This window comes from Salmo salar, chromosome ssa12, assembly GCF_905237065.1.
Source record: "Salmo salar chromosome ssa12, Ssal_v3.1, whole genome shotgun sequence".
NCBI classification, from domain to species: Eukaryota; Metazoa; Chordata; class Actinopteri; order Salmoniformes; family Salmonidae; genus Salmo; species Salmo salar.
In genome coordinates, this window is record NC_059453.1 from 42,443,742 (window position 1) to 42,732,099 (window position 288,358).

Genomic DNA, 288,358 nt, shown 5'->3' on the forward strand with positions numbered 1-288,358 from the left:
CGTCCTGACCAGTATAGGGTTTATGTGTTATTGTAGTTTAGTCAGGACGTGGCAGGGGGTGTTTGTTTTATGTGGTTCAGGGTGTGTTTTGTGTATGTATTTGGGTAGAGGGGTATTTGATTTATTAGTCCAGGGTTTGTTAGTCATTGTTCTATGTTCTATCTAGTCTTTTGTATTTCTATGTTTAGTTAATTGGGGTTGGACCTTCAATTGGAGGCAGCTGGTTATTGTTGCCTCTGATTGAGGGTCCTATAATTAGGAGTTTGTTTTTCATGGGTTTTTGTGGGAGATTGTTCTTGTTTAGCTGTTTTGCCTGACAAGACTGTCAAGTTTGTTTTTGTTTTGTATACGTTGTATGTGTTTTCCTTCTTCACCAATAAAAAGAAGATGAGTATATATTTTCCCGCTGCGTCTTGGTCTCTACCCTACGACACCCGTGACAGAATCTCCCACCAAACCCGGACCAAGCAGCGGAGGAAGGAGCAACAGGTGGACTTTGAGGAGCAAGGATCTTGGGCCAGGGAGAGAAGAGAGTGGCGAACATCATGGACATGGGAGGAGATAATGGCAGGGGATAAGACCCTGCCATGGAAACAGGTGGAGACAGCGAGAGAGGAACGTCGAAAGTGGAACGAAGAGAAGAGGAACAGTTATATAGGTACGCGGTTGGCAATTAAACCTGAGAGGCAGCCCCAGAATTTTTTTTTGGGGGGGGCACACAGGGTTATTGGCTAGGTCAGGTAGACCGGAGCCAAACCACCGTGCTTATTGTGGGGAACAGCGGATCAGAGGAGCACCTTACCATGCGGAAGTGCGCACGATCTCGCCTATGCGCACACACAGTCCGGTGAAAATGATTCCAGCCCCTCGCAAGTGCCATGCTCGAGTGAGCACTCAGGCCGTAGGGGTTGTATGTTCCAGACCGCCAGTAATGCTTCACGGCCCAGTGTATCCTGTTCCCACTCCTCGTACTAGCCCTGTAGTGCGTATCCCTAGTCTGATACTTCCAGTACCAGCCCCACGCACTAAGCTTCCAGTGTGTCAGCCCAGTCCAGTACGTCCTGTTCCCGCCCCTCGCACTAGCCTTAGTGCGCGTGTCCCTAGTCTGATACCTCCAGTACCAGCCCCACGCACTAAGCTTCTAGTGCGGCAGCCCAGTCCAGTACGTCCTGTTCCCGCTCCTCGCACTAGCCTTAGTGCGCGTGTCCCTAGTCTGATACCTCCAGTACCAGCCCCACGCACTAAGCTTCCAGTGTGGCAGCCCAGTCCAGTACGTCCTGTTCCCGCTCCTCGCACTAGCTTTAGTGCGCGTGTCCCTAGTCTGATACCTCCACTGCGTCAGCCCAGTCCAGTACATCCTGTTCCCGCTCCTCGCACTAGCCTTAGTATGCGTGTCCAGTGCGCATACTAGGCTTCCAGTGCGCAGTCCCATTCCAGAGTGTCCGGCAACAGTACCTCGTCCAGAGTGTCCGGCAACAGTACCTCGTCCAGAGTGTCCGGCAACAGTACCTCGTCCAGAGTGTCCGGCAACAGTACCTCGTCCAGAGTGTCCGGCAACAGTACCTCGTCCAGAGTGTCCGGCAACAGTACCTCGTCCAGAGTGTCCGGCAACAGTACCTCGTCCAGAGTGTCCGGCAACAGTACCTCGTCCAGAGTGTCCGGCAACAGTGTCTAGTCCGGCACCGAGTGAGTCGCCCTACGGTCCGGAGCTCCCAGAGTCGCCCTACGGTCCGGAGCTCCCAGAGTCGCCCTACGGTCCGGAGCTCCCAGAGTCGCCCTACGGTCCGGAGCTCCCAGAGTCGCCCTACGGTCCGGAGCTCCCAGAGTCGCCCTACAGTCCGGGACGGAGAGGGACATCGCTGTAGAGACATTTTTCACCCCGGAGGTTTTATCTGGACATGGTTCGTCAGGACTTCAAACAGCCGAAGCTAAGTAACATTAACATGATGCCTTCTAATTGCAGTCGTTGTACTTATAATATACAGGACAACGATCGCCTTACGGCGAGGATAGCTGTGCTGCAAGCCCAGCTTCAGACGCAATCGTTAGGCAAGGGCAATTTCAGTGTAGGAACGGATGAAACAGCGTCTGTGCCACCAGTAAGTACAGATAGTAACATTAGTATAAACCCCCTCGCACGGTCCCCGCAGCCGGACAACTTTCTCATGGCTTCTGGAGGGAAACGCTGTAGGAATGCTCAACCAGTGTCGCTTATTCAGCCGACAGAAACTTTTAACCGGTTCTCCCCATTAAGCGAGTCGGAGTCAGAGGCCGAGACTTCTCTGGTCTCTGCTCCTCCCGTTATGGGGTCTGAGACGCCGAAGCCACTCACCATTAGCTCTGACAAATTGAAAACCCTAGTCATTGGCGACTCCATTACCCGCAGTATTAGACTTAAAACGAATCATCCAGCGATCATACACTGTTTACCAGGGGGCAGGGCTACCGACGTTAAGGCTAATCTAAAGACGGTGCTGGCTAAAGCTAAAACTGGCGAGTGTAGAGAATATAGGGATATTGTTATCCACGTCGTCACCAACGATGTTAGGATGAAACAGTCAGAGGTCACCAAGCGCAACATAGCTTCAGTGTGTAAACCAGCTAGAAAGATCTGTCGGCACTCTACAGCAGAGTCTCACAACTCAATCGCTGGTTGAAAACTGTTTTCTGCCCCTCTCAAAAGATAGAATTTGTAAATAATTGGCCCTCTTTCTGGGACTCACCCACAAACAGGACCAAGCCTGACCTGTTGAGGAGTGACGGACTCCATCCTAGCTGGAAGGGTGCTCTCATCTTATCTACGAACATAGACAGGGCTCTAGCTCCACAATGAAATAGGGTGCAGGCCAGGCAGCAGGCTGTTCGCCAGCCTGCCAGCTTAGTGGAGTCTGCCACTAGCACAGTCAGTGTAGTCAGCTCAGCTATCCCCATTGAGACTGTGTCTGTGCCTCGACCTAAGTTGGGCAAAATTAAAAATGGCGTTGTTCGCCTTAGCAATCTCACTAGAATAAAGACCTCCTCCATTCCTGTCATTATTGAAAGAGATCGTGATACCTCACATCTCAAAATAGGGCTACTTAAAGTTAGATCCCTCACTTCAAAGGCAGTTATAGTCAATGAACTAATCACTGATCATAATCTTGATGTGATTGGCCTGACTGAAACATGGCTTAACCTGATGGGGCTAGGGGGCAGTATTTGCACGGCCGTATAAAAAACGTACCCGATTTAATCTGGTTACTACTCCTGCCCAGTAACTAGAATATGCATATAATTATTGGCTTTGGATAGAAAACACCCTAAAGTTTCTAAAACTGTTTGAATGGTGTCTGTGTATAACAGAACTTATTTCGCAGGCCAAAACCTGAGAAGATTCCTTACAGGAAGTGGCCTGTCTGACCATTTCTTGCCCTCCTTGATCATCTCTAACAAATAAAGGGGATCTCTGGTATGACGTGACACTTCCTACGGCTCCCATGGGCTCTCAGAAGGCGGGAAAAAGCTGAACAATGTAATTCCATCCCCAGGCTGAAACACATTAGCGCGTTTGGCAAGTGCTCTATCAGAGGGCCATTAGACTGAGGCTCGTGCATGAAGGGATAGCATGCTTTTACTTTCACTCTCTTTGTAATAAAAAACGATTTCCCGGTCGGAATATTATCGCTTTTTTACGAGAAAAATGGCATAAAAATTGATTTTAAACAGCGGTTGACATGCTTCGAAGTACGGTAATGGAATATTTCAAAAAAAATTGTCACGAAATGCGCCATGCTCGTCACCCTTATTTACCCTTTCGGATAGTGTCTTGAACGCACGAACAAAACGCCGCTATTTGGATATAACTATGGATTATTTGGGACCAAACCAACATTTGTTATTGAAGTAGAAGTCCTGGGAGTGCATTCTGACGAAGAACAGCAAAGGTAATAACATTTTTCTTATAGTAAATCTGACTTTGGTGAGTGCTAACTTGCTGGGTGTCTAAATAGCTAGCCCTGTGATGCCGGGCTATCTACTTAGAATATTGCAAAATGTGCTTTCACCGAAAAGCTATTTTAAAATCGGACATATCGAGTGCATAGAGGAGTTCTGTATCTATAATTCTTAAAATAATTGTTATGCTTTTTGTGAACGTTTATCGTGAGTAATTTAGTAAATTCACCGGCAGTGTTCGGTCGGAATGCTAGTCACATGCTAGTCACATGCTAATGTAAAAAGCTGGTTTTTGATATAAATATGAACTTGATTGAACAAAACATGCATGTATTGTATAACATAATGTCCTATGGTTGTCATCTGATGAAGATCATCAAAGGTTAGTGCTGCATTTAGCTGTGGTTTGGGTTTATGTGACATTATATGCTAGCTTGAAAAATGGGTGTCTGATTATTTCTGGCTGGGTACTCTGCTGACATAATCTAATGTTTTGCTTTCGTTGTAAAGCCTTTTTGAAATCGGACAGTGTGGTTAGATTAACGAGAGTCTTGTCTTTAAAATGGTGTAAAATAGTCATATGTTTGAAAAATTGAAGTTTTTGCATTTTTGAGGTATTTGAATATCGCGCCACGGGATTACACTGGCTGTTGAGTAGGTGGGCAAGCGTCCCACCTAGCCCAGAGAGGTTAAGCTGTGTGTCGAGTCCAGCCTTTCTTGCTCTTTCCTAAGTCTTCATCTTTTTCCAGGCACTGCAGTGGTGTCCCACCTAGCCCAGAGAGGTTAAGCCTGATGAATTTACTGTGTTAAATGAGGCCTCACCCCCTGGTTACACTAGTGACCATATCCCCCGCGCATCCCGCAAAGGCGGAGGTGTTGCTAACATCTTTTTATAGCTACTGTTTACAGGCATCCTGGTCCATATGTCGCGTTCCTCACTGAGTTCCCTGAATTCCTATCGGACCTTGTAGTCATCGCAGATAATATTCAAATTTTTGGGTGACTTTAATATTCATATGGAAAAGTCCACAGACCCACTCCAAAAGGCTTTCGGAGCCATCATTGACTCAGTGGGTTTTGTCCAACATGTCTCCGGACTTACTCACTGCCACAGTCATACTCTGGACCTAGTTTTGTCCCATGGAATAAATGTTGTGGATCTTAATGTTTTTCCTCATAATCCTGGACTATTGGACCGCCATTTTATGTTTGCAATCGCAACAAATAATCTGCTCAGACCCCAACCAAGAAGCATTAAAAGTCGTGCTATAAATTCTCAGACAACCCAAAGATTCTTTGATGCCCTTCCAGACTCCCTCTGCCTGCCCAAGGACGTCAGAGGACAAAAATCAGTTAACCACCTAACCGAGAAACTCAATTTCACCTTGCGCAATACCCTAGATGCAGTTGCACCCCTAAAAACAAAAAACATTTGTCAAAAGAAACTAGCTCCCTGGTATACAGAAAATACACGAGCTCTGAAGCAAGCCTCCTGAAAATTGGAACGGAAATGGTGCCACACCAAACAAAGTCTTCCGACTAGCTTGGAAAGACAGTACCGTGCAGTTTCGAAGAGCCCTCACTGCTGCTCGATCATCCTATTTTTCCATAATAATTGAGGAAAATAAGAACAATCCGAAATTTATTTTTGATACTGTCGCAAAGTTAACTAAAAAGCAGCATTCCCCAAAAGAAGATGGCTCTCACTTCAGCAGTAATGAATTCATGAACTTCTTTGAGGAAAAGATCATGATCATTAGAAAGCAAATTACAGACACCTCTTTAAATCTGCGTATTCCTCCAAAGCTCAGTTGTCCTGAGTCTGCACAACCCTGCCAGGACCTAGGATCAAGGGAGACACAAAAGTGTTTTAGTACTATATCTCGACACAATGATGAAAATATTCATGGCCTCTAAACCTTCAAGCTGCATACTGGACCCTATTCCAACTAAACTACTGAAAGAGCTGCTTCCTGTACTTGGCCCTCCTATGTTGAACATAATAAACGGTTCTCTATCCACCGGATGTGTACCAAACTCACTAAAAGTGGTAGTAATAAAGCCTCTCTTGAAAAAGCCAAATCTTGACCCAGAAATTATAAAAAACTATCGGCCTATATCGAATCTTCCATTCCTCTCAAAAATTTTAGAAAAAGCTATTGCGCAGCAACTCACTGCCTTCATGAAGAAAAACAATGTGTACGAAACGCTTCAGTCTGGTTTTAGACCCCATCAAAGCACTGAGACTGCACTTGTGAAGGTGGTAAATTACTTTTTAATGACGTCAGACCGAGGCTCTGCATCTGTCCTCGTGCTCCTAGATCTTAGTGCTGCTGTTGATACCATCGATCACCACATTATTTTGGAGAGATTGGAAACCCAAATTGGTCTACACGGGCAAGTTCTGGCCTGGTTTAGATCTTATCTGTCGGAAAGATATCAGTTTGTCTCTGTGAATGGTTTGTCCTCTGACAAATCAACTGTAAATTTCGGTGTTCCTCAAGGTTCCGTTTTAGGACCACTATTGTTTTCACTATATATTTTACCTCTTGGGGATGTCATTCGAAAACATAATGTTAAATTTCACTGCTATGCGGATGACACACAGCTGTACATTTCAATGAAACATGGTGAAGCCCCAAAATTGCCCTCGCTAGAAGCCTGTGTCTCAGACATAAGGAAGTGGATGGCTGCAAACTTTCTACTTTTAAACTCGGACAAAACAGAGATGCTTGTTCTAGGTCCCAAGAAACAAAGAGATCTTCTGTTGAATCTGACAATTAATCTGGATGGTTGTACAGTCGTCTCAAATAAAACTGTGAAGGACCTCGGCGTTACTTTGGACCCTGATCTCTCTTTTGAAGAACATATCAAGACTGTTTCAAGGACAGCTTTTTTCCATCTACGTAACATTGCAAAAATCAAACTTTCTGTCCAAAAATGACGCAGAAAAATTAATCCATGCCTTTGTTACATCTAGGTTGGACTACTGCAATGCTCTACTTTCCGGCTACCTGGATAAAGCACTAAATAAACTTCAGATAGTGCTAAATACGGCTGCTAGAATCCTGACTAGAACCAAAAAATGTTATCATACTACTCCAGTGCTAGCCTCCCTACACTGGCTTCCTGTTAAGGCAAAGGCTGATTTCAAAGGTTTTACTGCTAACCTACAAAGCATTACATGGGCTTGCTCCTACCTATCTTTCCGATTTGGTCCTGCCGTACATACCTACACGTACGCTACGGTCACAAGACGCGGGCCTCCTAATTGTTCCTAGAATTTCTAAGCAAACAGCTGGAGGCAGGGCTTTCTCCTATAGAGCTCAATTTTTATGGAATAGTCTGCCTACCCATGTGAGAGACGCAGACTCAGTCTCAACCTTTAAGTCTTTACTGAAGACACATCTCGTCAGTAGGTCCTATGATTAAGTGTAGTCTGGCCCAGGGGTGTGAAGGTGAACGGAAAGGCTGGAGCAACGAACCGCCCTTGCTGTCTCTGCCTGGCCGGTTTCCCCTCTTTCCACTGGGATTCTCTGCCTCTACCCCTATTACAGGGGCTGAGTCACTGGCTTACTGGTGTTCTTCCATGCCGTCCCTGGGAGGGGTGCGTCACTTGAGTGGGTTGAGTCACTGACGTGGTCTTCCTGTCTGGGTTGGCGCCCCCCCTTGGGTTGTGCCGTTGCGGAGATCTTTGTGGGCTATACTCGGCCTTGTCCCGGGATGGTATGTTGGTGGTTGGAGATATCCCTCCATTGGTGTGGGGGCTGTGCTTTGGCAAAGTGGGTAGGGTTATATCCTGCCTGTTTGGCCCTGTCCGGGGGTTTCATCGGATGGGGCCACAGTGTCTCCTGACCCCTCCTGTCTCAGCCTCCAGTATTTATGCTGCAGTAGTTTATGTGTCGGGGGGCTAGGGTCAGTCTGTCACATCTGGGGTATTTCTCTCGTCTTTTCTGGTGTCCTGTGTGAATTTAAATATGCTCTCTCTAATTCTCTCTTTCTTTCTCTCTCTCGGAGGACCTGAGCCCTAGGACCATGCCTCAGGACTACCTGGCTTGATGACTCCTTGCTGTCCCCAGTTCACCTGGCCGTGCTGCTGCTCCAGTTCCAACTGTTCTGCCTGCAGCTATGGAACCCTGACCTGTTCACCGGACGTGCTACCTGTCCCAGACCTGCTGGAACCCTGACCTGTTCACCGGACATGCTACCTGTCCCAGACCACAAGAGCGGTAGAGATACTCTCAAAGATCGGCTATGAAAAAGCCAACTGACACCTACTCTTGTGTTACTGACTTGTTGCACCCTCGACAACTACTATGATTATTATTATTTGACCATGCTGGTCATTTATGAACATTTGAACATCTTGGCCATGTGCTGTTATAATCTCCACCGGCACAGCCAGAAGAGGACTGGCCACCCCTCATAGCCTGGTTCCTCTCTAGGTTTCTTCCTAGGTTTTGGCCTTTCTAGGGTGTTTTTCCTAGCCACCGTGCTTCTACACCTGCATTGCTTGCTGTTTGGGGTTTTAGGCTGGGTTTCTGTACAGCACTTTGAGATATCAGCTGATGTAAGAAGGGCTATATAAATACATTTGATTTGATTTTGTGAGTGGAGTGAGCCAGGGGTGGAGCGGGGTCTGCGTCCAGCTCCTGAGCCACCTCCACTGTCGGAGGTTTGGGGAGGGGGGGTGTAGCACAGGAGCCGTCGGTGACGGCTGCCACCCTCCCTTCCCTCCCTTTAGTTTTGGGATATCTTTTTTTTTGTGTGAGGTGCATCCAGGGTCTGCACCTTTTTTTGGGGGGGGGGGGGGGGTACTGTCACGTCCTGACCAGTATAGTGGTTATTTGTTATTGTAGTTTGGTCAGGACGTGGCAGGGGGTGTTTGTTTTATGATGTTCAGGGTGTGTTTTGTGTATGTATTTAGGTAGAGGGGTATTTGATTTATTAGTCCGGGGTTTGTTAGAACATATACTAACATAGAACAATGACTATCTAGTCTTTTGTATTTCTATGTTTAGTTAATTGGGGTTGGACCTTCAATTGGAGGCAGCTGGTTATTGTTGCCTCTGAGGGTCCTATAATTAGGAGTTTGTTTTTCATGGGTTTTTTGTGGGAGATTGTTCTTGTTTTGCCTGACAAGACTGTCAAGTTCGTTTTTGTTTTGTATACGTTGTATGTGCTTTCCTTCTTCACCAATAAAAAGATGAGTATATATTTTCCCGCTGCGTCTTGGTCTCTACCCTACAACACCCGTGACGAGGGGTGGTGGGTTTCATTGCGACCGGGCCCTCAGACAACTCTGAGCTTCCGTCTGCCATATCTAAAAAAAAAATATATACATTTTATTTTTATTAGGTTCTGCGTGTAATATAAGTTTATTTAAAGCAGGATGATAAGTAAATGATAACTGAATACCATGTAATGTATGGGTGGTGTAAAATAATCATCCTCTATGGAGTAACCACGAAATAGTAAAGGTTTCAAGATGATTTATAGCTAGTATAAACTTGTGTAACTTCCACAACAGTCCTGGTATCTCTGTGATAATCTTCTCCTTCCAAGGGAGAAACTATTACTTCAAAAATAACATGGGTCAGTAACACACGGGTAGGTCTATTTCCTAATACAGCAAGGGTGTAAGGTTTATACCCCTACAGGCAACTCTTCGAGCATCTGATCCGAATGTCCACTCACTTAATTCAAATACATAGGCGTTATCCTGTTTGTAACTAACTCCTTATTTAATGTCCCACCATCCAGTCATACCACAAAGAAGACGTGATACATAGAACAATTACAGAATACCATATCAGAATAATCTCAACAATCGGCATTCATACTTGGAATTTCGCCCTAAATCTTATCACCCAGTCTCACACTAATCGGCGTTTATATTTGGAATTTTGCCATAAACCTATCACCAAGTCTCACAATAATAAACATTTAACCCAGGAATTTATAACCTATTTCCCCCTAGGTGGTCTGTGCTTCCTCCCATGGGTTGTGTAACAACAATTTCACACTTTCAATTATTCCACTATTACAGAGAAATTTAGGTTCATATAAATTTAAGAGCGAGGCGCCACTTACTTGCCAGAATGACTCACTAACCACAGCGTGCAATACAAATGACAGACTTTAGATATTACAGGCGTCTGCTTACCATGTAATTTTGTAGCGCTTGCACGTGGATCAATGGTCAGTCCAGCGAAGTGGTCACTCGCTCCTGGCAAGCTCGCCAAAATGTTGGTCAATTTCTTCAACAAATGATCAGGTCTATATAATTATCAAACATACATTAGTAATGGAAAGCAAACACAGATTCTTTGTTTAAAAATTAAAATACTCCTTTTAATAATACAATTGTAGGCAGAAGTTGATACAGAGTACAGTATATGATAGTTCTCCCCAAGTTCTGCAAAATGTCTAAGACATCTTGTAACTCATATAGCCTCCCCAATCCCCCTTACGTAACTTTCTCTAGCAACAACATTTTAATAAATCTAACCTCCCCCTGACAACAGGAACCATCTTATCAGCAAGCAAAAACTCAGAAGTGGGTTTGACCGAAACTTGATCTTTCATCAAGTATAGAGTCATAACAATGTGAACGAGTGTAAGCATCTTCTGACAGGTGGCTGGTTTCATCAGGTCTGTGGCATCCTTGTGTTCTTGGAAAACCAGATAACCACGGTGCGATCCAGACAGGAGGAGTCTGAATATAGACACCTTCTGATAGTGTCTGAAAGACTTGACGTTGGCCCTCACTGCAGTGGATCCCTCTCTTGTGCGCTGCCAACTCCCACATTCACAATTTGAGTCCCCTTTCAGGTAACGGTGATCTGAAACTGGACCCCTTCATCCATGGAATCCCGATTGCAAGGTTCTTCTGAATGGCTCCTGTACACAAAGAAAGACGATGGAGTTACATATGAATCCCAGATGGTCTTAAACAAGTTTAAGAATTTACCCTCTTACATCTAGACGTTCCGCTAGCGGAACACCTGCTCCAATATCCAATGATAGGCGTGGCGCGAATTACAAATTACTCAAAAATACAAAAACTTCAATTTTTCCAAACATATGACTATTTTACACCATTTTAAAGATAAGACTCTCCTTTATCTAACCACACTGTCCGATTTCAAAAAGGCTTTACAACGAAAGCAAAACATTAGATTGTCAGCAGAGTACCAAGCCAGAAATAATCAGACACCCATTTTTCAAGCTAGCATATAATGTCACAAAAACCCAGAAGACAGCTAAATGCAGCACTAACCTTTGATGATCTTCATCAGATGACAACCCTAGGACATTATGTTATACAATACATGCATGTTTTGTTCAATCAAGTTCATATTTATATCAAAAACCAGCTTTTTACATTAGCATGTGACGAGCATGTGACTAGCATTCCCACCGAACACTGCCGGTGAATTTACTAAATTACTCACGATAAACGTTCACAAAAAGCATAACAATTAATTTAAGAATTATAGATACAAAACTCCTCTATGCACTCGATATGTCCGATTTTAAAATAGCTTTTTGGTGAAAGCACATTTTGCAATATTCTAAGTACATAGCCCAGGCATCACGGGCGAGCTATTTAGACACCCGGCAAGTTTAGCACTCACCAATATCAGATTTACTATTATAAAAGATTGATTACCTTTTGTTGTCTTTGTCAGAATGCACTCCCAGGACTGCTACTTCAATAACAAATGTTGGTTTGGTCCAAAATAATCCATCGTTATATCCGAATAGCGGCGTTTTGTTCGTGCGTCCCAGACACTATCTGAAATGGTAAATCAGGGTCGTGCGCATGGCGCAATTCGTGACAAAAAAAATCTAAATATTCCATTACCGTACTTCGAAGCATGTCAACCGCTGTTTAAAATCCATTTTTATGCCATTTTTCTCGTAGAAAAGCGATAATATTCCGACCGGGAATCTCCTTTTAGCTAAACAGAGGAAAGTAAACAAAGCTTTCGGTCGACGCGGGCACGTGCCTGAGTCTCACAGTACTGTAACCAGCCACTACCCAAACGCGCTACTTTTTTTCAGCCAGAGCCTGCAAAGCCACGATTCAGCTTTTTACCGCCTTCTGAGACCCTATGGCAGCCGTAGGAAGTGTCACGGGACAGCTAAGATCCTCACTCTTCAATAAACAGAGACAAGAAGAACGACACCTTGTCAGACAGGACACTTCCTGCCTGAAACCTTGTCAGGTTTTTGCCTGCCAAATGAGTTCTGTTATACTCACAGACACCATTCAAACAGTTTTAGAAACTTTAGGGTGTTTTCTATCCAAAGCCAATAATTATATGCATATTCTAGTTACTGGGTAGGAGTGGTAACCAGATTAAATCGGGTACGTTTTTTATCCAGCCGTGAAAATACTGCCCCCTAGCCATAACAGGTTACATATAAAGTACACAACACAAATATAACACATTTAGATAAAAACGTACTGTGAAGAACAAGTTCCTGAAACAGGCCTCATCTCCTGCCTATGTGGTGGTGATGGCAAGACTGTTTGACAGAATGCAAGGAAGCACCCACACTGTTGACTTCAGATCCTTGGCACCCATTACAACCAGAAACCTAAGCTACAAAATGCTAAATAAGTATTAGAAATGACACTTAACATATTTCCCACACCCTATATTTGATATTCTTTTATTGTGGCCGTAAAGACAAATGGACAGATATTTCCAATACTGTATGTACATTTAAGTTGGTAACAGTAATGTTCTCACCGTTATGTCTACGACCCAAACTTGGCACTTTTGGCCCGTTGTAGTGACTCAAGCCTGGCCCTGTCAGAAACAATAACATTACATTGAAATAAAGTACATACTGTGCAAGAAAGAACAGATAGGCAAAGTCTCATCTGGGCTAAGTGAATGTAACATTACCTATCTCCATGGATATCACATCCACATGGTGCTGTGGTGAATGATGCTGGGGCTGGCCAATGATCTAATGGAAAGACAACAGATTAGCTAGCTACTGTAGATGACTAAAGAAAGGGTATGTTACTCCTCTGAATGTAGCTAGCTAACTAACTACATACGCTACATGACCAAAAGTATGTTGACAAGCTTTAACGTGTAAAAATGGTTTGTCCTCGGTTGTAACACTCACTACCAGTTCCAAACTGCCTCTGGAAGCAACGTCAGCACAATAACTGTTCGTCAGGAACTTCATAAAATGGATTTCCATGGCCAAGCAGCCACACACAAGCCTAAAATCACTATGTGGTGTAAAGCTCGAAGCCATTGAACTCTGGAGCAGTGGAAACACGTTCTCTGGAGTGATTAATCACGCTTCACCATCAGAAAGTCTGATGAATGAATCTGGGTTTTGCGGATACCAGGAGAACACTACCTGCCCCAATGCATAGTGCCAACTGTAAAGTTTGGTGGAGGAGGAATACTGGTCTGGGGCTGTTTTTCATGGTTCGGGCTAGGCCCCTTAGTTCCAGTGAAGGTAAATCTTAGCGCTACAGGATACAATGATATTCTAGATGATTCCTTGTGGAACTTGTGGAAACAGTGTGGGGAAATCCCTTTCCTGTTTCATCATGACAATGCCCCCGTGCACAAAGTGAGGTCCATGCATAAATGGTTTGTCGAGATCAGTGTGGAAGAAGAACTTGATTGACTTGCAGAGAGCCCTGACCTCAACCACATCGAACAACTTTGGGATGAATTGGAACGCCGACTGGGAGCCAGGCCTAATTGCCCAACATCAGAGCAGACCTCACTAATGCTCTTGTGGCTGAATGGAAGCAAGTCCCCACAATGTTCCAATATCTAGTGGAAAGCCTTCCCAGAAGAGTGGAAGCTGTTGGTCCACCTTCGCTGCTCTAACTCCATTTTACCTGTTGTTTTAGCTGATCAGCTGTTGTTGTCTCACCTGTTGTTGTCTAGCTAGCTCTCCCAATCAACACCTGTGATTACTTTATGCCTCGCTGTATGTCTCTCTCAAATGTCAATATGCCTTGTATACTGTTGTTTAGGTTAGTTATCATTGTTTTAGTTTACAATGGAGCCCCTAGTTCCACTCATCATACCTCTGATACCTCCTTTGTCCCACCTCCCACACATGCGGTGACCTCACCCATTATAACCAGCATGTCCAGAGATACAACCTCTCATCATCACTCAGTGCCTGGGCTTACCTCCGCTGTACCCGCACCCCACCATACCCCTGTCTGCACATTATGCCCTGAATCTATTCTGCCATGCCCAGAAATCTTTGTCCCCAACGCTCTATTCGACCAGTTTTGATAGCCTTTAGCCGTACCCTCATCCTAGTCGTCCTCTGTTCCTCGGGTGATATGGAGGTAAACCCAGGCCCTGCGTGTCCCCAGGCACCCTCATTTGTTGACTTCTGCAATCGAAAAAGCCTTGGTTTCATGCATGTCAACATCAGAAGCCTCCTCCCTAAGTTTGTTTTACTCACTGCTTTAGCACACTCCGCCAACCCTGATGTCCTTGCCGTGTCTGAATCCTGGCTTAGGAAGGCCACCAAAAATTCTGAGATTTCCATACCCAACTACAACTTTTTCCATCAAGATAGAACTGCCAAAGGGGGAGGAGTTGCAATCTACTGCAGAGATAGCCTGCAGAGTTCTGTCATACTTTCCAGGTCTGTACCCAAACAGTTCAAACTTCTAATTTTAAAAATTAATCTCTCCAAAAATAAGTCTCACTGTTGCCGCCTGCTATCAACCCCCCTCCACTCCCAGCTGTGCCCTGGACATCATTTTGTGAATTGATCACCCCCCATCTAGCCTCAGAGTTCGTTCTGTTAGGTGACCTAAACTGGGATATGCTTAACACCCCCGGCAGTCCTACAATCTAAGCCAGATGCCCTCAGTCTCACACAAATCATCCAAGAACAACCTCCCACAAATCCCATGACAAACACATTCCTATTTATAGGACCTTCAATCAGAGGCAACGATAGACAGCTGCCTCCAATTGAAGGCCCCAACCCCAATTACCTCAACTTAGAAATAGAAATGACTAGACAGAACATAGAAATACATTAACATAGAACAATGACAAAAACCCCGGAATACATAAACCAAACACCCCTCTACATACACACACACATTACATTTACATTTAAGTCATTTAGCAGACGCTCTTATCCAGAGCGACTTACAAATTGGTGCATTCACCTTATGATATCCAGTGGAACAACCACTTTACAATAGTGCATCTAAATCTTTTAAGGGGGGGGTTAGAAGGATTACTTTATCCTATCCCAGGTATTCCTTAAAGAGGTGGGGTTTCAGGTGTCTCCGGAAGGTGGTGATTGACTCCGCTGTCCTGGCATCGTGAGGGAGCTTGTTCCACCATTGGGGTGCCAGAGCAGCTAACAGTTTTGACTGGGCTGAGCGGGAACTGTGCTTCCTCAGAGGTAGGGAGGCGAGCAGGCCAGAGGTGGATGAACGCAGTGCCCTTGTTTGGGTGTAGGGCCTGATCAGAGCCTGAAGGTACGAAGGTGCCGTTCCCCTCACAGCTCCATAGGCAAGCACCATGGTCTTGTAGTGGATGCGAGCTTCAACTGGAAGCCAGTGGAGAGAGCGGAGGAGCGGGGTGACGTGAGAGAACTTGGGAAGGTTGAACACCAGACGGGCTGCGGCGTTCTGGATGAGTTGTAGGGGTTTAATGGCACAGGCAGGGAGCCCAGCCAACAGCGAGTTGCAGTAATCCAGACGGGAGATGACAAGTGCCTGGATTAGGACCTGCGCCGCTTCCTGTGTGATGCAGGGTCGTACTCTGCGAATGTTGTAGAGCATGAACCTACAGGATCGGGTCACCGCCTTGATGTTAGTGGAGAACTACAGGGTGTTGTCCAGGATCACGCCAAGGTTCTTAGCACTCTGGGAGGAGGACACAAGGGAGTTGTCCACCGTGATGGCGAGATCATGGAACGGGCAGTCCTTCCCCGGGAGGAAGAGCAGCTCCGTCTTGCTGAGGTTCTGCCAGACATGCAGAGATACGATTCGCCACCTCTGTCTTGGCGGTGGACACCCCGAACCATATAAAACAAATACCCCCTGCCACGTCCTGACCAAACTATAATAACAAATAACCCCTTTACTGGTCAGGACGTGACAGTTCTTTAGTTACAAAAGCTTGTGGAATTTTCTTTCCCAAAAGCTAGCTTGCTAATGGTTATTAGCTAGCCAGTGTCAAAGAGGTTTTCAACCTCGATGGAGGTTTGTTTCCACTATCGTTAGTTACCACAGCCACAAAGTCAGTTGGCTAAATCGTAAAAATGTATGAAAACAAATGATCTTTTGGGTCTTTATTTAAGGTTAGGGTTATCAGTGTCGTTAAAATTAGGGTGCTTCTATTTTGAGATTTTGTTGGCGGATTGCATACAACCTTTGAGGAGCCAGTCACAGCCTACCTACATTAGAGGCCAGTCACAGCCTACCTACATTAAATTATCTTAATTAGAAAGTGAAATAGCGTCCTAGACATCACTCCCCTCCCATTTTCTCCCCCTACTACACCACCCAAATCCCAACCCTGCCCAGCCTCTCTAACCCTTTCACACAATCTCTCCCCATCTACGTCATATGTCATACAGTTCACAAAATATCCACTAAACACTCATCACACAGACCTGTTTTCATGTCTCCCCATCATCCACAACGTGGCATTCAAACCATAGTCTACTCCACACAACTTCCTCTCTTCTACATCCCATACTCCCCACCTCTTCCATAACTGACCGGTGCACGTGATAAAATTGCCTCCCATTACTACTAGCACCCCACTCCCTTTGTCAAGGAGCTCTTTTGCCCGGATCAAGGACTTCACTTCCCTGCGGCCCAACGGGACCTGAATATGTACCCCCTTTCTCCTCACTGCACTCTTAGCCACCACATCAGCCTTCTCATTACCCTCCACAGCAAAAGCTTACCACCACTCCCATCCTCTCCAATCCCATTAACAGCACCATCATCTCCACAAACAAGTCTCCCTCATCCGACCTAACCATCTTCACACTACAACACTGCAGGCGAATCAGAGCAGATCACCACTCTCATCATCACTCAGTGCCTGATGGTTTCACCTCCTCCACCCATTTCAAACCATCAACTCGGCCACATAATCAGTTAACCGCTTACATACTCTCACATTGAAATCTGGGATATACACCCCTGCCCCCACCCTACCATTGACTGGATCCTTTGAACCATCTGTATATATTCTTAAAAATGACAATCTCTCCACACATCTCACTTCCTCACCCCATTCTCTCCTACCCGCTATCACGTTTTAGGGAAGACCCAGATGCAGACATTGTTGAAGTAACAAAAGTTTATTACTAGAACAAGGGGCAGGCACAATGACAGGTCAAGGGCAGGCAGAGGTCAGTTATCCTGATCAGAGTCCAAAAGGTACAGAACGGCAGGCAGTCTCAGGATCAGGACAGCCAGAGGTCAATAATCCAGTGTGGTGGGGCAAGGTACAGGACGGCAGGCAGGCAGGCAGGCTCAGGGCAATCAGAATGGGAAACCAGGAACTATAGAAAAAAGATAGGCGCAACGTTGAAAACCGCTGGTAGGCTTAATGAACGAAACGAACTGGCAACAGACAAACAGAGAACACAGGTATAAATATACAGGGGATAATGAGGGGAGATGGAAGACACCTGGTGGGGGGTGGAGACAAGCATAAAGACAGGTGAAACAGATCAGGGTGTGACACCCTCAATCATATCCACATCTACACTTGCTTTCAGAAACCGCCAAGGAGGAACAATCCCCAATGCAATTGCCGGCCCTATCTCTCGCTCCCTCTGTCCATATTCTACCACCTTCTGCCCAATTGTCCACCCGTAAGCCTTCTGCTTACCTAATCATCACTCCCAGCATTCCCCAGTTGCCATGCCGCAGGATGTCCTCCTGAACACCCTTTCAACCTCGCCCAGTACGCTAATGCAAGTTTGTCCCGCTTTATCCTTAGTGGCAGTTCCCCACTATCCACCTGCAATGCCTCAATAGGTGTCGTCCTGAAGGCACCAACACACAATCTCGGGGCCCTTGACTGTATCCGTTTTGGCTGCCGATCCATATACAAAGCACCCGTAATCCAAATATGACCTGAACAATGCCTGATACATACACAACAGTGTTTGTCTATACGACCCCCAATCGTATCCTGCCACTGCCCTCATGAGGTTCAGCACCTTCCTACACTTAATTTCAATATACTCAACATGCCTCTTCCACGTAAGCCTCTCATCAAATCACATACCTAAATACTTAAACTTAAACACCCTGCCTATATCTTTACTGTACATTTCCAGCCTAATATCTTTAACCTTCCTCCTAGAAAACACTATAAAGCAAGACTTGGCCACAGACATCCAAAACCCCCATGTTAGAGACCAATCTTCCACAACTCCCACAGCTTTTTGCATCTTCCTCATCACATATTTCACATTCCCACCTCTCTTGCATACAGCCCCATCATCAGCATACAAGGCCACACCCACTCCCTGTCCCACCTCCTTAAATATGTAATCTATCATCAGGGTGAACAATACTGGACTAACCACCTTTAAATCAATCAATCAAATGTATTTATAAAGCTCTTCTTACATCAGCTGATGTCACAAAGTGCTGTACAGAAACCTTTCTAAAACGCCAAACAGCAAGCAATGCAGGTGTAGAAGCATGGTGGCTAGGAAAAACTCCATAGAAAGGCCAGAACCTAGGAAGAAACCTAGAGAGGAACCAAGCTATGAGGGGTGGCCAGTCCTCTTTTGGCTGTGCTGGGTGGAGATTCCCCTTCCCTGAGGAGTACCATTGTTCACTAAAAACCACATTGACAATTCTGACCCTACCCTCACCCTCATGACCCAATCTAAAGGAAGTTCATGATCCACTTATACATACATCCCCCAAATCCCAAATGCACTCAACTTGATCAACAACCCTTCCTTCCACATGGTATCGTAAGCATCCTCAATGTCAAAATACGCAACACTCATCAACTTTTTTATTGTCTGAGCCTTGTCTATCTCTGTACTAACTGTCACCAGGGCATACATAGCAGACCTTCTTCTCATGCTTAGGGTTAGGTTTAAAATCACATTTTAAGAAGAACAATTTTAGAAATTTGCGTGGTTTATGACTTTGTGGCTGTGGTAACTAGTGACGACCATGGAGGATGGTAGCTACGAAAAACTTCCGTTTGAGGCTTTTCCGTTTCTTCTGTGGGGTTTAAGAGGTGTCATCACCTAATGGCCGTTGTGATCAAGACTTTTGTTCAAGTGGGTGATGCAATCTTAACCCAGATACAGTGACGCTTTCAGGTTAATTAAAGTTTGAATTCCCAGATTGCCACGTTCTGACCAGTAAAGGGGTTATTTGTTATTGTAGTTTGGTCAGGACGTGGCAGGGGGGTATTTGTTTTATGTGGTTCGGGGTGTGTGTTTATGTAGAGGGGTGTTTGGTTAGTGTTTTCCGGGGTTTTTGGGCTATGTTCTATGTTAGTATATTTCTATGTTCTAGTCTAGTCTTTGTAGTTCTATGTTTAGTTTATTGATTTGGCCTTCAATTGGCGGCAGCTGCTCCACGTTGCCTCTGATTGAAGGTCCTATATAGAGGGGTGTGTTTTGTTTGGGGTTTGTGGGAAGTTGTTCTTTGTACTGCTGTGTGAGCCTACAAGACTGGTCGCTCGTTTATTGTTTTGTTTATTAGTCGTGTTCACAATAAAGTTAAGATGAGCACTCAAGCCGCTGCGCCTTGGTCCAATTACTACGACGACCGTTACACAGATAGCCTATACAGGTATGATTAATCAATAAAATGTGCTTTTTCAAGCTCATTGAAGCCCAAATCCCACAGTACTGATCCAGTATTGACGGAAGTCCCGCCTTCGCAGGAATCCCGTGTGGTTTCAGCTTTCAGGGGTAAGTGACCCCTTGTGGTAAAAAAATGAAGATTTATTTATTTTTAATCCATTGGGAGGTCCAATGTCTTCTCACATTTGTAAAACCTGGTTACACTTCAATAATATCCAACCAATCTCAACTGATTGGATATTATTGTCTCATTCGATTTAACAAGAAAGTTAAATTATCAAACAAACCTTTTACCAGGTTGATCATTTGGATAAGAACCAAATTAATTTGTTCCAACCAATGAGACATATTAAACTTCTCAATGTTAACCTAGATACGACACTTTCAGGTTAATTAAAGCTTAATTCCCAGATAGCCTATAAAGGTATGATTAATCAATTAAATTTGCTTTTGCAAATTCATTGACATCCAACTCCCACATTACTGATCCAGTATTATTGATGGTTCATTAGATTAAAATCGTTTTTGCCGCTTCCCACGACTCAAAACCTAACCTTGAAAAAGAAAACATAAACTATATGTATAATGTGCAAGTTATCAAAGGGAGTGGTCCCCATTCCGCCGCTAATTAGTGAACCCTCACCCATAAGAGGATTGATCGCAGACCTCAGCAGTGATATAAACCCTAGCTATGCCATTAGCGGGAAAAACAGCAGAAATTGCGATTAAACGCCCTCCAAAATAAACCATCGGCCGCAGGCCTTGTAAAGGTTCTCTCCAGGTTAGCACTGATTTATGGCCGCCATCAGAGATTGACATCAGTCCAGTACCGCAGTGCACAGCAGAACCACAAGCAAGAAACGGTTGACATGAAGGGACAGGTGGAGAGAACCGGGAAACGAATTGCAAAAACTCATTACAACAAACGCGCACAAACTCTTCAACAAAATCGTCTTCTACAGGAACAAAATAGTTTATCTACAATCCTCTTTAGCCAAAACTAAATATGATGAATACCACGCAAAACTAAATAAATCTGCCGAGTTATCTACAAACAAGGGGCGTGCAACTTGATAACATGCATGCAGTTTTGATGAACGTTACTCAAAGCAATAATGTTCTAGTCCAAATGCTGCAGACCAAAGACAATCAATTAATGAACACAATGACCAAGTTGGATGAAAAACAGCGGAACTCATTGAAGTCGCTGATCAAATGATTGATGAGAGAACCCATTTGGGAAAGATTGAAAAATGTATCTCCGAGCAAGCGGCGGAAATCTCATCTGAATCTCGCGCTCCTCACTCAAAACCTCTACCTGCAAACGATGACAGATAAGTATGAGGGCGAATGGAGCCAGTGCAACACTCACGTGTCTGAAATAAGTACCTTAAGGTACCCAAGGGGACTCTGCTATGCAGCAGAATATCACCTTTAGGTATCATCTGGAGGAATTCCAGAACAGTCCCGTGCTACAGCGTGTCTACCCAACCAAGCAACCAAGCTTGCAACCGGAGCTCGGTACACAAAGGAGTGAAGACGACAAGAGGTGTCAGACTTTGCCTCTCTCAGGTGTCCCTCAGTCTTCTCCTCTTGGCCATTTGGCACAATGTAATATGGCACCTCCTCGCCAACAAAGCCAAAGCTTGGCTTCTCCTCTCGGCCTTTCGGACCCACTTTCCCCACAGGATGAAGCCAATCCTCTCCGCACACTTGGCACAGAACGCCTTGACAAAATCGTCAACTTCTGCACCTTTGACCTGTTCCAGGAAGCCAAACAACACTGAGACGTTCTTAGCAGACATAGAAGACACCTTGGATGGCTACCCAAATGACAGTTTTTACTTGTTGAAGCAAATGTCGAATAGACACGTGACAAAGTTCGTCCCTCTACAACAGCAACACGTGCAAAACGACTATGTGAAACTTGCCACAGCTTTGAAAATATAATTCAGTGGTTCGGTGACTCGCAAACACGACAGCTCGATGGCTAACACTCAAACAAGCTCGGAATGAACACCCACAAGCATACTATCATAGGCTTCATTCAGCTTACTTTGGCCTACTTACTGAAACAGGAATGGAAGAGCTATTGCCATTCAAACAAATGTTTCTGTCGAACATGTATCCCCGCTTCATTACCTACTTGGGCCCTATAGCCCACGTTGGGTTGCAAATCTTAGAACTCAGAGAGCCTGCGAGCACAGCTTTTGCGGCATCAAAAGTGAGCCACGTTAAGAGCTCTGACATCTCAGTTTTGAAAATTGAACAGGAGCACTCACTCCAGTTAGAGAATGAGTTAACAGAGATCGAGCGTTAAGAGATGACACACAACAAAGGTATCTACCATGAAACCACGATAACAATAACCACCACGGTCAAAATGGCTATAAAGTACATCACCAGCGAAATGACTAGCACGACAATCATTCAGGAGAAAAGTTATTAGAAGTCATGAACCATGATCACATCGCGTACGACTGGTTCAGTGCTTATAGAGTAATTCCGTCATGAGGTTAGCTCCTCTGTGGATAACAAGCTATGAGAGACTCCTCAATACCTATCACTACTACAATGATGTAAGACACATTGACTTGTAGTAAAACCACTACAGGTCCCCTTGGCATATCATTTTACATTTTAGTCATTTAGCAGACGCTCTTATCCAGAGCGACTTACAGTAGTGACTTAAGGTCGGCACCGATTCTTACTGACACACGGTATTTGACACACAAATTATCTGATGAAGTCAGACTCATTCTGAACATGTTGCAGCCTGCTAGGATACTTGGTTTTCTTTCCCTTGGCATGTGCGCTTGTGTAAGCATAAACGCACATGTACAATGGAAGGCCTGCATCCCGTCGCCTCTTCACTATTGACATTGAGACTGGTGTTTTGTGGGTACTATTTAATTAAGCTACCAGTTGAGAACTTGTGAAGTGTCTGTTTCTCAAACTAGACACTCTAATGTACTTGTCCTCTTGCTCAGTTGTGCACCGGGGCCTCCCACTCTATATTCTGGTTAGGGCCAGTTTGCCTTGTTCTGTGAAGGGAGTAGTACACAGCGTTGTACGAGATCTTCAGTTTCTTGGCAATTTCTCGCATGGAATTGCTTTCATTTCTCAGAACAAGAATAGACTGAGTTTCAGAAAGTGCTTTGTTTCTGCCGATTTTGAGCCTGTAATCGAAACCACAAATGCTGATGCTCCAGATACTCAACTCGTCCAAAGAAGGCTAGTTTTATTGCTTCTTTAATCAGAACAACAGTTTTCAGGTGTGCTAACATAATTGCAAAAGGGTTTTCTAATGATCAATTAGTCTTTTAAAATGATAAACTTGGATTAGCAAACACAACGTGCCATTGGAACACAGGAGTGATGGTTGCTGATAATGGGCCCCTGTATGCCTATTTAGATATTCCATAAAAAATCTACCGTTTACAGCTACAATAGTCATTTACAACATTAACCCCTGGTCGGCGGGACGGACATCCAGCGAAAAATCCTATCGCCATTAGCATAACGAAATTATTATATATATATTTTCAAATATAGGACTATGTTATATCGTTTTATAGATACACCTCTCCTGAATCGAACCACGTTGTCCGATTTCAAAAAGGCTTTACAGCAAAAGCAAAACATTAGATTATGTTAGAGGAGTATATCGTAAAAGTAGCCACATAGCCATTTTCCGACCAACCACATGCATCACAAATAACCAAAAAACAGCTAAATGCAGCACTAACCTTTGACAATCTTCATCAGATGACACACCTAGGACATCATGTTACACAATACATGCATTCTTTTGTTCGATAAAGTTCATATTTATATATAAAAACAGCATTTTACATCGGTGCGTGACGTTGACTAACTATTTTCCCTCAAATGCATCCGGTGAAACAGCGCTACAATTTACTAAATTACTATTCGAAAACATTTTCAAAATGTAATATTGTCATTCTAAGATTTATAGATGAATATCTCTTGAAAGCACCTGTAATGCCAGATTTAAAAATAACTTTACTGGGTAATCACACTTTGCGATAAAAGGGGATGCGATACTCAGAAAATAGGCTACCGTTACAGGTCAGCGCCATCTTGGAACAATCGCATATCAAATCTACTCTTGTATAGTATTGTCAATAATCCCTTACCTTTGATTATCTTCATCAGAAAGCACTTCTAGGAATCCCAGGTCCACAACAAATGTATTTTCGTTCGAAAAAGTTAATCTTTGTTCCAATAGCTTGTTCTTGTTAGCGCGTTCTGAAGGCTGCACCAAAAGTTCCGTCGTGCGCGGGACTCCACTTTCGAAAAAATGCATTTTTTTATTTTTATTTAGGTTCGTTCAAACGTTGTATAACATAAATCTTTAGGGCCTTTTTCAACCAGAGCTCCAATAAGATTCAAGGGGGACGATTGCATTGTGTTTCAAAACGTTTCGAAAGGGGAGGGTAGCCAGGGGCGCCGGCGTCATAATGGTGATGGCCCTCTCCGTGTGACCACGTTCCACTGCGTCTCATTCATTCAGTTTTCACAGTAGAAGGCTCAAATCACTTTGTAAAGACTGGGGACATCTAGTGGAAGCAAATTGGAAGTGCTCAATGAACCATTGCTCACTGTGTGATTTACAGGCAAACTGATGAAGTTGAGTCCGCAATTCAGAATTCCACTTCCTGTTACGATCGGTCTCGGGGTTTTGACTGCCATATGAGTTCTGTTATACTCAGACACCATTCAAACAGTTTTAGCAACTTTAGGGTGTTTTCTATCCACAAGTATTAATTATATGCATATCCTATAGCTTTTGAGTTTGAGTAGGAGGCCGTTTAAAATGGGCACAATTTATTTTCAAAAATCACTGTAGCGCCCCCTATCCTAGGCGAACGACAAGAGGTTAACAATGTCTACACTGTAGTACTGATCAATTTGATGTTATTTTAATGGACAAAAAATTTGGTTTTGTTTCTAAAACAAGGACATTTCTAAGTGACCCCAAACTTTTGAACGGTAGTGTGTATATATATTGTTTTATCAAGGCATATTAAGGTAAATCGCTTATGAATCAACTTCTGTTAGACCAAATCGCTTCAGAACAGTTCTGGCTGATTGCCCCGCTTCCCTGTTTCAATTCAGTTGGCTTCGAATGATTCTGTGGTGTTGGGTTACATATCCGCAGCCATTCGAGGCTCGGGAGTCCCGCCTTTACTCTCATTTGCTGTTCAGACTGTCCTTCAATGTGTGGGGGAAAGGTACATCCCAGGCACACAAGCTACATAGCGCTGCAAAGCTGAGAGTCTACTGCAGTGATAGGAAATAGTCCCATCGTACAATGTCAAACACACAAAAAACACAATTTGAAGATGTGAAACAAAAACACTTTGTGTTCTTCACAGAGGGACAACGTTTATATTAGATGAGAACTGAGATTGTGATGCGTCAGTAGATTTGCTAGCCAACTCTTTGGTACGTTCATAGGGGGATAGAGACAACAATGAATGAGAGAGCTAGTACCAGGAAATTGTTCCTTACCACGCATTACTGTATACAAAAAAAATATTACAGTAGTAAGGCATCTGAAATCTTATAGCAAAGTTAATTATAAGTATATGTAGACTATGAAGGAAAAAAAGTCTAACTATAACGGTGCATAATAGTGCAAAAAAATTGCATACAAATCATATAGAAAAAAATAAATACCAAGTAAAAAATCTGAGCTTTCTTACAGTACAAGGAATTACTGGGTACTGTTCATGACCCTCTCATGATGATATATCCACTTAACATTAATATTCAACGGGTCTAGAACTTAGCTTTACAAATATTTGTCAGTTCCTTTCATATAATGAAACCGTATTGTCTATACTGTCTATTGGGAGGTCATATTGAGCAGCTGCAAAAGCAATGTCTGCTTCATCTTAGCTGTGCTCAATAAAGACACTTAGTGATCCAATGCACCTGCAGATCGAGCCACTCTGAAGGTGTAAAAAGCAATCAAAAACGATTTCAATGGCTTTCAACATTGGATAATAGCATAACTTTCTACTTACCTCACATTTGAATCGGTTGCATGCATTCTAAGTCCTTGGTGCTTATGTGCATAATGGCTGTAGTGTGGTTGTCATGGAGGAGGTAATATTGGAACACAACAAAACATTATTGTGTCATAAGTAATATTCTCACTCTTCACAGGAACTGCCATGAGATTGTGTGTTCAGTCATCGAGACTCATAGTCCAAAATGACACACTGTTCCCTATATAGTGCACTACTTTTGACTGGGCCCTGATCAAAAGTAGTGCACTATGTAGGGAATAGTGTGCTATTTGGGACATATCCATAGAGAGGCGTATCGGCTGATTTGAGGCCTGCGTCTGTTGCTTCTCCTAGAGAGGGACACCTCATTTGGAGTCGTCGACTGTGATCAATGTCTCGTATTACTATTCAACACCCGTTGTTGTTCAGCGGGAGGGACAAAGTCCTGTTTATGACTCAGCCCAAGAAATGGTGGGCGACCAGCAAACAGATCTTTACAAGCAAAGGGGAGATTCTGGCTAAAAGGATCCATTGCTTCAGCATAGTGCGGGTAACAAAAAGCCTGTGAGTGAGTTCCTGGAAAAGAGGCCACTCAGAATCCTCTTAATCAAAAACAACCTTTTTGGAAGACATCCCTATTATTATGTTGTTGTAGGGGTAGTATGAAAAAGGATACAGTCCCTCTGCCTCTTCTGTGGACTGACAATTATCTCTTCTATCTACATGATAAGTTATTATGAACCCTCTGCACTGGTCAATTTCTAGGAATAATAAGAACTATTTTCAACAGAATAAAAAATGGTGGTTTTCTTTTAACCAGCAGTACAGTTCTGAGTCATTAAGTATCTCAGAGAGTTGAATTTAACCCTGTGTCACCTTATGATCAAAGCACAACGTTTTTTAAAGACATCCAGGAGAGCACTCCAATCCTACACCCAAACAGAGCTGCTACACTACAGGTGTCACGGTCGCATTATTAAAGCTGGTTGTGGGTATTTAGCTGCTACACTAGCTGCTCTGTTTTCTTCTGAGAGACTTCAGGAAGGTTGAATGAAGCAAACAAAGCCACTACAATGAACATAACAGCTTGTCAAAGAACAGATTGGCCATACAAAGTAAAGGGTTACATTAAAATGTCCCTACACATGGGACCTTGCCTGGGTCACAGCTGTCATTGGCTGCCGTGAAGAAGGAGCACATCATTTGACATAACAAGTAGACAGCAGTCAGTGGCATTTGAACAAATACCAGCATTTGAGCCTCAAAGTTCAGGAGTGAGTGGCACTTCTCCCTTTGGGGAATGGGGAAACATTTGTCGGATCAAAGGTCCTGCCATGCAGTCACTCGTGGTTAACCTCCAGACCTCCCCAAAGGTATTGACCACTCAGACAGCTATGCTTCAGATAGAGCTATGTTTGAATAGTGGGCTCAGTTTTGAACTTAGTCAGTGTCATTCTCTCTCAGCCGTTAAAATCCGTGCCTCGCTGTCTATTCAATCGAATGACAAGTTTTAGTATTTGCAAACTTGCCATGTTCTTGGACATGCTGTACATAAAACACTCTAAAAATTAAAAGGCAAATAGAAGCTTTGTTAACTCTGGTATACTTCATAAGTGCATATACAGTATCTGCATATTTTCATGAAATTATTATGCAGTTATCTAGGTGTTTTACCCTGAGCCAATATATGGTTGCACAGGTTAAATGCATAAAAGGGCCAATGATTTTCACCATGTCAGTCAAATAACAGTTGTTCCAGACGTTCTCTATTTTATTTTGCAACCAAAGCTGAAATCATTTTGTATATTCTTAGAAAAAAAAGTGCTATCTAGAAGCTAAAAGGAAAAACGTTTTTGGTTACATGTATAGAATCCTTTCACAGATGCTTCTACATGGAACCCAAAAAGGGTTCTACCTGAACTAAAAAGGGTTCTCCTATGGGGACAGCCGAAGAACCCTTTTGGAACCTTTTTTTCTAGGACCGTACATAGGGGAAATCCTTGAGGTAGGGATTGCCTTGAAGCTAATCATGGGTAAGTATGAAATTAAAGGTGACGTCTGACTTTCTCAATCCAGGTAAGTTTGGAAGGTGTCGGTGAAGGGTGAGTGACAGACTTTCATCCGAGCGAGACAGCTCCTTTTGGGTTCCTGCTTTGTGCTCCTCAGCTGCTACATACTCTGTCCATGGTCAAGGACTCTCGAAGGACAGCATTTTATCTAAAGGGCTGCACATGAAATAGCTCATTGATTGAAAATGGTACCTTGGATCCTAGATTCTCAGCCCATTGAATGGCATCTGCTGCCAGTCGCACCATATTAGTCTTTAGAGTTGTGCCAACTGATGCATGACGTCCATGGACGATGATTATTGGTTAAAATTTGTAGGTCCGACCTCTGCCATTCGTACCATATTAGTCTTTAGAGTTATGCCAAATTTTGTAGGCCTGACTTGGTCTTGATTTGACCTAAAAATAGTTAATTAAGACGTCTTTTCGACATCATTTCATCCAGAAAGACGTCTCTTTGATGTCCATAAAAGATGTTTAAACTTTCACCCTGCACCAAATACAGACGCCAGGCAAAATTGTATTTTCTACATTCCACACCATTTTGCTGTTGAGAACAAAATATCCCTAGTAAGGTGTATCCACCCAGCGTAAGTCTTTCATGGTCCTTCAATATGCTTTTTTTTCACCATGCTCCTGTCCACACTTTACAGTGTATCCTGTAGTAGTCCTATGAAGACATTCTTCAAAATTCAATGAAGGAAATTTAATTTCCAAGGTCATGAGGGGACATTAGTTTTTGGGGACAGGTAGCTGGAGGCCGTCTGTCACCAAGCTCACTTAACCTGTCATAAAGTATACTAAGTACTGTCATAAATACACTGTATCAGAGGTCTTTGAAAAATGAATATATCAGTCATTATGACTGATTTTGAAACTTGTCATAGTTTTCTCAAGACTGTGTACGATATAGATAGACAGAGCTATCTATTATATGATAGAATTTCATATACCAGATGTTATATTGAACATTATACATATTGAGCTCATCAACTTGTAGTTCTAAACCCGTAGTTCTACGGGTTTAGACTTGTAGTTCTAAATTAGTTACCTCTGGTTCGTTCCGCCATTCCTATTGGGAAAATGAATGTGGAAAGAATAGGATTTAGGATAAACGCCAAAAATAAGGTTTGAGGTTAACACAGGCTTAGGAGATCTTATACTGTATGTTTTGTTCAATGAGATAATATCAGTCAGTTAACATGACCTTTGTTAATTATGAAGCCTTTATGTGCTTTGTGCCTATTTACATTTTCTTTTACATAAATGCTTTAAAATTCTGAAAGTGATGTTAGCTGATGAAGATTAACTCATAGAACAAAATTTATAAAATCTCCTAAGCCTGTTTACCACAGACTTTATTTACGGTGTTTATCCAAAAACCATTCAACTTTGCCCACAGGCTTTGTCCAACAAACCATGGCGGAGTTAGTGCCTACAAAAAACACGGCACTACTATTTCTCTCTTCTATGGAACTAAAACAATGATTTGTTACATAGGCTGTCTTTTCAATGAGATTAATGCTTTGAATTGAGGTCTGGGTACCGGCATTGAGACAGCTCAGTATCCAGACCATTACACACCCACACACAGACTGAGAGGACCTTGCTGATAAAATGGGGAGATGTCAAATACAAGCTAAAGACTCCATATTTACAGATGTACACACACCATTAAAGTACAAAATTTGCCTGCATTTGCCTCAACACGAAGGACAAATATGTCCCGACTGTGTGGTTGCAAACCCAAACTGTTACTTCCACTCCCTTGTTAGAGTTAATGTTATCATTTACGGTTTAGCGGAGTGGGAAGTAAAGGGCATAAAGTTTCATAAGTGGTAAAGATTGGATAAACAGAATTCATCAGCCATCTCCTTTTCTAGAGGGTCATGGTAGAAATGAGTTGGAAATGTTTTGGGTAGTGACACGGAAATGTTTTGGGTAGTGACACCCAAGTGATTCTATCATTAATACACATACCAAGTAATAGTGACTTGAGGAAGACAGTATTTCTATACCACTGCTACAGTACAATCTCTCTCATGCAGACTCAGGGGAACTCAGCGGCTACATCTCAAGTAGCACCCTATTTCCTATACACTGCGTGCACAATTATTAGGCAAGTGAGTATTCTGATCTTATCATTATTTCTATGCACATTTTCCAACTTCAAACCATATATACATGAATGCTTATTGAATCTAATCATTTTCAGGTGATATGTATTTGTGTAATGAGGAAGGGTGTGGCAAAGTGAATAACACCTTATATCAAGGTGTGCATAATTATTAGGCAGCTTCATTACCTCAGGTAAACTGGGCCAAAAAAGAGATTTAAATTAACTGACACTGAAACGTCAAATTGTAACATGCCTTTCAAGCGGATGCAACACTCTTGAAATAGCTGAACTATTGAGGCGTGACCACCAGACAATCAAACATTTTGTTGCGAATAGTCAACTGGGGCTCACATAAAAAAAAATGTTATTTACATTTTTTATTTAACCTCTTTAACTAGGCAAGTCAGTTAAGAAATTCTTATGGCTAGGCCCCTTTTTTTTTTCTCAATTTCCGCGCTGACTGACGTGCCCAAAGTAAACTGCTGGTTGCTCAGGCCCTGAAGCCAAGATATGCATATAATTGCTACCATTGGAAAGAAAACACTTTGAAGTTTGTAGAAATGTTAAAATAATGTAGGAGAATGTAACACAATAGATATGGTAGGAGAAATTCCAAAGAAAAAACAATCTGAATCTTTTTTTTTTTTTTTTGGAGCCCGTGCTCTTACAATGGAAAGTATTGGGGCATACTGAATTCTAGCTCCCAGGATGCAATTCCTATGGCTTCCACAGGGTGTCAGCAGTCTGTTCAAGGTTTCAGGCTTGTAACTTCCAAAACGAATAAGAAATAACAGTTTTAGTAGAGCGACAGTCTTGGAAATTTGTGTATGCACGCGCGATGAAGACAGAACGCACCTGCGAAAATCGGTTTCCTATTGAACATACTTCTTCCCGTAAGAAATAGTATAATTTGATTACATTTTAGGGTATCTGAGGAGTAAATAGAAACTTATTTTGACTTGTTGAAACAAAGTTTAGGAGTACATTTTCGGATTCCTTTCTCTGCATGTTAAACGAGTGGATTACTCAAATCGATGGCGCCAACTAAACAGACTTTTTGGGATATAAAGAACGATTTCATCTAACAAAACGACACTACATGTTATAGCTGGGACCCTTTGGATGACAAATCAGAGGAAGCTTTTCAAAAAGTAATTGAATTTTTAATCGCTATTTGTGAATTTATGCCGGTGGAAAAATATTTTTGTCACGGGTGTCGTAGGGTGTAGACCAAAACGCAGCGGGAAAATGTATACTCATCTTCTTTTTATTAGTGAAGAAGGAAAAACACAAACAACGTATACAAAAACAAACGAACTAGACAGTCTCGTCAGGCACACAGCAAAACAAGAAACAAAATCCCATGACAAACACCTTCCTATTTATAGGACCTTCAATCAGAGGCAACGATAGACAGCTGCCTCCAACTGAAGGCCCCAACACCAATTAGCTAAACATAGAAATACAAACGACTAGACTGAACATAGAAATAAACTAACATAGAACAATAACCAAAACCCTGGACAAATAAATCAAATCCCTCTCTACATACACAACCACCCCGAACCATATAAACCAAATACCCCCTCTACATGAACACATACACACCCTAAACCACATAAAACAAATACCCCCTGCCACGTCCTGACCAAACTATAAGAACAAATAACCCCTTTACTGGTCAGGACTTGACAATTTTGATGTGGGGCGCGGTTCTCAAACAATCGCATGGCATGCTTTCGCTGTAATGGCTACTGTAAATCGGACAGTGCAGGTAGATTAACAAGAATTTAAGCATTCAACTGATTTAAAACACTTGTATGTGACCTAAATGTTTAATATTCATAATTTGTATAATTATTTATTTGAATTGCACGCTAGCGGGACGCCTAGCCCTAAGAAGTTTGAAATTAAGAACACATTCTTATTTACAATGACGGCCTAGGAACAGTGGGTAAACTGCCTTGTTCAGGGGCAGAACGACAGATGTTTACCTTGTCATCTCAGGGATTCGATCTAGCAACCTTTTGGTTACTGGCCCAACACTCTAATCACTAGGTGCAAATTAACTCAAAGACTTGAGAAGAATTAAACTTCAAGCTACCAGGAACCCATTATCTTCCAGTGACACCATATTCCAGAACTGCAACCTACCTGAAGTGTCCAGAAGTACAAGGTGTCAAGTGCTCAGACGTGGTCAAGAAGGCTGAAACACAACCACCACCGAATAAGATTCACAAGTTGAAGCGTCAAGATTGGGCAAAGAAATACCTGAAGACAGATTTTTCAAAGGTTTTATGGACAGATGAAATGAGAGTGACTCTTGATGGGCCCGTGGCTGGATCAGTAATTGACACAGGGCGGCACTTCGAGTCAGGTGCCAGCAAGGTGGAGGAGGGGTACTGGTATGGGCTGCTATCATTAAGGATGTGGTAGTTGGACCATTTCAAATTTAAGATGGACTGAAGCTCAACTCCCAAACCTACTGCCAGTTTCTGGAAGATACTTTCTTCAAGCAGTGGTACAGGAAGAAGTCCTCAGCATTCAAGAAGGCCATGATCTTTATGCAGGACAATGCTCCATCACATGTATCCAAGTACTCCACTGCTTGGCTAGCCAGCAAGGGCCTCAAAGATGTCCGAATAATGACCTGGCCCCCTTCCTTCCCTGACTTAAATCCTATTGAGAACTTGTGAGCCCTTCTCAAATGTGAGATTTACAGTGAGGGAAGACAATACACCTAAAGTTGATCGTGAACAGATCAAGAAACTGAGACTCCATGGATGGAAGGCTCATGGCAGTTTTTGAAAAGAAGGGTGGCTATATTGAATATTTCTGAAAGGCCAAAAATGTTATTTCATTGTCATTTTGTGTTACTTATTTGTTACACTTACTCTAAAAATTGAGAATAAACAAGTGAGTTGGTAGAAATTAATTTTGTAATTTTGTTGACTAATTCTGCACACTAATAGTTTCCTAATAATTCTGCACACTTACATATATTCCCCCGAGAAAGACAACTCACTTTTCCTTTGTTAAACATTCAGGTTTGAGGTTCAATAGCATTTTGTGTTGACTGAGAGTATTGTGTTTGTTCAACAAGAAAATTCATCCTGAGGAATACAATTTGCCTAATAATTGTGCACACAGTGTATATTACACTACTTTTGACCAGAGCCCTATGGTCCTTAGTCAAAAGTATTGCACTAAATAGGGAATGTGGTGCCATATGAGATGCAGCCAGTATGAATCTGTTATTCAATGTGTTTTTATGGGATAATAGCCGAATAAGGCCAAATTCAATGTTATATCAATAAAAAATGTAGATACCTTGGGAGTGTTTATTAATTAAATTAACCCGAACATGTGTTCTTGCACAAAGGAAAAGGGTTATCTTACCTTAGCTGGGATATCCTGATACAGATTAAGATTGAATACTGCCCAGCTTGAAGGCCATTGTGTGAATCAAAACCAATGACGTGCTAAATCAGACTACGAAAATAAAGCTCACTGAACATTTTGATCAGTGTTCCATTATTTACCACTCATCTGATGGAGAGTAAGTGTCTTCAATTGCCAAATTGAATTTTGTAAATAATTGCCACCTTGTATGTTCAGAACAAATTATCCTGGCTGTAAATTTGCCCATGACAAATATACTTAGCTTACCCTTCCCTGAAATGGTCACGAAATAATAGGGTGCATGCGCCCCTTTCTTTCGGTAATAACGGGTCCATGAGCGTTCCGTTGAGAATGGCAGAGGATAATGATAATGACGACACATGGTTCCTTGAGACTGCAATGCATATCTGCCAAGTCCATTACGATACGGCCTGGCACACGGCAAAATGGATAAATGCATAGTTCCTTTGCTGTCTTTTTTTTGTTCCCCTGAGACCATTAAGAACAATTGTGACTGCAGGAACAGCAAGGAAACATACTGGCGAGTGCACATAATAATGTTGATCCGGAACATAAAAGGCATGCCATTTAGGTTTATTAAAAGACAGTTACAAAATCCCTGGGGTAGGGAGATGGCATAGTCTCGATGTTCGAGTTGGCAGGCTTTTTTGTGATTGTCAGGTAACTTTGTCTTTCTCTCTGAAATATGTTTGTCCATAGTTTCCATTGTGATAATGGTGTGCACTTATTTTTCTACCATATGGATGGAGGACTTGTAGAGTCATACTGCTGCAACATCCACTGAGTGTACAAAACATTAGGAACATAACAGACAGACCAGGTGAATCCAGGTGACAGCTATGATCCCTTATTGATGTCACTTGTTATATCCACTTCAATCAGTGTAGCTGAAGGGGAGGAGACAGGTTAAAGAAGAATTGTTATGCCTTGAGACAATTGAGACTGATTGTGTATGTGTGCAATTCTAAGTGTGAATGGGCAAGACAAAAGATTTAAGTGCCTTTGAACAGGATGTGGTAGTAGGTGCCAGGCGCACCGGTTTTAGTGTCAAGGACTGGAACACTGCTGGGTTTTTCATGCTCAACAGTTTCCTGTGTGTATCAAGAATGGTCTACCACCCAAAGGATATCCAGCCAACTTGACACAAATGTGGGAAGCATTGGAGTCACAGGAGGTTGGTGGCACCTTAATTGGGGAGAACGGGCTCGTGTTAATGACTAGCGGAATTAGTGGAATGGTAAATAAAACGCATGGTTTCCAGGTGTTTGTTTGACATTCCATTTGCTCCGTTCTGGCCATTATTATGAGCCATTCTCCCCTCAGCAGCCTCCTGTGATTGAAGTCAACATGGGCCAGCATCCCTGTGGAACGCTTTCAACACCTTGTAGATTCCATGCCCTGATGAATTGAGGCTGTTCTGAGGGCAAAAGGGGGTGCAACTCAATATTTGGTGTTCCTTGTATCTATTTCTCATTTGTGAATGTAACCTATATATTCTCCTTTCTAGTCAAACCATAAAGAAGGCATTCAAATAACTCACATTTTGTTCCCTTTGAGAATGCAAAAGCAGACATCCAGCAGCATTTTTCAAATAACTGTCCTATATATTTTTTGTTTCCTTTGTTTCCCCATACATTCCCCATTTATTTTAAGACGGTAGCTAGGTAATCCACTGGACATGAGAACCAATCTACTCCCCAAGTTATCCCAACCAGAAGTTGTTTGTGGTTGGTATATCAGGTTGATGTTTACATGCACTAACTATTTGTGTGGCATGCAAAAGTGTCCTGGAGGACATTCTATCTCTGCAAACTTGGACCTCACTACCACAGCTGTGATGTGTGTTTAGATTGCTTGACAGCCTTAATAAATCCAATACCAGTTTGTATCTCTAATTCATTCCAGTACACTACGACAACTGGGGGGGTTTGAACATCTGCAAGGAAAGATATAGATCCTCGTTTAAATATCAATGCGACAGACTGATTTATTACATATCTTTGCTTGAACATGAAACTCATTTTCAGGTGTAGTGGAAAAAAATAATTGAAATGTAGATAAAAGGCATGGATTGATAAAGATCAACAACAAATACATGTCAGTGTCTTTCTCCTCTTTTGCCCTTTTTGGATTCATTTCAGATATGCTCTGTTGGATTGGTGGCTAGGCTTCATCTCAATTTCAGAAAGTCAAATGTCCTGTCAAACAGTTGCGCTCGCTTTCTGAATTATTTGCCTAATGGAAGGTGACTAGAGTAAATACAGTAAATACAGTAAATCAGTGCATGGAATAAGTACCTCAGGACTTGAAAAATCCCAGTACTGATCTTATCTCTTCGTAAAGGTTAGGCTTTAAGTAGTGGGTGACAATGGGGAAAGAATTAAATAACTATTTATTTGAATACATCAAAATACATAGAAACTATCTTAATGTGATAACTCTGTTGCAGAGAATTTTCCTGCATAGCAGGAAATGCAAACTGTAGTGTGTTCAGGGTTTACAGAGGCTCTAAAGTTTGTAATTTCCACTTTAAAATGTCATACTTGACTTACCCTAATGAAAAAATGTATCAACCCCTACCAAAATGTCAATTTATTATATTTCAAATTTCCTGTTGCTCCAGGATTATTTTCCTGCTGTGAGAATCGGGGTCAAATTTAAGATGGCGTATCTGTACCATTGACTATACCAAGTAATAAATGGCACCATTTTTAGGCCCTTGACAAAAGTAGTGTAATAAATAGGGAATATTGGGTGCTATTTGGACTGCAGCCTGAGAAGTAGGAGAGGGAGAGCTGCTTCACCCTCATGGAGGAGTTGTGGTTGAGGACATGGTTGAGGGCTAATTAAAGCCTATCATATTCAACTCGAATAGCAAATGGTTGTAATGTGAAAGGAGTGTAACGTGAGAGAGGAGAGAAAGCTGTAGAGAAGCTATTGAGTTGAAAACAGAGATGGCTTTTATTTTCTGATTTTGCACGAAATGGAAAGCTCACATCCCTGATATTTTAGTGCTCCTCCTCAATGTTGAGTGTGACGGTGAGTTTTTTTTTTTTTCTGCTGTATTAATGATGCACAATATTCAATACAGATTTATTCAGTGCCCTGAAAAGGAGAGGCAGTATCTCGCCAGCTTTTATAATGTGCAGTGGCATAGTCTATGACAAACAAATGACTAATACTTGCTTGTTTAATAATTCAATGTATTCTAAAAAATGTCTTTAGACGAAACAGTATTTATGATGGTGGCCTTCAAGTGGACTGGTATCATACAAATGGTTGGGTCCTTGTGTAGCCTATCTGATGATGAATTATGGCTTTGAGATACAAACAGGCAAAATTACAATGATGGAATGGATAAGCAGGTTAAAGCTAGAGGGGACACACCCGATGTTTATAAAAGCCTTTATGGAAATGACTAGTCAATGTTACACAAGGTTTAGTGTTAGGCATTTCCTCCTACATCACATGTATGTGTTGTAAGCACATCCCTATGCTAAAACTTGATGTAATTGTGATTTACAATAAGGAATTCATTTGGGAATACACAATCTCTGTTTTCACTGAAGTAAACCAATGATCGCATTATTTCCCCAACCCACAGTAGCTGCATGCCTTTAAAACCAACACAATGCATGGCCCTTAAAAGGGCAAAAGCTTGAGTCCTGAGCTATTGTTGGTTGTAATTGACTTCTGAACTGTTTGTAGCCCTCAGCTCTCTAAAGTACACTGCTCAAAAAAATAAAGGGAACACTTAAACAACACAATGTAACTCCAAGTCAATCACACTTCTGTGAAATCAAACTGTCCACTTAGGAAGCAACACTGATTGACAATACATTTCACATGCTGTTGTGCAAATGGAATAGACAACAGGTGGAAATCATAGACAATTAGCAAGACACCCCCAATAAAGGAGTGGTTCTGCAGGTGGGGACCACAGACCACTTCTCAGTTCCTATGCTTCCTGGCTGATGTTTTGGTCACTTTTGAATGCTGGCAGTGCTTTCACTCTAGTGGTAGCATGAGACGGAGTCTACAACTCACACAAGTGGCTCAGGTAGTGCAGCTCATCCAGGATGGCACATCAATGCGAGCTGTGGCAAGAAGGTTTGCTGTGTCTGTCAGCGTAGTGTCCAGAGCATGGAGGCGCTACCAGGAGACAGGCCAGTACATCAGGAGACGTGGAGGAGGCCGTAGGAGGGCAACAACCCAGCAGCAGGACCGCTACCTCCGCCTTTGTGCAAGGGGGAGCAGGAGAAGCACTGCCAGAGCCCTGCAAAATGACCTCCAGCAGGCCACAAATGTGCATGTGTCTGCTCAAACGGTCAGAAACAGACTCCATGAGGGTGGTATGAAGGCCCGACGTCCACAGGTGGGGGTTGTGCTTACAGCCCAACACCGTGCAGGACGTTTGGCATTTGCCAGAGAACACCAAGATTGGCAAATTCGCCACTGGCGCCCTGTGCTCTTCACAGATGAAAGCAAGTTCACACTGAGCACGTGACAGTCTGGAGACGCCGTGGAGAACGTTCTGCTGCCTGCAATATCCTCCAGCATGACCGGTTTGGCGGTGGGTCAGTCATGGTGTGGGGTGGCATTTCTTTGGGGGGCCGCACAGCCCTCCATGTGCTCACCAGAGGTAGCCTGACTGCCATTAGGTACCGAGATGAGATCCTCAGACCCCTTGTGAGACCATATGCTGGTGCGGTTGGCCCTGGGTTCCTCCCAATGCAAGACAATGCTAGACCTCATGTGGCTGGAGTGTGTCAGCAGTTCCTGCAAGAGGAAGGCATTGATGCTATGGACTGGCCCGCCCATTCCCCAGACCTGAATCCAATTGAGCACATCTGGGACATCATGTCTCGCTCCTTCCACCAACGCCACGTTGCACCACAGACTGTCCAGGAGTTCGCGAATGCTTTAGTCCAGGTCTGGGAGGAGATCCCTCAGGAGACCATCCGCCACCTCATCAGGAGCATGCCCAGGCATTGTAGGGAGGTCATACAGGCACGTGGAGGCCACACACACTACTGAGCCTCATTTTGACTTGTTTTAAGGACATTACATCAAAGTTGGATAAGCCTGTAGTGTGGTTTTCCACTTGAATTTTGAGTGCGACTCCAAATACAGACTTCCATGGGTTGCTAAATTGGATTTCCATTGATTATTTTTGTGTGATTTTGTTGTCAGCACATTCAACTATGTAAAGAAAAAAGTATTTCATAAGATTTTCTTTCATTCAGATCTAGGATGTGTTGTTTAAGTGTTCCCTTTATTTTTTTGAGCAGTATATATTGTACAGTAATCCTGGACCCTTAATTTACCATAGTTGTGCACTGCATGACAATTTCTTCAACATAATCCTTTCTTTTTTTCCAATCATTTTTAATAGGATTTCCTTTGTAAAGGTGCTCCAAACCTAACAGGATTCAATGAAATGAAATCAAATCAAATGTTATTTGTCACATGCACTGAATACATCAGGTGTAGATCTTACAGTGAAATGCTTACTTACAAGCCCTTAACCAGCTATAAAAAAGTGGTAAGATGAAGCAGATGCTAAACTACAGGACTGTTTTGCTAGCACAGACTGGAATATGTTCCGTGATTCGTCCAATAGCATTGAGGAGTACATCACATCAGTCACTAGCTTTATCAATAAGTGCATTGAGGATGTCATCCCAACAGTGACTGTATGGACATACCCCAATAAGAAGCCATGGATTACAGGCAACATCTGCACTGAGCTAAAGGGTAGAGCTGCCGCTTTCAAGCAGCAGGACTCTAACCCGGACGGTTATAAGAAATCCCGCTATGCCCTCAGATGAACCATCAAACAGGCAAAGAGTCAATACAGGACTAAGATTGAATCGTACTACAACGGCTCCGATGCTCGTCGGATGTGGCAGGGCTTGCAAACTATTCCACACTACAAAGGGAAGCAGACCCGCAAGCTGCCCAGTGACACGAGCCTAGCAGATGAGCTAAATTACTTCTATGCTCACTTCAAGGCAAGCAACACTGAAGCATGCATGAGAGCATCAGCTGTTCCGGACGACTGTGTGATCACGCTCTCCATAGCCGACGTGAGTAAGACATTTAAACAGGTCAACATTCACAAGGCGGCAGAGCCAGACGGATTACCAGGACATGTACTCCGAGCATGCGCTGACCAACTGGCAAGTGTCTTCACTGACATTTTCAACCTGGCCCTGACTGAGTCTGTAATACCAACATGTTCCAAGCAGACCACCATAATCCCTGTGCCCAAGAACTGTAAGGTAACCTGCCCAAATGTCTACTGGCCGATAGCACTCACGTCTGTAGCCATGAAGTGCTTTGAAAGGCTGGTCATGGCTCACGTAATCGATGGGGGATGACGTAATCGATGTACTTATTGATGAAGCCAGTGACTGATGTGGTGTACTCCTCAATGCCATCGGAAGAATCACGGAACATATTCCAGTCTGTGCAAGCAAAACAGTCCTGTAGCTTAGCATCTGCGTAATCTGACCACTTCTTATTGTCCAAGTCACTGGTGCTTCCTGCTTTAGTTTTGCTTGTAAGCAGGAATCAGGATAGAATTATGGTCAGATTTGCCAAATGGAGGGCAAGTGAGTTTTGTACGTGTCTCTGTGTGTGGAGTAAAGGTGGTCTAGATTTTTTTTATTTGTATTTTTTGTTTATTTTTTTTTCCCTCTGGTTGCACATTTAACATGCGGGTAGAAATGTAAGTTTCCCTGCATTAAAGTCCCCGACCACTAGGAGCGCCGCACCTGGATGAGCGTTTTCCTGTTTGCTTATGGCCTTATACAGGTAATTGAGTGCAGACTTAATGCCAGCATCGGTTTGTGGTGGTAAATTGAAAGCTACGAAAAATCTAGATAAACTCTCATGGTAAATAGTGTGGTCTACGGCTTATTATGAAATACTCTACCTCAGGCGAGCAAAACCTTGTGACTTCCTTAATATTAGATTTCGTGCACCAGCTGTTTATAAATATACACAGACCGCCACCCCTTGTCTTACAAGAGGTAGCTGTTCTATCTTGCCGACGCAGCGTAAAGCCTGACAGCTGTATTTTATCCATGTCGTCGTTCAGCCATGACTCGGTGAAACATAAGATATTACAGTTTTTAATATCCAGTTGGTAGGATATTCGTGATCGTAGCTCGTCTATTTTGTTATCAATGATTGTACGTTGGCTAATAAGACTGATGGCAGAGGCAGATGACCCATTCGCAGTCAGATCCTTACAAGGCACCCCGACCTACATCCTCAATATCGCCATCTGTCTCCCGCGAATGACAGGGATGAGGGCCTTGTCGGGTGTCTGAAGTAAGTCCTTCGCGTCCGACTTAAAAAAAAAAAAACATCTTCGTCCAGTACGAGGGGAGTAATATTTTGTCCTGATATCCAGAAGCTCTTTTCGGTCACGAGACGGTGGCAGAAACATTATGTACAAAATAAGTTACAAATAACGCAGAAATACACAAACAATAGCACAATTGGTTAACTTATTATGGATAGGGGGCAGTATTTTCACGGCCGGATAAAAAACGTACCCGATTTAATCTGATTATTACTCCTGCCCAGAAACTAGAATATGCATATAATTATTAGCTTTGGATAGAAAACACTCCAACGTTTCTAAAACTGTTTGAATGGTGTCTGTGAGTATAACAGAACTCATATGGCAGGCCAAAACCTGAGAAGATTCCAAACAGGAAGCCCCCTCTCTGACCATTACTTGGCCTTCTTGATCATCTCTATCCAAAACAGGGGATATCTGCTGTAACGTGACATTTTCTAACGCTCCCATAGGCTCTCAGAAGGCGACAGAACATTGAATGATGCAGGCCATGGCTGAAAAACGGTAGCACATTTAGTAAGTTGTCGATCTGAGAACAATGAGACTGGCGCACGCGTGCACGAGACGACTCCATGTTTTCATTTTCAGTCTTTGAACGAAAACAACGACTCCCGGTCGGAATATTATCGCTTTTTTACCAGAAAAATCGCATAAAAATTGATTTTAAACAGCGTTTGACATGCTTCGAAGTACGGTAATGGAATATTTTGACATTTGTCACGATGCGCATCCGCGCATCACCCTTCGTTACCCTTCGGATAGTGTCTTGAACGCACAACAAAACGCTGCTATTTGGATATAACTATGGATTATTTGGAACCAAACCAACATTTGTTATTGAAGTAGAAGTCTTGGGAGTGCATTCTGACGAAGAACAGCAAAGGTAATCCAATTTTTCTTATAGTAAATCTGAGTTTGGTGAGTGCCAAACTTGGTGGGTGTCAAAATAGCTAGCCATGATATCTACTCAGAATATTGCAAAATGTGCTTTCACCGAAAAGTTATTTTAAAATCGGACACCGCGATTGCATAAAGGAGTTCTGTATCTATAATTCTTCAAATAATTGTTTTTTTGTGAACGTTTATCGTGAGTAATTTAGTAAATTCACCGGAAGTGTTCGGTGGGAATGCTAGTTCTGAACGTAACATGCTAATGTAAAAAGCTGTTTTTTTATATAAATATGAACTTGATTGAACAAAACATGCATGTATTGTATAACATAATGTCCTAGGAGTATCATCTGATGAAGATCATCAAAGGTTAGTGCTGCATTTAGCTGTGGTTTTGTTTTTTGTGACATTATATGCTAGCTTGAAAAATGGGTGTCTGATTATTTCTGGCTGGGTACTCTTCTGACATAATCTAATGTTTTGCTTTCATTGTAAAGCCTTTTTGAAATCGGACAGTGTGGTTAGATAAAGGAGAGTCTTGTCTTTAAAATGGTGTAAAATAGTCATATGTTTGAAAAATTGAAGTTTTCGGCTTTTCGAGGAGTTTGTATTTCACGCCACGCCTATCATTGGATATTGGAGCAGGTGTTCCGCTAGCGGAACGTCTAGATGTAAGAGGTTATTAACCTCTTACATCTAGATGTTCCGCTAGCGGAACACCGCTCCAATGTCCAAAGATAGGGCGTGGCGCGAATTACCATTTTTTTTTTGTTCTTGCGTTCAAGACACTATCCGAAGGGTGACGCGCCGGCGCGTATCGTGACAAAAAATGTCAAAATATTCCATTACCGTACTTCGAAGCATGTCAAACGCTGTTTAAAATCAATTTTTATGCGATTTTTCTCGTAAAATAGCGATAATATTCCGACCGGGAGACGTCGTTTTCGTTCAAAGACTGAAAATGTAAAATGGACTCTTCACGTGCACGCGTGCGCCCATCTCATTGTTCTCAGATCGACCACTATCCAAATGCGCTACTGTTTTTCAGCCAGGGACTGCAGAGTCAACATTCTCCGTTCTGGCGCCTTCTGAGAGCCTATGGGAGCCTTAAATGTCACGTTACAGCACAGATCCTCTATTTTCCATAAAGAGGCTATAGAAGGCCAAGATCTTGTCAGAGAGGGCACTTCCTGTATGCAATCTTCTCAGGTTTTGGCCTGCCATATGAGTTCTGTTATACTCACAGACACCATTCAAACAGTTTTAGAAACTTTAGGGTGTTTTCTATCCAAATCAAACAATTATATGCATATTCTAGTTTCTGGTCAGGAGTAATAACCAGATTAAATCGGGTACGTTTTTTTATCCGGCCGTGAAAATACTGCCCCCTATCCTAAACAGGTTAATATAGACTCAGTGCTTAGTGGAATCCTTTCGACAAACTGCTCCTATATCACTGTGGAAAGTTGTGTGAATGTGTACATCCATCATGCCATACCTCTTATCTTTTCATGTTAGGCCACATTAAGGCATATTTCTTCTTTCAGTCCTAAGATCAGAGGCTTGGCTAACACTGTCACAGTGTACATTTCAACGCAAACACCAAGACAAGTAAAGTTAAACAGTTGAGTAAGCCTGTGAGATTTTACATCCACACATGGATAACATGCCCTTAATTCTGGCTGTGCATGTCCCCCCCCTGGTATGGGCGGTGCGTGTGGGTCGATGCGAGACTGACGAAGAGGGCACTGTAGAGCTAGACACTGCTGTAAGATGAGAGCATCTTTTGCGGTCTGGAACATTGAGACAATAAACCCTGGGCAGCCAGACTGCTAACCATAGCCACGGAAAGTAGGAGTGCTGCAGCACACCCCGAAAAAAAATCTAACCCCCCCACCCCCAAACTACTTTTGTGTCTATGCTGCTAACACTACTGTTTCGGGGTGGTGTTAGACACTCCATCAGCAGCGCGCTGCAAAGCCAAGAAGCACTGGCCCTCAGTTCACTCTGCACAAAACCTTAGCAGCATGGAGGACCATGCCAATGGATTTATACTGCACTGAACTCATTTCAAATATCTTGTCATCTCTGTGCAGAGCTGTAGTTGAGTGGTAACACTCCTAGCACAAGTCACATGCAATTATTCCCACTGGTGACCAAGGTTCAATCCCCTGGTTGTTCACCCTTCCCACTGTTTCTCCCACCTAACTGTATCCTCTTCTGATTTTCATACGATCTCAATAAAACGTAAAAAAATATAGATATTCTCCAATTGATTATAGCCCATGAAATGGACACTTGAGTTGGTGTATTTCAGTTACTGCACCATTTGATAAAAAGTTCCCGCACAAGCATTTCGCTACATCCACAATAACATCTGCTAAACACGTGTATGTGACCAATACAATTTGATTTGATCCTAATGAAAATTGCATATTAGAATAGACTGCAGTCATTCAGTGATCCACTAATTCAGTGATGGTCGGCCAAGATCAGGATTATAGCTGTATAAAGGTAGGGCCCTCTTAAGTATTCACATGGTAATGGCAGGTACAGTGCAATTACAGTGTATAATTGTTACATTACCTGTTTGTAACAATACAAACTAAATATAAGCATTTAATTTGTAAACAAACTCAAATCAATTCCGTTGAAAAATTAGATTATGCAAGCCACTAACAGGTAGGATAACAGTGCTAAACACGAACAAATTACGACATTACATTGTACCTGACAATATTATTCAGCAGTCAACTGCAGTCATTCGAATTGTGATTTGTGTTACACAATTTGAAATGGGGAAACAAAGTTTAAAATGTTATTCATATAAATGATTATCAACATTTCACATGGTTTTCATGGGGGTGAATAATCTTTGCCTTAATCATGCGGTGGGAATGAAACTTCCAGTGCACTGTGCAGAGACAGATCCCTTGTTTCCACCCCTATGGTAAAGAAATGGTTTGCTCCATGCAGATAGTGGCTCTTTGCTGAATTTCACTACAGTCGGTGCTTGCCTTGCTGCCGTGACAGTACTGTACCTTTTTCTGCGTCTGTTGAGCTCTTATTGCTCTTTGAACAATTTTACTCTTGAAATTTTCCTTGGTGAGTAATTTCTTCCCCTCTTACCTTTTCTTTTTTTTCTTCTTTTTCTCTGTTTTTGTTCGTCATTATTTTGTTATTTTTGCATTTCAGTGCCTCAATTCTCACAGATTTTTTTTCTTTTTTAAATGCATTTCGACTTTTGGATAGCTCGCTATTGACTTATAATTACAGTGTCCGAGAAGAGAATGTATGTGTCTTTACCCTCTTACAAAAACGTGTATTACGAATATGACACAGAGCCTATCTATGTGTTGGGAGGAATTTATATTTCCAATAATCAGCAATCTGTTTTCATGTTCTCTATTTTTCTCCCGAATGACTGTCATTGCTTTTGGTGTGCAGGTTTTTCTAAGCCTACAAAAAGTAACCCAATGACACACTGACCAGGTACAAAAGTGTTTTTGTTATTATTCTGGCATATCTCCGTTTGAGGTTATTAACCAGTTTTGTTTTGTTTGACATTTTTCTTTTGAATATGTGGGGAATTTGCAGAATGGAATAATTTTGTGCAACAATATTGATGTCCTGAATACATTAGTGACCGTTCAGCATGCCCATGCCTACACCATTATCTAAATGTTATGAAATACCTTTCCCGTTACCAGTTAGAATAAAGACTTTTTAAAATTATATATATATTTTAATTAAAGTAGTTCATGCAGCCAGATATGCATGTGGCTCAACGTGAAAGTTCAAATGCAAAATTAACATATTATAAGGCATTAACGCCTTCTTATTTATGTAATATGTTCTTATGTAGAACGTTCCATTGTACTTTGACTGATACCATAGTGGAAAAACAAAAAAACTAACCAAGAAACAATTTTCTCAAAACATGATGGCTAAAATTTCATATAGGGTTTCTTTCATAGAACACATTTCACCAACAGTCCAAATAGTTCATGTCAATACAATACTAATGATCCGACACTGCAGATAGGCTATTCATGCAGCTGACTGATGACACAGGGCAATGAGAAAGCTTAGCCCGAAGACAGCCATGGTCTTTGCAGATCTGTCATCATTATTTAGTGTTTTACCCTAATGCATCTATTATTTGTGGATGTTGTGCTGTCAAATGTTTTGTGCTCCACCTCTGCCCTGATAGAACGGCTTTCCCTTCAACTGAAGGTAACCCCATGCTTCTATAGGGTTATCCATCAGAAATACATAATTACAATGTAATATATGAAGCTATAGGGCAGAGACGGTCCTATTGAATTATAGCAGAAGCATTCATTTGTGGAGGTGACGGAAGGGCAAACATTCTAGGGTCATTTTTACAGAATGTATCATTATTTAGCTACCTCTGCATTATTAGTGTCTGTCACTATATTGTATTTACAAAGGTGTTGCAACTGCTTAACCCCATCTTGCCCAATTTAGTACAAGTGTGAAAATAACAGACCTGGGTCCAAAAAGTATTTTTCTTTCAAATACTTTACCTGTGTTTAATCATGCTTTAGTTGCGCTTTAGTTGTTGAATGGAATAGTCCCAAAAGTGCAAACCCTGTCCATCTGGCACTTCTGGCAGGTTCAATCAAATATTCAAAGTGCTTGAAAGAAAACAAATACTTTTTGGACCCAGGTCTGAAAAACATGAAACTGTTGAATGACTGTTTCTGAGAGTGGGAGGCCTACTTGAAGTCCATCTGAGCTAAACTTGTTTAAATATAAGTAAAGGTATTTTAATGTAGGGCTTAATTTTGGGCCAGGAAATGTTTCAGACTATGCATGGAATTCTTTTAAAATGACTGTGTGTGCAGTACAGACATACTCCCGTAGATATGCGTCACGTAGCTTATCATCCCAAGTCTTCTCCTCTTAGGTATGTTAATTGCTAAGGCTCTCATTGACTGAAGAAGTTTCCCATTAAGAGTGAGTAAAGTGCATGCATCCCAAGTCCAATTTTAATCAAAGAAATGTAGTCTTACTGAATATGGCATGAATAACCAAAATGGCTCTGAGAAGATAAACCAAACTCTTGAGTTAATTGACTAGATAATTAATTTAAGCACTCCATGAGACATAGATGTGTTTTTCATATAAAACTGAATGACAGATTTCTATAGGTCAGTTTTTTTTTTTACCGTAATCTTTCCAGCAGTAATGTTCACTGTCACCGGGGGACAGAAGTGTTATGCTTTCACAGAGATTTTAACAGAAATATAGCTACCGTGTGAAGTGTAAGGGAATTTTAAATGGAAAGCTCAGGTGTATTGCCTTAGGCAAGAGCAGGCTGCCACTTCTTTGCAGGGGTCTGGGCTGAAAATGACAGGTGTTTGATCCTTTGATCTTCGCCAGGTTCTTCCAGGAGCTAACTCCAATTCACGTTGTAGAGAAAGTATGTCTTCTATCGTGTGCAAAATCCAGTGCGTAGTAACTTTTTTTTTTTTCTTAAGCACGATGATCGAATATTTTCAACATAGACACGGCCATGTCTTGAGGAGCATGGATGGGTTCTGGACAGACCAGAACTCAAGCTTTGATCAACAGTACTCCTAAGGGTTACCTTCGAGCTTTGGAAAACACAAGTCCCCAGATCACTTGTTTCTAATCAACATACATTGCAGTAGCACTGTATGTTACAAATAAATGTGTAGCCTATTAGTAAGAAACTACCATTATGTCTCACAGTGAACTGATTTTTCACCAAAAGATGTTGCCTAACTATCTTTTCCCTGTTGAAAGCCATCAACACATGCAACATATCCTCTTTAAATAGGACAGAATATTGGCACATACAGGGGGATCATTCAATATTTGCAATGTAAAGCTCTGTGGGGAATAATATGTTATCATCCAGATGCTGCAGCAGTAATCCTGCACTTCCTAATTGAATCCACAGGGGGTTTTTGGTGATAAGGTCTCAGATGAGCCTCTGCTGCGACAGGTTAGGTCTATGTAGTGAAATCACTCTGCTTATCATGCTTCTTTTAAATTGCAGGATTCCATTGTACAGTCCCGGGCTGAGAGCATTGGGACCAAGCATCTAGTATCAGACCTCCTCGTACCTGGTCAGAGTAGACAGGTATGTGCAGTGACTTTAATAACCAATACAGTATTAGGAAACTAATACAGAGCAGTGACATATTGAACATTTAGGAAAGATGTCATATGTTGGTTGTTATCTGGTCAGATAAGCAGATTACAACCAGTTGAAGTATTTTTCGGGTTGCTCAAATTGTTTTTACAAAATAGTATACAACTAGTATACAACTGGACCATGTTGCCATACTGACGTTCCATTTTGGCCGCTAAGATGCTGTCACCAAATGTTATATTACTGGAATGTAATTGTCCAACATGGCAGCAATGGAGGAAGTGCATGAAGATGGCTGCCTCCATGCACTTACCACAAATGCCTCGTTTGCCATATTGCTCTACGTTACTCTTTCTTTGTATCGGCATTAGCATTCTAGCTCCAAGACGGCAGCAATTTTAAAAAGTATATTGTGCTAATTTATTGGTGCATTGAACCATGTCGCGCCCCATAGTTTAAAGACTCGGTGGTAAAACAATGGCATCATACAGTATCCGTACTCTGCCATCTTTATACACGTTCGCCATTGAAATATAACATTTGTTACAATGTAACAGTAGGTTACACCAGCTATAGGGGAAAAAGGACTAGCCTTTTGAAAATAATTTGAATGTTCTATATGGTCCTGTCGTATGACTGGTGGCAATACTTACAGACTGCTTATCAAGGGCACCCCCATTTTATGCTTAAACTACACTGGTCATGGTGTTGATATTTTTGGCGTTAAAACAAAACTAATGGAGTAAATATCCAACTCTCAGAGTTGCATAAATTTAACTCCAATTGCCATTTTCAGTGTTGTTTTTAGTGAACTCCCTTGCCATTTTAAACTTTTTTGTTGTGAATTAACAATCAAATACAGCAGAGCACATTTCTCTTTCAGTTTAGTTCCTTTGAGTTATAAGGATGTACAGGTTTATTTGAATATTTCACATTAAGGTGGTTTGACATTTCTGGAAGCCAACTTGCAGGAAGATATCCAGCTCTTTTAAATCATTTATAACTTGCAATCAGAATGCCTGTCAAAGTAAGGATGAAATGGTGTACATGAAGACTACCTACAGCATGTAAACTGGAACAACAATCTTACCAACGGTTGCTATAAGTACAACCACTTACAGATTGGTGTAACGGTTGTCGTCGGGAATAGAAGACCAAAACGCAGCAGGAATGTGGATGCTCATCTTGTATTTATTTTTAAATAAAGTGAACACCAAAAAACAACAACGTCTTGTCAGGCTCACACAGGCAAAACAAGAAACAATCTCCCACAACACTAAACCAAACAATTACCCATATATAGGACTCTCAATCAGAGGCAACGAGAAAGCACCTGCCTCCAATTGAGAGTCCAACCCCCCATCAACCTAAACATAGACATACAACAAACCAGAAAGAACATAGAATACAAATCTAGAACATAAACCCGGAAATAATAAATCAAACACCTTACTGCATAAAACACCACCCCGAACCACACAAACAAAATACCCTCTGCCACGTCCTGACCAAACTACAATAACAAATAACCCTTATACTGGTCAGGACGTGACAGTACCCCCCCCTAAAGGTGCAGACCCCGGATGCACCTCATAAATAAAAAATTAAAAAAAACAACAACAAAAAATCCCCCTAAACTAAAGGGAGGGTGGCTGCCATCACCGACGGCACTTGTGCTACACCCCCCCTCCCCAACCCACCTATACAGGAGGTGGTTCTGGCTCCGGCCTACTGTCCTCCAGAATGCAGACAGACTTGCTCAGTTTCGGGCCGTAAGCAGACTCCCCTCATTCCGGATCGTAGGCAGACCTCTTCCGTTCCACACTGTAGGCAGACTCATTTGAAACACAGTTACTCATATTTAGTTCCGGATCGTCAATAGACTTACTCGGACTCCCTTCGGTCCCGGGTCGCAGGCCGACCCCTCTCCATGGGCCCTCTCCGGCCAGAATCTGCTCCCACGTCTATTTCTCCCGCCAGTCTATATCGAATTCCCCTTGCTACTTACTCCGCTGCTTGGTCCATTTGTGGTGGGAGATTCTGTAACGGTTGTCGTCGGGAATAGAGGACCAAAACGCAGCAGGAATGTGGATGCTCATCTTGTATTTATTTTTAAATAAAGTGAACACCAAAAAACAACAAACGAAAAACGTACGAACAACAAAAGTCTTGTCAGGCTCACACAGGCAAAACAAGAAACAATCTCCCACAACACTAAACCAAACAATTACCCATATATAGGACTCTCAATCAGAGGCAACGAGAAAGCACCTGCCTCCAATTGAGTCCAACCCCCCCATCAACCTAAACATAGACATACAACAAACCAGAAAGAACATAACCCGGAAATAATAAATCAAACACCTTACTGCATAAAACACCATCCCGAACCACACAAACAAAATACCCTCTGCCACGTCCTGACCAAACTACAATAACAAATAACCCTTATACTGGTCAGGACGTGACAATTGGATTAGTTTAGAAAAATGCATGCTTCTTATCTGTGTGTAGCATAGAATCAAAAACAATCAATGTACATTCGAAAACACAGATAATGAAACAAACAACTAAACAAATCAACAGGGCATGCTGGGAAATATGACAATGAGGCCCCTCCCACATTTGTGGATAACTCCATAGATTTAAGTCCCTTGCCCAATCCCAAATCAACCCCTAGATCCTACACCTTATGCAATTGTGGAGATCTGAGACGGTTTGACAGGTGAAACTTTCACCTAGCCTATCAGTTGACAAGGTTATCACTAACACTTGTCAAATCCTCACAGATCTCCACAAATGCATATGGTGTAGGGTCTAGGGGTCGATTTGGGATTGGGCTCCTGTCTCTGGTTACTCTTAATGGAGTAAAAAGTACTCCTTCAAGTTATCAACACTAACTCCAGGGAGCGTATCACTCTCTTGAAGATAATTCCCAATAGAGTCAATTTAACCCACATTTTTTATCACTGTGATTTGTACTATCCTTGATTTACTGTGCATATTGATTGCTCGCGACCAAATAAAACAAGGAATATATGAAATAAATTCTCCTAGCTCAGACACATCCCCTCACATTTCTGTAATACTGAATACAGGATTATTTGTTAATTTTGGTCACACTTTACACAAAGTATAATTGTATCGTAACGCTGTAATTGCTACATTGACAATATTGTTTAAATTTAAGTAATTGCAATGTGACAACATGTACTATGTAACAACATAATACAATGATGTTAGTGTAATTACAAAGTTACTACAAAGGCATAAGAGAAATTTGTGTACCTGGACACAATAGTTAAGAACACCATTTAATTTCTTCCTATGAGTCGTTTCCTGTATCAATTTGCCACGTGCAACATACCTCAGGATGATCATTTGACCCACCTGTCCTATCAATTACATCATTGAAAAACAAAACACACACGCATACACATACATATATATATATATATATATCAGTACCAGTCAAAAGTTTAGACACACCTACTCATTGTAGGGTTTTCCTTTATTTTTACTATTTTCTACAATAATAATGAAGACATCAAGACTATGAAATAACACATACTGCACGGAATCAGATAGTAACCAAAAAAACTGTTAATCAAATCAAAATGTATTTTATATTTGAGATTCTTCAAAAGAGCCACCCTTTGCCTTGATGACAGCTTTGCACACTCTTGGCATTCTCTCAACCACCTTCATGAGGTAGTCACCTGGAATGCATTTCAATTAACAGGTGCGCCTTGTTAAAAGCTAATTTGTGCAGTCGAAAAAAACCAGCAAGCGCTACTACCGGAGAGCCCTTCTTTGTCTACACCCATTCAGCATCATTCACACTCTCTTAATCTTTAGCCCCTCCCATCTCTTTAAGGGTTGATCTGAGTGTTCTGTACTAACAGCAGTTAAACACCCTTGTAAAGGCCTTTATTATACACATATTCAAAATAGCTACAGTTGAAGTCAGAGGTTTACATACACCATTTAAACTCAGTTTTTCACAATTCCTGACCTTTAATCGTGGTAAAAATTCCCTGTCTTAGGTCAGTTAGGATCACCACTTTATTTTAAGAATGTGAAATGTCAGAATAATAGTAGAGAGAATGATTTATTTCATCACATTCCCAGTGGGTCAGAAGTTTACATACACTCAATTAGCATTTGGTAGCATTGCCTTTAAATTGTTTAACTTGGGTCAAATATTTCGGGTAGCCTCCACAAGCTTCCCACAATAAGTTGGGTGAATTTTGGCCCATTCCTCCTGACAGAGCTTGTGTAACTGAGTCAGGTTTGTAGGCCTCCTTGCTCGCACAAGCTTTTTCAGTTCTGCCCACACATTTTCTATTGGATTGAGGTCAGAGCTTTGTGACTCCAATACCTTGACTTTGTTGTCCTAAAGCCATTTTGCCACAACTTTGGAAGCATGCTTGGGGTCATTGTTCATTTGGAAGACCCATTTGCGACCAAGCTTTAACTTCCTGACTGATGTCTTGAGCTGTTGCTTCAATATATGCACAGAATTTTCCTTGCAAATGATGCCATCTATTTTGTGAAGTGCACCAGTCCATCCTGCAGCAAAGCACCCCAAAACATGATGCTGCCACCCCGTGCTTCACGGTTAGAATTGTGTTCTTCGGCTTGCAAGCGTCCCCCTTTTTCCTTCAAACATAACGATGGTCATTATGGCCAAACAGCTCCATTTTTGTTTAATCAGACCAGAGGACATTCCTCAAAAGTACAGTCTTTGTCCCCATGTGCAGTTGCAAACCGTAGTCTGGCTTTTTTATGGTGGTTTTGGAGCAGTGGCTTCTTCCTCGCTGAGCGGCCTTTCAAGTTATGTCGATATAGGACTCATTTTACTGTGGATAGTGAGACTTTTGTACCTGTTTCCTCCAGCATCTTCACAATGTCCTTTGCTGTTGTTCTGGGATTGATTTGCACTTTTAGCACCAAAGTACGTTCATCTCTAGGAGACAAAATGCATCTCCTTCCTGAGCGGTATGACAGCTGTGTGGTCCCATGGTGTTTGTACTTGTGTACTATTGTTTGTACAGATGAACGTGGTACCTTCAGGCGTTTGGAAATTGCTCCCAAGGATGAACCAGACTTGTGGAGGTCTTCAATTGTTTTTCTGAGGTCTTGGCTGATTTCTTTAGATTTTCCCATGATGTCAAGCAAAGAGGCACTGAGTTTGAAGGTAGGCCTTGAAATGCATAGGTACACCTCCAATTGACTCAAATTATGTCAGAAGCTTCAAAAGCCATGACATCATTTTCTGGAATTTTCCAAGCTGTTTAAAGGCACAGTCAACTTAGTGTATTTAATCTTCTGATCCACTGGAATTGTGATACAGTGAATTATAAGTGAAATAATCTGTATGTAAACAATTGTTGGAAAAATTACGTGTCATCCACAAAGTTGATGTCCTAACTGACTTGCCAAAGCTTTAGAGTGGTTGAAAAACGAGTTTTAATGACTCCAACCTAAGTGTATGTAAACTTCCGACTTCAACTGTATTGATAACAAATGTGTATTTTGTGGTTGTGACCCAGAGACTCTTGACCATTTATTTTGGGACTGTTCTTATGTCAGAAGATTGGACTGAGTTAGAACATTTTATTTGAAAATAAACTACTATTCATGTTAATTTGAAAGAATATGATATGTTTTTTAAAGATCCAAATTATATGGACCCTGATTTAACTTTCATTGTTAATTTGTTTATTTTTCATGGCAAATTTTTTTTGCTCCATGAAATGAAGTGGTCAGAGAACAAACCTCTCTTCACATAGAATTTAAATATTATTTAAAAATGATTAGTATATTGATATGTAATACCCCTGTTGGTTAGGTTTATGTACACTTGTTTGTATATTTCTGTTTTTGTATTTGTTTTGTTCATAATAATAATAATAATAAATAAATAGCATTCAAGCACCTAAGCTAACTTGCTAGCTACTTCCAGATACAAATGAGAGAACAGCTCACTGAACATTACTCGCCCTAGCAGAGCTTGTAAGGCTGTTATGTTATACAGAGTTTTGGTGACTGCAACTGTGCTGTCAGATTGTTTGTTCGTAAATTCAGAGCGTTTGGCTCTCAGAGCATTCAGAGCGCACACTGGACGCTCTGGCCGATGAGTAGGTTTGATCTGAAAGTTCTGACCGCACAATGGCAGTCAAGCACCCAAGCTAACTGGCTAACATTGGCTAGCTTGCTAGCTACTTCAAGACACATAATGAGAGAACACCACACTCAGAACATTTTACTCGCCCTAGCACAGCTGGTTGTGCTGTTTTCATGTTATCCAGAGAGTTGTTGACTAACTGTGCCGTAGGCAACAATTTAATTATGCTTTTTTTGCCAACAGTTTCTGACCCCAACCATATACAACTGGTATTCAGCGTTTGTAAATTCATCAGTTATTCTGCGCTCTGGCTCACTCAGAAGAGAGTGCTCTGAAATCGGAGTAGAAGTACAGACTGAATTTACGAACACACCCGAAATGGTTACTTGCATAGTGAACTCTTTTGTTAAAGCTATCTAGCTAAACAATGAACCATAATCACAACTCATGACGTTACTAACCTGCATGAATCTGCAGGGAGCTAACCAACTAGGTTCAATGTTAGTTAGCCAAGCAAATGGCTCTGAGATACAAATAATAAGATCATACACGTAACGTTAGCAAGCAGTACACTTTAACTAGAAATGAAACCACTTTCTTACCCATATACATCATAGATGGATGCGTCTCCTGTCACGGATGTCATGGTTTCCCTTCGTTTGAAGATGTAAGCTGGAGACAGGTGTTTTCTCCATCTCCTTAGCTATCATACTCAAATTCCATTGAACTCGGTCCTCCAGAAAGCGGAGGGCAACACTTATGCAGTTTTAATACGCGATACATAAAAAAGCTGCGTTAAACATGATTACCAACACATACTGACCAGCTCAAATAGACAGAAGCGTGCTCAACTCAGCAAAAAAAGAAACGTCCCTTTTTCAGGATCACGTCTTTCAAAGATGATTCGTAAAAATCCAAATAACTTCACAGATCTTCATTGTAAAGGGTTTGAACACTGTTTCCCATGCTTGTTCAACCAACCAATGGTCCCATGTGGCTCAGTTGGTAGAGCATGGTGTTTGCAATGCCAGGGTTGTGGGTTCGATTCCCACGGGGGGCCAGTACGGGGGAAAAAAAAGAAATGTATGCATTCACTACTGTAAGTCGCTCTGGATAAGAGTGTCTGCTAAATGACTAAAATGTAAAATGTAACCATAAACAATTATTGAACATGCACCTGTGGAATGGTCTTTAAGACACTAACAGCTTACAGATGGTAGGCAATTAAGGTCACAGTTATGAAAACTTAGGACACGAAAGAGGCCTTTCTACTGACTCTGAAAAACACCAAAAGAAAGATGCCCAGGGTCCCTGCTCATCTGTGTGAAAATATGCAAGGAGGCATGAGGACTGCAGATGTGGCCAGGGCAATACATTGCAATGTCTGTACTGTGAGATGCCTAAGACAGCGATACAGGACGGACAGCTGATCGTCCTCGCAGTGGCAGACCATGTGTAACAACACCTGCACAGGATCGGTACATCCAAACATCACACCTGCGGGACAGGTACAGGATGGCAACAACAACTGCCCGAGTTACACCAGGAACGCACAATTCCTCCATCAGTGCTCAGACTGTCTGCAATAGGTTGAGAGAGGCTGGACTGAGGGCTAGTAGGCCTGTTGTAAGGCAGGTCCTCGCCAGACATCACCGGGCAACAACGTCGCTTATGGGCACAAGCCCACTGTCACTGGACCAGACATGACTGGCAAAAACTGCTCTTCACTGAAGTTTTGTCTCACCAGGGAAGATGGTCGGATTCGCATTTATCGTAGAAGGAATGAGCGTTACACTGAGGCATGTACTCTGCAGCGGGATTGATTTGGAGGTGGAAGGTTCGTTATGGTCTGGGGCGGTGTGTCACAGCGTCATTGCAGGCATCTCAACGCTGTGCGTTACAGGGAAGCCACCCTCCTCCCTCATGTGGTAACCTTCCTGCAGGCTCATCCTGACATGACCCTCCAGCATGACAATGCCACCAGGCATACTGCTCGTTCTGTGCGTGATTTCCTGCAAGACAGGAATGTCAGTGGTCTGCCATGGCCAGCGACGAGCCCGGATCTCAATCCCATTGAGCTTGTCTGGGACCTGTTGGATGCCCCTCCTCCCACAGGTGTTATTACTACCTCTGAGGGTTTAGAGCTTGAGGTAGTCACCTCATACAAGTACTTGGGAGTATGGCTAGACAGTGCACTGTCCTTCTCTCAGCACATATCAAAGCTGCAGGCTAAAGTTAAATCTAGACTTGGTTTCCTCTATTGTAATCGCTCCTCTTTCACACCAGCTGCCAAACTAACCCTGATTCAGATTATCATATGTCTTATTTCATAGTTTTGATGTCTTCACTATTCCACGATGTAGAAAATAGTCAAAAATAAAAATCTTGAATGAGTAGGTGTGGCCATTCTTTTGACTGATATATAATTGATGTTGAGAGAGGACGGTTGAAATGCATTGTCATGATTAATTGCATATCGCGTTTTGAATGGCCTACTGGTTTAGAAAATATTGAGCAGCAAAGCTTGGAGGACTACCATGTTCTCTCCATAAGCAATTGAGATGGCAATGCCTAAGGCATGAGTTATAATTTATTTTCAGGTCTATCTTCTACATTTCCATGCAGTTATTTTTACTAAAAACACGCTCACCAATCATAGATTTAATTATTCAACCTTGTGGGGGATGGGTTTTCATTTTTGATTGTAGCAGTAGTTTACCATTAAATATAAGATACTCTATCTTAGGCTGCGTTTACACAGGTAGTCCAATTCGGATCTTGTTTTCATCAAGAAAGCTCTGAAAAAGATCTGATGCGTTTGGTCAAAAGACCAATTAGTGGAAACAATATCAGAATTGGGCTGCCAGTGTAAATGCAGCGCTAGATAAGCTACGGAGTGCATTTACACACATTTGCATGTTGATATTTATCCCTTTCTGTCTCTCTCCATGATTTCCCCCTCTCTCATTGGAGTCAAGTCACTCATAAGACATCCCCACAACTGTTAATTTGCCTCCCACGTATTCTAAGATAAAGAATAAAGCAGAAAAACAATAAATCCAGAATAAGTAGCATATACACTTTGTATACTTATAATCAACTTCCTGAATAATAGGATATGTAGACTGTCCCAAATGGCACCCTATTCGCTTTATAATGGACTATAAAGGGAATCAGGTGCCATATTGGACATTGACATACTGTCTCTGTTGTCTATGAGTTCAATGGACAGGTAGGTGTAAAGTGTACTGTGACGTCAACATTGAGTAAACAATTTTAATAAGCTAAGTACATACTGTGCTAGGTGGTACACAAGTGTGTTTGAGCCTTTTCCTTAATTCCCTTTAGTGTTTTACCACTGCATTGGATGACATGCTCCCTTTGGGGACAGCACTTATGTGTGACTGTAGCCCATCTCTGAAAACCTCAAAGGCTTTTTATTCGGCATCTTACCCCCAAGTGAACCTTATATTCAAGGTCTTTGTCTGTCGGGCTGGTATCATGTTAGGTAACGATAACGCACTACTGTACTGTTGACTGGTGAGCCATACAGGTCAGTAGTACTCAGTACATCCGTGTGATACACCTTGTTTTGTGTAAAGGGCTGGTATAGTGTGTGTGTGTGTAAAGGGCTGGTATAGTGTGTGTGTGTGTGTGTAAAGGGCTGGTATAGTGTGTGTGTAAAGGGCTGGTATAGTGTGTGTGTGTGTGTGTAAAGGGCTGGTATAGTGTGTGTATGTGTGTGTAAAGGGCTGGTATAGTGTGTGTGTGTGTAAAGGGCTGGTATAGTGTGTGTGTGTGTGTGTGTGTAAAGGGCTGGTATAGTGTGAGGTAACGATAACGCACTACTGTACTGTTGACTGGTGAGCCATACAGGTCAGTAGTACTCAGTACATCCGTGTGATACACCTGTGTGTGTGTGTGTGTGTAAAGGGCTGGTATAGTGTGTGTGTGTGTGTGTAAAGGGCTGGTATAGTGTGTGTGTGTGTGTGTGTGTAAAGGGCTGGTATAGTGTGTGTGTGTGTGTGTGTGTGTAAAGGGCTGGTATAGTGTGTGTGTGTGTGTGTGTGTGTGTAAAGGGCTGGTATAGTGTGTGTGTGTGTAAGGGCTGGTATAGTGTGTGTGTGTAAAGGGCTGGTATAGTGTGTGTGTGTGTAAAGGGCTGGTATAGTGTGTGTGTGTGTAAAGGGCTGGTATAGTGTGTGTGTGTAAAGGGCTGGTATAGTGTGTGTGTGTAAAGGGCTGGTATAGTGTGTGTGTGTAAAGGGCTGGTATAGTGTGTGTGTGTAAAGGGCTGGTATAGTGTGTGTGTGTAAAGGGCTGGTATAGTGTGTGTGTGTTAAAGGGCTGGTATAGTGTGTGTGTGTGTAAAGGGCTGGTATAGTGTGTGTGTGTAAAGACTAAGTGTGTGTGTGTGAAAGGGCTGGTATAGTGTGTGTGTGTGTGTAAGGGGCTGGTATAGTGTGTGTGTGTGTGTGTAAAGGGCTGGTATAGTGTGTGTGTGTGTGTAAAGGGCTGGTATAGTGTGTGTGTGTGTGTAAAGGGCTGGTATAGTGTGTGTGTGTGTGTAAAGGGCTGGTATAGTGTGTGTGTGTGTGTGTGTCAAGGGCTGGTATAGTGTGTGTGTGTGTGTTGAAAGGGGCTGGTATAGTGTGTGTGTGTGTTAAAGGGCTGGTATAGTGTGTGTGTGTGTGTAAAGGGCTGGTATAGTGTGTGTGTGTGTGTAAGGGCTGGTATAGTGTGTGTGTGTGTAAAGGGCTGGTATAGTGTGTGTGTGTGTGTGCAAAGGGCTGGTATAGTGTGTGTGTGTGTGTGCAGGGCTGGTATAGTGTGTGTGTAAGGGCTGGTATAGTGTGTGTGTGTGTGGCAAAGGGCTGGTATAGTGTGTGTGTGTGTGTGAAGGGCTGGTATAGTGTGTGTGTGTGTGTGTAAAGGGCTGGTATAGTGTGTGTGTGTGTAAAGGGCTGGTATAGTGTGTGTGTGTGTGTGGCAGGCTGGTTAGTGTGTGTGTAAGGTATAGTGTGTGTGTGCAAAGGGCTGGTATAGTGTGTGTGTGTGTGTGTGTGTGGCTGGTATAGTGTGTGTGTGTGTGTGTGCGAGGGGCTGGTATAGTGTGTGTGTGTGTGTGTGTAAAGGGCTGGTATAGTGTGTGTGTGTGTGCAAAGGGCTGGTATAGTGTGTGTGTGTGTAAGGGCTGGTATAGTGTGTGTGTGTGTGTTAAAGGGCTGGTATAGTGTGTGTGTGTGTGTGTGAAGGGCTGGTATAGTGTGTGTGTGTGTGTAAAGGGCTGGTATAGTGTGTGTGTGTAGGCTGGTATAGTGTGTGTGTGTGTGTGTGTGTAAGGGCTGGTATAGTGTGTGTGTGTTGCAAAGGGCTGGTATAGTGTGTGTGTGTGTCAAAGGGCTGGTATAGTGTGTGTGTGTGTGTGTGCAAAGGGCTGGTATAGTGTGTGTGTGTGTGTGTCAAAGGGCTGGTATAGTGTGTGTGTGTGTGTGTGCAAAGGGCTGGTATAGTGTGTGTGTGTGTGTGTGTGCGCAAAGGGCTGGTATAGTGTGTGTGTGTGTGTGTGTGTGTGAAAGGGCTGGTATAGTGTGTGTGTGTGTGTGGGCTGGTATAGTGTGTGTGTGTGTGTTGCAAAGGGCTGGTATAGTGTGTGTGTGTGTGTGCAAGGGCTGGTATAGTGTGTGTGTGTGTGGTGCAAAGGGCTGGTATAGTGTGTGTGTGTGTGCAAGGGCTGGTATAGTGTGTGTGTGTGTGTGTGTAAAGGGCTGGTATAGTGTGTGTGTGTGTGTAAAGGGCTGGTATAGTGTGTGTGTGTGTGTGTAAAGGGCTGGTATAGTGTGTGTGTGTGTGTGTAAGGGCTGGTATAGTGTGTGTGTGTGTGTGTGTAAAGGGCTGGTATAGTGTGTGTGTGTGTGTGTCAAAGGGCTGGTATAGTGTGTGTGTGTGTAAAGGGCTGGTATAGTGTGTGTGTGTGTAAAGGGCTGGTATAGTGTGTGTGTGTGTGTGTAAAGGGCTGGTATAGTGTGTGTGTGTGTGTGTAAGGGCTGGTATAGTGTGTGTGTGTGTGTGTAAGGGCTGGTATAGTGTGTGTGTGTGTGTGTAAAGGGCTGGTATAGTGTGTGTGTGTGTGTGTGTAAAGGGCTGGTATAGTGTGTGTGTGTGTGTGTAAAGGGCTGGTATAGTGTGTGTGTGTGTGTGTAAAGGGCTGGTATAGTGTGTGTGTGTGTGTAAGGGCTGGTATAGTGTGTGTGTGTGTGTGTAAAGGGCTGGTATAGTGTGTGTGTGTGTAAGGGCTGGTATAGTGTGTGTGTGTGTAAAGGGCTGGTATAGTGTGTGTGTGTGTGTGTGTGTGTGTAAAGGGCTGGTATAGTGTGTGTGTGTGTAAAGGGCTGGTATAGTGTGTGTGTGTGTGTAAAGGGCTGGTATAGTGTGTGTGTGTGTGTAAAGGGCTGGTATAGTGTGTGTGTGTGTGTGTAAGGGCTGGTATAGTGTGTGTGTGTGTAAAGGGCTGGTATAGTGTGTGTGTGTGTTAAAGGGCTGGTATAGTGTGTGTGTGTGTGTTAAAGGGCTGGTATAGTGTGTGTGTGTAAAGGGCTGGTATAGTGTGTGTGTGTGTGTGTAAAGGGCTGGTATAGTGTGTGTGTGTGTGTGTAAGGGCTGGTATAGTGTGTGTGTGTGTGTAAGGGCTGGTATAGTGTGTGTGTGTGTGTTAAAGGGCTGGTATAGTGTGTGTGTGTGTGTGTAAAGGGCTGGTATAGTGTGTGTGTGTGTTAAGGGCTGGTATAGTGTGTGTGTGTGTGTGTGTAAAGGGCTGGTATAGTGTGTGTGTGTGTGTGTAAAGGGCTGGTATAGTGTGTGTGTGTGTGTAAAGGGCTGGTATAGTGTGTGTGTGTGTAAAGGGCTGGTATAGTGTGTGTGTGTGTAAAGGGCTGGTATAGTGTGTGTGTGTGTGTGTGTGTAAAGGGCTGGTATAGTGTGTGTGTGTGTAAAGGGCTGGTATAGTGTGTGTGTGTGTAAGGGCTGGTATAGTGTGTGTGTGTGTTAAAGGGCTGGTATAGTGTGTGTGTGTGTAAAGGGCTGGTATAGTGTGTGTGTGTGTGTAAAGGGCTGGTATAGTGTGTGTGTGTGTAAAGGGCTGGTATAGTGTGTGTGTGTGTGTAAAGGGCTGGTATAGTGTGTGTGTGTGTGTGTGTAAGGGCTGGTATAGTGTGTGTGTGTGTGTGTGTTAAAGGGCTGGTATAGTGTGTGTGTGTGTGTAAAGGGCTGGTATAGTGTGTGTGTGTGTGTGTAAGGGCTGGTATAGTGTGTGTGTGTGTGTGTGTAAAGGGCTGGTATAGTGTGTGTGTGTGTGTGTGTAAAGGGCTGGTATAGTGTGTGTGTGTGTAAAGGGCTGGTATAGTGTGTGTGTGTGTGTAAAGGGCTGGTATAGTGTGTGTGTGTGTGTGTAAGGGCTGGTATAGTGTGTGTGTGTGTGTAAAGGGCTGGTATAGTGTGTGTGTGTGTAAAGGGCTGGTATAGTGTGTGTGTGTTAAGGGCTGGTATAGTGTGTGTGTGTTTAAAGGGCTGGTATAGTGTGTGTGTGTGTGTGTGTAAGGGCTGGTATAGTGTGTGTGTGTGTAAAGGGCTGGTATAGTGTGTGTGTGTGTAAGGGGCTGGTATAGTGTGTGTGTGTGGCTATGTGTGTGTGTAAAGGGCTGGTATAGTGTGTGTGTGTGTGTAAAGGGCTGGTATAGTGTGTGTGTGTGTGTGTAAAGGGCTGGTATAGTGTGTGTGTGTGTAAAGGGCTGGTATAGTGTGTGTGTGTGTGTGTAAAGGGCTGGTATAGTGTGTGTGTGTGTGTAAAGGGCTGGTATAGTGTGTGTGTAGCTGTTAGTGTGTGTGTGTAAAGGGCTGGTATAGTGTGTGTGTGTGTGTAAAGGGCTGGTATAGTGTGTGTGTGTGTGTAAAGGGCTGGTATAGTGTGTGTGTGTGTAGGGCTGGTATAGTGTGTGTGTGTTAAGGGCTGGTATAGTGTGTGTGTGTGTAAAGGGCTGGTATAGTGTGTGTGTGTAAAGGGCTGGTATAGTGTGTGTGTGTGTGTAAGGGCTGGTATAGTGTGTGTGTGTGTGTGTTAAGGGCTGGTATAGTGTGTGTGTGTAAAGGGCTGGTATAGTGTGTGTGTGTGTGTGTAAAGGGCTGGTATAGTGTGTGTGTGTGTTAAGGGCTGGTATAGTGTGTGTGTGTGTGTAAGGGCTGGTATAGTGTGTGTGTGTGTGTGTGTAAAGGGCTGGTATAGTGTGTGTGTGTGTGTGTAAAGGGCTGGTATAGTGTGTGTGTGTGTTAAAGGGCTGGTATAGTGTGTGTGTGTGTGTGTAAAGGGCTGGTATAGAGTGTGTGTGTGTGTAAAGGCTGGTATAGTGTGTGTGTGTGTAAAGGGCTGGTATAGTGTGTGTGTGTGTGGGGCTGGTATAGTGTGTGTGTGTGTTAAAGGGCTGGTATAGTGTGTGTGTGTGAAGGGCTGGTATAGTGTGTGTGTGTGTGTAAGGGCTGGTATAGTGTGTGTGTGTGTGTGTGTAAGGGCTGGTATAGTGTGTGTGTGTGTGTAAGGGCTGGTATAGTGTGTGTGTGTGTGTAAAGGGCTGGTATAGTGTGTGTGTGTGTGTGTGTAAAGGGCTGGTATAGTGTGTGTGTGTGTGTGGGGCTGGTATAGTGTGTGTGTGTGTAAGGGCTGGTATAGTGTGTGTGTGTGTGTAAAGGGCTGGTATAGTGTGTGTGTGTGTGCAAGGGCTGGTATAGTGTGTGTGTGTGTAAAGGGCTGGTATAGTGTGTGTGTGTGTGTGCAAAGGGCTGGTATAGTGTGTGTGTGTGTGTAAAGGGCTGGTATAGTGTGTGTGTGTGTGTGTGTAAAGGGCTGGTATAGTGTGTGTGTGTGTGTTGTAAGGGCTGGTATAGTGTGTGTGTTAGGGCTGGTATAGTGTGTGTGTGTGTGAAAGGGCTGGTATAGTGTGTGTGTGTGTGTGAAAGGGCTGGTATAGTGTGTGTGTGTGTGTGTAAAGGGCTGGTATAGTGTGTGTGTGTGTCAAGGGCTGGTATAGTGTGTGTGTGTGTGCAAAGGGCTGGTATAGTGTGTGTGTGTGTCAAAGGGCTGGTATAGTGTGTGTGTGTGTGTTCAAAGGGCTGGTATAGTGTGTGTGTGTGTGTAAAGGGCTGGTATAGTGTGTGTGTGTGTGGTAAAGGGCTGGTATAGTGTGTGTGTGTGTTGAAAGGGCTGGTATAGTGTGTGTGTGTGTAGGCTGGTATAGTGTGTGTGTGTGTGAAAGGGCTGGTATAGTGTGTGTGTGTGTGTGTAAAGGGCTGGTATAGTGTGTGTGTGTGGTGTCAAGGGCTGGTATAGTGTGTGTGTGTGTGTGTAAAGGGCTGGTATAGTGTGTGTGTGTGTGTGGAAAGGGCTGGTATAGTGTGTGTGTGAGCTGGTGTGTGTGTAAAGGGCTGGTATAGTGTGTGTGTGTGTATAAGGGCTGGTATAGTGTGTGTGTGTGTGAAGGGCTGGTATAGTGTGTGTGTGTGGTGTGTAAAGGGCTGGTATAGTGTGTGTGTGTGTGTGTGCTAAAGGGCTGGTATAGTGTGTGTGTGTGTGTTAAAGGGCTGGTATAGTGTGTGTGTGTGTAAAGGGCTGGTATAGTGTGTGTGTGTGTGTAGGGCTGGTATAGTGTGTGTGTGTTTTGAAGGGCTGGTATAGTGTGTGTGTGTGGTAAAGGGCTGGTATAGTGTGTGTGTGTGTGTGTAAAGGGCTGGTATAGTGTGTGTGTGTGTTAAAGGGCTGGTATAGTGTGTGTGTGTGTAAGGGCTGGTATAGTGTGTGTGTGTGTGTGTAAAGGGCTGGTATAGTGTGTGTGTTGTAAAGGGCTGGTATAGTGTGTGTGTGTGAAGGGCTGGTATAGTGTGTGTGTGTGTGTGTGTAAAGGGCTGGTATAGTGTGTGTGTGTGAAAGGGCTGGTATAGTGTGTGTGTTGTGTGTGTAAAGGGCTGGTATAGTGTGTGTGTGTGTTGTAAAGGGCTGGTATAGTGTGTGTGTGTGTAAAGGGCTGGTATAGTGTGTGTGTGTGTTAAAGGGCTGGTATAGTGTGTGTGTGTGTGTGTAAAGGGCTGGTATAGTGTGTGTGTCGTGTGTGTGTAAAGGGCTGGTATAGTGTGTGTGTGTTTAAAGGGCTGGTATAGTGTGTGTGTGTAGGCTGGTATAGTGTGTGTGTGTAAAGGGCTGGTATAGTGTGTGTGTGTGTAAAGGGCTGGTATAGTGTGTGTGTGTGTGTTAAAGGGCTGGTATAGTGTGTGTGTGTGTGTAAAGGGCTGGTATAGTGTGTGTGTGTGTGTGGGCTGGTATAGTGTGTGTGTGTGTGTAAAGGGCTGGTATAGTGTGTGTGTGTGTGTAAAGGGCTGGTATAGTGTGTGTGTGTGTTAAGGGCTGGTATAGTGTGTGTGTGTGTAGCTGGTATAGTGTGTGTGTGTGTGTAAGGGGCTGGTATAGTGTGTGTGTGTGTAAAGGGCTGGTATAGTGTGTGTGTGTAAGGGCTGGTATAGTGTGTGTGTGTGAAGGGCTGGTATAGTGTGTGTGTGTGTTAAAGGGCTGGTATAGTGTGTGTGTTTAAAGGGCTGGTATAGTGTGTGTGTGTGTTAAAGGGCTGGTATAGTGTGTGTGTGTGTGTGTAAAGGGCTGGTATAGTGTGTGTGTGTGTAAGGGCTGGTATAGTGTGTGTGTGTGTGTAAAGGGCTGGTATAGTGTGTGTGTGTGTGTGGGCTGGTATAGTGTGTGTGTGTGTAAAGGGCTGGTATAGTGTGTGTGTGTGTGTAAAGGGCTGGTATAGTGTGTGTGTGTGTGTGTAGGGCTGGTATAGTGTGTGTGTGTGTGTAAAGGGCTGGTATAGTGTGTGTGTGTGTAAAGGGCTGGTATAGTGTGTGTGTGTGTTGTAAAGGGCTGGTATAGTGTGTGTGTGTGTTAAAGGGCTGGTATAGTGTGTGTGTGTGTGTAAAGGGCTGGTATAGTGTGTGTGTGTGTGTAAAGGGCTGGTATAGTGTGTGTGTGGTTAGTGTGTGTGTAAAGGGCTGGTATAGTGTGTGTGTGTGTGTAAAGGGCTGGTATAGTGTGTGTGTGTAAAGGGCTGGTATAGTGTGTGTGTGTGTGTAAAGGGCTGGTATAGTGTGTGTGTGTGTGTGTAAGGGCTGGTATAGTGTGTGTGTGTGTGTTTAAAGGGCTGGTATAGTGTGTGTGTGTGTGTAAGGGCTGGTATAGTGTGTGTGTGTGTGTGAAGGCTGTTATGTGTGTGTGTGTAAAGGGCTGGTATAGTGTGTGTGTGTAAAGGGCTGGTATAGTGTGTGTGTGTAAGCTGGTTAGTGTGTGTGTTAAAGGGCTGGTATAGTGTGTGTGTGTAAAGGCTGGTATAGTGTGTGTGTGTGTGTAAGGGGGCTGGTATAGTGTGTGTGTGTGTGTGTGAAGGGCTGGTATAGTGTGTGTGTGTGTAAAGGGCTGGTATAGTGTGTGTGTAAAGGGCTGGTATAGTGTGTGTGTGTGTTGTTAAGGCTGGTATAGTGTGTGTGTGTGTGTTAAAGGGCTGGTATAGTGTGTGTGTGTGTGTAAGGGGCTGGTATAGTGTGTGTGTGTGTAAAGGGCTGGTATAGTGTGTGTGTGTGGTGTTAAAGGGCTGGTATAGTGTGTGTGTGTGTACTGGTATAGTGTGTGTGTGTGTAAAGGGCGGTTAGTGTGTGTGTGTGTGTAAAGGGCTGGTATAGTGTGTTGTGTGTGTAAGGAGCTGGTATAGTGTGTGTGTGTGTGTAAGGGCTGGTATAGTGTGTGTGTGTGTGTAAAGGGCTGGTATAGTGTGTGTGTGTGTGTGTGTAAAGGGCTGGTATAGTGTGTGTGTGTAAGGCTGGTATAGTTGTGTGTGTAAAGGGCTGGTATAGTGTGTGTGTGTGTGTAAAGGGCTGGTATAGTGTGTGTGTGTAAAGGGCTGGTATAGTGTGTGTAAAGGGCTGGTATAGTGTGTGTGTGTAAAGGGCTGGTATAGTGTGTGTGTGTGTAAAGGGCTGGTATAGTGTGTGTGTGTGTGTAAGGGCTGGTATAGTGTGTGTGTGTGTAAAGGGCTGGTATGTGTGTGTGTGTGTGTGTAAAGGGCTGGTATAGTGTGTGTGTGTGTGGCTTTGTGTGTGTGTGTGTGAAAGGGCTGGTATAGTGTGTGTGTGTGTGTGTAAAGGGCTGGTATAGTGTGTGTGTGTGTAAAGGCTGGTATAGTGTGTGTGTGTGTTAAAGGGCTGGTATAGTGTGTGTGTGTGTGTAAAGGGCTGGTATAGTGTGTGTTGTGTGTGTAGGGCTGGTATAGTGTGTGTGTGTGTGTAGGGCTGGTATAGTGTGTGTGTGTGTAAGGGGCTGGTATAGTGTGTGTGTGTTAAAGGGCTGGTATAGTGTGTGTGTGTGTGTGGGCTGGTATAGTGTGTGTGTGTTTAGGGCTGGTATAGTGTGTGTGTGTGTAAAGGGCTGGTATAGTGTGTGTGTGTGTGTAAAGGGCTGGTATAGTGTGTGTGTGTGTGTAAGGGCTGGTATAGTGTGTGTGTGTGTGTGTGAAGGGCTGGTATAGTGTGTGTGTGTGTTGTTAAAGGGCTGGTATAGTGTGTGTGTGTGTAAGGGCTGGTATAGTGTGTGTGTGTGTGTGTAAGGGCTGGTATAGTGTGTGTGTGTGTAAGGGGCTGGTATAGTGTGTGTGTGTGTGTAAGGGCTGGTATAGTGTGTGTGTGTAAGGGCTGTTGTGTGTGTGTGTAAAGGGCTGGTATAGTGTGTGTGTGTGTTAAAGGGCTGGTATAGTGTGTGTGTGTGTGTGTAAAGGGCTGGTATAGTGTGTGTGTGTGTGTAAAGGGCTGGTATAGTGTGTGTGTGTGTGTAAGGGCTGGTATAGTGTGTGTGTGTGTGTTAAAGGGCTGGTATAGTGTGTGTGTGTGTGTTAAAGGGCTGGTATAGTGTGTGTGTGTGTGGCTGGTATAGTGTGTAAGTGTGTGTGTGTGTGTAAAGGGCTGGTATAGTGTGTGTGTGTAACTGGTTGTGTGTGTGTGTAAAGGGCTGGTATAGTGTGTGTGTGTGTGTAAGGCTTGTGTGTAAAGGGCTGGTATAGTGTGTGTGTGTGTGTGTAAGGGCTGGTATAGTGTGTGTGTGTGTGTGTGTTAAAGGGCTGGTATAGTGTGTGTGTGTGTGTAAAGGGCTGGTATGTGTGTGTGTGTGTGTGTGTGTGTGTAAGGGCTGGTATAGTGTGTGTGTGTGTGTGTAAAGGGCTGGTATAGTGTGTGTGTGTGTGTGAAGCTGTTAGTTGTAAAGGGCTGGTATAGTGTGTGTGTGTGTTAAGGGCTGGTATAGTGTGTGTGTGTTGTAAGGCTGTGTGTTAAGCTGGTATAGTGTGTGTGTTAAAGGGCTGGTATAGTTGTTGTGTGTTAAAGGGCTGGTATAGTGTGTGTGTGTGTGTAAGGGCTGTTATTGTGTGTGTGTGTGTAAAGGGCTGGTATAGTGTGTGTGTGTGTGAAAGGGCTGGTATAGTGTGTGTGTGTGTGTGTAAAGGGCTGGTATAGTGTGTTGTGTGTGTAAAGGGCTGGTATAGTGTGTGTGTGTTGCTGTATAGTGTGTGTGTGTTAAGGCTGTATAGTGTGTGTGTGTTGTGTGTGTGTGTGTGTAAGGGGCTGGTATGTGTGTGTGTGTGTAAAGGGCTGGTATAGTGTGTGTGTGTGTTGTGTGTAGGGGCTGGTATATGTGTGTGTGAAAGGGCTGGTATAGTGTGTGTGTGTGTGTTATAAGGGCTGGTATAGTGTGTTGTGTGTGTAAAGGGCTGGTATAGTGTTGTGTGTTGTAAAGGGCTGGTATATGTGTGTGTGTGTGAAGGCGCTGTATAGTGTGTGTGTGTGTGTGTAAGTATAGGTTGTGTGTGTGTAAGGGCTGGTATATGTGTGTGTGTGTAAAGGGCTGGTATAGTGTGTGTGTGTGTGTAGGGCTGGTATAGTGTGTGTGTGTGTGTGTAAAGGGCTGGTATAGTGTGTGTGTGTGTGTAAGGGGCTGGTATAGTGTGTGTGTGTGTAAAGGGCTGGTATAGTGTGTGTGTGTGTGTAAAGGGCTGGTATAGTGTGTGTGTGTGTAAGGGCTGGTATAGTGTGTGTGTGTGTGTGAAAGGGCTGGTATAGTGTGTGTGTGTGTAAAGGGCTGGTATAGTGTGTGTGTTAAACGTGTGTGTGTGTGTAAGGGCTGGTATAGTGTGTGTGTGTGTGTTAAAGGGCTGGTATAGTGTGTGTGTGTGTGTAGTAAAGGGCTGGTATAGTGTGTGTGTGTTACTGGTATGTGTGTGTGTGTGTAAAGGGCTGGTATAGTGTGTGTGTGTGTTAAAGGGCTGGTATAGTGTGTGTGTGTAAAGGGCTGGTATAGTGTGTGTGTGTGTTAAGGGCTGTATAGTGTGTGTGTGTGTGTAAGGGCTGGTATAGTGTGGTGTGTGTGTAAGGGCTGGTATAGTGTGTGTGTGTGTAAAGGGCTGGTATAGTGTGTGTGTGTGTAAAGGGCTGTATATGTGTGTGTGTGTGTGTGAAAGGGCTGGTATAGTGTGTGTGTGTGTGTAAAGGCTGGTATAGTGTGTGTGTGTGTTAAAGGGGCTGGTATAGTGTGTGTGTGTGTTAAAGGGCTGGTATGGTGTGTGTGTGTGTAAAGGGCTGGTATAGTGTGTGTGTTAGGGCTGTATAGTGTGTGTGTGTGTGTAAGGGCTGGTATAGTGTGTGTGTGTGTGTGTGTAAAGGGCTGGTATAGTGTGTGTGTGTGTGTGTTAAAGGGCTGGTATAGTGTGTGTGTGTGTGTTAAGGGCTGGTTAGTGTGTGTGTGTGTGTTACTGTATAGGTGTGTGTGTGTGTGTAGGGCGGTGTAAGGCTGGTATAAGAGTGTGTGTGTGTACTGTATGTGTGTGTGTAAAGGGCTGGTATAGTGTGTGTGTGTGTGTAAGGGCTGGTATAGTGTGTGTTGTTGTGTGTGTAAGGGCTGGTATAGTGTGTGTGTTGTGTGTAGGGCTGGTATAGTGTGTGTGTGTGTAAAAGGGCTGGTATGGTGTGTGTGTGTGTGTGTAAAGGGCTGGTATAGTGTGTGTGTGTGTGTGAAAGGGCTGGTATAGTGTGTGTGTGTGTAAGGCTTTTGTGTGTGTGTTAAAGGGCTGGTATAGTGTGTGTGTGTGTTAAAGGGCTGGTATATGTGTGTGTGTGTGTAGGGCTGGTATATTGTGTGTGAAAGCTGGTATAGTGTGTGTGTGTGTAAGGCTGGTATAGTGTGTGTGTGTGTAGGTAGGGCTGGTATAGTGTGTGTGTAAAGGGTTGTGTGTTGTAAAGGGCTGGTATAGTGTGTGTGTGTTAAAGGGCTGGTATAGTGTGTGGTTGTGTAAGGGGCTGGTATAGTGTGTGTGTGTGTGTGTAAAGGGCTGGTATAGTGTGTGTGTGTGTGAAGGGCTGGTATGTGTGTGTGTGTGTGTAAAGGGCTGGTATAGTGTGTGTGTGTTAGCTTTGTGTGTGTGTGTAAAGGGCTGGTATATGTGTGTGTGTGTGTGTAAAGGGCTGGTATAGTGTGTGTGTGTGTAAGGGCTGGTATAGTGTGTGTGTGTGTGTGTAAGGGCTGGTATAGTGTGTGTGTGTGTTGAGGGCTGGTATAGTGTGTGTGTGTGTGTAAGGGCTGGTATAGTGTGTGTGTTAGCTGTATAGTGTGTGTGTGTAAAGGGCTGGTATAGTGTGTGTGTGTGTTAAAGGGCTGGTATAGTGTGTGTGTGTTTAAGGCTGTATAGTGTGTGTGTGTGAAAGGGCTGGTATAGTGTGTGTGTGTGTGTAAGGGCTGGTATGTGTGTGTGTGTGTAAGGCTGTATATGTGTGTGTGTGTGGCTGTATGGTGTGTTAAGGCTGGTATAGTGTGTGTGTGTGTGTAAGCTGGTATAGTGTGTGTGTGTTGTGTAAAGGGCTGTATATGTGTGTGTGTTGTGTGTAAAGGGCTGGTATAGTGTGTGTGTGTGTGTAAAGGGCTGGTATAGTGTGTGTGTGTGTGGTATAGGTGTAGGGGCTGTATAGTGTGTGTGTGTGTTTAAAGGGCTGGTATAGTGTGTGTGTGTGTAAAGGGCTGGTATAGTGTGTGTGTGTGAAGGGCTGGTATAGTGTGTGTGTGTAAAGGGCTGGTATAGTGTGTGTGTGTGTGTGTGTAAGGGCTATATTGTGTGTGTGTGTGTGTAAAGGGCTGGTATAGTGTGTGTGTGTGTTAAAGGGCTGGTATATTGTGTGTGTGTGTAAAGGGCTGGTATAGTGTGTGTGTGTGTATTAGTGTGTGTTGTGTAAGGGCTGGTATAGTGTGTGTGTGTGTGTGTAAAGCTGGTATATTGTGTGTGTGTTAAAGGGCTGTATAGTGTGTTGTGTGTAAAGGGCTGGTATAGTGTGTGTGTGTGTGTGAAGCTGGTATAGTGTGTGTGTGTGAAAGGGCTGGTATGTGTGTGTGTGTGTGTAAAGGGCTGTATAGTGTGTGTGTGTTAAAGCTGGTATAGTGTGTGTGTGTGTGTAAAGGGCTGTATAGTGTGTGTGTGTGTGTAAGGGCTGTTATTGTGTGTGTAAGGCTGGTATAGTGTGTGTGTGTGTGTAAAGGGCTGGTATAGTGTGTGTGTGTAAGGGCTGGTATAGTGTGTGTGTGTAAAGGGCTGGTATAGTGTGTGTGTGTGTGTAAAGGGCTGGTATAGTGTGTGTGTGTTGTGTGTGTAAGGGCTGGTATAGTGTGTGTGTGTGTGTGTAAGGGCTGGTATAGTGTGTGTGTGTAAGGGGCTGGTATAGTTGTGTGTGTGTGTGTAAAGGGCTGGTATAGTGTGTGTGTGTAAGGCGGTTGTGTGTGTGTATTAGTGTGTGTGTGTTAAAGGGCTGTATATGTGTGTGTGTGTGTTAAGGCTGGTATAGTGTGTGTGTGTGTGTTAAGGCTGGTATAGGTGTGTGTGTAGCTGTATAGTGTGTGTGTGTGTAAGGGCTGGTATAGTGTGTGTGTGTGTAAAGGGCTGGTATAGTGTGTGTGTGTGTGTGTAAGGGCTGGTATAGTGTGTGTGTGTGTGTAAGGGCTGGTATATGTGTGTGTGTTGGGGTAAAGGGCTGGTATATGTGTGTGTGTGAAAGGGGCTGGTATATGTGTGTGTGTGTGTAAGGGCTGGTATAGTGTTGTGTTGTAAAGGGCTGGTATAGGTGTGTGTGTGTGTGTAAAGGGCTAATATAGTGTGTGTGTGTGTTAAAGGCTGGTATATGTGTGTGTGTAAAGGGCTGGTATAGTGTGTGTGTGTGTGTAAAGGGCTGGTATAGTGTGTGTGTGTGTGTGTAAGGCTGGTATAGTGTGTGTGTGTGTGTGTAAGGGCTGGTATAGTGTGTGTGTGTGTTAAAGGGCTGGTATAGTGTGTGTGTGTGTGTGTTAAAGGGCTGGTATAGTGTGTGTGTGTGTGTGTAAGGCTGTATAGTGTGTGTGTGTTAAGGCTGGTATAGTGTGTGTGTGTGGTGGAGGCGTGTGTGTGTGTGTGTAAAGGGCTGGTATAGTGTGTGTGTGTGTGTGTAAAGGGCTGGTATAGTGTGTGTGTGTGTGTTGTGTGTAAAGGGCTGGTATAGTGTGTGTGTGTGTGTAAGGGCTGGTATAGTGTGTGTGTGTGAAAGGGCTGGTATAGTGTGTGTGTGTGTTTAAGGGCTGGTATAGTGTGTGTGTGTGTAAGGGCTGGTATATGTGTGTGTGTTGTAAAGGGCTGGTATAGTGTGTGTGTTGAAGCTGGTTTGTGTGTGTGTGTGTAAAGGGCTGGTATAGTGTGTGTGTGTGTGTAAAGGGCTGGTATAGTGTGTGTGTGTGTAAGGGCTGGTATAGTGTGTGTGTGTGTTAAAGGGCTGGTATAGTGTGTGTGTGTGTTGTAAGGGCTGGTATAGTGTGTGTGTGTGTGTAAAGGGCTGGTATAGTGTGTGTGTGTGTGTGTAAAGGGCTGGTATAGTGTGTGTGTGTGTAAAGGGCTGGTATAGTGTGTGTGTGTGTGTGTGTGTAAAGGGCTGGTATAGTGTGTGTGTGTGTAAAGGGCTGGTATAGTGTGTGTTGTGTTAAAGGCTGTATAGTGTGTGTGTGTAAAGGGCTAGTATAGTGTGTGTGTGTGTGTGTAAAGGGCTGGTATAGTGTGTGTGTGTGTTAAGGGCTGGTATAGTGTGTGTGTGTGTAAAAGGCTGGTATAGTGTGTGTGTGTGTGTGTAAGGGCTGGTATAGTGTGTGTGTGTGTGTAAAGGCTGGTATAGTGTGTGTGTGTGTGTTAAAGGAGCTGGTATAGTGTGTGTGTGTGTGTGTAAAGGGCTGGTATAGTGTGTGTGTGTGTGTAAAGGGCTGGTATAGTGTGTGTGTGTGTGTAAAGGGCTGGTATAGTGTGTGTGTGTGTAAAGGGCTGGTATAGTGTGTGTGTGTGTGTAAGGGCTGGTATAGTGTGTGTGTGTAAAGGGCTGTATAGTGTGTGTGTGTGTAAAGGGCTGGTATAGTGTGTGTGTGTGTAAAGGGCTGGTATAGTGTGTGTGTGTGTAAGGGCTGGTATAGTGTGTGTGTGTGTAAAGGGCTGGTATAGTGTGTGTGTGTGTGTGTAAAGGGCTGGTATAGTGTGTGTGTGTGTGTGTAAAGGGCTGGTATAGTGTGTGTGTGTGTAAAGGGCTGGTATAGTGTGTGTGTGTGTGTTAAAGGGCTGGTATAGTGTGTGTGTGTGTAGTGTGTGTTAAGGGCTGGTATAGTGTGTGTGTGTGTGTAAAGGGCTGGTATAGTGTGTGTGTGTGTAAAGGGCTGGTATAGTGTGTGTGTGTGTAAAGGTCTGGTATAGTGTGTGTGTGTGTGTGTAAAGGGCTGGTATAGTGTGTGTGTGTTTAAGGCTGGTATAGTGTGTGTGTGTGTGTGTAAAGGGCTGGTATAGTTAGTGTGTGTGTGTAAAGGGCTGGTATAGTGTGTGTGTGTGTGTAAAGGGCTGGTATAGTGTGTGTGTGTGTTAAAGGCTGGTATGTGTGTGTGTGTGTGTTGTAAGGGCTGGTATAGTGTGTGTGTGTGTAAAGGGCTGGTATAGTGTGTGTGTGTGTGTAAAGGGCTGGTATAGTGTGTGTGTGTGTAAAGGGCTGGTATAGTGTGTGTGTGTGTGTAAAGGGCTGGTATAGTGTGTGTGTGTGTAAAGGGCTGGTATAGTGTGTGTGTGTGTGTAAAGGGCTGGTATAGTGTGTGTGTGTTAAGGGGCTGGTATAGTGTGTGTGTGTGTGTAAAGGGCTGGTATAGTGTGTGTGTGTGTGTGTTGTTAAGGGCTGGTATAGTGTGTGTGTGTGTAAGGGCTGGTATAGTGTGTGTGTTAAAGGGCTGGTATAGTGTGTGTGTGTGTTAAAGGGCTGGTATAGTGTGTGTGTGTGTGTGTAAAGGGCTGGTATAGTGTGTGTGTGTGTGTGTGTGTAAAGGGCTGGTATAGTGTGTGTGTGTGTGTAAAGGGCTGGTATAGTGTGTGTGTGTGTGAAGGGCTGGTATAGTGTGTGTGTGTGTGTAAAGGGCTGGTATAGTGTGTGTGTGTGTGAAAGGGCTGGTATAGTGTGTGTGTGTGTTGAAAGGGCTGGTATAGTGTGTGTGTGTAAAGGGCTGGTATATGTGTGTGTGTGTTGTAAAGGGCTGGTATAGTGTGTGTGTGTGTGTAAAGGGCTGGTATAGTGTGTGTGTGTGTGTGTAAAGGGCTGGTATAGTGTGGTGTTGTGTGTGTGTAAAGGGCTGGTATGTGTGTGTGGTGTGTAAGGGCTGGTATAGTGTGTGTGTGTGTGTAAGGGCTGGTATAGTGTGTTGTGTGTGTGTAAAGGGCTGGTATAGTGTGTGTGTGTGTGTAAAGGGCTGGTATAGTGTGTGTGTGTTAAAGGGCTGGTATAGTGTGTGTGTGTGTAAAGGGCTGGTATGTGTGTGTGTGTGTAAGGGCTGGTATAGTGTGTGTGTGTGTAAAGGGCTGGTATATGTGTGTGTGTGTGTAAGGGCTGGTTTTGTGTGTGTGTGTAAAGGGCTGTATAGTGTGTGTGTGTGTGTAAAGGGCTGGTATAGTGTGTGTGTGTGTGTGTAAAGGGCTGGTATAGTGTGTGTGTGTGTGTAAAGGGCTGGTATAGTGTGTGTGTGTAGGGGCTTGTGTGTGTGTTAAGGGCTGGTATAGTGTGTGTGTGTGTAAAGGGCTGGTATAGTGTGTGTGTTGTGTGTGTGTAAAGGGCTGGTATAGTGTGTGTGTGTGTGTAAAGGGCTGGTATAGTGTGTGTGTGTGTGTAAAGCTGGTATAGTGTGTGTGTGTGTTAAAGGGCTGGTATAGTGTGTGTGTGTGTGTGTAAGGGCTGGTATAGTGTGTGTGTGTGTAAAGGGCTGGTATAGTGTGTGTGTGTGTGAAAGGGCTGGTATAGTGTGTGTGTGTGTGAAGGGCTGGTATAGTGTGTGTGTGTGTAAAGGGCTGGTATAGTGTGTGTGTGTGTGTGTAAAGGGCTGGTATAGTGTGTGTGTGTGTTAAAGGGCTGTATATGTGTTTGTGTGTAAAGGGCTGGTATAGTGTGTGTGTGTGTAAGGGCTGGTATAGTGTGTGTGTTGTTAAAGGGCTGGTATAGTGTGTGTGTGTGTGTGTTAAAGGGCTGGTATAGTGTGTGTGTGTGTGTAAAGGGCTAAGGTATAGTGTGTGTGTGTGTGTGAAGGGCTGGTATAGTGTGTGTGTGTGTAAAGGGCTGGTATAGTGTGTGTGTGTGTGTAAAGGGCTGGTATAGTGTGTGTGTGTGTAAAGGGCTGGTATAGTGTGTGTGTGTGTGTTAAAGGCTGGTATAGTGTGTGTGTGTAAGGGCTGGTATAGTGTGTGTGTGTGTGTTAAGCTGGTATAGTGTGTGTGTGTAAGGGCTGGTATAGTGTGTGTGTGTGTTAAGGGCTGGTATAGTGTGTGTGTGTGTGTAAGGGCTGGTATAGTGTGTGTGTGTGTGTGTAAAGGGCTGGTATAGTGTGTGTGTGTGTAAAGGGCTGGTATAGTGTGTGTGTGTGTGTTAAAGGGCTGGTATAGTGTGTGTGTGTGTAAAGGGCTGTATTGTGTGTGTGTGTTAAAGGGCTGTATAGTGTGTGTGTGTGTGTAAAGGGCTGGTATAGTGTGTGTGTGTGTAAGGGCTGGTATAGTGTGTGTGTGTGTGTAAAGGGCTGGTATAGTGTGTGTGTGTGTGTAAAAGGGCTGGTATAGTGTGTGTGTGTGTTAAAGGGCTGGTATAGTGTGTGTGTGTGTGTGTGGTAAGGGCTGGTATAGTGTGTGTGTGTGTAAAGGCTAGTATAGTGTGTGTGTGTGTGTAAAGGGCTGGTATAGTGTGTGTGTGTAAGGGCTGGTATAGTGTGTGTGTGTGTTAAAGGGCTGGTATAGTGTGTGTGTGTGTGCTGTATGTGTGTGTGTGTAAAGGGCTGGTATAGTGTGTGTGTGTGTGAAAGGGCTGGTATAGTGTGTGTGTGTGTAAAGGGCTGGTATAGTGTGTGTGTGTGTGTGAAAGGGCTGGTATAGTGTGTGTGTGTGTTAAAGGGCTGGTATAGTGTGTGTGTGTGTTTTGTGTGTGTGTAAAGGGCTGGTATAGTGTGTGTGTGTGTGTGTAAAGGGCTGGTATAGTGTGTGTGTGTGTGTAAAGGGCTGATTATAGTGTGTGTGTGTGTGTAAAGGGCTGGTATAGTGTGTGTGTGTGTGAAGGGCTGGTATATGTGTGTGTGTGTGTAAAGGGCTGGTATAGTGTGTGTGTGTAAAGCTGGTATAGTGTGTGTGTGTGTGTGTGTAAAGGGCTGGTATAGTGTGTGTGTGTGTTAAGGGCTGGTATAGTGTGTGTGTTGTTAAAGGGCTGGTATAGTGTGTGTGTGTGTGTGTAAAGGGCTGGTATAGTGTGTGTGTGTGTAAGGCTGGTATGTGTGTGTGTGTGTGAAGGGCTGGTATAGTGTGTGTGTTGTGTTTTGTGTGTAAAGGGCTGGTATAGTGTGTGTGTGTGTGTAAGGGCTGGTATAGTGTGTGTGTGTGTAAAGGGCTGGTATAGTGTGTGTGTGTGTGTTTAAAGGGCTGGTATAGTGTGTGTGTGTGAAAGGGCTGGTATAGTGTGTGTGTGTGTGTAAAGGGCTGGTATAGTGTGTGTGTGTGTGTAAAGGGGCTGGTATAGTGTGTGTGTGTGTGTTAAAGGGCTGGTATAGTGTGTGTGTGTTGTAAAGGCTGGTATGTGTGTGTGTGTGTGTAAAGGGCTGGTATAGTGTGTGTGTGTGTGTAAAGGGCTGGTATAGTGTGTGTGTGTGTAAGGGCTGGTATAGTGTGTGTGTGTGTAAGGCTGGTATAGTGTTGTGTGTTTGTAAAGGGCTGGTATAGTGTGTGTGTGTGTAAAGGGCTGGTATAGTGTGTGTGTGTGTGTGTAAAGGGCTGGTATAGTGTGTGTGTGTGTTAAGGGCTGGTATATGTGTGTGTGTGTGTGTAAGGGGCTGGTATAGTGTGTGTGTGTGTGTAAAGGGCTGGTATAGTGTGTGTGTGTGTTGTAAGGGCTGGTATAGTGTGTGTGTGTGTGTAAAGGGCTGGTATAGTGTGTGTGTGTGTAAGCTGGTATATGTGTGTGTGTAAAGGGCTGGTATAGTGTGTGTGTGTGTAAAGGGCTGGTATAGTGTGTGTGTGTGTTAAAGGGCTGGTATAGTGTGTGTGTGTAAGGGCTGGTATAGTGTGTGTGTGTGTTAAAGGGCTGGTATAGTGTGTGTGTGTGTGTAAAGGGCTGGTATAGTGTGTGTGTGTGTGTTAAAGGGCTGGTATGTGTGTGTGTGTGTGTAAGGGCTGGTATAGTGTGTGTGTGTAAGGGGCTGGTATAGTGTGTGTGTGTAATGTGTGTGTGTGTAAGGGCTGGTATAGTGTGTGTGTGTGTGTAAAGGGCTGGTATAGTGTGTGTGTGTGTGTAAAGGGCTGGTATAGTGTGTGTGTGTAAAGGGCTGGTATAGTGTGTGTGTGTGTGTGTGTAAAGGGCTGGTATAGTGTGTGTGTGTGTAAAGGGCTGGTATAGTGTGTGTGTGTGTAAAGGGCTGGTATAGTGTGTGTGTGTGTGTAAAGGGCTGGTATAGTGTGTGTGTGTGTATGTAAGGGCTGGTATAGTGTGTGTGTGTGTGTGTGTAAGGGCTGGTATAGTGTGTGTGTGTGTTAAAGGGCTGGTATAGTGTGTGTGTGTGTGTGTAAGGGCTGGTATAGTGTGTGTGTGTGTAGGCTTATAGTTTGTGTGTTAAGGGCTGGTATAGTGTGTGTGTGTGTGTGAAAGGGCTGGTATAGTGTGTGTGTGTGTAAGGGGTATAGTGTGTGTGTGTGTGTAAAGGGCTGGTATAGTGTGTGTGTGTGTGTGAAAGGGCTAATTATAGTGTGTGTGTGTTAAGGGCTGGTTGGTTATGTAAAGGCTGTATATGTGTGTGTGTGTAAGAGGCTGGTATAGTGTGTGTGTGTGTGTGTAAGGGCTGGTATTGTGTGTGTGTGTGTGTAAAGGGCTGGTATAGTGTGTGTGTGTAGGCTAGTATAGTGTGTGTGTGTATAAGGGCTGGTATATGTGTTGTGTGTGTAAAGGGCTGGTATAGGTGTGTGTGTGTGTAAAGGGCTGGTATAGTGTGTGTGTGTGTAAGGGGCTGGTATAGTGTGTGTGTGTGTGTGTGTAAAGGGCTGGTATAGTGTGTGTGTGTGTTTAAAGGGCTGGTATAGTGTGTGTGTGTGTGTAAAGGGCTGGTATTGTGTGTGTGTGTGTAAAGGGCTGGTATATGTGTTGTGTGTGTGTAAAGGGCTGGTATAGTGTGTGTGTGTGTGTGTAAAGGGCTGGTATAGTGTGTGTGTGTGTAAAGGGCTGGTATAGTGTGTGTGTGTGTGTGTAAAGGGCTGGTATAGTGTGTGTGTGTAAGGCTGTATGTGTGTTGTAGTTGTGTGTAAAGGGCTGGTATAGTGTGTGTGTGTGTGTAAGGGCTGGTTGTGTGTGTGTGTAAGCGTGTGTGTGTGTGTAAAGGGCTGGTATAGTGTGTGTGTGTGTTAAAGGGCTGGTATAGTGTGTGTGTGTGTGTGTAAAGCTGGTATAGTGTGTGTGTGTGTAAGGCTGTATAGTGTGTGTGTGTGTAAAGGGCTGGTATAGTGTGTGTGTGTGTGTTAAAGGGCTGGTATAGTGTGTGTGTGTGTAAGGGCTGTATATGTGTGTGTGTATAAGGGCTGGTATAGTGTGTGTGTGTGTGTAAAGGGCTGGTATAGTGTGTGTGTGTGTGTGTAAAGGCTGGTATAGTGTGTGTGTGTGTAAGGGCTGGTATAGTGTGTGTGTGTGTGTGTTAAAGGGCTGGTATAGTGTGTGTGTGTGTGTAAAGGGCTGGTATAGTGTGTGTGTGTTGTAAAGGGCTGGTATAGTGTGTGTGTGTGTAAGGGCTGGTATAGTGTGTGTGTGTGTAAGGGCTGGTATAGTGTGTGTGTGTGTGTAAAGGCTGGTATAGTTGTGTGTGTGTGTGTTAAGGGCTGGTATAGTGTGTGTGTGTGTTGTGTAAGGGCTGGTATAGTGTGTGTGTGTGTGTGGTAAAGGGCTGGTATAGTGTGTGTGTGTGTGTGTAAAGGGCTGGTATAGTGTGTGTGTGTGTGTTAAAGGCTGGTATATGTGTGTGTGTGTGTGTGTAAAGGGCTGGTATAGTGTGTGTGTGTGTGTTAAAGGGCTGGTATAGTGTGTGTGTGTGTGTAAGGGCTGGTATAGTGTGTGTGTGTGTGTGCGGTTGTGTGTGTGTGTGTAAGGGCTGGTATATGTGTGTGTGTGTGTGTAAAGGGCTGGTATAGTGTGTGTGTGTGTGTAAAGGGCTGGTATAGTGTGTGTGTGTGTTAAAGGGCTGGTATAGTGTGTGTGTTGTGTAAAGGGCTGGTATAGTGTGTGTGTGTGTGTGTAAAGGGCTGGTATAGTGTGTGTGTGTGTGTGTAAAGGGCTGGTATAGTGTGTGTGTGTGTGTAAAGGGCTGGTATAGTGTGTGTGTGTAAAGGGCTGGTATAGTGTGTGTGTGTGTAAGAGGGCTGGTATAGTGTGTGTGTGTGTGTGAAGGCTGGTATAGTGTGTGTGTGTGTTTAAAGGGCTGGTATAGTGTGTGTGTGGTAAGGGCTGGTATAGTGTGTGTGTGTGTGTGTAAGGGCTGGTATATGTGTGTGTGTGTTAAAGGGCTGGTATAGTGTGTGTGTGTTGTGTTGTAACTGGTATAGTGTGTGTGTGTATAAGGGCTGGTATAGTGTGTGTGTGTGTGTGTGTAAAGGGCTGGTATATGTGTGTGTGTGTGTAAACTGTATATTGTGTGTGTAAGGGCTGGTATAGTGTGTGTGTGTGTGTGTGTAAAGGGCTGGTATAGTGTGTGTGTGTGTAAAGGGCTGGTATAGTGTGTGTGTGTGTGTTAAAGGGCTGGTATAGTGTGTGTGTGTGTGTAAAGGGCTGGTATAGTGTGTGTGTGTGTGTTAAAGGGCTGTTATAGTGTGTGTGTGTGTTAAGGGCTGGTATAGTGTGTGTGTGTGTAAAGGGCTGGTATAGTGTGTGTGTGTGTAAAGGGCTGGTATAGTGTGTGTGTTGAAAGGGCTGGTATAGTGTGTGTGTGTTTTAAGGCTATATATGTGTGTGTTGTTTAAAGGGCTGGTATAGTGTGTGTTGTGTGTTGTAAGGGGCTGGTTATGTGTGTGTGTGTAAAGGCGGTATATGTGTGTGTGTGTGTAAAGGGCTGGTATAGTGTGTGTGTTGTAAGGGGCTGGTATAGTGTGTGTGTGTGTGTAAGGGCTGGTATAGTGTGTGTGTATAGCTGTTATGTGTGTGTGTGTGTGGGGCTGGTATGTGTGTGTGTGTGTGTGTAAGCTTATATGTGTGTGTGTGTGTAAAGGGCTGGTATAGTGTGTGTGTGTTAAGGCTGGTATAGTGTGTGTGTGTGTGTAAAGGGCTGGTATAGTGTGTGTGTGTAAAGGGCTGGTATAGTGTGTGTGTGTTGCTAGTGTGTGTGTATAAAGGCTGGTATAGTGTGTGTGTGTGTGTGTAAGGGCTGGTATAGTGTGTGTGTGTGTGTAGGCTGGTATAGTGTGTGTGTGTGTAAAGGGCTGGTATAGTGTGTGTGTGTGTTAAGGCTGTTAGTGTGTGTGTGTGTAAAGGGCTGGTATAGTGTGTGTGTGTTTTGTGTTGTGTGTGTAAGCTGTATAGTTGTGTGTGTGTAAAGGGCTGGTTAGTTTGTGTGTTGTGTGTGTAAAGGGCTGGTATGTGTGTGTGTGTGTGTGTGTAAAGGCTGGTATAGTGTGTGTGTGTAAAGGGCTGGTATAGTGTGTGTTGTGTGTGTAAAGGGCTGGTATAGTGTGTGTGTGTTAAGGGCTGGTATAGTGTGTGTGTGTGTGAAGGCTGGTATAGTGTGTGTGTGTGTAGGGGGGTGTGTGTGTGTGTGTAAAGGGCTGGTATAGTGTGTGTGTGTGTGTTAAGGGCTGGTATAGTGTGTGTGTGTTGTGTGTAAGGGCTGGTATAGTGTGTGTGTGTGTGTAAAGGCTGGTATAGTGTGTGTGTGTGTAAAGGGCTGGTATAGTGTGTGTGTGTGTGTGTAAAGGGCTGGTATAGTGTGTGTTGTGTGTAAAGGGCTGGTATAGTGTGTGTGTGTGTAAAGGGCTGGTATAGTGTGTGTGTGTGTTAAAGGGCTGGTATAGTGTGTTGTGTTAAAGGCTAGTATAGTGTGTGTGTGTGTAAGTATATTGTGTGTGTGTGAGGGCTGGTATAGTGTGTGTGTGTGTGTAAAGGGCTGGTATAGTGTGTGTGTGTGTGTGTTGTAAAGGGCTGGTATAGTGTGTGTGTGTGTAAAGGGCTGGTATAGTGTGTGTGTGTGTTGTTAAAGGGCTGGTATAGTGTGTGTGTGTGTGTTAAAGGGCTGGTATAGTGTGTGTGTGTGTGTAAAGGGCTGTTAGTGTGTGTGTGTGTGGGCTGGTATAGTGTGTGTTGTGTGTTAAAGGGCTGGTATAGTGTGTGTGTGTGTTAAAGGGCTGGTATATGTGTGTGTGTGTGTGTAAAGGGCTGGTATAGTGTGTGTGTGTGTGTAAGGGCGGTTAGTGTGTGTGTTTTGTTGTGTGTGTGTGTAAAGGGCTGGTATAGTGTGTGTGTGTGTGTGTGTAAAGGGCTGGTATATGTGTGTGTGTGGTCTTGTGTAAAGGGCTGTATTGTGTGTGTGTGTAAGGGCTGTATAGTGTAGTGTGTGTGTGTGTAAAGGGCTGGTATAGTGTGTGTGTGTGTGTGAAGGGCTGGTATAGTGTGTGTGTGTGTGTTTAAGGGCTGGTATAGTGTGTGTGTGTGTGTTCGTATATTTTTAGTGTGTGTGTGTGTGTAAGGGCTGGTATAGTGTGTGTGTGTGTGTAAGCTGGTATAGTGTGTGTGTGTGGTGTAAGGGGCTGGTATTGTGTGTGTGTGTAAAGGGCTGGTATAGTGTGTGTGTGTAACTTGTGTGTGTAAGCTGGTTAGTGTGTGTGTGTAAGGGCTGGTATAGTGTGTGTGTGTGTGTTAGGGCTGTATAGTGTGTGTGTGTGTGTAAAGGGCTGGTATATGTGTGTGTGTGTGTGTTGAAGGGCTGGTATAGTGTGTGTGTGTGTAAGGGCTGGTATAGTGTGTGTGTGTGTAAAGGGCTGGTATAGTGTGTGTGTGTGTGTAAGGGCTGGTATAGTGTGTGTGTGTGTGTAAAGGGCTGGTATAGTGTGTGTGTGTGTGTTGTATAAGGGCTTATAGTGTGTGTGTGTGTAAGGGCTGGTATGTGTGTGTGTGTGTGTAAGGGCTGGTATATGTGTGTGTGTGTAGTGTTGTGTAAAGGCTGTATAGTGTGTGTGTGTGTGTAAGGGGCTGGTTGTTGTGTGTGTGTTAAGGGCTGGTATAGTGTGTGTGTGTGTAACTGTATATGTGTGTGTGTGTGTAAAGGGCTGGTATAGTGTGTGTGTGTGTGTGTAAGGGCTGGTATAGTGTGTGTGTGTGTGTAAAGGCTGGTATAGTGTGTGTGTGTGTGTGTAAGGGCTGGTATAGTGTGTGTGTGTGTGTAAGGGGCTGGTATAGTGTGTGTGTGTGTAAGGGGCTGGTATAGTGTGTGTGTGTGTGTGTGTGTAAGGGCTGGTATAGTGTGTGTGTGTGTTTAAGGCTGTATAGTGTGTGTGTGTGTAAACTGGTATAGTGTGTGTGTGTGTAAAGGGCTGGTATAGTGTGTGTGTGTGTTAAGGCGGTATAGTTGTTTGGAGGCGGTTGTGTGTGTGTGTAAGGCTGTATAGTGTGTGTGTGTGTGTTTAAAGGGCTGGTATAGTGTGTGTGTGTGTGTAAAGGGCTGGTATAGTGTGTGTGTGTGTGTGGCTGGTATATGGGTGTGTGTGTGTAAAGGGCTGGTATAGTGTGTGTGTGTGTAAGAGGCTGGTATGTGTGTGTGTGTGTGTAAAGGGCTGGTATAGTGTGTGTGTGTGTGTTTAAAGGGCTGGTATAGTGTGTGTGTGTGTGTGTGCTGGTATAGTGTGTGTGTGTGTGTTGTTAAGGGCTGGTATAGTGTGTGTGTTGTTAGGCTGTTTTGTTGTTTTAAAGCTGTATAGTTGTTGTGTGTGTAAAGGGCTGTATAGTGTTGTGTGTCGGTTGTGTGTTTTAAGGGCTGGTATAGTGTGTGTGTGTGTGTTAAAGGGCTGGTATAGTGTGTGTGTGTGTCTGGTTTGTGTGTGTGTAAGCTGTATGTGTGTGTGTGTGTGAAAGGGCTGTATAGTGTGTGTGTGTGTTAAGGGCTGGTATAGTGTGTGTGTTAAGCTGGTATAGTGTGTGTGTGTGTTAAAGGGCTGGTATAGTGTGTGTGTGTTTGTGTAAGGGCTGGTATAGTGTGTGTGTGTTGTGTGTAAAGGGCTGGTATAGTGTGTGTGTGTGTGGGGCTGGTATAGTGTGTGTGTGTAAAGGGCTGGTATAGTGTGTGTGTGTGTAAAGGGCTGGTATAGTGTGTGTGTGTTAAGGGCTGGTATAGTGTGTGTGTGTGTTTAAAGGGCTGGTATAGTGTGTGTGTGTGTGTAACTGGTATAGTGTGTGTGTGTTAAGGGCTGGTATAGTGTGTGTTGTGTAAAGGGCTGGTATAGTGTGTGTGTGTGTAAAGGCTGGTATAGTGTGTGTGTGTGTGAAAGGGCTGGTATAGTGTGTGTGTGTGTGGCTTGTGTGTGTGTAAAGGCTGGTATAGTGTGTGTGTGTGTGTGCTGTTTGTTGTGTAGGCTTATAGTGTGTGTGTGTGTGCTGTATAGTGTGTGTGTATGTGTTAAGGGCTGGTATAGTGTGTGTGTGTGTTAGGGCTGGTATAGTGTGTGTGTGTGTGTAAGCTGTATAGTGTGTGTGTGTGTAAGCTGGTATAGTGTGTGTGTGTGTAAAGGGCTGGTATAGTGTGTGTGTGTGTGAAAGGGCTGGTATAGTGTGTGTGTGTAAAGGGCTGGTATAGTGTGTGTGTGTGTGTTAGGGCTGGTATTGTGTGTGTATGTTTGTATAGTGTTGTGTGTGTAAAGGGCTGGTATAGTGTGTGTGTGTGTGTAAAGGGCTGGTATAGTGTGTGTGTGTGTGTGTAAAGGGCTGGTATAGTGTGTGTGTGTGTGTTAAAGGGCTGGTATATGTGTGTGTGTGTAAGGGCTGGTATAGTGTGTGTGTGTTAAGGGGCTGTATTGTGTGTGTGTAAAAGGGCTGGTATAGTGTGTGTGTGTGTGTAAGCTGGTATAGTGTGTGTGTGTGTGTGTAAAGGGCTGGTATAGTGTGTGTGTGTTAAGGGCTGGTATAGTGTGTGTGTGTGTTGTGTGTAATGTGTGTGTGTGTGTGGCTGTATAGTGTGTGTGTGTAAGGCTGTTGTGTGTGTGTGTGTGTAAAGGGCTGGTATAGTGTGTGTGTGTGTGTGTGTAGGGCTTATAGTGTTGTGTTAAGCTGGTATTGTGTGTGTGTGTAAAGGGCTGGTTAGTGTTGTGTGGCTGTTATTGTGTGTGTGTAAAGGCTGGTATAGTGTGTGTGTGTGTAAGGGCTGTATAGTGTGTGTGTGTGTTAAGGGGCTGGTATAGTGTGTGTGTGTGTGTGTGAGGCTGGTATAGTGTGTGTGTGTGTTAAAGGGCTGGTATAGTGTGTGTGTGTGTTAAAGGGCTGGTATGTGTGTGTGTTGTTAAAGGCTGTATATGTGTGTTTTAAAGGGCTGGTATAGTGTGTGTGTTAAAGGCTGTATATTGTTGTGTGTAAGGCTGTATAGTGTGTGTGTGTGTTGTAAGGGCTGGTATAGTGTGTGTGTGTGTGTGTAAAGGGCTTATATGTGTGTGTGTGTTAGGGCTGGTATAGTGTGTGTGTGTGTAAGGCTGGTATAGTGTGTGTGTGTGTGTGTTAAGGGCTGGTATAGTGTGTGTGTGTGTGTAAGGGCTGGTATAGTGTGTGTGTTTTAAAGGGCTGGTATAGTGTGTGTGTGTGTGGGCTGTATGTGTGTGTGTGTGTTAAAGGGCTGGTATAGTGTGTGTGTGTGTAAAGGGCTGGTATAGTGTGTGTGTGTGTAAAGGCTGGTATAGTGTGTGTGTGTGTGTTAAAGGGCTGGTATAGTGTGTGTGTGTGTAAAGGGCTGGTATAGTGTGTGTGTGTGTGTTAAAGGGCTGGTATATGTGTGTGTGTGTGTGTGTGTGTGTAAAGGGCTGGTATAGTGTGTGTGTGTTTAAGGGCTGGTATAGTGTGTGTGTGTTTAAAGGGCTGGTATAGTGTGTGTGTGTGTGTGTAAAGGGCTGGTATAGTGTGTGTGTGTGTGTGTTAAAGGGCTGGTATAGTGTGTGTGTGTTAAAGGGCTGGTATAGTGTGTGTGTGTGTGTTAAAGGCTGGTATAGTGTGTGTGTGTGTGTTAAAGGGCTGGTATAGTGTGTGTGTGTGTGTAATTTTGTTGTGTGCTGTATAGTGTGTGTGTGTGTTAAAGGGCTGGTATATGTGTGTGTGTGTAAGGGCTGGTATAGTGTGTGTGTTTGAAGGGCTGGTATAGTGTGTGTGTGTGTGTTAAAGGGCTGGTATAGTGTGTGTGTGTGTGTAAAGGGCTGTATAGTGTGTGTGTGTGTAAAGGGCTGGTATAGTGTGTGTTGTGTGTGTAAGGGCTGTATAGTGTGTGTGTGTGTGTGTTAAAGGGCTGGTATAGTGTGTGTGTGTGTGTGTGTGTTTAAGGGCTGGTATAGTGTGTGTGTGTGTGTTGTAAAGGCTGGTTAGTGTGTGTGTTGTGTGTAAAGGGCTGGTATAGTGTGTGTGTGTGTGTGTAAGGGCTGGTATAGTGTGTGTGTGTGTGTAAAGGGCTGGTATAGTGTGTGTGTGTGTGTTAAAGGGCTGGTATAGTGTGTGTGTGTGTTGTGTGTGTGTAAGGGCTGGTATAGTGTGTGTGTGTGTGTGTTAAAGGCTGGTATAGTGTGTGTGTGTGTGTTAAGGGCTGGTATAGTGTGTGTGTGTGTGTGTAAAGGGCTGGTATAGTGTGTGTGTGTGTGTAAGGCTGGTATAGTGTGTGTGTGTGTGTGTGTGTGTCTTTGTGTGTGTGTGTGTTAAAGGGCTGGTATAGTGTGTGTGTGTGTGTGTAGGCTGTGTGTGTTTGCTGGTATAGTGTGTGTGTGTTTAAGGGGCTGGTATAGTGTGTGTTGTGTGTGTAAAGGGCTGTATATGTGTGTGTGTGTGTGTAAAGGGCTGGTATAGTGTGTGTGTGTGTGCTTTGTGTGTGTTAAAGGGCTGTATAGTGTGTGTGTGTGTGTGTGTAAGGGGCTGGTATAGTGTGTGTGTGTGTTAAGGGCTGGTATGGTGTGTGTGTGTGTGTGTAAAGGCTGGTATAGTGTGTGTGTGTGTAAGGGGCTGGTATAGTGTGTGTGTGTGTGTAAGGGCTGTTAGTGTGTGTGTGTTTTAAAGGGCTGGTATTGTGTGTGTGTGTGTGTGAGGGCTGGTATAGTGTGTGTGTGTGTGTAAAGCTGGTTGTGTGTGTGTGTGTTAAAGGGCTGGTATAGTGTGTGTGTGTGTGTGTAAAGGGCTGGTATAGTGTGTGTGTGTTAAGGGCTGGTATAGTGTGTGTGTGTGTGTGTAAGGCTGGTATAGTGTGTGTGTGTGTGTAAAGGGCTGGTATAGTGTGTGTGTGTGTGTTAAAGGGCTGGTATAGTGTGTGTGTGTGTAAAGGGCTGGTATAGTGTGTGTGTGTGTGTAAAGGGCTGGTATAGTGTGTGTGTGTGTGTGTAAGGGCTGGTATAGTGTGTGTGTGTGTGTGTGTGTAAAGGGCTGGTATAGTGTGTGTGTGTGTGTAAAGGGCTGGTATAGTGTGTGTGTGTGTAAAGGGCTGGTATAGTGTGTGTGTGTGTGTGTGTAAAGGGCTGGTATAGTGTGTGTGTGTGTGTAAGGGCTGGTATAGTGTGTGTGTGTGTGTAAAGGGCTGGTATATGTGTGTGTGTGTGTGTGTAAAGGGCTGGTATAGTGTGTGTGTGTGTGGTAAGGGCTGGTATAGTGTGTGTGTGTGTGTAAGGCTGGTATATGTGTGTGTGTGTGTGTAAAGGGCTGGTATAGTGTGTGTGTGTGTGTGTAAAGGGCTGGTATAGTGTGTGTGTGTGTAAGGGCGTTAGTGTGTGTGTGTTTAAAGGGCTGGTATAGTGTGTGTGTGTGTGTGTAAGGGCTGGTATAGTGTGTGTGTGTGTAAAGGGCTGGTATAGTGTGTGTGTGTGTGTAAGGGGCTGGTATAGTGTGTGTGTGTGTGTGTAAAGGGCTGGTATAGTGTGTGTGTGTGTAAGAGGGCTGGTATAGTGTGTGTGTGTGTGTTTAAAGGGCTGGTATAGTGTGTGTGTGTGTGTTGTAAGGGGCTGGTATAGTGTGTGTGTGTGTGTAAGGGCTGGTATAGTGTGTGTGTGTGTAAAGGGCTGGTATAGTGTGTGTGTGTGTGGGCTGTTGTGTGTGTGTGTGTAAGGGCTGGTATAGTGTGTGTGTGTGTGTGTTAAGGGCTGGTATAGTGTGTGTGTGTGAAGGGCTGGTATATGTGTGTGTGTGTTAAGGGCTGGTATAGTGTGTGTGTGTGTGAAAGGGCTGGTATAGTGTGTGTGTGTGTGTGTTAAAGGGCTGGTATAGTGTGTGTGTGTGTGTGTAAAGGGCTGGTATAGTGTGTGTGTGTGTAAAGGGCTGGTATATGTGTGTGTGTGTGAAAGGGCTGGTATAGTGTGTGTGTGTGTTTTAAGGGGCTGGTATAGTGTGTGTGTGTGTAAGGGCTGGTATAGTGTGTGTGTGTGTGTGTTAGGGCTGGTATAGTGTGTGTGTGTGTTAAGGGCTGGTATAGTGTGTGTGTGTGTGTTAAAGGGCTGGTATAGTGTGTGTGTGTGTGTGTGTAAGGGCTGGTATAGTGTGTGTGTGTGTGTTAAAGGGCTGGTATAGTGTGTGTGTGTAAAGGGCTGGTATAGTGTGTGTGTGTGTAAGCTGGTTTGTGTGTGTGTGTAAAGGGCTGGTATAGTGTGTGTGTGTGTGTGTTGAAGGGCTGGTATAGTGTGTGTGTGTGTGTTGAAGGGCTGGTATAGTGTGTGTGTGTGTAGAAGGGCTGGTATAGTGTGTGTGTGTGTAAAGGGCTGGTATGTGTGTGTTTGTGTGTAAAGGGCTGGTATAGTGTGTGTGTGTGTGTGTTAAAGGGCTGGTATAGTGTGTGTGTGTGTGTGTAAAGGGCTGGTATAGTGTGTGTGTGTGTGTGGTAAAGGGCTGGTATAGTGTGTGTGTTGTAAAGGGCTGGTATAGTGTGTGTGTGTGTGTGTGTAAAGGGCTGGTATAGTGTGTGTGTGTGTAAAGGGCTGGTATAGTGTGTGTGTGTTAGGGCTGGTATAGTGTGTTTGTTTAAAGGGCTGGTATAGTGTGTGTGTGTGTGTGTAAAGGGCTGGTATAGTGTGTGTGTGTGTGTGTAAGGGCTGGTATAGTGTGTGTGTGTAAGGGCTGTTGTGTGTGTGTGTGTGTGTAAAGGGCTGGTATAGTGTGTGTGTGTGTGTGTGTGTGTAAAGGGCTGGTATAGTGTGTGTGTGTGTGAGGGCTGGTATAGTGTGTGTGTGTGTGTGTAAAGGGCTGGTATAGTGTGTGTGTGTCTTTGTGTGTGTGTGTAAGGGCTGGTATAGTGTGTGTGTGTGTGTGTTAAGGGCTGGTATAGTGTGTGTGTGTGTGTAAAGGGGCTGGTATAGTGTGTGTTGTGCTGTTGTGTGTGTGTGTGTGTAAGGGCTGGTATAGTGTGTGTGTGTGTAAGGGCTGGTATAGTGTGTGTGTGTGTGTTTAAAGGGCTGGTATAGTGTGTGTGTGTGTGTTAAGGGCTGGTATAGTGTGTGTGTGTGTGTGTGTAAAGGGCTGGTATAGTGTGTGTGTTGTGTAAAGGGCTGGTATAGTGTGTGTGTGTGTGGCTTTGTGTGTGTGTGTGTGTAAAGGGCTGGTATAGTGTGTGTGTGTGTGTGTAAAGGGCTGGTATAGTGTGTGTGTGTTTAAAGGGCTGGTATATTGTGTGTTGTGTGTAAGGCTGGTATAGTGTGTGTGTGTGTGAAAGGGCTGGTATAGTGTGTGTGTGTGTGTGTTTGAAGGGCTGGTATAGTGTGTGTGTGTGGCTGTGTGTAAAGGGCTGGTATGTGTGTGTGTGTGTGTGTAAGGGCTGGTATAGTGTGTGTGTGTGTTTAAGGGCTGGTATAGTGTGTGTGTGTGTAAGGGCTGGTATAGTGTGTGTGTGTTAAAGGGCTGGTATTGTGTGTGTGTGTGTGTGTAAAGGGCTGGTATAGTGTGTGTGTGTGTGTAAGGGCTGGTATAGTGTGTGTGTGTGTAAGGGCTGGTATAGTGTGTGTGTGTTGGGCTGGTATGTGTGTGTGTGTGTGTAAGGGCTGGTATAGTGTGTGTGTGTGTGTAAAGGGCTGGTATAGTGTGTGTGTGTTAAAGGGCTGGTATAGTGTGTGTGTGTGTTAAAGGGCTGGTATAGTGTGTGTGTGTGTGTGTGTGTGTAAAGGGCTGGTATAGTGTGTGTGTGTGTGTGTAAAGGGCTGGTATAGTGTGTGTGTGTGTTGGAAAGGGCTGGTATAGTGTGTGTGTGTGTTTGAAAGGGCTGGTATAGTGTGTGTGTGTGTGTGTAGCTGTTGTGTGTGTGTGTTGTTGTGTTGTGTGTGTAAAGGCTGGTATAGTGTGTGTGTGTGTGTGTAAAGGGCTGGTATAGTGTGTTGTGTAGGGCTGGTATAGTGTGTGTGTGTGTGTGAGGGCTGGTATAGTGTGTGTGTGTGTATAAGGGCTGGTATAGTGTGTGTGTGTGTGTTAAAGGGCTGGTATAGTGTGTGTGTGTAGGGCTTTGTGTGTGTGTGTAAGGGCTGGTATAGTGTGTGTGTGTGTGTAAGGGCTGGTATAGTGTGTGTGTGTGTGTAAAGGGCTGGTATAGTGTGTGTGTGTGTGTTGTGTGTGTAAGGGGCTGGTATAGTGTGTGTGTGTTTAAAGGGCTGGTATAGTGTGTGTGTGTGTGTTAAAGGGCTGGTATGTTGTGTGTGTGTGTGTAAGCTGGTTGTGTGTGTGTGTAAAGGGCTGGTTGTGTGTGTGTGTGTAGGGCTGGTATAGTGTGTGTGTGTTGGTATGTGTGTGTGTGTGTGTAAGGCTGGTATAGTGTGTGTGTGTAAGCTGTGTGTGTGTAAGGGCTGGTATAGTGTGTGTTTGTGTGTGTGTGTGTGTTAAAGGGCTGGTATAGTGTGTGTGTGTGTAAGGGCTGGTATAGTGTGTGTGTGTGTTTAAAGGGCTGGTATAGTGTGTGTGTGTGTAAAGGGCTGGTATAGTGTGTGTGTGTGTGTGTTAAGGGCTGGTATAGTGTGTGTGTGTGTAGGGCTGGTATAGTGTGTGTGTGTGTGTGTAAGGGCTGGTATAGTGTGTGTGTGTGTTAGGGCTGGTATAGTGTGTGTGTGTGTGTTAAAGGGCTGGTATAGTGTGTGTGTGTGTAAGGGCTGGTATAGTGTGTGTGTGTGTTAAGGGCTGGTATGTGTGTGTGTGTGTGTAAAGGGCTGGTATAGTGTGTGTGTGTGTCGTGTGTGTGTGTAAAGGGCTGGTATAGTGTGTGTGTGTGTGTGTAAAGGGCTGGTATAGTGTGTGTGTGTGTGTGCTGTATAGTGTGTGTGTGTGTTAAAGGGCTGGTATAGTGTGTGTGTGTGTAAAGGGCTGGTATAGTGTGTGTGTGTGTTTAAAGGGCTGGTATAGTGTGTGTGTGTGTGTTAAGGGCTGTATAGTGTGTGTGTGTAAGGGCTGGTATAGTGTGTGTGTGTTGTTGTGTGTGTAAGGGCTGGTATAGTGTGTGTGTGTGTGTTAAGGGCTGGTATAGTGTGTGTGTGTGTAAGGGCTGGTATAGTGTGTGTGTGTGTGTAAAGGGCTGGTATAGTGTGTGTGTGTGTGTGTGTGTAAAGGGCTGGTATAGTGTGTGTGTGTTGTTAAAGGGCTGGTATAGTGTGTGTGTGTTAGTGTTGTGTGTGTGTAAGGGCTGGTATGTGTGTGTGTGTGTGTGGGCTGGTATAGTGTGTGTGTGTGTGTAAGGGCTGGTATAGTGTGTGTGTGTGTGTAAAGGGCTGGTATAGTGTGTGTGTGTGTGTTAAAGGGCTGGTATAGTGTGTGTGTGTGTGTAAAGGGCTGGTATAGTGTGTGTGTGTGGAGTAAGGGCTGGTATAGTGTGTGTGTGTGTGTGTAAAGGGCTGGTATAGTGTGTGTGTGTTAAAGGGCTGGTATAGTGTGTGTGTGTGTGTTAAGGGCTGGTATGGTGTGTGTGTGTGTGTGTAAAGTGCTGGTATAGTGTGTGTGTAAAGGGCTGGTATAGTGTGTGTGTAAAGGGCTGGTATAGTGTGTGTGTGTGTGTAAAGGGCTGGTATAGTGTGTGTGTGTAAAGGGCTGGTATAGTGTGTGTGTGTGTAAAGGGCTGGTATAGTGTGTGTGTGTGTTAAGGGCTGGTATAGTGTGTGTGTGTAAAGGGCTGGTATAGTGTGTGTGTGTGTGTAAAGGGCTGGTATGGTGTGTGTGTGTGTGTTAGGGCTGGTATAGTGTGTGTGTGTGTAAGGGCTGGTATAGTGTGTGTGTGTGTAAAGGGCTGGTGTGTGTGTGTGTGTAAAGGGCTGGTATAGTGTGTGTGTGTGTGTAAGGGCTGGTATAGTGTGTGTGTGTGTGTGTGTAAGGGCTGGTATAGTGTGTGTGTGTTTTAAGGGCTGGTATAGTGTGTGTGTGTGTGTAAGGGCTGGTATAGTGTGTGTGTGTGTGGTGAAGGGCTGGTATAGTGTGTGTGTGTAGGGCTGGTATAGTGTGTGTGTGTGTGTAAGGGCTGGTATAGTGTGTGTGTGTGTAAAGGGCTGGTATAGTGTGTGTGTGTTTAAAGGGCTGGTATAGTGTGTGTGTGTGTTGAAAGGGCTGGTATAGTGTGTGTGTGTGTAAAGGGCTGGTATAGTGTGTGTGTGTATGAGGGCTGGTATAGTGTGTGTGTGTGTTAAAGGGCTGGTATAGTGTGTGTGTGTGTGTAAAGGGCTGGTATAGTGTGTGTGTGTGTGTGTAAAGGGCTGGTATAGTGTGTGTGTGTGTTAAAGGGCTGGTATAGTGTGTGTGTGTGTGTGTAAAGGGCTGGTATAGTGTGTGTGTGTGTGTAAAGGGCTGGTATAGTGTGTGTGTGTTGTGTGTGTGTAAAGGGCTGGTATAGTGTGTGTGTGTGTGTGTGTAAAGGGCTGGTATAGTGTGTGTGTGTGTGTGTGTAAAGGGCTGGTATAGTGTGTGTGTGTGTGTGTAAAGGGCTGGTATAGTGTGTGTGTGTGTAAAGGGCTGGTATAGTGTGTGTGTGTGTGTAAAGGGCTGGTATAGTGTGTGTGTGTGTGTGTTGTAAAGGGCTGGTATAGGTGTGTGTGTGTAAAGGGCTGGTATAGTGTGTGTGTGTGTAGGGCTGGTATAGTGTGTGTGTGTGTAAAGGGCTGGTATAGTGTGTGTGTGTGTTAAAGGGCTGGTATAGTGTGTGTGTGTGTTAAGGGCTGTATAGTGTGTGTGTGTAAAGGGCTGGTATAGTGTGTGTGTGTGTGTAAAGGGCTGGTATAGTGTGTGTGTGTGTGTGAAGGGCTGGTATAGTGTGTGTGTGTGTAAAGGGCTGGTATAGTGTGTGTGTGTGTGTAAAGGGCTGGTATAGTGTGTGTGTGTGTGTAAAGGGCTGGTATGTGTGTGTGTGTGTGTGTGTAAAGGGGCTGGTATAGTGTGTGTGTGTGTGTGAAGGGCTGGTATAGTGTGTGTGTGTAAAGGGCTGGTATAGTGTGTGTGTGTGTGTGTGTAAAGGGCTGGTATGTGTGTGTGTGTAAAGGGCTGGTATAGTGTGTGTGTGTGTGTGTAAAGGGCTGGTATAGTGTGTGTGTGTGTAAAAGGGCTGGTATAGTGTGTGTGTGTGTGTTTAAAGGGCTGGTATAGTGTGTGTGTGTGTGATGTGTGTGTGTGTGTAAAGGGCTGGTATAGTGTGTGTGTGTGTGTGTGTAAAGGGCTGGTATAGTGTGTGTGTGTGTAAGGGCTGGTATAGTGTGTGTGTGTGTTTAAAGGGCTGGTATAGTGTGTGTGTGTGTAAAGGGCTGGTATGTGTGTGTGTGTGTTAAAGGGCTGGTATAGTGTGTGTGTGTGTGTGCTGTTTGTGTGTGTGTGTAAGGGCTGGTATAGTGTGTGTGTGTGTGTGTAAGGCTGGTATAGTGTGTGTGTTTCTGTTGTGTGTGTGTGTGTGTTAAAGGGCTGGTATAGTGTGTGTGTGTGCTAGTATAGTGTGTGTGTGTGTAAAGGGCTGGTATAGTGTGTGTGTGTGTGAAAGGGCTGGTATAGTGTGTGTGTGTAAAGGGCTGGTATAGTGTGTGTGTGTGTGTGTTGGGCTGGTATAGTGTGTGTGTGTGTAGGTATAGTGTGTGTGTGTGCTGGTTAGTGTGTGTGTGTGTGTGTAGGCTGGTTAGTGTGTGTGTGAAAGGGCTGGTATGAGTGTGTGTGTGTGTGTGTGTTAAAGGGCTGGTATATGTGTGTGTGTGTTTGTGTGTGTGTGGGGCTGGTATAGTGTGTGTGTGTGTGTGTAAAGGGCTGGTATAGTGTGTGTGTGTGTGTGTGTGTGTTAAAGGGCTGGTATAGTGTGTGTGTGTGTGTGTAAAGGGCTGGTATAGTGTGTGTGTGTTCTTAGTGTGTGTGTGTGTAAAGGGCTGGTATAGTGTGTGTGTGTGTGTGTGTGTGTGTGTGTAAGGGCTGGTATAGTGTGTGTGTGTGTGTGTGTGTAAGGGCTGGTATAGTGTGTGTGTGTGTGTGTGGCTGTGTGTGTGTGTTTGAGGGCTGGTATAGTGTGTGTGTGTGTGTGTTTAAAGGGCTGGTATAGTGTGTGTGTGTGCTGGTATGTGTGTGTGTGTGTGTGTGGGCTGGTATAGTGTGTGTGTGTGTTAAGGGGCTGGTATAGTGTGTGTGTGTGTGTGTGTGTAAAGGGCTGGTATAGTGTGTGTGTGTGTGTGTGTGTAAAGGGCTGGTATAGTGTGTGTGTGTGTGTGTGTTAAAGGGCTGGTATAGTGTGTGTGTAAAGGGCTGGTATAGTGTGTGTGTGTGTGTGTTTTAAAGGGCTGGTATAGTGTGTGTGTGTGTGTTAGGCTGGTATAGTGTGTGTGTGTGTGTGTAAAGGGCTGGTATAGTGTGTGTGTGTGTGTGTGTGTAAGGGCTGTTGTGTGTGTGTGTGTGTGTGTGGTGTGTGTGTGTTAAGGGCTGGTATAGTGTGTGTGTGTGTGTGTGTAAAGGGCTGGTATAGTGTGTGTGTGTACTGGTATAGTGTGTGTGTGTGTGTGTAAAGGGCTGGTATAGTGTGTGTGTGTGTGTGTTGTGTGTGTGTTAAGGCTGGTATAGTGTGTGTGTGTGTTAAAGGGCTGGTATAGTGTGTGTGTGTGTTGTAAGGGCTGGTATAGTGTGTGTGTGTGTGTGTGTGCTGGTTAGTGTGTGTGTGTAGGTGGTGTAGTGTGTGTGTGTGTGTTGTGTGTGTTTAAAGGGCTGGTATAGTGTGTGTGTGTTTGTAAAGGGCTGGTATAGTGTGTGTGTGTGTAAAGGGCTGGTATAGTGTGTGTGTGTTAAAGGGCTGGTATAGTGTGTGTGTGTGGCTGGTATAGTGTGTGTGTGTGTGGCTGGTTAGTGTGTGTGTGTGTGTGTGTGTAAAGGGCTGGTATAGTGTGTGTGTGTGTGTGTGTAAAGGGCTGGTATAGTGTGTGTGTGTGTGTGTGAGGGCTGGTATAGTGTGTGTGTGTGTAAGGGCTGGTATAGTGTGTGTGTGTGTGTTAAAGGGCTGGTATAGTGTGTGTGTGTGTGTTGTAAAGGGCTGGTATAGTGTGTGTGTGTGTGTTAAAGGGCTGGTATAGTGTGTGTGTGTTGTGTGTGTAAAGGGCTGGTATAGTGTGTGTGTGTTAAGGGCTGGTATAGTGTGTGTGTGTGTGTGTTAAAGGGCTGGTATAGTGTGTGTGTGTAAAGGGCTGGTATAGTGTGTGTGTGTGTGTGTGTGTGTGTAAAGGGCTGGTATAGTGTGTGTGTGTGTGTGTGTGTGTAAAGGGCTGGTATAGTGTGTGTGTGTGTGAAGGGCTGGTATAGTGTGTGTGTGTGTAAAGGGCTGGTATAGTGTGTGTAAAGGGCTGGTATAGTGTGCTTGCACGTGTGTGTGCATGTGACACGTGCACGCATGTGTGACAGTACCTGAGAGAGCCCATATCAGCTGTCTGAGTTTGTAATCGTCACGTCTCCCTTCACTGCCACTTTACTTTATTGCATTTTTAAAAAGGGCCTGAAAATGAATGGCATCACATGGGCTCACTCCCAGTTCATAACGAGTATCCTCTGTCTTGTCTCTCTAAGGGCTGGATTCAATCCGCAGCGCTGATGTTTGGGGTTACAGCATGATTGAAATTTAAAGGCAATGTTCCCATGTTAGCAGAAACCTCATTCACGGTAAACGCTGCATATGTCAGCTCAATCAGAAATTACCTTAACATTTTGATCGCGCAATCTGTAACGCTTCAGCGATACAGATTAAATTAAGCCCTTAGTGTTGCTCTTGCTCGTCCCAGGGCACTTCCCCCATGGCCTTATTGAAGAGCTCTGTGACTTTCAACGTGGCACCGTCATAGGATGCCAACTTTCCAACAAGTCAGTTCGTCAACTTTCTGCCCTGCTAGAGCTGCCCCAGTCAACTGTAAGTGATGTTATTGTGAAGTATAAACATCTAAGAGCAATAACAGCTCAAGAGTGAAGTGGTCGGCCACACAAGCTCAAAGAACGGGACCGCTGAGTGCTGAAATGCGTGGCGCTTAAAAAATCATCTGTCCTCAGTTGCATCACTCAATACCGAGTTCCAAACTGCCTCTGGAAGCAACGTCCTCTCAAGAATTGTTCGTAGGGAGCTTCATGCCTAAGATCACCAATGCCAAGCTTTGGCTGGAGTGGTGTAAAGCTCGCCGCCATTGGAATCTGGAGCAGTGAAAACGCGTTCTCTGGAGTGATGAATCATGCTTCACCATCTGGCAGTCCAACGGACGTATCTGGGTTTGTTGGATGCCAGTAGAACACTACCTGCCCGAATGCAGTGACAAATGTAAAGTTTGGTGGAGGAGGAATAATGGTCTGGGGCTGTTTTTCATGGTTTGGTCTTAATTCCAGTGAAGGGAAATCTTAACGCTACAGCATACAATGATATTCTAGACGATTCTGTGATTCCAACTTTGTAGCAACAGTTTGGGGAAGGCCCTTTCTTGTTTCAGCATGACAACACCCCCGTGCACAAAGTGAGTTCAATACAGAAATTATTTGTTGAGATCGGTGTAGAAAACCTTGACTGGCCTGCACAGAACCCTGACCTCCATCGAACACCTTCGGGATGAATTGGAATGCAGACTGCGAGCCAGGCCTAATCATCAGTGCCCAACCTCACTAATGCTCTTATGGCTGAATGGAAACAAGTCCCCGCAGCAATGTTCCAACATCTAGTGGAAAGCCTTCCCAGAAGAGTGGAGGCTGTTATAGCAGCAATGGGGGCACCAACTCCATATTAATGCCCATGATTTTGGAATGAGATGTTCGACGAGCAAGTGTCCACATACTTTTTGTCATGTAGAGCAGTCCGGGTAGCCATTTGATTAACTGTTCAGCAGTCTAATGGCTTGGGGGTAGAAGCTGTTCAGGAGCCTTTTGGTCACAGACTTGGCACTCCGGTAGCACATGTCATGAGGTAGCAGAGAGAACAGTCTGTGACTTAGGTGGCTGGAGCTTTTGACAATTTGTATGGCCTTCCTCTGACACTGCTTGGTATAGAGGTCCTGGATGGCAGGGATCTCTGCCCCAGTGATGTACTGGGCCGTACACACTACCTTCTGTAGTGCCTTACGGTTGGATGCCAAGCTGTTGCCATACCAAGCGATGATGCAGCCAGTCAAGATGCTCTCAATGGTGCAGCTGTGATACTGTGAGGATCTGAGGGCCCTGCCCAATCTTTTCAGCCTCCTGAGGGGGAAAAGTCACACCCTCTTCACAACTGTGTTGGTGTGTTTGGACCAGGATAGGTCCTTAGTGATGTGAAAGCTCTTGACCCGCTCCACTACAGTCTCGTCAATGTGAATCGGCCCTCCGTTTCCACACTGCAAGTTCTCTGACTTCCTCACTGTAGGCTGTCTCATCGTCATCAGTGATCAGGCTTACTACCGTTGTGTCATCGGCAAACTTAAATCTATATTGTTAACAATAACATACTACTTAGAGCAGGGGTGTCAAATTCATTCTTCACTGGGGGCAGCATAAATAATGTGGTGTTATTTCTTCGCTCTCAAAATTGGGAAAAAATAATCCTCTATCCATTGTTTTAGGAATTGTCAATGCTACCTGACTCTCTAGCTTAGCTGATTATTAGCGAGCTGGAAACAGTTAAGAAACTGTTGGAATGTAGGTCCATTATAATTTCTACACAGTTTCGATTTGATTTCAGTAAATAAGGTAAATAAATGTTAAAAATGATGCTTATTCTTATACCTGCGGGCCGTATTAGACCCCGCGGGCCATATGTTTGACACCCCTGACTTAGAGGAGCTCAAATCATAACTTGATATTAAAAATGAAAACTGTTGTATTAATCTCTTTTTTTGTAACTAAAGGAATCATAAATTGGTCTAGTGAATTGAAACAGTTCCATAAAAGCAACTTTCTTTATCTGGGTCTAAGGATTTAATGGTTTTAGTCAGAGTGAAGATTACTCTGTCTATCAAGTTAGCTATTCACACATCTCAGTTGGGGCCCATAAGAAAATGTAACCACATGCACTAAATGGAGAGAATTACTCAATTAGCTTTCAAGTAGCAAATGGAGATTATTTTTTATGGCTTTAATGGTTATTTCTGAGGTTTCTCTGCTGCCCTCAATGGGCTTTGTCTATACAGTATGCATTCTTATTGAATATAGGTGGATATCTCTCTTTATTTCAGTTCGGCCTAATGTGCAATTAGCCTACACATTTATGTAACCTCCCTTTTACAATGCACATTGCTTTTTTCATACCTTAGAGCCAGAACTCTCGTGAACTTAGTATTAGAACCAGACATGGGCCACTATGTTTTCGTAATGAGGAAGATGCTGGGTTAGTCCTCCTGCCTGCATGCATGATGGGCCTGTCTTACCCAGCATCCACATCAGGGGTGACCAAGGAGAGAGGTTTAACACCCGGATGCCTGGGTAAATGAGGACAGTTGCATATTATAGAGCACCGCGGCTTCAAAATATGCATTAAGAAAGTTAATGGACGAGTTATTTGCACGCAATCTATACCTCCATAAAATAGACTTTTCACAGCATTCAATACAGCTTTCGATCCTTATTGATAAAGTATGTTCATAGTAAACACCCTCAGAGAAGCTTTGGGGGCGACAAACTGCCTGCTTCACATAGCATGTCTCCACACTCAGCCCAGCCTCCAATATGCTCATGTGGAAAGATCCTGACAGTTCTGATACTGAAATCAATGGGCGCAGGATACCCTGTGCAGAAAATGATATGCAGGGAGCTAAGCAGCAGCCAAACCGAAGGCACGCCTCGCCACTCCTCAAACAGCAGTTGTCCTCCAATCTGTCTCAGCCTTCCACAATGTCTGCTGCTTCTTTCAAAATATTGCAACTAGTCGAATGGAAATGAGAAATGGCATTGTTTACAGCTGTAACTGCTCTTGAGTTTGCTATGACATCCACCACCCTTCCACTGAACTCGTTAAATGACAGCTTGAGCAGTCAATAATCACTTCTGTTTAAACAGCCTTTCAACCTAAGGGGTAACCTCGGCGAGTGAGTATGATCATTATTATTTTCCCCACCTCAGTTATTCACTGTGACTGTCAAACAGGCCCACCACACAGCTGCATGGCTGTGTGGTGGTGGTGGTGGAGGGAGGGACTGTTCTCTGTTGATTAGGAATATTCAACAACAATTAGGATCAGAGTTGTTGCAGAAGAAGCCGGCCGCCGAGCCTCGGTGCCAAGAACAACAGCACAAATGTCACTAGAACTACAGTCACAACTGGTGCTTACTGGCGAGGATGTTTTTAGATCAGCAAGATACATTGGGGCCTTCCAGGCTAGCGTTTCCACAGAGATGAAGGGAAAAAGCTCTCGGTTTTGATTGTGGAGATGGTGCAGGTAATTTTCGATTGGAATGTAGAGGCATTGTTAGGGAAGCTACTCTGAAAATATAGTTTACCCAAGCTACCAATTACTTCACACTGGAATAAGTTAAGCTACACTAAAGCTACCCTTAAGGAAAAATATAGTTTACAAATTACAATAACAGATCACTCAAGTCCAATGTTAACTGTGTAATTTAGCTTATTAAACACAAACTGTTTCAAGTGAAAATTAGTTAAGTATGATGCCGAAAAGAAAGGACATTCTTGCCGAATACACCCATATTTTATTTGGGCTCAAAAACAATTGTTCCAGTAGTTGGCTACACGGCAAAAAAAGTAGTTAACTACTGAAAACACTACCAAGATTTTAATTTACTAGTTAAACTACCACCAAACAGCTCCACAATGGAGTTAAATAACTAGTTCAACTACATGTAGTTCACTACTTACTTACACTGCATAACAGGTGTGTCTATGTTCTTATTCATGTATTCGAGTGTGTAACTGAATCACTTGGCCCCATTCTTAATCTCTCTTCCCCTTAAGCCATGAAGAGCCATAGTCGCAATTGCTTCTCTCAACGCTTGGATAAACACAGTTCGAACACAGTTAAGTATGCAGGCTATCAAGTCGCTAGTTTAGAGGAATTCTGACCACAAACCACTTTTGCAACAGCAGTCAAATATGAATTGCCAAAATGGGCAATTCTTTCCAGTGTAAACACAGATGGAAAAATAACAGCAAAAACAATGTGAACGCTATATGTAGGTACCTCATTCACAAACTGCTCTGTATGTAGTAGGCCTCTGTGTCGCTAATGTCAACAATGGCTGCAAACATAACTCTACTGAAATGGCTGCAACACAACAGGAGTGTCATGCTGAGTCAAATTATCCACATCTGTTTTTTAACTGCTACATTTTAACATAATAGGAGAAAAGACCAACAGAGTTGCATTCAAGAACAACAATAAGAGGATGATATTGGGAGGTCTGTCATATTGGCAGTTATGTTATTGTGTGCCATCCTTCTGCATGAAATGCACAACAAAGCAAAGGCTTTTGTCCAGACTTGTTTGTGTCCCTCCTGCTTTTCCTGTCTATTCACCGGCACCCAATGAATCAAAGTGAGTTTGTGCCATCAGACGAGTGTGTGTGTTCCCTGAATCATTATCTGTGTGCCTAATAATTTTCGGATGTGGGAGGAAGCAAGATAAATAGACTTTGCTGATGCAAGGTGTGTGCCATTTCATGTGTGGGCACTTGGCAAACAGATAAATAACACCAAGTCTTGTTTATGGTACAACAGATTGTAGAGACTGCGGACCAAATGACCAAGATCCATCACATCGTTACGATTAGGGCCTGAATAGTAAAAACAAGATATCTAATGTATGTTTTAACAAGAGGCACCCTTTATTGTATTACTCTGTAAATTACATGTGGGTGTGAAAGTGACACATTAAACAATTATATTATTATTGAGTGTGCTGTATTGTGGGAGGGGTGGGGCCAGGATAGCATCTCTTTTTCATTAGGCTATTACAAATTGTAAGGGTCTTGTTGGAGCTAAGCAGTGTGTGTGGGTGTGTGCGTATGGTGTGCGTGCATGATTGTGCTTTCTCGTGTCCATGCATTTAATTGCTTTATTAAACCATCTAGTCAGAGACCTGCTTATGGCAAGCGTGCCACAAGTGATCCTATTTGAACAGGGGACTGTTTGCCCACTAAAATGGCTTTGCCATGGCTCTGTGTATTTACTAAATTACTCAGAAGCTCAATTACGTCCCCCCCAAAAAATGTGCTCTGCTATCCAAGTGATCTTAATGAAGGCCATTCTGATAAGCCGTGCGTTGCGTCTCGGGAAAGGAAAAGGGCATGGGCAGCAGTGTCGAAGGAAGTGTGCCAATAGGAGAACTGATGGGCTCAGCAGAAGTGTGTGAGACTGAGCGGGGACAAGAGAGATGAGGGGAGTGGGTAAAAGGGGAGAGGGACGTGGGATTCCTTGGCCCAGGCACGTAATGGAGGTATGCGGTGCGTGTGTGTGTGGGCAGTCACTCTGGCAAGCTTAACAGATTGCCCGTCCGTTGAGTGGGGGCCTTTGCTGACAGCAGTGCACTGTACAGCCCTGTTGCAGCCTCCAATCGGCTCCCTTTCTCTGGCTTTGGTCAAGTAGAATACAAACTAGGCTAAACCAAGCACACCATGCGGTACTACTAACCTAGCCCTTTGAGGAGAAACGGATGGCCAGGGGGGATTTGGGGGGAGAGGGGGCGGCTGCGGTGGGATTTAGATCTGTGGAAGGGAGGAGTAAGAGGAAGATGGGACATTTTGTATTCAGAATTTGGCAGTAAAGATATAAAGAGAGGCATGCTATTTAGCATTTGATGCTAAATGTTATGTTTGTATTAGGTACAAATATTTAAAAAATACATTCTCGACTAACACAGAAAGCCAGAGATGGAGAGATGGAAAGATAAATGCTAGGCTGTCCTTCATTTCTTATTGAGCCCAACTCTGTTTCCCTGAGGGAATGTGTAGTCCCAATGCCTTAGTAGAAGCCTAGCAGTTACTGTTGCAAGTTTACAATATGGGTTTGATTCAATGGAACCTAAAATGTTTCAGCTGTGTTACTCTGAGTAAGGAAGTGGCATCCCATGGGTGTCCACCTGTTTTTTTGCAGTACCAACAACAATCCTGATTGTATCCAACTACAGTGGAAAACTACAGTTAAAAAAAACTAACAATTTCACTTAATTAAATTCAGGAAGTAAACAGAAATTCCATTTCCAGTGTCAGTCCTGAATTGAAATTAAATTGAACCCAACCCTAGTGTTTAGGTTTAACTATCGTGTGTGTTGGAATAAAAACAAGCCCCTGGATGGCTGTATTTCACTCAAACGTGACCACTTTAATAACTAAAGAGGCATAGTTGAGAGACTTAATTTTCTTGGTGGCAGAACTGAACTGTTTTAGCTTTGATTAAGGACACAACTCGATAACTGCTTCTGCTCGATAACCATTGCTTCTGCTACATTAGAGACTGTTAAATTAGAGCAAAAATATTAAGCATTTGATTCGCCAAGAGTTCCCAGGCATGTTAAGCCATTGATTTCTTTCCACCCTACTTGATCTAAGGGGCTCTGTGTGTACATTGCAAATAGCAGTGACAACAGCGTGAGCAACATCAAACGTAATTTGATGTTGTGCAGACAAACGGAGAGCCAGAGAGCAAAAAAACATTTTTTCTTTGGTATCAGAAACTCACGTTTTGCTGGATTTAGATGGAGGTAAATCTTTTCGGTGTTTCACTCAAAATCCGAAGGCCTTTGGAAATAAAATAACGAAGGAGCCTTCAATAGAGATGTACTGTCGTAGTACAAAAGGCAATACAGTGACCTTATAGCCTTCGTGCTGCCTGTAACACAAATCAAACCCACTTGACTTGATACTCTATTGAATGTGTCATGTGTGCTATTCCTTCTCTACCCCGTCACAAAGCACAAAGTTCTCTTGATAAACCTTGGATGCTTTGATGACTTTGTGTGTGCGCCGACCTAGTGTGTGATTAGGCTAGGACTGGGCTGTCTGCAGCTTCTATTGTCAAAGAGCATTCCATGCTCCACTAGTTTCACATCATTGAAAGGCTACATACTCTCTCTCTGCTCTTCTCTCTCCATTCAGGTGACACACTGTTGGAGGTACACTACATGACCAAAAGTATGTGGACACCTGCTCGTCGAACATCTCATTCCAAAATCATGGGCATTAATATGGAGTTGGTCCCCCCTTTGCTGCTCTAACAGCCTCCACACTTCTGGGAAGGCTTTCCACTAGATGGTGGAACATTGCTGCGGGGACTTGCTTCCATACAACCACAAGAGCATTAGTGAAATCGGGCACTGATGTTGGGCGATTGGGCCTGGCTCGCAGTCGGCGATCCAATTCAACCCAAAGGTGGATTTGAGATCAGGACTCTGTGCAGTCAAGTTCTTCCACACCGATCTCGACAAACCATTTCTGTATGGACATCTCTTTGTGCATGGGGGGATTGTCATGCGGAAACAGGCCTTCCCCCAAACTGTTGCCACAAATTTGGAAGCACAGTATCGTCTAGAGTTAAGATTTCCCTTCACTGGAACTAAGAGGCCTAGCCTGAACCATGAAAAACAGCCCCAGACCATTTTTCCTCCTCCACCAAACTTTGCAGTTGGCACTATGCATTCGGCCAGGTAGCATCCTCCTGGCATCCGGACAAACCCATTTTTTTCTGTGGGACTGGCAGATGGTGAAGTGTGATTCATCACTCCAGAGAACACGTTTCCACTGCACCAGAGTCCAATGACGGCGAGCTTTACACCACTCCAACTGATGCTTAGCATTGTACATGGTGATCTTAGGTTTGTGTGCGGCTGCTCGGCCATGGAAATCAATTTCATGAAGCTCCCGGCAAAAAGTTATTGTGCTGACGTTGCTTCCAGAGGCAGTTTGGAGCTCAGCAGTGAGTGTTACAACCGAGAAAAGACGATTTTTACACGCTGCGAGCTTCAGCACTCGGCGGTCCCATTCTGTGAGCTTGTGTGGCCTACCACTTTGCGGCTCAGCCGTTGTTGCTCCTAGACGTTTCAGTTGACTGTTGACTGTGCTCGATTTTATACACCGGTCAGCAATGGGTGTGGCTGAAATAGCAGAATGCACTAATTTGAAGGGGTGTCCACATACTTTTGTATATATAGTGTATGTCTCTTGTACCATCTCTCACCCCACAGCTGTTTTGAGTTGTAATTACAAAAATAAGCCTGTTATTATTCCTACTGGAGCCATTTGGAATGTGAAATCAAAAAGGGAATTTAGTAACTGGAGGAATATATTATGGAGGGATATGAGTTTAAGAAGGGAGCAACAATCTTGTTATATATTCATGAGAATCTTATACACCGGTGTCAACATCATTTTGTATTTAAAGGGTATACAGTGCACATGAGAAACAATATTCCCACTTTTCCACATTTTGTTACGTTACAGCTTTTTTCTAAAATGTATTAAATTGTTATTTTTCCTCATCAATCTACACACAATACCCCATAATGACAATGGAAAAACAGGTTTTTAGAAAAATCCTAAACTGAAATATCGCATTTAGACCCTTTACTCAGTACTTTGTTGAAGCCCCTTTGGCAGTGATTACATCCTTGAGTCTTCTTGGGTATGACGCTACAAGCTTGGCACACCTGTATTTGGGAAGTTTCTCCCATTCTTTAGTTGCCTTTTGGCAAACTCCAAGCAGGCTGTCATGTGCCTTTTACTGAGGAGTGGCTTCCGTCTGGCCACTCTACCATAAAGGCCTGATTGGTGGAGTGCTGCAGAGATGGTTTTCCTTCTGGAAGGTTCTCCCATCTCCACAGAGGAACTCTGGAGCTCTGTCAGAGTGACCATTGGGTTCTTGGTCCCCTCCCTGACCAAAGCCGTTCTCCCCCGATTGCTCAATTTGGGCGGGCGACCAGCTCTTGGTGGTTCAAAACTTCTTCCATTTAAAAATCATGGAGGCCACTGTGTTCTTGGGGACCTTCAATGCTGCAGACATTTTTTAGTACCCTTCCCCAGATCTGTGTAACGTCACAATCCTATCTCGGAGCGCTACGGACAATTCCTTCGACCTCATGGCTTGGTTTTTGCTCTGACATGCACTGACAACTCTCCTTATATCAACAGGTGTGCCTTTCCAAATCATGTCCACCACATGTGGACTCCAATCAAGTTGTAGAAACATCTCAAGGATGATCAATGGAAACAGGATACACCTGAGCTCAATTTCGAGTCTCATTGCAAAGGTTCTGAATACTTATGTAAAAAAGGTATTTCTGTTTTTGATTTTTAATACATTTGGTAAAATTGCTAAAAACCTGTTTTAGCTTCATCATTATGGGGTATAGTGTGTAGATTGATGAGGAAACATTTGTATTTATTTTAATGCACTGTATGTCTGTGAGAGGTTAGTGGGCCTAGCCGGTCAGCCGGTCAGTGACTTGGCGGGACTGCGGGTCAGAGTCAGGGCCAGACTGGCCATTTAGCTGCCCATGAGTTACTACTTTGGGCTTTAGCATCCATGATCGAGCAGAGCATGGAAGATGTCTAAAGAGAAGAGAGAGTTTAAGGGTGTGGGGGGAGAGTGGAAGACAGCAAACGTGTGTCAAATAGATGGGCGATGATCTCTGTGTGTGTGAGAGCGCGCAAGAGACAGAGAGAGACTCTTGTAGTGTTCCCCTGTGGGTTCCCACTCTCTCTTCCAGTCAGCACACAGAGCATTGAGCACAGAGCTCACAGCTTGGAACATGCAACAGCAACGTGCCACATTCAGGCACCAGTACCATTAAATCCAAGAGGCACAGTTTTGAAACGAACGGCTGTATATAAGGCTTGTGCAATTACCTCCATAGCAGCTGTTTTGATTCACTTAGTCATTGTTTTATTCCTAATTTCGCCAGTGTTGCTTACTACATCTTCTTGCAATCAGTGGCGTTGGTATTAATGTGTATAAGTGTATTTTGATGGGATTCGTTTTACTGGGGGAGGTCGGATAATGTAATTTTGTGAACAAGGACAAAACACCATATCTATTATTTTTGTCCTGTGCGAATCTGCCATCTCAGTCATTTTTACATGGGTGGAGTGCAACAATTCCATCCAGAATAACCTACTGTATTTCAGCAAACTCCAAGGTCCTCTGATAATACTAGTCCCGTGCGTATTGGCATCCCTTTGTTTTGTGAGACATTACAGAGTTTAACAGGTGCTTCTTGCTGTTTGAACAAGAAAATAAGAACAGATTTGTATTTTATTACCTTTATTTAAACTTCACTTAGTCAAAGTATTGGGCAAAGTATTGCTGCAGAGTCAATTAAACATTCTTTAATGAATTCGCCCTCAGCTAATGGCTTGCTATGTTTAGCAATTTTGTGGGACAGTACATAGCTAGCTCTCGCAATTCCGTCATTTGCTAAATGCAGTTTTGTGAAAGTGCTTTTGCAACTGAGAAAGCAACTCTTTCAATGCACTTGCCCTCTGCTCAGAAGACATATTCCTATATTTCTCTGCATGCTTCGTCTGGAAGTGTTGGGACAAGTTGTAGTCTTTCAAGACAGCAATGGTCTCTTTGCACACTAGGCACACAGCTTTCCCTGATACCTCAATAAATAAATACTTCAATGTCCACTCTTCCTGGAACACCCTATGTTCATTGTCTACTTTCCTTTTCTTTGAAATCTTTCAAAAAGTCATTTTTGCGCAATTTCTAGCTAGCTACTATTTGTAACTGTGACGTGTGTGTCTGCCTGTCAGTCACTGTCTGTCCTCGTGCAGTTGTTATTTATACGTGCCTTCAAAATAAATGTCCCACAAGCGGTGGGAGTTAAATCATTACACAAAGGCGAGTATTCATTGGTCTTTTAATATGAATAACAAATATGTTTTTCAAAACTTTACTAACGCAAATTCTTTGTGGTCTGAGCATGATTCTGCAGGCCGTATTGAATCAGGTTGCATGCCGCAAACGGCCCCCTGGCCGGCCTTTGCCCAGGCCTGATCTAGAGGATTAACATTATTGTGGATTACATACCAGAGTCTCCACATGAGACCTGGATGGAGTCTAAGGAGAAAGTGAGAAAGATGGTTATCGAAAAGCTGCAGATGGATCATAAGAAGATTGAGGTGGAGCGAGCCCACAGGTTTGGAAAACCTGTAACCAGCCCAGGTGACAGACCCAGGCCAATAGTGGTCAAGTTTCTAAGGTTCATGGACAAGACGGCTGTTCTGGAGAGTGCCAAGAATCTGAAACGAACCAACAGTCTGAGACGAACCAACGAGGTCTTCTATGAAGCTGTGCGCCAGAATTGGAAAGAACTTATTGCAGCTATGAAAGCTTCCAGAGAGCGTGGGGACATCGCTTACATACGCTATGACAAGCTCATTGTCCACCCTCCCTCCCAAAAGCCTGAGAGAAGTGAGAGAGCCACGCTTCCGGATCAGTAGCGCCAGCACATCGCGCGCACACACACACACACACACACACACACACACACACACACACACACGTGCCTGATTGACACACATTTTTCTCCATATTATGTTTATCTCTGATAAGCTACCCAAGAAAGGGCTAAGAATAGCCCATGTTAATATATGTAGCCTTAGAAATACGGCTCATGAAATCAATAACTTGATAAAATTGGATAACATTCACATACTGATTATTATGATACAGCAGTAGCAATACAAGGATATTACATGAACAGAAAAGACAGGAATGCCTATGGGGGAGGTGTTACAGTATATGTTCAGAGCCATATTCTTGTTAACCCTTAGCCTACCATTTCTGAGCCCCCGCAGAAATCTTTAACATAAAAAAATCCCCATAAAAATCTGTCTAAGCTAGAGATATCTGTTTTGCATGGGCTGGGTCTCAATCCACCGCATCTGTCAATATCGCCCTTCCACATCTGCGCTGAAAGGTGGCAGAACTAGATCAGTGCTGTCAGACCATCAGACATTTACATGAAGACGTCTGTAGCGTCTGAGCGGTTTACAAACTATTATGACCACTCTATTGAAAGATGAGACTCTCACGAACATGATGGTGTTCACTGTTTTGCTCCAGGACGCCCATAAGCCTCACAAGACTTGTCTAAAGGTCCCCAGTACCAGTTGAATTTTTTTATGGAAGGTTATTTAAAAAAATATATACATAGTTTCCTGATCTTTCTCATAGAGTACCTGTGGCAAACAAGTCAGGTTGCTCAGCTGATTGGTTGGCAAATTGAGACATTTTGTGACTAAACTTAACAAACATATATATTACCAAACCAAGATAAATTACATAAAACACAATGTAAAAAGACTTTAGAGCACCTTAAATTATATTATGGTCAGAAAACCTAATTAATCTCCAAACCTTCATTGGAGTTGATGGGTCATGTATAGCAAAAATGTCGATATTGCTAATAATTCCAATGACTATTTCACTAGTAAAATAGAAAAACTCAGAAGTGAATGACAACATTGAACAGTGAACCCTCATATTTTTGTATAAAAGATCTAATAATGAAAGAGAAGGATTGCCGTTTTGAATTTGAGGTGGAAAACCTATTGTTATCAATCAATAATGATAAGCAACCAGGTATAGACAACATTGATGGGAAACTTGAGAATGGTAGCAGACTGTATTGCCACCCCTAATTGCTCTATGTATAACCAAAGCCTAAAAGAGTGTGTGTCCACAGGCATGGAAGGAACCTAAAGTAATTCCACTACTTAAAAATACTAAAGCACCCTTTGCTGGCTCTAACAGCTGCCCAATAGGTTTGCTGCCTGTTCTTAGTAAACTGATGGAGAGAATTGTGTTTGACCAAATAAAATGCTATTTCTCAGATAAGAAGTTAACTACTGACTTTCAGCATGCATATATAGAAGGGCACTCAACTTGTACTGCACTGACTCAGATGACTGATGATTGGTTAAAATAAATGTATAACAAGATGATAGTTGGGGCTGTACTGTTAGAGTTCAGTGCAGCCTTTGATGTTATTGACCATAAATTGTTAGTTAAACTCACTATGGCATGACATCACCATTGCCTTGGGCCATTACTCTTCTCTATTTTTACAAATGATTTGCCACTGGTCTTACTCGAAGCTAGAATGACTGTGTATGCAGATGATTCGACACTCTACATGTCAGCACCCAAGCCAGTGAGCTCACTGACATTCTAAATAAGGACTTACAGACAGTATCAGAATAGGTGATTAACCTTTTACTGCAGTGGGCTAAATCAGGGTCACACAGAGTGATTCTTGGTAGTCAAACAAATCTACTTTAAAACCAAAGTATACACCTCACACACAGGGTTATGGGGTTGAAAAAAATAAGCCACCTGAACCATGTCAGATATAGAGTTGAAATGTATAATTTATTTTGTTTGCGTCCCAATATTACACTTTATATACATCACAGAAGACTGAAATATAGAAAAAACATTATTTAAAAACAAATATTTACATTCCACCCATGGGGACAAAGAGAGCGCTTTTGGTCATTGACTGCAGGAAAGGGCTATTAATAAACTGGTCTTAAATACTGTACATATTAAACTAAAAGCATTGTATTTGGTTCAAAACATGCTCTAAGACATCAACCTCAACTGGAGTTGTGCATAAAGCGTGTGACCATTTACCAAGTTGAGGAAGCTAAACTCCTAGGTATGACATTGGATGGTCAAATTATCATGGTCAAGTCGTATTGACAAAGTTGTTGTGAAGATGGGGAGGAGTGTGTGAAGACGGGCAGGGGTCTGTTATAAAAATATGTAATGTGTTTTTTTACACAAAAATCAACTGTACTAGTTGTTCAGGCTCTGGTCTTGTCCCATCTTGATTACTGTCTGGTAATATGGTCAAGTTCAGCAAAGAAAGACCTAGCAAAGCTGCAGCTGGCTCAAAACAGAGCAGCACGCCTTGCCCTTAACTGCACAAACAGAACTAACATTAACAACATGCATGCCAGTCTTTCCTGGTTGACGAGAGGTTAACTGCTTCTCCTAGCTTTTATGAGAAATATTACTGTGATAAATTCCAGGTTTGTCTGGATAATCGAATAACATACAGCTCAGACACCCATAACCAACCCCCTCCCATAAGACATGACACCAGGTCCAAATGCCACCAAGTCCAAAATGAATTCAAGGAAATGCACAGTATTATACCGAACCATGATCCCATGGAACTCCTTCCATCTCCAATTACTCAAGCAAACAGCAACATTTCCTTTATGGCAAAATAGGGACTGTAAAATGACACACATTCACACACAGACACACTAACGCACACAATCTAAACACACATTATTATTTAGTTTGGTTGTTTATATATCATTGTATTTTATATTTATGTGACTGTTCTTCTCTCAGTGTATTATTGTTTTTGTTATTTGTCGTGTTTTATGGTTTTGTGCGGACCCCAGGAAGAATAGCTGCCGCTTCGGCAAAAACAAAGGGGATCCGAATAAACCAATTGAACTTCAACATCGCCAAATACGTCAGTTTAATTAAATGTGCAATAAAAATGAAATGGCCCTAGGCCTATTTAATGAAACCTGGCTGTTGATGTAGGCTGTAGATCGCAAAGCAGGGCATTACCAAAACTTTTTGGAAATGGCAAATTCACTTTCTCATCCATAAACGCATCTCAAGTGCGCTGTTCAGCAGCTCACATAAGCAGGATGGAGGGAATTTTCATTAGGAAGGACGTCTACCGTGAATTGATAAAATAATGCTCAAACTTCCTCAATTTAATTATTTTGGGGACACCTATAAATTTGGCAGCCAAGCACGAGTTATCAGTGTAGCTTAGTATCACCTAGACATAATATTGCAATATATTCATGTCTAGAATAAAAATCTCCAGGCTCCATCGTAAGAGTCAATCGAATTTAAAAAATAAAGAATTACAGGGGGCAGTACTCTGGAATCATCCTCTGAAATAACGCATACGCTGGGGTGATAATTACATAACCAACGTCTCTAGTCCTGTCCGAATATGTCAGCGGACACCATCCCTGTTAGGATGGTCCTGAAGAGCTGGAGTCCAGGGTTTTGTTCTAGCCTTGCACTAACACGTGCTCTAATCCAGTTCTTACTGATTATAGTATCAGATATGTTTGTTTTATTGCTATAGAATTATAATTGGGACCACCACTGGCTTACAGAACTGTAATAGGACTCATCTACAGTATATTGAGGTCGCAGGTCACAGTGAACGAAAACCAATAACTAGCCTGCTAATACTGTTGCACTGGCTATGTCTAGGGGTCCTAGACCTAGTTAACTGGTTTTTAACCTAATTTTAAGATGTGCATCTTTGTGAGAAATCAGCGTCTGCACTAGGGACGCAACGGTACACACTATGTTATCGAACTGTTCGGTATGCAAACTACGGTGCAATACGCACACGTGAATCACTGTGGCAACCGCAGTGACTGCAACCCCCTCCCCCTTAAACAACCAATGGACGATTTGCAATGACATCTCAGTAGGAAACCCCCTAAAACGGCCCCATGAAGAGAGGGGAAACTAAAAACGAATATTCTTTCAGCTCCAATGTGACAATGGTGAGTGCTAGCGAGATAAAGAGAAGCAAATTTGAAGAAGCACTGACGACTTTCAAATCCGCTGTGTGGGAACATTTTGGATTCAGCGTTCAATACGATGACGAGGGTAACAAAGTACAGTCTGCAAGCATTGCTTTGCAACTGTCGGCTACTCGAGTGGAAACACTTCTAACATGTGTAATTTACATCGCCATCACCCGGCCGTATCCCTTGCAGGTGGAGCTGTAGCAAGGAGAGTCCACTCGTTAACGAAAACACAACAATCTGTCGCTGCTGCCTTCCATCAACAATTTGTGACAAATTCAGAAAAACATAAAGAAATACCGAAAGCAGTGGGAGTGTTCATAGCCAAAGATTTGCAGCCCTATTCGGTGGCTAAAAATGAAAAGAATTGGAAAAAATTTAACCGCGTTACAATGTCCCCTCCGGCAAACATTTAAGCAGCAAAGTAATTCCCAAACTCCATGAAACATCACAGAGAAATTGAAAACGAATTGACAGACACCCTATCTAGCTCTCTCCACTGACAGTTGGACCTCCAGAGCAACTCAAAGCTACCTCACTGTGACAGTTCATTATGTAAGAGACAACAACCTTACCATGGTCCAGGGCCAACTCTGTCTCTTTTGACCTCTTGGTAGGCCAGTCCAAGCGGATTATTATTTGTTCAGATAGTGATGCAATACAAATATGTACAAAAAGAGAAAAATATCACAGGCATGCCCAAACTAAAGACTGAAAAACAAAACACGACTTAATTGGCAGCACCTGTCTCCTTATCAACCAGGCTTTGCAACTGGACAAGGTTGCTGCTGCCCCCTGGGGGAATGGAGTGTTAAAGTGGTAGTGAGCTGTAGTGTGCTGTCTAAACTACGTGACCTATTCCATAACATTATGTGAAAGGTCAGAGTAAACCTGTTCTAAATTGTAGCCCTGGAGGTTAGGCTTTATAGGCCTTAATCTTCCATGCCCTGATGTTTGTCTTTGTGACTCATGCAACAGATGAGCTTATTTACAGCCATATAAATCTCTGCTATGAAACGACTTGTGGGTTGGCCCTGATGGAATTGTGTGTTTGCCAGTAGTTTGTCAAGACTGATGGATGTCACACTTGGCCTCCCAGGTCAGCTCCATCACGTCCTGGATTGAGTTAGCCAACCGAGGCTAGTAAACCCCAGTAACTTGATGAGGCTTGTGCCCTACTCTGCTCTTGTACAGGGGTTTTCTTCAACGCTTTTTTGAACCTAAAAGGGTTCTTCGGCTGTCCCCATAGAAGAACCTTTTTTGGTTCCAGGTAGAACCCTTTCCACAGAGGGTTCTACCTAGAACCAAAAAGAGTACTCCTACTGGGACAGCCAAAGAACCCTTTTGGAACACTTTTTTCTAAGAGGGAAGAACTTGAGATACTGTTGAAAATATCTAAATTGTTTGAATTGGAAAGGTTTTGCTCTTTTCGAATGGTTAAAAAAATCAGAAAAAAATCTACAAAGAGCTTACTTTACCACATGGGTTGTGGCCTACAACCTGTAAACACATCAGACAGTGCAGAAGCAACGTCAGATTACCTCAGAAAACATTGTTATTCCGACTGAACATCAGAGGGAACATTTTTATTTGTAAATAATCTGAAAGTATATTTTGGATGCTGCTTTAATAAGCGTAACCATTGTGACTGCGGACATTTGTATGCTGTGCTTCAGGAATACAGGCATTAGGACCACTTTCTGCACGGCTAAACATCTGTGCTGCTTGTTAGGGCTGTGTGTGTGTGTGGCATATGGCGTGCATGCTTGTGTGTGTGTGTCTGCAAGAGAGCGGAGCGAGTGTGTGTGCGCGCGTTTCCCCGGCAGCGAGGGGCCAAAGCAGGTGAAATTGCATTGGGATAAATGGCTGGTTTCAGCCTGGAAACAATGCAATCAGGGGCTCACTGCAACAAACTGACATTCTCACATGTGCGCGGCTGGCATTTGAAGGCCGCTCAACAAATAACCTAGGCTGGAGGTCAAGCTGTATTTTCCTGAATAATAATATTGCTTGTTTACGTTTCATTTCACCGACATTTGGTGAGCTAGAGGGGCATCCGTCAAGGAATCAAGGGGATATAGGGGTGAATCTCAATTGCAGATTCCTCGTGTCCTCTCTCCTAGCTGCCTTTTCAAAACCTGTTGGAAGAGAAAGCCAGAGGTTACCGCAAGGAGTATGCAATTGAGATTCTCCCAGTGTAACTCCTAGATAATAATGCAGATGGAGATAGCAGCATCGCGACTAGCTCTTAGGAAACTCTGCAGTATTTTGTTTGTTTATGTACTATTTTTTACGTTATTAGTTCAGGAATTGTTTTATGTCATTACATACAGCCGGGAAGAACTATTGGATATTAGAGAGCCGGTAACTCACCAGAACTTCCAGCATTACAAAAAGGATTACGACTTCCCTGGAGCAGATCCTTTGTTTGCTCTCCCCAGAGCCATTGAACTTATTCCAGAGGCTGACCCAAAACAACGAGAGAGGTACTCGGCGCGGCCTTCTGGTCCGACATAGGAAGCGTGCACACCACGCACCGCTTCCGAGTATTTTACTCACTAATGTCCAATCTCTGGATAATAAAGTTGATGAGCTCAAGGCGAGAGATACTTTTCAGAGAGACACCATGGATTGTAACATACTTTGCTTCACGGAAACATGGCTCGCTCAAGATATACTGTCTGACTCTGTAAAGCCAGTCGGGTTCTCAGTACATCGCGCCGACAGGAACAAACATCTTTCCGGGAAACAGAAGGGTGGAGGTATATGTTTTATGATTAACGACTTATGGTGTAACTGTGATAAGACAGGAACTCAAGTCCTTCTGTTCACCCGACCTAGAATATCTCACAATCAAATGCCGACCGTACTATCTCCCGAGAGAATTTTCGTCAATAATAGCCACAGCGGTCTATATCCCCCTCAAGCCAGATACCACAACGGCCATCAAAGAACTTCACTGGACTTTATGCGAACTGGAAACCACATATCCTGAGGCTGCATTTATTGTAGATGGGGATTTTAACAAAGCAAATTTGAGGAAAAGACTCCCGAAATTCTATCAACATATTGATTGCTAAAACTCTCGACCATTGTTATACTTATTACCTTCCAGAATGCAAATAAGGCCCTCCCCTGCCCTCCATTCGGCAAATTGGACCACGATTCCATCTTGCTCCTCCCCTCCTATAGGCAGAAACTCAAACAGGAAGCACCCGTGGTAAGGACTATTCAACACTGGTCTGACCAATCGGAATCCACTCTTCAAGAATGTTTTGATCATGCGGACTGGGATATATTCAGAGTAGCTTCAGAAAATAATATCAACGAATATACCGACACGGTGAATGAGTTTATCAGGAAGTGCATAGGAGATGTTGTACCCACTGTGAAGTCCTGGGAGTGCATTCTGATGAAGAACACCGAAGGTAATATCATTTTTCTTATAGTAAATCTGACTTTGGTGAGAGCTAAACTTGCCGGGTGTCTAAATAGCTAGCCCTGTGATGCCGGGCTATCTACTTAGAATATTGCAAAATGTGCTTTCACCAAAAAGCTATTTTAAAATCGGACATATCGAGTGCATAGAGGAGTTCTGTATCTATAATTCTTAAAATAATTGTTATGCTTTTTGTGAATGTTTATCTTGAGTAATTTAGTACATTTTTTGTAAATTCACCAGAAGTTTGCGGGGGGTATGCTAGTTCTGAACGTCACATGCTAATGTAAAAAGCTGGTTTTTGATATAAATATGTACTTGATTGAACAAAACATGCATGTATTGTATAACATAATGTCCTAGGTGTGTCATCTGATGAAGATCAAAGGTTAGTGCTGTATTTAGTTGTCTTCTGGGTTTTTGTGACATTATATGCTAGCTTAAAATGGGTGTCTGATTATTTCTGGCTGGGTACTCTGCTGACATAATCTAATGTTTTGCTTTCGTTGTAAAGCCTTTTTGAAATCGGACAGTGTGGTTAGATTAACGAGAGTCTTGTCTTTAAAATGGTGTAAAATAGTCATATGTTTGAGAAATTGAAGTAATAGCATTTCTAAGGTATTTGAATAACGCACCACAGGATTCCACTGGCTGTTAGGTAGGTGGGACGATTTCGTTCCGCCGACCCTAGAGAGGTTAAAGAGATGGGTGGGGCTAAGGCTTAAGAGGGTGTGAACAATGCTGAATGGGTGTAGACAAAGAAGGGCTTTCCAATAGTAGTACAAAAACTTTGAAAGACAGTTCTCAAAAGTGAATTTACAAGTTGATCAACTTTCAAAGCAGAATTTCTTTCCCATTGTTTCCTTAAATGCAGTGGATGATACACCATTTTGTAGCTCTGAGTCTCTACTTTTATCCAAAGTAAAAAACAGAGAAACAAGAAATTCCAATCCAGGTGGTGAGTCACACATTCTTAATCTATTCCTTACTTAGATGTATGTGTATATGTTGTGAAACTGTTACATATTACTTGTTAGATATTAATGCACTGTCGGAGCTAGAAGCACAAGCATTTCGCTACACCTGCAATAACACATGCTAAACACGTGTATGTGACCAATACATTTGATTTGATCTCCACGTGACCAGGAAGTACGAAGCATCAAGTTTGGGGTGGCAATAAAGCGCTTTTTTTAAATACTTAAAAAAAAATCCTAGCTATACACTACCAGTCAAAGGTTTGGACAAACCTATTCATTCAAGTGGTTTTATTTATTTTTACTATTTTCTTGTAGAATAATATTGAAGACATCAAAATTATGAAATAACACCTTGAATCATGATGTAACCCAAAAAGGCAAACTCATCCCAAACCATCTCATTTGGGTTGAGGTTGGGTTATTGTGGAGGCCAGGTCATCTGATGCAGCACTACATCACTCTCCTTCTTGGTCAAATAGCCCTTACACAGCCTGAAGGTGTGTTGGGTCATTGTCCTGTTGAAAAACAAATGATAGTACCCACTAAGCGCACACCAGATGGGATGGCGTATTGCTACAGAATGCTGTGGAAGCCATGCTGGTTAAGTGTACCTTGAATTCTAAATAAATCACAGACAGTGTCACCAGCAAAGCACCCCCACACCATCACACCTCCTCCTCCATGATTCACGGTGGGAACCACACATGCAAAGATCATCCGTTCACCTACTCTGCGTCTCAGAAAGACACGGCGGTTGGAACAAAAAATTTAAAAAATTGGACTCATCAGACCAAAGGACAGATTTCCACCAGTCTAATGTCCTTTGCTCTTGTTTCTTGGCCCAAGAAAGTCTCTTCTTCTTATTGGTGTCCTTTAGTAGGGGTTTCTTTGCAGCAATTCGACCATGAAGGCCTGATTCACGTAGTCTCCTCTGAACAGTTGATGTTGATGTATTTTACTTGAACTCTGTGAAGTATTTATTTGGGCTGCAATCTGAGGTGCAGTTAACTCTAATGAACTTATCCTCTACAGCAGAGGTAACTCTGGGTCTTCCTTTACTGTGGCGGTCCTCATGAGAGCCAGTTTCATCATAGCGTTTGATAGTTATTGCGACTGCACTTGAAGAAACTTTAAAAGTTCTTGAAATTTTCTGCATTGAGAAAATAGTAAAAATAAAGAAAAACCCTTGAATGAGTAGGTGTGTCCAAACTTTTGACTGGTACTGTATGTTTTATATTTCAAAGACACTTATGAATTGTATACCTTTAAAGAGCGACTGCCTTTAAAAATCAATTAATCCCTTTGAAAACTATCTATGTGGCATCAATACGAGTCAGAAACAGTTATTCTAGTGTCAAAATGTACTACAAAGTGTAAATAGGATAATTTTGGCCATGAAGTCAGTCTCGTCTAAAACGGAGTTTGGAACACCAATGCTTCACAACAGGTAAATGAAGGTTGGGTTTTGATTTGACTATGTCCATTTACCCTCTAACATGGGGTGAACAACTGCGGTGATTGCTCTCTATCCAATAGCATAGACAGTGTGTCAGACCCGCTCAATGTCACGTCTACTCCCGCTCCTCCCCTCTGGTGTTATACTATCCACCGGTCCTGGGATCCATCTTTACGCACACCTGGCATCAATCATCGGGCACACCTGGACTCCATTACCTCACTTACTATCTCCCCTATATCTGGCACTCCCTTAGGTTATTTCCTCAGTCAGTATTGTTTATGTGTTTTGTGGCTATATGTGGCTCGTGTTTGTTATATTGTTCGATGTTCTGTTTATGATTAAACTCATCACTTGCTTTCTGACTCCCAGCGTATACGTTGCAGAATACTGACTCCAACAATGGAAGCAGCAGGAAAACAGAATATCTCCCAGATGGTCGACGCGTAGGGATACCTTCTACGTCAACACCATGACCAGCTGGCACAACTGGGGATGGCTATAGAAGAGGCTCTTCGCAGTGTGCATCATCTCGAACATGCCCGGGCGGCGTTATGGTCAAGTAGCGGAGGATACTCTACAACCAGTAGACCCTGCGAGCCAGCACAACAGCCCATTCAGCAAACCGCTCAGGTCAGCGATGCCAGTTTGTCCCTCCCGGATAAATATGACTGTACCCCATCTAATTGCCGTGGCTTTCTACTTCATTGCTCCCTCTACTTTACACACCAGATGGGAGCCCCCACCACCGAGAGGTTCAAGATTGCCACGGTTATTTCTCTGCTGACTGGGCAGGTGTTGGAATGGGCCACGGGCGTTTGGGAGAGAGGAGAGGAGCTAGATTCATATGAGGGGTTCATGGCTCTGTTCAAGTGCCTCTTCGATCATACCCCAGAGGGCAGAGAGGGGGGTGAGCGCTTGCTTCAATTACAGCAGGGTGACCAGACAGCTGACGAGCACATGCTCACCTTTCGGAAAGTAGCAGCATCCAGTGGATGGAATGAGCCGGCCCTTACGCTATTCTGAAGAGGTCTGCACGAGGAGAGCCAGAAGGAACTGGCCTGTCAAGACGACAACCTCTCCTTGGACACACTCATTGCAATGGACATCCATCTGCATAACCTAATTTGGGAGTGTCGGTACTTATCACTTCTCTTCCTCCCTCAGTGAACACTGGATCAGATCCTGAAGGTAGGGGGTCACACGTCTTCCCGCGGCGGAGCGATGCAGATGGAGACAGCTGGGGCTCTGTCTGTATTGTGGTCAGGGAGGGCTCCAGCGGTGTCCGGCACTTCCCAATCCGGTATCCACAAGAGGAGAGGGACGGTCACGTGATCTTCCACCTCCTGGGGCAGGAGTGAGTTCCATCTTCATCACTTTCTGCTAAACTATTTTTGGTGTCCATCACACTAGTTGACTGTCTCTCAAGTACAGTCTACAGCGTTAGTGGATTCCGGTGCCGTGGGGAACTTTATTGACCAGACCCTTGCCTCCTCTCTTAACATCTCATACTCACTCTCCTCTCCTTTCCCGGTTCAAGCCCTCGATAGTCGGCTATTAGGATCCAGAACCATTACACACATCACTCACCCTCACCGTGGAGTCCATTCATCAGGAAAACCTCCCCTTCATCACCAGTGCACAAGATCATCCTCGGCCTCCTTTGGCTTCAATGCCATAACCCCATGGTCAAAGATGAGAATCAGACTAGTCACCTGAATGCCAGAGGACCTGCTTCCCCATCCCCTGTGGTTCCACGTCATTTGAGAGTCCTATGGTTGCCCTTCAGCCCAACATCGCAGAGGTTTACCAGGACCTGATGGAGGTATTCTCCAAGACCCATGCCACCTGTCTTCCTCCTCATCGCCCCTGGGACTCTGCCATCTACCCTCTGTTGGTGGCTGAGACCCAGGCCATGGAGGATTACATCCAAGAGGTGCTCCAACAAGGTTACATCAGCACAGCCACTTCTCCTGCTGGTTTCTTCGCGGCCAAGAAGGATAGAGGGTTACGTCCATGTATAGATTACAGAGGACTCAATGAAATCACCAGAAGGTATCGTTACCCTCTCCCGTTGGTGGCGGCAGTCATAGAACAGCTCCGCGGAGCCCAGTTCTTTGCCAAACTGGACCTGCGGAGTGTATACAATCTCATCCGCATCTGGGAGGGGGATGAATGGAAGACTGTTTAGCACGATGTCTGGTCACTACAATTACTTGGTGATGCCATTTGGTTAGCCAATTCTCTGTCAGTGTTCCAGGCATTTGTTAACGAGGTGTTCAGGGACATGCTCGGACGCCAAGTGGTCGTGTATATCAATAACATCCTGGCCTACTCGGCTATGCTGGAGGATCACATCACTCACATTCGAGCAGTCCTGGAATGCCTCCTGGCTAACCAACCACCTGTTCATCAAGACTGAGAAGTGCCAGTTTCATCAGAAGGCGGTCTCCTTCTTAGGCTACCAAATCAGCCCACAGGGAGTGAGGATGGATGACCAAGAAAGTAGATTCGGTCAGGTCATGGGCAGTCACTGGACACTATAAAGGAGTTATAACGTTTTTTGGCGTTTGCCAATTTCTACCACCTTTTCATCAGGAACTTCAGCTCAGTCGCCGCCCCTCTCACCTCAAGGGTGGTCCCCGTAGGTTGGTGTGGAGCCCAGCAGCTGACGCGGCCTTCTGTCTACTCAAGGGACATTTCACCTCAGCCCCATTGCTCAAACACCCAGATCCCATTATCTCCTTTTGTGGTAGAGGTGGACACTTCAGAGATGGGTGTGGGGCAGTTCTGTCTCAACGGCAGGGTAACCCACAGAAATTGTATCCGTGTGCATATTACTCTAAGAAACTGGTCCCTACAGAAAGGAATTACGACGTCGGCGATCGAGAGCTCCTGGAGGTGAAGTTGACATTAGAGGAGTGGAGACACTGGAACCATTCCTCACCGACCATCGGAGCCTGGAGTACATACGGACAGCGAGGAGGCTGAATCTGCACAAAGCAATGTTGGCCCTTCTCTTCACAAGGTTTGACTTCACGCTGACCTATCGCCCAGGTTCAAAAAACGCCAAGGCCAATGTCCTGTCTCTACGATTCGGAAGAGGGTCCTGTCCAGAATGCACATATAATCTCATCCTCCCGAGTCATAGCTCCTGTGGTCTGGGACGTAGATGTGGCCATTCGCCAGGCTCTGGAGAGGGAGCCCGCACCCACTAACTGTCCTCCTGAGAGCATCTACGTTCCCACGGGGATAAGGGATCAGCTGCTAACTTGGGCACACACAGCTGTCATCACTGGACATCCAGGTATTTCTCGCACTACCCAATCCATCTCTGAGAAGTACTGGTGGCCCACCTTGGCGCAGGATGTCACTCATTACGTCAACTCCTGTTCCGTATGTGCCCAAACCAAATCCCCCCGACCACTCCAGCAGGGATACTCCTTGCCTGTGCCTCAGCGTCCCTGGTCCCATTTATCCATTGACTTTGTTACTGATCTCCCCTCTGACGGTTTCACCACCAGTTTGGTGGTTGAGGATAGATTTTCAAAATCCTGTTTAATCCCTCTTTTTGGTCTCGCTACTGCTCAACAGGTTCTGAGGCACTATTCCAGCAGGTCTTCCGGCATTATGGCCTTCCGGAGGACATCGTCTCCGACTGTGGCCCTCAATTCACATCACGGGTATTGGGAGCCTTTATGGAGAAGCTCGGTCACAGTCAGCTTCACTTCTGGGTATAGGAAAGGATAAACCAGGAGCTGGGGAGGTTCCTGAGTCACTGTCAGGACCAGCAGGGAGAGTGGGCTCGATTTCCTTCCATGGGTGGAGTACGCCCAGAACTCGCTACGTCACTCCTCCACCGAATTGACCCCCTTCCAGCATTCTGTGTTTTCAACCGGCCCTGGATCTGTGGACCCCAGGCCAGACCGAAACTCCTGCTGTTGAGTGAGCAAAAGGTGAGCAGAAGTGTGGAGCGATGCTCACGTGAGTCTCCAGTGTGCCATCCAACATCAAAAGGAGCAGGCAGACTGCCACCGGAGTGAGACCCACGTGTACCACCCTGGGGATTGTGTCTGGCTTTCTACCTGGAACCTCCCACTTTGCATGCCCTGCAAGAAGCTGAGCCCCCGTTTGTAGAGCCGTTCATGTCTCCCTTCTCAGGCCGGTGGTTCATGGTCCCCAACCTGATGCTATATATATATATTAACCACTGGTTAATGTAAAGACCACTGGTCTGTAAACAATTGTGTAAAAACCACTGCTCTGTAAACAATTGTTTGAAAAATGACTTGTGTCATGTACAAAGTAGATGTCCTAACCGACTTGCCAAAACTATAGTTTGTTAACAAGAAGTTTGGAGTGGTTGAAAAACGAGTTTAACCTGTTAACGTCAAATTTCCAAACTCTTGCCTCGTAAAAATCTTAAACTTTAAGAAATATTCAACTTAGATGCTTTTTAACTACGAAATGTATTCTAAATGATCATCAGTTTATTTTCAGACCTGGTCATAGCACTATTTCTGCTACTTCTATGGTTTTAAATGTTATTAATTATATGGATAGGAAGAATACTCTGCAGCCCTTTTTATTGGCCTGTCTTTGACACTGTGGATCACTCATTACTTATTCAGAGGCTTTCATCAATTGGCCTGAACCAGCCTGCATGTAGCTGGTTTGAAAATAATTTAACCTCTTACATCTAGACGTTCCGCTAGCGGAACACCTGCTCCAATATCCAATGATAGGCGTGGCGCGAATTACAAATTCCTCAAAAATACAAAAACTTCAATTTTTCAAACATATTACTATTTCACAGCATTTTAAAGATAAGACTCTCCTTTATCTAACCACACTGTCCGATTTCAAAAAGGCTTTACAACGAAAGCAAAACATTAGATTATGTCAGCAGAGTACCAAGCCAGAAATAATCAGACACCCATTTTTCAAGCTAGCATATGTCACAAAAACCCAGAAGACAGCTAAATGCAGCACTAACCTTTGATGATCTTCATCAGATGACAACCCTAGGACATTATGTTATACAATACATGCATGTTTTGTTCAATCAAGTTCATATTTATATCAAAAACCAGCTTTTTACATTAGCATGTGACGTTCAGAACTAGCATACCCCCCGCAAACTTCCGGCGAATTCACTAAGAATTTACTAAATTACTCACGATAAACGTTCACAAAAAGCATAACAATTATTTTAAGAATTATAGATACAGAACTCCTCTATGCACTCGATATGTCCGATTTTAAAATAGCTTTTTGGTGAAAGCACATTTTGCAATAGTCTAAGTACATAGCCCAGGCATCACGGGCTAGCTATTTAGACACCCGGCAAGTTTAGCACTCACCAATATCAGGTTTACTATTATAAGAGTTTGATTACCTTTTGTTGTCTTCGTCAGAATGCACTCCCAGGACTGCTACTTCAATAACAAATGTTGGTTTGGTCCAAAATAATCCATCGTTATATCCGAATAGCGGCGTTTTGTTCGTGCGTCCCAGACACTATCTGAAATGGTAAATCAGGGTCGCGCGCATGGCGCAATTCGTGACAAAAAAATCTAAATATTCCATTACCATACTTCGAAGCATGTCAACCGCTGTTTAAAATCAATTTTTATGCCATTTTTCTCGTAAAAAAGCGATAATATTCCGACCGGGAATCTCCTTTTAGCTAAACAGAGGAAAGTAAACAAATCTTTCGGTCGACGCGGGCACGAGCCTGAGTCTCACAGTACTGTAACCAGCCACTACCCAAACGCGCTACTTTTTTTCAGCCAGAGCCTGCAAAGCCACGATTCAGCTTTTTACCGCCTTCTGAGACCCTATGGCAGCCGTAGCAAGTGTCACGGGACAGCTAAGATCCTCACTCTTCAATAAACAGAGACAAGAAGAACGACACCTTGTCAGACAGGCCACTTCCTGCCTGAAACCTTGTAAGGTTTTTGCCTGCCAAATGAGTTCTGTTATACTCACAGACACCATTCAAACAGTTTTAGAAACTTTAGGGTGTTTTCTATCCATATGTAATAAGTATATGCATATTCTAGTTACTGGGTAGGAGTGGTAACCAGATTAAATCGGGTACGTTTTTTATCCAGCCGTGAAAATACTGCCCCCTAGCCATAACAGGTTAACGGACAAACGCAGTGTGTTTTACTGATGGTGTTAAAACCTGATTTTTCTGGACAAAACAAAGAGTGTCCCACAGGGATCAATTCCAATGTCTGTGTCTTTTGACTATTCCCATAAACCAATATTGTTAATCTGTAAAAAAAAAAAAAAAACGTTCACCTGTATGCTGCAGATGACACTGTTGTGTATGCTATTGCCCCCACGGCTGACCAGGCTAGTTCGGAGCTTCAATCTTCCTTTATTGCATTCCAGAAAGCCTTTGTTAAACTGAAACTGGTAGTTAATGCAGGTAAAAACAAGTATATGTTATTTTCCAAATCACGTAAAAATGTAACTGATTTATTTATACATACATGCATACATGCATACATACATACATACATACATACATACATACATACATACATACATATAAATATCTAGGCAGTTGGATTAAGGATTTCCTTCAAAAAGCATGTTGGTGAGTTAGGTTAGAAGTTAAAATGTGCATATTTTACAGGAATAGGTCATGCCTTTCGTTAAATAGCAGAAAATAAATAATTCAGTCGACATTCATTCTAGACTATGATTATAGCAATATCGTCAACATATATATCGTCAATGCAGCTGCCTGTCATAATTGTCGTCGTCAGAGAAAGTTGACCAATACGCAGCGGATTGCGTGCTGATCATGATATTTATTAAACTGTGAACACCAAAACAATAAACACGAACGACTCCAGACAGGCTAACGGGCTACTTACAAAATCATAGCAGTGTTAACACAACCACGCACAAACCCAAGTGACAAACTAAATATATGACTCCCAATCAGGAACAACGATAACCAGCTGTCCCTGATCGGGAGCCACACAGACCAACATAGAAACACAACACCCAGAACAAACATACACAGACACCGTCTGCCACGTCCTGACCAAAATACTACACAACTACACCCTCTGCTGGTCAGGACGTGACAGTACCCCCCCAAAGGTGCATACCCCGAATGCACCTAAAAAAGAAACCACAAAAATCCCCAAAAACCACAACAAAACAAAAACAAATACCCCCTAAACAATAAGGGAGGGTGGCTGCCGTCAACGACGGCACTGTGCTACACCCCCCCTCCCCAACCCACCTATCCTGGAGGTGGCTCTGGTTCCGGCCTCCTGCCCTCCAGGTTGTATGCAGACTCATTGGGGTCCGGGTCGTAGACCGACTCACTCCGTTGTGGATCGTGGGCAGATTCCTTCAGTTCCATACTGTAGGCAGACTCAGTTAATTCATAGTTAATTATCCTCAGTTCCTGATCATAGACAGACTCCCTCGGTTCCGGATCGCTGGCAGACTCCCTCGGTTCCGGGTCGCAGGCAGACTCCCTCGGTTCCGGGTCGCAGGCAGACTCCCTCGGTACTAGACCCTGTTGCCGGATACTCTGGACTGCACCGCGGGAACAGGCTGAATAGGACTAGGCTGACTAATGGGAAGCTTGGTCCGGGTTGCTGGTACTGGTCGTGCAAGACTGGAGGTCCTCACTTCCGGGTTAGCACGAGAGGCAGGAACCGGAAAGACTGGGCCATGGAGGCGCACAGGTGGCCTTGACCGCACCGCCTGCACAACCCGTCCTGGCTGGATGGAACTAGCAGCCCTGTACGAGCGGGGTGCTGGTACAGGGCGAACTGGGCTGTGCAGGGGCCTGATGGTTGCCATGCGTAGAGCAGGAGTAGGGTAGCCTGGTCCTAGGAGGCGTACCGGCGACCAGACGCTCTGCGCAAGCATCCTCCTACCAGGCTGGATGCCCACTTAAGCACGGCATCTGCGAGGGGCTGGAATGGCGCACACCGGACTGTGCGTGCGTATGGGCGAGAGTGCGCACCTCAGCGAAACACGGCGCCCTCCACCTCATACGCTCCTCCATATACTCACGGGTAGCTGGCTTATGGCTCTTCTTAGGCCTAGCCAAACTACCCGTATGCCCCCCCAAAACAATTTCTTGGGGGTGCCTCTCCGGCTTCCTCGCCAGCGCGTTCCTGGCCTCATATCGCCGCCTCTCTGCCTTAGCTTCTTCCAACTCCTCCCGTGGGCGACGGTATTCCCCAGCCTGGTGCCAAGGTCCAGCCCCGTCCAGAATCTCTTCCCAAGTCCATTCTTCACCATAGTCCATATACTCAGTGGTCCTCTCCATTTTCCGTTGCTTGGTCTTGTTTAGGTGGGTGGTTCTGTCATAAATGTCGTCGTCAGACGAAACAGAGAAATCATCATCTGAGAAAGTTGACCAATACGCAGCGGATTGCGTGCTCATCATGATATTTATTAAACTGTGAACACCAAAACAATAACCACGAACGACTCCAGACAGGCTACTTACAAAATCATAGCAGTGTTAACACAACCATCCACACACCCAAGTGACAAACATACTCCCAATCATGAACAACGATAACCAGCTGTCCCTGATCGGGAGCCACACAGACCAACATAGAAACACAACACCCAGAACAAACATACACAGACATCTTCTGCCACGTCCTGACCAAAATACTACACAACTACACCCTCTGCTGGTCAGGACGTGACACTGCCACTGTATTTACGCCACTGGACGCAGTTTATCAAAGTGCATTATGCTTTTTGGGGGGGCTCCCAAGTGGCGCAGTGGTCTAAGGCACTGCATCTCAGTACAAGAGATGTTGCTACAGTCCCTGGTTCGAATGCAGGCTGTATCACATCCGGCCGTGATTGGGAGTCCTATAGGGCGGCGCACAATTGGCCAAGTGTCGTCAGGGGAAGGCTGTCATTGTAAATAAGAATTTGTTCTTAACTGACTTGCATAGTTAATTAAAACATTTTAAATAAATGCATTACGGGCGATAGTTTCAGCACACATCATAGATCATTTGTTAATAATGTCCTCTTGCATAAACTACCACAGTACCTATCTTCTCTTGCCAACACATACTGACCAGCTCAAATAGACAGAAGCATGCTAAACTCAGCAAAAAAAGAAACGTCCCTTTTTCAGGACCCTGTCATTCAAAGATAATTTGTAAAAATCCAAATAACTTCAGATCTTCATTGTAATGGGTTTAAACACTGTTTCCCATTCTTGTTCAATGAACCATAAACAATTAATGAACATGCAGCTGTGGAACGGTCATTACGACGCTAACAGCTTACAGACGGTAGGCAATTAAGGTCATAGTTATGAAAACTTAGGACACTAAAGAGGCCTACTGACTCTGAAAAACACCAAAAGAAAGATAGCCAGGGTCCTTGCTCATTTGTGTGAACGTGCCTTAGGCATGCTGCAAGGAGGCATGAGGACTGCAGATGTGGCCAGGGCAATACATTGCAATGTCTATACTGTGAGATGCCTAAGACAGTGCTACAGGGAGACAGGATGGACAGCTGATTGTCCTCGCAGCGGCAGACCATGTGTAACAACACCTGCACAGGATCGGTACATCCGAACATCACACCTGCGGGACAGGTATAGGATGGCAACAACAACTGCCCGAGTTACACCAGGAATGCACAATCCCTCCATCAATGCTCAGACTGTCCGCAATAGGCTGAGAGAGGCTGGACTGAGGGCTTGTAGGCCTGTTGTAAGGCAGGTCCTTCCCAGACATCACCGGCACCAACGTTGCCTATGGGCACAAGCCCACCGTCGCTGGACCAGACAGAATTGGAAAAAAGTGCTCTTCACTGACGAGTCGTGGTTTTGTCTCACCAGGGGTGATGGTCGGATTCACGTTTATCATCGAAGGAATGAGCGTTACACCGAGGCCTGTACTCTGGAACGGGATCGATTTTTGAGGTGGAGGGTACGACATGGTCTGAGGCGGTGTGTCACAGCATCATCGGATTGAGCTTGTTGTCATTGCAGGCAATCTCAAAGCTGGGGGTTACATGGAAGACATCCTCCTCCCTCATGTGGTACCCTTCCTGCAAGCTCATCCTGACATGACCCTCCAGCATGACAATGCCACCAGCCATACTACTCGTTCTGTGCGTGATTTCCTGCAAGACAGGAATGTCAGTGCTCTGCCATGGCCAGCGAAGAGCCCGGATCTCAATCCCATTGAGCACGTCTGGGACCTGTTGGATTGGAGGGTGAAGGGTAGGGCCATTCCCTAGCCCTGTCTGGGAACTTGCAGGTGCCTTGGTGGAAGAGTGGGGTAACATCTCACAGCAAGAAATGGCAGTTCTGGTGCAGTCCATGAGGAGGAGATGCACTGCAGTACTTAATGCAGCTGGTGGCCACACCAGATACTGACTATTACTTTTGATTTTGACCCCCCTTTTTTTCAGGGACACATTATTCCATTTCTGTTAGTCACATGTCTGTGGAACTTGTTCAGTTTGTCTCAGTTGTTGAATGTTATGTTCATTCAATTATGTTAAGTTTGCTGAAAATAAATGCAGTTGACAGTGAGAGGATGTTTCTTTTTTTGCTGAGTTTACAGTCTATTAGACACTGTCTCAGGGATGCCTACTTCTGGAGATCCCTTTTGATCTCGAAACAGTTCGATAGATCTGCCTTTAGTTATTTTGCACTTTGCTTGTGGAACGGTTTAGGTGTCACTGAAGCAGTTCAGATGGGTGTGTAAGGACTAGGGATGCAACGGTACACAGTATGTTATTGAACCTTCGGTATGCCCCCTCCAGTTCAACACGCACACGTGAACCGCGAAATTACAGTATGCCTGTCATTTTCCTACAATTTCCAAAACTTGCTACAGGCACGTTGTACATTCAGATCCACAGATCCAGACACGCAGCTTGTTGCCGTTAGGGGGCTCCTGAGGGCTGACAAACTTTACTCCACAGCAAAGTCTCAAAATGTGGCAAACGCAGTGACCGTAATCCCCCTCCCCCTTAAACAACCAATGTACAATTTGCAATGACATCTCAGTGGGAAACCTCCCTAAAGGGGCCCCATGAAGAGAGGGGAAACTAAAAACAAATATTCTTTCAGCTCCAACGTGACAATGTCGAGCACTAGCAAGACAGAGAGAAGCAAATTTGAAGAGGCACCGACGTCTTTCAAGTCCGCCTTGTGGGAACATTTTGGATTCAGCGTTCAATACAATGACGAGGGTAAGAAGACCGTAAACAAACAAAGTACACTCTGCAAGCATTGCTTTGCCACTGTCGGCTACTCGAGTGGAAACACTTCTAACATGTGTCATTTACGTCGCCATCACCTGGCTGTATCCCTTGCAGGTGGAGCTGGAGCAAGGAGAGTCCACTCGTTAGCGAAAACACAATCTCTCGCTGCTGCCTTCCAACAACAATTTGCGACAAATTCAGAAAAACATAAAGAAATAACGAAAGCAGTGGGCGTATTCATAGCCAAAGATTTGCAGTGGTTACTGACTCGGGATATCGTTACCTGATGAAAGAAATTGAACCACGTTACATGTCCCCTCCCGCACACATTTAAGCAGCAAAGTAATTCCCAAACTCTATGAAACATCACCGAGACAAATTGAAAAAGATTTGACACAGACACCGTATCTAGCTCTCTCCACTGGTAGTTGGACCTCCAGGGCAACTCTAAGCTACCTCACTGTGACGGTTCACAATGTACTGGATTGGGAGATGAAGAGCTAAAGGTTGTCAAAGCGAAGAAGCACTTGTAATTTTAATGTTTTTCTCCACTTTATTTATTTCATACAGTAGAAACAGAAACCAGGCCTAGTCAGTCATGCTGCCATTTTTCTGAATGGAACGTTTTATTTATCTATAGGCAAAATAAAGACTACATTGTTTAAAGGGTGATGTGTTTTTATTTTTTTCTTAAATATAACGATACTGAAACCGTACCGTTACCGCGGCCCACAAACCGTGATACCTACCAAACCGTGGGCCCACTCTACCCTTGCATCCCTAGTGAGTACCTTAAGGAAGAATGTGTTTATTTCTGATGATTCTATGCTTGATCTTATGTTTCCTTTTGTTTTATTTATGTTTTTTGCTTGCTTATATATTTTATACGTAGGTTAACTATGTATTTTCACTATTTTGTAACTTTCCCAAGGTCATTGCTGTAAATGAGAAAGTATTATCAGTCAACTCGGCTGGTAAAATAAGGAATAAATATAAATAAAGCCACATCTCAATGCCAAAAAACATCCCACATATGGCGCTTATTAGGCTACTACGCTAGCATGCTAACCCCCTCTCAGCCACTTGGATGGTAGGTGACACAGGAGCTCAGCAGACCTAATTAATGGATCTGCAGAGCAGGCCAGAGTAAATGATGATCACAGGAGAGCTGTACTCTTGTGAAACAGAAATGAAACAGAAAATATCAGTCTACATCTAAACATTTACTGTGGTAAATTAATTTAACAAAAGCTGCTTTGCAGACTCGGGGGTTCATCTCACTGGAATGAGCAGCACCACATGTTTCCCCAACTGGATTGAAAATACTTGAAAAGGTGGTTTGATCTTCATTAACAAGTGACTTGTGACTTAAGGGCCATGGACTCTTCGCATTCGAATTTCAATACGATACAGACAGTTGCATTTTCCCCCATTCCTTGGGGACAATCACTTGGGTGTATCAGCAGTGTTTCATTCTGCCCTTTCTGAAACCGCACAACTCATTACTGTTAGCCTTTCTTCAACCTTGTAGGGACCCCCATCAGACCATCATGGATTATGTGAGTGACATTAAAGTAATTTACCATCAGTAGGCTACTGTAGTCCTCCTTTAGCAAGAATATGTATTATTAACCATTATTTTAACAGGGTGTCATATCGAGACCAAATCTCTTTTTGAAATGAGCCCTGCACAATGCAAACGCATACAGAACCAGTCAAAAGTGTGGACACACCTACTCAGTTTCTGCAGGTGACCTACAGTACGATATGCTCTTTGAATAGAGGGTGCAAATTCGGGAAAATCCTGTTTCAAAGATTTAGAAAACAGTGGTTGTGTTTTTCACGATGGACAAATGTCTCCAGGTGTAGCACATTTATTTGTTTAGCCTAAAATGCATTAAATGGGAATGCTGAAACAGCTTTTTTCCCATTAGTTTGCCTGAGGACTGCTTGCCGACAATTAACATCTTGTTAATTATGGCACATGAGCAAAACACCAAACAAAAGATTTCAACCTTAAGCTAATGTTTTCAATTAGGGCTTTTATTCACACCATTAGGTCCTTTTTAAAAGTAGGGGTTCCTCTTACCCAAGAGTTAACTGCTAATAATAGTCTTTCGCTTAAATGCCAAATGATGCTAGCAGTTGCAGTTCAGAACAATGCAAATTTAGCTAATTAAGGAGTGATACAGCCTCTTCTTTAGGTTGGTGCATGCAGGCATAGGCATCTGTAGCCAAATTCTTGTCTTATAGAACTGCCACAAATAAAACAGCAAAAACATTTGAACATTGCTAATACACTAGCCTTGGGTTACAGTAGTTAACACAGTTGAATGTAAAACATAACTGTCTAGGTCACAAAATGAACATGAGTGGTAACTTAAACAGGATCAGTAGTCATACTAACTTGATTACATTAAGTAATACACACATGAGGAATTGTGTAGAAGTATCATAGCCTTTGAACTGAAATGTCTGTCATCTTGCTTGATTGGTCATAACAAAATCGTGAGCTACTTAGATATGACAAATAAAGAAGCAATATGCATATACTGAAAATGTTTCACACCTTGCATTTTTCTTCTGGTGGATGTCTGAAGAACGGAGGAAAGAGGTCATTCATTTTTAGATCAAACGGAGCTTGACTTATCCTCAGTTCATACTGTACCCTTTATTCCCTAACTGCCTGAAAAAGAAACCCTTTATATGGTTCTTCCTCTTTAGATGAAACATATTCTAGTTTGCTGTTGGTTTTAGTGACTCAGATTATGTTTTTGCTGAGGCAGTGAAGTCACAAACACTTAATTCCAATGTCATCATACAAATAGTCTAATTTCCTAAGTACTGGACTCAATTTCAAGTTGTAGTCTGTAATCAAACAAATTAATCAGAAATGCAGAAACTCATTTGGATTTGGAGAGAAAGTAATTAGGCCTAGTTATGTCTATGACCATCTGATGAGAATGTGGTAGACCCTGTGTTGATATGGCATGGCTCAAACATCAATACATTTTCGGCTTCCCTTCTTATTGTTTCATTCAAACCCTGACGTCTCTCAATCGTTAGCTCCTTCACCACTTTCAGTGGGGTTAGGATTAACAATTGTTTCAATCTTGTAACATAGATATAGTGCCTTCAGAATATATTCATACCCTTTGACTTATTCCACATTTTGTTGTTACAGCTTGAATTCAAAATTGATTAAATATGTTTTTCTCACCCATCTACACACAATACACTATAATGACTAAGTGAAAACATGTTTTAATATTTTTTTGCAAATGTAGTGAAAATTAAATACAGAAATAACTAATTTACATACAGTACCATTCAAAAGTTTGGACACACCTACTCAAGTGTTTTTTCTTTATTTTGACTATTTTCTACATTGTAGAATAATAGTGAAGACATCAAAACTATGAAATAACACATATGAAATCATGTAGCAACCAAAACAGTGTTAAACAAATCAAAATATATTTTATATTTGCAACTCTTCAAAGTAGCCACCCTTTGCCTTGATGACAGCTTTGCACACTCTTGGCATTCTCTCAACCAGCTTCACCTGGAATGCTTTTCCAACAGTCTTGAAGGAGTTATTTTCCTTCACTCTGAGGTCGGGTGATTGTGGAGGTCAGGTCATCTGATGCAGCACTCCATCACTCTCCTTCTTGGTCAAGTAGCCATTACACAGCCTGGAGGTGTGTTGGGTCATTATACTGTTGAAAAACAAAAGAGTACCACTAGCGCAAACCAGATGGGATGGCGTATTGCTGCAGAATGCTGTGGAAGCCATGCTGGTTAAGTGTGCCTTAAATTGTACATAAATCACAGACAGTGTCACCAGCAAAGCACCCCCACACATCACACCTCCTCCTCCATGCTTCACGGTGGCTACCACACATCAAAATCAAATGGAATGTTATTGGTCACATACACGTGTTTAGCTGATGTTATTGCGAATGTAGTAAAATGCTTGTTTTTATAGCTCCAACAGTGCAGTAATATCTAACAAGTAATATCTGATTTCACAACAATACACCCAAATCTAAAGTAATGGAATTAAGAATATATAAATATTTGAACGAGCAATGTCAGAGCGGCATAGACTAAGATACAGTGGAATTGAATAGAATACAGTATATACATATGAGATGGGTAATGCAAAATATGTAAACATTATTAAAGTGACTAGTCTTCCATTATTAAAGTGGCCAGTGATTTCTAGTGTATGTATATAGGGCAGCAGCCTTTAATGTGCTGGTGATGGCTATTTAACAGTCTGATCGTCTTGAGATGCACCTGTTCTGACCTCGCCTTCTGGATGATAGCGGGGTGAACAGGAAGTCGCTCGGGTGGTTGTTATCCTTGATCTTTTTGGCCTTTCTGTGACATTGGGTGCTGTAGGTGTACTGGAGGGAAGGTAGTTTGATGTGTTGGACAGACCGCACCACCCTCTGGAGAGCCCTGTGGTTGCGGGCGATGCAGTTGCCGTACCAGGCGGTGATACAGCCCGACAGGATGCTCTCAATTGTGCATCTGTAAAAGTTTGTGGGTTTTAGGTGCCAAGTCACATTTCTTAAGCCTCCTGAGGTTGAAGAGTCACTGTTGCGCATTCTTCACCACACTGTCTGTGTGGGTGGACCATTTCAGTTTGTCAGTGATATGTACGCCGAGGAACTTGAAGCTTTCCACCTTCTCCACTGCGGTCCCGTCGATGTGGATAGGGGGGAGCTCCCTCTGCTGTTCCCTGAAATCGGTATTCCTCTTGTCCAGATGGGATAGGGCAGTGTGCAGGGCGATGGCGATTGCATTGTCTGTGGATCTATTGGGACGGTAAGCAAATTGAAGTGGGTCTAGGGTGTCAGGTAAGGTAGATGTGATATGATCCTTGACTAGTCTCTTAAAGCACTTCATGATGACAGAAGTGAGTGCTACAGGGCGATAGTCATTTAGTTCAGTTACCTTTGCTTTCTTGGGAACAGGAACAATGGTGGCCATCTTGAAGCATGTGGGGACAGCAGACTGGGATAGGGAGAGATTGAATATGTCCGTTAATACTCCAGCCAGCTGGTCTGCGCATGTTCTGAGGACCCGGCTAGGGATGCCGTCTGGGCCGGCAGCCTTGCGAGGATTAACACACTTAAATGTCTTACATCGGCCACAGAGAAGGAGAGCCCACAGTCCTTGGTGCGGGCCATGTTGGTGGCACTGTGTTATCCTCAAAGTGGGCAAAGAAGGTGTTTAATTTGTCCGGAAGCAGGACGTCGGTGTCCGCGACGTGACTGGTTTTCCCTTTGTAGTCCGTGATTGTCTGTAGACCCTGCCACATACATCTCGTGTCTGAGCCGTTGAATTGCGACTCCACTTTGTTTCTATACTGACGTTTTGCCTGTTTGATTGTCTTAACGGAGGGAATAACTACACTGTTTGTATTCGGCCATATTCCCAGTCACATTGCCATGGTTAAATGCGGTCATTCCCGCTTTCAGTTTTGCGCGAATGCTGCCATCTATCCATGGTTTCTGGTTAGGGTAGGTTTTAACAGTCACTGTTGAGCTGAATATCAGGAGTGAGTCAAAGAACTTCACTTCCCAGAGTGCACCAGCAGCAGCAAACTGGCTGCTTGTCACCTGATCAATCATTTTCACTTATTTGGAGCACCTGTGAAGGCATGGAGGGCATCAGTCATTCAGAAGAACAAACTTCAGAGGGAAAACTCCAAGTTCACTCACAGGTTCAGTCCAAAGACGCCAATGGTAAAAGGCTTAAATTGTTAATTCATCTTAGTTATTTAGAATGTTATTTAAATGTTTAAACTAATTTAAGTTCATTAAAATGTTTAATTAAGATGGTAACTTTTTGTTCTGTCTTTAAAGGTTTACAACCTAATTTACTGGCTAATTTACTGGCTAAATTACTGGACAGACCAAGGCAAACTAAAAATAAAAAAGATTGAGTCGGAAAATTGAGTTGTCCCTGTGTCCTTTGGATGGTGCACAAGAAGTGGACTTGACAGTTGTAAAACACGTGTAGCGGCCTGGCCCTGAGGATAAATGGCTTCAGATCCAGAAATAAGCTGTTGAGCAGAGGAAGTCAAGATGGCGGAAGATGTCCTGGGGAAGTCGGTCCAGCAGCTCAAAAAGGAGAGGACCACTGCAAAAAGCAGCTTCACCAGACAAGCCAACTTCATTTCAAGAGGTGCAAGCAGCATGCTTCAAGTGGAGTTAAAGGAGGAATTCGCTAAGCTTTCAGATTGTTTCAGAAAGATGCTCGATGCCAACGATGACTACAGGATTGGACTGGAGGCTGACATGACTGAGGATGAGGAACCAGGTCTTAATGAACAGCAAGAGGCTGACATTGATAGATCTGTAAATGAAGGTGAAACAAAGTTGGCGGAAATAAGAGACATTGTTCAAACAAACCTGTGGTCGAGGTATGGAAGGAGTGAACTTCTTGTGGCAATCCTGGAAGCAGAAAAAGCCAATGATAAAGCGGCTTATGTACCAGTGGAAATTGCCAATTTAGAGGGCTTTGAAGTGCACCTCGCTCTCTTGGACAAGAGGATAAAAGAGGCCATCTCAGCAATGTCATCATGGGAGCGATGGATCCCTGTAGAATTAAAGGACAAATTAGATGGAAGAGTCAAGGACGTAAGAGCATTCTACTACAGGCTTGAGTTAACCTGTTGGGGCTAGGGGGCAGTATTTTCACGGCTGGATAAAAAAACGTACCCGATTTAATCTGGTTACTAATCCTACCCAGTAACTAGAATATGCATATACTTATTATATATGGATAGAAAACACCCTAAAGTTTCTAAAACTGTTTGAATGGTGTCTGTGAGTATAACAGAACTCATTTGGCAGGCAAAACCCTGAGACATTTTCTGACAGGAAGTGGATACCTGATGTGTTGAATTACCTTTAAGCCTATGCCATTGAAACACACAGGGGTTGATTAATGTTTTGGCACTTCCTATTGCTTCCACTAGATGTCACCAGCCTTTACAAAGTGTTTTGAGTCTTTTACTGTGAGATCTGACCGAACAAGAGCCATGGAACGATGATGGCCCATTATACACCTGGCGCGCGAGTTCATGTTGGGTACCCTCGTTCCAATACGTTATAAAAGAGTATGCATTCGTCCACCTTGAATATTATTCATGTTCTGGTTAAAAAAGGCCCTAATGATTTATGCTATACAACGTTTGACATGTTTGAACGAACGGAAATATATTTTTTCCCCTCGTTCATGACGAGAAGTCCGGCTGGCTTAGATCATGTGCTAACAAGACGGAGATTTTTGGACATAAATTATGAGCTTTTTTGAACAAAACTACATTCGTTATGGACCTGTGATACCTGGAAGTGACATCTGATGAAGAGAATCAAAGGTAATGGATTATTTACATAGTATTTTCGATTTTAGATCTCCCCAACATGACGTCTAGTCTGTATCGCAACGCGTATTTTTCTGGGCGCAGTGCTCAGATTATTGCAAAGTGTGATTTCCCAGTAAGGTTATTTTTAAATCTGGCAAGTTGATTGCGTTCAAGAGATGTAAATCTATAATTCTTTAAATGACAATATAATATTTTACCAATGTTTTCTAATTTTAATTATTTAATTTGTGACGCTGACTTGACTGCCGGTTATTGGAGGGAAACGATTTCCTCAACATCAATGCCATAGTAAAACGCTGTTTTTGGATATAAATATGAACTTGATAGAACTAAAAATGCATGCATTGTCTAACATAATGTCCTAGGAGTGTCATCTGATGGAGATTGTAAAAGGTTAGTGCATCATTTTAGCTGGTTTTATGGTTTTGGTGACCCTGTCTTTGAATTGACAAAACATTACACACAACTCTTGTAAATGTACTGTCCTAACATACTCAAAATTTATGCTTTCGCCGTAAAACCGTTTTGAAATCGTAAAACGTGGCTAGATTAAGGAGATGTTTATCTTTCAAAGGGTGTAAAATAGTTGTATGTTTGAAAAATTATAATTTTGACATTTATTTGGATTCAAATTTGCCGCTCTTGAAATGCACCTGCTGTTGATGGAGTGCACCACGGGTGGCACGCTAGCGTCCCACCTAGCCCATAGAGGTTAAGGATGGAAAAACAACTAAGCAGAGAGCCAGACTGGAAAGTCGCATATGCTACCCAAATCCATGAAATGGTCGAGCGAGGCGCAGCCATAAAACTCACCAACAAAATCATGGACGAGTGGAATGGACCAGTGTGGTACGTAAGCCACCTGGTGGCACCAAACCCTAATTCGGTAACAACACCGGTTCGTATTGTATGGAATAGTAACCAGAAATACAAAGGCGTGAGTATGAATGATCTTCTTCTGAAGGGACCAGACGTTCTCAACCCTATAAGAGCTGTCTTGCTGAGGTTCAGAGAGGGGACGTATGCATCTCTAGGAGACATCAAAAAGATGTACAACTCTGTATGGCTGGAGGAGCGTGAGATGCATCTTCACAGGTTCCTCTGGAGGGACAGCCCAGTTGAAGAGATAAGTGAATTTGCAATAACCAGAGTCAACATTGGGGACAGACCTGCTGGTTGCATTGCTCAGTTGGCTATCAGAGAAACAGCACGCCTGCCCAACTTCCTTACCAAAATGACCTGGATAAACTTGACAAAATCACAGCAAATGTAGAAGAGATCTTGAAAGCTGGAGGGTTCTTCCTCAAACCATGGGTCCGGTCAGGGCAAAGTGGGAGGCAAGGAATGGAGGTGGAGGGTCTATCAAAGGCACAAAGTAAAACCTTCATTCTTCCAAATCAAATTAGGGACGAAGACGACAACAACTTGGGTATCGGCTACCGAATGGATGAAGACAAGCTCTACATGTTAACCTCAGTTAACTTTTCAAAAAGGAAAAAGAACATGAGAGTTGGGAAAAATCTTCTCAAGGAGGAGGTGAGAACTGAGACACCTAACCCACTGACTAGGAGGGCCCTCTTAAGCCAAGTGGCTGGACTGTACAACCCAATTGGCTTAGTTACACCTGCCAAACATAAGGGAGCAATTCTTGTTTGAAAAGCATTCCAAGAAGGAGGGGGTGGGAAACTAACCCAAGAAACCTGGGACCAACCTCTCTCAGAAAGCCTCAGGGAAGAAGCCATCCAGCTTTTTGAAGAACATGTGCAGCTTGCAGAGGGGAAATTCCACAGGAGCCTCACACCAGCTGGCTGGGAAGGGAAACCGTGGGGCATCACATTCTCTGATGGAAGTGATAAAACCTATGGAGCTGTGATGTACTTAAGATGGGAGACAAGTGAAGGCACTAAAGTTCGATTTGTTGAATCAAAAGCCAAGCTGACACCCCTGGATCAGAAGGGAGACGCTGTAAAAGCTGAGATCTGTGGTGCTGTCTTCGCAGCCAGGATCAGGAAGTATGTGGAAAAGCATGCTCGAATGAAGATCGAGAGATGGTTCCATCTACTTGACAGTCAAACGGTCTTGGGAGCCATTCAACGAGTCAGTTATGGGTACAAAACCTTCTTTGCAAACAGAGTGGGTGAAATCCAGAAGGTTGGACAAGTGCAAGACTGGTGGTGGATCCGTGGGGATCTAAACATAGCTGACATCATAACAAGAGGGGGTGCTCCTGAAGATTTGAAGGAGAATTCCACATGGCAAGAGGGACCAGAGTTCCTAAAGTGGCCAGTGGAGGAGTGGCCTATAAAATCAGCTGGAGAGGTTGCAGCTCATGCCAGGGAGAGTGTAAACAAGCTCCAGAGGAAGGCATTCTCATGTGCATTGACAAGAGCTGAAGCGAGAAGTAGTCAGCAGAAAGAAGACCTACAAGGCACTCAGGAAAGTCCAAAGAGTGACACTCAAGAGGGAATACCTGTGGTGAACCCAACTCTTCTTAGAAGGAAGCCCACTGGTTGGGTTAAAGATCTTGTGGAAGTAAGAAGATTCAGTAGCCTGTCCAAACTGGTGAGAGTCGTTGCCTGGGTTTGTCTAGCAGCCAAGCAGTGGTTGAAGAGGAAGGGCCGGGCCCCTAAACAGGCAAAGAGGGAGGTAAGATCAGCCAAGCAAGCTGTGCCGACTGTCAAAGAACATGAAGATGCACTCAAAGACCTTTTTCTCGCAGCTCAAGAAGGTACAGATTTTTTAGACACAACTCTAAGCAGACTGACAGTGTACAAAGATGTGAAGTCTGGGCTGCTAGTTTGTGGAGGCAGGATTCAGACATTCAACGAAGATAAGACAGCAGTGCCAGTTTTACCCTTTGAAGCATGGGTGTCTACACTGCTGGCACAAGAATCCCACAAAGCAAACCACGAGGGAGTGGCAGGAACCCTTCTCCGGATGAGGAAGAAAGCCTGGGTAATAAAAGGCCGTAGACTTGCCAAGCATGGTACAGAATGGTCATGGAAGATCCACCCTGCAGACTCTCCCCATAGGAATGGTGCCGCAGAGGCAGCTGTCAAAGTAGTGAAGCGGGCGTTGAGCAACCTTGGTGGAGATGGTGGTTTTACGTGGTGAGAATTCCAAACTTTTCTCTTCATGGCAGCCAACCTTGCTAATGAGAGACCCATCGATGCAAGAACTCCAAACAGAGAAGACTGTGTAGAGTACATCACCCCGAATTCTCTGCTTTTAGGACGTACCAATCCAAAGGGAGACCCTGGAGATTTCCAGTTTGATGGCTACCCTTACAAAAGACTTAAACATATTCAAGCAGAGGTAAGCCGTTTCTGGAAGAAGTGGAGCCAATTGGCTGGACCTAATCTGTTCATAAGGAACAAATGGCACACCAAAAAGCGAAATGTTGCTGTTGGAGATGTGGTCTGGTTGGCTGACCAAAACGCGCTAAGAGGACAGTACAAGCTGGCTAGAGTGGTCGGTGTCAATGCTGACAACAAAGGCAACGTTAGAGATGTGCTTGTGAAGACTTTTCCCAGCTATCCTGTTCACATCACAAAGTCAAACAGCAAAAAAGGGCCCACAAGAGCAAACGGTGAAAGAACGAAGAGGCTTCAAACCAAAATCCCAGGCACAATTCTTCATAGAGATGTCAGACGCCTTGTCATTCTACTACCCATTGAAGAACAAACAGAGGTGTGAAGGGCTTGTGACCTCTCTGGATTTGGAAAAAACCAGGAGCTCAAGTGGGAGGTGTTGAGCTGAATATCAGGAGTGAGTCAAAGAACTACACTTCCCAGAGTGCCCTAGCAGCAGCAAACCGGCTGCTTGTCACCTGATCAATCATTTTCACTTATTTGGAGCACCTGTGAAGGCATGGAGGGCGTCAGTCATTCAGAAGAACAAACTTCAGAGGGAAAACTCCAAGTTCACTCACAGGTTCAGTCCAAAGACGCCAATGGTAAAAGGCTTAAATTGTTAATTCATCTTAGTTATTTAGAATGTTATTTAAATGTTTAAACTAATTTAAGTTCATTAAAATGTTTAATTAAGATGGTCACTTTTTGTTCTGTCTTTAAAGGTTTACAACCTAATTTACTGGCTAATTTACTGGCTAAATTACTGGACAGACCAAGGCAAACTAAAAATAAAAAAGATTGAGTCGGAAAATGTAGTTGTCCCTGTGTCCTTTGGATGGTGAACAAGAGGAGGACTTGACAGTCACAGTGGGTACAACATCTCTTATACACTTCCTGATAAATTGTTGGCCTCCCAGAAGTTGGAGCAGCAGTGGTCAAGTGTTTTAGCAGCGCAAGTACTGCAATCAATGTGTTGATAGAATTTCGGTAGCATTTTCCGCACATTTACTTTGTTAAAATCCCCAGCTTCAATAAATGCAGCCTCAGGATATATGGTTTCCAGTTTGCATAAAGTCCAGTGAAGTTCTTTGAGGGCCGTTGTGGTATCGGCTTGAGGGGATCATCTGTTCACCTACTCTGCGTCTCACAAAGACACACCGGTTGGAACCAAAAATCGCAAATTTGGACTCATCAGAACAAAGGACACATTTCCATGGGTCTAATATCCATTGCTCATGTTTCTTGGCTCAAGCAAGTCTCTTCTTCTTATTGATGTCCTTTATTAGTGGTTTCTTTGCAGCAATTTGACCATGAAGGCCTGATTCTCGCAGTCTCCTCTGAACAGTTGATGTTGAGATGTGTCTGTTACTTGAACTCTGTGAAGCATTTATTTGTGCTGTCATTTATGAGGCTGGTAACTCTAATGAACTTATCATGTTTTTTTTGACTGCACTTGAAGAAACTTTAAAAGTTCTTGTCTTAAAGTAATGACGGACTGTCGTTTCTCTTTGCTTATTTGAGCAGATCTTGCCATAATATGGAATTGGGTCTTTTACCAAATAAGGCAAAATTTGAGTTTGCTATTCACAAGAAGAATTGCCTGATGTGAACCATGCCTTGAAGAAAATATATCTCAGTAGACCTAAGATTAAGAATTGTTGACTTGCATAAAGCTGGAAAGGGTTACAAAAGTATCTCTAAAAGCCTTGATGTATATCAGTCCACGGTAAGACAAATTGTCTATAAATGGAGAAAGTTCAGCACTGTTGCTACTCTCCCTATGAGTGGCCATCTTGCAAAGATGACTGCAAGAGCACAGCGCAGAATGCTCAATGAGGTTAAGAAGAATTCTAGAGTGTCAGCTTAAGACTTACAGAAATCTCTGGAACATGCTAACATCTCTGTTGATGAGTCTACGATACGTAAAACACTAAACAAGAATGGTGTTCACGGGAGGACACCACGGAAGAAGCCACTGCTGTCCAAAAAAAAAACATAGCTGCACGTCTGAAGTTTGCAGAAGTGCACCTGGATGTGCCACAGCGCTACTGGCAAAATATTCTGTGGAAAGATGACACTACTGTTGAGTTTTTTGGAAGGAACACACAACACTATGTGTGGAGAAAAAAAGGCACAGCACACCAACATCAAAAACTCATCTCAACTGTCAAGTATGGTGGAGGGAGCATCATGGTTTGGGGCTGCTTTGCTGCCTCAGGGCCTGGACAGCTTGCTATCATCGACGGAAAAATGAATTCCCAAGTGTATCAAGACATTTTGCAGGAGAATGTTAGGCTATCTGTCTGCCAATTGAAGCTCAACAAAAGTTGGGTGACGCAACAGGACAACGACCCAAAACACAAAAGTAAATCAATAGAATGGCTTCAACAGAAGAAAATACCCCTTCTGGAGTGGCCCAGTCAGAGTCCTGACCTCAACCCGATTGAGATGCTATGGCATGACCTCGAGCAGTTCACACCAGACATCCCAAGAATATTGCTGAACTGAAACAGTTTTGTAAAGAGGAAGGGTCCAAAATGCCTCCTGACCGCAGGTCTGATCCGCAACTACAGAAAACGTTTGGTTGAGGTTATTGCTGCCAAAGGAGGGTCAAACAGTTATTAAATCCAAGGGTTCACATACTTTTTCCACTCTGCACTGTGAATGTTTACACAGTGTGTTCAATAAAGACATGATAACGTATAATTGTTTGTGTGTTATTAGATTTAAGCAGACTGTGTTTGTCTATAGTTGTGACTTAGATGAAGATCAGATCAAATTTGATGACCAAGGTATTCCAGGTATTTCCAAAGGGTACATACTTTTTCTTGCCACTGTATGTGTTATTTCATAGTGTTGATGCCTTCACTATGCCTTCACTATTATTCTACAATGTAGAAAATAGTAAAATAAAGAAAACCCTTGAATGAGTAGATGTGTCCACACTTTTGACTGGTACTATAAGTATTCACACCCCTTTTGCAATGACACTCCAATTTGTGGTCAGGTGCATCCAATTTCCTTTGAACATCCTTGAGCTGTCACATCATCTTGATTGGAGTCCAACTGTGGCCAATTCAATTGGTTGTACATGATTTAGAAAGAAACACACCTGTCTATAAGGTCCCACAGTCGACAGTGCATGTCAGAGCATAAACTATACCATGAAGTCTAAGGAACTGTCCGTAGATCTCCAAGATATAATTGTGATGAGGCATGTATCCGGGGGAAGGGTATTAAACAATTTCTAGAGTGTTAAACGTTTTTCAAGAGCACAGTGGTCTCCATCATTGGGAAATGGAAAAAATATGGAACTTCCCAGCCCCTTCATAGAGCTGGTCGTTCGACCAAACTGACCAAAATGAAGGACCTTGGTCAGGGAGGTGACCAAGAACCCGATGACCACTCTGACAGAACTACAGAGTTCCTTGGCTGAGATGGGAGAACCTGCCTGAAGGGCAACCGTCTCTACAGAACTTTACCAATCTTGACTTCATGGGAGAGTGGCCAGATGGAAGCACATGAGAAAAAAAGCACATGACAGCACACCTGGAGTTTGCAAAAAGGCACCTGAAAGACACATCAGGCAAAAGATTCTTTGGTCTGATGAGACAAAAATGTAACTCTTTGGTCTTAATGCAAAGTACTATGTCTGGGGAAAACCAGGCACAGCTTATCACCCATCTAACACCATTCCTACTGTGAAGCAGGGCAGTGGCAGCATCATGCTATGAGGTTGCTTTTCAGTGGCAGGGGCAGGGAGACTTAAGGATAGAGGGAACAATGAATGGAGCCGAATACATGAAAATCCTTGATGAGAACCTGCTTCAGAGTGCAAACGACCGGGATGAAGATTATACGTTTCAACAGGACAATGACCCCAAGCATCGAAGGAAAATGGCAAGAATCATACAAGGTAACAGGTGGGCCACAAACAGGCAAATAACGGCATTGTACAACAGTGTGCAGAACTGCATCTCAGAACGCACAAGTCATCGGTCCTTGTCACCGGGTCTTCACTCCTATCAGCTAAAAACAAGAAGCAGCGGCTCCAGTGGGCACGTGATCACCAACACTGGACAATTGAGGATTGGAAAAACATTGTCTGGTCCGACAAATCCAGGTTCCTGTTGTGTCATGCTGATGGCAGAGTCAGGATTTGGCATGAGCAGAATGAGTCCATGGCTCCATCCTGCCTGGTGTCAATGGTGCTGGCTGGTGGCGGTGGTGTAATGGAGTGGTGAAGGTTTTCCTGGCACACGTTAGGTCCCTTGATACCAACTGAGCAATTTTTTTCATGACCCAAAGAATACATTATTTTCTGGAGGCTACAGGGGGTCCGACCTGGTACTAGTTTGGTGTACCTAATAAACTGGCCACAGTGTATATTTCAATATGTTGTTGCGTAGCTGACTGTTTCACAGCTAGGAAAGTAGCTGAGAATTTCAGATAGCTATAATTCAAATGTAGTCAAATGTGTGATTCAATCTCTGACTGAAATGGTGATCAGAATATGAAACGCTGTTGACAAGGGTTTTCATCCTCACGATTTGATTTAATTTCCTTACAAGTACATTTCCTGTGAGGTAAAAGGGGGATGTCAATGTGTGTCAATTAAAATTGAGAACACTAAATCACGGCCTGTATGCCATTATCCGATGAATCACATTAGCACAATCTGTATTATGTGCGTATGTAAGCTATACTGGGGAACCAGGGGGTAGTAAACCCAATTATTGAAATGCTTAATAAATGATTTTAGTGTAACAAAGTTAAGAATGTGCTGTAAGTTCATGTTGAGGATGGAGCCATCCAATCGGTACCTAACTTAATGGTGTAAAATATATGCCTGAAACTATATCCTTTACATACTGCTCTTGACAAGAAGAAAAAAAACAGTACGGGAAGCTCTCTTCTACACTGTTCAACCAATCCAGTAAATGTGGAGGAGGGATTAAGATGGTGTCGCCTTTTTAACGTCTAACGTCCAAAAGCAGACTTCGTGTCACGGGCTCTCTTTCCATTTCCCCTAAAAACCAGAACATCTGGTTGTCGGAACTCAGTAGAAGCTCGGGTGGGTCAAACCGTTGGTACGTTGTCAAGGTGGGATAGTCACGTGTATTGTGAGGCAGAGGATCACTGGTTCCTCTGCCTCACAACACACGTGTATGGGACAGTAGAGTATGCTATGGGACAGTGGAGGAAGCTAATCTGTTAGCAGCACACTGACCCCTGTTGCATAAAAAAATACTACAGTTTACTATAGAATACTACAGTACTCACTATAGTATACTGTAGAATACTATACTACACACTGAAGTATCCCTCGGTCATGTGTAGACCCCAGTCCTAACCACCTGCAGGTTATGGAAATGTTTATATTTGTGTATTTTTCCAGTAGGTTTCCTCAAGGAGAAAGCCTCCACTTCTATGTCAAAGATAAGAAAATCACTAGAATAAGGTCCTCAAAAACACTACAATAAATACTACAGTATACTACCGTCTGCAAAAACACTAGTGTATACTACAATCCACAAAAACAAATATTTGAATTACTATAGTGTACTGTATATAGTACAGTTCTTTTACTACAGTAGTTATACTATAGTTAACTCTAAATGATACATTATACTAAAGTTAATACTACAGCGAAGTCTGCAAAAACAATACAGTAAATACTGTAGTATTTATACCATAGTATTTTTTCATATGGTTAGCTCAGCAAACATTTGACTAATTTACATAATAGGTAGCTAACATCTCCCTGTTTTTCATCTATGTGTTGATCAGTTTGATGACAATGCACGACAAATATCAAATTACCAGTCAGAAATTAGAGGAAATGGGTGAACTGTTTAAGGGTTTATGCAATACACATTAAAGCAACTCCTATTTTTCTAACTGGTTTTTAATGACCGCAGTGGAATTTGATTTGAGGGCTGCAGTCTTTGTTAATGAGGGCAGAATTCTGCAGTACTTTGTCTTCTGCTTTCTGGGGCATATGAAAGCCGCGATGGAACTGTCTTTGCCTCCTGCAGCAGATTTTTTAAAGAATCTCAGTATCCCGGGTCACGAACTTCAAAGCGCCGAAAACGGGATCCCTCTTCATACTGTCAACAGCCAGTCAATGCAGAAGACTGCAGCAAATGTCATTCGTGTCACTGGATGATCCAAGAGTCGTGTAGGTGAGGGGAAGAAATTATCATAAATTACAATAGAGTAAAGATTAATTTAACAGTCCATTAGCACACCATTAGATTAATCCACACCGATTTAAAATTATAAATGCTAATTATGAATGATAATTATTATTTCTACATTGCAGAGAATAAAGTTGATTATCATTCAAATTAACACTTGTAATACAATTTCATGTTAAAATTCTGTAATCAGCCTCACATGAATGAAAATGGTTGAAGATGCTATCTTCCTCATTGAACACTGTCTAGTTGTTTGTGAGCTCAATTTTATTTTGCAATTATCCTTTTTTTCTCTCACTGTAATTGTACCTCCATAATGGGAAGTCTGATAATGCCTAGACCAGACGCCAGTTCATATGGAGGACAGGAAGACACGTATTCAAACAGACATTATTTCTCTCTATCTGTTTACGGTATCGATGCAAGGTGTTGGAAAAGCTTCTTGTGGTTCTGTTTCAGCTCAACCTGTAGTAAATTATGTATTATGGCCTATATACAGATGAAGTCGGAAGTTTACATACACTTAGGTTGGAGCCATTAAAACTTGCTTTTCAACCACTCCACAAATTTCTTGTTAACAAACTATAGTTTTGTCAAGGCAGTTAGGACATCTCCTTTGGGCATGACACAATACATTTTTCCAACAATTGCTTACAGACAGATTATTTCACAATTATGTCATGGCTTTAGAAGCTTCTGATAGGCTAATTGACATAATTTGAGTCAATTGGATGTGTACCTGTGGATGTACTTCAAGGCCTACCTTCAAACTCAGTGCCTCTTTGCTTGGCATCATGTGAAAATAAAAAAAAATCAGCCAAGACCTCAGAAAACAATCGTAGACCTCCACGAGTCTGATTCATCTTTGGGAACAATTTCCAAACGCCTGAAGGTACCACGTCCATCTGTACAAAAGATAGTACGCAAGTATAAACACCATGGGACCACGCAGCCGTCATACTGCTCTATATCCACAGATAAACGAGTCCTATATCGACTTCAACTGTATGTGGCAGGGTCTACAGACAATCACGGATTCCAAAGGGAAAACCAGCCACGTTGCAGATACCGACGACTTGCTCCCGGACAAGCTAAACTCCCTCTTCACCCGCTTTGAGGATAACATAGTGCCAACGACACGGCCCACTCCCAAGGACTCATTCTCCGTGGACTCATTCTCCGTCATTCTCTCTTTCTCCATGGCCGACGTGAGTAAGATATTTAAGTGCGTTAACCCTCGCAAGGGTTAACCTACAGCACCTGGTGTTACAGGAAGATCAAAAAGATCATCAAGGACATCAACCACCCGAGCCACAGCCTGTTCACCCCGCTATCATCCAGAAGGCGAAGTCAGTACAAGTGCATCAAAGCTACGACCGAGAGACTGAAAACAGCTTATATCTCAAGCCCATCAGTCTGTTAAATCACTAGATGGCTATCACCCGGTTACTCAACCCTGCACCTTAGAGGCGGCTGCCCTATGTACATAGACATGGATTCACTGGTCACTTTAATAATGTTTACATACTGCTTTACTCATTTCATATGTATATAATGTATTTTAGTCAATGCCATTCTGACATTGCTCATCCTAATATTTATATATGTTTTAATTCCATTCATTTACTTTTAGAGTTGTGTGTATTGTTAGATACTGCTGCACTTTTGGAGCTCCATCCGCAATAACATCTGCTAAATTTGTGTGACCAATAAAATGTGGTTTGATTTGTTTTGCTTTTGACCCTACTCATATTTCCTAGCCAATACTGTATATACATACACACTACATTGACACTCCCACAGACATTCACATATACTACATATACACACACACACACACATAGTACATACACATTACACACACTCATAATTAGCTGCTGCTACACTTAATTTTAATCTTATTATTAACTATCCTGATGCCTAGTGACTTTAACCTGCCTTCAGGTACATATCTACCTCAAATACCTTGTACCTCTGCAGATTGATGTGGTACTGGTACTCCCTGTATATAGCTCCATTCTTGTGTATTTTATTCCTTGTGTTACTATTTATTGCAAATGTTTTAACTCTGCATCGTTGGGAAGGTCTCATAAGCAAGTATTTCAAGGTAAAGTCTAAACCAGATGTATTCGGTACATTTGACAAATACAATTTAATTTGATTGATTTGATTTTGTATATAAGCATACAGAATATATGAATGTCTTGTCTATGGCTGTACCATATCCTATATTCCAACAGAACCTTAAGGTAGGCACAGATTTATCCCAAAGCCAGTACTGTATCTAGAACAGTGGCTCCCAAACTGTGGGGCGCGAGTTGTCGGCAGGACTTTAAATGGTTTTAAACTTACTCTTGAAAGTTGTAATAGTCGAATGCACAAGGTGCAATTTAGAAATTGGGTAGTGTATCATCAGTTCCTCTTGTCATGTTAGTCACACCTTAGAGAGCTATATATAACTTGTCAGAAATGTCTAGATCAACTAGCTCATGTCAACTGTTTTTTTATTTAGGATTTTTAGACCATATGTATTGTTGAATTTTTTTTTGTCACTCAAATATCACATGAATACACATTAGACATGACAAAATGTATAGAATTGCAAGAAAAGTACCTTTAAAACCAAATATTTTTATTTCTACCACATGACAAAGTGTGTAGAATTGCAGGAAATAAGATTGAAACCTGCAAAATTCTCTACTCCAACAAGAGGGGTGTGAACAGTTTGTGTCATGAACAGTGCTTGTGCCCATAGAAATAGACTTGGCGCGTGCCAATATTGGAAGGGGGGCCCCGAGTGAAAACATTTGGGAACCCTTGATCTGTCATAAAGCATTAGTACCATTTCAATGGTAATTAATTCCTGAGAGGAATTAAAAGGGCTAATTAAAAAGAGCATAAAATGCAGGTTATGGATTACCCTTAGTCTGTGTTTAAGAAATGACAAAGTGAATTTCAAACTCTTTAATGCATCCTCATACTTGACAATGAGCTGCAGATACTGTAAAACGTCCTCCGCTTAACTACTTAGGGTCTTTGTCTTGTACCTATCAAGCTGAAACATCACAGAGAAGAACTCTGATTCACTGAGAGAGATATTTAAGAGCCCTCAGGCGATAGATGTGCGAGGGGCCGAACACCCAGCCTTGTGATGCCGCCTTCCCATTCATTATCACCCAGTTCTCCCAGCCGCCTCAATCATTTTGCTCTCCTCCTATTGTTTCCTGGTGATGAACGAGCAACAGAGGCTCTAATCTATCTGCAGGGCAGCTCCATTTATCCACGCGGCTGAAAAATAGATGGTATATGAAGTGTAATTTGGTGCCATTGCCCGGCCCTGTCCCTGTGGATGTGTCAGTGCCGGTTTGATTAAATCCCCTTTATAGGAAATCAATACTTTCTTCATTAGGCCTCTCCATTCAACAATCCAGCCTTCTTCATAAACATCAAACCCATGTGGGGAAAAGGGAGAAGAGAAATGAGTGGAATCAGCCACTCCTATTCACTTTGGCTTTCTCCCTCTTCCCCTATTCCCTCAGTCATAACCACCTCCGTCGTCATTCCCCTCTCATTGTTCCCACGTTACTGGAGTGGAGTAAGCAGGCTCAGACAAGATCAATAGCGGAAATGCTAATGCTCACCAGAGAAAAGGTCTCAGAGAAAAGGGCCTGTAAACCATACACTCTTAGAAAAAGGGTTCTTTGCCTGTCCCCATAGGTGAACCCTTTTGGGTTCCATATAGAACCCTCTGTGGAAAGGGTTCTACATGGAACCAAAAAGGATTCTATGTGTAACCAAAAAGGGTTCTGCAAAGGGTTATATGTGGACAGCCGAAGAACCCTTTTAGGTTCTCGATAGCACCTTTTTTTCTAAGAGTGTACTAATGACCAAGGAAGAAGCCATTGAGAAATATTGCAACCAAACAGCAAATCCCAGCCAAGTAGATAGATCAGATGCAGAGGAACGAATAGCACATTAGGTAGCGTTGACGTTCAATACAGTCAAATGCATCTGTGAACAGCTGGTCAGCTAGCCAGTTCATTTCCCTATGTTCTTTGGGCAGGGGACCTGAGTGGAATCATTTTAAAGGCCGGGAGGGGGTATGACATTTTTTATTTATCCTCCCTTGCTGATAAAGAGATGGCTAGCTCTGGCCACGCTTCCGCCAGGACTATTTTAATGTTCGCAAGTGTCACCTGCTGTCAATTTCAATTTGAGGAGAGAAGCTCCCTGGAGGCTAATTTGCTGTTGCAGTGGCTACGCGCTAGCGATTGGCAGCTACTGAGGATGCTGCATGCTTTGTAGGCACCCATGCCTGATGCCTCCCCGTCACTCTCTATCCCCCCCACATAATCTCTTCCTTCATCCCCTTATGGTGAAGTGTTCTACTTTTGCCAATTGCATTGAAACTTCAGCCACCTACTGTATAGCCTGCCAAAACACGGTACCTGGGTACACCAACCCCCAAAGGAGAACAAAACAAGCTTATTTATCATCCCTTGTTATCCTGAAAGTGGTGTGAAACAGGATTTCACATATCACTGAGGCCCCATTTCAAATCAATTCAAATTGTATTGGTCACATACACATATTTAGTAGATGTTTATCAAAATGCTTGTGTTCCTAGCTCCAATAGTGCAGTAGTATCTAACAATTCACAACAACACACTAAAAGAAAAAGATAATGGAATTGAGCAATGTCGGAGTGGCATTGACTAAAATTCTGTAGAATAAATACAGTATATACATATGAAATTAGTAAAGCAGTATGTAAACATTATTACAGTGACTAGTGTTCCATTATTAAAGTGGCCAGTGATTCCAAGTATATAGGGTAGCAGCCTCTAAGGTGCAGGGTTGCATAACCGGGTGGAAGCCGGCTAGTGATGGCTATTTTAACAGTATGACGGTCTTGAGGTAGAAGCTGTTTTTCAGTGTCTCGGTCCCAGCTTTGATGCACCTGTACTGACTTCACCTTCTGGATAATAGCGTGGTGAACAGGCTGTGGCTCGGGTTGTTGATGTCCTTGATGATCTTTTTGGCCTTCCTGTGACATCGGGTGCTGTAGGTGTCCTGGTAGAACCCTTCTGGAGAGCCATGCGGTTGCGGGCTGTGCAGTTGCCATACCAGTCGGTGATACAGCCCAACAGGATGCTCTAAATTGTGCATCTGTAAACATTTGTGATGGTTTTAGGGGCCAAGACAAATTTCTTCAGGCTCCTGAGGTTGAAGAGGCGCTGTTGCGCCTTCTTCACCACACTGTATGTGTGGATGGACCATTTAAGATCGTCAGTGATGTTCATGCCAAGGAACTTGAAGCTTTCCACCTTCTCCACTGCGGTTCCGTCGATGTGGATAGGGGCATGCTCACTCTGCTGTTTCCTGAAGTCCACGATCAGCTCCTTTATTTTGTTGATGTTCAGTGAGAGGTTATTTTCCTGGCACCACACTCCCAGGGACCTCACCTCTTCCCTGTAGACTGTTGGTAATCAGGCCTACTACTGTTGTGTCGTCTGCAAACTTGATGATTGAGTTAGAGGCGTGCGTGGCCATTACAGTCATGGGTGAACAGGGAGTACTGCAGGAGGCTGAGCACGCACCCTTGTGTGGCCCCTGTGTTGAGGATCAGCGAAAAGGAGGTGTTGTTTCCTATCTTCACCACCTGGGGCCAGCCCGTCAGGATGTCCAGGATCCAGTTGCACAGGGCAGGGTTCAGACCCAGGGCCCCAAGCTTAATGATGAGCATGGAGGGTACAATGGTGTTGAATACTGAGCTATACTCAGTCAGTGAAGAGCATTCTTACATAGGTATTCCTCTTGTCCAGATGGGTTAGGGCAGTGTGCAGTGCGATGGCAATTACACCATCTGTGGATCTATTGGGGCGGTAAGCAAATTGATGTGGGTCTAGGGCCGGGAGCCTTGCGAGGGCTAACACGCTTAAATGTCTGACTCACGGTCGGCCATAGAGAAGGAGAACCCATAGTCCTTGGTAGCGGGCCGCGTCGGTGGCAGTGTGTTACCCTCAAAGCAGGCAAAGAAGGTGTTTAGCTTGTCCGGAAGCAAGACGTCGGTGTTCGCGACGTGGCTGGTTTTCCCTTTGTAGTCCGTGATTGTCTGTAGACCCTGCCAGATACATCTCATTTCTGAGCCATTGAATTGCAACTCCACATTGTCTCTGTACTGTTTGCCTGTTTGATTGCCTGGCGTTTTGTGCGAATGCTGCCATCTATCCACGGTTTCTGGTTTGAGTAGGTTTAATAGTCACAGTGGGTACAACATCTCCTGTACAACTCAGTCACCATATCCGTGTATTTGTCGATATTATTCTCAGAGGCTACCCAGAACATATCCCGGGTAACAAACCCTTGTTGGTGATTGCTTGAATTGATAAGTACTGACCCATTTCACAAGGTGACCTCTTAACCTCTCTAGGGTAGGTGGCACCAAATCGTCCCACCTACGCAACAGCCAGTCTAATCCCGTGGCGCGTTATTCAAATACCTTAGAAATGCTATTACTTCAATTTCTCAAACATATGACTATTTTACACCATTTTAAAGACAAGACTCTCCTTTATCTAACCACACTGTCCGATTTCAAAAAGGCTTTACAACGAAAGCAAAACATTAGATTATGTCAGCAGAGTACCCAGCCAGAAATAATCAGACACCCATTTTTCAAGCTAGCATATAATGTCACATAAACCCAAACCACAGCTAAATGTAGCACTAACCTTTGATCTTCATCAGATGACAACCCTAGGACATTATGTTATACAATACATGCATGTTTTGTTCAATCAAGTTCATATTTATATCAAAAACCAGCTTTTTACATTAGCATGTGACGTTCAGAACTAGCATACCCCCCGCAAACTTCCGGGGAATTTACTAACAATTTACTAAATTACTCACGATAAACGTTCACAAAAAGCATAACAATTATTTTAAGAATTATAGATACAGAACTCCTCTATGCACTCGATATGTCCGATTTTAAAATAGCTTTTTGGTGAAAGCACATTTTGCAATATTCTAAGTACATAGCCCAGCCATCACGGGCTAGCTATTTAGACACCCAGCAAGTTTAGCATTCACCAAAATCAGATTTACTATTATAAAAGTTTGATTACCTTTGATGTTCTTCGTCAGAATGCACTCCCAGGACTTCTACTTCAATAACAAATGTTGGTTTGGTCCCAAATAATCCATCGTTATATCCAAACAGCGGCGTTTTGTTCGTGCGTTCAAGAAACTATCCAAAATGGTAAATCAGGGTTACGAGCATGGCGCATTTCGTGACAAAAAAATGCTAAATATTCCATTACCGTACTTCGAAGCATGTCAACCGCTGTTTAAAATCAATTTTTATGCAATTTATCTCGTAAAAAGCGATAATATTCCGACCGGGAATCTGCGTTTCGGTAAATAGAGGGAAAAAAAGAAAGACGGGGGCGACCAGTGCACGCGCCTAAGCCCACTGTCCCCTGATCGGCCACTTGACAAAGGCGATAATGTGTTTCAGCCTGGGGCTGGAATGACGACATTCAGCTTTTTCCCGGGCTCTGAGAGCCTATGGGAGCCGTGGGAAGTGTCACGTTACCGCAGAGATCCTGTGTTTTGGAAAGAGATGTCAAAGAAAGCCAATAAATGGTCAGACAGGCCACTTCCTGTAAAGGAATCTCTCAGGTTTTTGCCTGCCATATGAGTTCTGTCATACTCACAGACACCATTCAAACAGTTTTAGAAACTTTAGGGTGTTTTCTATCCATATCTAATAAGTATATGCATATTCTAGTTACTGGGTAGGAGTAGTAACCAGATTACATCGGGTACGTTTTTTATCCGGGGTTGTAAATACTGCCCCCTAGCCGTAAGAGGTTAGCACAAAGTTTTAGGACAGTGACACATTTTTTGTTGTTTTGGCTCTGTACTCCAGCTGTCACGTCCTGACCATGGTAAGCTGTTATTTTCTATGGTAGAGTTGTCAGGGCGTGACAGGGGGTGTTTTTCTATGTTGTGTATTTCTGTGTTTAGGTTCTAGTTTTCTATTTCTAAGTTTATGTTTTTTGGGATGATCTCCAATTAGAGGCAGCTGGTCCTCGTTGTCTCTAATTGGAGATCATACTCAAGTAGGTTTTTTTTCCCACCTGAGTTTGTGGGATCTTGTTTTTGCATAGCGTCGTAGCCTGCAGAACGTGATGTTCGTTTTGCCGTTGTTTGTATGGTTTGGATAGTGTTCTAAGTTAAAATAAAGTATTCATCATGAGCACTCGACACGCTGCACCTTGGTCTACTTTCTACGACGAGCGTCACACCAGCACCTTGGAATAATGATGAGTGAGAAAGTTAGACGCTCAAGGTTAGCATTTTGGGGGGATATGATATTTATGCCTCTAACTTTCTCACTCATTAAAATTCATGATTCATTCAGGATTATCATAATCATGGTAACATCCACTTTAATGTAGAAGTGTTTAGAAACATATTCTATCCTTATTTAGAGTAAAAGTGACTCCAAAATGACACAATACATTATTTACCATTCATTTCTATTGGGCACAAAATTATCTGAAACACAACCAAAACAAACATCAAATGCCTCCAACAAATTTGTAGAATCACAAGCTTGATGTAGTCATTGCGTGCTGTGAATATGGTATCAAATACTTAACTTTTTACTACTTTAATACACATAGTGTACAAGTGAATTTGTCCCCCTTCCTTTGGTCACCTAAATGTGCTGTAATTTCTAAACGGTTCACCCAATATGGATGAAAATACCCTAAAATGTAATGTTCTGGTGTACGATGCAAAATCAACAACAAACATGTCACTGTCCCAATACTTTTGGAGCTCACTATGTTCATTTGAAAATGTAATTTGAAAATAGATGCCTCTTATAACATGAAGGGTGAAATCACCTGCGCTAACACGTCTTGCTGGCTATTCCTGTGTGGAGTGGGTTGAACCACAGGTAGAGACCCTGGCCTATCTAAAGTGCATGCCTGCATGCCCCTGCAGATGTTGAGTGGGTTACCGGGGTTTTTGTGGGTTGCACTAGCAGGCCTCCTCTAGCACACAGGTCTGTGTGTGGCCGCTACTCCTACTGCCCACCTCACACCACCACACACACCACCCCAACTGACTGACACACACCACACACACCACCCCGACTGCCTGACACACACCTCCCCTACTGCCTGACACAAACCACACTACCTACCCTACTGCCTGACACAAACCACACTACCACCCCTACTGCCTGACGCACACCACACTACCACCCCTACTGCCTGACACAGAGCACACACACCACCCCTTCTTCCTGTGCTAGTAAAGGCCACACACCATTAAAGCTGGATGAACACAGATAAGCAGAAGAGAGAGAAACAGGAAAATGGCTGCAGGGACCAACTTGCTGCGAATATCAGAGATTGTGATGGAAATTAATTCTGCCAGCAAGGGAGGGCAGGCGAGGAAAGTGAAGGAAATCAGTGGCAGCGGTTTTTCAGCTGTTGTAGGGGGAGGAAATGCAGTGAGGCAGCATGGCCCCTGGGCTAGCTGAAGGGCCCTTCGTACTTGCACTCAATTATGCATCAGTCTGGTGATCCATTGAACATGGTCGCAGCTATGCTAATGGTTTATCAAGTTGCCCAGCTGCAGCCCCCGGCCACGGCACTGTGTCTGCGGAAAGGTCCCTCTTCCCAGGCAACATTAGAAATGTATTGGTGGTTGGGAAACGTGCATCTAATTAATGTTTTTGGAGCACGGTGCAAACTTGTGCAGAAAGTTCGCCCAGTGTTGGTGTGAGTGTTGTGTGTTGGAAAAGCTGGGATTTGGAATGGAATGCCTGTCGATTTATATGTGGATAATGGCAGACATAATTTGAACAGAATGTGTAGGAAAAGAAAGATGAAACGAGAATAAAAAAAGCATTTTTAGATCTACTGGAATTTACTTGAGTGTTTTGAAAAGAACAGCAAACAATACTAGATTAATCCCCATGTCAGTGACATTGCAAACATTGCTGATTTGTTTTCTAGACAAAATAAAATATTCAGTGCTACAACTGTCCTTGGACAAGTGTCCAAGGACAGTCAAAAGATTAATGTTGTATTTCTCAACAGTGTGTAATGTTGTTTACCTCCCTTGGTATGACCTTTTACACAGTCAACATATAGACCGCCGCTGTTCAATAGACATATGAAAACATATTAAAAGTACAGGGGTGCTGGGCTGGGCCATAGTGTAAATGGCTGCAGGTATTAGCAATATATTTCCTGCTGGCCTGACAACGGTGGCAATGGGTGTCAGCACTTCCTATTGGCAGAAGAGAGACCCAATAACTCAAAGGAAGAAAACAATCAATACACCCCCACCTCTGTTGTTCTGCTAGCGGTTTCACAACAGAATATGATGGACTGTGACCTTCATGCCTGTGCCGCTGCTGCTAGAGCTTGCTAATTATTGTGCAAATGATAGCGGAGAGGCCGGTAATAAGCAAGACATCACATTCTGACAGGGAATTAGGATCTACCAGCCCCACCACCTTAGCTCTATTGCGGAAGAGAGAAAAAAAAGTGTGCTATTACACATTTATTAAGCCCTTCGCTGTTATCTCGGGAAGGACATGTACCTTCTGGGGTGACTTATATCTGTTTTCCTCAGGTGCCAAGACACACTTTGGGATATATGGTGCTTTGCACTAACCTGCTTTAGTGTCATCTAAGGGTATGAACAATGATTTATATATACACTAGATGACACACAGGGGGGCTGTTTTGAAGCCACCGCGCCTCCATATTGGTACTCCCCCACCTTTGTAAAAAAAATATTTTGGAAGCTTTATAAATGCATTTATTAATGACTACATTTGTTTTTGCCATGTTTATTCTATTGCAGATAACTTAATGCATACTATTAAATTATGTAATGTGAGCTAAAAATACAAATAAAACATGAAAAAATATATTAAAACATTTTTCCGTAAAGTGTATATATATATTTTTTTAAGTATTTAAGAAATACTTAAATACAATTTTAATTGAAATACTGTAGAATTCCATTCATTTTTATGGAGGACTGCTCCTTACGGGGAGTGCCAATATGGCCGACTGGTGGCTTCAAAGCCTCTCATTGGCAAATACATAGCAGCCGCAATCCAGGGTATATATACATCACTGGGTACGACTTTGAAAGGAATATTAGCCTCAGATCTTGTTCCTACATTGCTTCTAAGAGCAAATAGTGTGCATATACAGTGCATTCGGAAAGTATTCAGACCCCTTGACCTTTTCCACATTTTGTTATGTTACAGCCTTATTCTCAAATGGATTAAAAAAATACAAATCCTCTGCAGTCTACACACAATACCCCATAATGACAAAGCAAAAACAGGTTTTTATACATTTTTCAAATGTATAAAAAATTTTTTTTAAACACATAGCTTATTTACATAAGTATTCAGACCCTTTGCTATGAGACTCGAAATTGACCTCAGGTGCACCCTGTTTCTATTGATCATCCTTGACATGTTTCTACAAATTGATTGGAGTCCACCTGTAGTAAATTCAATTGATTGGACATGATTTTGAAAGGCACAAACCTGTCTACAGTATATAAACTGAGCAATCGGGGGAGAAGGGCATTGGTCAGGGAGGTGACCAAGAACCCGATGGTCACTCTGACAGAGTTCTTCTGTGGAGATGGGAGAACCTTCCAGAAGGACAACCAAAGCTGGTTAAACAGCATTTACTTGTGTTTACCCTCCACTAGGCCTACACCACTGCCGGTAGCCTACCCTCTCAGCCGAGGCAATTTTACACACATGAACACATGCAGAAAAGTTAGCCTACATTCAATATAATACATGAGTTGAATCAAAACATGTTTTACACATTGGTTCATGAGTTGTCTATAATTCATGAGTTAATGCTTGGAGTCTTCACAGATCGTGTGACATAAAACAATACCTTTCCTTCATTACATGAATGACATTTATGACAGTGTTATTTGTCATTATTAAGCTTTTAGCAATTTAATTACAACATTGAACTAAACCCTATACGAATCATGGATCTTGGAGATCTTGGAAAATGCACTGTAACTACGCCTACGTAACATTTCATTACGTTTTGCCATGAAAACAGTTTTTATGGGCACAGAAATCCAAAATAATGTAAGCCTATTTCATTCGCAAAATTGAATGCTTCTAACTGAGCTTTAACCTCTTCTTGCTGAAAGAGTCACAGTGCATTCGGACCACTTGACTTTTTCCACATTTTGTTACCTTACTGCCTTATTCTAAAATGAATTACATAGTTTTTTCCCCCCCTTATCAATCGACACACAATACCCCATAATGACAAAGAAAAACCAGCTTTGTAGAAATGTTTGTAAATGTATTAAAAATCCTAAACTGAAATATCACATTTACATAAGTGTCCAGACCCTTTACTCAGTACTTTGTTGAAGCACCTTTGGCAGCGATTACAGCCTTGAGTTTTCTTGGGTATGACACCTCAAGCTTGGCACACCTGTATTTGGGGAGTTTCTCCCATTGTTCTCTGCAAATCCTTTCAAGCTCTGTTAGGTTGGATGGGGATCGTCGCTGCACAGCTATTTTCAGTTCTCTCCAGAGATGTTCAATCTGGCTGGTCCACTCAAGGACATTCAGAGACTTGTCCCAAAGCCACTCCTGAGTTGTCTTGGCTGTGTGCTTATGGCCGTTGTCCTTTTGGAAGGTAAACCTACCATAAAGGCCTGCTTGGTGGAGTGCTGCAGAGATGGCTGTCCTTCTGGAAAGTTCTCCCATCTCCACAGAGGAACTCTGGAGCTCTCTCAGAGTGACCATCGGGTCCTTGGTCACCTCCCTGACCAAGGATCTTCTCCCCCGATTGCTCAGTTTGGCTGGGCGGCCAGCTCTAGGAAGAGTCGTAGTGTTTCCAAACTTCTTCCATTTAAGAATGATGGAGGCCACTGTGTCCTTGGGGACCTTCAGTGCTGCAGACATGTTTTGGTACCCTTCCCCAGATCTGTGCCTCGACACAATCCTGTCTCGGAGCTCTACGGATAATTCCTTCAACCTCATGGCTTGGTTTTTCTCTGACATGCACTGTTAACTGTGGGACCTTATATAGACAGGTGTGTGCCTTTTAGAAATCATGTCCAATAAAATGAATTTACCACAGGCGGACTCCAATCAAGTTGTAGAAACATCAAGGATAATCAATGGAAACAGGATGCACCTGAGCTCAATTTTGAGTCTCATAGCAAAGAGTCTGAATACTTATGTAAATAAGGTATTTCTAATAACCTGTTTTCACTTTGTCATTATGGAGTATTGTGTGTAGAATGATACTTATTTAATCCATTTTAGAATAAGGCTATAACGTAACAACATTTGGAAAAAGGAAAGGGGTCTGAATAGTTTCCTGAATGCACCGTACTGTCATTAAAGTATAGCCTACTTGTTGGATGGATTGGATGCACAGTGGTGTCTAGCTGTAGGCTAGTTGTCTCGTGATATTGTTGACCATCATCACCTGATCCAGGAAAGAAAACAAATATTGCTAGAAAATAATAAAGCTAAATAAACGGTCTACTACTTCTGGCCACGGATTGCACGGAAAACACCAGTAGCCTACTCGCGTGCACCAACAACAACAGAAAATCTATGAGCACTCCAAACAGCTGACTGACAAAAGCAAACGATGATAAATGAACAGAAATCTAATGTATTGGAATTAAGGCAATTTTTTTATCATGGCAGCATGTAAAACAAATGGCGAAAATAAGGAAGTACAAAGGAAAATCTATGCTTAAAGGAGCTCAGTTGAAGCCGAAATTCACCACTACTTAGTGGACAGCGCCGCCACATAGAAAAAAATGGTTTAAACCATGATGGAGAGGTGGGGGTGTTAGTTTCATTTGGAGCTTTTATTTTCATATCTACCACGGTAAAACATATTTACCACTACATTTAAAACGAATAGGAGAATGGTTAAATTAGCATTATTTAGAGACCCCCCCAAAGTTTGACTTTTGTTGTATTTAGGGGAGGTATGTCTCATTCAGGGATCTGAGTCCCCCCTGGCTCCCCCATAATTCACACCTTACCTAAAGTAACAGTAAAACTGACAGTACTCGGTGACTCTTGGAACTTCGTTTTCAAATAACTGTGTCTGCAAACCCACTGTGCACAGATGTCAATTTAACGTCTATTACACGTTGGTTCAACATAATTTCATTGAAATGACGTGGAAACAATGTTGATTCAAACAGTGTGTGGCCAATTTTTTTATTTCACCTTTATTTAACCAGGTAGGCTAGTTGAGAACAAGTTCTCATTTACAACTGTGACCTGGCCAAGATAAAGCAAAGCAGTGCGACACAAACAACAACCCAGAGTTACACATGGAATAAACAGACATACAGTCAATAACACAATATAGAAAAAAAGTCTATATACAGTGTGTGCAAATGAGGTAAGATAAGGGAGGTAAGGCAATAAATAGGGCATAGTGGTGAAATAATTACAATTTAGCAATTAAACACTGGAGTGATAGATGTGTAGAAGATGAATGTGCAAGTAGAGATACTGGGGTGCAAAGAAGCAAAAAAAAATAACAGTATGGGGATGAGGTAGTTGGATGGGCTATTTACAGATGGGCTATGTACAGGTGCAGTGATCTGTGAGCTGCTCTGACAGCTGGAGCTTAAAGTTAGTGAGGGAGATATGGGTCTCCAGCTTCAGTGATTTTTGCAATTCGTTCCAGTCATTGGCAGCAGAGAACTGGAAGGAAAGGCGGCCAAAAGAGGAATTGGCTTTGAGGGTGACCAGTGAAATATACCTGCTAGAGAGCGTGCTACGGGTGGGTGCTGCTATGGTGACCAGTGAGCTGAGATAAGGTGGAGCTTTACCTAGCAAAGACTTATAGATGACCTGGAGCCAGTGGGTTTGGCGACGAATATGAAGCGAGGGCCAGCCAACGAGAGCATACAGGTCGCAGTGGTGGGTAGTATATGGAGCTTTGGTGACAAAACGGATGGCACTGTGATAGACTGCAACCAATGGCACTGTGATAGACTGCAACCAATTTGCGAGTAGAGTGTTGGAGGCTATATTGTAAATGACATCGCCGAAGTAAAGGATCGGCAGGATAGTCAGTTTTACGAAGGTATGTTTGGCAGCATGAGTGAAGGATGCGTTGTTGCGAAATAGGAAGCCGATTCTAGATTTAATTTTGGATTGGAGATGCTTAATGTGAGTCTACAAGGAGAGTTTACAGTCTAACCAGACACCTAGGTATTTGTTGTAGTTGTCCACATATTCTAAGTCAGAACCATCCAGAGTAGTGATGCTGGGCGGGTGGTGGGGGCAGGTGCGGGCAGCGATCGGTTGAAGAGCATGCATTTAGTTGCAATGGGAAGTGACAGAAGTCTGCAAAGTGATGGCAACCTTGATGTTATTATGTTTTCTTTTGTCCATCATTATCGATTGTTGAAAGGAATTCTGCATATCTTGTCTAGTGTTTCTCTATTAACTCATAGCACCTCATTAAACCAACACAGTTTTGTCCTAGCAGCAAGTAGAATATCTACCACAGCAACACATCCACCAGGGGACCTACAGTATAAATCATTGACTTCCAAAACAAAACAAAAAAAGTTGAAGAGCAACTTATCATCCAAAGAAAAGGAATTTACAATTTTTGTTTATCATCCTTTTTCCCCCTCATCGCAGATATTTTGAGGTTCCTAACCAAGATGTCTCTGAAGGTTCAGACCAGCAACGTCACAAACAAGAACGACCCCAAGTCCATCAACTCACGCGTGTTCATCGGTAACCTCAACACAGCGGTGGTGAAGAAGATGGATGTGGAGACCATCTTCTCGAAATATGGCCGCATGCTGGGCTGCTCTGTGCACAAGGGCTACGCCTTTGTCCAGTACGCCAGCGAGAGGCATGCCAGTGGGGCTGTTATTGGGGAAAACGGACGAATGCTGGCGGGACAGACTTTGGGTGAGTCCTGTTTGGGTTCTTCTCTCATTCGTCTGAAAAGTGAATACTACCCAGCTAGAACATAACGTTTTAAGAACCATATGTTTCTTAGAGTTAGGTGAGAGTGTGGTTGACCTATGGTTATGTTTGCATACAACCTTCCCACAACTTTCTGGGAATGGTGCAGGATAGGTGCTTGGCTTTGGAACATTCTCAGCCAGTGCTTCATTTGTAAATCGGGAGGTGCCGGAACAGAAAGTGAGCGCGAGAGGGGGGGTGCCCTGGGGAGCTCTGAGGTACTGGAATGCATGAAGAAAAAAATCACCTTTATAAAAAATCATTGCATGCATATCATCTCATTTGCGTAGTAGCATAGAGCAGTAGAGTAGAGGCACTTACAGAAGTTGCACACATGGTGAATATTATTTTGTGGCCTAGGATCTGGGAAAATTTGGGCCTTTTATAAAGGCATTTCATGCAATTCTACATAATTAAAAATTTGCCATAATATTTTTTTTATGCCGCATTCGAAACAACTGGGAATTCGGAACTGGGAAATCTCCAACTTCAGTGCGTTCAAGACAAATGGGAACTCGGGGAAAAAACTAGCTCCACCTGGGAAAATTTGTTTTGAACGGTCAGTCAACTCGGAATTCCAAGTTGGGAACTCGGGCCTCTTTCCAGAGCTCCAGCTTTCCGACCTGAAGTTAACTGACATCATGAATCGACCTAGTTTTTTCCGAGTTTCCAGTTATCTTGAAAGCACCTTAATACCGCACAAATGATCAAAATGAACCTTGTCTTGAATCCATCAATAGCCTAGGTGTGTGGAGACATGTAGGCTACAATATGAGGAGGAAATTATAGTCATAAAAATACTTTCCAGTTTCACTGACTCACCCAATGATGTGTAGCTCACTTGCTGGTGATGGCCCATGCACTCGTTCTGAAAGCCTCTCTCTTTCTTGTTTTACTTTGTAAAACAATATTTAGAAGTTGCTGAAATATTTCAGTAGCCTACAGCAGACAGATTGGGGTCTTCTCTTTTCAGAAGGAGCCATTTGCTTTCCAACCTGTGTTTTTCCACGATTGTATTTGAAATATTGCGAAAGGTCTGTTTTGTCTGCATGCTGTTTGTTCACTGACAGATTTTACCTGTGTTCCCGACTGTAGTCTATGCCTTGTTATTGGGCTACACTCCACAGCTAGGCTATTTTTTAAAGAAGCTATTGATCGTCTGTGATTAAATTATAGGCTTTGTCATGGTGTAGTAGGCTATTCTGAATTATTTCATTTATTTTTTAACAGTAGGTCTAACTTTGGCAAATTTATTTCAATAAATCAGGGGTGCGGAAGCTCCACCATAACCAATCGTGCGGCTATGATTTCTATAAGGAAATAAATAATGAAGTGCAACGTTTGAGCGATGAAAGTTGCGGACTCATGTCAATCAGAGAGAGAGATCATAGAAAGTGAATCTCATTCTAGTTCTGTGAGTGACACAGACTCGCTTCTCACACAGCCACGGCCACGCGTTGGTCTCAAACATAGGTTACAATGTTGTGCAAACCATAAACCCGGGTCGACCCTACCCAAATCAACTCTTAGAATATCAGGCCCAGGCTGAAAATCAACTTTTTCACATTTTGTTTTTTTCTTGGGGTCAGAAGAACTAACGAAAAGGCAACTCAGATGAACTTTGATTGCTTTTATTATAATTTTACTTTGCAAAAGTAATCAGGCCAAATATGTTCCAGAATGAAACAGTCCAAAACGGACAGGTCCCAGATCCTGTTCCAGCAGGATCCAGCTCAAATTAAGCACTGTTCTCAGCACATGGTAACTCTTAATAGAGAGCTTGGAATTTCATTACTTTAAAAGAAAGTTTCCTAAAGGTTAAAACATGGTTAAATTTAATGTCCATTTTAGTATGTACCCCATGTATAATCCAGCAGCCTTGGCTACAGGTCGGCCCTGTTTATTTTGGTCTTGCATCAACTACCTCTGGGAATGAGAGAGCAGAGTGAGCTTCTGGGCCCCGGCTAAGAGCAGTGGGTATATAAACCACTCCCTGTAGTCCTTATCAGGCCTTTGAAGAGTGGTGCTTGTTATCAGAGTATTGATCTCAATGGAACATGGAGATTAACCTCCTGACTGTGTGGTGAGGAATACCAGCGCAGACTGCACTGCACTGGTAATCATTTAACACCCTGCTACTGGTTGTCTGGTAAAGCTTCATCCCCCATTACACAGAGCACCAGCTGGACAGTTTCAGGGAACTAAATGTAAGTGGAGGAAAAGACCAGAAAAGTCACATTGGGCAGTATTTTGATTTGTCGTGAATATTTATACATTTATTTATATACATTTTTTTCCTCCCAATGAGTGATTTACAGAAAAGAGATGTGTGCACTTGACTCCAAATTGGACTGAAGAGATTGTTATCAAATAGATATCAGATTACATATCACTCTTCTTAGCTACACATCATCTTTCATGGTGCACTACTTTTGACCAGAGTCCAATGGGCATAATCCTATATAGGGAATAGGGTGCCATTTGGGAAGCAGTCATACTGTTGCTAGCCACTGCAGTAAATTGCTTGACTAGTCCACTTATGCAGGCTACACAGCTTTACACATATCACCTCTGTATCACATAACGCTCAGGATAGCGCTTATTAACTAGCAGCTGGAAACCTCGGTTTTCATTTCAATATACTTCATTTAATATACTTTAACAAAACATTTCCTAAAAGTTCAAACATGGTTACATTTAATTTAAATGTTGGTAATGTTCTAGGAACATTCTCCAACTGGTTTGACATTGAGAATGTACTTCAGCATAACGTTTCCTACAGGTTTCCTCATGGTTCTATTTAAAGTCATGTTCTCAAATTGTTCTGAGAACTTTAAGAAAACTTTCCATAAAAAAACACAAGAAAACATTAGTAAGTTCAGAGAATGTTATTTAAAAACACATTAGTTAACAAAACGTCCCATAAAAAACAAAAATGTACGTTCCCACAACTTCCAAGGAATCAAATGTGCTAGCTGGGGGTAGGCTCACAGGGGGAATCAGAGAGGGCTTAAAGTGGTCATTGACTCGTGCCAACTCTGCTTTCAAAGACCCTGGTCCCGGCAGACCGAAATACTCGGACATGCCAACACACACACATGCGCAGACACATAAAACAAAGACTTTCAAAGATACACACAACCTGATGCACACACACACAAACAAACACGCACCTACTCATATACACACACACACACACACACACACACACACACACACACACCTACTGAAAAACACACGCACACACAATCTGCAACATATAGACTGTAGGCTCACATCTACTCTCTCTCGCAAACACACACTCACACTCAAACACACAGCTCGTTCACGTCACAGTCAAGTTAACAGGCTTTCAGTGTGGAGTGAGGCCCCAGCGTACACCTCACAGCCTCATCCTTAATCCCCACACGGTGGGTGTGCCCAGAGAGCACAATCAGGATTGTGTCCACAGGAGCCAGAGAGAGTGACAGCTGGGGATCAGGCCATTGATGCTAGCTTTAGCTGCATTCCAGTGGAGGGAGAGGCAGAGAGAGGCGTAGCATGGCTAAACACCTCCCTCTGGTGGAGATGGTAGGGCTGCAAAAACATCAATGTTGTCAGGCATTTATGTTGCCCTTTTATGGCTAGACAGATCTAGAATCAGCTTCCCCTCCCCTCCCCTCCCCAATCTTAATCTTTAGTAGAGAAAATGCTAAACTGACCCAAGATCATCATCTAGCCTTCTGTCGCGTTCAATCACACATTTTTGTGATCGTTGTTGAGTGGTCCCTGCATACCATTGCGAATATGTGATTAGAACAGTAGCAACAGGGTGTCTACATATGATGCGTCTAAATAGCATTGTTGTCTGAAAAGCATCGACTAAACAATGTTTTGTACTGATGGAAAATAAAGGACTTCAACTTTATTCCTCAATTTCACCTTTTATTGTAAATGATAAACTTCATCATCCAAGCATTACACGGAACACATTCACAGCCAAACTCATTCCATAAACCAGTTTAAATTACAGGTTGCGCTGACAGAAAACAAAGCATAAATTAGACTTGTTTACAATGCACCACTTCTCTGGTGGGCACATCAGAGAAATGTAATATTGTTTAGAAAAGAGATGCGTGTCAGCTAAGCTAACAGCGGCTAAATCCTTTATGATGGTAGCCATGTTTGTTTATGTTTGACAAATATAACAAATCTTCAATGTGCTTGTTACAGTGTATACAAGAACCGGACCACATGACTTACCATTTTTGACAAATCACAATTCACACAGGTTATCACCTCACAGATTATCACGTCACGTACAGTTGTACAATGGAATGCATTCAACTGAAATGTGTCTTTCGCATTTAACCCAACCCCTCTGAATCAGAGAGGTGCGGGGGCTGCCTTAATCAACATCCACGCCATTGGCAGCTGGGGAACAGTGGGTTAACTGCCTTGCTCAGGGGCAGAACAACATATTTTTACCTTGTCAGGTCTGTGATTCGATCCAGCAACTTTTCACAATCTTATTGTCTAGCCTAGTCAAGGCGCGAAAGCTAACCGGGGTTTCCAGATTTGGATGAAACCATTTTAGGGGTGTTTGTGGGGATTATAACTATGATGGGGGATTCATCAATAAATGGGGGGGCAAGCACATGAGAAGTTTAAGACGAATAAGAATAAAACCCCTGGAAAGTAACCATCATTACAATCTAAGTCAGTCCTGACAGAGAACTTAACTGTTGACAGATACTGTTAGCCATTGAGTATAGAGTATATTTTGTAATTCTGATGAAAAATCTGTGTATGAGAGTGAGTCGGATCAATCAGATAGTGACAATTAATATCTGTCCCCCAACCTTCTAGACTGTGAGCGTGAGATGTCTGAGGACAATGGTGCCCACCTCATTTATTTTTTTATCAATAAAGTTTTTTATTCATTTATCAACATGACATTACATAACACTAATAACAACAAGACAGTAAACAAGACAGCACCTTTCAACCAGTGGTTGGAAAATTAAACAGCAAATAAAAATAAATAACTATATTTTTTTAAATGCCAAAGAAAACACCCATTACATATATATTTGTTCTAATTTATGCCCTAGCTTCTCACCCGCACGTCCCTTATATAATTCAAAAAGTGTTCCCATATCTTACTAAATTTCCCTTTCCTCGCCTGTAATTTTGCTATCATTGATTCATAAGATGCAGTCTCCACCATGAGTTTGAGCCAATCGGTTTATTTTGGACTAACTGCGCTCTTCCAGTTACGTAGTATGAGTCTAGCCGCAGTAAGAAAACCCACTGAGGCAAGACCAAACTCTTCTTTGCTAATACCTGGTGGTAAAATAGATATCCCCTAATAAGTACACCTGTGGGGACTCTGGGATTACCTGTCCCACCCATTCTTCAAGTTTTTTAAGAACCTTCCAAAAATGGAGCACCATGGGACATTCCCATATAGCATGAAGAAAGGTACTTACTTCACCCTTGCATTTCCAGCATAAGTTATTTTGCAATAAACCCATTTTAAGTAATCTAACTGGGGTACAGTAGTATCTATGAACAATCTTATAATGTGTACATTTCCCCCTTGTATCCCTGGTACACCACCCTACATTGGAAACAAAATGTTTCCATACATCTTCCTGAATGTCACAATTCAGATCCCTCTGCCAAATCAACCTTAAATTCTCACAGTTTCCATATTGTGCATATGAGACTATTTTATAAAACACTGAAACAGAGTGTGATATTCCTAACAACATGAAATATTGTTCTAACAAGTTTTAATCTCTCTGGAGGTTGATACTCATAAGAGACCCCATGCAGCTCCTTAGTTGTAAGTATTTCCAGAAATCTCCCTTATCTGGCAAATTAAATGTTCCCTTCAGGTCCTGATAAGACATAAGCACTCCTTTCTCATATAGATCCCCTAGTGCATGCAGGCCTTGTCTAAGCCATACCTCCCAGATAATGAATGTTTTCCTATGCAAACCGATGGGTTGTGCCATATGGAGGAATATTTTTGTTTAAACTGGGAAATTCCAAACATCTTTTGAATCTTAACCCATACCTCTCAGGAATGTTGTAGGATTGGGTTATCCTCTTCAGTTGGCTGTCTCTGAATTTTTTGGGGTGATAAGGCCTCAATAGGCTTAAACGGGCCTGTGATAGACATCTCAATTTTAACAGTATTTATTTTACCCCATAAAGTAAGATTAAACAACCCCATTTATAAAGATTATTCTTTTTTTTGTCGTGGCATCATACTAATTTGCATGATATTCAGTAGTTCCTTGCTCAATTTTATACCCAGGTATTTCATCCCTGATGGTATCCATTTGAACTGTAATGAAGTAATTGCAACAGGAGGACAGAATTTGGATACAGGCACAGTTTCTGACTTCTGCCAATTAATCTTATAAACACGATATCTGTGAGAACATGTCAATTGTGTTCAAAGCCAAAGAGATTGATGTGGCCGGTTCCCTAATAAGTAACAATATGTCGTCAGCATATAAAAACAGCTTATGTTCTCTGGCACCTCCAATCACTCCTTTGATTCCTGAATCAGCTCTGATTACTGCTGCCAAGGGCTCCAAAAATAGAGTAAAAAGGAGAGGTGAGAGAGGAATACCCTGATGGGTTCCCCTCGACAGATTAAAAAAGAAAGATCATACCATTTCTGAGGACTGCTGCTCTTGGATTGGAGTATAATACCTTAACCCACTTGATAAATCCAGCGCCAAACTTCTCAAGGGTATTCAGTTGAAGTCGGAAGTTTACATACACCTGCTCCAAATACATTTAAACTCAGTTTTCACAATTTCTGACATTTAATCTCAGTAAAAATTCCCTGTCTTAGGTCAGTTAGGATCACCACTTTATTTTAAGAATGTGACATGTCAGAATAATAGTAGAGAAAATGATTTATTTCCGCTTGTATTTAGTTCGTCACATTCCCAGTGGGTTAGAAGTTTACATACACTCAATTAGTATTTGGTAGCATTGCCTTGAAATTGTTTAACTTGGGCCAAACATTTTGGGTAGCCTTCCACAAGCTTCCCACAATAAGTTGGGTGAATTTCGGCCCATTCCTCCTGACAGAGCTGGTGTAACTGAGTCAGGTTTTTAGGCCTCCTTGCTCGCACACGCTTTTTCAGTTCTGCCCACAAATTTTCTATAGAATTGAGGTGATGGCCACTCCAATACATTGACTTTGTTGTCCTTAAGCCATTTTTCCACAACTTTGGAAGTATGCTTGGGGTCATTGTCCATTTGGATGACCCATTTGCGACCAAGCTTTAACTTCCTGACTGATGTCTTGAGATGTTGCTTCAATATATCCACATAGTTTTCCTTTCTCATGATGCCATCTATTTTGTGAAGTGCACCAGTCCCTCCTGCAGCAAAGCACCCCCACAACATGATGCTGCCTCCCCCGTGCATCACGGTTGGGATGGTGTTCTTCGGCTTGCAAGCCTCCCCCTTTTTCCTTCAAACATAACAATGGTCATTATGGACTTTTTGTTTCATCAGACCAGAGGACATTTCTCCAAAAAGTACGATCTCTGTCCCCGTGTGCAAACTGTAGTCTGGCTTTTTTTATGGCGGTTTTGGAGCAGTGGCTTCTTCCTTGTTGAACGGCCTTTCAGGTTATGTCGATATAGGACTTGTTTTACTGTGGATATAGATACTTTTGTTCCTGTTTCCTCCAGTCTTCACAAGGTCATTTGCTGTTGTTCTGGGATTGATTTGCACTTTTCGCACCAAAGTACGTTAATCTCTAGGAGACAGAACCCGTCTCCTCCCTGAGTGGTATGACGGCTGTGTGGTCCCATGGTGTTTATACTTGCGCACTATTGTTTGTACAGATGAACGTGGTACCTTCAGGCGTTTGGAAATTGCTCCCAAGGATGAACCAGACTTGTGGAGGTCCACAATTTTTTTGCTGAGGTCTTGGCTGATTTCTTTGGATTTTCCCATGATGTCAAGCAAAGAGGCGCTGAGTTTGAAGGTAGGCCTTGAAATACATCCACAGGTACACCTCCAATTGACTAAAATCATGTCTATTAGCCTGTCAGAAGCTTCTAAAGCCATGACATTATTTTCTGGAATTTTCTAAGCTGTTTAAAGGCACCGTCAACTTAATGTATGTAAACTTTTGACCCAGTGGAATCGTGATACAGTGAATTATAAGTGAAATAACCTGTTTGTAAACAATTGTTGGAAAAATTACTGTGTCATGCACAAAGTAGATGTCCTAACCGACTTGCCAAAACTATAGTTTGTTAGCAAGAAATGTGTGGAGTGGTTGAAAAACTAGTTTTAATGACTCTGACCTAAATGTATGTAAACTTCCGACTTCAACAGTATGTCAAAAAGCCCCACTCCACCCTATCGAATGCCTTCTCCACATCTAGGGAAAGGGATGCTACCTGAGTATCCTCTTTTTGACTCAGCCACATGAGGTGAAGCAAACGTCTAAGATTATCTGTGGAGGTTCTACTTTTTACAAATCCCACCTGATCTGTGTGAATAATGAGGTAAAACCTTCTCCAGCCTCATGGCTAGTACTTTGGAGAGCACCTTACAATCAACTCGAATTAAACTGATAGGGCCAGTGGGGGTCTCTATCCTTCTTGAGAATTAATGAAATTAGTGCCTTAAAAGTGTTAAAAGTGTCAGGTAGCTGTTCCAGTTCCAGAGCTTCGCCTGTGTTAATATAGGAGCTAATACGTCGATATTCCTTTTATAAAACTTAACTGGGAAGCCGTCTAATCCTGGTGAATTTTCAGATTTCATTGAGGTGATGGCTGTTCTTATCTCAGATTCTAGTTTAGGAGCATCCAAATCCTTTATTTGATCTGGGGCCACCCCCGGTAGCTCTATCTTTGAAAAAAAAGCCATTCATTTTAGTTGGGTCTAAGTTACTTTCAGACTTATAACGAGTCAAATAAAAGTCACAAAGCAAATTGTTAATATCTTTTGTACCAGTCATTACCTCCCCACTTCCATTTTTGATAGCTGGTATTACAAAACTGGCATCGTTTCAATTGTCTAGCCAATAATCTACCTGTTTTTTCACCAATTTCGCCAAAGTTTGTCCTCAGCCGAAACGTTGCATATTCAGCCTTTTTGTTATAGATTTCATGTAATTGAAACTTCAGATCACAGACTTGTTTCAATAGTGACTCAATATTTTTCTTGGATAACTCTTTTTCCAGCTCTTTAATTTGAGACTCTGGTTTTCAACTCTTTCTCTACCTTCCCTTTTCTTTCTACTGGTGTGTGCTATTATTTTGCCCCAAACATAAGCTTTAGAGTACTCCCATACTGTACTCAATTTGTCAGTGGTACCAATGCTTGTTTTAAAACAAAACTAGAGGTCTTCATTGAGGGAAAGATTAAATGTTTTGTCTTGGAATAAGGACGTATTCATCCTCCATCTAATTATTTTCTTAGCCATATCAGCCTCAACTGCTATACATAATTCCACTGTTGCGTGGTCAGTCAAAGCAATAACCCCTATTTTACTAGCTATGACATCTTTAGTCATACTCTTGAAAATTAGGAAGTAATCTATCCTGGAATTTGATTCATGGTTATGTGAATATAATGTATATTCCTTCTCTCTAGGATTGGCAAGTCTCCATATATCTACCAGACCCAAATCCCTCAATAATAGTTGTATCACTGCTCTGTCCCTTGGTACAGGTTTAGAATGCGTAGTTTTATCAAGGATACCATCTTGAACCTGGTAAAAGTCTCCCGCCACCATTGTATTGCCACCAATGATTTCTCCCATGACCATATTAACCTTATGGAAAAACCAAGGATCCTCCCTGTTTGGTGCATAAATATTACACATATTAACCGTATTACCATTTACCAGAGCCTCAACACAAATAATTCGTCCTTCCTCATCCTTATGTGGCTTTAACATGACGAAATTAAACTTTTTATGTACCAAAATTGTAACACCATGTTTTTTGCTTGAAAATGAGCTATGAAATACCTGCCCAACCCAATCAATTTTCAATTTAGCAGCCTCTGAATCAACCAAATTAGTTTCTTGGATAAAAGCTATATCAGCCTGTTGGGATTTGAGATAACAAAAACATTCCTTCCTCTTAATACGATTCTGTGAACAGTTGATATTCCATGAAATTAACTTTGTATATGTTTTAGACATTTATCAAACCTTGCATATTGGGTGTTAGAATTATATTGAAAATCAATCATTTTCGATGTTGTCATATATTATAAACTCAACCTTTGTCGTGCCAAAAACACTTGCAAGCGCCATGAACCTGACGACACAATACAAAACAGTAACAACCACCCCACCCTCTCTTTGCTTTTCTACTTAAAGAGAAAAGCCCTCTTACACGGTCCGCGAGACACTTACAAGTGGTCACCCTAGTCCCAACCCCCCCAATCCCCTCCCCTTCTCAATTTAGCTGTCTACTTGAAAATATACAGCACACCTTAGCAAAAAAAAAAGCGTGCACCCCATTTCTTCCGCTTATGTAACCAGCATATACCAGAATATCAAATCAAATCAAAGTTTTTGTCACGTGCGCCGAATACAGATGTAGAGCTTACAGTGAAATGCTTACTTACAGTCTCTAACCAATAGTGCAAAAAAGGTATTAGGTGAACAATATGTAAGCAAAGAAATAAAACAACAGTAAAAAGACAGGCTATATATAGTAGCGAGGCTATAAAAGTAGCGAGGCTACATACAGACACCGGTTAGTCAGGCTGATTGAGGTAGTATGTACATGTAGATATGGTTAAAGTGACTATGCATATATGATGAACAGAGAGTAGCAGTAGAGTAAGAGGGGTTGGCGGGTGGGACACAATGCAGATAGCCCGGTTAGCCAATGTGCGGGAGCACTGGTTGGTCGGCCCAATTGAGGTAGTATGTAAAGTGACTATGCATATTTGATAAACAGAGAGTAGCAGCAGCGTAAAAAAGAGGGTTTGGGGGGGGGGGGGGGTACACAATGCAAATAGACCGAGTAGCCATTTGATTACCTGTTCAGGAGACTTATGGCTTGGGAGTAAAAACTGTTGAGAAGCCTTTTTGTCCTAGACTTGGCACTCCGGTACTGCTTGCCATGCTGTAGTAGAGAGAACAGTCTATGACTGGGGTGGCTGGGGTCTTTGACAATTTTTAGGGCCTTCCTCTGACACCGCCTGGTGTAGAGGTCCTGGATAGCAGGCAGCTTAGCCCCAGTGATGTACTGGGCCGTACGCACTACCCTCTGTAGTGCCTATCCATAGCTAACAATACTTGTATTCACCCACCAAATGGCAAGAAGTAAAAAGAGTAGAGAAGAAAAACAAACAAAACTGAAATGGAAAGGGGAGAACAATATTTTCTATGCAAACATATAAAATCAGATCAATTAAAATAATGTCAAGGTTGTTAGTTCCATCTACTTACTTTACTGACATCCTTGACTAAGGGTAGTTTTGACCAGGAAAGTTGAATATAGTCACTGAGTAGCCAACCGGCTAAACCTCCAGTGACCAAAATAGCATTGTAGCTATACAGTCTGAAATTCACAAATAGCTAAATACTGTAGCTATTAGTTAGCCGAATTGTAATTTCACAGTGTCTTTGCGATAGTGTGTCACACAGATACTGTCCCATATAGAACTTACCGGCCAAAACAGCTATGCGATCCATGCCCTTATTTCTGGTTCTCTTGAGGAATTCCATCGCCTTGCGATAGTCATCGAAGCTGTCTTTCCCCCTTCCATGAAAAGCGTAGCACAGCTGGGTAGGCGAGTGTGAGACTATATCCAACACATGCAGCCTTTCCTTGTTGCAGTAAAAAGTCTCCTTTTATCTGCTAGCTCCTTGGTCATATCAGGAAAGAATGATAGTTTCAGCTCTTCCAGGTCACCTCTCTTCTCCTGATACATTCCCTTCGCAGTGGCCAGTACTCTCTCTCTCTCTTCAGATCCCTGAGAAAGCGGATGATGTTCGGTCTAGGCGGCTGATTCTCGCGTGGTAATAATGCTAGGGAATGGTGGACTCGTTGAAGCTCCGATTCATCCAGATCCACCCCCACAGCCTCCGAGATAATTTGGCTCACTCATTCCCGTGGCTTGCCATCCTCCAGACCCTCCTAGACCGCTTAACCTCTTGGGGCTAGGTGGGACGCTAGCGTGCCACCCGTGGTGCACTCCATCAACAGCAGGTGCATTTCAAGAGCGGCAAATTTGAATCCAAATAAATGTCAAAATTCAAATTTTTCAAAAATACAACTATGTTACACCATTTGAAAGATAAACATCTCCTTAATCTAACCACGTTTTACGATTTCAAAAAGGTTTTACGGCGAAAGCATAAATTTAGAGTATGTTAGGACAGTACATTTACAAGAGTTGTGTGTAATGTTTTGTCAAGTCAAAGACAGGGTCACCAAAACCATAAAACCAGCTAAAATGATGCACTAACCTTTTACAATCTCCATCAGATGACACTCCTAGGACATTATGTTAGACAATGCATGCATTTTTAGTTCTATCAAGTTCATATTTATATCCAAAAACAGCGTTTTACTATGGCATTGATGTTGAGGAAATCGTTTCCCTCCAATAACCGGCAGTCAAGTCAGCGTCACAAATTAAATAATTAAAATTAGAAAACATTGGTAAAATATTATATTGTCATTTAAAGAATTATAGATTTACATCTCTTGAACGCAATCAACTTGCCAGATTTAAAAATAACCTTACTGGGAAATCACACTTTGCAATAATCTGAGCACTGCGCCCAGAAAAATACGCGTTGCGATACAGACTAGACGTCATGTTGGGGAGATCTAAAATCGAAAATACTATGTAAATAATCCATTACCTTTGATTCTCTTCATCAGATGTCACTTCCAGGTATCACAGGTCCATAACGAATGTAGTTTTGTTCAAAAAAGCTCATCATTTATGTCCAAAAATCTCCGTCTCGTTAGCACATGATGTAAGCCAGCCGGACTTCTCGTCATGAACGAGGGGAAAAAATATATTTCCGTTCGTTCAAACATGTCAAACGTTGTATAGCATAAATCATTAGGGCCTTTTTAACCAGAACATGAATAATATTCAAGGTGGACGAATGCATACTCTTTTATAACGTATTGGAACGAGGGTACCCAACATGAACTAGCGCGCCAGGTGTCTAATGGGACATCATCGTTCCATGGCTCTTGTTCGGTCAGATCTCCCTCCAGAAGACTCAAAACACTTTGTAAAGGCTGGTGACATCTAGTGGAAGCAATAGGAAGTGCCAAAATATTCCTAAACCCCTGTGTTTTTCAATGGGATAGGTTTAAAGTCAATACAACACATCAGGTATCCACTTCCTGTCAGAAAATGTCTCAGGGTTTTGCCTGCCAAATGAGTTCTGTTATACTCACAGACACCATTCAAACAGTTTTGGAAACTTTAGAGTGTTTTCTATCCATATATAATAAGTATATGCATATTCTAGTTACTGGGTAGGATTAGTAACCAGATTAAATCGGGTACATTTTTTTTATCCAGACGTGCAAATGCTGCCCCCTAGACCCAACAGGTTAAAGTCTTAAATTGAGGCACCTGTCTCGGTTAGCTGCGACTTGCACGCTTCTGTGGAGATCCTCATACGGTTTGGCATTCTTCTCTGCATTCTTAATCAGTTGATCGTTGTCGTCCTCCAGCGTTGATATCCGACCCTCTGCCTCATCTAGCCTCTGTAATATGACCGATACATCTTCTTGCATATCCATCTGAGAATGTTTGACCTGAGAAAAATCAGATTCAAGAGATTCAAGAATGATGCTGACTCTACCCATTTCTTCCATGGCCTTCTGTAGGGATGATTGCAAGGCCGACAACAAGCTGGGTTATATGTTCTGCCCTTTCAAATTCATTCTTGCTGAAGTACTAGCAACAGAGCTAACGTTGGCCTTGTCAACTGCTGGATTAAATGTACTATTCTATCAAACTTTGAGGAAATTGGGAGGGTTTTATCGGGAAACTCCGTTCAGACAACCACCTTGCTTCGCAGCATCACGTGGCTCCCCCCACCCCAAACTTGCAGGCAATGAGCATCCCTCACTTTCCCAAGATGCTGGAGCTGATGTCAATCTTGTAGGCTGTGAGGTAGAAGAGATTGAAATTGAGGAGGATGGTACATGCTGCTGGAGATCCGGTCATTTCACACCATTAGAGATAGACTTCAATGACACCCTTTCTGGTGTACAAAGGACCCTGACTACCCCGTCAGAGGCAGAGTGTTTTAAACTGTTACTTGATGAGGAATTGTGGAGGAAACCAATAGGTATGTCCAATATGATATTCGATTAAAACCCAAGGCTGTCACATTCCTCTTCGTCAGAAGATATGTTGAAATCGCTGTCGGAAAAAGTGGACCAATATGCAGCGGATTGCGTGCTCATCATCTTGCGTGCTCATCATCAACAAAACACACACCTACTTATAGGACTCCCAATCAGAGGCAACTAGAAACACCTGCCTCCAATTGAGAGTCCAGCAACCAAACCTGCACATAGAAAACAATCTAGAACCTACTCATACTAAAACATACACCACAAAACCCCGGAACACATAAATAACACACCCCTCTAAGCTATACACAAAAACCCCCACCATACAAAACAAACATACCTCTGCCACGCCCTGACCAAATAATACAAATAATCCGGGAACAGGCCGAGTCGGACTGGGCTGGCGCACTGGAAGCCTGATGCATGGTGCTGGTACTGGATGTGCCAGCCTGGGGACACGTACCCCAGGGCTAGTGCGAGGAGCGGGAACAGGATGAACAGGACTAGGCTGACTACTGGGAAGCTTGGTCCGGGTTGCTGGTACTGGTCGTGCCAGACTGGAGATACCCACTTCCGGGTTAGCACGAGAGGTGGGAACCGGAAAGACTGGGCCATGGAGGTGCACAGGTGGCCTAGACCTCACCGCCTGCACAACCCGTCCTGGCTGGATGGAACTAGCAAGCGGGGTGCTGGTACAGGGCAAACTGGGCTGTGCAGGGGCCTGATGGTTGCCGTACGTAGAGCAGGCGTAGGGTAGCCTGGTCCTAGGAGGCGTACCGGCGACCAGACGCGCTGCGCAGGCATCCTCCTACCAGGCTGGATGCCCACTCTAGCACGGCATCTGCGAGGGGCTGGAATGGCGCGCACCGGACTGTGCGTGCGTATGGGCGAGAGTGCGCACCTCAGCGAAACACGGCGCTCTCCACCTCATACGCTCCTCCATGTACTCACGGGTAGCTGGCTTATGGCTCTTCCTAGGCCTAGCCAAACTACCCGTGTGCCCCCCCCAAAAAAAATTATTGGGGGTGCCTCTCCGGCTTCCTCGCCAGCGCGTTCATAGCTTCATAACGCCGCCTCTCAGCCTTCGCTTCCTCGATCTCCTCCCATGGGCGACGGTATTGCCCAGCCTGATGCCAAGGTCCAGCCCCATCCAGAATCTCCTCCCAAGTCCATTCTTCACCATAGTCCATATAATTTGTGTTCCTCTTCTCCTTTCTCCGCTGCTTGGTCCTGTTGTGGTGGGTAGTTCTGTCACAAACCTCTTCGTCAGAAGATATGTTGAAATCGCTGTCGGAAGAAGTGGACCAATATGCAGCGGATTTTATTTTAAATGAGCAGCACACGAGAAAAAAAACAACTCACGACAGGAACAGTGTAGCAGGCTAAACAAAAGCAGTGCTAACATACAACTACCCACAAGTGACAAACAAAACACACACCTACTTATAGGACTCCCAATCAGAGGCAACTAGAAACACCTGCCTCCAATTGAGAGTCCAGCAACCAAACCTGCACATAGAAAACTTAATCTAGAACCTACACATACTAAAACGTACACCACAAAACCCCGGAACACATAAATAACACACCCCTCTAAGCTATACACAAAAAACCCCACCATACAAAACAAACATGCCACGCCCTGACCAAATAATACAAATAATCCTCTCTACTGGTCAGGACGTGACAAAGGCGCTCTTCAAATATTTTAAAATTCAGAATGCCTTTAGCCTACTAAATATGCAAATTTGTATGAATGAGTCTCTCAGGGCTTTGAAAGGGAGGCTTGCATTCTGCCAATACATCCCATCAAAGCACCACAGATTTTAAGTTGTTCTGTCACGTCCTGGCCAGTATAAGGGTTAATTGTTATTGTAGTTTGGTCAGGATGTGGCAGAGGGTATTTGTTTTATGTGGTTCAGGGTGGTGTGTTAGTTAGGAGGGTGTTTGATTTATTATTTCTGGGTTTTGAGTTATGGTCTATGTTTATGTATTTCTATGTGTAGTCTAGTGAGTGTGTTTCTATGTTGAGTTAATTGGGGTGGACTTCCAATTGAAGGCAGCTGTTTGGTGTTGCCTTTGATTGGAAGTCCTATATTAGTTGTGTGTGTTTGTCTTGTATTTGTGGGAGATTGTTTTTGTATTGCGTGTTTTGTTAGCCTGCAAAACTGTCATTTGTCGTGCTTATTGTTTTCTTGTTTTTTCGTGTTCAACGTTTGTTAATAAATTAAGAAAATGAACACCAACTCTGCTGCATATTGGTCCACCTTTTCGGACCACGATTTCGCTATATCGTCCTCCGACGAAGAAAGCCGTGACATGTTCTTTGTTTGTGACTGTCTGACAGGATATGTACAGGACCTGATCATCTACACCAGCACCACCACAGATATAAGGCATATTGAGGGTCTTGGCATATCTGGATCAGTGGTGATCACCATGTTGCAGCCTTACCTCGGAAAGGGGCACACTGTATTTGTGGACAACTGGTACAGTAGGCCTAGCCCTTTTCCAGTAACTTTGTTAGGGAGAACACAGGGGCCTGTGGCACAATGAAATCCAACAGGAAGGGGATGCCAATATTCAAAAATAAAATGAGCAATGGGGAGGTGGAGTTCCAAACCAACAGGGAGATAATGGCAGTGAAATGGCATGACAAACCCGACGCCCATGTTCTGTTCACACTTCCAAAATGTCGGACACAGAAAAGCTGGACTGCCACCAGAGAGAGGAAAATGAATTCAGACTGTGTCTTGGAGTACAAGAAGAAGATGGGAGCAGTTGACAAGTGGACATACAGAACAGTTTTGTTGAATGTGCCAGAAAGTCCCTCAAATGGTTCAAGAAGCAATTTTTCCACCTAATAGACACAGCTCTCCTCAACGGCCATATTGTCCACCGGCAGATCACAGGACAGGTAATAATCGTACCAGTAGTACAGGATAAACCTGATTCGGCAGCTCCTGGAGGACCACCACACTCCTCATCGTCCATCCACTGGGGGCCGGCCTGCCACTGACAATACTCTACTCCTAACTGAACACCACTTCCCAAGTGATGTCACTCAGACCACCCTGCAAGGGAAATGCACAAGGACACATTGCAAGGTCTGTCTATCATCTACCCGGCAACCAAAACAAAGGATGATGACCAAGTACATGTGTGTGCCTTGTAACACAATCTTGTGTGCAGTCCCTTGCTTTGGCGAGTACCACACCCTCAAACAGTTGAAAGTAGGCCTATGCGGCTGACAGGAATAGCTGATTGACCTATGAGGTGTATATAATGACTGATAGCAGAAGGAGAAGTAAAATATGTGTGTGTGTGGGGGGATATCAAATACATATCAACTCAGCAAAAAAAGAAACACCCTCTGTCAACTGCGTTTATTTTCAGCAAACTTAACATGTGTAAATAAAACAAGATTCAAGAACTGAGACATAAACTGAACAAGTTCCACATACATATGACTAACAGAAATGGAATAATATGTCCCTGAACAAAGGGGGGGTCAAAATTAAAAGTAACAGTCAGTATCAATGGGATTGAGATCCGGGCTCTTCGCTGGCCATGGCAGAACAGTGACATTCCTGTCTTGCAGGAAATCACGCACAGAACGAGCAGTATGGCTGGTGGCATTGTCATGCTGGAGGGTCATGTCAGGATGAGCCTGCACCACATGAGGGAGGAGGATGTCTTCCCTGTAACGCACAGCGTTGAGATTGCCTACAATGACAACAAGCTCAGTCCGATGATTCTGTGACACACCGGGGTTGTGCATTCCTGGTGTAACTCGGGCAGTTGTTGTTGCCATCCTGTACCTGTCCCGCAGCTTCATGAGGTAGTCACCTTGAATGCATTTCAATTATCAGGCGTGCCTTGTTAAATAAGTCAGAAATAGAGATAAAATGAATCACTTACCTTTGATGATCTTCATATGGTTGCACTCTGAAGACATTAATTTACTCAATAAATGTTCGTTTTGTTTGATAAAGTCTCTCTTTATATCCAAAAACCTCTGTTTTGTTCGCACGTTTTTTTCAGTAATCTACAGGCTCAAACACAGTCACAACAGGCAGACGAAAAGTCCAAATAGTATCCGTAAAGTTCGTAGAAACATGTCAAATGATGTTTATAATCAATCCTAAGGTTGTTTTTAGCCTAAATAATCGATAATATTTCAACCGGACAATAACGTCATCAATATAAAAGGTAAACAAGAAAGGCGCGCTCTTGGTCTTGCGCATGAAAAATCTCTAGGCCACTGTAGTGTCCACTCATTCAGACTGGTCTTACTCTCTCATTTTTCAGAATACAAGCCTGAAACAATTTCTAAAGACTGTTGACATCTATTGGAAGGCATAGGAAGTGCAATTTGAGTCCTAAGTCAATGGAAACTGTAAAGGCATTCAATAGAAAACTACGAAAATAAAAAAATCCTACTTCCTGGATGGATTTTTGTCAGGTTTTTTGCCTGCCAAATCAGTTCTGTTATACTCAGACATTATTTTAACAGTTTTGGAAACTTTAGAGTGTTTTCTATCCAAATCTACCAATTATATGCATATCCTAGCTTCTGGGCCTGAGTAACAGGCAGTTTACTTTGGGCACGCTTTTCATCCGGATGTCAAAATACTGCCCCCTACCCCAAAGAAGTTAAAGTTACAATGTTTCCGTTATGTCTTTCTGATCATTTTAATAGCATCACAAAATAGACATTCATTTCCCATATTCCATCTGTCATCATTCCCAATATTCTTTATGTTAGAAATATTGTTTCAATGTCCATTGTTTGATGTTGAAGTTTTGGCGGCACAGTCTCTCTGTGTAACAAAGGATTTTCAGCCTTCCATTTCTGCAGAGTGGGGGAGAGTTTTTGCAAGGTATTTAAGTCATAAAACAGGCCAAACTCCCCCCTCTCCTCTCCTGTGGGAAGGGGGGGGGGTCTGGCTATCCTCAGACATTTGTCTAGCTGATGGGTCCTTTTGATCCTCACCAAAGAGAGAGAGTCATGACATTGGTAATACTTGAAGTTTATTCAAATGTAACCAAGGAGATCAATAACGTGTCCACATAACATTCAGCCCATAGATGTCGCCAAAGCATAAGCCTGTCTGGCTTCAGAGTTTACGATAACCCATTATATCTACAACCTCGCCTCACTCATGCCATGGTCTCTGCATACAATATATCTAATTACACGCACACACCATTCAATCAGATGATATCTACAACCTCGCCTCACTCACGCCACGTTCTCTGCATACAGTAGATCTGATTAGATGCCCAAACTACCTCACTTTGTTGCTTACATGACTTGATCCACCCTGTTCTCACTCTCCTCCGACCCAGCAAGGTAAAACCTCTCCAAGCCATAATACTCACCAAAATATCTTCCTCGCTTGGTGATGAGGAAGGAATCTCAAGTGGTGATAATACATTGACATGGTGATGAAATGTAGCCACCGCTGTAGCCCACTCTTTCCAGGGGAGAATCAATTAAATTAATTAAAATGTATTTAGATGCCAGCATTTCCCTTAGCCGTGGTTGGCATATGTACGTACGTGTTAAAAGGCTATGGGCAGATTAACCCTTTTTCTGTGGGCTTGCCTTTGTGTTATGGCTAGGTTCCATGCAGAGATCAAAGGGTGGGGTCTAGATATTCTTGTTATTTTGAAACGGTTTACATTGTGCCATTTATGCTGATTCACCATTACCTGCCTCCTAAATGTCAGACATAATATTGCGGCACTTTCACCTAGCAGAAAACGTCCTAAATCCATCTAATATTGAGAGATGAAAGGAGTCCTGCTCTTTATTTTATGTCTATGTTTGATGTAATATTAAAGTTCACCCAAATTACAAAATGGTTTCCTTACCCTGTAAACAGTCTATGGACAAGGTAAGACAGCAGTCCATGCTTTGGTTATGTTTATTCGACCACTGTCTCTGAAACCTAATACCGGGGATATTGACTTGTATTGGATTTGTTCCACAAATGCGGAGACAGTCGGCAGGTAAACAAAACCAAAGCATTGATTGCTCTCTTACCTTGTCCATAAACTGCTTACAGGGTATGGAAACCAATATGTATTTTTTTTATTTGAGTGCACTGTCCATTTAAACGGGCAATCTGCAGTTCAAACAATAACAAAGTGACACCCGCCACTGATTTGGTAAATAGCTGAGGGATGGGACTGGACAAATATAACTACTCTCAAATTCAGACAGAGATGTGTATGTAAGGATTGACCACCCATGAGATAGAAAATATAGTTTCAACCATTTTTTAAGGCTATAAAGTGTTTGTTCACAATTATTTTGTTTACAAACAAAATGATAAAACAAGCTTATTTTGGGTTCTGATGGGGTACAACAATTGAACTAAGTTCATAAGGCATTTCTAAGTTATATTCTTCAAGAATCAATAGCTATACACTGAGTGTACAAAACATTAGGAACACCTTCCGAATATTGAGTTGTACCCCCTTTTGCCCTCAGAACAGTTGTCGGGGCATCCCTGTCGAAAGCATTCCACAGGGATGCTGGCCAATGTTGACTCCAATGCTTCCCAAAGTTGTAAAACTGTTGAGCATGAAAAACCCAGCAGCGTTGCAGTTCTTGACACACTCCCACCGGTGTGCCTGGCACCTACTACCATACCCCATTCAAAGGCACTTCAATATTTTGTCTTGCCCATTCACGACACACATGACACACATTCACAATCCGTGTCTCAATTGACTCAAGGCTTAAAAATCCTTCTTTAACCTGTCTCCTCTCCTTCATCTACACTGATTGAATCGGATTTAACAGGTGAAATCAATAAGTTATCATAGCTTTTACCTAGATTCACCTGAAAGAGCATGTTTAGTACACTCAGTGTACTGTATGAATTTAAAAGTCCCAAAATTGGTGTAACAATCGCAGATTGCCCCTTTAATAACAGATGATAAGGGTGATGTTGATACAATTGATAATTGAGAGACTCATTTTGTCTCGATCCATCTGCTTTTCTCTGTAACACCCCTTCTCTCCACTCCTCCTCAGACATCAACATGGCGGGGGAGCCCATGCCCAACAGACCCAGAGGGCAAGGTTGATATTGATGATTGAGAGACTCCTGTGACACTTTCCCCTTTTTACTACATTTTTCTAAATTTCTCTGTAACATTCTCCCTCTCCGTTTTTCCTCAGACATCAACATGGCGGGGGAACCCAAGCCCAACAGACCCAAAGGCCTGAAGAGGTCTGCCGCTGCTCTCTACAGGTACTCCATAGGGAGTAAAGCTTCGTGGAAGGGAAGGGGCAAGAATAAGGGTTCAATCTCAATTGTCTCAATACAGTAATTGCTGATAATTCCTTTACTCATTTCCTATCCATACAGCTCTGACCTGTCTTTTTCTGAGACCGGGGCATACGATGGAGAGGAATTTTAAGAAATTAGGAGACTATTGATGCTAATTGTCATTCCAGAACGTTATGTTGTTTAATTATATATATACATAAATATACATTACTGTTCAAAAGTTTGGGGTCACTTAGAAATGTCCTTGTTTTTTAAAGAAAAGCACATTTTTTTGTCCATTAAAATAACATCAAATTTATCAGAAATACAGTGTAGACATTGTTAATGTTGTAAATGTCTATTGTAGCTGGAAATTGCAGATTTTGTATGGAAAATCTACATAGGCGTACAGAGGCCCATTATCAGCAACCATCACTCTTGTGTTCCAATGGCACGCTGTGTTAGCTAATCCAAGTTTATCATCTTAAAAGGCTAATTGATCATTAGAAAACCCTTTTGCAATTATGTTAGCACAGCTGAAAACTGATTAAGAAGCAATACAACTGGCCTTCCTTAGACTAGTTGAGTATCTGGAGTGTCAGCATTTGTGGGTTCAATTACAGGCTCAAAATGGGCAGAAACAAAGGACTTTCTTCTGAAACTCGTCAGTCTATTCTTGTTCTGAGAAATGAAGGCTATTCCATGCGAGAAATTGCCAAGAAATTGAAGATCTCGTACAACGCTGTGTACTACTCCCTTCACAAACTGGCTCTAACCAGAATAGAAATAGAAAGAGGAGTGGGAGGCCCCGGTGACCAACTGAGCAAGAGGACAAGTACATTCGAGTGTCTAGTTTGAGAAACAGGCGCCTCACAAGTCCTCAACTGGCAGCTTCATTAAATAGTACCCGCAAAACACCAGTCTCAACGTCAATAGTGAAGAGGCGACTCCGGGATGCAGGCCTTCTAGGCAGAGTTGCAAAGAAAAAGCCATATCTCAGACTGGCCAATAAAAATAAAAGATTAAGATGGGCAAAAGAACACAGACACTGGACAGAGGAACTTAGAGATATACACAATGTTTATATATTTATTTTACCCCAAAATATATCCCCTTTTGATTACTCAAACATTGTTTCTGTAGGGCCTGGCTACCCTCTTGCTCAGTTGTGCACCGGGGCCACCAACTCCTCTTTCTATTCTGGTTAAAGCCAGGTTGCGCTGTTTCTAAAGAAGGCCAGTTGTATTGCTTCTTTAAACAGAACAACAGTTTTAAGCTGTGCTAACATAATTGCAAAAGGGTTTTCTAGTGATCAATTATCCTATTAAAATTATGAACTTGGATTAGCTAACACAACGTGCTATTGGAACACAGGAGTGATGGTTGCTGATAATGGGCCTCTGTTCGCCTATGTAGATATTCCATACAAAAAATCTGTCGTTTCCAGCTACAATAGTCATTTACAATATTAACAAAGTCTACACTGTATTTCTGATCAATATGATGTTATTTTAATGGACAAAAAAATTGCCTTTTCTTTAAAAAACAAGGACATTTCTAAGTGACCCCAAACTTTTGAATGGCAGTGTGTATATATATATATATATATATATATATATATATATATATTTTTTTTTATCTTTCAGTGGGTACGACTTTGATTATCACTACTACAGAAATGAATTATATGGCAGGTGAGTGGATTACACCAGAGCATTTCCATCAAAAAATACCCATGAGCACTAACATGTGAAATTCATAGGAGCACATCAGATTTGGTGTCAAATGAAACTAAGAGAAATTAAGGCATAAATCTTTCCACCATTTTCCATCCCAAAAAATTGGAATAAGCAAAGGCTTAGATTTCTGGTCAAACAGATGGAAAAGGGGTCTTAGAAAACAATTAGCAGAAAAGGTCTTAAACCTCTCAACTAATATCAACATTTATATTTAGTTTGCTGAAAAGATTTGCCTTCTGTAAGTTTAAGAAATATTGCCTAACATCTTGTCATTCTGTTACCAAAACCCCACATACAGTAAGTATTCACATCCCTGAGTCAATACTTTGTAGAAGCACCTTTGGCAGCGATTACAACTGTGAGTCTTTCTGGATAAGTTTCCACACTTGGAATGTGCAACATTTCATTGCGAGACATCCATTTAGGTCTTGCCATAGATTTTCAAGTAGATTTAATTCAAAACTGTAACTCGGCCACTCAGGAACATTCAATGTCTTCTTGGTAAGCAAATACAGTGTAGATTTGGTCTTGTGTTTTAGGCTATTGTCCTGCTGAAAGATGAATTCATCTCCCAGTGTCTGGTGGAAAGCAGACTGAACTAGGTTTTCCTCTAGGATTTAGCCTGTGCTTAGCTCCATTGTTTTGGTTTATTTGCACAGGCTTCCTTCTTTCCACTCTGTCAATTAGGTTAGTATTGTGGAGGAACTACAATGTTGTTGATCCATCCTCAGATCTCCAATCACCGCTATTTAACTGTTTTAAAGTCACCATTGGCCTCATGGTGAAAACCCTGAGTGGTTTCCTTCCTCCCCGGAAACTGAGTTAGGAAGGACACCTGTATCTTTTTAGTGACTGATACATCATCCAAAGTGTAATTAATGACCACCCTGCTCAAAGGCATATTCAATGTATGCTTTTTTAATTTTTACCCATCTACCAATAGGTGCCCTTCTTTACAAGGGCATTGGAAAACCTCCCTGGTCTTTGTGGTTGAATCTTCGGTTGAAATTCACTGCTCGACTGAGGGACCTTACAGATAATTGTATGTGTGGGGTACAGAGATGAGATAGTCATTCAACAGAGTGAGTCCATGCAACTTATTATGTGACTTCTTAAGCAACATTTTACTCCTGAACTTTTTTTTTTTTTATTGAACCTTTGTTTAACTAGGCAAGTCAGTTAAGAACAAATTCTTATTTACAATGACGGCCTACCCCGGCCAAACCCTGACGACGCTGAGCCAATTGTGCGCCGGCCTACGGGACTCCCAATCACGGCCGGATGTGATACAGCCTGGATTCAAACCAGGGACTGTAGTGACGCCTCTTGCACTGAGATGCAGTGCCTTAGCCCGCTGCACCACTCGGGAACGTATTTAGGCTTGCCATGACAAAGGGGTTGAATACTTAATTTGTAAAATGTTCGAGAAAAAACATCATTCCACTTTGACATTATGGGGTATTGTGTGTAAAAAAATAGAATCCATTTTAAGTTCAGGCTGTAACACAACAAAATGTTTAAAAAGTCAAGGGGACTGAATACTTTCTGAAGGCACTGTATTCAAGAATCTTTGGAAAACGTGGTCATAAAAACTGAGGGAGATTCTGTTAGTCATTCTGTTACTAAACTTTACAGCTGCACTGTTCTTCGAGTAAATGTGTTTTTGTAAAATGTTCTGTGGAAATTGTTAAAAGTAGTCCTTGTGTATAGATTTGTATGGATTGTTTAATTTTGCAATCAATGGTTTTTGTTTGGCATACTTTTAAAGTGTAGAATCTGTGTCTCAGCGTCATTCTGTTACTGTGGAATTGCCCACCTGTTAATACATTTACATTTAAGTCATTTAGCAGACACTCTTATCCAGAGCGACTTACAAATTGGTGCATTCACCTTATGATATCCAGTGAAACAACCACTTTACAATAGTACATCTATATCTTTACCCTTTCAGTATAACTCTACTTAGCACATCATCAAGCAAATGATGTAGAAAGCAGAATTTTTCAATTTGCGAACATTCACAGTAAATTAAATAAAGAGCGAAATTGTTTTGCAATCTCCCAAAAGCTCAATCACTGATGGCATTATAAAGCAGTCATACAGAGGGTGCAAACCATTAATGTAATTGATCAAAGACTATAATCTCTATATTTACTATCCAGAGACTTTTTTTCCTGAGAAGTGAGAGATGTTTGTGCCTTTTGTTCTCCACTCATCATCACTGGAAGGTCTCCAAACTCGTTCCCATAAAGAAAGCTCAACCAGCTTTTATATCCAGCTTTAGTTTCACAAGATGGCCTTTGCCAAGCAAACTTTGGCAGTGTCTTTCCCCATCTCTTGGCCGCCCCTGTTTCAGTGGCTATAGAAGCCCCACTGGTGCTCTCCGCTGGATGCCCATGTTTGCAGATGTCTGAACATAATATCCAGATGAGGAACACATTTCAGCCCTCCAGAGGAGTTTATTTATACCCTCTCTGTGATGTCCAATTCAGAGTTACGGCTGTCAGAGGCTGCCTTTGACTGGGATCAATATATTACAGAGATACACCCAATAATTTAATCGCCCTTCTGCTTTCAAGTGATCTCCAAAACCCCCAGTCTTCGGGGAGCCGCTGACGTAACCGGCGAACCTGCTCTCCATCTGGACTGCAGATATCGCTTTGAAGCAGAGGTGATAGCCTATTACTTCAATCACAACACACCAGATAGAAACCTTTTTTCCTCAAAATCCTTGCTTATCTAAATCTTTACAGAGGTTTATTTGTCACTGCGCAATGGACTCACATACCCTTAAAGGCAATATACAGTTAACTCCCAAAATGAAGGAAACACTAACATAACATGTGTTAATAGGGTGTTGGGCCACCACAAGCTGCCAGAACAGCTTCAATGCACCTTGGCATAGATTCTACAAGTGTCTGGAACTCTATTGGAGGGATGCAATCATACAGGGATGCAGTCATAGAGACCATTCATCAAAAAAACTAAATATAGAATTTCTTGTGGAAGGTGGTGGAAAAGGGTGCCTCAGGCGCTGCTCCAGAATATCTCATAAGTGTTCAATTGGGTTGAAGTCTGGTGACTGACACACAAAATACACACACACACACACACACACACCATTCCCCTTCTTTGAGACACCTCTTTCAAAGTCACTGAGATCTTTTCTTCTAGCCACGGTAGCCAAAATAACGGGAAACTGGGAATGTTCATACATGATTGGATGTTAATTGCTTAATTAACTCAGGAACCAAATCTGTGTGTGGAAGCACCTTCTTTCAATATACACTAAACAAAAATATAAACGAAACATGCAACAATTTCTTTGATTTTACTGAGTTACAGTTCATATAAGGAAATCAGTCAATTGAAAGAAATTCATTAGGCCCTAATCTATGGATTTCACATGACTGGGAATACAGATATGCATCTGTAGGTCACAGACACCTGTCAAAAAATCTGTCAGTATTTGGTGTGACCACCATTTGCCTCATGCAGCGTGACACATCTCCTTCGCATCGAGTTGATAAGGCTGTTGATTGTGGCCTGTGGAATGTTGTCCCACTCCTCTTCAATGGCTGTACGAAGTTATTGAATATTTGCGTGAACTGAATCACGCTGTCGTACACGTTGATCCAGAGCATCCCAAAGTTTCCAGGAATTGTGTATAGATCCTTGCGACATGGGGCAGTGCTTTATCATGCTGAAACATAAGGGGATAGCGGCAAATGAACGGCATGATAATGGGCTTCAGGATCTTGTCATGGTATCACTGTGCATTCAAACTGACATCGATAAAATGCAATTGTGTTTGCTGTCCGTAGCGTATGCCGCTCATACCATAACCCCACCGCCACCATGGGGCACTCTGTTCACAATGCTGACATCAGCAAACCGCTTGCCCACATGACACCATACACGTGGTCTGCGGTTGTAAGGCCGGTTGGATGTACTGCCAAATTCTATAAAACGCGTTGGAGGAGGCTTATGGTAGAGAAATTAACATTACATTCTCTGGCAACAGATCTGGTGGACATTCCTGCAGTCAGCATGCCAATTGCACACTCCCTCAACACTTCAGACATCTGTGGCAGAGTGGCCTTCTATTGTCCCCCCAGCACAAGGTGCACCTGTGTAATGATCATGCTGTTTAATGTGCTTCTTGATATGTCACACCTGTCAGGTGGCTGAATTATCTTTGCAAATGAGAAATGCTCACTAACAGGGATGTTAATAAATTTGTGCCGAAAATTTGAGAAATAAGCTTACTGTGCATATGGAACATTTCTGGGATCTTTCATTTCAGCTCATGAAACATTGGACCAACACTTTACGTGTTGCGTTTCATATTTTTGTTCAGTGTATTTTGTATGCCTCATTTACTCAAGTGTTTCCTTAATTTTGGCAGTTACCTGTAGTTCTCTCAAACTCCATAAAATGTATTCACCACTCTGTCCATGGTACTGTACTGTAAAATAGCTACAGTTGACCCTTTCAATGTTTCAGGCATGTCAAGATCTTTTTAAGACCTTTTACCACTGAACTATCATAACTCAATACAGAAATGTACATTTTAAATGTATCAATATCCTTCCACCAAATGCTTTGTTAATGATTAGTGTCCCCCATCTCGCTTTCCCTCTGTAGGCTGTTTGAGTACAGGGGCAGAGTGTCGCCAGTGCCTCGAGTGGTGCCAGTTAAGCGGCCTCGCATGGCCATGCCCCTGGTGCGCCGGGTCAAGTCTTTGCCCGTCAAGCTGTTGGCACGCGCTTCAGTCCTCCCCGGCAGCACCAACAAGCAGAAGTGTGAGTTTCCGCAGGCGCTCTATACAATTTATCCCAAAAAGTTTGAGACGTCTTCGAGGCAAAGCTTTGATCTGAATTGGCTGGGTTGAACATGAGCAACTCTAAAGCCATCTCTTTTCATCTAGAATAATGTTATATCTGCTTTAAAACAGTCAATTCTAAGATTAAATAATGGATTTCAATTTGTCGGGACAAATAATTGTTATTGTTTTGAGTAATAACCTTTTGCAGTGTTGTTACTATATATACAGCAATCTTCTCTTGATTCACATGCTATTATGTTGCAATGAATGTCAGAGTGAATGTCTCTTAAAGGCCCAGTGCCATCAAAACATTTTTTCCTGTTTTTTATATACTGCTCAAAAAATAAAGGGAACACTTAAACAACACAATGTAACTCCAAGTCAATCACACTTCTGTGAAATCAAACTGTCCACTTAGGAAGCAACACTGATTGACAATACATTTCACATGCTGTTGTGCAAATGGAATAGACAACAGGTGGAAACTATAGGCAAGACACCCCCAATAAAGGAGTGGTTCTGCAGGTGGAGACCACAGACCACTTCTCAGTTCCTATGCTTCCTGGCTGATGTTTTGGTCACTTTTGAATGCTGGCGGTGCTTTCACTCTAGTGGTAGCATGAGACGGAGTCTACAACCCACACAAGTGGCTCAGGTAGTGCAGCTCATCCAGGATGGCACATCAATGCGAGCTGTGGCAAGAAGGTTTGCTGTGTCTGTCAGTGTAGTGTCCAGAGCATGGAGGCGCTACCAGGAGACAGGCCGGTACATCAGGAGACGTGGAGGAGGCCGTAGGAGGGCAACAACCCAGCAGCAGGACCGCTACCTCCACCTTTGAGCAAGGAGGAGCAGGAGGAGCACTGCCAGAGCCCTGCAAAATGACCTCCAGCAGGCCACAAATGTGCATGTGTCTGCTCAAACGGTCAGAAACAGAATCCATGAGGGTGGTATGAGGGCCCGACGTCCACAGGTGGGGTTTGTGCTTACAGCCCAACACCGTGCAGGACGTTTGGGATTTGCCAGAGAACACCAAGATTGGCAAATTCGCCACTGAGCACGTGACAGACGTGACAGAGTCTGGAGATGCCGTGGAGAACGTTCTGCTGCCTGCAACATCCTCCAGCATGACCAGTTTGGCGGTGGGTCAGTCATGGTGTGGGGAGGCATTTCTTTGGGGGGCCACACAGCCCTCCATGTGCTCACCAGAAGTAGCCTGACTGCCATTAGGTACCGAGATGAGATCCTCAGACCCCTTGTGAGACCATATGCTGGTGCGGTTGGCCCTGGGTTCCTCCTAATGCAAGACAATGCTAGACCTCATGTGGCTGGAGTGTGTCAGCAGTTCCTGCAAGAGGAAGGCATTGATGCTATGGACTGGCCCGCCCGTTCCCCAGACCTGAATCCAATTGAGCACATCTGGGACATCATGTCTCACTCCATCCACCAACGCCACGTTGCACCACAGACTGTCCAGGAGTTGGCGGATGCTTTAGTCCAGGTCTGGGAGGAGATCCCTCAGGAGACCATCCGCCACCTCATCAGGAGCATGCCCAGGCATTGTAGGCAGGTCATACAGGCACGTGGAGGCCACACACACTACTGAGCCTCATTTTGACTTGTTTTAAGGACATTACATCAAAGTTGGATCAGCCTGTAGTGTGGTTTTCCACTTTAATTTTGAGTGTGACTCCAAATCAAGACCTCCATGGGTTGATAAATTGGATTTCCATTGATTATTTTTGTGTGATTTTGTTGTCAGCACATTCAACTATGTAAAGAAAAAAGTATTTAATAAGATTATTTCATTCAGATCTAAGATGTGTTGTTTAAGTTTTCCCTTTATTTTTTTGAGCAGTGTATATATTTCCACACTATGAGGTTGGAATAACACTATGAAATTGTGATAATGATGATAATGCCCTTTTAGTAAAAGAGCTGTTTGAAAAGGCCGCCTGAAATTTCAGGCTGTTTAGGTGGGATGGAGTTTTGGCCTGCCTGGTGACATCCCCATTTGGTAAATTAGTGAATAGATTAATAAGAAAGAGAGTTCCAAACCTCTCTGCCAATAACAGCTTGTTTTCAGTTTTCCCCTCCTCACTCAGACCACTCCCAGACATTCTTAGCAAAAATTGTTGCTTGAGAAATTGTACTTTACTTAGTAGCTATTTTTGTTTCTTTTTGACCATTTTAATTGAAAATAGTCACAGTAAGGTACTTCATTGTTACCCAGAAATGATTTGATATTGAGATGAAAATAGCTGTGTTGGACCTTTAAACTTAAACACTTCTCTCCTGTCCCTTGCTCTCTCTCGCTCTCTCTCTCGCTCTCTCTGGTGTTTTCTGTTATGGTGGGCTCAGCGGTGAACTCCAACGAGCTACAGGATATCAAATCAGAGCTGACTCAGATCAAGTTCAACATTGATGCGCTGCTCGGCCGACTGGAAAGGATCACAGAGGACAAACACATCGCTGCTGGTGAGTTCCATCTCCATCAGGCCACAAGAAAAATACAACTCTACAGCACACACCTCTACAGAGTACTCTTTCTCTATCAGGTGGAGTCAACCAAGGGTCGAAAATGTCTGTGTGAAAACCAGGGGTTGAAACCGGTTCAGGAAACAAAATCAGAACCACAAACGAAAGTGATCTATAATGTTCCAGAACAGAACCGTTATTTTGAAACTGGTTAAAAATGTAATTTTATGTTACCGGCATTTTTTTCCAGTCCCACAAAAAGCCCTCACTCTGTCACTCAGAAACATATTCCAGTGTCTGCCTGCCTGCCAGAAAATAAATTCCAGTGTGTGCCAGCGTTTCCGTCAGGAAAAAATGGTGCAAGACAACGTTACTAGGAAGATGAAAATGTATTGGACATTTGAGAAATTTTACAGACTTATGCATTCAGATCCGACCTTGCGCAGCCAGCGCCATCAATAAACAAGGGATATTGGCCAAATGAGTCAAATTTAATTGTCCTTACAGCCTATACATTTTTTTTTAACTGTTTATTGGCTTCGATGTGTAGCATATGCTAAACGTTATAGCCTATCTGTATTTATTTTTTACTTTCCCAAAACAATAATTGTCCACCTCACAGTGTAGCTGTCGGAGATTTGATCACTAAATGCAACAGGGAATTGCATGCATAGGCCGATAGGCTTAGGAGTCCACTGTATGATATTAAAAATATATATTTACAGTGCCTTCAGAAAGTATTCACACCCCTTGACTTATTCCACATTTTGTTGTTACAGCCTGAATTCAAAATTGATTAAATATTTTTCTCATCCATCTACACACAATACCCCATAATGACAAAGTGAAGACATGTCTTTAGAAATGTTTACAAATGTATTGAAAATTAAATACAGAAATATCAATACTTTGTAGAGCGCACTTGGCAGTGATTACAGCTGTGAGTCTTTCTGGGTAAGTCTAATGGCTTTCCACACCTGGATTGTGCAACATTTGCCCACTATTATTTTCAAAATGTTTCAAGCTCTGTCTAATTGGTTGTTGATCATTGCTAGACAACCATTTTCAGGTCTTGCCATAGATTTTCAAGTAGATTTAAGTCAAAACAGTAACTCGGCCACTCAAGAACATTCACAGTTTTCTTAGTAATCAACTCCAGTGTAGATTTGGCCTTCTGTTTTTGGTTATTGTCCTGATGAAAGGTGAATTAATCTCCCAGTGTCTGATGGAAAGCAGACAGAAGCAGGTTTATCTCTAGGAGTTTGCCTGTACTTAGTGCCATTCTGTTTCTTTTTTTATCCTGAAAACCTCCCCAGTCCTTAACGTTTACAAGCATACCCATAATATGATGCACCTACCACTATGCTTGAAAATATGGAGTGGTACTCAGTAATGTGTTGTATTGGATTTGCCCCAAACATAACACTTCTGTATTCAGGACAAAAAATATAATTGCTTTGCCACATTTCTTGCAGTATTACTTCAGTGCTTTGTTGCAAACAGGATGCATGTTTTGGAATATTTTTATTCTGTATAGGTTTCCTTCTTTTCACTCTGTCAATTAGGTTAGTATTGTGGAGTAACTACAATGTTGTTGATCCATCCTCAGTTTTCTCCTATCACAGCCATTAAACTCTGTAACTGTAACTTAAAGTAACCATTGGCATCATTGTGAAATCCCTGAGCGGTTTCCTTCCTCTCCTTAAACTGAGTTAGGAAGGACCACTGTATCTTTGTAGTGACTGGGTGTATTGATACACCATCCAAAGTATAATTAATAATGTTGGTTCTGTTTTTCTGTGCTCCGTTTTATTTACTTAACAAATAAGGAACACTCAAAATGTGCACTTATAAATCATAACAATTTTAATCAAAATACAGCTGTAGACAGAAGTCAAAGATCAAACATCACATATACAACTGATGGCTCTCATGAGTTCTGCCCCATAGGAAAAGTCCAAGTTGCTTTTATCATGCTTGTAGTCAACCCCCTGTGATGTCATTACCTGCTACTCCTCAGACCAAGCCCATGCATACACAGCTATACAAACGTGCAAGAGATACAATAGTTCCAGTGTTTTCTAAGGCCTCAGCAGTAAAAGCCCATTCCCCCAAGTTGATTTATAGAGGTATGTCTGACTAGCCTCTTATCTCTTCTACTCCCCTGCAGGGCTCTTTGTTTATCTTTGAAATGCATACTCACAGACCCCCCATTTATTTATAATAGGCAGAGACTTAAAGACTGTGGAACAATTCTAAAACCTTACCATGAATATATATATATATATATATTGTTAATCTGTAGTCTAGGACCCTATAAATGTAGAGGAGGAGGGGTCCCATAGCCCCTCCCCTTCTATTAATACAACATATTATAATCAATTATTATAATACATCAAACATTTGGTGCAGCCCTATCATGACCCCAATTTGACCCCATCAATAACTTCAACATTGTTAAATGGGATATTCAATGTCTGCTTTTTTATTTTTACCCTTCTACCAATCGGTGCCCTCCTCAGCAAGGCATTGGAAAACCTCCCTGGTCTTTGTGGTTGAATCTGATTTTGAAATGTACTGCTCGACTGAGGGACCTTCAGATAATAGTACGTGTTTGGGTACAGAGATGAGCTAGTCATTCAAAAATCATGTTAAACACTATTATTGCACAAAATGAGTCCATACAACTTATTATGCGGCTTGTTATGCAAATATTTACTCATTAACTTATTTAGGCTTGCCATAACAAAGGGGTTGAAAACGTATTTACTCAAGACGTTTCAGCTTTTCATTTTTGATTAACTTCTTTGGGATCTGGGGGCAGTATTGAGTAGTTTGGATGAATAAGGTGCCCAGAGTAAACTGCCTGCTACTCAGGCCCAGAAGCTAGGATATGCATATTATTAGTAGATGTGGATAGAAAACACTCTGAAGTTTCTAAAACTGTTTGAATTATGTCTGTGAGTATAACAGAACTCATATGGCAGGCGGAAACCTGAGAAAAATTCAACCCGGACGTGGGAAATCTGAGGTTTGTAGTTTTTCAAGTGATTGCCTATCCAATATACAGTGTCTGTGGGGTCATATTGCACTTCCTAAGGCTTCCACTAGATGTCAACAGTCTATAGAACATTGTTTCAGGCTTCTACTGTGAATGGGGAGAGAATAAGAGCTATTGGAATCAGGTGTCTGGAAAATTGGCATGCGCTCAGTCATGCGCGCAGTCGTGAGAGCGAGCTGAGTCCTTTTACATTTCTGAAGACAAAGGAATTGTCCGGTTGGAATATTATTGAAGATTTATGATAAAAACATCCTAAAGATTGATTCTATACATCGTTTGACATGTTTCTACGAACTGTAATGGAACTATTTAGACTTTTCGTCTGGACTAAACGTGCACACTTTGTGAATTTGGAATGCTGGACTAAACGCGCAAACAAAATGGAGGTATTTGGACATAAAGATTAACTTTATCGAACAAAATGAACATTTATTGTGGAACTGGGATTCCTGGGAGTGCATTCCGATGAAGATCATCAAAGGTAAGTGAATATTTATAACGCTATTTCTAACTTCTGTTGACTCCACAACATGGCGGGTATCTGTATGGCTTGTTTTTGTGTCTGAGCGCTGTACTCAGATTATGGCATGGTGTGCTTTCGCCGTAAAGCTTTTTTGAAATCTGACACAGCGGTTGCATTATCTTTAATTCTATGTAAAACACTTGTATCTTATATCAACATTTTTGATGAGTATTTCTGTAAATTGATGTGGCTCCCTGCAAAATCACTGGATGTTTTAGAGGCAAACATTACTGAACATAACACGCCAATATAAACTGAGATTTTTGGATATGAATATGAACTTTATCGAACAAAACATACATGTATTGTGTAACATGAAGTCCTGAGTGCCATCTGATGAAGATCATCAAAGGTTAGTGATTCATTTTATCTCTATTTCTGCTTTTTGTGACTCCACTCTTTGGCTGGAAAATGGCTGTATGTTTTCTTGTGATTAGGCACTGACCTAACATAATCGCAAGGTATGCTTTCTCCGTAAAGCATTTTTGAAATCGGACACTGTGGTTGGATTAATGAGAAGTTCATTAATCCATAAATGTTGTATAATACTTGTATGTTTAAGGAATTTTAATTATGAGATTTTTGTTGTTTTGAATTTGGCGCCCTGCTATTTCACTGGCCGTTGGCGGGGTGGGACGCTAGCGTCCCATATATCCCAGAGAGGTTTTAATGTGTAAGAAATTTGAAAAGCACAATGCCAATTTGACTTTATGGGGTATTGTGTGAAAGCCAGTGACCAAACATCTCAAATTAATCCATTTTAAATTCAGGCTTTAACAAAATGTGGAAGAAGTCAAGGGGTGTGAATACTTTCTGGGGCTAGGCCTAAACTGCTCTTCTTCAGAGAGATGAGACCGACATGCATTTCTTTATGTCACATAGGTACTGCGTCTGCTATACAGATAAAGGCGTACAGAAGGAGGCTAATTCGTTAATTTTGTATAATATTTTTTTGTTTTAAGATAAACATTATATTGTTAGATTATAGGAGTAACTCTGGAAGGCCTAAAACATTCTTCCTCACCTCAAGTTCAAATGCCATAGTCAGTTGGAGAGCTGGTGCGTACTGCCCTCATATCACAGGCCTGCAGTAGGTAAAGCTTAATAATAGCCACACCTCACCAAACCTTACCAAAATTAAGTAAATCCATTGTTTATAGGGAAAATACCAGCAGGCTATTATATTATGGTAAACACAGCACTACAGTTGAAATTTAATTTGTATTTTTAAAGAACTGGTTTTCATTCATCAATAGGCTTCAATAATAACAATGATATACAATAATAATAACACAAATTATTATAAATACGAAAATAAATAAAAGTAACCTGCATTTGGCCCTGCCTGTCACAGGGGTCGTTGAATGGAGACCAAGACGCAGTGTGTATAGTGCTCATTCTGTTTCTTTAATGAATACACTTAAACAACAAAATAACAAAACGACCAACAACAGTCCCGTCAGGTACTCTAGACTAAACGGAAACAACTACCCACAAACCCCAAAGGAAATCAGGCTGCCTAAGAATGGCATCCAATCAGAGACAACGATAGACAGCTGCCTCTGATTGGAAACCATACCTGGCCACAACATAGAAAATGACAACATAGAATGAAACTCTAGACAACCCACATAGAAAACAGAAAACCCAAAACACATAGACAAAACACCCCCCTGTCACGCCCTGACCAATCTACTAGGGGAAAATGACCTCATACCAGGGTCAGGACGTGACACTGCCAATGTTATTCTCATCTTCGTCCACTACAATATTAAAACTTTTCCACACGGAGGACATTCCTCTTGTAGCCTTTTCACTGTAGGCATATTCTTTTTTTTCTCTTCAATGAAAAAGGCCTCCATCTTCGCATTCAACAGTAGCCTGGGCCAAGCTCTCTCTCTCTCTCTCTCACTCACACTCACACACGTGCACAAGGAGTGTGAGAATTTGGGGTGTCAACTATGATAGACAGCCTCTCCAGGAAAATTTGGCTAGCTACAATTTACTCCCCCTCAAAAGCATAGTCTAGTAAGTAGTCTACTGACTTTACAAGCATGATTCAGAAGTTAGGGAGAGAGATTTTTAATTAGAGGAGAATGGATTAACCTTTTCATTGCTAGTTAAGGATGCTATAGTTATCATGTTTCACATAGGATTTATTACCTACAAAAAGGTAAGACATGTTTTTATTTTAATTCTGGTGCTGCTCTGCAAAAAAAAAAGGAACTGAAAGGAATGATATAAACCGTTAGTTTTGAACCGGTTCAGAACTTTATTTTGCTGGTCAGGACAGTGGAACGAAGGAAAAAAGCAATGGTTCTGTTCAGAACGAAACGATTGGAACATTTATTTAGGTTCCAACCCCTGGTGAAAACACCTTTAGAGGACAGAGAAAGTAGGGTAGAGAAAAACTCCCAACACTGAAAATGTTAGGTTTTCACAGACAAGTTTGAGTACAGTTCAATCAACCACAAAATAGGCCCAATATAAACTTTTAGATTTGCAGCCAAGCAAATCAGACCAATTAATAAATAATCTCAATTAGTCTAATAGTGCATTCAGATATCTTAAAAGGTCCAATTTAGCCATTTTTATTTCAATATCATAACTTCTAGGTAACAATTAAGTACCTTACTGTGATTGTTTTCAATTAAAATGGAAGAAAAACAACAGACAAAAATTGCTTGTTGGCAAAGAGCAATTTTTCACAAGCAAGAATTTAATTTGGACTGTCTGGGAGTAGTCTGAGTCGGGAGGGAAAGCAGAAAACTAGCTGTTATTAGCAGAGAGGTTTGGAACTCTCTTATTTATTAACTAATTTATCGCCTGGTGATGTCACCAGGCAGGCCAAAACTCCATCCCACCAAAACAGGCTGAAATTTCAGGTGGTCTTTTCAAACAGCTCTTACACTAAAAGGGTATTTTCATAATTTTCACAATTTCACTATTTCTCCAGTAGGTTTCCTCAAGGAGAAAGGCTTCACTTCTATGTCAAAGATAATAAAACAAAAATACTATATTAAATATTACAGTAATGTCCACAAAATCACTACACTAAATACTACAGTATATTACAGTCCACAAAACACTACAGTAAATACTACAGCGTAATACCACTACACTACATGAATTACTATAGTATATACTACTTTTTTTTTTACTACAGTATTTATACTATAGTAACTGTAAAATACTACATTCCGGGTTTCTGTCAGCGTTGGGAACTGCCGATCTGCAGTCAAGAACGTTCATCTCAACCCATCCTGCCCTTCAGTCCCTTTACGTTTTGGCCCTGACGGAGACATGGATCACCCCAGAGAACACTGCTACTCCAGCTGCTCTTTCGTCATCTGACTATGTTTTCTCTCATAGTCCGAGACCATCTGGTCGTCACGGTGGTGACACGTCTACTAATTTCTCCTAAATTGCGATTTTCTCTTTTCTCCCTCTCACCTGTCCATCTCCTCATTTTAATTCCATGCTGTCACTTGTCCACTCAAGCTTAACATTATTGTCATCTATCGACCACCAGGTGCCCTTGGAGAGTTCCTCAATGAGCTTGATAAGTTAATTTCCTAATGATGGCTCCCGCTCTTCGTACTTGGCGACTTCAACATCCCGACGTCTGCCTTCGATTAATTTCTTTACAACTTTCTCTTTCCCCTCCTTGCCTCTCTTACCCTTTCCCAGTCCCCTCCAACTCACAAAGCAGGCAATACGCTTGAACTCCTCTTTACTAGAGTCTGCTCGCCACCTAATCTCTCTGGTCACTACTTTGTTTTCTTTTCTGTCTCCCTTTCCTCCAACCCTAACCACTCAACCCCTACACAGATGGTCATGCGCCGTCACAATCTTCGCTCTTTCTCCCACTACTCTCTCCTCTTCTATCCTATCATCTCTCCCTTCTGCTAAATTCTTCTCCCTCCTGTCTCCTGATTCTGCCTCTTCGACCCTACTCTCCTCCCTTTCTGCACCCTATGACTCGCACTGTCCTTTTTCCTCCTGGCCAGCTCGACCCTCCCCTCCTGCTCTGTGGCTGAGTGACTCAGCTTACAGAACAGGGCTGCGACCTATCATAATTTAACTCCCTCCTCTCTACCTTCTCTTCCTCTGTATATGCTGCGAATGCCACTTTCTACCACTCAAAAATGTCAAGCTTCTACCTCGAGGAAACTCTTTCCTTAATCCTCCACCGATCCCTCTCTGCAAATGACTTTGTCAACCACTTTGAAAAGAAGGTTAACGACATCCGCTACTCATTCACTCAGCCTATTGAGTCCACTGGTCTCACTCACACAGAACTACCCTACGCCTTGACCTCTTTCTCACCTCTCTCTTCAATGACATCTTGCGACTAGTGAGGTCTGGCCGCACGACAACCTACCTGCTCAACACCATCCCCTCCTCCCTTCTCCAGACCATCTCTGTAGACCTTCTCCCATTCCTCAACTTCCCTCATCAACTCATCTCTGACCACTGGCTGCATCACCTCTGACTTCAAAATGGCCCAAGCTGCTCCGCTCCTGAAGAAACCAACACTCAATTCATCTGAGGTCAAAAACTATAGACCTATATCGCTTCTTTCTTTCTTTCCAAAACACTTGAGCGTGTTGTCTCTGGTGAACTTTTTTGTTTTCGCTCTTAGAACGATCTTCTTGACCCTAACCAGTCAGGCTTCAAGACGGGTCACTCAACCGAGATGGTTCTTCTGTGTCACCATAGCATTCTCTGTATATTATAGCATTTTTTTCATGTGGGGAGAAGAAGACTAGGGGAGAAACGGGCACAGAGTGCACACTCCACACAAGCAGGCTAGCAAGCCAAGCAATCCACAGCTGTAGTTAGCAAACAGCACAAAGCCTATACAACAACTTATGTGGTTTGTAAGAGTTGGGAAAAGACAAAAAAAGACCTGCCGGGAAGTTTGTTGTGCAGCCGGGCCCGGGCAGTCTGCCCAATTTGAATATCCAAGTGTATGCACGTCTGGCAAATCAGCTGTTTATGCCTGGTGTACGCCCAAACCACTATGTTGTTTCCTAACAGGCCAAGCAGGGTCACAGAGAAAAGCTGTTTATTTAACATCCTTGACTTAAAAAATGGTAAGGACATCTATTTAATTCATTTGAGGTCATATTTCATAGAAATCTGGAACGATGGACAGATACTTTAAATCTCATTCAAGTTGTGTTATTATAACAGGACTGGTGTGCAGTTTGCATAGTTTCCTTCCCTCCCCCCATGCTCAAACTGTCCAGTAGGTGGCAGAATTACATAATTAGCCATTGGCTATCTTTCTGGTGTTGACAAAAGACGATAACTCTCTCTCTCTCTCTCTCTCTCCCACTTCCTGGTCACAGATTGAACTTTATTGCACTAACAGCCCCCACATACTTTTCCCTATAATGTGATATACCTTATAGGCTTTTTGACCCTCCACAGACACCTAATTCACTGTCTACACAAACACTGTAACGGTGCTGAGTCAGCGAGGTCCTACCCGCGTCTCAAATGGCACCCAATTCACTATGTAGCACATCACTTTTGACCAGAGCCCTATGGAAATAGGATGCAATTTGGGATGCAGCCCTGTTATATGAGCTAGCATTCACACTGGGTTTATGACTCTATTGGCTGGGCCAGCTGTGCTCCTCACTCTCTCTCAAACACACACACAGGTCATAAATTCAAGCTGAGTTCAGTGCTCCCCTGTCTCTGACCAGGTGTGGCCTTAAACCACAGGTTCAGGATCAGTGTTCCCTTTCTAAATATTTAAGTCAAACCGTATAGATGTGAAACACAATTAACCATGGATCAGGTGTTTAGGGGTCTACTCTACGGAGCCCTATATGTTCTAACTAATCAAATATATGTTTGTCAGTTGATACTCTGCTACCTAATTAAATGTGTTTACCAGTTGTTTCTCTGCTGCCTGTACCGTACTTTTAGTTTTCAAGTAGACTTGTCAATGATGTGACTGGACAAATAGTACCTTGTTGAAGTGCTCTATTGAGAGCAGACACTTACCTCTGGAGCCTTTTTGGGACCCATTCAATCATATTCCAAAACGGTGGTGAAAGCATACCAAAAACAAATTTATGCACAAGTCCTCTGTGTTACTGGTTTCATGACTTTGGCTCATGACATTTTTAAGGCGCAACCTAAAAATTTGCCCCAAAGGGCAAGGCTTGTGTGGGAACTGAAAAGGCATGTGGTTAACAAAATGTGCAAAGCACCCAGACACTAAATGGTTACGATTCGGATAAGTCCAAATTCTGATTCCCTCGAATCAACTTGTCTCACATGTATTTGGTTTTGACCGACTTCTGGTCTTCTAGAATGGCTTAACTTTCTCAGGCATGAGGGTTTCTGTAGCTAAGCTTCATAGCTATAGCTCTAGTGTCTATAGTGCTAATAATGTTCTCCTCGGCCAAAGAGGTTTTATATTTTTTTGTATTTATTTTCTTTGGTGGAAGGGGGGGGTGGGTAAATGTATAATACATTTAGTATGTAAAGGAAAGAAACACAAATAAGTGAGCCTCCACCCCAGTCATCCCATTCCCCCAACCCCACCCATCCAACATGTCTCCATCCAACCACCCCTCTTCCACCAGAAAACCCTTCCCATACCTTCCCTTCCACATCAAATAAAGTAAAACATATTATAGATTAATAGATACAAACAAAATGTATATATGTGTAGCATTTCTGCTTCCGTCCCTCTCCTCCCCCAACCTGGGCTTGAACCAGGGACCCTCTGCAAACATCAACAACTGCCTCCCACGAAGCATCGTTACCTATCGCTCCACAAAAGCTGCAGCCCTTGCAGAGCAAGGGAAACAACTAATTCAAGGTCTCAGAGTGAGTGACGTCACCAGCTAACTAGTTAGCCATTTCACACCGGTTACAAATGTACTGTACCAGTCAAAAGTATGGACACCCGACCTCAACCCAATTGAGATGGTTTGAGTTGAGTTGGACCACAGAGTGAAGGAAAAGCAGCCAACAAGTGCTCAGCATATGTGGGAACTCCTTCAAGACTGCTGGGGAAGCATTCCAGGTGAAGCTGGTTGAGAGAATGCCAAGAGTGTGCAAAGCTGTCATCAAGGCAAAGGGTGGCTACTTTGAAGAATCTCAAATATAAAATAAAAATTGATTTGTTTAGCACTTTTTTGGTTACTACCTGATTCCATATTTGTTATTTCATAGTGTTGATGTCTTCACTATTATTGTAGAAAATAGTAAAAATAAAGAAAGAAAAAACCCTTGAATGAGTAGGTGTGTCCAAACTTTTGACAGGTACTGTATTTGTTGGGATTTCTAGGTCTTGCACGTTTGTATAGGTGTGTATGCATGGGCTTGGTCTGAGGAGTAGCAGGTAATGACATCACAGGGGGTTGACTACAAGCATGATAAAAGCAACTTTGACTTTTCCTATGGGGCAGAACTCATGAGAGACATCAGTTGTATATGTGATGTTTGATCTTTGACTTCTGTCTACAGCTGTATTTTGATTAAAATTGTTATGATTTATAAGTGCACATTTTGAGTGTTCCTTATTTGTTAAGTAAATAAAACGGAGCACAGAAAAACAGAACCAACATTATTAATTATACTTTGGATGGTGTATCAAAACACCCAGTCACTACAAAGATACAGTGGTCCTTCCTAACTCAGTTTAAGGAGAGGAAGGAAACCGCTCAGGGATTTCACAATGATGCCAATGGTTACTTTAAGTTACAGTTACAGAGTTTAATGGCTGTGATAGAAAACTGAGGATGGATCAACAACATTGTAGTTACTCCACAATACTAACCTAATTGACAGAGTGAAAAGAAGGAAACCTATACAGAATAAAAAATATTCCAAAACATGCATCCTGTTTGCAACAAAGCACTAAAGTAATACTGCAAGAAATGTGGCAAAGCAATTATATTTTTTGTCCTGAATACAGAAGTGTTATGTTTGGGGCAAATCCAATACAACACATTACTGAGTACCACTCCATATTTTCAAGCATAGTGGCAGGTGCATCATATTATGGGTATGCTTGTAAACGTTAAGGACTGGGGAGGTTTTCAGGATAAAAAAAGAAACAGAATGGCACTAAGTACAGGCAAAATCTGGAGAAGAGAGGAGGGGATAGGGTCAAGCGGGCAGGTTGTTGGGCGGCCGGCCGTCACAAGACGCAAGATTTCATCTTGAGAGAGAGGGGAGAAAGAGGTCAAAGCATAGGGTAGGGCAATGTGAGCAGGACCAGCGGTGTCGTTTGACTTAACAAACGAGGATCGGATGTCGTCGACCTTCTTTTCAAAATGGTTGACGAAGTCATCCGCAGAGAGGGAGGAGGGCGGGGGGGGGATTCAGGAGGGAGGAGAAGGTGGCAAAGAGCTTCCTAGAGTTAGAGGCAGATGCTTGGAAGTTAGAGTGGTAGAAAGTGGCTTTAGCAGCAGAAACAGAGGAGGAAAATGTAGAGAGGAGGGAGTGAAAAGATGCCAGGTCCGCAGGGAGGCTAGTTTTCCTCCATTTCCGCTCGGCTGCCCGGAGCCCTGTTCTGTGAGCTTGCAATGAGTCGTCAAGCCACGGTCAGTTTCTACCATTGAAGACTCAAACCACTTTGTAAAGACTGTTGACATCTAGTGGAAGCCTTAGGAAGTGCTAAATGGATCCTAACTCACGGTGTGTTTCATAGGCAAAGTGTTGAATGTGATTCCATAAACCAGATTTCCACTTCCTGTATGGAATCTTCTCAGGTTTTGGCCTGCCATATGAGTTCTGTTATACTCACAGACGCCATTCAAACAGTTTTAGAAACTTTAGAGTGTTTTCTATCCAAGATCTACTAATTATATGCATATTCTAGTTACTGGGCAGGGGTAGTAACCAGATTAAATCGGGTATGTTTTTTATCCGGCCGTGCAAATACTGCCCCCTAGCCCCAACAGGATATCGCAATATGGCAGCTCACTGGTCACCATAGAAGCACCCACCTGTAGCACGCACTCCAGCAGGTATATCTCTCTGGTCACCCCCAAAGCCAATTCCTCCTTTGGCCGTCTCTCCTTCCAGTTCTCCGCTGCCAATGACTGGAACGAACTACAAAAATCTCTGAAACTGGAAACACTTATCTCCCTCACAGATCACTGCACCTGTACATAGCCCATCTATAATTTAGCCCAAACAACTACCTCTTCCCCTACTGTATTTATTTATTTACTTATTTTGCTCCTTTGCACCCCATTGTTTCTATTTCTACTCTGTACTTTCTTCCACTACAAATCTACCATTCCAGTGTTTTACTTGCTATATTGTATTTACTTTGCCACCATGGCCTTTCTTGCCTTTATCTCACCTCATTTGCTCACATTGTATATAGACTTATTTTTCTACTGTATTACTCCATGTGTAACTCTGTGTTGTATGTGTCGAACTGCTTTGCTTTATGGTGCCAGGTTAAATAAAGGTGAAATAAATAAATACAAATATTATTTTTTTAAATTGTGCAAAAGCTGTTTGGAAAGCAAATGGCTATTGCTGTAGAGATTACAATGAAAAGACTCCAATCTGTCTTTAAATTATGAAAATTCTCAACTAAATTGAGTGAACAGTAAGTAGCCTATCTTATTGGCACCAGCAGAGAGCATCAGCCATATCCCCGCATTCCTAGTCGATCGCCAAACATTTCTGCAAAAAACCCAATGATAAAGCCTTAGGTTCCTATTTTTTATTGCGCTGTTGATGGTAGGTGCACCAGATTCAGCTGCCCTGCGTGCCGGATAGGCGATGTGTTCCCATTTGACATTTTTTTTGTGTGTCTGGCCATAGGATAAACAACATGGATTTGTGCATGAGGCAAAACAATGCAGTGCGACTCGAGTTTCGCCATAAACTGGAAGACGGTGTCCCTTTTGGTTAGCAGAGGAAAAGTAGAGCGGGGGGACGTTCAGAGGCGAACTCTCAGTCTGCTGCTTTCTCTCTCCGCTGAGACTGACCATCAGATGCAGGCACCAAAAGTGAATTATTTAAATGTAGGCTCACTCAGCTGTACCTCACAAGTAATACAACTTACAGTATGTATTGCTGGTGTGATCATATAGCAACAATTCTCTCTTTTATGGACAAGTCTTACAAATGGATACATTCTTTCTACAGCTTATTAGTGTACACCCAATATGTTCCCCCTGTTGATGATGCTTATTATGCATTATGGTTGAACCTAAAATATTACATGTAACAAAAAAATGAAATAGGATTAAATATATATGTGAAATTGAATTAAACAATAATGTATGTTGATGCTAATATTATGAAGAATATTTAATTATGTTTCCATATGATAACAATAGCCTAATATATTCAATAAACTATTGTTTTTTTAACAGTTTCACTTAATTCATTCTAATTAACTTAATAAAGCCGCATACAAACAAGGTCTCTTTTTTGCTTTCTTGAGTAAGTCAGATCCAAAATGCTGGTGTTTCAGCCTAGCTCAGTGCTTTCTGTGGAGGTGGGGCAGCCAGCGAAAAATACGGAGCGTAGGGGTTGGTAATATTCTCTAGTTGCACCTTGATTGGCTGAGTGTTCTGTCACTCATGGGGACACTACATCACTGTAAAATCTATGGGGAGAGCTTGAAAATTCAAGCCCCTTGGGTGCTGCAATAGAGTTACGTTAGAAGTGCCCATCCAAGAAGGCTCAAGGTCATTGGCCACAGATAAAATTGTCAAATCACGTTACATCTACTGTAGCTTTGATTGGACTGATCATGTCAACATCATACTTTCGAAATCTTAGCTAGCAAGCTAGCAGTCATCATCATGAATCAAGTCCACAATCTACTGGAAAATCTAGTAGTGAAGAGAAAGTGAAGAGAAATTATAGATAAAACGTATCGGTGCTCATCGGCCATAAACATTACGTAACAAGTTGCAAATCGTAAATTCAACAATGAGTGGTTTGGAAGGAATCCGTGACAGTGGCTAACTGCAAGCATTGCAATGCAATCACTAGCCTGATATTCAGTGGAGTGGGTGTGTGGTCCATGTCTGGGTGTAAGAGTCTCTTTTCCAAGTTTAAAAGGATAAACATTAAAATGCCATGGGCCTGAAAAGGTTGAATACATTGGCCATGCTGTGAATCCATCATGAATTATGCCATGTTCAAAACAACTGGAAACTCTGAACTGGGAAATCTCAGACTTTAGTGAGTTCAAGACAACTGGGAACTCTGAAAAAAACAAGCTCCGACTGGGAAAATACGTTTTGAACAGTCATCCAACTCGGGCCTCGTTCTAGAGCTCCGACCTGAAGGGAAAGGGGGATACCTAGTCAGTTGTACAACTGAATGCCTTCAACTGAAATGTGTCTTCCGCATTTAACCCAACCCCTCTGAATCACTGAATCAGAGGTGCGGGGGGCTGCCTTAAATCAACATCCACGTCTTCGGCACCCGGAGAACAGTGGGTGAACTGCCTTGCTCAGGGGCAGAACAACAGATTTTTTCCTTGTCAGCTCGGGGATTCGATCCAGCAACCTTTTGATTACTGGCCCAACACTAACCACTAGGCTACCTGCCACCGATCACTGACGTCACCTTTTTTTTACCGAGTTCCCAGTTGTCTTGAAAGCACCATAAATCCAGAGAATGCCAGACTTTGATGACAAAGTTTGATAACAAAATTTAACCACGAAAGACCTGTTCATGTGAGCCCTACACAACAAGGTGAGTCCAAAAATGTTTTGTATGCTGCTGCATAAATGCTGTAATATGCCAGGGACTTAGTATTACTTTCTTAGCTACAGTATACATAAGTGTATATTGTGTAATAAGCTTTTAGTAGCCCATGTGCCTCACCCTAATAATTTGGTCCCTTTCCCCCTCATAACTGTTCTGACTTGGTGGTGCACATGTAGCCTATAGCCTGTTTTAGAGAAATTGAATCATCAAATATTGTAAGGGCTTTCATTGTCTGCTTATATGTCACCTACAGGGAGAATACTGTAAGAATCACGCATGTTCTGAATTCTGTCGCTGTACATTTCAAAAGTACTGAACAAATATTTATATTGACTACGTCCGATCTAGCTTGCTCATTAATGTCTTAACCGAAATTACGGATTGCCTCTTATCTGCTCGTTGTCCCCGTATGGCATAGTTTGTACATCTCAATTGTAAGTAAAACCACATTTGTTTAAGCAAGTCAGCCATATCAGCTATGTTTTTTTAAAAGGCAGTAAATTAGTCTGAATGAACTGTTTCACTGCCAGTCAAGACTCCACTGATAGCCAGGTGTAGCAGTGGTGAGGATTCACTCTATGGTGCTGAAAATAAAGCTCTGCTGTTGGGACAGCTTTATGTAGGCCATAACAGTTTGTGGGCGCCACTTGTCACCGTTATGGTGAAATTAATGTATTGTTTAGTGTTGTGTTGTGGTTTTGCTGGCATGCATCTAAAGAAAAATTGGGGAGTTTTCCCCACCAAGATTTACATGCTAAAATTGCCACTGGATATAATAACCCTCATATTGAAGTAAACTTGGAGTCACGTGATGACATGTTGAGTGGTCCTCCCACGACGACTTATCGGGAAAGCATGCAGTTTATTAGGTTACAGATTAAATATATGATGATGAACTCACAGGGTGGTGAATGTGCAAGATAATGAGCTTGAATGCTCCTATTCAATAAATATCGAGGGTCTTATTCTGGTGACATGATGATTGATGCTCCGACTGCCTGGTCGTCAAAAAATCTTGCTCTTTTGTCCATAATAATAATAATAATAATAATCTCATCATGTTGGCTCTATTTGCACTCTAGCCCGCGGTTGGCTAGAGCAGTGGCTCCCAAACTGTGTGGGCCGAGGGTTCAGCAAGGGGCGCGGAAAGGAACTCAGTCCGGCTTTAAACGTACTCTTGAAAGTTGTAATAGTAGAATGGAATTTCAAAATTGGGCAGTGCATCATCAGTTCCTCTTGTCATGTTAGTCATTGAATACCATAGAGAGCTCTTTATAACCTGTCAGAAATGTCTAGATCAACTAGCTCATGTTAGCTAACGTTTATTTATTTTTTGGCCATAGATATCGTTGTAATTGTCTTGTCACTAAAATATCACGAATACACATTAGACATGGCAAAATGTATAGAATTGCAAGAAAAGGGGCATTTAGCTATATTGCCAACTTTTTCGGTCTCCAATGCATCAATAAACAGGCAGGGGAACGAAGTAGTTTGACAAAAAGTGTTCAAAAGTCAGTAACTAGTCTTTAAAATATAGCTAGCAATTATATAGCTAGTTCTTTTTTTACCTAGCTACAGTCCACTTAGCTAGCTAAGGTGAACTCAACTCAGACTGTTGGTGGGAATTAACGTTAAATAGTTTCCCCCAGCAGTTTCAATCTAGCGAACTGACGTTTGATTTTGTAACTTTAAAAAAATCAGCTATGTCCAGTTCTTTCCCTGACTTTTACTAAATGTTTGTATTTTAAACTGCTCATTTGTCAGAATTTTTAAATCACAAACAGAAAGTATTTAGAGCCTTTTTACCAGTTTTCACACCTATTCCCAACCTAACCCAAACAAATGGACTCACTGACTGCATTGCAAATGCTGAAGAATTTAGATGAGTTGGAGTCGGATGGAGGATCAGATGGACATTGAGCTTGAAATTGACGTTGCTAATTAGGTGTCTTCATGTGAATCTCATGTTGACTTCAAGCCTCCGGCTCCGATGCCTGAGCCTCGCCACAGAAAAACCAGGACAGAGCAAACAGACAGTGATCCCAACTGCCACGGTGAGACAGGAGTCTGGAAGGGATGGCACAGTTTGGGTAGAAAAGAGTGACAAGTTTGTGACATGCAGATGTTGTTGCACAGAGATTGCACTGTTGCTCATGCACACAGAAAACGGACAGGGACATCGATGGAAAGCATTTAACTCAAAGCATTTATTGCACTCTTGTATGTTCGGGGGGCATACAACGGAAAAATCATGGATGTGGAGTAATTTTGGTCTGATAGGTATGGGGTGGGCTTTTTCCAAGAGACCATGCCACTCAACCGCTTCAGAGATTGTGACACCTGCGGCAGGTGCACACAAAACAAGGCCCATGAAAACTGTGTGCAACCGATTTGTTTTAGGGGCTTCCTTACACAAAGCACCAAGCTACTGTGGACCCAAAGCATAAAGAGACGATGAGATTGAATCATGCGTAAAGGCATGCCTATAAGGGCACAATACAGTGTCCGATACAATCAACACATTACAGGTTTTATATTTTGTCATGAATATATTTTCAGAAATATTTATGCAATTAATCCATTACAATTGTTCATGCACTGGTGCTTTTGTTTAGGAATACTGCAAATAATTTCACCTGCGCACCTGGCTGGCTGGTTATATTATTATTATTATTATTATTATTACTACTTTGTCAAAAGAAGCTGTTACTGGACTTTATTAATTACTATAACTATTGCTAATCAAATCTACAAATAAAGTTGATCAAATGGATTACACTATTTTATTGTAAAGGAAACGAAAATAGGCTCTAGGCGTAAAAAAATGTCTAGGACTTTGTACAATAATACACAACATATCCTTGACTCTAAACAAATAAATATTGTTATTTTAGTTAATAGATATATTTCCATCAATATTTCTTCATGCAAACCATCCTTTACAATAGTTTATGCATTATTAATCAAGCGTTGGTGCTTATGTTTGTGCACCTTGCATGTTTGCACACCTTGCGGGTTGATATACAGTTGAAGTCGGAAGTTTACATACACTTAGGTTGGAGTCATTAAAACTCGTTTTCAACCACTCCACAAATTTCTTGTTAACAAACTATAGTTTTGGCAAGTCGGTTAGGACATCTACTTTGTGCATGACACAAGTCATTTTTACAACAATTGTTTACAGACAGATTATTTCACTTATAATTGATTGTATCACAATTCCAGTGGGTCAGAAGTGTACATACACTAAGTTGACATGTGCCTTTAAACAGCTTGGAAAATTCCAGAAAATGATTTCATGGCTTTAGAATCTTCTGATAGGCTAATAGACATCATTTGAGTCAATTGGAGGTGTAGCTGTGGATGAATTTCAAGGCCTACCTTCAAATTCAGTGCCTCTTTGCTTGACATCATGGGAAAATGAAAGAAATCAGCCAAGACCTCAGAAAAAAAGGATGGAGACCTCCACAAGTCTGGTTCATCCTTGGGAGCAATTTCCAAACGCCTGAAGGTACTACGTTCATCTGTATAAACAATAGTACGCAAGTATAAACACCATGGGACCACGCAGCAGTCATACCGCTCAGGAAGGAGATGCGTTCTGTCTCCTAGAGATGAACGTACTTTGGTGTGAAAAGTGCAAATCATACCTAGAACAACAGCAACGGACCTTGAGAAGATGCTGGAGGAAACAAGTACAAAAGTATCTATATCCACAGTAAAACAAGCCCTATATCGACATAACCTGAAAGGCCGCTCAGCAAGGAAGAAGCCGCTGCTCTAAAACCGCAATAAAAAGCCAGGCTACGTTTTGCAATGAGGACAAAGATCCTACTTTTTGGAGAAATATCCTCTGGTCTGATGAGAGAAAAATAGAAGTGTTTGGCCATAATGACCATCGTTATGTTTGGAGGAAAAAGGGGAACGCTTGCAAGCCGAAGAACACCATCCCAACCGTGAAGCACGGGGGTGGCAGCATCATGTTGTGGGGTTGCCACAACATTCTGACATTTCCCATTCTTAAAATAAAGTGGTGATCCTAACTGACCTAAAACAGGGAAGTTTTACTAGGATTAAATGTCAGGAATTGTGAAAAACTGAGTTTAAATGTAGTTGGCTAAGGTGTATGTAAACTTCGACTTCAATTATGAATGTTTGTGTTGTCGGTATGCATCTGTGCATATGTAGTGCATGTGTGGGTTTTGTGTGGGAGGGGGCCCGGCCCGTCAGGAAGTCCAGGATCCCGTTGCAGAGGGAGTTGTTCAGTCCCAGGGTCCCTATCTTGGTGATGAGCTTGGAGGGGACTATGGTGTTGAATGCTGAGCTGTAGCCTACGAACAGCATTCTCACAGTTATTTCCACTCTTGTCCAGGTGGGAGAGCGCAGTGTGAAGTGCAATTGAGATTGCATCATCTGTGGATCTGTTGGGACAGTATGCAAATTGGAGTGGGTCTAGGGTGTGACATGGTGAGGTTGGACCCAGGTGCAGAGAAGAGACTGGACGAGGAATCAGCACTTAAGGATTAACATAATACTTTACTGAGAAATGGTATCGGAAGGATCACAGTAACACTGGGAAAAACAACACTAAGTACAGCGAAACTGTACTTCAAATCTATGATACTCCCCCACTTACCATACTGCTTGACTAGTTGGGCCCATGCTTGCTGTACAACATTAAAACCCATTCAGTCTGTCTTCAAACAGGCTCTCAAAGTGCTTGATAGGAACTGTTACACTGTTACATCCTCAGAAAACATGAGCTCCTGAGTTGGAAAAATCTTGTGCAATACACTGACGCATGTCTTGTATTCAAGATCCTAAATGGCCTGGCTCCCCCTCCACTCGGTACTTTTGTTAAACGGAAAACCCAAACCTATGGCAGCAGATCCACAAGGTCTGCCATGAGAGGTGACTGTATAGTTCCCTTATGGAAAAGCAACTTGAGTCAATCTGCTTTCTCTGTGAGAGCTTCCCATGTATGGAATACACTGCCATCAGACACACACACAATTGTACCACCCATCACAAAAAATATAAAGAAATGGCTAAAGGGCACTCAGACTTGTGAACATAATCCCTAGTGGTGTATTGCCGCCGTCCGTGTTGTATGTAGTTTGTGAGGTGTGGAAACACTGTAGCTTTTATAGTTTTTGTCTTGTTGGTTTTTGTGCTATGTTTCTCTGTCTGCATGCTACTTCTTACTTGTCCTGCGTGTGCTCACTGCTCATTGATTGTCTGTATTGTTATTGTAATTGTTTTTAATAACCTGCCTAGGGACTGGGTTAAAAAATAGCCGGCTTGCTAAAACCAGAACTTTTACTGACATGTTGATTAATGTGCACTGTCCCTGTAAAAATAAACTCAAACCTCACTCAGGAGACCAACAGCACATAATTCCAACTTTTTTTCCTTTTTTTTACCTTTATTTAACTAGGCAAGTCAGTTAAGAACAAATTATTATTTTCAATGACGGCCTAGTAACAGTGGGTTAACTTCAGCAAAGGACAACAGAAAACACATCTATTTTAACAGGGAAATCATAATGAGTAAATAGGACACACCTGAGTGTCGTTAATGTCTCTAAGACGGTCTCTGCCGCCCTCTGGAGACAGGTGGAACCATGACATAGGGTGTCTGGGATGATGGTGTTGATGTGTGTCATGAGCAGCCTGTGAGTTCTACAGGTGATAGTGATAGGCAGGTTACGTTGGAGCTCTTGTGAACAGGGACAATGGTGGTCAGCTTGAAACATGAAATTGAAAATGTCTGTGAAGGGCTGTTGCGGTGACCGTATTACGTCGGCAGTCACAAGTCATGAAGGCAGTCAAATTCCAAGTGATCATTTGGTCAGGGTAATTAACTTCTCCAAGCTCTGATGCTGCTGATGGTCATTAGTAGCCTACCAAACTTGCTAACTGCCTAGTACTCCGCACTCTATTGTCCCTGTAATCCCTCTGACATCAATGCAAATGAATTGGAAAATCGAATCAAACACTTCATGAATGCCCATGACCTCATGTTGCTCAACATTTCTATAGGCTATGCAGTTGCTCGAGAAAACAGAGTGAAGGCCTTTACTAAAAAGAGGATCCCATCAGTTTTCTATAGGCTAGGCCTACTATAGTTATTTCTCAACTTTCCTAATATTAAGCACATTGTTTATCTTTACAACAGGAGTATAGCCTACCTGGCTGGCATGAAAATGAACCACGGGAAAAGCGTCCTCCATTTGCTATTTCAATGTGTAGATGACATGTATTTTTACCTGCTGCCCCGGTTTCGAGACAGGTGCATGATAATGGTCCATCCAAATCAAAACAAATTTCACACATATTATGTAGTATATGTAAAGACAAGATTAAAATCAATAGTCTGATGGGTCACAATATTAGCCTATCACTTGTGAATTATACGTTTTCACTTGTGAATGATGCCCAGCACTTTTTCGAATCATATTCGCAGACCTCATGTAGCTTAGACCATAGGCCTATATGTTTTGATAAGGTTTGTATCACAACTAAAGTGGCGAAATAACTTCTTAACCTCTCTAGGGTCGGCGGGACGAAATCGTCCCACCTACGTAACTGCCAGTGGAATCCTGTGGCGCGTTATTCAAATACCTTAGAAATGCTATTACTTCAATTTCTCAAACATATGACTATTTTACACCATTTTAAAGACAAGACTCTCGTTAATCTAACCACACTGTCCGATTTCAAAAAGGCTTTACAACGAAAGCAAAACATTAGATTATGTCAGCAGAGTACCCAGCCAGAAATAATCAGACACCCATTTTTCAAGCTAGCATATAATGTCACAAAAACCCAAACCACAGCTAAATGCAGCACTAACCTTTGATGATCTTCATCAGATGACACACCTAGGACATTATGTTATACAATGCATGCATGTTTTGTTCAATCAAGTTCACATTTATATCAAAAACCAGCTTTTTACATTAGCATGTGACGTTCAGAACTAGCATACCCCCCGCAAACTTCCGGTGAATTTACAAAAAATTTACTAAATTACTCACGATAAACATTCACAAAAAGCATAACAATTTTTTAAAGAATTATAGATACAGAACTCCTCTATGCACTCGATATGTCCGATTTTAAAATAGCTTTTCGGTGAAAGCACATTTTGCAATATTCTGAGTAGATAGCCCGGCATCACAGGGCTAGCTATTTAGACACCCAGCAAGTTTAGCACTCACCAAAGTCAGATTTACTATAAGAAAAATGTTATTACCTTTGGTGTTCTTCGTCAGAATGCACTCCCAGGACTTCTACTTCAATAACAAATGTTGGTTTGGTCCCAAATAATCCATAGTTATATCCAAATATCCTCTGTTTTGTTCGTGCGTTCAAGACACTATCCGAATGGTAAAGAAGGGTGACGAGCACAACGCATTTCGTGACAAAAAAATTCTAAATATTCCATTACCGTACTTCTAAGCATGTCAACCGCTGTTTAAAATCCATTTTTATGCCGTTTTTCTCATAAAAAAGCTATAATATTCCGACCGGGAATCTGCGTTTAGGTAAAAAGACGAAAGAAAATAAAGCATGGGGTCGACTCGTGCACACACCTAAGCCCATTGTCCTCTGATCGGCCACTTACCAAAGGCGATAATGTGTTTCAGCCTGGGGCTGCCTCGATATCATTCAGCTTTTTCCCGGGTTCTGAGAGCCTATGGGAGCCGTAGGAAGTGTCACGTTACAGCAAAGATCCTCAGTCTTCAATAAAAAGAGCCAAGATGAACAAGAACTTGTCAGACAGGTCACTTCCTGTATGGAATCTTCTCAGGTTTTTGCCTGCCATATGAGTTCTGTTATACTCACAGACACCATTCAAACAGTTTTAGAAACTTTAGAGTGTGTTCTATCCAAAGCCAATAATATGCATATTCTAGTTACTGGGCAGGAGTAGTAACCAGATTAAATCGGGTACGTTTTTTATCCGGCCGTGTAAATACTGCCCCCTATCCCCAACAGGTTAAATCAAGCACATTAATACACTTTATAAAGGGGTTTAGAGCCTAACTGGCAAACATAAGCAGCGTGTGAGTTTTAAGTTTGGGGAAGATCATTTTCACCATAAAAATTCACCTTTTTTTAAAAAGCATTACATGCATAATCGCATTTGTGGTCACTTTTGATAATGGTCTTTCCCCGCTAATGGAACATTCGCGCTTATAGCCTACTGCTATATGCGCATTGCTGCTTTTGCTCTTTGTTAGGCCTATTCATCTTGTTGGCTGACAAAAAGTAAATGTGGACATTTCTTCCAATATCTTCATATACCAAGAAATTGGATAAGGAAGCGCACAGTTTGCGTCCCCAATGTGTCTGTCTTCACTTGTAACCTGTGAGAAAGACCCAATCACGTGATGGAGAGCCATGTGAGTGAGAGGTGCTTAGGAGTGCACAGCACTCAGGGAGAAGGGCACAGGGCAGCATTTTGGGCCAAGTACAAAAAGGCTTTATTAGGGTGCATTACGGCCACAAAGGGGATGCTGCCATGAAATTTGAGGCATTATCAAATGCTTGTCAAATTGTGAATGAGAGACTAATGAAGTGTGTACAGCCTGCGTAAAAAAAAAAAATCAAAGCAGAGCTCATGCCTTTCATGCGACTTTTTTCAAAATCATCATGGAGTCGCATCATGCAGCCTTACAATGTAATAAAATCAAAACATATAGCCCAATGTTCCATTAATAACACAAAATTAAGCATATAGGAGTACCTATTTCTTTGTTAACCACTCAACACAGAATAAGTAGCCGCATGTGCACACTCCCTCAAATTGTTTTGAGAAAATATTTATATTTTATTCTTTGTATTTGTTCAATTGTATTCTTCATATTATAAAATAATGCCACAGAATTCTAAGAAAATCTTGTCTGCTAAATGAACTAGTGTAGCAGCCCACAGCCATTTGGCATAGCTAGATCAGGACCTAACATACAGACAACTCAGAGTATGCTATTCTACATTTTCTTCATATCATTCTTCTTTAGATCTGTCTAAAATAAATAATGGATTTATTGTGAAGGTGTTGGCTATATTACATGGATTTAGACTTTTTTTTAAGTGGTTTTCCATCTGGCCACATGGCCTTGTGATTGCCAAAATCCTTAAGTATCCCTGTAACAATGAGGCCCTTTATCTGCTTCTCCAGAGTAAAATGAACTCGTGGATACCATTTTAATGTCTGAGTGCAATTTGAAGGAAGTTGCTAACTAGTGCTAGCGACATTGCTAACTACTGTTAGTGACTGGAAGTCTATGGGTATCTGATGCTACCCATAGACTTTAAATCATTCCGCTAACGCTAGTTAGTATTGGCTCGCAAAACTACCCCTAACTTCCTTCATATTGGACACAGAGACATACAAATTGTATCCACGAGTTCATCTAACTTTTTTTGCTCACATTGGCCACGGAGAGTGAGATCACACAGTCATCCGGAAAAACATGGGCTTTCACGCAAGGCACAGTGTTATATTCTTCAAAGCGAGAATAAAAGGCATTTATCTCATTTCCCTTTGTAATCCATTATTGTCTGCAAGCTCTGTCACATATGACGAGCATCGGAGCCGGTGTAATAGGATTACACCTTCCTCCTATATTGTCATTTTGCATGTTTAATGTCTCGGAGGTCGTAGTGGGCTTTCTTGTATGCGTCTATGTCCATTTCCCTTTCCTTGTAAGTGGTAACTCTAGCCTTTAACGCAGCGCGGATAAATATTGCCTGGAATCCATGTTTTTTGGATTGGATATGTTCTTAGTCGCTGTGGAGATGACATGGTCTATGCACTTATTGATGAAGTCCGTAACTGTTGTAGTAAACGCCTCAATGCTATCGGATGAATCCCGGAACATATCCCAGTTTGTATTAGCAGAACAGTCTTGTAGACTCGTGACTGCTTCGTTTGACCACTTCCGTGTTGAGCGCATCACTGGTGCTTCCTGTTTGAGCTTTTCTTTGTAAACAGGAAGCTGGAGAATGGAGTCATGGCCAAAGAGAGGACAAGAGAAGGCCTTGTATGCGTTTCTGTGGGGTAGAATAAAAGTGGTCAAGAGTTTTAGATTAGGAGACGTGTTGGTAGAGGTAGGACAGTTTTAAGTCTATCCGCATTAAAGCGACCTCCCACCAGCAACGCTGCTTCTGGGAGAGTGGTTTCTTGTTTTTTATTTATGGGCCCATACAGTTCGTTGAGTGCCAGAGTTGTATTGACTTGTGGAGGGACGTAGACAGCCATGATAATTATGTATGAGAACTCTTGGTAGATAAAAGGGTTTGCAGTTTACCATGAGGTATTCTATATCAGGTGAGCAAAAGCTCAAGATTTCCTTCACACTTGAAGCAGCTGTTATATATGAAACAAACACTCCACCTCCTTTTGAATTCCCAGAAGCCGCCGTTCGATCCTGCCGCTGCATGGAGAATAAACTGAGTACTAAGTGCATAGCGTCATCATTCAGTCACATCTGAGTAAGACATAATATTGCAGCTTTTCAAGTCTCTGATGGGAGACTCTCAAACGAAACTCATCCATCATATTCTTGAGTGACTGGACATTTGCCAATAAAACGGAGGTGAGCGCCGTTCGGTTTTCTCTTCGCCTCAATTTCACCAGGACTCCATCTCGTCTCCCGCATCTACGCAGGGTCCGGTATGAACAGTGGAACAGCGGAGTCGTATTTGAAGTCAAAATCGAGGTTAGAAAACTGTCTGATATCCAGAACTGCTTGGTCGTCATTTGTGATAATAGTATGAACTTTCTGAACAAAAAAAAAGTAAAGATAAACACGATAAAAGTCACTATATAGCAAGTTGGGTTGGAACTCATAATGACGCCGTTCTCTGTCGGCGCCATCTTGGGAAATGGAGTCACACCTCTGTCGCATTGGCCACATTCTCCAGACTTTCCACTTTAGTTGAATAGGCATACACTTTAGAAGTGAGCAATGCGAGTGATTAATTTACCAGTTTTAATTTCCACCTAACTACCCCTACTGCATTCAACAGCACTGCACCCCCCACAGCTACTCGCCCAAGCCTCCCCCATTTCTCCTTCTCCCAAATCCATTCAGCTGATGTTCTGAAAGAGCTGCAAAATCTAGACCCCTACAAATCAGCTGGGCTTGACAATCTGGACCCTTTCTTTCTAAAATTATCTGCCGAAATTATTGCAACCCCTATTACTAGCCTGTTCAACCTCTCTTTCGTGTCGTCTGAGATTCCCATAGATTGGAAAGCAGCTGCTGTCATCCCCCTCTTCAAAGGAAGTGACACTCTTGACCCAAATTGCTACAGACCTATATCCATCCTACCCTGCCTTTCTAAGGTCTTCGAAAGCCAAGTCAACAAACAGATTACCGACCATTTCGAATCCCACCGCACCCTCTCCGCTATGCAATCTGGTTTCAGAGCTGGTCATGGGTGCACCTCAGCCACGCTCAAGGTCCTAAACGACATCGTAACCGCCATCGATAAGAAACAATACTGTGCTGCCGTATTCATTGACCTGGCCAAAGCTTTTGACTCTGTTAATCACCACATCCTCATCGGCAGACTCAGTAGCCTTGGTTTCTCAAACGATTGCGTCGCCTGGTTCACCAACTACTTCTCTGACAGAGTTCAGTGTGTCAAATCGGAGGGCCTACTGTCTGGACCTCTGGCAGTCTCTATGGGGGTACCACAGGGTTCAATTCTTGGGCCAACTCTTTTCTCTGTATACATAAATGATGTCGCTCTTGCTGCTGGTGAATCTCTGATCCACCTCTACGCAGACGACACCATTCTGTACACTTCTGGCCCTTCTTTGGACACTGTGTTAACAACCCTCCAGACGAGCTTCAATGCCATTCAACTCTCCTTCCGTGGTCTCCAACTGCTCCTAAACACAAGTAAAACTAAATGCATGCTCTTCAACCGATCGCTGCCTGCACCTGCCCGCCTGTCCAGCATCACTTCTCTGGACGGTTCTAACTTAGAATTTGTGGACAACTACAAATACCTAGGTGTCTGGTTAGACTGTAAACTCTCCTTCCAGACTCACATCAATCATCTCCAATCCAAAGTGAAATCTCGAATTGGCTTCCTATTTCGCAACAAAGCATCCTTCACTCATGCTGCCAAACATACCCTCGTAAAACTGACCATCCTACCAATCCTCGACTTCGGCGATGTCATTTACAAAATAGCTTCCAATACCCTACTCAACAAGCTGGATGCAGTCTATCACAGTGCCATCCGTTTTGTCACCAAAACCCCATATACTACCCACCACTGCGACCTGTACGCTCTCGTTGGCTGGCCTTCGCTTCATAATCGTCGCCAAACACATTGGCTCCAGGTCATCTACAAGACCCTGCTAGGTAAAGTCCCCCCTTATCTCCGCTCACTGGTCACCATAGCAGCACCCACCTGTAGCACGCGCTCCAGCAGGTATATCTCTCTGGTCACCCCTAAAGCCAACTCCTCCTTTGGTCGTCTCTCCTTCCAGTTCTCTGCTGCCAATGACTGGAACGAACTACAAAAATCTCTGAAACTGGAAACACTTATCTCCCTCACTAGCTTTAAGCACCAGCTGTCAGAGCAGCTCACAGATCACTGCACCTGTACATAGCCCATCTATAATTTAGCCCAAACTACTACCTCTTCCCCTACTGTATTTATTTATTTTATTTATTTTGCTCCTTTGCACCATATTATTTATATTTTATCTCTGAACTTTCTTCAAACTACAAATCTACCATTCCAGTGTTTTTCTTGCTATACTTTATTTACTTTGCCATCATGGCATTTTTTTGCCTTTACCTCCCTTATCTCACATCATTTGCTCACATTGTATATAGTCTTATTTTTATTTATATATATTTTTTTTTCTTTTTTTTTCTACTGCATCATTGATTGTATGTTGTTTTACTCCATGTGTAACTCTGTGTTTTTGTATGTTGTCGAACTGCTTTGCTTTATCTTGGCCAGGTCGCAATTGTAAATGAGAACTTGTTCTCAACTTGCCTACCTGGTTAAATAAAGGTGAAATAAAAATAAATAAAACAAAATTTCAAGTTGAGGATAGAGGTAATCTTTTCACGAACAATCTCTTATAGTAATGGCCAGCTCTCTCTGTTTTCTGTTGTTAAGAGCCGCCATGTTCCCACAGGTGAATTGTGAACGGACCAGCAGCACCAGTGCAACAGAAAAAAATCTATTCAGTCATGTTTGTTTCCTCATTAGCTAGCAAGCAAAGAACCGGCTAACTTTACCAGTATATTCAAACATTTGGGGACACAGAAAGTAAAAGGGATAGTTTCTTCAGGAGAGCAATAATCATAGCAATGAATGAATGACACATCTCTAGCATGTCTTCATCACAAACGTGACACTTAAAGAGACAGTGTACAATTTTCTATGTAATGCATCTCGAAAGGAAAATGTTACTTTTATATAATGTAGAAATGTAATATTCCATAAATGTGGATTTGTATCAACATTTTAGCTTTTTATAATAAACAAATGTATTTACATGTTTACATATTAGTTTATAGGGCACAACATGTACTTCAGAAGTAGCTGGAATTCATATAGGCTATATCTCAATCGATTAAAAAAATATATTTTCTTGTGCTTCAAGATGTTGTTGTGCTCTTAACCTTTTAAAGTAAAACAATGTAAATGTAGAGCCCTGTGTGTGTGTGTGTGTGTGTGTGTGTGTGTGTGTGTGTGTGTGTGTGTAGAGCTACGGAAGTCAGAGGACAACAAGAGTGAGATGTTTCAGGACGAGTCATGCTCAGACACAGAGGAGCTGGTAGACGAGCCCCATAACAGTGATGTGGAGGATGGGGAGGAGGACGGCACACAGAATGAGTGTGAAGATGACGACATGGTCAGATTGTGTGTGTTTGTGCTTGCGAGCATGTGTGCTTGAAGCCTGTATTGATGTGGGGTGTGTGTGCATGTGCAAGCATATTTGCAAGGGTGGGGGTTAGTGTGTTTGTGTGGCCGTGCGTATGTACGTTTGTGTGGCTGTGCGTGAAGGCAGTATGGATGTGGGCGGAGGTGTGAAGGTATTTGAGGTCACATATGACATTTGTGTGTGTTTTGGCTTTAGCACAGTATTGTACGGGCATCACACGCTGTCTGAACGAATGTTTGCTCAACTATAAGTTCTATTGCATGATATTACATTCAATTCCCTCAGTAGCCACTTACATTTCTCCTCACGCCATTTCCCAGGAAAACAACCACCTATCAGAAATGGACTCCATCCTGCAATAAAAGGCAAGTTGTTCTGAATGTCGAAATACTCAAGTGAAGCAAAGAAACTTTTGATTGTCACTAATTACTTGAAATGTGCATGGCCACCGGGCATTTGAATGAGACAATATGTCAGAACAGAACTACTCTGATGCACATTCACAGCTGTGTTTTTGAAAGACAGCCTGGTCCAAACAGCATGGCAGCTAGTCAATGACTATATAAATGATGGTAAATTGCGATATTGACTTGAATGTAGGAACATTAATAAATGCTAGAGCACTCACATGGATAACGTCTGGGTAGCTTGCTAGCTAAGTACATCGAGTAAACAATTGAGGTCTTCTTTGAAAAGGTGGGTGAGCAATAATACTTAAAATATGCAGAAAACCAGCCACCACTTATTTATCGACCCCCCAAAAATATGTTGAGTAGATACAAGGACTTGACTTGGATGTCCATCCGAAAGCCTTTTTCTTGGTATATTTCCAAGAGCAACTGTGAGTACCAAAACATTTATATTGTAGCACAATATTCAGTGAAATATAGACTGTGCAGATTTCAACCAGTTTTGTTTCTCTGAGAATTCTGTAGATAATGTACGGATACGTACATTACTCACTTGAAAACCTGTTATGCAACAGGACCATCACAGATTAAATTGACCAAATCACCCATTTACTGTAGTAAATGTTAACAACAAATCTGTTTTACTTGGCTCTAATCTAAAATGTCAGTTACAGATATCTAGTGGGAAATTACTCACATTGAACTTGAAACAGTTGGTAAAAGTTATCAAAATGTGGGAAATTATCCCGATTGTTTTCTCTAATCTGGTGTTCAAGGTTAAATGGCTCAACTTCTCTCGCATTTAGACCTCCTCAGCCACTGTGATATTGCAAGGCTTTCAGAAGACAAACATGCCATAGTGTCAGGAATCTGTTTCTGATTCCACTGTGATCACATTTCCCCATTTCTCCTCTGAGCAAACACAGAGTGAACCCCAGGAGACCCAAGCCAAATGAACACAGCGCCAGACACCAATTTCCCCGGTTCGTCACGCTGCCTCCGACGGACACGTGTTTATTTATTTATAAGTTGACGCTCACAGAGAGGGTTTGCATTGACGACTGAATCGTGCTCGTGAGGAAGGTCGTTTTCATACAGTAGGCTGCAGATATTCACATCTGAGCCTGCATTGAAATAAAATGAGAACATACACTCAGCGGACAGTGAACCCATCTAGTCCTGGGTCGGATCCCACTTTGCCTCCAGAACAGTCTGAATTATTTGGGGCATGGGCACATTGCTTAATTGGTATCAAGGGATACAACTTGTGCCAGGAAAACAGTACCCCTACCAGCCGGTACCATTGACACCAGGAAGGATAGGGCCTGACTCTGCCGTCAGCATAACGCAACAGGAACCGTGATTCGTCGAACCAGGCAATGTTTTTCCACTCCTGAATTGTCCAGTGTTCGTGATCACGTGCCCACTGGAGCCGCTTCTTCTTGTTTTTAGCTGATAGGAGTGGAAACTCGGTGTGGTCGTCTGCTGCAATAGCCCATCCGTGAGAAGGAATGAAGAGTTGTGCTTTCCGATATGCCATTATGCACACCACCGTTGTAATGCGCCATTATGCCTTGTTTGTGGCCCTACTGTTAGCTTGCATGATTCTTGCTATTCTCCATCGACCTCTCATCAACGAGCTACAACAGGACTGCTGCTGTTTGTCACACCATTCTCGGTAAACCCTAGACATTATCGTGCGGTGGAAAGCCCAGGTAGCCGGCCATTTCTGAGATACTGGAATCGGCTATTGAACTGGTAAGGTTTACACCTGTTGTATTTGATACCGATGATCATACCACTCTCAAAGTCGCTTAGGTCACTTGTTTTGCCCATTCTAACGTTCAGTTGAACAGTAACTGAATGCCTAGATGCCTGTCTGCAAGCCACAGCCACGTGATGCACTGTCTGTAGAAGATAACCATTTTGAATGGGGTTGTGTACCTAAAAAAACTGGCCACTGAGTGTATATCACCTCACCAAAAGGGTGCTTCGACTGTCCCCATAGGATAACCCTTTTGGGTTCCAGGTGGAAGCCTCCTTAAAAAGGGTTCTACATAGAACCCAAAAGGATTTTACCTGGAACCAAAAAGGGTTCTACATAGAACCCAAAAGGATTTTACCTGGAACCAAAAAGGGTTATCTTTTGGGGGACACCCGAAGAACCCTTTTATGTTCTGGATTGCACCTTTTTTTCTAAGAGTGTATGTGAGCCACAGCACTGCTGATTTTTCATCCTTACCCTCTAATCAGGGACTGAGTGAATGGACTGAAATCAATAGAAACCAAACTCTTTGAGGCAGAGGGCAACAGAGCATGGCAGGCCTGCTCTACCTACATAATGGTAGGGGGAACACTAGTATTGCGGACCTCAAGGCCCGTGTTTGAATTCTCTTGGAGTGGGCGTTTCCCAAAGCCTACTTTGTTCCATCTATACGCATACAGGAAAGGCTAATAATATTGTTTAAAACCTGCAAATATTAATGCCTCAATGTGTTGCACAGGTGAATGCTACAGTTCTTATTCAAAACTAATGTACTGTATGAATGGAGCCTAGCTGGATTTTTCACGATCAGACGGGATTCTTAAAAGGAAGATATTCTATGAAAAGCACTATAGAATTGTAATTTATTATTATTATTTCTATTATTACTAGAAATAATGGAAAACTTTGAGAATGCAGGGAAAACGGGTATAATCTTTGTAGCTTTGTGACAGCATTTGATACAGTACATCTAGAATCTGTTTATTAAAGCCAGGATTTTTTCAATTTAGGAGAATCTCTCATAAGATTGGTAAAAGTTGTGTAAACACTCCTTTATGTAAAATAATAAATAATGGTTACTTCTCTGTGACGATCGTCAAAATGAGTAGACCAAGGTGCAGCGTGGAAAGTGCTCATATTTATATTTATTGTAACTCTGAACACTCAAACAAAATAACAAACCAAGGAAAAATGAACGTCACGTTCTGCAGGCTTACTGAGCTGTACAAAAACAAGATCCCACACAGAAGGAGGGAAAAAGGGCTGCCTAAGTATGATTCCTAATCAGAGACGACGATAGACAGCTGCCTCTGATTAGGAACCATACTCGGCTAAACACAAAGAAATAGAAAACATAGAATGGCATAGAATGCCCACCCCACATCACACCCTGACCTAACCCTAAAAAAAGAGAAAATAAACGTCAATCTAAGGTCAGGGCGTGACAGTACCCCCCCAAAGGTGCGGACTCCCGGCCGCCAACCTGAACCTATAGGGGAGGGTCCGGGTGGGCATCTACTCTTGGTGGCGGCTCTGGTTCGGGGCGTAGCCCCCACTCCGCCCGCTGATCCCTCCGCTTTTGTGTCTCCGGAGGAACCAGACCATGGATCATCGCCGAAGGCTCAGAACTGGAAACCCCCGCTGGAGGTTCTGGACTGCCGACCACCGCTGGAGACTCTAGACTGCGGACCGCCGCTGAAGACTCCGGACTGCGGACCGCCGCTGGAGACTCCGGACTGCGGACTGCCGCTGGAGACTCCGGACTGGGGAACGTCGCTGGAGGCTCCGGACTGGGGAACGTCGCTGGAGGCTCCGGACTGGGGAACGTCGCTGGAGGCTCCGGACTGGGGAACGTCGCTGGAGGCTCCGGACTGGGGAACGTCGCTGGAGGCTCCGGACTGGGGAACGTCGCTGGAGGCTCCGGACTGGGGAACGTCGCTGGAGGCTCCGGACTGGGGAACGCCCCTGAAGACTCCGGACTGCGGACCGCCGCTGGAGACTCCGGACTGCGGACCGCCGCTGGAGACTCCGGACTGGGGAACGTCGCTGGAGACTTCGGACTGGGGAACGTCGCTGGAGGCTTCGGACTGGGGAACGTTGCTGGAGACTCTGGACTGTAGGCATTCTCAGGAGGTTCCGGACTGTAGGCCATCTCAGGAGGTTCCGGACTGTGGACCGTTGCTGCAGGCTCCGTGCCATGGATCATCCCTACAGGCTCCGGGCCATGGATCATCCCTACAGGCTTCTTGCCATGGATTATCACTGGAGGCTTCGTGCCATGGATCATCCCTACAGGCTCCGGGCCATGGATCATCACTGGAGGCTTCGTGCCATGGATCATCACTGGAGGCTTCTTTACGTGGAGCCGGAACAGGTCTCACCGGACTGGGGAGATGCACTGGAGACTGGGTGCGCAGAGCAGGCACAGGGTATACTGGGCCGTGGAGGCGCACTGGAGGTTTGGAGCTTAGGGCTGGCACCACCCGTCCTGGCTGTATGCTTACTTTAGCCCGGCAAGTGCAGGGCACGGTCACAGGACGAATTGGGCTGTGCAGGCGCACTAGCGACACAGTGCGTAGAACTGGCGCAGGATACACTGGGCCTTGGAGGCGCACTGGAGGTCTGGAGCTTATGACTGGCACAACCCGTCCTGGCTGGATACCCCCCGTAGCCCGGCAAGCGCGGGGCGTTGGAACAGGTCGCACAGGTTTGTGCTGGCGAACTGGGGGTACCGTGCGTAGAGCTGGTGCAGGATAACCTGGGCCGAAGCGACGCACCGGAGACCAGGAACGCTGAGCTCGTCACCAGTACTTGAAAACATGTGAATAAAACTGTAAATACATTATAAGGCAGACAGTGTGCTATAGTAGAAACGACAACACGATATACAGAGAATAAGGTACTTTGATAGGAACGCACACATGCCCAAAGTTATTATTTGTAAGGAAAACAACAAGGCAGGCAATGCGAGCACCAGTTAGAAAAAGTGCCAATTCGTGCAAGACTGCGCAAATGTCTGCATACTTGATCTGCGGAAACATTGGTTTAGTGCTTTGGCTCTCCTCGAAGAGAGAAGTTTGTCCGGCTCAGTAAAGCCTCAAACATAAATTGTACGCAACACTGAAATGGGCTACTTCTATGTGAATTAATGAGGCGGAACACACCTAAATTCAAACTGAAAATGAAACTTGTTGAAAATAATTTTAAATTGACAAGTTGAGTCATAGGCTATAGATAATTAGCAGGCAGCGAGTGTTAACTGTCCTGTTGCATAACAATCACATTTCGGAACAGTTATTGCATTCTGACATCACTTGCATAAAACTCACGCTGGGGCGACCATTAGAAATATTTGGAATTCACGTGTAAACAGGTTAAGAATGATGGAGGGGCCTCACAAGTGGCGCAGTGGTCTAAAGCACTGCATCGCAGTTGCTAGCTGTGCCACTAGAGATCCTGGTTCGAGTCCAAGCTCTGTCGCAGCCGACCACAACTGGGAAACCCATGGGACAGCACACAATTGGCCCAGCGTCGTCCGGGTTAGGTGAGTGTTTGGCTGGCAGGAATGTCCTTGTCCCATCGTGCTCTAGTGACTGCTGTGGCGGGCCAGGCGCACGTACGCTGACAAGGTCGCCAGGTGTACGGTGTTTCCTCCAACACATTGGTGTGGCTGGCTTCTGGGTTAAGCAGGCATTGTGTCAAGAAGCAGTGCGGCTTGGTTGGGTCATGTTTCGGAGGACGCCAAGATCACGACCTTTGCCTCTCCCGAGTCCGTACGGGAGTTGCAGCGATGAGACCACACTCTAACTACCAATTGGATACCACAAAATAAGGAAGAAAAAGGGATAACATTTGTTTTTTATATATTCTTTTTAAAGAATGATGTAATCCACTGTGTTCTTTGGGACCTGCAATGCTGCAGAAATGTTTGGTACCCTTCGCCAGATTGGTGCCTCAACACAATCCTGTCACGGAGCTCTACAAACAATTCCTTCGACCTCATGGCTTGTTTTTTTTGCACTGACATGCACTGTCAACTGTGGGACCTTATGTAGACAGGTGTGTTCCTTTCCAAATCATGTCCAATCAATTGAATTTACCACAGGTGGGCTCCAATCAAGTTGTAAAAATGTCTCAAGGATGATCAACGGAAACAGGATGCACCTGAGCTCAATTTCGAGTCTTGTAGCAAAGGGTCTGAATACTTATGTTAATAAAGTATCATTTTTTTTATTCTGTCAATTTTACTCCCCATCCCCCCTTGTAATGACGTCGCCAGTTGTCTCATCATTATGCACACCTGCCACCATTACGCGCACCTGCGCCTCATGACACTCACCTGAACTCCATCACCTTCAATATTACCTCCCCGATATCTTGGTTCTTTCCTCAGGCGTTATTGACTCCGTTTCATGTCTGTACGCTTTTTGTGTTTTGTACAATGTTCTATTTACTATTAAATTTGCACTCCCTGTACTTGCTTCCCGACTCCCAGCGTACACAGTACATATACACTACCGTTCAAAAGTTTGGGGTCACTTAGAAATGTCCTTGTCTTTGAAAGAAAAGCACCTTTTTTGTCCATTCAAATAACATCAAATTGATCAGAAATACAGTGTAGACATTGTTAATATTGTTAATGACTATTGCTGCTGGAAACGGCTGATTACTACAAACAGTTGAAGTCGGAAGTTTACATACACGTTAGCAAAATACAACTAAGTTTTACAATTCCTGGCATTTAATCCTAGTAAAAATGCCCTGTCTTAGGTCAGTTAGGATCACCACTTTATTTTAACAATGTGAAATGTTAGAATAATAGTAGAGAGCATTTTTTATTTCGGCATTTCTTTCTTTCATCACATTCCCAGTGGGTCAGAAGTTTACATACATTAGTGTTTGGGAGCACTGCCTTTTAAATTGTTTAACTTTGGTCAAATGTTTCGAGTAGCCTTCCACAAGCTTCCCACAATAAGTTGGGTGAATTTTGGCCCATTCCTCCTGACAGAGCTTGTGTAACTGATTCAGGTTGGTAGGGCTCCTTGCTCACACAAGCTTTTTTAGTTCTGCCCACACATTTTCTATAAGATTCAGGTCAGGGCATTGTGATGGCCACTCCAATACCTTTACTTTGTTGTCCTTAAGCCATTTTGCCACAACTTTGGAAGTATGCCTGGGGTCATTGTCCATTTGGAAGACCCATTTGCGACCAAGCTTTAACTTACTGACTTCAATATATCCACATAATTTTCCTACCACATGATGCCATATATATTGTGAAGTGCACCAGTCCCTCCTGCAGCAAAGCACCCACACAACATGATGCTGCCACCCCCGTGCTTCACGGTTGGGATGGTGTTCTTCGGCTTGCAAGCATCTCCCTTTTTCCTCCAAACATAACGATGGTCATTATAGCCAAACAGTTCTATTTTTATTTTATCAGACCAGAGGACATTTCTCCAAAAAGTACAATCTTTGTCCCCATGTGCAGTTGCAAACCGTAGTCTGGCTTTTTTATGGCGTTTTTTTCAGCAGTGGCTTCTTCCTTGCTAAGCAGCCTTTCAGGTTATGTCGATATAGGACTCATTTTACTGTGGATATAGATACTTTTGAACCTGTTTCCTTCAGCATCTTCACAAGGTCCTTTGCTGTTGTTCTGGGATTGATTTGCACTTTTTGCACCAAAGTACATTCATCTCTAGGAGACAGAACGCATCTCCTTCCTGAGCGGTATGATGGCTACGTGGTCCGATGGTGTTTATACTTGCGTACTATTGTTTGTACAGATGAACGTGGTACCTTCAGGCGTTTGGAAATTGCTCCCAAGGATGAACCTTTTTTTCTGAGGTCTTGGCTGATTTCTTTTGATTTTCCCATGATGTCAAGCAAAGAGGCATTAAGTTTGAAGGTATGCCTTGAAATACATCCACAGGTACACCTCCAATTGACTCAAGTTATGTCAATTAGCATATCAGAGGCTTCTAAAGCCATGACATCATTTTCTGGAATTTTCCAAGCTGTTTAAAGGCACAGTCAACTTAGTTTTTGTAAACTTCTGACGAACTGGAATTGTGATACAGTGAATTATAAGTGAAATAATCTGTCTGTAAACAATTGTTTTAAAAATACTTGTGTCATGCACAAAGTAGATGTCCTAACAGACTTGCCAAAACTATAGTTTGTTAACAAGAAATTTGTGTAGTGGTTGAAAAACAAGTTATTTTAAATGTATTTTTATACCCTTTTTTTTCTCCCCAATTTCGTGGTATCCAATTGGTAGTAGTTACAGTCTTGTCTCATCGCAGCAACTTCCGTACGGACTCAGGAGAGAGCCATGCGTCCTCCGAAACACAACCCAACCAAGCCGCGCTGCTTCTTGACACAATGCCCATCCAACCCGGAAGCCAGCCGCACCAATGTGTCAGAGGAAACACCGTACACCTGGCGACCGTGTCAGCGTGCACTGCGCCCGGTCCGCCACAGAAGTCACTATTGCGCGATGAGACAAGGATATCCCTGGCAGCCAAACCCTCCCTAACCCGGACGACGCTGGGCCAATTGTGTGCCGCCCCTTTGGCCTCGCGGTCCCGGCCGGCTGCGACAGAGCCTGGACTCGAACCCAGAATCTCTAGTTTCACAACTGAGCAAGAGGACAAGTACGTTAGACTGTCTAGTTTGAGAACAGACACCTCACAAGTCCTCAACTGGCAGCTTCATTAACCTCCAGGCTGTGTAAGGGCTATTTTACCAAGAAGGAGAGTGATGGAGTGCTGCATCAGATGACCTGGCCTCCACAATCACCTGACCTCAACCCAATTGAGATGGTTTGGGATGAGTTGGACCGCAGAGTGAAGGAAAAACAGCCAACAAGTGCTTAGCATATGTGGGAACTCCTTCAAGACTGTTGGAAAAGCATTCCAGGTGAAGCTGGTTGAGAGAATGCCATGAGTGTGCAAAGATGTCATCAAGGCAAAGGGTGACTACTTCGAAGGATCTAAAATCTATTTTGATTCGTTTAACTACATTAACTGTTTATTACATGATTCCATATGTGTTATTTCAAGGTTTTGAAGTCTTCACTATTATTGCTAAATGTAGAAAATAGTAAAAATAAAGAAAAACCCTGGAATGAGTAGGTGTGTCTAAACTTTTGACTGGTACTTTATATACACACATTCATACACAGTGTATGGTGGTGTATGCTCAATACAAAATTATAACGCATCGCCTCTGTGCCTCAACATTGGAAGAGAATTACTTAAAGAAGAAATGTAATAGTTAGTCTGACTACCACCCATTAAAATCATAAATATTCTATTCTACAATAAAATAAGACTCCAAGCTGACACAATCCATTATTTAGCATTCATTCCTATTGGGTTGAAAATAATCTGAAACACAACCACAAACAGGAAATGCATCCAACAAATTAGTAGTCACAAGTTTGATGTAGTTTTGGTGTGCTTTGACTATGGGACCAAATACTTAACTTTTACTACTTTAATACAAATCATTTAATTTGTCCCATGGTCCCTTAAAATGTGAGGACTAGGTACACAAAGTGCTATATATTTCAAAATGGTTCACCCGATATGGATGAAATTACCCTAAAATTAAAGCTGATAGTCTCCTTTAACCTTATAGTTATTGTAGCATTTCAAATCCAAAGTGCCCCCCCAAAAAAACAAAAATCCCAATACTTTTGGAGCTAACTGTATCTGTAGAAGTATTGTTGTCCATTCGTTTACTCCAATATATACTGCTCAAAAAAATAAAGGGAACACTTAAACAACAGAATGTAACTCCAAGTCAATCACACTTCTGTGAAATCAAACTGTCCACTTAGGAAGCAACACTGATTGACAATACATTTCACATGCTGTTATGCAAATGGTATAGACAACAGGTGGAAATGATAGGCAATTAGCAAGACACCCCCAATAAAGGAGTGGTTCTGCCGGTGGGGACCACAGACCACTTCTCAGCTCCTATGCTTCCTGGCTGATGTTTTGGTCACTTTTGAATGCTGGTGGTGCTTTCACTCTAGTGGTAGCATGAGACAGAGTCTACAACCCACACAAGTGGCTTAGGTAGTGCAGCTCATCCAGGATGGCACATCAATGCGAGCTGTGGCAAAAAGGTTTGCTGTGTCTGTCAGCGTAGTGTCCAGAGCATGGAGGCGCTACCAGGAGACAGGCCAGTACATCAGGAGACGTGGAGGAGGCCGTAGGAGGGCAACAACCCAGCAGCAGGACCGCTACCTCCGCCTTTGTGCAAGGAGGAGCACTGCCAGAGGCCTGCAAAATGACCTCCAGCAGGCCACAAATTTGCATGTCTCTGCTCAAACGGTCAGAAACAGACTCCATGAGGGTGGTATGAGGGCCCGACGTCCACAGGTGGGGGTTGTGCTTACAGCCCAACACCGTGCAGGACGTTTGGCATTTGCCAGAGAACACCAAGATTGGCAAATTCGCCACTGGCGCCCTGTGCTCTTCACAGATGAAAGCAGGTTCACACTGAGCACATGTGACAGACGTGACAGTCTGGAGACGCCGTGGAGAACGTTCTGCTGCCTGCAACATCCTCCAGCATGACCAGTTTGGCGGTGGGTCAGTCATGGTGTGGGGTGGCATTTCTTTGGGGGGCCGCACAGCCCTCCATGTGCTCGCCATAGGTAGCCTGACTGCCATTAGGTACTGAGATGAGATCCTCAGACCCCTTGTGAGACCATATGCTGGTGCAGTTGGCCCTGGGTTCCTCCTAATGCAAGACAATGCTAGACCTCATGTGGCTGGAGTGTGTCAGCAGTTCTTGCAAGCGGAAGGCATTGATGCTATGGACTGGCCCGCCCGTTCCCCAGACCTGAATTCAATTGAGCACATCTGGAACATCATGTCTCGCTCCATCCACCAACGCCACGTTGCACCACAGACTGTCCAGGAGTTGGCGGATGCTTTAGTCCAGGTCTGGGAGGAGATCCCTCAGGAGACCATCCGCCACCTCATCAGGAGCATGACCAGGCGTTGTAGGGAGGTCATACAGGCACGTGGAGGCCACACACACTACTGAGCCCCATTTTGACTTGTTTTAAGGACATTACATCAAAGTTGGATCAACCTGTAGTGTGGTTTTCCACTTTAATTTTGAGTGTGACTCCAAATCCAGACCTCCATGGGTTGCTAAATTGGATTTCCATTGATTATTTTTGTGTGATTTTGTTGTCAGCACATTCAACTATGTAAAGAACAAAGTATTTAATAAGATTATTTCATTCATTCAGATCTAGGATGTGTTATTTTAGTGTTCCCTTTATTTTTTTGAGCAGTGTATATATATATATATATATATATATATATGTTTTTATTAACCCTACAGGCCCCAGAATCAGCAGTGAGTGGCCGCTGATGGGCATGCCCCCATAGAGTAAATTCCCAGACCATACCTAAATGATTATTGCACTGTCGGTCAATGCTTGCTGTTCAGTTCCATAAACTGGTGCTGTCTTACCAGGAAAATGCACACAAAAAAATCCACTCTTACATTCCTTATGTGTCCAACATGACTAAAATACTTGTTTGATGGAAACATTAATGTGAAAGTAAAGATGACAATGGATCTCTCTATTCTCGCTTGGCTGTGGGCTGGAATTTTTCCTCCTTTTGTTTGTCTCTGAAGTAAGGGGGAAATAGTTCATGTTAGCTATTCAGCTTTAAAAGCAATTGAGGGAAAATGAAACCACATGTGAGGTTTGACAGTAATCCAGCCAAGAGGTTTTTCTTTTTTTGGTTTTAGCATGCTCTGGTGTTCTCCCTGTTCGCAGACACATCTTAATACTGCTTTTCTTTTCTTGTCCAGTCAGCGGGGAGAAAAAAAGATTGTTGACTGGAAACTGTTTTAGTACCACAGACTCCACAGGAAGACACTCAAACCATAGGGTGCCGTCAAAACCTGCAACACCGGCCACAGACGAGACGGACAGACTCACAGCTCCACTGTTAAGCAGAGAGGGGGAGCCGCTCCCTTCAAACTGAGAACTCACAGAAAGCCACTACACCTCCAAATGACACCACCAGTCAATTAATACAGGAATCAAGGACCTGTAAAATTGTTCTATAACTGTCCAAAACGAACAGAACATTTCAAACTGAGGAATGCTACTAGCTAAGGAACGGAATTACTCTTTTATACTGTATGCTACAGAACTCTCGAATCACTCCTTGTCCAGTCTCCATCCTACCCCTGTTCTTCCTTCCTCAGTCTTTTGTGTTTTCACAATGTTTCTGTTGTCTTATTTATGTGCTGATCGTAAATAGATCCAACTGTTATTTTTAATGAGTGCATATTCTTCTGCTTGCATTTTAGAGGCTGCAAGAGATCTTTACAGATGTAAATAAACTATGTTAACTTGTGACTTGGACTTATGCTTTCACTGCAGGTGCACATATCCTTTCCAAAATCTATGCAGAACTGCAGAACCTGGCAGGGTTACATTAAAGAAAATAATGAACGTTTCTGGTCTGTGAGCTTACCACTGGGTTAATTCAAGTTAACAGGTCAGTAGTATTCCAAGCCGGCAAAATGTGGCACAGAACGTCTTAATGTCATAATTCTCTGGTTGTAAACCATTTTTCTGGGATATTATATAACCAGATTACAACCAACTGGTCTCTGTTACAACCAGGTAAAGATGTTTTATGTTTACGCAAGTCGTTAATAATCTTGGTTGAGAAATATCCAAGTGTCTTGGCTGTGTCTGTTTAATATCAAGATGGAAGTTCTGGCTTTTTCACCTGAACAAGACCATGTGCAAACTCCCCTTGCCTGAACTGGATTGGCTGGGGAACAGGTTGACATGCATAAAGAACAGATGGAATGCTATTTTGACAGCAAGTAAGTGAACACTAGTTAGGGCTGCTATTTGACTTATCAAGCTCTATTTAGGAATGTTCAATGAGAAATGCTTTATTAGGGGTTCAGAACAAAGCTGTGAAACATATTGTTATTCTCTGAATTCTTAAGGTTTTTGTTTTTAGCATAGATTGGTAACTTTTTTCTAATTTGGAACACAGAAACTAGATGCCATGAGTAACTTGGTTAAAAAGAATGGCACCGATTGGCCTATAAGCTGTTATAAGCAGTCTCACGTAAACCCTCATATCCGTTGCCCCATTTGACAGGGAGACTTGAAACTTTGTATGTAGGTGTCTTTCCTCATGTTGAACAAATTTTCCGCAAGGACACATAAGGTCCGTCAGGATGGATTTTTCTCCATCTTGGAAATTTGGAAAAACCTATTCTCATTAACCATAACCACATGTAGTATGTAGGCCAATGGCACATGTCTTAACATAGTTTGAGAAAAGCTAAGGGATTGGTCAAAAGATGGCTGAGTTTTGACAAATCATGTCCATTTAAACCACTGTAAATCTACTCCACAGTGGCATATCAATTTGAATACTTGCCATCGCTATCATGGATGTCCCTAAGATGAACCACACTTAACTAGATTTTGATATCTCAAAAAACAAGGAAACTATAAGAACTCATTCTTTGCATATGTAATGCTAATGCTCAAAATCATCTGCTCTTCATCTTCTCTTTAATGGTTTTGAGAAAATTCATTTATTTTACAATCCCTTAAACGGCACACAGTTCTCAATGGTTTACTGGAGCTGGTTTACCCAGCAGCCAAATCAAATTCTCTGCACGGTATTGTGCAGTTTTATTGATAACGTCCTATTGTTTTCAGGCACATTTATTTATTTTCTTTTGCGTGTTTCATATGAAACTACAAAGTGCTGGCGCATAGGCTTACTGTGATTTTATTGATGAACAGCAAGCTTAACTAGTTATAAATGGTGTCAAAGTTGATCTCATATATCCTTGGCATTCGTAAATCATAAAACGTAGTTATATGTCCATAGTATCGCATCGGGACAAGTAAACTGAAGATCTCGTTTGTATTTTTGATATGAAGACCATCAGGACTTGCCAAACAGTGACGTTAAAGTGAGTGAATCATTACTAGTCTACCGAATCACATCGGTAAGAGAGCCGTTCATTTGGCTCCCTAATTTGCATACTAGGAGGCTTTTTGGCGATTTAACAGATGTCGTTTTCTCTCTTAACAGGTATAGAACCAGAACTTAATTAACCATCTGCTCTGTTTATTTTAGAGACACATTTTTCCATTTGAAAAAGTTTTTATTTTAAATTGAACCTTTAATGATTTTTTTCTAGGTAATTTGGGCTATTTAATGAAATTCTGTTTTAATAAAATACATAATTTAAAGAAAAATATAATTGTGGGAATTCATATCTTGCTGTAAAATACTTTAATCTCAAGAGAAGACAGGTTAAATGTAAAAAAGGTTGAATGTTCTTTTAGAAAATAGTCCTGGGCCCAGTTTCCCAATAGCGATGGAACTTAGGCTTACGAGTGTTTTAATGATGCATCTTTCCTACATCTAACGATGCACTTAGCTGTTCTACGAGTGGTCTGAGTCAGGCGTTAGATTACGAGCATTTAAATGCAACGCTAATAACAATGGTTTTGGGAAACAGCTCAGAGATTTAATGATGCTTCTATGAAGGTTCTAACGATTAACTTAGCCTTAAGATGATTTTGGGAAACCGGGCCCAGATCATAGGCCTAGACTATATCCTAAAAAACGAACAATACAGTGAATTCTGTAACAATAATGCTAGTATGAACTCGAACCCAGGCACATAGAAACACAGCAAGGAGAGGTAAGGATAATTCCATAACTTTTACTTAGTCTTAACAGAAACAAGGCAACCGCACAATAGCACACTAATAAAACATGAGACCTAAGCAAAGATACAGACCAACTGAGGAACCTAAATAACAAGGCAACTAGGTGAACAGAGAAGGTAATTAAACACATGTGAATCCAATAAATAATAATCAGGGTAACCTGGAAACTAGACAACAGGGTAAGAGTCCCCTCCAGAGGTAACCTAAGGAAACAACAATCAAATAACACAGAAACGGCTCTTGACGTTCCACCAGGGGTAGCTGAACGGCGACGGAAATCCCGAATGAGTCTGGGGTCCAGAATGTCCCGAGCCGGAACCCAGGATCGCTCCTCAGGACCATAACCTTCCCAGTCCACAAGATACTGAGTCCCACGCCGGAACTGGCGACTGGAGAGGATGCATCGCATAGTGTAGGCTGGTTGTCCCGCTATCATGCGAGGCGGAGGTGGAGGCCGAGTGGCCGGAACTAGAGGACTAAACACCACAGGCTTGAGTCTGGAGATGTGGAAGATGGAATGAACCCTCATGGACCGGGGAAGACGAAGACGATAGGCCACTGGATTAATGCGCCGTAGAACCTTGAATTGCCCAACATACCGGGGTGCCAACTTCCTTGATTCCACATGCAGAGGCAGATCCCTAGTAGACAACCAGACCATCTGGCCTGGACGCAGGAGAGGACTCGAACGGCAATGACGGTTGACCTGTCGTTGAACCTGAGCTGAGGACCTTACTTTAATCGGGTAACAATTAAACATAGTAGGTTGATTAGATTAATGTTACATTTACATTTTACATTTTAGTCATTTAGCAGATGCTCTTATCCAGAGCGACTTACAGTATTGAATGCATACATTTCATACATTTATTTATTTTTTTCTCTGTACTGGCCCCCCGTGGGAATCAAACCCACAACCCTGGCATTGCAAACACCATGCTCTACCAACTGAGCCACAGGGGGACAATAAAGAAGTACTGATTTTTTTGGGATGCTCGATGAGGATGGGATTCGAACCCATGCATGCAGAGCACAATGGATTAGCAGTCCATCGCCTTAACCACTCGGCCACCTCATCCGATGTTAGAAGTCAAGTCACAACATATTGGAGCCCCGTGCAAGGAATCGAAGACAAAATTAGGCCTTGCTGTTGAATTCAAATCAAATCAAATCAAATGTATTTATATAGCCCTTCGTACATCAGCTGATATCTCAAAGTGCTGTACAGAAACCCAGCCTAAAACCCCAAACAGAAAGCAATGCATGTGAAAGAAGCACGGTGGCTAGGAAAAACTCCCTAGGAAAAACTCCCTAGAAAGGCCAAAAACCTAGGAAGAAACCTAGAGAGGAACCAGGCTATGAGGGGTGGCCAGTCCTCTTCTGGCTGTGCAGGGTGGATATTATAACAGAACATGGTCAAGATGTTAAAATGTTCATAAATGACCGGCATGGTCAAATAATAATAATCATAGTAGTTGTCGAGGGTGCAACAAGCACGTCCGGTGAACAGGTCAGGGTTCCATAGCCGCAGGCAGAACAGTTGAAACTGGAGCAGCAGCACGGCCAGGTGGACTGGGGACAGCAAGGAGTTATCATGCCAGGTAGTCCTGAGGCATGGTCCTAGGGCTCAGGTCCTCCGAGAGAAAGACAGAAAGAGAGAAAGAGAGAATTAGAGAGAGCATATTTAAATTCACACAGGACACCGGATAAGACAAGAGAAATACTCCAGATGTAACAGACTGACCCTAGCCCCCCGACACATAAACTACTGCAGCATAAATACTGGAGGCTGAGACAGGAGGGATCAGAAGACACTGTGGCCCCATCCGATGATAGCCCCGGACAGGGCCAAACAGGCAGGATATAACCCCACCCACTTTGCCAAAGCACAGCCCCCACACCACTAGAGGGATGTCTCCAACCACCAACTTACCGTCCTAAGACAAGGCCGAGTATAGCCCACAACGATCTCCGCCATGGCACAACCCAAGGGGGGGTGCCAACCCAGACAGGAAGACCACGTCAGTGACTCAACCCACTCAAGTGACGCACCCCTCCCATGGACGGCATGGAAGAACACCAGTAAGCCAGTGACTCAGCCCCTGTAATAGGGTTAGAGGCAGAGAATCCCAGTGGAAAGAGGGGAACCGGCAAGGCAGAGACAGCAAGGGCGGTTCGTTGCTCCAGCCTTTCCGTTCACCTTCACACTCCTGGGCCAGACTATACTTAATCATAGGATCTACTGAAGAGATAAGTCTTCAGTAAAGACTTAAAGGTTGAGACTGAGTCTGCGTCTCTCACATTGGTAAGCAGACCATTCCATAAAAATTTAGCTCTATAGGAGAAAGCCCTACCTCCAGCCGTTTGCTTAGAAATTCTAGGGACAATTAGGAGGCCTGCGTCTTGTGACCGTAGCGTACGTGTAGGTATGTACGGCAGGACCAAATCGGAAAGATAGGTAGGAGCAAGCCCATGTAATGCTTTGTAGGTTAGCAGTAAAACCTTGAAATCAGCCCTTGCCTTAACAGGAAGCCAGTGTAGGGAGGCTAGCACTGGAGTAATATGATCAAATTCTAGCAGCCGTATTTAGCACTAACTGAAGTTTGTTTAGTGCTTTATCCGGGTAGCCGGAAAGTAGAGCATTGCAGTAGTCCAGCCTAGAAGTAACAAAAGCATGGATTAATTTTTCTGCGTCATTTTTGGACAGAAAGTTTCTGATTTTTGCAATGTTACGTAGATGGAAAAAAGCTGTCCTTGAAACAGTCTTGATATGTTCTTCAAAAGAGAGATCAGGGTCCAGAGTAACACCGAGGTCCTTCACAGTTTTATTTGAGACGACTGTACAACCATCCAGATTAATTGTCAGATTCAACAGAAGATCTCTTTGTTTCTTGGGACCTAGAACAAGCATCTCTGTTTTGTCCGAGTTTAAAAGTAGAAAGTTTGCAGCCATCCACTTCTTTATGTCTGAAACACAGGCTTCTAGCGAGGGCAATTTTGGGGCTTCACCATGTTTCATTGAAATGTACAGCTGTGTGTCGTCCGCATAGCAGTGAAATTTAACATTACGTTTTCGAATGACATCCCCAAGAGGTAAAATATATAGTGAAAACAATAGTGGTCCTAAAACGGAACCTTGAGGAACACCGAAATTTACAATTGATTTGTCAGAGGACAAACCATTCACAGAGACAAACTGATATCTTTCCGACAGATAAGATCTAAACCAGGGAAGAACTTGTCCATGTAGACCAATTTGGGTTTCCAATCTCTCCAAAAGAATGTGTCAAAAGAATTCAGTCTACATTAATTGTGTAGAAAATTACATTATACAGTTGAAGTCGGAAGTTTACATACACTTAGGTTGGAGTCATTAAAACTCGTTTTTCAACCACTCCACAAATTTCTTGTTAAAACTTCTTTGAGATAGGGGGCGGTATTTTGACGTCCGGATGAAAAGCGTGCCTAAAGTAAACTGCCTGCAACTCAGGCCCAGAAGCTAGGATATGCATATAATTGGTAGATTTGGATAGAAAACACTCTGAAGTTTCTAAAACTGTTAAAATGATGTCTGAGTATAACAGAACTTATTTGGCAGGCGAAACCCCGAGGACAAACCATCCAGGATTTTGTTTTTGGTTGAGTTCACTGTGTTTTCAGTTGTTTCTATGGTAAACTAGATTTATGAGGGACCTGGTTGCAGTTCCTATGGCTTCCACTAGATGTCAACAGTCTTTAGAAATTGGTTGATGTTTTTACTTTGGGAAATGAAGAAGTACGGCTTTTCAGAATGAGAGTCAAGCCAAGTGGACTCTTTTGTTTGGGGCAAGCGACCTGTAGCTCGCTCCACTTTGATTTTATCCGCCATTGAACACACTATATTCCGTCTTAAATTTTATCGATTATTTACATTTTAGGATAACTAAGGATAGATTAGGAAAGTTGTTTGAAATGTTTGGACAAAGTTTACAGGTCATTTATTAGATAATTTGCAGTCATGTTGCGACCAGTGTTTTTCTGAATCAAACGCGCCAAATAAATCGACATTTTGGGGATATAAAAAAGGAGTTTATCGAACCAATTGTTGTTAGTCAGCCACCAATTGTGCAAGTTCTCCCACTTAAAAAGATGAGAGAGGCCTGTAATTTTCATCATAGGTACACTTCAACTATGACAGACAAAATGAGAAACAAAATCCAGAAAATCACATTGTAGGATTTTTAATGAATTTATTTGCAAATTATAGATTATGTTCTCAGGTGGGTATGCTAGTTCTGAACGTCACATGCTAATGTAAAAAGCTGTTTTTTGATATAAATATGAACTTGATTGAACAAAACATGCATGTATTGTATAACATAATGTCCTAGGTGTGTCATCTGATGAAGATCATCAAAGGTTAGTGCTGCATTTAGCTGTCTTCTGGGTTTTTGTGACATTATATGCTAGCTTGAAAAATGGGTGTCTGATTATTTCTGGCTTGGTACTCTGCTGACATAATCTAATGTTTTGCTTTCGCTGTAAAGCCTTTTTGAAATCGGACAGTGTGGTTAGATAAAGGAGAGACTTGTCTTTAAAATGCTGTGAAATAGTCATATGTTTGAAAAATTGAAGTTTTTGTATTTTTAAGGAATTTGTAATTCGCGCCACGCCTATCATTGGATATTGGAGCAGGTGTTCCGCTAGCGGAACGTCTAGATGTAATCCAACCACAGTGTCCGATTTCAAAAAGGCTTTACGGCAAAAGCAAACCATGCTATTATCTGAAGACAGCACCCCATCAAACAAATACAGACAATCAGAATTCAATCCGCCAGGCACAACACAAAAGTCAGAAATAACATATAATGCATGCCTTACCTTTGAAGATCTTCTTCTGTTGGCACTCCAATATGTCCCATAACCATCACAAATGGTCCTTTTGTTAGATTAATTCCGTCGTTATATATCCAAAATGTTCATTTATTTGGCGCGTTTGATCCAGAAAAACACTGGTTCCAACTCGCGCCACATGACTACAAAATATCTCATAAGATACCTGTAATCTTTGTCCAAACATTTCAAACAACTTTCCTAAAACAACTTTAGGTATTTTTTTACGTAAATAATCGATCAAATTTAAGACGGGATAAACAGCGTTTAATACCGGAGGAAAACAATGTGGAGCATGCTTTCTGGTCACGCGCCTCTATCAAACAGTACCCTTCCCTTGAGCCTCGTTCTGAACAGCCATACTTATTTTCTTCATTACACAAAGGAAAAGCATCAACCAATTTCTAAAGACTGTTGACATCCAGTGGAAGCGATATGAACTGCAAGTAACTGCCTTAGAAATCTAGGTTCCCAAAGAAAACCCATTGAAAAGAGTGACCTCAAAAAACAATTATTGGTTCGTTTGTCCTCGGGTTTTTGCCAGCCAAATAAGTTATGTTATACTCACAGACATCATTCAAACAGTTTTAGAAACCTCAGAGTGTTTTCTATCCAAATCTACCAATTATATGAATATCCTAGCTTCTGGGCCTGAGAAACAGGCAGTTTAATTTGGGCGCGCTTTTCATCCGGACGTGAAAATACTGCCCCCTATCCCAAAGAAGTTAACGTCTATAAATAGATTATGACTCCAAGGAGGAGGGATGTTGCAGGTTCCATCAACTCATGAACCCAAACTTTACAAAACAAAATAATAATAATAATAATAATAATAATGAGCAAGCTCTCAAGAGGGGGTGGCCCCCATTCCTACACTAATTAGTGAACCCTCACCCATAGAAAGATGAATTGCTGACCTCAGCAGCGATATAATACCAAACTATGCCAAAGGGATGATAATGTTAGATTACAATGCAATAAGTGAACAAACAGCATAAATTGCAACAAACACCCTCCAAGATAAACCATCAGCCGCAGGTAAAGGTTCTCTCCAGTTTAGCCATGATATATGGCCTCCAGCAGAGATTGACATCAGTCCAGTACCGCAGTGCACAGCAGAAGCACGAACAAGAAATGGTTGATATGAAGGGACAGGTGGAGAGAACCAGGAAGCCAATGACAAAAGTAGAAAAGGAAAAGATACTGCTAGCCGAGGAACTGCGTTTGAGAACGTAACACATTCAAAGAAATGGCAAAAACTTATGACGATGAATGAGCACAAACTCTTGAACAAAATCATCTTTTGTCAGGAACAACATCGTCTTCTACAGGAACAACTCGATTTAGCACAAAATAAAATATGAAGTCCACACCAAACTAGATAAATCTGACGAGTTAGCTACAAACAAGAGCGTGCAATTTGTTAACATGCATGCAGTTTTGATGAACAACACTCAAAGCAATAATGTTCTAATCCAAATGATGCAGACCAAAGACGATCAGTTAATGAATACAATGACCAACTTTAATGCAGCTTTAATCAGCATGTTAAATGTGTAACCAGAGGAAAAAAACTGGACCACCTTTACTCCACACACAGAGATGCATACAAAGCTCTACCTTGCCCTCCATGACCATAATTATATCCTCCTGATTCCTGCTCACAAGCAAAAAATTAAAGCAGGAAGCACCAGTGACTAGATAAATAAAAAAGTGGTTGTGATGAAGCAGATGCTAAGCTACAGGACTGTTTTGCTAGCACAGACTGGAATATGTTCCGGGATTCCTCCGATGGCATTGAGGAGTTCAACACATCAATCATTGGCTTCATCAATAAGTGCATCGATGACATCATCCCCACAGTGACCGTACGTACATACCCCAACCAGAAGCCATGGATTACAGGCAACATCCGCACTAAGCAAAGGCTAGAGCTGCTGCTTTCAAGGAACGGGACTCTAACCTGGAAGCTTATAAGAAATCCCACTATGTCCTCCGACGAACCATCAAACAGGCAAAGCGTCAATACAGGACTAAGATAGAATCGAACTACACCGGCTCTGACGCTCGTCAGATGTGGCAGGGCTTGCAAACCATTACAGACTACAAAGGGACGCACAGCAGAGAGCTGCCCAGTGACACGAGCATACCAGATGAACCAAACTACTTCTATGCTCGCTTTGAGCCACATAACACTGAAACATTCATGAGAGCGCCAGCTGTGCTGGAAGACTGTGTGATCATGCACTCCACAGCCAATGTGAGTAAGACCTTTAAACAGGTCAACATTCACAAGGCCGCAGAGCCAGACGGATTACCAGGACCTGTACTGTGAGCATGCGCTGACCTACAGGCAAGTGTCTTCACTGACATTTTCAACCTCTCCCTGTTCGAGTCTGTAATACCAACATGTTTTAATAAGCAGACCACCATAGTGCCTGTGCCCAAGAACACTAAGGTAACCTGCCTAAATGACTACCGACCCGTAGCACTCACGTATGTAGCCATGAAGTGCTTCGAAAGGCTGGTCATGGCTCACAATAACATCATTGTCCCAGAAGCCCTAGACCCACCCCAATTTGCATACTGCCCCAAAAGTTCAACAGATGATGCAATCTATATTGCACTCCACACTGCCCTTTCCCACCTGGACAAAAGGAACATCTATGTGAGAATGCTATTCATTAACTACAGCTCAGTGTTCAACACCACAGTGCCCTCAAAGCCCATCACTAAGCTAAGGACCCTGGGACTAAACACCTCCCTCTGCAACTGGATCCTGGACTTCCTGACGGGCCGCCCCCAGGTGGTAAGGGTAGGTAACAACACATCCGCCACACTGATCCTCAACACAGGGGCCCCTCAGGGGTGCGTGCTCAGTCCCCTCCTGTACTCCCTGTTCACTCATGACTGCACGCTAAGGCACGACTCCAACACCATCATTAAGTTTGCCGTTGACACAACAGTGGTAGTCCAGATCACCGACAATGACGAGACAGCTTATAAGGAGGAGGTCAGAGACCTGGCTGTGTGGTGCCAGGACAACAACCTGTCCCTCAACGTGATCAAGACAAAGGAGATGATTGTGGACTACAGGAAAAAGAGGACAGAGCATGCCCCCATTCTCATTGACGGGGCTGCAACGGAGCAGGTTGAGAGCTTCAGGTTCCTTGGTGTCCACATCACCAACAAACTAACATAGTCCAAGCACACCAAGACAGTCATGAAGAGGGCACGACAAAACTTATTCCCCCTCAGGAGACTGAAAACATTTGCCATGGGTCCTCAGATCCTGAAAAGGTTCTACACCATCGAGAGCATCCTGACTGGTTGCATCACTGTCTGTTATGGCAACTGCTCGGCCTCCGACCGCAAGGTACTACAGAGGGTAGTGTGAATGGCCCAGTACATCACTGGGGCCAAGCTTCCTGCCATCCAGGACCTCTATATCAGGCGGTGTCAGAGGGAGGCCCTAAAAATTGTCAAAGACTCCAGCCACCCTAGTCGTAGACTGTTCTCTCTGCTACTGCATGGCAAGCGGTACCGGAGTGCCAAGTCTAGGTCCAAGAGGCTTCTAAACAGCTTCTACCCCAAGCCATAAGACTCCTGAACACCTAATAAAATGGTTACCCAGACTATTTGCATTGCCTCCCCCCTCCCCCCTCTTTTACATCGCTGCTACCCTCTGTTGTTTTCATCTATGCGTAGTCACTTTAATAACTACCTACATATACATATTACCTCAACTAACCGCCGGCCCCGCACATTGACTATGTACCGGTACCCCCTTGTATATAGTCTCGCGATTATTATTTTTCTGCTGCTCTTTAATTACTTGTAACTTTTCTTTCTTTTTCTTATCCATATTTTTTAAACTGCATTGTTGGTTATGAGCTCATAAGTAAGAATTTCACTGTAAGGTCTACACCTGTTGTATTCGGCGCATGTGACTAATACAATTTTATTTGATGACAAAACAGCAGAACTCATTGAAGTCGCTGATCAAATGATTGATGAGAGAACCCAGGTGAGGAAGATGGAAAAATGTATCTCTAAGCAAGAGGAGGAAATCTCATTGCCGAATCTCTCGCTCTGCACTCGTGAGTGTTGTGCATTATTAACGTCTGTCTAAGTTACTGCCTAGATCTACCAGCCTGGACAACCGGACGACGGACCCGGAACGACGATCTACAACTAAGACATCCCATGGCCATTCTTGTGAGGGTCTGCAGCTTGCAGAAATCCTACCAGTTTAAACTACCAGATGGGGACTGTCACGATGATCCACAAACCAGGACACCCCGTGGTCATTTCCTGTGGTGGGTTGCAACTTGCAGAATCCTTCCAAGATTGAACCCACCAGACTAGGACTGTCATGACTGTTCTGTGAGGATCCAAATAGGTCAGATCAGCTTTGCAATAAATAACTTAAACCAGACCCCCTTTCACCCGCAGAGAGGGGAGGAGGGAACTGGTGGGGGTTAACACCTCACACCCTGTTGTAAATCAAGGACAGAACATTCAGCTCTCTCCATCTCCAAATTCACCAGAGGAATGTGCCTTTTTTTCACAGATTTTCCCACCAAAACTCTAACACGTTCTAAAGCGAATGCTGGAACAATATTTCTAACATAGAATGTGGGGAATGGTCAGAGGTGACCTGAAGGAACACTGATGTCGGTTTGGTTGTTATTTTGTGATGTCATTAAAAATGTTATAAAGGAAATACTGTAACTTGAAAAGTATACACACTACATGTACGAAGTTTCCATCCCCTACGTTGTGCATGCTATATGAACAATTATGAAAGTGTTTTTGTTAAGAGAAGCATTGTCAGGGAACTCAAAGCAGCAGGAGGGGTGAAGTCAGGCGCAGGAGACCAAGGTCCGTGAACACACGTTTAATAGGCAATGATCCAAAACTGCCAACAACAGGTAAGGCAGGGCAAAAATACAAAGTACAGAAAGAGCCCGAAAACAGAGTAGGGGCGCAGACCAAAACTCGCAGCCTTGAATACACAAAAGGCAGAGGGAAAAAAATGCCTAAACCCCAACCTAACAAACCAGACAAAGAACAATCACACACAATACCCAAACCTAAACAGAAAGACTAAATAACCCCCCCACTAATGAACTAACACAATACAGGTGCACACCTAAACCAGACCTAACCAAAAGAAAATGAAAAGAGGATCGGTGGCAGCTAGTAGACCGGTGACGACGACCGCCGAGCGCTGCCCGAACGAGGAGAGCGCCACCTTCAGTCGACGTTGTGACAAGCATGTGATTTTAGAAACTTTAAGAGGAAATTGTTTCTATAACTGTGCACACTAAGTAGTCACCGCCCCCTTGAGTGAGGTCAGGGCGCGTGTAAACCTGACAGAACTGTTTTTAATGTATTAAGTGTGTATGTTTCTCCTGTGTTACCATTTAGTTAGCTAGTAAATAAATAATTAAACCAATTTGAGTAGTACTGAATCATAAGTAAAGCCTGGGTTTTTGCAGATGCAAGGAGGTTACGACTGTTCAGAATGATATGATACAAGGTTATGATTAATAAGTTGACTGTTTATAGATGTAATAGGTAAAGACCTTTAGAGTTTAATTTGGGAGATGGTAACTCTTTAAAGAACCTCTCTCGTGGTGCTCCAAATCCTAATGAGTTAATTGTTGCACAATTAATTTAATTGGGTAACAATTAAACATAGTAGGTTGATTAGATAGATGTTAAAAGTCAAGTCACAACAATCACAACAATGCTTTCTGCGGCACAACCCCAATACACAACAGTAGGTTCATTCTCTGATCCTTTGATTGGATGGACAACATGTCAGTTTACACTGCAAAAGCTTTGATTGGTTGGAGGACGTCCTCCGGAAGTAATCAGAATTACCTTGTAGGTCTATATGGACACGCCTTTTGCCCAAATTTATGGTGTATGTCTCGCAGCTGAGAGTCAGTCAGTCGATCTGATGATAAGCCCATCCCAGCTAGCCAGTTTATACTGGCTAGCTGACAATAACAGCAGCATGGTCCTAGTTGCAGCATGGCGCTTCTAAAATAAAGTTTCTAAAATAAATAACTTGTAGCATTGATCACCATCTGGATGTGATGGCGTGAATGACCAGTACAACGGTGTTGTATCAAGGTGGTTGCCAACGTGAATTGCTTCCCAGTGGGCAGCAGTTGCTTCTCACCGGGCAACTGTCACATGTCGCCGGCAGTAGCTAATGTGGCCAATTTGTTCCATCCCATTTGATTTGATTTGATTTCGAGTAGGATAGCAGCCTACACGAGAAATAACTTGTAATTGGTAGTAACTATCTGGATGTAACCTCCTCTGCCCAGATACTGCTGGTTCAGATGTCACCGAGATAGTCTACTGCTCAATGGGGAGAGTTAGCACTGCAAGCCGGCAACACAACAACACGGCGCACAGTGTCCTTCGCTCCCGCTTGCCGCAGTAAGGAGAGGGAAGTAGCTAGATAGTGTAGCCAATATCAGGCCAGGGTGACAGCTAAAACACATTTGTTGTAGTGACTTTTACTGAAAATGTATAACTATGGTATTAATGTCTACATTTCATCCAAAAAAACAACTAACAATTACTCCAATAAAAACACTCTCCCAAGTCCCAACTTCGGCAGACAAGTTTCAAATTGTCGCAGAGGTTTCTAGCCACAAGCATAAACTAGGTAGCTGGGAAGGGCTCAACGTATAGCCTCTCCCCTATGGAAGGGAGTATGTGCCTCCTAAATTTTATATTGAAGTCAATGTAGTCAGAGGAGATGGAAAATAGCTGTTCACTAAGAAGGATGGTACTACGGGGTCAAATCAGCCTCTAAAGTCCATTGCGCACGAGATGGTGCTGTCGAGCAAGATGAAACATTAAGCAAGTAAACACTGAGTTGAGAGCGCAGAGAATGGGTCCCGCAAGCAGAGGATGAGTGCCGTGAACAGACAGGCCAAATTTGAGAGCTTGCAAGTGTGACTTTGGGCAAACAGAACATCATTGCCGCAGATCAAAAATAAAAATGTCTGAATCAAAAACAATAGAACCGTAAGCAAAGAACCATGGATCAAACGTTTAAAAAAATCAAATTGAAAGCATCAAATTGTCCACTAACAATAGTCATGTCTGTGTCAAGTTTTTGGTCTAAATTTCAAAAATCCTCTCTGTCAAGTCTTGGCACCTTTGGGTTTCAATTTCTCTTTTTTCTTGATTGGTATCAGGCAGGTTTAGAGGCGGGTGTGTGTCTACAAACCTTAGACTGGCCACTCTGACTGGAGTAATGGACGAACTAACAAACGCTTGCCTTTGTCCAGTCCAGTATTGTGTCGTGTGATTGGTTGAGTCTTCTGGGATGCATGACGTCAAACAGATGTGCTTTCAGAGCTTCATTTAACACAGCCACAGAGTCATAAACCTGCCTGCCTATTTCTACAATTGATCTTCTTAAAATCTGATTTTAACCCTAACCTTAACACTAACCACACAGATAACCTTATGCCCTATCCTAACCTTAAATTATGACCAAAAAGCTTATTTTTGTTTTCATTAATTTATACGATAAAACCAATTTAAACTTTGTGACTGTGGTAACTTGTGGAAACCGCTACAGAGCCGGCTTGAACAGTAAGCACCGAACGACTTGGTAAATTCAGCTTCAACTTGATACATAAGAAAAGTAATTGGGAAATAAATGAAATAGATATACTATATCTTGAGTTGAGTGGAATCTACTTGCTACGTTTAGCTAGCTAGCTAATTACTGTATTTGCTAGTCAGCAACGTTTGTATGTAAGACAAAAAGCTGACAGATGGCTCTAGCTAAGTAACAGCAGTCCACCACTAGCTAATTGTTTTTCATCATCTTTCCACAAAGTGTCTGTTATGTGTTTGCTTGATATGAGCAAGTTAATCCCAACGTATCAAAGAATAGGTGGAGTATTGGCATAATGTGCTTGGGATCTAACAAGTTCATTGTCACGTCCTGACCAGTAAAGAGGTTATTTGTTATTGTAGTTTGGTCAGGACGTGGCAGGGGGTGTTTGTTTAATGTGTTTCGGGGTTTGTTGGGTATGTTCTATGTTAGTATATTTCTATGTTCTTTCTAGGTCTTCTATTTCTATGTGTAGTTTATTGGGTTGACCTTCAATTGGAGGCAGCTGTTCCTCGTTGCCTCTAATTTAAGGTCCTATTTAATAGGGGTGTTTGTTCCATGGGATTTGTGGGTAGTTGTTCCATGTGTAGCTGTATGTCTCACAGGACTGTTTTCTCGTCGTTGGTTTGTTTAAGTGATTGTTTTGGTTTTTCATCTTAATAAAGAAGATGAGTATTCACATTCCCGCTGCACCTTGGTCCCATCTTTACGACGAACGCGACATTCATTCATTATACACTAGGTCATGACCATAATTTGATATAGGTAAATATAATGACTCCAATGTTGGGAATAACATGTGGGTACATTTTATGATAATGGAATAACGATGATAACATTGAAAGAAAGGAAGCAATAGTGGCCTAGTTAAGAGAAAGTGCAGGAATTGAAAAGAAGGCAGGATCCAACATTTTGGGTATTTATGCCCAAGGCCACACGCACACACACAGCACATGGCGATTTTGAATTATATGGAGAGGAGAACCTGCTACATTAACAGTACATAACCAGTGCAAAATAATATAACGTAAACTGAAATGTACTGTATAGAATTAACCAGCTAAACTCAGGTTAACATGTCATCATGGTACACACATCATTCAAAGGAAGACTGAGGACAAAGCACAACATGCATTCATCAAACATTTAACTGAGGAAAATGGATTTGTTTCATAGTAATTGTCTGATTGGGAACTACCATTGTCTATCAAATTAGTGTCAAATTATTTTAATTTGTCATTGGAAGTTTTATTGAGTACAGGCAGTAATGCAGGAGTCAAATCGCATAGGGAGTCTCATCAGATCAGATGTTATCAGCAAACCAGAGCCATCTGTGGAAAGAGCACAAGTAGAACAAAGATACAGTTGAAGTCGGAAGTTTACATACACTTAGGTTGGAGTCATTAAAACTCGTTTTTCAACCACTCCACAAATTTCTTGTTAACAAACTATAGTTTTGGCAAGTCGGTTAGGACATCTACTTTGTGCATGACAAGTAATTTTTTCACCAATTGTTTACAGGCAGATTATTTCACTTATAATTCACTGTATCACAATTCCAGTGGGTCAGAAGTTTAAATGCACTAAGTTGACTGTGCCTTTAAATAGCTTGGAAAATTCCAGAAAATTATGTCATGGCTTTAGAAGCTTCTGATAGGCTAAATGACATCATTTGAGTCAATTGGAGGTGTACCAGTGGATGTATTTCAAGGCCTACCTTCAAACTCAGTGCGTCTTTGCTTGACATCATGGGAAAATCAAAAGAAATCAGCAAAGACCTCAGAAAAAAATTGTAGACCTCCACAAGTCTGGTTTATCCTTGGGAAAAATGTCCAAACGCCTGAAGGTACCACGTTCATCTGTACAAACAATAGTACACAAGTACAAACACCATGGGACCACGCAGCCGTCATACCGCTCAGGAAGGAGACGCATTCTGTCTCCTAGAGATGAACGTACTTTAGTGCAAAAAGTGCAAATCAATCCCAGAACAACAGCAAAGGACCTTGTGAAGATGCTGGGGGAAACAGGTACAAAAGTATCTATATCCACAGTAAAACGAGTCCCATATCGACATAACCTGAAAGGCTGCTCAGCAAGGAAGAAGCCACTGCTCCAAAACCGCCATAAAAAAGCCATACTACTGTTTGCAACTGCACATGGGGACAAAGATCGTACTTTTTGGAGAAATGTCCTCTGGTCTGATGAAACAAAAATAGAACTGTTTGGCTATAATGGCCATCGTTATGTTTGGAGGAAAAAGAGGGACGCTTGCAAGCCAAAGAACACAATCCCAACCGTGAAGCACGGGGGTGGCAGCATCATGCTGTGTGGGTGCTTTGCTGCAGGAGGGACTGGTGCACTTCACAAAATAAATGGCATCATGAGGAAGGAAGATTATGTGGATATATTGAAGCAACATCTCAAGACATCAGTCAGGAAGCTTGGTCGCAAATGGGTCTTCCAAATGGACAATGACCCCAAGCATACTTCCAAAGTTGTGGAAAAATGGCTTAAGGACATCAAAGTCAAGGTATTGGAGTGGCCATCACAAAGCCCTGACCTCAGTCTCATAGAAGATTTGTGGTCAGAACTGAAAAAGCGTCTATTTTGGATGCAATTTGAATGGAGTTGATAGAGGGAGAGAGAAAGACTGCGAGAGAGCGCTTGCGTGTGCACTGATTTAAAGCAATGTTATTTGAGTGATAGGCTGTTATAAAACTCTGCAGCTGCAATAAATGCTGCAAAAAATGTACAATTAAAAAACAAAGTAACACCTGAAAGCCAGATGGAGATGGGTAAATTAGACACGCATATTACTGTAGCATAGGCTATGCTGCAACAAATGTAGGCCTACCTGTCACAAGAAAAAAAGTTACCATTATTCGATGATATGTAGGTATACATGCATTTTGAACTGCGCTCCATACTGAGATGGGCTGTCTGTCCCCACCCTGAGTGACGATTCATCATGCAGAGGCCATAGAAAAGCCACATTTAGACATCGCATATAATTTAGCACCATGCTGTTCATATAAATAATTTATTTTAATTTGCCGGTTTCTCACAGTTATTTATTGTGGGAAAAGGGAGTGGTTTTGGGCGGTAAATTCCCATAAATCTCGGTAACCAGGTTTCCGCCATTCAACCCTAGTGCAAATGTATCATTCCTCATAAAATTCCACCTAAAACAATGACATGAGTTCTGTCCCAATGCATCTCAGCTCAACTCCTCACTTCCGCTCTACTCGCATCCTCCTCCAAACCCATTAGAGGTCTGAGGGGAGGAACCTTCCCAGCAAACATATGGCCGTCGGGCCAGTAGCGGTCCGCCGGTGGCAAAGTTAGTTTTGCTCATAGTTTTTCCAGCGGACCACCAGCGGCAGCCGCCAATTTTCCGACAGAGGTCCTCTACTGGGCCGCTGGTTCATTATAAGTATTTGTTGGCGGTCCACTAGTGATGGATCGTTCGCAAATGAGTCGGCTCTAAGAGCCGGCTCTTGTAGGTGAACGTTGGGAGCCGGCTCGCATATCAGAAGAGCCAAATCTATTTATAAAAATATTCAAAAATTAAGATATGAATAATCAAAAGATTTAAATGAATAGAATTAACTAATTCAAAGAACGAAAATTTTTTTATTATAATATAGGCCTAAATGCTCAAGCGCACACATTCGTTCAACAGCCTCACCTGTTGTTCCTGTCAATCAGACACGCAGTGTCAACCATTGAACCAAAGATGTGTGAGGGAGGGCCGAGCTAACTCACTCACAGTCACACACTAGGCAGCCGAGAAGAGAGAGGAAGGACAGCTGTGAAAACAACAGCTGGAAAATGAGTCGGAAGCACAGTATCATTTGGATGCATTTTATGTATGAAATGTAGACAATGTTAGAGCACAGTGTAGAATTTTACAAAACAAATACTCATATAAATCCGGTTCTAAAAGCATCAACTCAACTCGCCGTGTTTGGAGGAGGAGGAATGCTGCCTATGACCCCAAGAACACCATCTCCACCGTCAAACATGGAGGTGGAAACATTATGCTTTGGGGGTGTTTTTCTGCTAAGGGGAAAGGACAATTTCACCGCATCAAAGGGACGATGGACGGGGCCATGTACCGTCAAATCTTGGGTGAGAACCTCCTTCCCTCAGCCAGGGCATTGAAAATGGGTCGTGGATGGGTATTCCAGCATGACAATGACCCAACACATGGCCAAGGCAACAAAGGAGTGGTTCAAGAAGAAGCACATTAAGGTCCTAGAGTGGCCTAGCCAGTCTCCAGACCTTAATCCCATAGAAAATCTGTAGAGGGAGCTGAAGGTTCGAGTTGCCAAACGTCAGCCTCGAAACCTTAATGACTTGGAGAAGATCTGCAAAGAGGAGTGGGACAAAATCCCTCCTGAGATGTGTTTAAACCTGGTGGCCAACTACAAGAAACGTCTGACCTCTGTGATTGCCAACAAGGGTTTTGCCACCAAGTACTATGTCATGTTTTGCAGAGGGGTCAAATACTTATTTCCCTCATTAAAATGCAAATCATTTTATAACATTTTTTACATGCGTTTTTCTGGATTTTTTTGTTGTTATTCTGTCTCTCACTGTTCAAATAAACCTACCATTAAAATTATAGACTGATCATTTCTTTGTAAGTGGGCAAACGTACAAAATCAGCAGGGGATTAAATACTTTTTTCCCCCACTGTATCATGTTATGTAGCCTAGCTAAAGTTGGTATAGCTAGTTAACGTTACCTTGTTAAATGTATCTCTAGCAGGCACGACACTGAAAGTTCTGACAAAGCCTGTAAATAAATGTTAGCTGGAAACATTATAAGCTGGAGCCTTACTGATTTGTTTATTTACTGGTTCTGAGCATACCTACTACTTGCCTGGCTACCCAGACTCTTTGCTCCAGCCAAAGGCTACGCCACGCCCACAGACATTAGTTTCTTCTCCGCAATGTGTCTGGAACTGATTACCTCCCCGACCCTTCAGCCAGGGCCGTCGTTATAGGCGGGTCTTAGGGGGCCTGCCCTGCCATACCGTACCTCCTTGCCCGTCTAAATAAAATATTGAAATATTTATCATTTATTTGATCAAGACGCGTGCCAACAAAAAGATGCATCCATTTCAGTTTAAGCATCCAAGCGAGCGAAACAGCGCCCCTCTGTCTCAGTATGTGGACACCATGTATCTGATGCTGTCTGGACCAAAAGAGTATGGCATATCATATTCTTTCTAGCCAGACAGCATAAGATACATGGGCTACATATAGAAGGGCTCTGTTTCGTTTGCTCGGATGCTTTTTCCAGTGATTCTGTCCTATATAAGCCCAATGTGTTTCTATGGGAATAATATGCAGACCTAAGCTTGTCACCTGCCTTTCCTCCTTTGGACAAAGACTCCCATTGTTAGGGCGGAGAAATGAGCATCTCGTCATTATATACAGATCTCTGGTTTCAGCCTCTTGCGAATTAGAAAGGAGAGTTGGTTGGTGCACAGTGCTGTGTTCGAATGCTGCATTGCTCTAAAGTAAATTAATGTTTTGCCAAAATTAGATAATTACTCCTGTCTAAATAAAATCATTCAAAATACTTCACCAGGGAGCATGTCTTATACACAGAGGATCATTAGTTTATTTTTTTTCTGTGGATTGTTTCAAAACACAAGTGTGTTTGGGAAGCCCATGATTTGGGTAGTGTGCATGGCAATAGGTCTCGCTGATTGAGTTGCGGCTGTCACTGAAAAGCGTTAATAAATATGTGTTAAGATAATGTGTCTTGAGTATAATTTAAAATGTTGCATCAAGAAGAAGGGGAGGGGGGTGTGGCGAAGATATGGTATGTCTCTCTCCACAAGTGCCCATTAGGCAATGTCTGATTTCTGATTGTCTTAACTCACCAAGTACACCACTATTTTTTTCTTTGCCTCACACAAGTCAACAAAGCCTGTTTTTTAAATATCCATTGCGAAAGATAGTTCATCAGTATTTGAAAAATATTTCCAACACTTCCGGCCTCAATAATCAACAAGACGTGTGAAAAAGCTAAATATCATGACCTGAAGATCCCATAAATCCACTGGAAACTTAATAAAAAAACAACTTTCTGTCCCGAGCTCACTGGCGCAGTAAACTCTGAGGGCCTGGAATAGGCTAGTTGATACAATGTTGGACTTCACTAGCAACAGCTCAAGTCAAGACAGATAGGCAGACAGGCGGAGTAGATAAAAGAATGTGATTGGTAGAACCAGAATTTTCATCAGAATATTTTCTACTGTTTGTATTTGTCGGCTTTAGGCCTATGTATTTTACTTAGTTGACGTTGGAAGTTATAGGCCTACTGCTGGGCCTACTGCTGCATCTTTGAGTTATGGATCGCTAATGGTTCAGCCTGTGTTAATGTGTCCATATGGCAGAGGCTAGTGCACCCAGCATAGTTGAATTTTTACTTTTAGATTTTTTACATTTTACTTCAGATTTTGAGAAATGTAAACTTTATTATTGAAATGAAAGTGTTCCGAGAAAATGTGCATATAAACCTGCCACGCAGATCAATCTTCTCAGTGTAACTGTTGGGATAATGGGACAATGTATTTCTCATCCCTGGATTGAGGTACGTTTTCCGAGCCACATCTCGCGCCAGCTCCGTGGTGCCTTAATGCTGTCCGACCCTAGTGCAGCTGTAAGCAAGTGGGTTGGATCGGCTGTCTATAACTGCAGGAGCATACAGGTCAGGAACTGAATAACTGCAGAAGACAGTCTTCATAGATAATGTACTTAGTACACAAGAGCAAAGGGGTCGGGGATGACCTGAAACAAAAGCAAATAACTACATAAACATAAAGCCAAATATTTGTATAACTAACCCTTGTTCTTTCTGTGATAAAGCTGAGCTAGTAGGTGCAAGTCTAAAACACATCATGTGATCAAGCATCATGATACCACAGGTGAATGGGGTTAGTTAGCGTAATCTTTTGACCATACATTGTGTAGCTAGTACATGCCAGACATAAAGATCTTGCAGGTCGTTGTGCGTGTAGCTAGCTAGCTAGCCTATTTGCGAGGCAATGTTCTTTTGCATTGTCAATGAAAAATGGTGGGCAATTATGCAGGAATTTTGCAAACGCGTTCCCATTATCATGCTTTTTTTTACAGAATTGACTTTGTTTAGCAAGCAAAGGCAACTACAGCAAAACGTTAGCTTGCTTGGGAAGCTAGCTAGATAACTAACTAGCTAGCAAGCTAAATATTCAAAACAGTTTTTAGATGACCAGGGCAAAACATTTATACCAAGGCAAACACATTACAACAGCAAAGGTGAGCTAGCCTACCTTTCTTGTCTGTCCTCAGTGTCTGTGATGGTTTCATCCAAATGAAAAGTACTATCAGATCCTTCACTGACATTAGAGTAAAATAATTTGTCTAAGCGTAGCCTTTTTAGGTCCGCCTTTACCAGGAAATTCCAACCATCTTCATCAGTGTTCTGGACTTGTTGGGAAGATAAAAGTTGGCTTGGGTGTCTTGCATCCAAAGATGAGGTACCTAGGTGTCCTTTTTGGTTTGGCTGTACTGTGACTTTCTCCAAAACAATGCTACTGGATTACCGACAACGGTAGGCAACTCTGCGTCCAGGTAACCTAACCTACAGGAGGGGTGGGGTTACGGCCAATGACTTAATGCCTTCCAGTTGTGGAACCTCGGTCTGGGGGAGGTCACTTAACAACCCACAGAAAGTAACAGATGATTTTTACACACAATACTCTTCAGCACTTAGCGGTCCCGTTCTGTGAGCTTGTGTGGCCTATCACTTCGCAGCTGAGCCGTTGTTGCTCCTAGACATTTCCACTTCACAATAAAAGCACTTACAGTTGACCGGGGCAGCCCTAGCCGAACAGATATTTGACATACTGACTTGTTGCAAAGGTGGCATCCTATGATGGTGCCAAGTTGAGAGTCACTGAGCTCTTCAGTAAGGCCATTCTACTGCCAATGTTTGTCTATGGAGATTGCATGGTGGTGTGCTCGATTTTATACACCTGCCAGTAACGGGTGTGGCTGAAATAGCTGAATCCACTAATTTGAATGGTTGTCCATATACTTTTGTGTGTATATATAGTGTAGTTCCTACATGATAGTGCTTGCTTTGTTATCCAACTGATCTTGTGTCCTTTATGTCATCCTGTGAACCCTGTTCATTGCTGCTCGCAGCTATATCGCAGCTATATTTTTTGTTCTGTCTCCACTTGTTGTAGTGTGGACAGTTACCATACCACTGATATTATCTGAGTATTTCCCAGGTAATGAAGAAATTATGTAGTAACCAAATACACAATTGCTAACTTTCTGGTTCCGATTTACACGTAATGGTTATTTGAATGAATCCTGAAGAAAATAACAATTATTGGTAAGCATTGTGTAATTACCATTTTACCATGCAATTTCTCAGTCCCAGGCAATTAGCATACAGTTCATTTGAAAAAGATTCTACGGTACTTTTGTATACTTTTTAGCCAGTAGTTCTGAAAGTGGCACTCACAGACCAAAAGTGGTCCCCGCACATTGTGTACTGTCATATACAGTATGTGAAGATACAGTGCATTCGGGAGGTACTCACCCCTTGACTTTTTCCACATTTTGTTACTGTAGAGCCTTATTCTAAAATGGTTAAAATATTTGTTTTCCCTCATCAATCTACACACAATACCCCATAACGAAAAAGCAAAAACAGGTTTTATGTTTGCAATTTGCGATGTTTGCAAATGTTTAAAATGTTAAACTGAAATACCACATTTGCATAAGTATTAGGACCCTTTACTCAGTACTTTGTTGAAGCACCTTTGGCAGGGATTACAGCCTTGAGTCTTCTTGGGTATGACGCTACAAGCGTGGCACACCTGTATTTGGGGAGTTTCTCCCATTCTTCTCTGCAGATCCTCTCAAGCTATGTAAGGTTGGATGGGGAGTGTTGCTGCATAGCTATTTTCAGTTCTCTCCAGAGATGTTCGATCGGGTCTTGTCTGTGTGCTTAGGGTCGTGGCCCTGTTGGAAGGTATACCTATGCCCCAGTCTGAGGTCCTGAGCAGGTTTTCATCAAGGATCTCTCTTTACTTTGCTCCGTTCATCTTTGCCTCGATCCAGACTAGTCTCCCAGTCCCTGAGGCTGAAAAACATGTGCATTATACTAAGGAGTGGCTTCCATCTGGCCACTCTACCATAAAGGCCTGATTGGTGGAGTGCTGCAGAGATGGTTGTCCTTCTGAAAGGTTCTCCACAAAGGAACTCTGGATCTCTGTCAGAGTGACCATCGGGTTCTTGGTCACCTCCCTGACCAAGGCCCTTCTCAATTTGGCCCGGGAGGCCAGCTCTAGGAAGAGTCTTGGTGGTTCCAAATTTCTTCCATTTAAGAATGATGGAGGCCACTGTGTTCTAGGTGACTTTCAATGCTGCGGAAATGTTTTGGTACCCCTCCCCAGACCTATGCCTCGACACAATCCTGTCTCGGAGCTGTACGGACAATTCCTTCGACCTCATGGCTTTGTTTATGCTATGACATGCACTGTTAACTGTGGGACCTTATATGGACAGGTGCGTGCCTTTCCAAAATATGTCCAATCAATTGAATTTACCACAGGTGGACTCTAATGAAGTTGTAGAAACATCTCAAGGATGATCAATGGAAACAGGTTGCACCTGAGCTCAATTTCGAGTCTCATAGCAAAGGGTCTGTATACTTATGTAAATAACGTATTTCTGTGTTTAATTTTTTAGACATATACAAACATTTCTTAAAACCTGTTTTCACTTTGTCATTATGGGGTACTGTGTGTAGATTGATGAGGAAATACATTTATTTAATTCATATTAGGATAAGGCTGTAACGTAACAAAATGTGGAAAAAGGAAAAGGGTCTGAATACTTTCCAAATGCAGTGTATGTGCCTCAGGTAATTTCTCCCTCGCGCTGCAACCACATTGGAAAACGCTGGGCAGGCCTCGTTCTAGCTGTCCCTCAAGTGCAAGGGGCTGAATCTCATTGGCTAGAACTTGAATTACTACTGGGCTGGCCCATGTGGAGGGAAATTTTGGGAAAATAGAGTGACTCAGTTTCAAGAAAACAGTCGATTTCAAACTAGGGATTTCGTGGCTCATTGAGGTAAAACAGTGATTCTGCTAATACCCTGATCATGTGGTACTACCTTTGAAAAAAGATCAACATGTGTTCACTATACAGACCCACCATACTGCTCAACCAGTTACCTCAAACCAACTCCTGGGCAAAGAATTCTCCTTCCAACTGAAATATAGCCCTATTGAGTAATGGCATACTTTATTCTTGGTTAATAGCTGAGCAATTTCTCTGACATTATGCATTAAAACGTACATTTTTCATTGGAGCCCAATTACCCATAGGCTTATGGTGTGAGGCTATCACAGTTAGTCAGCCCGGGATATTTCTGGAAGTTCATGCTGGCTACACGATCATGCCTGACTGTATTTCACTCTCTCCAGTTGAGCAGATCTAGGAATGCATGTGGAAAGGCCCCCTGGAATGAACTCTTGCTCAGAGTAATCCATCACATCATGTCCACAGCACACAGCTGTGCTGTGGGGCTATCTCAGAACTTGTGCAAGTCACTCAATTATCAGTAACTACTTGTAGCTCCATTACTTCTAGCCAAGGCTTGTGACACTAGCAAGATACACTTTAATTGCGAATACATCAATCTGAGGTAAGTGAAGGGTTTCCAAAATGTTTGGCAAGGGAAACTACATCTTTATATCATAATTGATTTGTAGTAATCCTTCATGTTCTTTCAAGGTACATATGACTTGGATGAGCGAACCTTTTAATATCCAATGTTTTAAAGTATTTACAGATTTTGGAGCTGCCTTCTAAGACATTCCATCCCTTGACTATGTGGAAATATGCACTAGTTTTAAAGAGCCTTCTGCTCAGTCTCAGTAAGGTCAGGCTAGAAAATACGCTCATTACTCATGAGTGCCTCACCTCCTCTCGGAGTGTACGGTGATGTTAACCAGGAGGGTCACATTGAAGGACATGCTGCTGCGGAGGCTGTGTGAGAGCAACACTGGGCCTTTAATCATTGGATTAAGCACATCCTGAGTCATATGAAACAATTTTAACAAAGAGAAAAAGCAGAGCTGTTCATGAATTGTGTCACAACAGCTGCCAGTGAACACACCCCCTTTTAGTGTGAGATGGAGTCAATTAGAGGGAGTAAAACAATAGTTGGCCTTGCTAGCATTTCCTTGCCTCCATATAAAATTAGCAATTTTTTTCCCCAGACCTATGCCTCAGCACAATCCTGTCTCGGAGCAGTACAGACAATTCCTTCGACACCAAGGCTCTTCCTAGAGCTGGCCGCCTGGCCAAACTGAGCAACCTTGGGAGAAGGGCCTTGGTCAGGGAGGTGACCAAGAACCCGATGGTCACTCTGATAGAGCTCCAGAGTGGAGATGGGAGACCAATCAGGCCTTTATGGTAGAGTAGCTAGATGAAAGCCACTCCTTAGTAAAAGGAACATCAGCCCGCTTGGAGTTTGCCAAAAGACACCTAAAGGACTCTGACCATGAGAAACAAGATTCTTTGGTTTGATGAAACCAAGATTGAACTCTTTGGCCTGAAAGGCAAGCATCACGTCTGGAGGAAATCTGGCAGCATCCCTAAGGTGAAGCATCATGCTGTGGGGATGTTTTTCAGTGGCAGGGACTGGGAGACTAGTCAGGATCGAGGGAAAGATTAAAAATACAGAGAGATCCTTGATGAAAACTTGCTCCAGAGTGCTCAGGACCTGACTGGGCCAAAGGTTCACCTTCCAACAAGGACCACGACCCTAAACACACAGCCAAGACAATGCAGGAGTGACTTCGGCACAAGTCTCAATGTCTTTGAGTGGCCCCACCAGAGCCCAGACTTGAACCCGATTGAACATCTCTTGAAAGACCTGAAAATAGCTATGCAGTGACGCTCCCCATCCAACCTGACAGAAATTGAGAGGTTATGCAGAGAAGAATGGGAGAAACTCCCCAAATCAGGTGCCAAGCATGTAGCATCATACCCTAGAAGACTCCAGGCTTTAATTGCTGCCAAATGTGCTTCAACAAAGTACTGAGGAAAGGGTCTGAATACATATGTAAATGTGATACTTAAGTTTTATATTTGTAAGAAATTTGCAAATATTTCTATAAACCAGTTTTTGCTTTGTCATTATGGGGTATTGTGTGTAGATTGAGAAAAAAAAGATTTTAAAATAAGGCTGTAACGTAAAAATGCTGAAAAGGTCAAGGGGTCTAAACACTTTCCGAATGCACTGTCAGCCATCTCTCACACTTGCTTTTCCAACTGCTATATCCAAGTCAAAAGGATATGAACATGATTCAGTGGTCATATTCAAACAAATGTATCTGGCTGAGAAAACCATGCAGGGGGCCAGGTTTTAGGAGTTGGCCTATTACCTTCACATCTTCTCTACCATTTTACCTTCAGCAGGAAGAAAAGTAACCTTTTCTGACTTATTCGAGACCCGCCCCGGATACGAACTCTGAAAATGAGCCTTAAATCTTGTTCAAACTTTTAATGGTGCATTCAAACCAAAAAGCATGTCCGATGCAGCGTTATGGAGAAATTCTGTTAAAAATGTAAATTAGCAGAATACAAAAATCCCCATAAAAAAATCTGTCAGTTTAAGCTGACAGCTGTATCTCAATCCACCAATGTTGCATTTTATGCATCTGTGCGGAAAGATGACAGAGCGGTTTGTCAGACCATGAAACATCCCAAAATTTGGTATTCTCCCTTTTGCTCAACGGCCCCCACAAGCGTCTTGGGACTCATCTTCAGTCGAACTGCAAACTTTTGTCTGTAGCGTCCAAACAGTTTGGGCTACATACCAGGTGAGACAAGCACATCAGCTGTTTTGTTCTAGGTAACCTATAGGGCTCAAGACTCATCTGAAGGTCCTCCGTAACAATTTAAGAAATTCATGTAAGTATACATGGAAACAGTTTAGTGCCAAAAAATATGCGTTCTCTAAATAAAAAAATGACTCCTGATTTTATATCTCGCAGATTTTAATTTAACAAGGCAAGTCATTTAAGAACAAATTCTTATTTACAATGACGGCCAAACCCTAACGATGCTGGCCAATTGTGCGCAGCTCTATGGGACTCCCAATCACGGCCGGTTGTGATACAGCCTAGAATCAAACCAGGGTCTGTAGGGACACCTCTAGCACTGAGATGCAGTGCTTTAGACCGCTGCGCCACTTGGGAGCCACAAATTATAGAACAGATACTTCAGACCAAACCTATAGATTTTGGGAGGGGGGGGGTTGAATCTGTTAATGAATAATAAAAAATACGCATCAGTTTGTCTGGTTTGAATACGGCCCTTCATAACACTGAGCTTTCTTTTGAAGACGGGAAAACCTGGTGCACACACAGTGAAGGTCTGGACAAAATAATTGATTTCAAAGTAGTATAGAGTAGACAACACATTAAGTTCATGACCTTGGCCCCCCATAGTGATGGATGAATGAATTGGGAAATATAGACAGCACAGCGTCTGATCACACAGATGGTATGCGATTTATTAATTTCTTTACAATAGGCAGCGGTAACAAATCCACAGACAGTCCATAAAAGCTTCCAGCCTGGCCCATCCTAATTGGCTTTGGCGCGGAGCTGTGCCCTCTTGCCCGTGACAGCCTGGAAACCAGCCTTGATGCTGGCAACGGAGCAGCGGGAGTGGCATGTCTCGCACTGCAGGAAGTAGAGTCGTGTGTCCTTCTGGAGGATGGTGTCAGGGGAGCGGCATGTATGGCACGTCACATACTCCTCTGTGAAGAGAGGGAAAGAAACTGGCGTGAGACTGGGAAGTAAAGCTAATTTATCTAATTAACCTTAACAGTAAGTTATTCAATATGCAATAAAAGAGTTTACGCTACGAATTGACATAACATGATCTCTGGAGAAACATCTCATAACCAGAAGGTCTGGTTATGAACATGGCTTGCGAACAATGTTGCATCCCTATCATATTAAACACATTTTTGGAAGTACAGTTGATAAACACCATCCTCTCATTTGCAATTATATGATTAACTGAAATCAGAATTATATCAATGAAATAGAGATGTGTACAAAGGTAGGACAATTGTCAACACAAACACTTACTAATATATCTTCGTAAGACATTCTCTATCTGTTTCTGCTGGAATCTTCCTTTGATGATGAGCTGATTAGTTCCATCTATAGAACCACTGTTGCAAAAAAAAACAGTTTCATCCATAGCCTTCTTACTCATTTAACAATTATTTTTTAAGCATGCTAACGGTTTTCTTTACTTGACGACCCAAACCGTACCTTGTTCCAAGCTCAGCCAACAAGAAAGCCAGGAGATGTTTTGGCTGGCGATGCAACCTGTCAAGAAATTAGCAAATGAGGGTAAGGGGGACTAATGACGCAAAATAATGAGATTCAACAAGTGAGTGAAAGTCATAAAAACTCCACATCTCTAAAAAAAGGCAACAGGGGATCCCAGGGTACTGGCATATACGGTTGGGCGGTATCCAGATTTTCATAGTGATAACGTTTCTGTACCATACTGGTGTATACGGTATTTCCGGAACAAGGGGCACTACAATTTTTTTTAGAAATTGGAACAGGGATCTTGATTCAGGTGGGGATTGAATGTAGCTTAATCTTGACATCTAGCCACTTAGCTAGCAAGTTAGAAAACCAAATGCATAGCTGGAGCCCTGCGCTGGATATTATTTGACACATCTTAAGATTTCTTAAAGTTATAACGTATAGTTATAAGCAGTGGCGTATTATTGAAAATAATACTGTCGGTATTTTGAAATACCCCGGTATATCGCCCAAACCTAGTGGCATATCATTCTCACAGTTTGCAGATGTCGGTGAAGTTAACGAAGGAGGACTTCTTGGTGCCCACTCGGACCACCTGGGGAGGCTTCATGACAAACTTCCTCTTCTCCCCAGCCACCATGTCAGGGTTCTTCTCCCGCATGATGTTGAAGACGCGGTTCAGCAGCTATAAGGGAGGGAGATGAGTCAGCCTGGATTTTAGGATGAAATACTTGTGAATGTTTTTTTGTGGTGTTTCCCGTCAACAAGACGTGAACAATTCATTATCTAAATGAAGATGTGACTAACCATTCCTTTCTTTAAGGTCATGATGACCAGGTGTCTTGTCCTACATCTTAGGTCTCTTATGAAAATGTTCAGTTGGTAATAACTTGGGTGTAATATTCCTCGAAAATCGTAAAAATTCTCTCTTGACCCAGACTTAGATTGTACCTCGTCATATGTGTAGTCTCTCTCTGAGCCCGCCCACGCAGGGCCCGACTGTGTGCTGCTGAACGTGATGTCGTCAGTGTTCTTTCCATCTTCATCTTCCTGGGCTGTAAACCACAAGGTATGACAAAGACCAAAGGTCAGTTTGCATGCTGGTTGTATTAAACGCATTATAGCTTTATTCCATCCTGTAAATTTGGTACACTCACCGTCATCTTTGATTTCCATGTCGTCATCCATGTCGAAATTCACAGCCTTTGACTTCCTTTTCTTTTTTCCTAGTTCTAACATCAAGTCGTCCTCGTCGTTGGTTTCGGAGGGCTCTGCCTCAATTTTCAGCTCCTGTACATCGACAGTTTTGCAATTCAGTCAATTTAATACATACCACAATGTCAAGCCACAACAGATAAGTCATACACTGTATAATTGAAAGAAACATAACATTTTAACTTTCTACATATGCAAGGATATATCTTATCCCTAAATATGAGACATGAAGTGCACAAACTACAAGGTTGACAGGAATCCATTTGGTAGATAAGTCAACAAACATCATTTAACAGACGCTCTTGTGAAAACGTGTTAAAAAAGGAAACATTTTACAAACTAAGGTCCACTGGCCAGCTCTCTGGGCACTTGACCCAAAACATACCTTCATTCCATCCTCTACGTCATTGTCAAATGTCTTTGTTTTCTTCTTTTTCTTCTTCTTCTGGTTGAAGAAATTTAAGTCGTCCAGGTCATCTGAGATTTCTGGAAAACAAACAAACTAAGATCAAAACGTTTTACTTACAAAAGGTCTTAGAAAATTCTGACTACATGCAAACTCACCCTTTAGGTTTCTATTATGTTAAGGTCTCGCCTTCCTCACCTTTCCTCCGTCCCTCATCCTCGTCAAAGTCCACCTCTCTGTCCTCTCCTCCATCCATCTCCACCTCCTTCGTTTCTGGCTGTGGAGCATCCTCACTGGCACCGTCCCCTCCTTCTTCATCCAACATGAAAGGCTTCTTCTTCTTTTTCTTCTTCTTGGACATGTTGGGGTCAAATATCATCTGCAAAGCACAAAGCCAAAAGAAACGTGTTACAAATGGCTGACCCCTATGACAGTGTCAGTATTATATCTTGCAAATATAGCTAACTTAAAAGCCTGTTGGGGATGACAAATATTGGCATCATGATCATGATAAGGAATTAATGTGTAATGTTAGCTAGCTAGCTTGCTGTCAATATGATAAAGAACTGGCTGTCAGTAACTAGTTAGTATTACGCTAGTCTGATTGTTCAGGTGAAAATGCACAATTAATTGGTATATACAGCCTGACATTAATGCCTCAAATCTTGTAAATGTTCCTTACAAGCCAGAATGTTGAATACAATTCCATTTAAACTCAGGATCCCGAGTGGCACAGTGGTCTAAGGCACTGCATCTTGGTGCTAGAGGTGTCACAACAGACCCTGGTTCGATTCAAATACCATTTTATTGGTCACATACACATGGTTAGCAGATGTTAATGCGAGTGTAGCGAAATGCTTGTGCTTCTAGTTCCGACCATGCAGTAATATCTAACAAGTAATCTAACAATTTCACAACAAAAAAACAAAATACTGCATAGTTTCCGATTCCAGGCTGTATCACAACCGGCCGTGATTGGGAGACCCATAGGGTGGTGCACAATTGGCCCAGCGTCATTCGGGTTAGGCTGTCATTGTAAATAAGAATTTGTTCTTAACTGACTTGCCTAGTTAAATAAATACTTCCTCCACTGGTTGTCTGTGAGGTTTTCCTTCTGCAGCTCAAAATTTGATAAAACATCCACAGAGAAGAGTTATTTACCCAATTTTATAGAGTGCTGGTAGGTATATGGTTAGGCACAGAGCATTTTAAAAATCACAATAAAATGGTGTTCTTTATCCTCCTGATTCAGAAAATACTATTTGCATTGTCATAACATGCTTTGTTCAATAGCTAGTTAACGAGAGAAATCGAATATCCAATATAAAACTAATTTTACCTCCGTACTCTAGATAAACAATACTTTCCTGTAGTTATTTTGTCTCACATTTTCAGCAGCTAAAGGACAAACCGCAGAGACAACCGGTAGTTTAAATGTAATTTTATTCAACATTCTGGCTTGTAAGGAACATTTAGATGATTTTGCAGGCATTACCGTCAGGCTGTAACTATTATAAAGTAATTAGTTGTGTTAACTAAACAATGTATCCAATTCCGAAGTGGAGCCCTATATGCTCATATTTAAGATGGCAACAACAATTAGACTGTTGGCCATATGGATGGAAACTAGCAGCGACGAATCACTTCCATTAGAGCACACAATGAAGAAATGTCTGTTAGCTAACTATAGTAGCTAGTTAGCTATTGCATTGTCAACCACTAACGGCTGACGACTACTTGTCAATGTCAGCCAAAATAAATTGAAACAGAGACTTTCACACAATCACAAATAGTTCGCAAGCTACATAGCTAGGATTTTAAAATTTTTTCGAGATGAAGCAGCTCACCAATAATAACATAAGGGGTGGCTAACGTTAGCCAGTAGTTAGCTAGCTAGCTTGCTGCCTCATGTCATGCTCACACATGTGTAGGCCATAATGACGTTTCTCACGAAGACGAATTTATAATGGTAAATCACTATATAAAACGGGATTAGTTACCTCGTCGTCTCCCGACATGTTTCCAGACTATGATAACGATGAAAATCTCGTGCAGTATGTGTTTTAACCAACCAAATCATTCAGTTTCGGGTTTCTTGCATCAGCTACCGGGCACTAGAAGATGCGCAAGCGCAGAAGTTCCGTCTTTCATGCGCATGTGTAGAAATATCTACTGGGATATGTTGTTTTTTGTGCTCCGCCGCAACCTTTAGGTCAATGTCAATATCTACGAAGATGGAACACCTGCACACAATAGGCTTTAAAGCAAGTACCTTTCACAAATGATGCATTACTATTATTTCTAACTTTAACTATTTATTTTTAAGCCACAATAAAAATATTTCCCATAGTTTTCTTTGCATACTATTTATATTTACATGTACATTGAGATCCAAGGTTCACAACAGGTATTTCATGCATGTTATAGCAAACAATGTGTTAGTTGCTGGAGCATTTTACTCAGAAACCCAGATATTTCTTCACCAATTTTATGGTCTCAAAACATAATTATTTTGCACATAAGTTATTCATTGGTGTTCTTATTTTGGGCCTGTATTTAGCATTTTATAAGGATCACCATTAGCTGCTACTTTTCCTGTGGTCCAAACAGGAACAAAACAACACATCAAAACGAAACAATAGTCTACATCAGGTAGGTAGCCTAGTGGTTAGAGCATTGGACTAGTAACCGAAAGGTTGCAAGATTGAATCCCTGAGCAGACAATCAAAAAAATTCAAAAACAATACATAACACAAGACATTGTGCACTATACAAACAACAATACAATATCACAATGTGAGTGTGTGTTAGGGGAGGGTTTCCCAAACTCGGTCCTGGCCCCCCGGGTGTTTTGGTTTATCCCCTAACACTATACAGCTGATTCAAATAACCAACTCATCATCAAGCTTTGATGATTTGAATTACAGAGTATATTACTTCCAAGTATATTACTTGCTAAAGTTCAGTCTCTGGACGATAAAGTAGACGAGCTCAGGGCGAGGATCTCCTTCCAGAGAGACATCGGGGACTATAACATACTCTGCTTTGCAGAATCATAGCTCTCTCCGGATATATTGTTCCAGTCCAGCAGGGTTCTCGCCACTGTGACGATTAGAAGTTATCCAAACCAAAAGCCGTGGATAGATGGCAGCACTCACGTAAAACTGAAAGCGTGAACCACCACATTTAACCATGGCAAGGTGACTGGGAACATGGACGTGTACAAACAGACCAGCTATGACATCCGTAAAACAATCAAAGAGGCCAAATGACATGTACCGGACAAAGTGGAGTCACAATTCAATGGCTCAAACACGAGACGTACGTGGCAGGGACTCCAGAAAATCACTGATTATAAAGGGAAAGCCAGTCACGTCGCGGACACCGACGCCTAAGCTCCCGGACGAGCAAAACACCTTCTCAGCCCGCTTTGCGGAAAACACCATCATGCAATTGGCATACCAGGCGGTGATACAGCCCGACAAAATCCTCTCAATGGTGCATCTGTAGACATTTGTGAGGGTCTTAGGGGCCAAACAAACTGAAATGGTCCACCCACACAGACAGTGTGGTGAAGAAGGCGCAACAGCGCCTCTTCAACCTCAGGAGGCTGAAGAAATTTGGCTTGTCACCCAAAACCCTGACAAACCTTTACAGATGCACAATCGAGACCATCCTGTCGTCCTTTATCACGGCCTGGTACGACAACTGCACCGCCCTCAACCGCAAGGCTCTCCAGAGGGTGGTGTGGTCTGCACAACGCATCACCGGGGGCAAACTACCTGCCCTCCATGACACCTACAGCACCGGATGTCACAGGAAGGCCAAAAAGATCATCAAGGACAACAACCACCCGAGCCACTGCCTGTTCACACCGCTATCATCCAGAAGGTGAGGTCAGTACATGTGCATCAAAGCTGGGAACGAGAGATTGAGAAACAGCTTCTATCGCAAGGCCATCAAACTACTAAACAGCAATCACTAACTCAGAGAGGCTTCTGCCCACACTGAGACCCGATCACTAGACACTTTAATAAATGGATCTCTAGTCACTTTAAACAATGCCACTCTAAAAATTGCCACTTTAGTAATGTCTACATATCTTACAATACTCATGTCAGATGTATATACTGTATTGTGACCCAATCAATGGACACTTTAACAAATGGATCATAAGTCACTTTAAACAATCCCAATTTAAATAATGCCACCTTAATAATGTTTACATAGCTTACATTACTCATATTACATGTATATACTGTATTTTATACCATTTTATACAACCACTTGTTAGTATAAAATGAAGTGCGTTTGTATTTTTTCTTTCCCGAATTCAATAATATATTTGTGCCACTGTTGATGCTGTGTTTTTATTTACAGTCATGTATTACGTATTCTAAAGTTTTACATTTCTAACTCCAAACCTCATGCAACTGCAAAATGTCGGATAAAGCATATAATGTACAGTATTTTTCATCAACATCTTTATGCTTTCGTTAATAAAATAATGCTACATATACTCTTTCAAAATGCAGATGTTTATTTCAACTACTGTACATCTCAGCTGCATAATCCCCAAGTCTAACAGTATTTTTGAAATGTCTCCAGTAGATTTTCCGTTCCTCCTGAAAGCTCTAATCTGCTCACTTAATAACTTGTTGGGGATAGGGGGCAGTATTTTCACGGCCAGATAAAAAACGTACCCGATTTAAACTGGTTACTACTCTTACCCAGAAACGTGAATATGCATATAATTAGTAGATTTGGATAGAAAACACTCTGAAGTTTCTAAAACTGTTTGAATGGTGTCTGTGAGTATAACAGAACTCATATGGCAGTCAAAACCCTGAGACAAATCCTAACAGGAAGTGGAAATCTGATTTGTGGAATCACTTTCAACACTTTGCCTATGAAACACACCGTGAGTTAGGATTCATTTAGGCTAAGGCTTCCACTAGATGTCAACAGTCTTTACAAAGTGGTTTGAGTCTTCTCCGGTAAAAACTGACCGAACGAGAGGCCTGGAAAGTTTGTCATAGAGGGAGGGCCATTACTACCATGACGCACATGCCCGTGGGTACTCTTTCGTTCCGAAACGTTTAGTAAGACAATGCAATCGTCCACCTTGAATATTATTGAAGTTCTGATTGAAAAAGGCCCTAAAGATTTATGTTATACAACATTTGACATGTTTGAACGAACGTAAATACATTTCTTTTGCACATTTGTGAGGACAAGTCCCGCGCGCTTCGTACATTATGAGTAGCCTTCGGAACGCGCTAACAAGAAGGAGCTATTGGGACATAAACTATTAACTTTTTCGAACAAAACTACATTTGTTGTGGACCTGGGATCCCTGGAAGTGCCTTCTCATGAAGATAATCAAAAGGTAAGTGAATATTTACAATAGTATATTTGATTTTAGATGAGTCCAAGATGGCGCTAACCTGTATCGCCTAGCCTATTTTTCTGAGCATAGCACCTCGTTTATTGCAAAGTGTGATTTCCCAGTAAAGTTATTTTTAAATCTGGCAATGCGGTTGCATTTACAAGATGTTAATCTATAATTCTTTGAATGACAATATTATATTTTACCAATGTTTTCGAATAGTAATTTTGTAAATTGTAGCGCTGATTCACAGGAAGCATTTGAGGGAAAATATTTTCTGAACGTCACGCGCCGATGTAAAATGCTGTTTTTATATATAAATATGAACTTTATCGAACAAAAAATGCATGTATTGTGTAACATGATGTCCTAGGAGTGTCATCTGATGAAGATTGTCAAAGGTTAGTGCTGCATTTAGCTGTGTTTTGGGTATTTGTGATGCATGCTAGTTGCTTTGAATATGACAGTGATTCTTTTTTGGCAGGGTACTCTCCTAACATAATCTAATGTTTTGCTTTTGCTGTAAAGCCTTTTTGAAATCGGACAACGTGGTTCGATTCAGGAGAGGTGTATCTATAAAATGGTGTAAAATAGTAATATGTTTGAGAAATTGAAGTTATAGCATTTATGAGGTATTTGTACTTCGCGCGACGCGATTCCACTGGCTGTTGACTAGGGTGGGACGCAAACGTCCCACGGTTCCCAGACAGGTTAAATGAATAGAGATCCTGGTCATGGTGCTACAGTATGTTGTTACAGCATAATCAAAGTGAGGTCAATCGGCGGTCTGCTGACTTATGGCCTATTGTAATATTGTGACGTGACTACCATTAATGTGATGACGGCTATCCATCAAATAATGACATACCACGTTTAATTATTACTCAATTAAATGAATCATGTAACAATTCATTCGTTAGTAATCTGAGGCACCACGGAAAAAGTTTATTTAACCTCTTACATCTAGATGTTCCGCTAGCGGAACACCGCTCCAATATCCAATGATAGGGCGTGGCGCGAATTACAAACTCCTCAAAAATCCAAAAACTTCAATTTTTCAAACATATGACTATTTTACACCATTTTAAAGACGAGACTCTCCTTTATCTAACCACATTGTCCGATTTCAAAAAGGCTTTACAACGAAAGCAAAACATTAGATTATGTCAGGAGAGTACCCAGCCAGAAATAATCACACACCCATTTTTCAAGCTAGCATACAATGTCACAAAAACAAAACCACAGCTAAATGCAGCACTAACCTTTGATGATCTTCATCAGATGACACTCCTAGGACATTATGTTATCCTCTTCAGCGTCTCATCCCGTCAGCGGGATCAAAATCCAGCGAAAAATCATATCGCCAATTAGCATAAAAAAAAAATAATAATAATTTTTGTTTTTGTTTTATAGATACACCTCTCCTGAATCGACCCACGTCGTCCGATTTCAAAAAGGTTTTACAGGAAAAGCAAATCATTAGATTATGTTAGATGAGTCCATCGTAAAAAGCCGCAACATAGCCATTTTCCGACCAACCACTTGCATCACAAATAACCAAAAAACAGCTAAATGCAGCACTAACCTTTTACAAACTTCATCAGATGACACACCTAGGACATCATGTTACAGAATGCATGCATTCTTTTGTTCAATAAAGGTCATATTTATATATAAAAACAGCATTTTACATCGGCGTCTGACGTTGACTAACTAATTTCCCCTCAAATGCGTCCCGGGAAACAGTGCTACAATTCCCTAAATTACTATTCGAAAACGATTTTTTAAATTTATATTGTCAATCTAACATTTATAGATGAATATCTCTTGAGAACACCTGTCATACCAGATTTTAAATTAACTTTACTGGGTAATCACACTTTGCGATAAAAGAAGATGCGATACTCAGAAAATGAGCTAATAAACCGAGCTCGGCGCCATCTTGGAACAATCGCATGTCACATCTCATCTTGTATAATATTGTCAATAATCGCCTACCTTTAGTTGTCTTCATCAGAAAGCACTTCCAGGGATCCCAGGTCCACAACAGATGTATTTTCGGTCGAAAAAGTCCATCCTTTATGTTCCATTAGCTTTCTGTTGTTAGCGCGTCTGAATGCTGTATCCAAATACTCTGCCGGGCGCGGCACAGCCGTTTCGAAATAAACGTGTTTTTCCCATTTAGGTTCGTTCAAACATGTCAAACGTTGTAAAACATTAATCTTCAGGGCCTGTAACACCTAGAGAGCCAATAAGATTCGACGGGGACGGTTGCAGAGTGTTTTAAAACGTTTCCAAAGGTGGGGGTAGACAGGGCCGCCGGCGTCATAATGGTGATGGCCCATCCCCTGTGACCAATTTCCAATGCGTCTCATTCACTGAGTTTCGACTGTATAAGGCTCAAACCACTGTGAAAAGACTGGCGACATCTAGTGGAAGCAATAGGAAGTGCTCATTGAACCATTGTTAACGGTGTGATTAATAGGGAAAGATGAGAAGTCGAGTCCACAATTCAGAATTCCACTGCCTGTTTCAATCGGTCTCGGGGTTTTGACTGCCATATGAGTTCTGTTATACTCACAGACACCATTCAAACAGTTTTAGAAACTTTAGGGTATTTTCTATCCATATATAATAAGTATATGCATGTCCTAGCTTCTGAGTTTGATTAGTAGGCCGTTGAAAATGGGAACGAATGCTTTTCAAAATGCGCTGTGGCGCCCCCAATCCTAGGGTATCCTCAAGAGGTTTTAAACAATACATGCATGTTTTGTTCAATCAAGTTCATATTTATATCAAAAACCAGCTTTTTACATTAGCATGTGACATTCAGAACTAGCATACCCACCGAAACTTCCGGTGAATTTACTAAATTACTCACGATAAACGTTCACAAAAAACATAACAATTATTTTAAGAATTATAGATACAGAACTTTATGCAATTGCTATGTCAGATTTTAAAATAGCTTTTCGGTGAAAGCACATTTTGCAATATTCTGAGTAGATAGCCCGGCCATCATGGCTAGCTATTTTGACACCCACCAAGTTTGGCACTCACCAAACTCAGATTTACTATAAGAAAAATTGGATTACCTTTGCTGTTCTTCGTCAGAATGCACTCCCAGGACTTCTACTTTACACCCAATGTTGTTTTGGTTCCAAATAATCCATAGTTATATCCAAATAGCGGCGTTTTGTTCTTGCGTTCAAGACACTATCCGAAGGGTGACGCGCCGGCGCATATCGTGACAAAAAATGTCAAAATATTCCATTACCGTACTTCGAAGCATGTCAAACGCTGTTTAAAATCAATTTTTATGCGATTTTTCTCATAAAATAGCGATAATATTCCGACCGGGAGACGTCGTTTTCGTTCAAAGACTGAAAATGTAAAATGGACTCTTCACGTGCACGCGCGCACCCGTGTCATTGTTCTCAGATTGACCACGATCCAAATGCGTTACTGTTTTTCGCCCAGGGACTGCAGAGTCATCATTCCCCGTTCTGGCGCCTTCTGAGAGCCTATGGGAGCCTTAGAAAATGTCACGTTACAGCAGAGATCCTCTGTTTTCGATAAAGAGGCTATAGAAGGCCAAGAAATGGTCAGAGAGGGCACTTCCTGTATAGAATCTTCTCAGGTTTTGGCCTGCCATATGAGTTCTGTTATACTCACAGACACCATTCAAACAGTTTTAGAAACTTTAGGGTGTTTTCTATCCAAATCAAACAATTATATGCATATTCTAGTTTCTGGGCAGGAGTAATAACCAGATTAAATCGGGTATGTTTTTTATCCGGCCGTGAAAATACTGCCCCCTATCCTAAACAGGTTAATGAGTTACCATTTCCCGAATTAACTTAAGAATATGTCAAAGTCATACCAGTCATCAATTAATCTATCGTTACCTCAATCTCATTCTGAACATCATTTAATCCGTAAATCTGCACGAACCCTAGCCTAAGTGATGAATCAGTTTACATATTATTTATTTACTAACTAACAAAATAATCACACAGAAATGCATGAAAACACACCCTCGGTATAGATGATTGATTATTAACATAATGCAATGAAAAGTCCCTTGTGGACTAATCCAATATAACCATTTGGTTACACAACGGAAAGGGGGGTGCAAGATAATGTGAGCGTGAGAGACAAAGAGAGTGGGCTGATACATACATGTGGAAACTATGCTCATGAGAATGAATACTTTGCACATGAACGACCGCTCATTCGAAAAGAATTGCAATATATATATTTACGCCTGTATGTCTTTGTCGTCTCTCTGTTGAAATCATCCGGTCAGTCTATTGGGAGTAGTTCAACTGAAGTCTCTGGTTTGTCCACCAGAGGTCACAATGTCCTTTGTAGTTGTAGTTTTCTTTGTCTCTGGAGTGTTCGTTAGAATGGATCCATCAGAGATGTATCACACAGTGGTGATAGGGAAAGGTTCTTCTTTTCCCGTCTTCGGGTCGAGTTTCCAAGACTATTTTACATATACAGCTGCAGACTGTGAATGTGTAGTCTTTATCTTCCTCACTCGTCGAGCGCTTCAGAGGGTCTTACCATTTTCTGGTATTGTAGTTTTAAACCATTTGTCACGTATTCAGCTCGCGCTGCACGTAGACTGGTCTCAATGGTTGATTATTCAGTGTACAGCTAGGACTACTTTACACACTGCAGCAATCCTGCATGTTTTGGTCTCCTTTTTATAGGTTCCCACCATTTTGTAACGTTCAGCTCATGCTGTCTGTCACGCTGGTCTGGTAGAGTCTAACCATTCGTGACGTCCGGCTTGGTCTAATGTAAATTTCCTTACGAGTCCTTTTTAACCTGTTATGGCTAGGGGGCAGTATTTTCACGGCTGGATAAAAAACGTACCCGATTTAATCTGGTTACTACTCCTGCCCAGTAACTAGAATATGCATATAATTATTGGCTTTGGATAGAAAACACTCCAAAGTTTTTAAAACTGTTTGAATGGTGTCTGTGAGTATAACAGAACTCATATGGCAGGTCAAAACCTGAGAGATTCCTTTACAGGAAGTGGCCTGTCTGACCATTTCTTGAACTTCTTTGCCATCTCATTCAATTACAAAGGATCTCTGCTCTAACGTGACACTTCCTACGTCTTCCATAGGCTCCCAGAGCCCGGGAAAAAACAGAATGTCGTCATCCCAGCCCCAGGCTGAAACACATTATCGCCTTTGTCAAGTGGCCGATCAAGGGACTGTAGGCTTAGGCGCGTGCACTGGCCGCCCCCGTCTTTGTGATTTTTCCTCTGTTTGCTGAAAAGGAGATTCCCGGTCGGAATATTATCGCTTTTTTACGAGATAAATTGCATAAAAATGGATTTTAAACAGCGGTTGACATGCTTCGAAGTACGGTAATGGAATATTTAGAATTTTTTGGTCACGAATTGCGCCATGCGCACTACCCTGATTTACCATTTCGGATAGTTTCTGGAACGCACGAACAAAACGCCGCTATTCGGATATAACGATGGATTATTTGGGACCAAACCAACATTTGTTATTGAAGTAGCAGTCCTGGGAGTGCATTCTGACGAAGACAACAAAGGTAATAACATTTTTGTAATAGTAAATCTGATTTTGGTGAAGGCTAAACTTGCCGGGTGTCTAAATAGCTAGCCCGTGATGGCTGGGCTATGTACTTAGAATATTGCAAAATGTGCTTTCACCAAAAAGCTATTTTAAAATCGGACATATCGAGTGCATAGAGGAGTTCTGTATCTATAATTCTTAAAATAATTGTTATGCTTTTTGTGAACGTTTATCGTGAGTAATTTAGTAAATTCCCCGGAAGTTTGCGGGGGGTATGCTAGTTCTGAACGTCACATGCTAATGTAAAAAGCTGTTTTCTGATACAAATATGAACTTGATTGAACAAAACATGCATGTATTGTATAACATAATGTCCTAGGTGTGTCATCTGATGAAGATCATCAAAGGTTAGTGCTGCATTTAGCTGTCTTCTGGGTTTTTGTGACATTATATGCTAGCTTGAAAAATGGGTGTCTGATTATTTCTGGCTGGGTACTCTGCTGACATAATCTAATGTTTTGCTTTCGCTGTAAAGCCTTTTTGAAATCGGACAGTGTGGTTAGATAAAGGAGAGTCTTGTCTTTAAAATGCTGTGAAATAGTCATATGTTTGAAAAATTGAAGTTTTTGTATTTTTGAGGAATTTGTCAGGCCAAAATCTGAGAAAATTCCATGCAGGAAGTGCCCTGTCTGACAATTTGTTGTTCTTCTAGGGCCTCTCTATCAAAAATACAGCATCTCTGCTGTAACGTGACATTTTCTAAGGCTTCCATTGGCTCTAAGAAGGCGCCAGAAAGTGGAATGAGAGCTCTGCAGTCTCTGGGCGAAAAACAGCAGGAGTGTTTGTGAGTGGTCAGGCAGGGAACACTGACACTGGAGCGCGCATGCACGAGAGGACTCCATTTTTTCTTTCTCTCTTTGAACGAATACAACGTCGCCCGGTTGGAATATTATCGCTATTTTACGAGAAAAATCGCATAAAAATTGATTTTAAACAGCGTTTGACATGCTTTGAAGTATGGTAATGGAATATTTAGATTTTTTTTTGTCACGAAATGCGCTCGCGCGTCACCCTTCGGATACTGACCTCAACGCACGAACAAAACGGAGCTATTTCAATATAACTATGGATTATTTCGAACCAAAACAACATTTGTTGTTGAAGTAGAAGTCCTGGGAGTGCATTCTAACGAAGAACAGCAAAGGTAATCCAATTTTTCTAATAGTAAATCTGAGTTTGGTGAGGGCCAAACTTGGTGGGTGTCAAATTAGCTAGCCATGATGGCCGGGCTATCTACTCAGAATATTGCAAAATGTGCTTTCGCCGAAAAGCTATTTTAAAATCTGACACCGCGATTGCATAAAGGAGTTCTGTATCTATAATTCTTAAAATAATTTATGTATTTTGTGAACGTTAATCGTGAGTAATTAAGTAAATTCACCGGAAGTTTGCGGTGGGTATGCTAGTTCTGAACATCACATGCTAATGTAAAAAGCTGTTTTTTGATATAAATATGAACTTGATTGAACAAAACATGCATGTATTGTATAACATAATGTCCTAGGAGTGTCATCTGATGAAGATCATCAAAGGTTAGTGCTGCATTTAGCTGTGGTTTTGGTTTTTGTGACATATATGCATGCTTTGAAAATGGCTGTGTGATTATTTTTGGCAGGGCACTCTCCTGACATAATCTAACATTTTGCTTTCGTTGTAAAGCCTTTTTGAAATCGGAGAGTGTGGTTAGATTAACGAGAGTCTTGTCTTTAAAATGGTGTAAAATAGTCATATGTTTGAGAAATTGAAGTTATAGCATTTATGAGGTATTTGTATTTCACGCCACACGATTCCACTGGCTGTTGAATAGAACGTCCCACCTTGCCCAGGGAGGTTAATATTAAAAAGAGTCAAATACATTCCTGAATTCAATCGCTTTAGCCAACATGTTGAGATTTATTCATTGTTTAAATATTCAAGGCTCCCTTTGTTATTTCATTTTATAACTAAAATGCTTTAAAGACATGGATGCTCTATGCTGTGTGATGACATGAACAAGTGAATGAATGATTGATTGATTGATTGATTGATTGATATATACTGCATATTGAAGTAGGCTTGTATGCCAATGAGTAAGTTATGCTAAAACAGCTACAGTAAACAGGACTCTTAGGTCTACAGCGCCATGTCATTTCAATAACTTAACTTCTCAAAGATTCCCTCTGGTGGTCAAATTAGCATTAACTAGAATTAATGGCAAAAATGGCTGACACAAATAACGTGCCATAGAATTCTGCGGCACCCCGCAAGCTGTGCTGCAGTATGATGCAACTTTTAAAGGAAAAACCACTGTACACCACCACCTGTACAGTGATACACCTCCACCTGTACAGTGAGATGGATGGAGAACACCACTGGCTGGATGGATGGGGACAGTATATCTGGAGAGAGCCATGATTCCATAAAACAGAGTATGTTACAGTCTCTAATGTCTCTCTGGAAGGAGATCCTCACCCTGTGCTCGTCCACTTTATTGTCCAGGGACTGAACGTTAGCGAGTAATATACTCGGAATTGGTGGATGGTATGCCTCGAGTCCTTCTTCCTCTTCTTGGAGCAGACCCCGGAAAGAATGGAAGTGCCTAGGGGAGTTCAAACAAAAGATCCAATTCAGGGAAGTCTAATTTCTGATCGAATTCTGGTAAGTGACCACCGATTTAGTATCCAAAAGTTATTTTCGACTGTAGGAAATAATGCAAGAAGCATTCTTAGCAAATAATGTAAGAAATAACAGAAAAAAACTAAATACTGCAAAGTAGCCTAGGAGCTAGAAACAAGGAGGCCCTTTCTGTCGGCACCACCTTGTAGTCTATTCCACGCTCACATTACATAATTGAAAACGACATTGCTTGTCTTTCATTATTTGGTCAGTTATGCATGGATTTGAAGGTTCATAATTTGTTGTTAGCATGTCATGCCTAAATTTGCTAATCTTACCAATGAAAAAGTAATTAAAGTAGTTGGCAATATCAGAGGTTTTTTGTGATGAATGAGCCATCTGATTCACTGAAGGATGGAGCTGAGTTCACCATTTTGCCCAAAATATTTTTACTATCATCCTTTATATAATTTATATTTGCTTTGTGGTGCAGTTTATTCTTTTTGTCTAGTTTAGTCACACGATTTCTCAATGTACAGTACTTTTGCCAATCGGCTGTGCAGCCAGACTTAATAGCCTCTCAACCATACAGTTTTTCAATTCCTCATCAATCCACAGGGATTTAGCAATTTTAACAGTCAATTTCTAAATTGGTGCATGCTTATCAGTAACTGGAAGAAGCAATTTCATAAATGAGTGATGAGGGGTGCCTGGTTGCTTCTCATCAGCCACAGCAGACCATCAAATATTATTTACATCTTCAACATAGGAATCACTACAAAACCTTTTGCATGATCTCTTATAAACTATATTTGGCCAAGCCTTTAGAACTTACTTTTTAGATATGGCCTCTATATTATGATCGCTGCATCCGATACGTGTGGATACGGCTTTAGAGCAGATTTCTGCAGCATTAGTAAAGATTTGATCCATACATGTGGATGATTTTGTTCCTGTGCTGTTTGTAAATACCCCGGTACATGTAGGTTGTGTGACAACCTGAACCAGATTGCAGGCACTGGTTACAGTTCGAAGCTTCTTCTTGAGTGGACAGCTTGATGAAAACCAGTCAACAATTAGGTCACCCAGAAAATATACCTCCGTTGATATCACATACACTATCAAGCAAATACAATCCAGATACAGACTGTTAGCACTCGGTGGTCTATAGCAACCTCCCACAGGAATTAGCTTTAGGAGAGGCAGGTGAACCTGTAACGATTCTGAATATATACAGCAAGCACCTCCCCCATTGGCATTCCTGTCCATTCTAGAGATGTTTTAAACATATATTAAAGTCCCACAAAGGATCAAAGTACATTATCATAGGACTAGTGTGCTCTTGCTTGATTTTCGGAATCAGGAGACAAAGTGATCTGCCATTAGGATAAAGCTATCTTAATGTGTTGTCAACCACAGGACAACAAGTAAAGGCTGACAACTGTTTGTCAGTCAAATACATTCAATTTGACACTTTTACACAATGACAAATTCATAGGTCTCAAATTATCATTATTTTGCACATAAGTGCCTCATTGGTGTCCTTATTTTGGGCCTGTATTCTCTTAAGTCTCACATAGCATCAAAGCACATCATCATAAGACTTTGTGCTCTTGCTTGATTTTGAGCATCAGGAGACAGAAAACCCTCATTATAAGGGGACCTACGCAGGTCCGCCCATTCAGGTAATCCGAGGCAACCTGGAGGTGAAAGAAACGCACACCTATTTAGGCAAGGTGCTAGCTAGCGGAGTACAACACATGAAAAAGAAAAGGAGAGTTCACACTCTAGGAGCTCAGATGCAATACTTTTATAACCAAAGTTTCAACAGACAAGCTGACTTCATCATGGTATAATGACAAACACTGCGGCTAACTAATTGATATAGTTTGAAAAGACACACAGGTGTCTGTAATCATGGCCGGGTGTGGCTTGATTTAATTGGTTGATTTACAGATATAAATTAAACATATAAAAAAGCATGAATGGATAACATACAGTACCAGTCAAGGGTTTTTCTTTATTTGTACTATTTTCTACATTGTAGAATAATAGTGAAGACATCAAAACTATGAAATAACACATATGGAATCATGTAGTAACCAAAAAAAAGTGTTAAACAAATCAAAACATGTTTTAGATATTATATTTTTCATAGTAGCCTCCCTTGTTTAACATTTTCTAGTCTAAATATGGCATGATTCCACCAATTTTAACCCTCTGCATCACTTTCAAAGATGTACTTTTATTTAGAAGGCAAACCCCAAATTCCACTATTGTGCCTAATCCTTAGTGTGGCTAGCTTCACAACACATAACCCTGTCTGTTAGAGCCTCACTAGCCAGATGAAGCTAGCTGGCTGCTAATAACATTAGCTTTGGGCAACAGGATTAAGTAGTTGGCTAGCTATTTATTTTCATGACCATCAGTTAAATTTCAATAGGCGAAAAACAATACTTACTCACAAGGATTCCTAAATCATTGCTAAGAATAATGAAAATGACTGCAGTTTCTACTGGTCATTGTTTTCAGGCGTGTTGTATTGGTGCTAGCTAGGTACCAAGCTAAAGCTAGCTAGCTACCCGTGAATTAGTTGTCGAACAAACGCCTTAATACCAACGCGGTATTGTAAACACAATGTTTCTGGCCGGTGTTTGCTTGTTTGCAGGCGGTTTTGTACAGCTTTGACAGTGCTACTGATAGTGGTGGTGGCGCTTGGCTTGCACTTACAAATTCAGCACACAACATTCTATAATAGAATTGTGTCATTTGACGTGTCAAATTAAAAGCTTATTTAACGCGTCAAATAGTGTATTCTTTTTTGACACGCAAAGACTGGAACGGTGTTCCCTATCTATGAGTTTTCCCTATGTAAGACAGACCACAAGGACATTTCAATGTGTAAATAACATTGGTTGACATGCAGGTAATCAAGCCTTTGATATTAAATCATTGTCATGTGCAGGGGTGGGTAAATAAGTTGAAACAAGCTGCATTGAGCACATTGGCCACATTAAAATCAAAAGTAACAGTCAGTATCTGGTGTGGCCACCAGCTGCATTAAGTACTGCAGTGCATCTCATCCTCATGGACTGCACCAGATTTGCCAGTTCTTGCTGTGAGATGTTATACCACTCTTCTACTAAGGCACCTGCAAGTTCCCGGACATTTCTGGTGGGAATGGCCCTAGCCCTCACTCTCCGATCCAACAGGTTCCAGACGTGCTCAATGGGATTGAGATCCGGGCTCTTCGTTGCACAGTCCGATGATGCTGTGACACACCGTCCCAGACCATGACGGACCTTCCACCTCCAAATCGATCCCGCTCCAGAGTACAGGCCTCGGTGTAACACTAATTCCTTTGACAATAAACGCGAATCCGACCATCACCCCTGGTGAAAGAAAACCGCGACTCGTTAGTGAAGAGCACTTTTTGCCAGTCCTGTCTGGTCCAGCGACGGTGGGTTTGTGCCCATAGGTGATGTTGTTGCCTGTGATGTCTGGTGAGGACCTGCCTTACAACAGGCCTACAAGCCCTCAATCCAGCCTCTCTCAGCCTATTGCAGACAGTCTGAGCACTGATGGAGGGATTGTGCGTTCCTGGTGTAACTCAGGCAGTTGTTGCCATCCTGTACTGTCCCGCAGGTGTGATGTTCGGAACTACCGATCCTGTGCAGGTGTTGTTACACATGGTCTGCCACTGCGAGGATGATCAGCTGTCCGTCCTGTATCCCTGTCTAGGGGCTAGGGGGCAGTATTTTCACGGCCGGATGAAAAACGTACCCAATTTAAACAAAGATCTGTGAAGTTATTTGGATTTTTATGAATTATCTTTGAAAGACAGGGTTCTGAAAAAGGGACATTTCTTTTTTTGCTGAGTTTAGGTTAACATAATTAGGATCTATAGTGCTCCCCATCGATGTCCCTTTGGTCTGGAGGAAAAAGTCTCCTCTGAAGAGAAAATAGTTGGAGGTTAGTACCAGTTCAGCCAAGTCCACAATACAATTGGTTCTGGGAAGAGCATTAGGGGGACGTTCATTGAGGTAAAACTTGAGCCGCCCTGATGGGGGATGTTAGTATATAGACTGGTAACATCAAAAGTACACAGAATAGAAATCTCAGGTATATGGTCCACAGATTTACAAAAATCAATAAAATCAATAGATATGTGGGGAAGGAGATTGCCCAGGGTTTCACAAAATGGTCTACAAAGGTAGAGATATTCTCTGTCAAAGATCCATTAATACTCACAATGAGCCTGCCTGGTATAGGTGGTGTCATGCTCTTGTGAATTTAGGGGCGAGCGTATATGACAGGTGTGGTTGGACAGTCAACTTTCATGTACTTATATTTCTGCACACGCCACGGTCAGTGTGAACCGGAGTGACTTAACACAAAGCTGGCCAAACAAGATGTAGCTACAAACAAAATGGAGTTAAGTCGTTTTTATTGCAAGCGTACTGTTAGTTAGCTAGCAAACGTTAGATTGCTGGATCGCCAGCTAACGTTACGTGTATGATCTGTGTAGTAATATTATTTGAATCAGAAATCCACTTGCATCGCTAGTTATAGCCTAATGTTAGCTAGCTAACATTGAACCTAGTTCGTTAGCTTTAGCTACATGCAGAGTCATACTACAGTTATGACAATGTTTGTATTGGTAGTAGTATGAGTTGGGATTATGCCGGTGCGTTTTTGGGCCGGATTATTACATGACCCATTAAATGACCCATGACCCATTAAATTAGCCAGGTGTGTCTGGGGGTGATTACGGCCATCTATTTATTGTATTATGTGTACATGTCTAGACAATAGTGACCCATCCACTTAGCTAGATGTGGCTTGGGGGTGGTTATAGCATTTCCTTCACATGACCCATCAATTTAAAGTGTGTCGGGTAAGCGTCATCTAATAATTATAAAATATTTTTATCTGGACACTTTCTGTTTTTGATATTGCTACTATGCAAGTAACCACTTCACTGTACCATTTGCACCTTCTTTATCCTGTGTATGTGACAAATAAACATAGATTTATTTGATATAGGGTGTTTTTACCACATGGCCTCATGAATCCTTAAAGACATGGGTGGGGCGAATGCTTCAGAGCGTGTGAACGATGCTGAATGGGTGTCAAAGAAGAGCTCTCAATAGGTGTTCCAAAACATTCAAGGGCCATTTTCACAAAAGTGACTTTCAAAGCAGAATAACTTTCCCATTGCTCCTCAACTGCAGTGTAAGATATACAATTTCAAATTTTGCTACATTAAACCGAATTGAGGCAGTCGGTCACATATACCCAATTCATTTTTAAATGGATGGGTTTATTGGTGTAAAATACACCAGTTATGCTATTCTGGACCACCAAAACAGCATAACTGATGTCATGCAGCCTGTAGTTGTTGTGTTTATACTGTTTCATAATGACAAGTTTGATGTCGGACAACCAATAGAATGTTCATGATGTCAGTGCGACAACTGTCTACAGACATGTCGACAGATGTAGTATAAACCAGACTTTAGTCTTCAAATCTACTCACTCTGTTTAGCACATGGTTCAATTCTTAAAGAAATCGGTGGGGCTAAGGCTTAAGAGGGTGTGAACGATGCAGAATTTTTTTATTTATTTTTTTATTTCACCTTTATTTAACCAGGTAGGCAAGTTGAGAACAATTTCTCATTTACAATTGCGACCTGGCCAAGATAAAGCAAAGCAGTTCGACAACATACAACAACACAGAGTTACACATGGAGTAAAACAAACATACAGTCAATAATACAGTAGAAAAATAAGTCTATATACAATGTGAGCAAATGAGGTGAGATAAGGGAGGTAAAGGCAAAAAAGGCCATGGTGGCAAAGTAAATATAATATAGCAAGTAAAACACTGGAATCGTAGATTTGTAGTAGAAGAAAGTGCAAAGTAGAAATAAATAATGGGGTGCAAAGGAGCAAAATAAATAAAATAAATAAATACAGTAGGGAAAGGGGTAGTTATTTGGGCTAAATTATAGGGCTATGTACAGGTGCAGCGATCTGTGAGCTGATCTGACAGCTGGTGCTTAAAGCTAGTGAGGGAGATAAGTGTTTCCAGTTTCAGAGATTTTTGTAGTTCGTTCCAGTCATTGGCAGCAGAGAACTGGAAGGAGAGACGGCCAAAGGAGGAATTGGCATTGGGGGTGACCAGAGAGATATACCTGCTGGAGCGCATGCTACAGGTGGGTGCTGCTATGGTGACCAGTGAGCGGAGATAGGGGGGGACTTTACCTAGCAGGGTCTTGTAGATGATCTGGAGCCAGTGGGTTTGGCGACGATTATGAAGCGAAGGCCAGCCAACGAGAGCGTACAGGTCGCAGTGGTGGGTAGTATATGGGGCTTTGGTGAAAAAACGGATGGCACTGTGATAGACTGCATACAGTTTGTTGAGTAGGGTATTGGAGGCTATTTTGTAAATGGCATCGCCGAAGTCGAGGATCGGTAGGATGGTCAGTTTTACGAGGGTATGTTTGGCAGCATGAGTAAAGGATGCTTTGTTGCGAAATAGGAAGCCAATTCTAGATTTAACTTTGGATTGGAGATGTTTGATGTGAGTCTGGAAGGAGAGTTTACAGTCTAACCAGACACCTAGGTATTTGTAGTTGTCCACATATTCTAAGTCAAACCGTCCAGAGTAGTGATGCTGGACAGGCGGGCAGGTGCAGGCAGCGATCGGTTGAAGAGCATGCATTTAGTTTTACTTGTATTTAGGAGCAGTTGGAGGCCACGGAAGGAGAGTTGTATGGCATTGAAGCTCGTCTGGAGGGTTGTTAACACAGTGTCCAAAGAAGGGCCAGAAGTATACAGAATGGTGTCGTCTGCGTAGAGGTGGATCAGAGACTCACCAGCAGCAAAAGCGACATCATTGATGTATACAGAGAAAAGAGTTGGCCCAAGAATTGAACCCTGTGGCACCCCCATAGAGACTGCCAGAGGTCCAGACAACAGGCCCTCCGATTTGACACACTGAACTCTATCAGAGAAGTAGTTGGTGAACCAGGCGATGCAATCATTTGAGAAACCAAGGCTATTGAGTCTGCTGATGAGGATGTGGTGATTGACAGAGTCGAAAGCTTTGGCCAGGTCAATGAATACGGCAGCACAGTATTGTTTCTTATCGATGGCGGTTACGATATCATTTAGGACCTTGAGTGTGGCTGAGGTGCACCCATGACCAGCTCTGAAACCAGATTGCATAGCGGAGAAGGTGCGGTAGGATTCGAAATGGTCGGTAATCTGTTTGTTGACTTGGCTTTCGAAGACCTTAGAAAGGCAGGGTAGGATGGATATAGGTCTGTAGCAATTTGGGTCAAGAGTGTCCCCTCCTTTGAAGAGGGGGATGACAGCAGCTGCTTTCCAATCTATGGGAATCTCAGACGACACGAAAGAGAGGTTGAACAGGCTAGTAATAGGGGTTGCAATAATTTCGGCAGATCATTTTAGAAAGAAAGGGTCCAGATTGTCTAGCCCGGCTGATTTGTAGGGGTCCAGATTTTGCAGCTCTTTCAGAACATCAGCTGAATGGATTTGGGAGAAGGAGAAATGGGGAAGGCTTGGGTGAGTAGCTGTGGGGGGTGCAGTGCTGTTTGCTGCAGTAGGGGTAGCCAGGTGGAAAGCATGGCCAGCTGTAGAAAAATGCTTATTGAAATTCTCAATTATAGTGGATTTATCGGTGGTGACAGAGTTTCCTATCCTCATTGCAGTGGGCAGTTGGGAGGAGGTGTTCTTATTCTCCATGGACTTTACAATGTCCCAGAACTTTTTTGAATTTGTGTTGCAGGAAGCAAATTTCTGCTTGAAAAGCTAGCCTTGGCTTTTCTAACTGCCTGTGCATATTGGTTTCTAACTTCCCTGAAAAGTTGCATATCACGGGGGCTGTTTGATGCTAATGCAGAACGCCACAGGATGTTTTTGTGTTGGTTAAGGGCAGTCAGGTCTGGGGAGAACCAAGGGCTATATCTGTCCCTGGTTCTAATTTCTTGAATGGGGCATGCTTATTTAAGATGGTGAGGAAGGCATTTAAAAAAATAACCAGGCATCCTCTACTGACGGGATGAGGTCAATATCCTTCCAGGATACCAGGGCCAGGTCGATTAGAAAGGCTTGCTCGCTGAAATGTTTCAGGGAGCGTTTGACAGTGATGAGTGGAGGTCGTTTGACCGGTGACCCATTACGGATGCAGGCAATGAGGCAGTGATCGCTGAGGTCTTGGTTGAAAACAGCAGAGGTGTATTTAGAGGGCAAGTTTGTTAGGATGATATCTATGAGGTTGCCAGTGTATACGGCTTTGGGGTGGTACCTGGTGGGTTCATTAATAATTTGTGTGAGATTGAGGGCATCAAGCTTGGATTGTAGGATGGCTGTGGTGTTAAGCATGTCCCAGTTTAGGTCACCTAGTAGCACAAGCTCTGAAGATAGATGGGGGGCAATCAGTTCACATATGGTGTCCAGAGCACAGCTGGGGGCCGAGGGTGGTCTATAGCAGGCGGCAACGGTAATAGACTTGTTTTTAGAGAGATTCATTTTTAAAAGTAGAAGTTCAAATTGTTTGTGTACAGACCTGGATAGTAGGACAGAACTCTGCAGGCTATCTCTGCAGTAGATTGCAACACCGCCCCCTTTGGCCGTTCTATCTTGTCTGAAAACGTTGTAGTTAGGGATGAAGATTTCAGAGTTTTTGGTGGACTTCCTAAGCCAGGATTCAGACACGGCTAGGACATCCAGGTTGGCAGAGTGTGCTAAAGCAGTGAATAAAACAAACTTAGGGAGGAGGCTTCTAATGTTAACATACATGAAACCAAGGCTATTACGGTTACAGAAGTCATCAAAAGAGAGCACCTGGGGAGTAGGAGTGGAGCTAGGCACTGCAGGGCCTGGATTCACCTCAACATCACCAGAGGAACAGAGGATGAGGATAAGGGTACGGCTAAAAGCTATAAGAATTGGTCGTCTGTGACGTCCGGAATAGAGAAAAAGGAGCAGGTTTCTGGGGGCGATAAAATAGCTTCAAGGTATAATATACAGACAAAGGTATGGTAGGATGTGAATACAGTGGAGGTAAACCTAGGCATTTAGTGATGATGAGAGAGATATTGTCTCTAGAAACATAATTGAAACCAGAAGATGTCATAGCATGTGTGGGTGGAGGAACTGAGAGGTTGGATAAGGTATAATGAGTAGGGCTAGAGGCTCTACAGTGAAATAAGCCAATAAACACTAACCAGAACAGCAATGGACAAGGCATATTGACATTAAGGAGAGGCATGCTTAGCCGAGTGATCAAAGGGTCCAGTGAGAATTAGATATAGGTCGTAAGCTGGTAGAAGATGGAGGGAGGTCTGTTTTTAGCCAACTCGTGCGTTTCCGTCTGTAAATTAGTGGGGTTCCGTGTGGTAGGGGGGACCAGTCCAATTGGCAAAATAGTTATAGTTATAGTGGCCCAAAAAAGTTGTCCGATAGACCTATTCAGATCACAGCCGATAAGATTGCTAACGATTAGCGGCCCGCAGATGGGTGTTCAGGTTACGTCGCGACGGAGGGGCCAGTTGGATAACTCCCTCGGGCAGATAACGTCGGTGGTCCAGTCGTGAAGGCCCGATGGGGCTCCGCATCGGCAGTAAAAAACGGGTCCGGATAGGTGATTGTAACCCAGGAGTGGCTGAAGGAACTCTTCAGCTGGCTAGCTCCGGAATAGCCCAGGAGTGGCTGATGGAACTCTTCAGCTGGCTAGCTCCGGAATAATTTATGTTAGCTCCAGGACCGACGTTTGCCAATAGTCACTCAGGTAGCATCTAGCTCGCTGCAAGATCCAGGTGTAAAAGTCCAGAACCTGCGGTAGAAATCCGGGGATATAGAGAGAGAATAGGTCCGGTATGCTCTGGTCTGAGTCGCGCTGTACAAAAACTGCCGACAGCTTTTCGAGCTAATGGATAGCTGAGGACCGCTAACCGTGGCTAGCTGAACTCCAACATTAGCCAGTGAAATGGCTAACCTCTGGCTAGCTTCTGTTGTGGATTTCAGATTTGAGGTAAATAATACTTTTTTTTAAATTGGTGAGGCGGGTTGCTGGAGAGTGTTTTGAGGTTGAGTTTTTAGAAAAAAAATATGTAAAAAGATATGCGAAGAAAATATGTAAATATATATATATATATATATAATACACGGGACACGACAAGAGGAGAACAAAGGACGTCTGAACTGCTACGCCATCTTGGAAATAATGAGTGGGTGTAGACAAAGAACAACTATCCAGTAGGTGTACCAAAACATTCAAGGGCCATTTTCTCAAAAGTGGGGTTACAAG

At 42.7% G+C, this 288,358-nt stretch overlaps 2 protein-coding genes and 1 non-coding gene across 4 annotated transcripts; 1 reads left to right on the forward strand and 2 right to left on the reverse strand.

The window, feature by feature from the left end:
• The first annotated feature begins 44,694 nt into the window (after nucleotides 1-44,694).
• On the forward strand, nucleotides 44,695-233,493 carry raly (RALY heterogeneous nuclear ribonucleoprotein). Of its 2 annotated transcripts, XM_045691386.1 has the most exons (11): nucleotides 44,695-44,808; nucleotides 47,756-47,839; nucleotides 160,644-160,922; nucleotides 182,370-182,417; nucleotides 182,517-182,589; nucleotides 184,254-184,301; nucleotides 188,994-189,151; nucleotides 191,533-191,649; nucleotides 220,729-220,877; nucleotides 221,228-221,272; nucleotides 232,938-233,493. In XM_045691386.1, exons 3-10 carry the CDS (start codon nucleotides 160,667-160,669, stop codon nucleotides 221,267-221,269), a joined length of 891 nt encoding a protein of 296 aa, XP_045547342.1. In that variant the 5' UTR covers nucleotides 44,695-44,808; nucleotides 47,756-47,839; nucleotides 160,644-160,666; the 3' UTR covers nucleotides 221,270-221,272; nucleotides 232,938-233,493. The 2 variants fall into 2 exon arrangements, with proteins under 2 accessions (XP_045547342.1, XP_045547343.1); XM_045691387.1 differs by lacking the exon at nucleotides 182,370-182,417.
• A 3,363-nt stretch (nucleotides 233,494-236,856) lies between these two features.
• Nucleotides 236,857-236,938, reverse strand: trnas-gcu (transfer RNA serine (anticodon GCU)). Its single transcript has one exon. It is a non-coding gene; the product is annotated as a tRNA-Ser (tRNA).
• A 25,037-nt stretch (nucleotides 236,939-261,975) lies between these two features.
• LOC106565058 (eukaryotic translation initiation factor 2 subunit 2) lies at nucleotides 261,976-266,596 on the reverse strand. The gene is made up of 9 exons (XM_014131679.2): nucleotides 266,409-266,596; nucleotides 264,607-264,787; nucleotides 264,388-264,488; nucleotides 263,945-264,077; nucleotides 263,739-263,842; nucleotides 263,324-263,472; nucleotides 262,782-262,838; nucleotides 262,593-262,678; nucleotides 261,976-262,255 (listed from the first exon to the last, which is right to left on the reverse strand). Exons 1-9 carry the CDS (start codon nucleotides 266,424-266,426, stop codon nucleotides 262,080-262,082), a joined length of 1,005 nt encoding a protein of 334 aa, XP_013987154.1. The 5' UTR covers nucleotides 266,427-266,596; the 3' UTR covers nucleotides 261,976-262,079.
• Between the last annotated feature and the right edge of the window lie 21,762 nt (nucleotides 266,597-288,358).

Excerpts from the sequence above, each read along its gene's own strand:
- raly (XM_045691386.1), top strand. The coding sequence starts at position 160,667 with ATGTCTCTGAAGGTTCAGACCAGCAACGTCACAAACAAGAACGACCCC. Across the intron at positions 160,923-182,369 it reads GCTGGCGGGACAGACTTTGG|ACATCAACATGGCGGGGGAG; the intron begins GTGAGTCCTGTT and ends ACTCCTCCTCAG. Across the intron at positions 191,650-220,728 it reads GGACAAACACATCGCTGCTG|AGCTACGGAAGTCAGAGGAC; the intron begins GTGAGTTCCATC and ends GTGTGTGTGTAG.
- LOC106565058 (XM_014131679.2), bottom strand. Across the intron at positions 263,843-263,944 it reads CATGGAAATCAAAGATGACG|CCCAGGAAGATGAAGATGGA; the intron begins GTGAGTGTACCA and ends TGTGGTTTACAG. Across the intron at positions 262,679-262,781 it reads TTGGCTGAGCTTGGAACAAG|TGGTTCTATAGATGGAACTA; the intron begins GTACGGTTTGGG and ends TTTTTGCAACAG.